The following is a 288,358-nucleotide window of genomic DNA, read 5'->3' as shown; positions in this document are numbered from 1 at the left end:
ATCTCTGCAGCGGTTAATGATACAAAGGAGCTCAGCTACCAGGCAAATGCTGGCTTCCTGGCTCACTAGCTGGAAGACCTTGGACAAGTTGTACAGCCTCCATATGCCTCCGCTTTTTATCTGTAAGATGGTTGTGACAGTAACAGCTCCCAGGCTTGTCGTAAGGAGCAGCTGAGTTAATACAGGTAAAGCGCTTAGAGTCATGCCTGGCGTGTGGCAAAAGCTTTTGCAAGTGTTTCCTGGTATTGTTATAAAAAAGACTGAAGAAATGCCCTTAGTCCCTTATTGGACAAGTTCTCAGGAGTCTTCATGTCAGCCTTGCGTTGTCTAGGAGAACTGTTTGGTCACTAAGGATGAGCTTTATGAAAGTCTGTGTGAGTTCATTTCTAAGTACTGGGGGAGGGGAACTGTAGAGAAATGGGCTTCATGACCTACATGGTGTGTCCATGAGTATTTCTTGCCAAACCCAGCGTCGACAATTAGTAAATAGTGTTCTATCGAAATGAAGCCACAAATATCCCCATTTTTTCCCTGCTGCTTTCCTGCCAAGCCACTGTCCTCATGCTCAGTCTCAATAACAGTAGCAATAATAATAATAACGTATTGCCCAATATGTGTTAAAACCCTAGGCCAAAACAACAGAACAGTGTGGAGGTACGTTTTGCGAGCATCGTGCGTGTGTTGGGTTGTGAGAGATGTTATGGACGTAACTGAGGAACAGATCCAATCTCCCAGGAAAGGGGGACAAGAAGAGAAACTTCAGAGAAATATTTGGACACGCACCAAGACCTAAGTCCAAGGGTATTCATTATCATGGGAGCATTGTCGGCGACCTAAATGCCCAGCAATCTGGGAGTAAATAAAATCACGGTACATCCATACAGTGGAATGAGATGCAGTCAGAGAAAAGAACAGGATGGATGTGATCATGCTGACATGGAACTGAGATAAATGATACATAAGAAAGCAAGGCACGCTTTAAAGGGGTGAATTGTATGGTACGTGAAATACCTCAAGAGAGGTGTTGTACATTTTTTTTAAAAAGGGCTAGGAGCACATTGTGTGTTACCATTTGTCTTTTTAAAGTGCACACAAATACAATGTGTGCCTCTGTTGGCCATCTGGATGGATGCCCATGACACTGACATTCTTGGAGAGGGGAATGACGGGTAGCAATCAGAGGGAGGGTTTCTTTTCACTGTAATCCGTGCCACGCGTGAGTTTAATTTTTTTTAAAATCACGTTCCTGGGGCACCTGGGTGGTTCAGTGTGAGACTTCGGCTCAGGTCATGATCTCGCGGTTGATGAATGTGAGCCCCACAGCGGGCTCTGTGCTCACAGCTCAGAGCCTGGAGCCTGCTTTGGATTCTGTGTCTTTCTGCTCCTTCCCTGCTCACACTGTGTCTCTCTCAGAAATAAATAAAACATTTGATAAATATCACGTTCATGTATTTCCTACTCAGTCACTGAAGACAACCTTTTATAAAACAGAGGAAGGGAAAAGGGAGAAACAAGTATTTTTTGAACGATACCGTGTGCCAGGCACTGTTCCAAGATATCAGTCCTCATTCTACACTCACGAGGCACATACTGTTATTATTCCCATTTCACAGAGGGGTTAAGGACCTTCCCCAAGCTCTCACAGGAAGGGGGTTTGACCAGGGAAGTCTGCTCTGCTGAGCATCACTAGCCCCCTTCCCCAGCTTCCTTGGATTTCTGAAAGCTTAGAATTTGAGATTTCCCAGGGGAGCCCTGCAGGAGCTTTGTCAAGATCAAACAGGCTGAAGTATTTTAAAACGTAAAAACAGCTCACAAATAATTCTAAAGCCCCGGGCAAAAAGGTGACCCATCTGCTCCAAACGGGGTTTGCTCAGGAGATGGCGCTCCTGGCCCCAAGAGGTCATCCTCACAGGCTGGGTCTCCCCAGAACCCCAGGAAGTTTGGGCGGAGGGGCTGACTCTTCAGAGGAATCTTGTCAGGCCCACAAAGAAGTTTGCTTGGAAATTGATTGCAGTGATGTGCAGCTAGCCCGGGCTTTCCCCAGGGCTATAAACGGGTGTTTAATTACAAAGCAGGTGGAAAAACTTCAGAATAAGGGGTCAGGCATTCCACTGTTTGTTTAACTTCTTTACATGAGAACCATGAGATTACACCTCAGATTGGCTGCTCGTCGCGCAATTTACATTTCCTCTGCTAGAGCTCAGTTGCCACAAGGTTGAGAAAGAAGGGACCAGTTTGCTTTTTTTTTTTTTTCTTTTGAAAAAGAGGAAATACCATGGGCCAGAGCTGGCAGTAATTCTGAGAAAGTACAGTTTATCACTCAGTGGTAATGTTTAGAAATTTCTGAAGGAAAAGTATGTACTGAGCTGGGATTATGGAGTTTTAGGGTAATTTTTAGAACAGACGTTCACGTAGGACTTACTATATGTCAAGCGCTTTATGTAGAAGTTAGGTCACGGGGAGGCTGGGCGGCTCAGTCGGTTAAGCGTCCCACTCTTGGTTTCCATTCAAGTCATGATCTTGAGGTGTGTGAGTTCGAGCCCTGCATCGGGCCCTGCACTACCAGCGCGGAGTTTGCTTGGGATCTCTCTCACCCTCTCTGCCTCAACCCCACTCGCTCGCTCTGTCTCTCTCAAATGAACTTTAAACAATTTTGTACTAAAAATATAAGTTATGTCATTTGATCCTCATACTTGTAGGGAAGTGTTAAGGAAATTGCTGCTTTCTTCAGATAAACCGCCTGGGAGTTCCCAGGTTGATTCAGGACAGGATTCCTGGCTCATTAGCTATTGTCACTGGTGTCCTAGTATCTTCAGAGGTAGGGGTTCCTCTAACCCTCAACCTTTATTACCCCGTGGCACTGCGGAGACACGGTTGGAATGTTTAAAAAGAATGATGAAGGCTTTGGGGACGACAAAAGGAAAACAGAATAACATGAACACAGAAAACGTGGCTCACAGGGTGCAGTCTATTTCCTGGAGCTCTTCAGTCCCCTCGCCCCACGGAAGATGCCAGGAAAAGTGATCCCCGTTATATTCCCTTCTGTTTCCCTCTTGGGTGTCCATCTATTCATTCGTGCATTCATTTATTCAGTAGAGAGTTATTAAAGAGCTAAAATGTGCCGGGCACCGAAAATACAGCCTTGAATAACTCAAGGAAGCTCCTGCTCTCCTCGAGCTTTCATTCTGGTGGGGGGATAAGGGTATAAATGTATACATAAAATAATTTCTCATGGTGATAGGTGGTACAGAAAATACGGTCAATAAGGAATCCGCGAAAAGGCTTTATTAGCCACTTAAAGCAATGTCCTCATAAGTATATATAATTATACCCATTTTATACATGAGGAAATCGACATGTAGGCTAAATGACTTGGCCAAAGTCGCAGCGGTAAGGCTGGATTCATGGGCTCTCTCTAGAGCCTACTTTTTCTCACTACATCCTCCTGTAGAGATTGTCTTGTCAAGGGTGCATTTGGACTCCTCCAGCTCTGTGGAACACATAGGCTAGATTAGCATATGGTATCTGGTTCATCTATTGTCTTAGTCTATAACCAAATACCACAGACTGGTATTCACAAATATTCTATGACGTTCTGCTCCACGTCACGTTCTTTTGGCACGTGAAATGCATTCATTCCATCCAAACGGCCCCAAAAGCCTTAACTTGTTCCAGTATCAACTCCAAAGCCCAAGTCCAAAGTCGCAGCTAAATATCATCTCAACCAGATTCAGCCTTAACTCCCAATTTGTCCTGAGGCAATTCCTCTCCAGCTGTGCACCTATGAAACCAAACAAGTTATGTGCTTCCAAAATACAATGGTGGGCGGATAGAGGAGAGACATCCCCGTTCCAAAGGGAGAAATAGGAAAGAAGAAAGGAATGACAGGTTCTGAACAAGTCCAAAAACCAATGAAGCAAACAGCATTGAATCCTAAGGCATGAGAGTAATCTTCTGTGGCTTGATGCTCTGCCCTCCATGCCCACTGGGGCAGAAGTCTCCCCTTCTGGACCTACCAGGGTAAAGCCTCCTCCCCCTGCATCTTTTTCAGGCAGGACTTGGCCCCCATGACTTAACCTAATGGCCCCTCCCCCAGCTCTGTGCCTGGGCATCCTTTCAAATCTGGGTGTCAGTAGCCATGCCCCCACAGCTCACGCATTCTGCAGAAAGTGCCATAGAGACACTGACAAAGTTTGCGGGTTCCTTCTGGAGGGGTGACCACAGTGCCCTAGGTCCACAGGAGCCACGCTCGGGGCAGCTCAGAAACACTAGCACCCCGCCCCCCCATACCCCCACCTGATTGTGGGAAGGAGAGCTGGTGATCTGAAGCAGCCCCAGCAGCAAGTCAGAGGTAACTCGAACAGCAGAAGCCGCTCTGGTGACCTGTGAGTTCCCTCAGGTGGTGGTTCTTCCACGACTCGGATAATAGCTCTAGGCTTCTGTTGAGGTGGCTGATTCATAGTCTCCTTATCAGCTGTGGTTAGGCCACATCCGCAGTGTTCTCTGCCCATCACCCTGCGTCATTTTTTAAAAAATTAATAGGCTGAGAATTTTCCAAATCTTTAACTTCTGCTTCCTCTTTGGTGAACGAGCCCATCTTCAAGTCATTTCTCTCTTCTCGAATTTCATTATAAGCAGTCAGGGGAACGCAGACCTTTCCTTCAACATTTTGCTTAGAAATAGCTTCAGCTGAATATCCAAGTCACCACATGCAGATTCTAACTTCCAGAAAACACTAGAACCTGAGCACAAATCAGCCAAATTCTTTGCCACTTGATAACAAGAATGGCCTTTCCTCCACCGTTCAGTAACATGTTCCTCATCAGAGACCTCACTGGGATGACCTTTAGCCTGCATATTTCTGTGACATTCTGTTCAAGATCACTCAAGTATTCTCTAGCAAGATTGAGGCTTCCTGTCTGGCTCTCTTTTTCTTTCTGACTGTCACTAGAATTGCCCTTCAAGCTCCATTCACAGCAGTGTAGGCTTTCTCTAGCACAAGCCTCCAATCTCCTCCAGCCTCTGCCCAATACCCAGTTCCAAAGCCACCTTCACATTCGAGGGGCACCCCACTTCTCAATACAAATCTCTGTCTGTGTGTTTGGGCCGCTATAACACAATACCGTAGACTAAGTGACTTAGAAACAGCAGAAATGTATTTCCCCCAGCCCTGGAGGCTGGGAAGTCCAAGATCAAGGTCATGACAGACTCATTATTGTTTGGTGAGCGCCATTCCTGGCTCATTGAGGTCGCCCTCCCATGTGTCCTCACGTCACAGGAGGGGTGAGGGAACTCTCCGGGGCCTCTTCTGTAAGGTCACTAATCACCTCCCAGAGGCCCCACTTCCCAATACCATCACACTTGAGATTTGGTTTCAACATATAAATTTGGAGGAGGCACAAATACTCAATCCGTAGCACCTCGGCACAGTGGCATAAAGTCTCTTGATGGTGGCAACACCTGCTGGAAGCGGGTGCTATCCAAACACTGAAAAGACTGGCAGCGAGACTGAAAAAGACCCACAGACACAGTAACACAGCTCAATCCAGAGCCTTACCCACAATCCAGGTTCGGTCAAAGTGGTCATGTTGGTATGTTCCCTACCGACAGCCATCCACCTCGTCCCTCCTGCCTCCTAATAACAAAATAACAGATTGTGCTTTCTTGTTCTTACCCTGAGCCCATCACTGGCACCTACAGTGACGTCCAAGGGCAGAAACCCAACCCAGCCTGACATGCCAGATGCTCTCTCCTAGGAATCTGAAATGTGAGTGGTGGTGTCCAAATTTCTATAGTGGCTGGAATTGTGGGAGGACTGGGAAGTCCTATAGGGCAGGGGGCGGGGTATCCATCATTCTTGTCCTTGCAGAGGCTGGGGTGGGGGGGAGGGGGTGGGCAGTGTTTTTTTGTTTTTTTTTTTTTTTTGAATCATACAAGCTACTCCTCTTTTTATAGTTTAATCAAGGCAGAGAGGTTTTCTGTTGCTTGCAACCAAAAGAGTGCTGAATAATATATAAAGCTATATTCTAGTGGCCCAGCAAGCAGAGAAATCAATATATAATTACAGAATGCGATAAAGTGCCAAAAAAGGGAAGAGCGGAAGCTGGGGGAGACTGACACTGGAGACCAACTTTAGCCTCGGGGGTCAGAGACAGGAGCTTTTGGGAAATTGTATTTAAGTTGGAACCTTAAGGATGGACTCAGCCATATGAAGAGTGGAGGAAAGACTATTTCAGGCAGAAGGAAAACGTGTGGAAATGCCCGAGAGCAGGGAAGAGCTTAGCACATTCCAGAGACGTAAAGGAAATTAGGGAGGCTGGAGCAAGTGGAGAGAGATGCGCTTTATTCTCTGAGTTAAGTCCAGTGCAGTTTTCTTCTTCTTGGTTAGAGTGGTGAATATCTGTAGTTTCTCCCTCTTGAAAATGGGCAAAATACATGGTAACATTTAGCTCTACCATTGTGTGTGTGTGTGTGTGTGTGTGTGTGCGCACGCGCGCGCGTGCCACAAAGAGGATTCCATTTGGAATTGACAAGTTTATTCTCTGTTTCACATGATGTTAGCACCTGCCTACAGGATCTGCTAGGCTAAGAACTTGATTCCTTCAGGATTAACTTGGATAGATCAGATCATAGAAAGTGTACCCTGGGCTTTGGTAGATCCTTTTTTGTTTGTTTTTTAAAGATTTATTTCTTTTAGGAGAGAGAGAGCAGGGGAGGGGCAGAGAAAGAGGAAGAGAGAGAGAGAATCCCAAGCAGGCTCCATGCTGTCAGCACCGAGACCAGTGTGGCGCTTGAACCCACGAAGCATGAGATCATGACCTGAGCCGAAATCAAGAGCTCGTTGCTCAACTGACTGAGCCACCCAGGAGCCCCTAGGCTTTGGTGCGTGTGCTTTCTCTCACTCTCTCTCAGAATAAATAAATAAACTAAAATTAAAAAAAAAAACAAAAACAAAAGAATCTTTCCTTACGGCTGGCTGCAGGAGCAGGTCTCCATTTTCCCTTGCTGTCACATGGGAACCACTCTCGGCTGCACGAGCCCACCCTCTCTGGCCAGGGCTCACGTCGTGGATGTTTGCTTTCTTCCAGGCCAGCAGAGTCCATCTCGATGATGTTCTCTTCTGCTACCAGTTGGAGAAGACACTCTGCAGTCACAGGGATCATGTGACTAGGTTAGAGCCGCAGGGACAATCTGTTCTAAAACCAATTGATTAGTAGCCTTAACTACAGCTGCAAAATCTCTATGCCCTTTGAAGTAACGGCCACAGGAGAAACACCAGGGACACAGATCATGGCCATCTTAGAGTGCTGCCTGGCACAGGATATCATTGCTGTTTGCCAGCTCGCAGACTCTTTGCACAATGACAGAAGGTTCTGGCCTCCTTGAGTATGCAGTTAAAAAATAATTTCCTTCTGTCTCCTCCAGCCCATCCAAGATGCCAAAAGGAAAGAAGGCTAAGGGGAAGAAGGTGGCCCTGGCCCCTGCTCTCGTGAAGCAGTAGGAGGCCGGGGCGCCTGGGTGGCTCAGTCGGTTAAGCGTCCGACTTCGGCCCAGGCCATGATCTCACAGTCTGTGAGTTCGAGCCCCGCGTCGGGCTCTGTGCTGACGGCTCAGAGCCTGGAGCCCGTTTCAGATTCTGTGTCTCCCTCTCTCTCTGCCCCTCCCCTGTTCATGCTCTGTCTCTCTCTGTCTCAAAAATAAATAAATGTTAAAAAAAAAAATTAAAAAAAAAAAAAGAAGAAGTAGGAGGCCAAGGAAGTGTCAATCCGCTGTTTGAGAAAAGACCCAAGAACTTGGCATCAGATCGGACATCCAGATCCAATAGGACATCACCTGCTTTGTCAAATGGCCCCGCTATATCCAGCTGCAGCAGCAAAGAGCCATTCTTTATAAGTGTCTAAAAGTGACTCCCGCTATTAACCAGTCCACCTGGCCTTGGATCACCAACAGCTACTCAACTGCTTATGCTGGCCCACAAATACAGACCAGGGTCGAAGCGAGAGAAGAAGCCGAGATCGTTGGTCCCAGGCTGAGGAGAAAGATGCCAGCAAAGGGGATGTCCCCACGAAGAGGCCGCCTGTCCTTCCAGCTGGGGTTAATACTGTCACCACCTTAGTGGAAAACAAAAAGGCTCAGCTGGGCGTGTTTGCACGTGCTGTGGATCCCACTGAGCCGGCTGTCTTCCTGGCTGCCCTGTCTCGGAACATGGGGTTCCCTCCTGCATCATCAAGGGGAAGGCCAGGCTGGGGCGTCTGGTCCACAGAAAGACCTGCACCACTGTCACCTTCACACAGGTTAACTTGGAAGACAAAGGGGCTCTGGCTGAGCTGGTGGAAGCCATCAGAACCAATGACAATGACAGATATGATGAGATCGGCCATCACTGGGGAGGCAGTGTCCTGGGTCCAAAGGCAAAGGCTAAAAAAACTGGCCACCAAACTGGGCTAAGTGTATGCTGTTGAATTTTCTGTACATAAAAGTACCAAAACATTCTCTTTCTAGTAGTAATAATAACAATGATAATGATGGATGAGACCCTTCCGCTTTTGAGTGTTCTTTTTGAAGTGTGAAAACAAAATTAGCTACAGGTCTCACCTGCCCTTCTTTTCCCTTTTGATACTTTCCTATCTAAAATAATGATAATAGTAATAATAATAAGGGATGGGACCCTTCTGCTTTTTTTTTTTTAATGTTTATTTTTGAGAGAGACAGTGCAAGAAAGGGAGGGGCAGAGAAAGAGAAAGACGCAGAATCTGAAGCAGGCTCCAGGCTCTGAGCTGTCAGCACAGAGCCCGACGCGGGGCTCGAACTCATAGACCGTGAGATCATGACCTGAGCCGAAGTCAGACACTTGACCGACTGAGCCACCCGGGCACCCAGATCCTTCTGCCTTTGAGTGTTCTTTTTGAAATGCAAAAAGAGTTAGCTATAGGTCTCTCTTGCCTCTTTTTTTTCCCTTTGATATTTGACTATCTAAAAGAGTTATTATTATTATTATTATTATTATTATTATTAGGTGTCAGTAGAGTCACATTTCCTACTCAGACTTTATGGAAGTTCCTTGCCTCACCTGGTGGCGACAAATGTTTCTTAGCTCCTGGCGGCATTACTCTGGTCTCTGCCTTTGTTTTCTTTGTTATCTCTTCATCTGTGTGTGGGTCTGGGTCAGAACTTCTGTCTCACTGTTGGAGGACACACATGCTTGCTTTTAGAGCCCTCCTAGATAATCCAAGGTAGATTCCTCCTCCTTAACTTAATCACATCTTTTGCTGTATAAGATAATATTCACAGGTCTGGGGATTCGCTTGTGGACAAATCTTTGTGAGACCGCTTTTCAACCAATCACACCTTCTGTCTCCATTCCCATGACCTGGGTACCAAGTATCCAATTGTCAGATGACAGGTGTTTATGACATCTTCACCCACTGCTCACACTGGGATGTTAAAGGTGATTTGTTTCAGACTTTGCCATGAACAAAATAAAACATTTAGTACCAGATGTGAGGTGTATGCTCATGGCTACAACTACCTCATCTCGCTGGCAGTTCTGAAGACCACTGAGCTCAGGTTCTATGTTCTCTGCCTCTAGAGGCTTCGTGAAACCTCCATCACCTCTATGGCAGGTTTATACCTGGACAGCAAACCAGGTGGACCATGCAAGGTCTTCACGAGGTGCCTACATCCCACAGGGAGACTGGGGGATGGGATGCTTCTGCTTTTGAGCCTTCTTTTTGAAATGCAAAACCAGAGTTAGCTATAAGGTGTCTCCTGCCCCTCCTTTTTTTTTTTTTCCTTTGATACTTTCCTATGTAAAGTATCCACTGTGGTTTATGTTTCTTCTGTTTTCAAATTTTTATTTAAATTCTATTTATATTCATAGAATATATTGTGTTTTAATTTAAAAGCTCTTTCTTAAGAATAAAAAAGCCCTAGGGCACCTGGGTGGCTCCGTTGGTTGGTTGATCAGTTGATCTTGATCTGTTGATAAGTTGAGCGTGGGACTTTGGCTGCAGTCGTGACCTCCTGGCTCATTAGTTGGAGCCCTACATCGGGCTCACTGCTGTCAGTCTGTCAGCTCAGAGCCAGCTTCAGACCCTCTGTCCCCTTCTCTCTGCCCCTCTCCCACTTGTGCTCTCCTAAAAATAAATATATTTTGAAAAAGAATAAAAAAAGCCCTAAAATTCAAATGATGCATACAGATTACTTTTCAATTCATCTTACAATATGTGAGTTGTAAGCACTCTTAAAATGTGATGATTCCTGGTTAAATTTGGGATCTGATTATCTTTACCTACAGCTAGAAAGTTTCTGTATAAAGAACTGTTGGAATAATGAGAGAAATGAACCCACGTTGATTAATCATCATGCTCTGTAAAAGCAACAGACTCTCTTTATAAAAGGGATCACTGCAAGGAATTCTGGAAAGGATGCAGGTATTGTGTGAAATAAGGACAGGGTGGTCTTTAGAAAGAATGTTCTCCGTCAGTAGCAACTGCCTGTCCGTTCACCTGACATGGGATCATTTTCAAAGCTCAAGACATATTTATTTTTATTACAGACTTGAAAATATTGTTTGAGAAACATACCAAAAGAGTGTATATAATGTATATTGTGCAGCTTAAGATTAATAATAAAATGAACGTAAAGCATTCTTTTCAAAGAAAGTAGCAGTACGTGTAGAAAGGCAGAGTATCGCCAGGGTATGAAATATTTGACATTCTATTGTGGAAATGCCAACACACAAATTACCCTTGTTCGTTTTTTATTGCCGTAGTTCTATATTTCCCCATATAATGCTGTGCAAACATTTTATCAGAAACGGTGGAGGAGAGAAAACCCATTGTTAACCACCGCCAATAAAGTAATTTGGCTGCTGATATTACAGCCTGTGCAGTTGGATGGTTATGTTGTTTTCTACATTCAACAAGGGGCAAGAATAACATATCGAGGGTGCTTATAAAGAAGCAAAGTGGAAGTTAAAGAGGCAATGTGCCATAATATTTTCACCTCCCTGGCTTCTTCCATTTGAAGCCCATTATGAAAATATTACAGCGGCACAGCCCACGGCTGATCGGCGACTCGAACGCGGTCCGCGAAGCTCCGGGATCCCGCGGCGCTGGAGTGGGCCGGTCACACAGGGAGGCCGCAGACAGGGTTTGGCCCAAGTGCAAATCAGATCCTGAAGCCTCGCTGCTTGCAACCTGACGCAGCGTGGGGAAGTAAGAGAGCGGGACTAGCTGGCCGTGAAGCCCCACTCTCTGCCCCACGGGGCTCTGGGAACGTGGCAGCATCCTCACCCCTCCTAGGGCCTCGGTTTTTTCACTTGCGGCAAGAGGGGAATAATGAGAGGAGCCTACCTTTGTTGTGAGGATAAAATGAGTTAGATTACGTAAAGCCCCTGAGAGTATCTGGGCCCCAGAGATGCCAGGTCGCTGGATGAATATTGTTGCTGGATCCTAGCTCCTTACCGCGGCCTGAGGGACATACCCGCCTGGCCTGAGTGGGCCTCCTTACTTTATTTCCTGCTCTGCTCCCCTGCTCACTGCACTCCTCCTCCTCTTCCTCAGATGCGTGTGCCAACTTTGTCCCTGTTCCCTCAATCTGCAACATACCTCCCTGGCTCCTGGGGCCTGGGTTCAGAGTGGCCCCCTCCACCCTGCTGTCAGCAGAAGCCTCCTCCCAGCCCCCAACCCCCACTCAATTGGTATCACATCAGCCTGGTTATTTCCTTCACTCCATTTATCACTATTTGAACTTGAGGTGTTTATTTGTGTACTTGTGAATGGTCCGTCCCCCTGCGTGGGTGACCAACGTGTCCCAATCTGATCAGGCCCTTCCCGATTTTAGCTCTGAAAGCCCCACACCCTGGGAAGCCCTGTGAGGGCAGGGACTCTGCCCTGCACCTCCGTCTCTGGGCCCTACACTGCGCCTGGCACGTGGCAGGCCCTCGGTACCTATTTGTGGTGTAAGCGAATGAGTCACCCAGTACCCGGGTGCAGAGGAAGCAGAGTGGCAGAGCCCCACTACAGAGCTACGGTCACCTCGCTGGAGAAAAGAGAGGCCTGGGAATCCTGCTTTCATCATTTACAACACATCCCGACAGAACCAAGTCTGCCCGCCAATGCTTTCCTCCTCAGACAGGCGCCCGCTCCCTGACATCCTCATCGATGTTTATGTTCCTGTCTCCATAGTTACCGAGACGCCTCAAAGGCCAGCAGCTGTTTTGCATCCCAAGATCAACACACACAAGTGTCTGGAGACCCTGGGTGATCAAGGCCAGGTGGAAGTTTTGGAAGCTGACACGGCTGCACATGTCACTTCCTCACGGACTGAATCCCTGGAGGCGGCTTGTCACAGAATGAGACTTAGCTTGTCGGGGCTCTGAGCTCTCCCTCAGCCTGTAAGCTGCAGATTCAGAAAGAACTTCCAGAATCATTCTAAAGAGCAAGAGAGATCAGAAGGAATAGTCCTGAAGGGAAGAAAACGGAGGCTACTGGGTATTTAGCGGGGGGATTGCAAAACTAGATTTCTCTTTCCCTATCATGATAAAGAAGTCCCAGCATTTGGCTTTCTGGCTGAGAGAAATACACACACAGGGATGCAAAGGAAGCCTGGAATTCATCCTCTAGCTAAGGAAACCGTGCGAGGATGATCCTGTTGGGATGATCTGGGGAACACATTCTTAGGCTAGGAGTATTTCTCTTGAGTAACTGTGAAAACTGTACTCCATTTCCTCCATTTATTAAGTGGGAATGGTCATTTCTACCTTGACTTCCTCAAGAAGATGTTACATTATTATGTGATAATCAGCCTGATCCTATGGGTTGAATGAAGTAAACTGCTCCCTCTCAGGGGATGTGTTAAGTGGCTGGGGTCATTCCAGTTGAGCGAATAAATCGATTTCACTTGACAGGTTGGTTTGCCGCTGCTCCAAAAGTTTTTGCAATGGGGAGAATTTACGTTATCAACAGAGACAGGTGGAGCTCACGATGAAACTACTTGAGATCTTCTAAAGAAACAGCCTAAGGAATCGTGACTGTAACTTAACATCGGTATACGCAAGATTCATCCTTGAAGCTATTGGGGTAAACTGTTTTAGAATCTAGCTTTCCAAATAAGAAAGGAAGGGATGGGCTTCGGGCTATGCCCTGGGAGTCAGAGACCCCACCACGATCTGGGGTCCAGCTGGGGACACAGACCAAGATCTGAGTGTTCCTCTGAGGGAGAGCTTCTGAGGTTCTGACTCCTGTTACAAACCCTCCCTCCACAGCTTTGTTCCTCCTGGTGCCTAGACTTTGCTGACCTCCCAGAGGTCATTACTGAAGCCCTTTATGGCCCAGCTCCAATGCTGCCTCCTCCATGAGACACCCCCCTCCCCCAGCCTTTCCTGCCAAGGAACATCTCTCCACATCCCCTGTTCCAGTCGCGGCTACTACTATGCAGGTCCTTAATGGTCTCTTCCCACATTGCAACAATTTGTAGATCTCCTTTCCTTGCAAACGGCAGACTCACTGAAGCTAGACCCTGTGCATTATTAATTATTGTATTCCTCTGGAGCCTAGCATGGTGTGATGAGCACCATAGGGGCTTGATACTTATTAACTGAATTGAGTCCAAGCCAGGGAGTCTATGAAATCTACAAGCAACATGTGAGTTTGGGGAGAGACTCTATGAAATCTACAAGCAACATGTGAGTGGGAGCCTGGGTCTGCAGAAAGCTGAGAAGCCCTACTGTCAGCGTTCAGGGGCAGCATTATCAGTGGTTACGTCAACCTTGGTCCTCAGATGAGTGAACTGTGGTTTATGTCAAGGCTGTTCTGCACTGATGACCGCATTATGCACGTTTGGTTTTCATGATGTCATTTATCAGGGGATGCAAAATTTTAGCTGGCCAGCGTCCCTTTCAGAAATCTGTCTTTGACCAAGGCCACGCGTGGGTGAGCCTGGTGCCTGTGTCCCGACCAGTGCTCTGGAGCAAGGCCTGCTGTTTCAGTGTCAGGGGAAAGGGAACCAGGAATGAAAGTAAAGAGCCATAAGGATTTGCTTAATCATGAGAAATCAAATGGAGAAAAAGTCTCACATCTCCATGGAAAAACTGACACACTTCTCCAGCCAGCTGTGAGTGGAGGAGTGATGGGGAAATTTGTAATAATTTGCAAGTTTGCCCAGAGGATGAAGTTGTTTCATTTTTCCTGCAACAGTCTGTGCTGCTGGCTGACAGCATGGAACTCCTTCCTGGATTGAGTTGGTGATTATTCACAAAGATGGCCAATTAGGCTGTGCAAAGCCCAAAACGGTGACTGGCCCCAATCTGCTGAAGAGAGATGGAGGTGGAGGGTGGACTGAGTCCCCCAGGCGGCTTTTCTGCACTCTGGCCTCTTTAGTGTTCGATTTCTTCTTTCTGATTCATCCAGCCCTGCTGGCTTCACTGGTTGCTCCCTACTTGCCTGACCTCTTCACAAACAGTCCTTGGACAGTCCCTTCCGGGGCCTGGGCTGCAGCCCTTCTCTCCCTGCCCCCCGCAGCGCCTTTCCCTCGCAGGCACCTTGGAGACAGATGGTGCAGTAACCCAGGAAACGCGTCCTGGATCCAGCAAAAGGGTTGCAGGTTTCAGGTTGGGAGGGATGCTTGCTGTCGTGTCATAGACCGCTGGAACCAGCCCTCCCCATGAACCGCCAGTTTGAGAGTGGTTGAATAGCAAGGCTGAAAGAGACTTTCCCCAACCACTGGCAAGCCCACCCTTTCCTAGTGTTTCAGGCAGCTTTTTGTCTGACTCCGTCCCTTTAGGAAAGGCTACGTGAGAGACTTAAAATCTGCCATGAACATGTTGCCTAATGGAGATGGGAGGAGGTGACTTCTTATTTTCAACTCTCTTTTTTTTTTTTTTTCAATGTTTGTTTTTGAGAGAGACCATGCGGGCCAGGGAGGGGCAGAGAGACAGGGAGACAGAGGATCCCAAGCAGGCTCCACACTGGCAAACTCATGAACCACGAGATCGTGACCTGAAACCCAAGTCAGATGCTCAACCGACTGGGGCACCCAGGCATTTTTTCTAGCTCAGGCCCATTTTTACACACAAGTGTTTTCTACGTGATGTGACTCTTGCAAATGTGCCAGAACGGGGTTGCCAGATAAACTATAGGAAGCCTAGCTAAATATGTCATTTAAATAAACAATGAACAATTTTTTTAATGTAAGTATTTCCTAAATATTGCATGGGACATACCTATACTAAAAAATTATTTGATGTCCATCTGAAATTAAAATTTATCGAGGGGGATGACACGGACGCAGAGTAAATGAATGAATAACCTTTATTTGCTAAATCTGGCGACCCTAGCCAGGCAGACCACGAGCCTTTTCCTTACTCCCAGCTGTCAGTCATCCATTTATTTATCTGGATGGCAGGCCTTTTTCGCGCATGGTATACAGTTCGTTAATGCTGCGAAAACTGCATAACCAACACCTCAAAATTCAGTGGCTTAAAATAACAATCATTTATTCATCTGGATTCTGTGGGTCGGCTGGAGGACAGCTGACCTAGGCGGGGGCGTCTCTGCCCCATGTGTCTCCCATCCTGTTCTTGAGAACTGTGGGCAGGTTTAGGCTTGTCCCCATTGTTGTGATGGCAGAGGTGCATGAGATCAAGACCCAAGTCGTAGGTACTTTCACGCCTTTGGCCACATCACGCATGTGAATGGTCCATTAGCCAAAGCAGCCATGGTCAAATGCCGTAAGAGGGCGTGGAAGTGTAAAGAGTGTGGACACAAGGAGAGGTGAGGAATTGGATCAAGCAATCTCTCACACTGAGAAAAGGCACAGTCGAAGGCCAGGTTGGCCTAGGGCCTGACCTCACTTTGCCACCTACTAACTATGAGACCTTGGAAAAGTCTCCGAACTGTTGTTTCCTTTTTAAGACAGGCCTGTGGCGCAGGTTGGGGTGATGTGATTGATCACTAAGTGGTAGCTATCGCTGTGGTCAAGAACGGCCATGGTTTCCAGTTTCCAGACGCTGACCCCTCAACTCCTGATTCTGCTCCAGAGTTTCCTTAAGGGGCTACCCTGAGGAACTGTGGCACACGGATCCACGGTGCAGTGAGCCAGGCCCTGTGCCGCGTCCTCTGCCCCTCAGCCCTGGAACCCCCTCTCCGTTAGGGCACGTACTGCAGACAGGCTCATCCCTTACCTCCAGCTCTACCCTGCTGACTTTCTCACCGTTCAATCTGCATCTGAAATCAGCGTTCTTTCCTTCTCTAGAGAGGGAACTGATTACGGGGACTGACGTCTTCTTTTCTAAGAGCTCTGGCTCTGGGTTCGACTCTAGACTTTTCCGTTTACCAGCTGTGCCTTGGAGACATTATTTAACGCCTCCATGAAACAGAGTAATAGAACCTACCTCCTGGGATGGTCATTTGGAGGACTCAGTGAGTTAATACATACACAGTCCTATTTAGAAGAGGGCCTGTCACATCGTACAGACTTAGTAAATATTGGGGTGGGGGGCAAGGGAATAGTGTCATTTTGTTGTTATAATATATCCTAGTCTTCTTTCATGGTTGTGATATCTTACTTTTTCCCTCTGAAGACTTAATTCTTTTTTTTTTTTTTTAATTCCCTTCTGTTTCCTATTGTTTTGTTTTTTTGAGTTCTTTCTTTTTGTTTTGGTCTCTTTTTCTTTTTAAAAATATTTATTTTTGAAAAAGAGAGAGGGGCGCCTGGGTGGCGCAGTCGGTTGAGCGTCCGACTTCAGCCAGGTCACGATCTCGCGGTCCGTGAGTTTGAGCCCCGCGTCAGGCTCTGGGCTGATGGCTCAGAGCCTGGAGCCTGCTTCCGATTCTGTGTCTCCCTCTCTCTCTGCCCCTCCCCCGTTCATGCTCTGTCTCTCTCTGTCCCAAAAATAAATAAACGTTGAAAAAAAAAAAAAAGAAAAGAAAAAGAGAAAGAGAAAGTGGGGGAGGGGCAGAGAGAGAGAGAGAGACACAGAATCCAAAGCAGGCTTCAGGCTCTGAGCTGTCAGCACAGGGCCCGACGCGAGGCTTGAACCCACAAACCTTGAGATCATGATCTGAGCCGAAGCTGGATGCTTGACTGACTGAGCCACCCAGGTGCCCCTTTTTGGTCTCTCTTTCAAGTGAAAAGTTTTCCTGGTGATCATCATCTCTATGTTCATATTAAAAAGTGAGACATTTAAAGAGATGAAGGAGATTTAGTGGTCGGCCTTCAAGATGACACCCTGTGATTCTCACTGCCTGGTATTTGCAATTCCTATGTAGTCCCTTCCTGTATGGAGTAGAGGAACCCGAATCACCAGGATAATACTGCAGAAATGGTGGAGTGTGACTTCCTAAGCGAGGTCATAAAAGACATTATAGCTTCCACCTGCCGTCTGGGACCACTTGCTCTGGGTAAAGCCAGCAGCCATGTTGTGAGGTTACACAAACAGCTCAGTGGAGAAGTCCATGTGGTGAAAGACTGCAGCTCCTTGCCCACAAACACTAACTTGCCAGGCATGGGAGTGCGCCATCCCTATAGGAGGTGGGTCCTCCAACACCAGTCAAGTCTTTAGGTGGCCACGGTTCCCACCAGCATCTTGACTGCACCCTCATGAGAGACCCTGAGCCAGAGCCACCCAGCTAAGCCATTCCAGAATTCTTGACTTACAGAAACGGTGAGGTAATAAGTGTTTATTTTTGCCTTAGGCCCCCAAATCATGAGGTATTTCATTATGTAGCAACAGATAACTAATACAGGAAGGGTATTTGGCTGACTGGGTTAGGGAAGGGAATCTGGGTCTAACTGCTCCTCAGTTCAACTTTCAGTCAATTCCTGGGGTTAGCCCCACCCTTTACTCAGTGCGTAGAGGTCCTCCAAATCCTGTGTTCAGCCAAGCAAATATGCCTCCTGATTTATAAGAAATAGGTTTCAATTTCTTTGTTCTGTGAAGGCAGTTATCATCTTTCCATCTGCTTTCACTTTTCTAAGGTTTTATTGATATTGCTCATCTGCTGCCAACTCCTCTTTTGTTCCCTTTTTCTTGTGGCTTTATACTGTTGTTTTTAATTTACTGTCATTTAATAGGATGTGGAGAAAGGGCAGAGTAAATGTGTTTGTTCAATCTGCCACATTTAGTCAGAAGTCAGACGTGATCTTTCATTACTTGGAAAACCTCCTTGCCTGCCTCTCATAGCTGGAGACCACAGCTATGGCCACTCCACTTTTAAAAGGTTGGTTGTATGGGCAAATCGAGCTGAGAAAGTGTTTGAAGGACGGAGGAGCAGATCCCAGGAACTTCTGCAGATCCTTGGAGCTATGATAGTGTAGATGATGGCTTGGGGAGGGGAGAGGGGAGGAGGGGGTCTCTGCCAGCCCTTTGAGGAGGAGTCATGTAAGACAACTGAAAGGAAAAGCCTGGGCAGATGCTAAGAACAAAGACCATGTAATCAGAAACGGGTTGAAGTGTGCTGTAGAGTATGTGGAATGAGGGTGTGCATGTGATAAAACTCCCATCAATTCCATCCTCAGAATACCTTCCTCAGGATGTTAAATACAAATCAGACCGCACCATCCTCTACTTCTACAGAAGATAAGGAAGAAAAATGAACTACATATGACATTTTAAGAGTACAGTATTGAAAAGGAGTGATGAGAGGAAGCACGCTTGCCTTGTTCTTTTTTAACGTTTATTTTATTTTTGAGAGAGAGAGAGCATGCGCGCGCAACTGGGGGAGGGACAGAGAGAGAGGGAGACACAGAGTCTGAAGTGGGCTCCAGGCTCCAAGCTGTCAGCACAGAGCCCGACGCAGGCTTGAAGTCAGAAGAACCGGGAGATCATGACCTGAGCTGAAGTCAGATGTTTAACAGACTGAGCCACCCAGACTGCCTTGTTCTTGATCTTAGCAGGAAAGCTTCTAATTTCTCACCATTAAGTGTGATATTTGTGATATGTTTTTTGTAGATGTTCTTTATCAAGTTAAGTTCCCTCTCTATTCCTAGTTTACTGAGAGTTTTTATCATGCATGGGTCTTGGACTTTGTCAAATGTTTTTTCTGCATCTATTGATATGATCATGTGATCTTTCTTCTTTAGCCTGTTGATGTGATGGATTACATTAATTGATTTTCTAATGTTGAACCAGCCTTGCATACGTGGAATAAATCCCACATGGTTGTGGTGTATAATTCTTTTTATACATTCTTGGATATGATTTGCTTTAATTATTTCTGCTCTAATTCTTACTATTTCTTTTCCTCTGCTTACTCTGGATTTTATTTTTTTGGCTCTTCTTTTTCCAGTTTCCTGAAATGGAAGCTTAGGTGACTGATTTTAGATCTTTTTTTCTTTTTAATGTATCCATCGAATGCTATAAATTTCCCTGTAAGCACTGCTTTTGCTGGATTTTTGAGAAATTTTGAGAAGTTGTATTTTCCTTTAACTCACAATATTTTGAAATTTCTCTTAACATTTTTTCTTTGACCTGTGTATTATTTGGAAGTTATGTTGTTTAATCTCCAAGTATTTGGGGATTTTTCTTGCTCTCTTTCTGTTATTGATTTCTATTTAATTTCTTTGTGGTCTGAAAACATACATTGTATGCTTTCCATTCTTTGAAATTTCTTGAGGTGTATTTTATAGCCCAGAATGTGGTCTATCTTGTATATTCCATGTGAGCTTAAGTAGAATTTGTATTCTGATGTTTTCGATGAAATCATCTATAGATGTCAATTATATCCAGTTAATTGATGGTGCTATTGAGTTTAGATGTTTTAAATTTTTATAAAGAGAATATATTCGTGGATGGCATGTAATGTTTCCGTAAAATAACAATGCAGCAAAACAAAAACAATGCATGCAGTTTTTTTCAAAGCAATAATACACCAGGGCGGAAGCTGTTTGTGGGAGCAACTTTGTCGTCATTGCTGAGGGCTCATCTACTCATTCTGCCAGCCCTGCCAAGTCGGATGAGGGTGTGGCAACCATGGCAACCGAGGGTCTGGACCCGCTGCACTGACCACAGTCAGTGGCACAGTCAGTGCCAAGGGATGGGCTTCGGCTGGGGAGAAGATGATGTATCTCTGAACCCCTCCCAAACGCAAGCACAAACTGCTGGTGATAAATGACTGAAGTCCAGCCAAGCCTGTTCAACTGTGATTATAATAAAAGGCATGAAGTTTATGTTCAGGCTCTAGGCTTGTTTATTTGATTAAGCAATTGGAGACTTGTCATATTTGTCTTCTGTTTTGGGCTGGGCGTGAAGCATGCCAGTTCATAGAAGCAGAGGTACCGACCAGAGAAAAGGAAGGCATCGCAGATGAAATTACAGTTCCAGCCTTTTCTTAGGCAACTGTCACTGAACATGTTACACTTCTTTGTTACACCACTCCTTCTTTCGTAATGGACATGAACTATAGGGAATCTCAAGTTCAAAAAGAAACCACAGCAACCAAAAAACGTCTAGTAAGCGAATTTGGAGACTTGAATGTAAATAACTAATGTTGCTGCAAGTGATTCTGCCAAAAGTTCTCTCCTTTGTCCCTTTCTTTATGGCAACTCTCATTCTTCAAATGGAAGAAGTCCTCTTATAAGGAAAGGCTCACTGCCCTATGAAATCACAGAGCGGGGTGCTGGAGAAGTATGTGGTGCTATTTTCCAGTTGTTAATATGTTTATCGGATTTTATCAAGGTATTCAAAATTAGTTTCTGGATATCAACCACAGAGAAACTTGATTTTATAAATATAGCAATTGTGACAGGTCAGCTTTAAAACAAACATATGGGACAGGAGGCAAGGATATAGGCACACTTAGCTAAAAAATCATGATAAAAGTTCCATTGTCTTAGTCACAGGTAGTTAGAAGTACTGCGAATTTCACAGTGTTTCTGGATAATTAATTTTTTGTGTGTTTGTGGGTTTTTTCAAAAGCTTATTAGAATATAAGATTAGGAAGTAAGAATAGTAGGAAAGCTCTCTTTACAGAAAGGGGGCATGCGAAAGTGAATGCCCCCGATAATTAATTTTTTTAAGTTAGAATAACCTAAAATACTCTAAAACCTTTTTAGCCCAATATCAACCTGACTGTGTGAGAAAGAGCAAGTGATTGTGTACATGTGTGCATATATGCACGTGTGTATATGTGTATCTTTTTGGAAATATGTTAGTTTACTATGAAGATAACGATATCATTGGTAAGGACAAAGCTATAAAGAGAAAGTTTAATTTATATAACTGTCTGTGGAACAAATGGTTGAGCATCCAACTCTTGATTTTGGCTGAGGTCATGATCCCAGGGTCATGGGATTAAGGCCAGCGTCAGGCTTTATGCCCACTGTGGAGATTCTGTCTCTCTCTCTCTTTCTCTCTCTGCCCCTCTCCCCAATTTGTGCTCTGTTTCTCTCTCTCTCTCAAAAACAAAAAAATAAAAATAAAATTATGTACCTTTTTGTAATAAACTCATGGTTCATGGGAAGCGAAAAAAGTTTCATAAATCAGTCTGCCCACCTGTTATATACAAGTTACAGTATTTGGAGGAACAATGGATTTTATTATAGTTGTATGACACTTCTCAGTGAATAAATTTCTCTAATCACTTATAAATGTTAGAGCTTTCAACTTCTAAATTCAAAAGCAATTTCTTTATAGATTCTGTAAAAAAAAAAAAGTCAGTGGTTTTAAGAGAAGAGTTCAAACTTCTATGTAATTATTCTGGAGAAGACCAACTTTTTTTTTTTTTTTTAATGGTAGGATATGAGGAATAGTTGTTTTGTGAACCTGCATATAATTTATAGCCTTTCCAAACACATGTTTGCCTGGATCTTAGAAGTAACAGATTAACTTGTTTGTTTTTTTTTTTTAATGCTTATTTGTTTATTTTTGAGAGCAAGAGTGGGAGCAGGGAAGGTTCAGAGAGAGAGGAGAGAGAGAATCCGAAGCAGGCTCCACACTGTCAGGGCAGAGCCCAATGCAGGCCTCCAACCCACAGACCATGAGGTCATGACCTAAGCCAAAGTCAGACGCTCAACCCACCGAGCCACCCAGGTGCCCCGGTAACAGGTTAGCTTTTATTGTTCTTCTCATGACCGTGTCCAAGTGCTTACACGTGGCTGCCCAAAGCCAGAGGATGCACTGGGTACATTCCTCAGAGTCCCTGCCTGTATCTAGGTCTACACAGAAGAGTTACAAGACTCCAAATTGTACTTCAACCAGTGCCATGATGCTTCTTTTGGGTAACACACTGTGTTTTCTGGTATCCTTTTATAAGTCGAAATACGCCTGTGGGAACGTGTAATCAGACTGCTGGCCTCCTAGCCTGCTTTCCTCAATGACTTCTGGGATGAGGGTGGATAAGTGAAGGTTGCTTTGTGGATAATTGTCAGTGAAAGAAGGAGAAGAGGGAACCTGTAGATTATGTATCAGTCGGGATTAGACTTAGCTGTGTGAAACAGAAAAATCAAAGAATGGCTTAAACGTGATAGAAGCCTATTTCTTCCTTCTACAAAGAAAGTGCAAAGGCAAGCGTCCAAGGATGATGGGATCTAAACTCTGTGTTACTGGGGCTCCATCCTGTTTTATAGCTTCTGTCCTCCAAGTGACCTCAGGGTCCAAGATCAGCTGCTGGGGCTGCAAGCCAGGAGAAGAGAAGTAAAGGCAAGAAGGGGCTCCGCCCTGCTGAGTCAGCTCCCTTCACACTGCCTTGCCGGGCGTCCCGCACAATTTATCTTACTGGTCAGAAGCAAGTCACATAGACACATCTAAAGGCATAGGAGGCTAGGGAATCAGTGTTTTTCTCTTGGTCACAATGTGCCCAGCTAAAAATAGGGGCAAGTAAAGAGGAAGCAAGGAGTAAAGCACAGAAGGGATCCTGGGGGTGGCAACTAGCCATTTCTGCATTTGGCAAGATGTGAAGGTCACGACTGGCCTTGGAACGACGTCTGGGCGGACGTTGTCGTAGGCTCTTAAGAGAATGCCTGTTTTGTCTACACTTGCCTGCTTCATCTAGGCTTTTCCTGGATGGGGGACAAGCCTAAGGGCTGGAGTAGCCTAGTCCTGGCAAGTGTGTGTGCCCAGAGGCTTCAGGCCTAAAATCAACACAAATGCAAAGAGATTCGCTGACTACACTCCAAGTGGCCACACTGATGCAGGAGTAACGCCGGGGATGGGGGGCAGATGGTGTGCTGCCCTTCCCCGAGTGGCTTGTCAGATGCGAAGACAGCTCAGGACACTGCTTCTGAAAGTGCTTCCCCCATGTGTAGCAGACCAACGTGCGGTCTTACTTGATGACCGCAGGAGTTCAACAATACCCAACACAGGCCATTCCTTGTTGGAAACGACCAGTCCTCTGATCACACACTTGAAAGTCACCCTGTCAACTTGCCATAAAAGTGCTCTACATGTTTATTCTGGTTCAGGGATGGGAGCTCATCCTGCCGACGCAGCCAACCCACTGAGGCAAGCTGCCTTCTGAGCCTCCTGACTTCGTGCCCTCTTTCCCCCACCTCTGGGATTCCATCAATTCCAATAACTCCCCTTCTTGTTTACTTTAGGCAGACCTGGTTTGCACGCTTGCAAACAAGGCCAGTACTGATGCTGTGGGTATTATCCCCATCGTACAGATAAGGAAACCAAGGCCCGGGTTCAGTGACTCTCCTGGGGTTATGGCAGAATGAGGATTAGAACCCAGTCTCAGGGCACCTGGGTGGCTCAGTCGGTTAAGTGGCCGACTTCAGCTCAGGTCATGATCTCACAGTCCGTGAGTTCAAGCCCCACGTCGGGCTCTGGGCTGATGGCTCAGAGCCTGGAGCCTGCTTCAGATTCTGTGTCTCCCTCTCGCTCTGCCCCTCCCCTGCTCATGCTCTGTCTCTCCCTGTCTCAAAAATAAATAAAAACATTTAAAAAATTAAAAAAAAAACCCTCAGTCTCAATCCATGCAAAGGGAGAGACAACGTCAAGCCTGATTTTGGTAACACCAGCATCACTCTTACCCTGTGACTTTGTCTCCCTCCTTGCAGCCAGGGGGCTACATGGCTGCGCTGTCATGAGGAGAAATGCACAGGTCCCTTCCACAGCCCTCTGCTTCCCTTGACAGCATCAACAGGCAGCTTGAGATTGTTGCATCTCAAACCTCTGGCATCTCCGACCTGCCAAACCCTATGTCTACCTCACTCACTTAACCGTTCCTTCAGATCAGAAATGAAAACCCATCCCAGAACGCATTACAGTCTTGCGTGCTTTTCTGTGGCTTAGTTGAGCATTGCCTTTAAACCCTGGTTCTGATCTTTGTTTCGTGTTTACAGAAGTGGGTTCCTTTTATTCCTTTACCCCCCCCCCCCGTGGGAATAATCCCTTGCGAATTTAAGCTTTTAAAGAGCAGTTCCTTGGATTACATGAAGGCAGCTCTCCTCCTCCTGCAAAGAGGGGTTCTGAGGCTGGCCCGGGGCTGCATGGGGACACACACCTTGAGGCAGCATCGCATTGGGGAAAGGCCAGCCCAGGCAACTGGAAGGAAAGGAGTTCTGGCTCCCTGCTCAGATCTGGCCTCTCCCTTCCTCCGGCTTCCCCTCCATTCCATGCCAGTCAGCACCAAGAGCAATCTCGAAAAAGAGGAGGGAGGGGCAGAGTGGGTGGAAGAAAATGACACGGAAGTGTCACCCGCAGCCAGAGAGGGGAAGGACTGTGCCATAGTCAGCACACCCAGGGCAGGGCCTCTGTTTCTCAGGATTCCCGGGACATTGAAACGTGAAGACGGCTGAGAGGAGTCACCGCCTCCGGCTCCCTCTGCTGTCGCTCAGCTGTTAGGAGGAGGACTGTCAGTGGACAGCCTCGGCTGTCAGCCCCTTCAGGGGTCACCTAGACCAGGGTCACTCCTCCAGAGGTGGTCCACATCCGGTGACCGAGGGCGGCGGATGGTCTAAGGGCCTGGTTGCGTCGGCTCAAATCAGGATAATGCTGAAAGGCGTGGGGTCACCGAGGCTGCTGTTGGGTTGCATCTCAGCTGCCACTTCTCGATGCCCTTTGCTCCCTTCCACAGTCGGTGGTCCCCGGGGTGATCCCTGATAAACATCCCGCTCACAAACTCTCTCTGAGACCACGTGGTTCCCAGGGAGCCCAGCCCAGGACGCAGAGACTGTTGACATGCAAGTTAATGTCCCCGACACATGAAAATACTTTGCACCTAGCGCTGACGTCGGCAGCATATATGCTAAAACTGGAACAGTACAGACAAGCTTCTCCTGGTCCCTGTGCAAATTCATGAAGAGCTCCATATTTTTACAAACCCAACTGCACCACAGTTTTACTTTCGCAGGACGACTGTAAAATCAATCGTTAAAATGTTGATTCGCTGCTTACGGGATCAGTGAATTCCATCAGGCCTCGGTGTGCATCTTTGTGTACATTATGTGGAGATAAAAAGTCCTATGAGGTAGTTGCTGTTATTATCCCACTTTACAGATGAGGCAAGCAAGGATCAGAGAGGACCAACAATTTGCCCGACGTGGCAGAACCAGAACTTGAACCAAGCAGGCTGGTTCCAGAATCTGTGCTCTCGGGCACCACATTCACTTTCCTCTCAGTACATTGTCTGTCTCTGGACTATTTCTTCCTATAGGGTTGGGGCATGAGGTCAAGGATCGTGTTTCAATCTCAAAACCTGTCAGGGTCAGGAGGGTAATAATAATAATAATAATAAGTGTAAGAATACAAGAGAAAAGAATAGCACAAACTTGGATATAAATGACAAATCTCAAAGTAAAATTTTTTAAACTTCAAAATATGATTCTTGGGGTACCTGGATGGCTCAGTCGGTTAAGCATCCAACTTCAGTTCAGGTCATAGTCTCGCGGTTCGTGGGTTCAAGCTCACGTCGGGCTCTGGGCTAACAGGGCGGACACTGCTTGGGATTCCCTCTCTCCCTCTCTCTCTGCCCCTCCCCTGATCACTCTCTCTGTCTCTCTCAATGATAAGTAAACTTAAAAAATATATATGATTCTCATAGAAATGTAAAATGAGCATATGCCAAATGTTTGTCTAACTGATCGTATCAGTGTCCTAAGGCTGCTGTAACAAATTACCACACACCAGATGGCTTAACCCAACAGAAGTTTGTTTTTCTCACAGTTCCAGGGGCCAGAAGCCCCATATCACGAGGTCACCAGGGCTACATGCCCTCAAAGGCTCTAAGGGAGACTCCTTCCTTGCCTCTCAGCTTCTAGTGACTTTGGCATTTCCATAGCCTCCTTGACTTGTGGCCACAAGTCTCTGCTCTCTGCCTCCGTCTTCATTCTGCTGCCTCCTCCTTCTTTTCTCTTCTGTCTCCTGTAAGGACACTTACCTTAAGGCTCACACAGGGGATCCAGGACGATCTCATCTCAAGACCCTTGATTTAATCATACCTGCAAGGACCCTTTTGCCAAATAAGATGACATACACAAAATCAGGGATTTGGGCCTCACCTGTTTTTGAGAGCCTCCGTTCAATCCACTACGTGCACTAATGAGGGAACCAGCTTCTCTGGTCAGTCAGTCAAGGCATGCCAAGATAACTTCGCTAAGTTAGAGCGAAAAAAATTGAACAGTTCATGTCTCACAGGGCAATGAAACCGTAACTGTAACCTGGTGTTATCTTTTCCCACAGAAATCTATTTGGACAAAATCTGTAAGTTAGCACATGACTTTATAAATTCACTAATTGATTATAAATGGCAAATTAAGCCAAGTATATCTCTGAGACCAGCACTCTCTTGACAGAACTTTCTACAGTGACGGAATATTCTTTATCTGGGCTGTCTAATCCAGGAGCCACTAGACACGTGTGGCTAAGGAGCACCTGAAATGTGGCCAGTGTGGCTGAGAAGCTGAATTTGGAAACTTATTTAATTATAATTAAAGCTTAAATAGCCACAGGTGGCTAGAGGCCACAGTATTGGACAGTAAGGCCCTAGAGAACTAAACCCCTGGCACGGCCTGAGAGGTCATCTTCTCCTGCAACACTGAACGGATATGCTGTGACCTTATTTCCAACTTTTCGTAGTTTCTCTTAAGACATTAACAGTCGAGCTTGGACTGGGCAGACTATGGAGAATGGTGGGGACTGGAAAACTGCTCGTTGCATGTCTGTGTAATCAGGAAAGCACATCTATTTAAAGTCCCAATCACGGGGCGCCTGGGTGCATACATCAGTCATTTGAGCGTCTGACTTTGGCTCAAGTCACGATCTCACGGTTTGTGAGTTCAAGCCCTGCATTGAGCTTTCTGCTGACAGCACAGAGCCTGCTTCGGATCCTCTGTCACACCCCCCCCCCCCCGCAAAATAAATAAACATTTAAAAAAGTAAAGTTCCAATTAATCACTGTCCTGTTGCAAGAACTATTCCTCTTTAAGGAGAGGCCAGGCATGTGGGTTTTTATGCAAAATCACAGATCAACAAATATTTATAGAGCACCTACTGCATACCAGGGACTGACCGGGAAACAGGTCAGTTTAAGTGAGTAAGACACTGCCCTTGCTCTCACAGGCTCCTCGTCTGACGGGGACACAGCACAAAGTGCTTTATAAAGTGCATCGTTGGAGGCGAGCATTGGGTATCCCAGGAGTCAGGGCACACCTGGCTCCAAGTGGGCAGTTAAGGGAGAAGAAGATGGCCACCCAGCTGAACCTTAGGTAGGAGTTGACCAGGTGAGGGGAGATGGAAGGGACATCTTGGGCAGAGGCATCAGCAGGATGAGAAGCAAGAAAACGTGGTCCTGGGCACAGTGTGGCATGTGAGGGAAACAGAGCAGTCAGAATCATTAGAGCTTAAAATCTGAGGCCAGAAGTGTCAGGAAGTAAAAGGATAGAGGAAACAAGGGTCAGATCATAGAAGGTATTACAGTCTGTGAAGTGAAGGGCATTTTGACATTGACTTATCAAGACCATGGGATGGACAGACGAGTGGATGAATACCATCATTTACCAAATAGTCTCCAGTAGTTGGCGCTGAAGACACTGGGGATATAGGTAACTAAAATAATGGGGTCTGTCTGCTCATGGGCTTTACATTCTACCTGGGTAAAGCAAATGGTAATAAGGGAATACATACATAAATAAGATAGAATTCTAGATAGAATTTTGGCCTGGAAAAGAGGAAACAGAATATGGGGGCGAATGACTGGAAGCTGGGTAAGGGGGTAATTAGGTGGTTTCTCTAAGAATCACTTGGTAACATTTTTTGTAGTCAAAGTTTTTAAAGAATCTAAATAGGAAAACAAATGGCATTTGAGAACCGAAGAGAGAAAAATCTCTTGTAATCATACTACCTTAACATCACCTCTTTTTTTGGTTAGAGTGAATTTCATTCAATCTGGACCCACATACATACGTATTTAATATGATTGATCATGATCAAATGTATACACAATTTTGCAGTCAGCTCTTTTTACTTAACTTTGTAAACAATTTCCATGATAACTATAGTCCTGACCAATATAATTTTCAACTTCTGCATTATTGTCTGTCCAGTGGGCCTCACGTGCAGTATTTGTCCTACACATTTAGGTTGTTTTATAAATTTTCATGTTTATGAGCATAAACATCTTTATGCATACATATTTTTCCTCTTCTTTTTTCAAATAACTTCCCTAGGGCAAATTTCCTAAAGTGAGAGATTCCTATGTCAGCGGAATCTTAGTCTTAGCCTTAGAGTTTATGATAAAAGTGGCCAAACTGTTGTCCAAAAGGAGTAAGAAGGGAGATAGTGATGGGGAAGTGTGCGTGCATGCACGTGACAACATGAGCCGTCACACTCTGTGAGGGTAGCAGCCTGCTTGGCTTGTGACTGGTACACAGTAAGAGCTCAATAATGGGATGAATGACTGACGACTTCCAAGCTCAGGTTTTGCAGCTCAGGGTTTGCAGCTGAATCTGTCGTTGTGCTCCGAAGGTTAGAAATGTCCTTGTCAGGAATGGATATCTCGCATCGCCCTGCTTTCTGTAGCTTTGGCTTTTCATTAACAAAACGAAAACTGGATAGATGTTTATGGAGATTGAGCTACAAAGGCAGACTGAGGACAAGTGCCAGCTTCCCCTTCCAAATTTCTAGAATAGACTTAAAAGATACATATGCCTTATGTTAGATACCCATTTGCGTGCGCACGCGCGTGTGTGTTTACATGTCCCATTCAGGCCCTCCCTGTCCCTGGACCCAGCTGTGGTGAACTATAAGATTCACAGAGAGCCCCGCACAGCCTCCATGGGAAGATAGGCACAGTCTTCCGCTGGGTTCTTGTAAACAGCTTCTGAGACAACGATTTGCGGGAAGCTGATTTACAAGGAAATATTCCCAGGAAGAATGGAGGGGAGAGTGGGGAAGTGGGACCAGGAGGGGAGAGTGGGGAAGTGGCACCAGGAGCGGAGAAGGCCATCCACGGGTGTCGTAGCAAACAAGAGGCCCTCAAGGGATAACTTTGGCTTAATGCAGGGAGCTCTGGAGACGGCACAGGTCAGAACTCAGAGTCGTCCCCATCAAGGAGCGAGGGGCCTGGAGGATTTATCTCTCCTGTACCCATCCGTACAGAAACTGTCCCCAGGGACATTAACTCCCAGGCGTTTCTGGCTCTTGGTATGCACTGGCAAAGTGTGGTCCAGCAGGCTGCAGCCTGGCCAGCAACAGAGATGCAGGTGCCGGCTGTTGGGGGTGAAAGCACACAGGAGCCCGTGTAGACAAAAATGGTCAAGAGACCCGAGAGCAGGTGGATGGAGCCCTGCCAGGTCCTGCTTCAAGCTCACAACAGTAATCACCATGAAAAACAACCCCATGAAAGCAGACATCAAATTTAACAACTAAAAGAGCAAACAGAAGGTGAAGTTAATCAAAAAAGACAGAAGAGGGCTCTAGAATAAGTTTAATCAGTATCTTCATGGACACAGAAGCAGACAGTGCATCTGCTATATTAAATGGAGGTCCTGAAAATTAACTTTTTGATCACCGACATTAAAAAAAAGTAGACGGGGGTGCCTGGGTGGCGCAGTCGGTTAAGCATCCGACTTCAGCCAGGTCACGATCTCGCGGTCCGTGAGTTCGAGCCCCGCGTCGGGCTCTGGGCTGACGGCTCAGAGCCTGGAGCCTGCTTCCGATTCTGTGTCTCCCTCTCTCTCTGCCCCTCCCCCGTTCATGCTCTGTCTCTCTCTGTCTCTCTGTCCCAAAAATAAACAAACGTTGAAAAAAAAAATTAAAAAAAAAAAAAAAGTAGACGGGGTGCTTGGGTGGCTCAGTAGGCTAAGCATCTGATTCTCGATTGCAGTTCAGGTCATGATCTCACGATTCGTGGGATCGAGTCCCGCACGGGGCTGTGCGCTAACAGCACAGAGCCTGCTTGGGATTCTCTCTCTCTCTGCCCCTCTTCCGCTTGTGTGCACACATGTGCACTCTGTCTCTCTCAAAATAAATAAACGTTAAAAAAAAAGTGGATGTATAAAATAGCAGAATGGGAACAGAAGAGGAACAAGTCAGTGGGCTGGAAGATTAAACTAAGGATTTCCCTGAAAAGAGATGAAAAGTATGAAAAACAGTTAGGAACATGGGAAAGAATTCCATAATTATCCACATCTAGCTAATAACATTTTCAGAATAAGAGGACAAAGAGGAGGGATGGGTGAAAATGCTGAAATGATAATAGAAGAAAATTGCCAAAGTTAATAAAATACATGAGTCCTCAGAACAAAAGTACCCAACAAGACCCAAGCCGGAAAAATGAAAAATGCCACAGGTATAGTGCTGACATCATCGTAAAATTTCAGAACACCAAGGATGAAGAGAAAGTCCTAAATCTTCCTGAGAGAAAAGCAGATTATACACAGGATTAAAAACAAGAAGAGTATCACACTGACCTCATACTTCACATCAGCAGTAGGTGACAGTATGGGGGGGGGGATGGGGGAGGGCAGGGAAGCTAGAGCTTTAAAATCCTGATGATGGAAAAAGGTTGTGAACATAGACGCAAGTGAAAATATCATTCACGTGGGGAACACATCTAGGTAGTTCAGATAAGCAAGAAGATGAAAATGTACCATTCACAAACCCTGTTTGAAAGGATTGCTAGAGAATGTAGTCGACAAAGCAACAGAAATTAATTTTTTTCATTTTTTAATATGAAATTTATGTCAAATTGGTTTCCAGACAACACCCAGTGCTCATCCCAACAGGTAACAGAAATTAATTTAAGAAGAGCAGCAGAGAAGCAATAATAAACTAATGAGAAAATAAACTGGTAAAAATGTACTGTTAAGAACATTTTATTGAACATTTATTGTGCAAACACTTATAACGTGGGCCACACCATGCGACTTTGCTTGTGATCAACTTCAAAGGAAGTGTCAGGCAACCAACATTTCCAAACTAATAGTCTCTGTAACATCATAATGAACTTCACTGAAAATCGGTAAATGCACGGAGACAGGGCCACCACAGCCATGACCTGAAGACTCAGTTTATATGGGGGTGTGAAACGAAGGTCTGGACGGAGCCTCTTACCTGGGTATTTGTCAACTAGACCAGCGGTCTTTGTCCATTGAAAGGGCATCCTGGATGGGGCGCCGGTGGCCCAGTCGGTTGAGCAACCGACTTCGGCTCAGGTCGTGATCTCGCGTGATCTCGCGTGATCTCGCGTGATCTCGCGTGATCTCGCGTGATCTCGCGTGATCTCGCGTGATCTCGCGTGATCTCGCGTGATCTCGCGTGATCTCGCGTGAGTTCGAGCCCCGGGTAGGGCTCTGTGCTGACAGGTCGGAGCCGGGAGCCTGCTTGGGATTCTGTGTCTCCTTCTCTCTCTGCCCCTCTGCCACTCATGCTTTGTCTCTCTCTGCCTCAAAAATAAATAAACATAAAGAAAATTAAAAAAATAAAATTTTGAAAGGGCATCCTGGATAATACACACTCCCCGCTGGTTTGTATTCTCTCTTCTCAAACCACAGGTTCTCAAAATGAATTTGTATAATTTGCCCTTCTGTTCTTTCTATTAGAGCGCTTAAATTATTCCACTGAAACCCGCCAAAAGCTTTCAAACCTGTAGCATTGACTGGGGGGTGAAATTGAGTAACAAACGAGCTCAAGTCATCCCGGGAGCTCTTGTGCAAAAAGAAAGGACGGAGCTGCCCTTAAATGGTTTTGCTTCAGACCCCCTCATTTATAACACCTCTTAGAAGCTGAGAACTATTTGCTTTTCTTTGATCGACTTGATCCTTTTGGAGTTCTCTCCCTCTTGCAGAGCAGGCTGTGACATGAGGGTGGCTGCCTTTGTTTCATGAGTCCTGTCCACTGGTCCAGACGCTGCATTTTGTTTCCATATCAGGAACTTCAGTGATCTCGCTCTCCTAGGGGATTAGAGATTGTTAATTACTTTCTGTGAAAGAGGGAGCTGGCAGCACTTCAGCTTGGCAGGTTTGCTAAAAATAGAGGCTATAGGTTATTTTTAAAAACCCTCATCGAGAGATCATGACCATGAGTCACATTTATCTCCAGAGTTTGCCGGCTGAAGGAAAACCACATGGCTCTGTAGACATTTAAAACCCTCCCTAAAACACTGCCACCTCGGCAGAGCAAACACTCACACCGACCCACCCAGGAGGAAATGGAGAGGAACTTGTCCACGTGGAATTTTAAGACCCAGTTTAGTCTAAAATAGATATTCCATGCCCCAAGGATGAACACTATTTTCTCAGCACTAACTCTTAACTAATGTGTGCCATTCTGCGGTACAGCTCTTTCCACTTCTTGTTAGCTTTTTTTCTTTTCCTTTCCAAGGAATGTTCATAATCTAATGAAGAAATATTCGCTGCAGAGGAGTTCCATGTCATGGGAGGTATCAGTCTTCTCTGAGACATCAATTTCACTTGCTTACAGAACATTAAAAAGAAATTTTAAGTGATAAATGCATTAATCTACAGCTACTTATGATTAGGCTGTTCGGGCTAAGACGGAATACATTATCTGTAAGACATCTTTCATACTCCCAAGGCACTTTAAAATAATGAAAACATATAAAATAATATCTAAGTAATTAAAGTAATGGCAAATAAAAACTTAGCGTTATATGGAATTGCCTATTGGAGTAATATATCTCTTTTTATCAGCCCTTTGTGATATTGCTATTAATTTTTAAGTAACAAAATATTGCTTTTGAACCAAAAATGGGATATTAACTAACACACACACTATTAATTGCTTTGCAAATGCAAAGTGCTGAATTCTCATTTATAAAAACGAACCTTTGAGGTTATCTAATAAAATCCATACACAGTGCCCACTTCTGAACCATGAAGGGGTAGAGGAGACTCTGCATATGGAAAGCATAGAAATTGCTTCCTGAGACCCTGTATCTCTTCTGCCACTGATCCGTGCACATCCCAAAGCCTTGTATTATCCCCCCTTTCTTCCCATCTCACACTGTCATTCTGTCTCTTAGCCTAGTGCCTTCCCTGATGACTCAGGCATTATTTTCCCAACCCCTTTCAGCTAATGGGTTTTCTGAGCCACAAGTAGGACACTTCTTAAAACAATGTCAATTCTTGGGGTGCCTGGCTGGCTCAGTCAGTGGAGCGTGCAACTCTTGATCTCGGGGTTGTAGGTTCAAGCCTCATATTGTGTATAGAGAGAACTTTAAAAAAATAACAAAATTCTTAAAAAAAAAACAAAAAACAAAAAACGATGTCAGTTCTTATACATGATATTCTGTCCCTAGACCTGCCTGTTCTCTTGGCAACCTCCTGCCATCATGATGTCTCTAGTGCCACATGTCCCGTGGAATTGGACTGATGACCCGTTCTGTATTTATTGACCACAGTGTGATTGATTCAGTCAACACATTCTGAGTTACCCCATCCCAGCGGACTCATTTCTCTGGGGACCACACTCCGTGCCCCACCGTACCTACCACTCATCCCAGGGACAGGGGCAGGAGCTTGGGCTGCATGACTCAAGGAGACACTTACCCTTGGATTCAGGTAAGTGTGGGCTCAGCATGTAACAACCCCAAGAGTGAGTGCCTCCTTCAGTTGCGCCCGAGTGCCTCACTGCTCACCAGAGCCCTGACTTATTCACAGTCCAGTTTTTCCAGCCCCCAAGGTCCAAGTAGGATTCTCTGGAAATAGCAAGCAGCAGCAGAGAGGGGAGGAAGTGGAAGATCACTTAACACTGGATACAAGTCCCCCTTTTCCTCAACTTCCCATGCTTCCCAGCTCTCTGCAAGAAACAGTGCGTCCCTGGAACCAAGAGAATGGGCTTCTCAGCTTGTAAAACAGATGATTTCTCGCCAGCACCTTCCATAAACACTTAGAGGGAAAACAAATGCTCTGTATGCATAAAATCATGACACTTCCCACCATTTTTCAAAGTTTATTTATTTATTTTGAGCGTGAGAAAGAGAGAGAGAGAGAGAGAGAGAGAGAGAGAGAGAGAGAGAATCCCAAGCAGGCTCCACACTGTCAGCACGGAGCCTGATACGGGAATGAACTGAACAGAAACCAAGAGACAGAACCTTAACCGACTGAGTCACCCAGGCACCCCAGAGTGCAGAGGCACCCCAGGTTCCCCCAGAACCTCATCTGGGGAGTGGGAGGCATCTGTTAGTATCATACAGAGCTAATGTTCTGAGACCATAATGAAGTAGATTATGCTTTGGATTTAATACAGGAGATGTGGATTCAAAGCCTGCTCAGGAGTAATGGTGAATGCTCTATTCACCCTGTCCCAGATCTGTAAATTGAGGCGGTGACCAGATGAACCTTTCTAGCTGCAAGATGCAAGTGTCTTACAGCTTATCATTTCCTGCCTTCACTGGTGACCACTGTCCCTTGCTGGGTCCCAGGGGAAGGATCTTTATACAAAATAGTGTGGGGCCCCAGATTGCCGTTCTCAGGTGCAGCCGCTGTTCTCAACGAACAGCTTTGAGGTGGTATTTCAGGAGGATTCAGAAAAGCAGTCTCAACCAGCAAATTTGCTCGCCTTAAATGTGTCAGAAACACTTAGGTAAAATGTAACAATGGGGTCACTGAGTAGGGCCATCCCCTCAGCTTTTTCACAGGCTGAGAAGAAACCCAATGCCAAACAAAAAATACCAAGATTACCAATAACTGCAACTTCCTAATCCTTTCAATAATTAAAATAAATTTTTTTCAATGTCTACTTATTTTTGAGAGACAGTGAGCGAGCAGGGGAGGGGCAGAGAGAGAGGGAGACACAGAATCCGAAGTGGGCTCCAGGCTCTGAGCTGTCAGCACACAGCCTGACCCGGGGCTCAAACTCACGAACGGTGAGAGCATGACCTGAGCTGAAGTCGGACACTGAACCGACTGAGCCACCCAGGAGCTCCTACCCTTTCAATAATTTTTGATAGGTTCCAGGGTTTCAATTCTGCATCAGAGTTTAGGGACTTCAGCTAATGCCAGCTTCAAGCTGACTTTGGATGTTAACACTGATTAATTGCCACCCTAATCTTTATTCAAATATATCAATATTTTTAAGACCAACATAAAAACGCAAATATTTGCCCCTTTACTAAAGTAACCAACTTTTAAATAATAAATAGACTTTGCTTGAATCACTAATAACTGTTCTTTATCAATTTCCCCCCACAGTTTTGAGAGATCTTGTATAGCAAACTATATTTACCAAGTAATTAATTTGTTTTCCCTTAAAAAATTAATCCAAAACACATATCACTTGGCTGTCTTCCCAGCCCAAAGCAAAGACACTTGTTATAGGAGTCATATTTATTTGTTCAGCTTTAAAATTTGTGTTGATTTTGTCTTGCCGTAGTTTATGTTTTAAGTAAATGTACTGAAATTCTGTGATTCTATTTAACAAAATGCCTAATGAATACGAGCGAATGCTTGCAGTGTCTGAGCGGCTGCTGACAGGGGCTTTATAGAATGGAGTTCAAGCACGTTTTAATTCACCCACTCACTTGCTTCTCAGGGTACAACTGTGGGACCTTTCCTCAGGAGAGCTCGTGTCCCACTGAAATTTCTTATCCTCGATGTAATAAACCTGTCACCAAGATCATAAAAAATTGGTAGGGAGCGCTTATTAAATGCAGATCCGTGGTGCTCGGTGATAACCCTACCCCCAGCACTCCTCATGCTCGGGGGCGGCGGGGTGGGGGACAGGGGTGCTCCAGGCTCTGCACAGAGCATTGCAGACCCCATCCCTGTCTTTCAACTCCCCAGAGGTGAGGGCCCCCCCTTTCCCTAAGGCAGTGGGGTACAGTTTGGACCTCTTGGGGATTCAGGGTTTCCTTTATAAAGAACAGATTCTAATGCATCTGGTTTACTTTGTCCTAGAACTCACTAAGGATACGTGCAAAGATAAGGAGGCTTAGTCCCTCTTTCCTAGGTGCCCTGCCTTGGAGAAATGAATTTCAGTACCATCAGATTGCGTTAATATTTCTGGGCTAGCCATCTTTATCCCCCTCCCAGTCTTGTTTTCTGCCCACCCCACCCTTTCCCTGGACCAATTCAAGCCTGTTGAGCAGCTGTGAGCTTATTATCCCAGGGGGTGGATGTTCCTGGGCAGAGCAGAAACAAAGAAAGCTTCACTGTTTGATCTCCAGGAGGCCAGAAGCCAGCCAAACATTTGTAGAAGCAAAATGTTAGAGAGAATTGATGTTCGAGGAAAGAGTTCCCAGGGCTAGAGAGAGGGAAGACCGGGGTGCGTCTGGGGAGAGAAGCCATATGTCCTCCCTCCTAGCAGAACCCCAGGTAGGCAGCAAAACCGGAAGGAGGTTTGTTAAGACCTGAGGGCTGGGGGTTCTGCTTCCGCTCAAGCCCCACAAAGGTGGCAGAACCCCGCAGAGGAAATGGGATTTCTGCTCCATGGGAAGACACAGGAACAGCAGAATGAGGCCTCTGGACCAGCACAGGACCCAGTGCGGCAATTTGGTGTCTTGGAGTGACCCAAGCGAGGGATGACCAAGAAATCGATGATCCCCTCTGATGCGTTGACGATGCATGAGTCGCAAGAGGAGAGATGAACACTTGGTTTAGGTTAACCTTCCGCCACCTCAGGAAGAATGGAAACTTAAAAATTAGTGACTTGTTTTAAAAATTGTGTTTCTTTTCTTTTTTTCTAATGTTTATTTATTTTAGAGAGAGAGAGAGAGAGTGCAAAGGGGAGGGGCAGAGAGAGGCAGAAAGAGAATCCCAAGCAGGCTCCCCACTATCAGCACAGAGCCCCAGGCTTGGCTTCATCTCATGGTTTCTGAGATCATGACCTGAACTGACATCAAGAGTCTGACGCTTGACCAACTGAGCCACTCAGGCACCAAACCGTGTTTTCTATCAGAGTTCTGGGCTGAGATTTCTATCCACCTCCTGTCCTGGGGAATAAGGGAAAAGTGACCTAGCCCTCCAAGCACAGGCCCCCTGTTCTGAGTTTCCTGCTCTCTTCTCCCCACCCCTCCCACCCACCCCCTCAGCAGTCTTCCCAACTTGGTGAAACTCTTGCTCTCTGAGAAGCCAAATGCTTCCTTCTCCAGAAGGCAGGAACCTACCCCGCAAGTGATCAGAGTGAACATCAACCTGAGGCTTAGGAAGAAGGCAGGATAGTCGGACACCAAGGACTAAATTCTAAAGACCATTGGTAAATTGACCGTGAAGGAGACCAACAGGGAGGGGTTCTCCAAGCCTGGAGTAAGCTGTTTGGATGTGAGTGTACAAAGGGATAACTGAAGGTGAGGACAGGTGAATGGGGGAGCCTGCCTTTTCCCATTTGCCCAGATTCCTAGTCTTTTTTTCTTTTCTTCAAGTTTCCCGTGGCAACAAATTGAAGGTAACCAAAGAAGAAAGGTTTAATTTGTCCCATCTTTGAACACATTATCCCCTCCCCACACACACACATTTCCCCTACAAAGATAATAAAAACTATGCACACACACCTACACCCTAATAAAATTTCAAAGTCAAGGAGGCCAAGCTCATCTTTTTCCAGAAATGGAAAAATTAATACTATAATTTCACTAGAATCCAGTACTCAACAGGTCTGTTTTGGCAGACCACTTTTCTTTGGAGAGGAGAGAATGCTTTATAAAGCCCAGAGGTCTTAAATTTAAGATTTGGCCTGCATCGTTCCCTATTGGTTATAGAGCCCCTCCCTACCATCCTCTCTCTGTGAAACCCACCAATTCTTGAAAGAGTAAAGTGAAGACATGAAGAAAAATGGTGTAAAATTTGATAGCTCTGGTGCAAAGCCATAAATTGTCAAACTGACCCAACTCCTTGCAATAGAAGTTGACTACGAGGACCCGATACCAATTCTTTTGGGTTTTTTATTGAATTACCATTAACGTACAATATTGTATTAGTTTCAGGTATACAACATAGTGATTCGATATTTTTTTTTAATTTTTTTTTAACGTTTTATTTATTTTTGAGACAGAGAGAGACAGAGCATGAACGGGGGAGGGGCAGAGAGAGAGGGAGACACAGAATTGGAAGCAGGCTCCAGGCTCTGAGCCATCAGCCCAGAGCCCGACGCGGGGCTCGAACTCACGGACCGCGAGATCGTGACCTGAGCTGAAGTCGGCCGCCCAACCGACTGAGCCACCCAGGCGCCCTTCGATATTTTTATATATTACTAAACAATTACTCTGAAAGGTCTAGTTACCATCTGTCACTACACAAAGTTATTACAATATGATTGAGTATATTCCCTGTGACTTATTTATTCTATAACTGAAACTTTGTACCTCTTAATCCCCTTCACTTGTTTCACTGGTGCCCCCCCCCACACCCAGCAACCACCAGTTTGTTCTCTATATCTAAAGGTCTGTTTATATTTTGTTTTGTTTTTAATGTTTTTTTTTTTACTTTGGCGGGGAGGGGGGCGATGCCAGAGAGAGAGGGAAAGAGAGAATCCCAAGCAGGCTACCAGCTGTCAGTGCAGAGCCCGATGCAGGGCTCCATCCCACAGTTCATGAGATCATGACCTGAGCTGAAATTAAGAGTCTGAAGCTTAACCAACTGAGCCATGCTGGTGCCCCAGTTCTTTCCTTTTCTTTCCTTTTCTTTCCTTTTCTTTTCTTTTCTTTTCTTTTCTTTCCTTTCCTTTCCTTTCCTTTCCTTTCCTTTCCTTTCCTTTCCTTTCCTTTCCTTTTCTTTTCTTTTCTTTTCTTTTCTTTTCCTTTCTTTTCTTTTTGGAGAGAGAGAGAGAGAGAGAGAACGCTTGCATGCAAGTGAGGGAGCAGTAGAGGGAGAGGAAGAGAATCTTAAGTAGGCTCCACACCCAGCACAGAGCCTGACTTGAAGCTCAATCCCACGACCGTGAGATCATGACCTGAGCCAAAATCAAGAGTTGGATGCTTAACTGACTGAGTCACCCAGGCACCCCTTGTTTGTTCATTTTTATTTACTTGTATATTGGTTTATTTATTTAGATTTCACATATGAGTGAAAACATACAGTATTTGTCTTTCTCTGTCTGATTTATTTCACTCAGCATAAAATCCTCAAGGTCTGTCTATGCTGTTGCAAATTGCAAGATTCCATTTACTCTGTGCGTGTACCTGAGGAATATTCCATTGTGTGTATAGCACATCTTCTTTATCTATTCATCCATCTGTCCATGGACACTTAGGTTACTTTCCATATCTTGGCTTCTGTAAATAATGCTGCAATAAACATAAGGGTGCACGTATCTTTTAGAATTAGTCTTTCCTTTTTCTTCAGATAACTACCGAGAAGTGGAATTGCTGGATTACATGGTATTTCTATTTTAATTTTTTGAGATACTTCCATACTGTTTTCCGTAGTGGCTGCACCAATGTACATTTCTCCCTACAGTGCATGAGGATTCCCTTTTCTCTACAACCTTGCCAACACTGGTTATTTCTTTAGCTTTTTTTGGCAGGGGTTGGGGCGGTGGGGGGGCAGATATTAGCCTTTCTGACAGGTGTGAGATGATATCTCATTGTGGTTTTGATTTGCATTTCCCTGATGATCAGCGAAGTTGAGTAACCCTTCATATGTCTGTTGGCCATCTATGTCTTCTTTGGGAAAATGTCTATTCAGATCCTCTGCCCGGTTTTTAATCAGGTTGTTTGTTTCTTTATTATTGAGTTTATGAGTTCTGTATGTATTTTGGATATTAACCTCTTATCAGATACTGTATATCACTTGTAAGTGTCTTCTCCCATTCTGTAAGTTGCCTTTTCCCTTTGTTGATGGTTTCCCTCATTGTGCACCAACGTCAATTCTGGTTCTCTGCCGTTTCCAACCCTGACGTCAGCCTTCTCTTGTGTTCACCAGGTCCCACTTCCCTCAGGTCATTTAAAAAAGGAAAATTTTCTTCATAAGATCCAACTCTCAATAACCCACCTAGCCAATAAAAAAATGTGTATGTGGAAACCTGAGATAATGCAAATAACTAATTCTGGCCATTAATTTTAGCCTTCTCCCTCCCTAACTAGGAGACTCAAGAGCTGCTGAAACACCAAGAAATAAATTATTGAATTGAGTTTCACTTCTCACAGCTTACCATCTGGTGAAGGTGCTAATGAGCAATGATGTGCCCCACAGGAAGGAAGAAATTAGGGGAAGTAGGAGTGGGGCCCGAGTTCTACATGAGCTATAATCAAGTCCTTGGTGACTCAAGGTTGCCTGGACTTTTAAGCAAATATGGTTTGGGTTTTACTTCTCCAGGTTTTCTTCATCATTAGAAAGGAAAATTAGACCTCTCCAGAAAATATCTCCTGGCCAGCCAGCCTTCCAGCCTGCCTGCCTTCCTTCTTTCCTTCCTTCTTTCCTTCCTTCCTTCCTTCCTTCCTTCCTTCCTTCCTTCCTTCCTTCCTTCCTTCCTCCTCTCTCTTTTCCTTCTAGTTCAGCAGCATTGTTGAGTATTTATAGAGTGCCCATCATACCGCCAGATTTACGCTGGAATGCCAAGGGTCTGAAAGTGGAAATTGCCACCATTTTCATTACATATTAGAGCTCTGGGCTCAAACTAGATTTCTGGAGGAAAAGACAGCTCAAAACTGGAATAATTTACCTTTATTGGTAACTATTATTAATACACAGGTTTTAACAACCAGAAAGCCTATATTGTCTCCACTCAAATCTTGATCTTGTCTCTTTCAATATGGTCACTGAAGAACGAGCAAAGTAGGACTGCTTTTTCAAAAAGATTTTTTTTAACTAAACTCTGTGCCCAGCATGGGACCCGAATTCATGAACCCCACATGCTCTACCACCTGAGGCAGCCAGGTGCCCACAATAAGTGTTTTCCTGAAAACAAAGGTCAGTGAGTGAGAGAGAGGACACTAAATGGAGATTTCTTCAGATGACACCAGTTGAAGGAGTCTTAAACCTAAGTTAGGAAGTGCAGAATTATATAAGGCATACGATACAAGGGGCATTTGGCAATTTTGTTCCAGAGTTAATATGCAAGATTATGAGAGATTTGCCTTGCTGTAGAAAAACCCATATACTGCGTTTCCAGCAATATTTTGATTTCCACCCTAGCATTTTATTATCAGTATCTGTAACTCTGAAAATGTGTTAGAGGTTTTTTTTTTTGTTTTTTTTTTTTTTTTGGCTTAAATGGAATAAAAGCATTGCTTCACTAGAGCATGGGTATAAGAAAAATAAATAAATAATCCTGTCCAGTTTTATAAGCTGAAGCTGTATTAGAGTGATTGATTAATACTCTGCATGTCTTTTTCTGGGCCTCTTGTAACCCTAATAACATTTAAACCATTAACTATTAAGATAATTGCCTTCTGAAAGGAAAGGAAAATGTGAGGACTGTTTGCCTGTCTTATTCAATTCAGTGCCAAATAACAGTATTAGAACTAGGTTCTAGGAACTACAGCCCTGGAAATATAGAGCCAACATTAGGTGAAACCAGGAAATGTGTTTCCTATCTCTCTCTCCTTCAAAAATAAATAAACATTAAATTTTTTTTTTTTTTAATATTTGCAAGCTGGTTAAACCTATAAAAATTAGTTGAGGAAAAAACATCAGGCAGCAGAGAAGAGAATCAGCTTCAGGAGTCCGTGAACCTGCATGAGAATCCTCACTCTGCATTTAAATGGCTGTGTGGCCTTGAACAGGCCCTCTAATTTCTCCGAGTCCAAATTATCCCATCTGGAAAATGGAATAGTATTATTTATCACATTGGGTTTGTGGTAAGAATTAAATAAGACAATGTCTTTTATATAAGACGTATGGTTCTTGCTCAGTAAGTGGTTTTCTCTGGTGAGCCCATGTAAGTTAAGGTTTAATAGTTCAATGTGTTGTCACTTTTCATATGTAATTTTTTTGCTTTCACATTTTTATAAGACTTTCTTAGGCATTAACTCAAAAGAGGGAGCCCTGTGGGAATTTCCCCTGTTGTGGCAGATCAATTGGGAAAGACAGACTTGAGACATCAGGCCTTTGGGGAGTGTGCTTATGTGTGCCCAATTACGTCACCAAGATATTATAAGATATAATCCTATATGTGTCCAGGGCTATACGGACCAAAGAACAACTGGCTTCTCTGTTTCTGTCGGTAATATCATTTGTGCTGTCATTTGGGCAAATGGTGGCCTGAGTCATGGCACTCAGAAATCTAGGGATGAGATGCCTCTGAGATCTAGGCCATGCCCTTCTTGTAACATTCTCACAAATAGGTCAGAGGGTTGTGAATACTGGTCTAGGACAGTGCTAGTTCACCCCTGTTGTCCCTGAGTGATTATTAATAGCACCTCCTCCCTTTTTCACTCTTAAAATGATCCCAGTTTGGACGGCAAATTAGATGGCTACCTTAATCAGAGTGAAGTGTATGTGGATAAGAACAATAAATTACAAAAGAGAAAATGATGAGGTACTACACTAATTCATAGACTCTGAGAAGCTTAGACGGCATTAAAGTTTATTTATTTATTTTGAGAGAGAGAGAGTCTGCATGCGTGTGAGTTGGGGAGGGGCAGAGAGAGAGAGGGAGGGAGAGAATCCCAAGTAGGCTCCACACTGTCAGCACGGAGCTTGACGTGGGGCTCGAACCCACAAACTGTGAGATCATGACCCTGGCCGAAATAGAGTCAGACGCTTACCTGAGTGAGCCACCCATGCGCCCCTAGATGACATCAGTTTAAGACACACTAACGTGTCGGGTACCGTTAACAAAGAAAAAAAGCCCACTGTGTTAGTTTTCTAGCACCACCATAACAAAGTACCACAGACTGGGAGGCTTAAACCACAGAGATTTATTGTCTCACCGAGCTGAAGCTAGAAGTTCAAAAATAAGGTGGCTGCTGGGTTGGTTCCTTCTAGAGGCCACTCTCCTTGTTTTGTTTTGGTTTTTAAGTTTATTTATTTATTTGTTTGTTTATTTACTTATTTATTTAGGGCGGTTGGGAAGAGAGTGCAAACAGGGGAGGGGCAGAGAGAGAGGGAGAGAGAGAATCCCAAGCGGGCTCCATACTGTCAGCACACAGCCAGATGTGGGGCTCAAACCCACGAACTGTGAGATCATGAGCTGAGCCACAATGAAGGGTCAGTCGCTTAACCGACTGAGCCACCCAGGTGCCCCCACTCTCCTTGGTTTGCAGGTGGCTGTTTTCTCTCTGTGTCTTCACAAGCTCTTCTCTCTGTGCTTGTGTGTGTCCTAAGCTCCTCTTCTTCTAAGGACACCAATCAGATTGAATTAGGGCCCACGATGAAAATTCTGTTTAACCTCATCACCTCCCTAAAGGCCCTCTCTCCAGGGGTGGCTCCGTTGGTTAGGTGTCTGACTTCGCCTCAGGTCATGATCTCGCGGTTTGTGGGTTCGAGCCCCGCGTCGGGCTCTGTGCTGGCAGCTCGGGGCCTGGAGCCTGCTTCGGATTCTGTGTCTCCCTCTCTCTCTGCTCCTCCCAGGCACACTTTGTCTCACTCTCAAAAATAAATAAACATTAAAAATAAATAGATACATGCGTACATACATACATACCTTATCTCCAAATACAGACACATTCTGAGGTACTGAAGTTAAGACTTCAACACAATTCAGCCCAACACACCCAGCAACTGAATTCTGGCATGCCATTAGTTGTTAGATGTATCTTGATGTCAGAGATACGAACATGTGAACAAGTGTGCGTGTCAGAACCACACGGTTCTAAAATGCGGTCAGTCGGGAAGGGGGACTAGAGCCATTCTGTGTGCTTCGGCTAGTGTGAGTGTGGAAATTTATAAACCTCGTCCTCTGAAACCATCGCTATCTCCCCTCCACCCTCCTGAGGGACCCGGGAGAGGAAGGGAGCGCGTAGCTATCCAGATTGTGATCTTGATTGCTTCCCCTCCCTGGTGCCTCACTTCCTGCCAGTTCTCCTTCTGTAACACTGTCCGTGACTGCCCCTTCCTTTCTCCCTGCCCACACCCGCATCAGCCCTTAGCTCATACCTGGACAGTTTCCACAGCTTCTGAACTGGCTCCCCGCCTCCCTCCCCTTCTTTTCCCTCCTAATCCACCCTGACACAAGCATTGGTCTGCAAGGTGACTCTCAAAACTGCAGCCTGGGTCATGCCACACCCCTGAGAGAAAGTCTCAACGGGCCCTTCGTTCCTAAAGAATAAAACCCAAATGTGCTGTAGCCGCATGCTTAGGTCAGGCCCTCCATGCCCAGTCTGGCCCCCAGCCTCCCATCCAGCTGCATCCTGTGACCCTCCACCACGGCCAGCGTTCCCACCTCCTGGCATCTGTGCGTTCCGTGCCCCTAGTCTGGCGGGCTCATGCTCTGGGCCTGTCTGAATGCCACCATGTAATTATTACACGTAGTTATTTATGTCTGACTCTCCAACTAATAGCCAGCCAAATTATCAAGACTGTAACGCACTCCATTAACCACATTGGTTGAGAAAGGATTTGTTTCTCCTTGGTTCCTCCAGAAAGAATGAAAAGTATTTCCCCCACCCCCTTCTGTCTCCCTCCCCTGAGAGAAGGTAGCTGGGCCTTTGTGTCCTGGAAGCCTGACTTCCCTCAGCCCCAGGGAGAGTTAACAGCCTTTTTGTGTGTTTTCTGTGGGAAAAAGGGAAGCGGCCTGGTGGGATGGCCTGCCCCTTTGTTTTCTGAGGTCTAGGCCACGGGTTAAAATCGGTGGCTTGGGATATCTTTTATTTGGCCTGGAAGTATTTTCACATGAATTTTAAATATGAGTTGCAATTTTCAAAAAGTAGGAGATTTCCCACGAAAACCTAAATTTCTGGGTTCTTTAAAGCAACGACAACAACCACCACCTCAGATTTAGCATCTCTGGGTCCCTATTTTTACTTGGCAAAAGTTGGCAGGATCCGAGTATTGCTGGTTCCTTTTCGACAGGTCATATACTTTCCAATTTACCACAATCTCCACCACTCCCCAAGATCTTACACGACTCACATCGTTCCTTTATGTACCTGCCTGTTTTTGTGAGCATCTGAGTTCTCGGCCCCTGCTTAGACCCAACAAGGGTATTCATCTGAAGCATTAAGGGAAAGGAGATGGTGACCATGAGCTTCAAAAGTGAGAGAGAGCACAGACATTCTGCAGGTCTTTAGAACCTATAGAACCTTTAGCCTCTGCTAACCTACCTTCCTTTTTAAAATTTGTACCACGTTTTTAATGTTAATTCCAGTATAGTTATATTAATTTCAGGTGTACAATATAGTCATTCAACAATTCTATGCATGACTGAGTGCTCATCTTGGTAAGTGTGTTCTCAATTCCCACCATTTATTTCACCCATCCCCCCACCCACCCTAACATACTCTCTTGAAGGAGCAGGATGAGGGATAGAGTTGGCTGAGTGGGTGCCTCTGAGGACTGGGCTTTAAATGTTTTCACCTTGAGGGGGCCTGGGTGGCCCGGTCGGTTAAACGCCTGACTCTTGATTCTGGCTCAGGTCATGATTTTATGGCGCGTGAAATGGAGCCCCACAAAGGGCTCTGTGCTGATAGCACAGCGTCTGCTTGGGATTTTCTCTCTCCCTCTCTCTCTGCCCCTCTCCTGCTGGCACTCTTTCTCAAAATAAATAAACTTAAAAAAAAAATTATTTTCACCTTGACAATGTCAAGACAACCTGCCAGGGCTGAGCTGGGCCTAGAGAAACCAGAGCCACCCTCACAACCACCCACAGAGATACCTGCCTTCAGTGGGCCTGCCCAAGGAGCAGCAGTATCAGGGAGCATATCAACCAAAGAGCTGAGGTGTCTCGATTTTCCTGCCTAGCATGATCCCCCACAGTTCTTGTGCAGCCTAAGTGGGGTGGGGTGGGGTGGGGTGGGGTGGAGGGCGTTGCACTACATGACAACAACCCTTCATAACCCTACACGTTTTCTATGGAGTAACTCCTCCTGTGGTTGTTCAGTGCACAACCTGAGCGAGTGTGTGTGTGTGTGTGTGTGTGTGTGTGTGTGTGTGGTGGGGGGGGGGGGGGGGTAGCCTCTCAAATTGACATTTGACTTGTCACCAGCCTTGACAGTGAGAGCCCAGAACTTTAATTTAATTTTTTATTGATTGATTATTTTTTTAAGTAATCCCTACACCCAACGTGGGGCTTGAACTCACAACCGCAAGACCGAGAGTCAAATGCTCCACTGACTGAGCCAGCCAGGCATTTCTAATTTAATTTTTTAAACAAATGTAATATGTCTTACTCCTAAGTGTGGCTTAGTGATTGAATTTCGTTACAAAAAATAACTTTCTCAGGAACAGAAAGCATGCTTTGTTCTTCTATACCCCTCCCATAGTGTTTTGCAAAATAAATATCTGTTGACTCAAACTACAGTTCTTAGCACAGAATTTCTCTTCCTGGTAAAACTTAAGTTTCCCATTTTCCTGGGTCATAGGCAAGACTGGCTTTTGTCACCCAAACTCGTTTGAGGCTAAAAGTCACTTCCATGATTTGCAGTGAAAATGTTTTTTTGTTTTGTTTTGATTTTTAATTAATTTATTTATTTTTGATAGCACACAGGAAGGGTGGGGGGGGGGGGAGGGGGGCGGAGAGGGAATCCCAAGCAGGCTCCACACTGTCATTGCAGAGCCTTATGCGGGGCTCACATTCATGAACAGTGAGATCACGAGCCGAGCCAAAATCAAGAGTCGGATGCCTAACCAACTGAGCCACCCAGGTGCCCCTGCAAGGAAGAGTTTAAGCAGCATATGAGTTTCCCTTAATATACACCAGCCGGTGTGTAATCTGTCTAGGAGAGAATTCAAACACAGCTCTCTGCCATTAGTATTCTGTCCACAGCCTTAAAGTTTTGAGCCCCTCTGGTAAGAAATTTCATTTCTAGGAATTTACGGTAAGAAAAGAATCAGGAGATATGAGCCAAGACTTGGGTAAGTGGATGTTTATTGTAATATATTAATTACAGTAGCAATAATGGGGAGCAAGCTCAATGTTCCCCCACTGGGGAGTGATGAAATGACATTCTGACATATTCATATGGTGGGGTACCAGGTAGCCTTTGAAAAGAATGTTCTCGGGTATTAAAGGGAATGAGGAAATGGTTGGTTATATATATTCCTAAGACCTCTAAATACCTCTAAGTATGTTGTTAACATTTGGAAAAGGGTGTAACTATTAATAAAAACACTTACTCTCTTCCCCAGCCCTTGACTGGGGTTCCTGTGAGATTTGTTGTAACTGCCGGGATATAAGCAGACGTGATCCTAGGGGAGGACTGAAAAGCAATTGTGTGATTTGGCTTGCTCTCTTGGGCCTCTCCCACTGCCATGAGAACATACTTAAGCTAGCCCACTGGTTCTAGAGAAGGATGACAGACGTGCACAGCCAAACCCAGCCATTCCAGCTGGGTGCAGTCTGGTTCAGCCAACCCCAGTGACCCCTCGGATCCAAGAGAATGGAGTATGGAGAATCCACTGATGGGCGTTTTGTGGCAATCGTCGACTGATACAGGAAGAAGCTACAGTCCAATGCTAGAAAGCTCTTTTCTCCGGTGATAAAGCATACACAGACTTGCGCAGATAGTCCTCTACTTTTCTCTTCAAGTGCCCATTTGATCCATACTGGGTCCGCCCAGGTTCAAGGGGAGGGGACATAAACCTCAGTGGGAAGAATATCACATTATAAAAAGAACATGTAGGATGGGAAATAATTTATGGCCTTCTTCGGAAGATAGACTCTAACCATCTAAGATTCTCAGAACGTTGCTTTATGAGCACTGTATATGTGTTAGCTATTTTCATTCAACCAATATTTACTGAACACCTACTACGTACCAGCTACCCTGCTACAACCTGGAGACGAGCAGTGAACACCTCAGAGGTGGTCCCTGTGTTCACAGGCTACCCAAAGAAAAGCTGCAGGCTGAAACCCATTATAAGACCCCCCTGGTAACTGACCAGATGAGCTGTTGAGCTGGAGATAATTTTCTAGTGAGTAGGCCAGCCCCAGAGGACCAGAAAAATTATCCTGGCTACAGATGCATTTTGCCTGACTGTGTCTGCTGTGACGGAGCCTTTCCTGGCAGCTTCTCTGAGTGTAGAATGCAGAGGCCAAAGTTCTCAAAGGGCTTAGAGTCCGATTCCATTTCATTCAAGCAGTTACTATAGCTTTAATGCAAAGCAGGTGTTAGGCTTGTTAAAAAAAAAAAAAGGAACTAAAGGCACCTGGCTCAGCTTTGTAGTAGCTTGCAGCTCAAAGTCTGATCTCGGCACAAAGCGTCCTCCAATTGCATGGGCCTCACCTGGGAGCTGTATGGCCCTCTCAGGCCCTGCCCCTGAACTTCTGAATCAGAATCTGCATTTTTAAAAACTTAACTGTGGTAAAATACGCGTGTAAAATTTATCATCTTAACCATTTTTTAAGTTTATTTATTTATTTATTTAGAGATAGAGAGGAGGGAGGAGCAGAGAGAGAGGCAGACAGAGAGAGAATGCCAAACAGGTTCTGCACTGTCAGCACAGAGCCCGACGAGGGGCTCGAACTCACGAACTGTGAGATCATGACCTGAGCCAAAGTCTGACATTTAACTGACTGAGCCGCCCAAGCGCCCCTTGACCACTTTTTTTAAAGTTTTTTTTTTAAGCAATCTCGACACCCGTCATGGGGCTTGAGCCCATGACCCCCCAAGATCGCGAGTCACGTTCTTCTGACTGAGCCACCCAGGCGTCCCTCATCTCAAGCGTTTTTAAGACCACGGTATAGTCACATTGAGTACTTTCACACTGCTATGAGCCGTCACCACCATCTGTCCAAAGAACTCTACATCTTGCAAAACTGAAACTCTGTACCCATTAAAGAGCAGCTCCCCATCCCCTCCCCCCACTCCTGTCTCTATGAATTTGAATACACCAGGTGCCTCATGTAAGTAGAATCATGCAGTATTTGTCCTTGTGCAACTGGCTTATTTCACTAAGCATAATATCCTCAAGTTCTACCCATGCTGTAGCAGAATCTGCATTTTGTCAAGATCTTCAGGTCATGTGCGTGCACGTGAAGGTTGGAGAAGTCCTCCTCTACTGGATTGCTGGCAGCTGAGACAGGGGAGGAAAGAAGGTCCAAGAGGACTGGCCTCGCTGGGATTCAGCTTTCCTTACTCCTCCTCCAGCCAGGAGGGATCATCTTCATAGTCACGTGTCTGAGGGCAACTTCGGATTCCTAAGATCAACCAATTGGGCTCCAATCGGTCAATAAATGGATGGCTAAGCCGGCCTCTGGGCATCAGAAGTTTCTGGCCTACGGGGAGTAGGCTTGTGGAAGTATAACTTGTATATCACTCACAAAATAGCAAGGGCAATTAGATGTCTGTAGCTGGACTGCACAGAGTTACCAGCCCACTTAGATTCACATTTATGTAATAACACATACACTTATATAGTGCCAGCCACTATTCCAAGTAGTGATCAAATATTAATACCGTTAGGGCGCCTGGGTGCCTCGGTTGAGCGTCCAACTCTTGATTTTGGCTCAGGTCATGATCTCGTGGTCTGTGGGGATTGAGCCCCACATCAGGCTCTGCACTGACAGCACAGAGCCTGCCTGAGATTCTGTCTCTCCCTCTCTCTCAAAATAAATAAATAAATGCTAAAAAAAAAATATATTAATACCTTTAACCCTCAGGGTGCTTGGGTGGCTCAGTCAATGAAGCGTCAACTCTTAATTTCAGCTCAGGTCATGATCTCACGGTTTGTGAGTTTGAGCCCCATGTCATGCTCTGCGCTGACAGTGAAGAGCTTGCTTGGGATTTTCTCTCCGTCTCAATTTCTCCGTCTGTCTCTGCCCCTACCCTACTTGCTCCCTAAACAAACAAACAAACAAACAAACAAACAAATGTTTAGCCCTCATAACAATTCTAGGAGTAGGAACTACTATTATTCCCATTTTACATGTGGGGAAACTAAGGCACAGACTGGTTAAGTAACTTTCCAAGGTCCTACGACTGGAAAATGGTGAAGTTGGGGTTTGAACCGTAGAAGTAAGACTCCAGGACCTTGATGACTACACTATGCCTCCTCCCTTGTAGTGGTTTGGCTGAGTCTTCTGTCAAAACTGAGCAAGAGGGGATTATACAGATTGTGGGTGTGTTGTGGGGAGGGGTCTACGTTAGCCACAGGGGTTAGTTTATATATAAGAAAAAAGCCAGCAGATGCTAGGATGTCTGAAAGTAAGTAGGAAACCCTTGCGGGTTGGTGGATTTTTTTCTCATTAGGGCAGAAGAAAATTTGTGGTTCACGTTCACACTACTAAACACTCAGACTGGCTCCCCTCCTACCACCCTAGCCACCCTTTCCGTGCCTCCTACACAGGCTCCTTCCCCTCCCACATGCTCTCCCTCACCAATCTCAATTGCCCTCTTAGCTTGCAAGCACATGACCCCCAAATCCATGTTGCCTACTGTGATCTTTCTTCCTGGTTCCAGATCGTATTTCACTGCTTTGCGGTGGCTCAGTGAGAATGTCACACTAAGATCTCCAACTCCACGTCTGGGAAGATGAGCCACATTGATTGACAGCTTGGAGATCAGTGAGGAGCCCGATGTCACAGGCAGACTGCTCTTATAGCAACATCCCCAAACAGCACCCATCATCTCGCTGCCCCAGAGCATTCCCCCAGGCTCCCAACTCACTGCTGGCCCCACATCACTCTCTCTAAGAAGCTTGAAACCTTGCTCATCTTCTCCTCCTCTTCCCCAAAACGTAAGGAGTCTCCCTCCTCAATGGGTCTCAAGTCTGTCTTCCGCTTTGCATGTTGTCACCGTCAGAGCTCAAGCCCGGACATCTGCCTCCAGTCTCCCTAGCCCCCTCTGCCCTGCTCCCAGGACCCCACCCTGCACACAGCTGACGGCAGCTTCCCAGAGCACAGCTCAGTGTGAGCCACATCTTGGTACTGCCCTTTGACTCCATCCCTGGAGGGATGGGGGAAATTTGCCGACCGCTCCGCAAAAACAACCTCCTTCTTTGCGCTTTTCAATAGCAATCTCAACCTTACAGAAAAGGTGCAAATATAGTACAAACAGCACCTTTGTTCCTGAACCATTTGAGAGTAAATTGCAGACATGATGCCCTAAAAATTTTAGTATTTACTTCCCCCCAAACAGGGACATCCTCCTACATACAGAGTACACTTTGAAAAGTTAGGAAATTAACATCGATCCCTGGCTACCATCTAATCCCCAAGCCCCACTCAAGGTTTGCCAACTATCCCCGTAACACCATTTTCGTGGCAAAAGTCCAGAATCACACATGCGTCAGTTGTGGTGTCTCTTTGGGCGACTTCCGTCCGAGCAACTTCTCATTCTTTCCTTGGTTTTTATGCCTTTGACATTTTTGAGGACTACGGTCCAGACCTGAGTGTGGAGTGTCCCTCGATTTTGTTTTGACTTGATTATCTCCTCTTGATTATATTCAGGTAGGAAGAGTGCATCTTGGTCAGGAATAGTGCAGAAGGGATGCTGGGTTCTGCCCACTGCATCTAACTGCATGGTGCACGATTTCCGTTTGCCCCAGTCCTGGTGATGTTCATGTGGGTCTCTTGACTAGAAAGGTGTCTGCCAGCTTCCTCATCAACAGTGACAGTGACTCTTTTCCCTCTCGTAAGTATTGTGCGGAAACCATTGAAACTATGTAAATATTTCATCCCTCATCAGACTTTCAATTGAGTCATTTCTTTATGAATATCAGAATGGACCAGTGGTTTTCTATCTTGTTCAATGTGTTCTATATAATCTGTTACCGTCCTTATTTTCTTACTCTCTCTCATCCTACTACAACTGCCTACATAAAGAGGTTTTTAGCCATGTTTTTGGCCACGGAGCCCTGTGTTTATCCAAACTGCATGCTTCATTCCTAACAGAGGATGGTTTTTATCTGAGTATTTGTTACCCAAATGCCTACAGTTATGACTTGCTTATGAAGCAAAGTTGTCATAACATGAAACCCACGTGCTAATGGACCATAACACTGTCTACACTCAAATAAAGTCTCTCCCTGTTTCACACTAGCAGACATCCCTACCCATCAACACCTTTGTGGTTTGCAGCAACATCCAAAATTATAATGCAAATTCAATGCAAATAAGTTCATAAGGTGAAACTGCAAATCTTACAGAGCTGCAGGGTTTCCTGAAGTCTGTGAAAATAACTTAGCAGGACTGCTCAAAGCCTTGAGTGAGGCCACTTAGCAGCCACCAAAAACAGAGAAGGGCGAGACAATGTGAATAACGAGGATTTAGAAAAGACCTTAAAAAGATTGGATGGAGGCACCTGGGTGGCTCAGTTGGTTAAGCATCTGACTGCGGCTCAGGTCATGATCTTAGGTTCGTGGGTTCGAGCCCCCTGTCAGGCTCTGTACTGACAGCTCAGAGCTTGGAGCCTGCTTCGGATTCTGTGTCTCCCTCTCTCTCTGCCCCTCCCCTACTCGCGCTCTGTCTCTCTCTCTCTCAAAAATAAATGAACATTAAGAAATTTTTTTTTAGTTGGATGAAGTCATCAAATATTTTGTAACCCTCTTTATGAAGGTGATGTGAAAGTCAAAACTGAAGTAGAGAATACCGTAAGGTTTTATCAGAAAAAAAAGTTTAGATTTTTGTTATTGTTATTCTCAGAATTAGCACATGGCTGAAGCCATAATCTAAATTTCATTAGAGGGATAAACTTATTTTCATAATTTCGGTGTCTTCTTTTTTTTCAGGATAAGATGCTAATCAAGTATTTTGCTCTTTATTTCCTGTAATGTTCCCATCCCTTCCGTAAATGGGTCCCCTTTAAATGGCCTTGTCTTGGTGCCAGTTACTTGCAGGTCACAGCCCCTCCTGCACACACAAAGGAAACTCAAAGCTGCTGTGGCAAGAGTGAGCCTCTGTCCGTTTCGATGCCTCTTACAAGTGTCACCTTGTTTCCCCATCCTATGAACATCTCCTCTTTCTCTCCCCCCCTTGTCTCCCCTGCCCCCATGTTTGTTTTTTTACTTTCTGGTCTCACTCTCTTCATTTATACCACTATTTTTTTAATTCTTTAAAAAAATTTTTTTTATGTTTATTTATTTTTGAGACAGAGAGAAACAGAGCATGAGTTGGGGTAGGGGCAGAGCGAGAGGGAGACACAGAATCCAAAGCAGGCTCCAGGCTCTGAGCTGTCAGCACAGAGCCCGACGCGGGGCTCGAACCCACCAACTGTGAGATCATGACCTGAGCCAAGGTTGGATACTCAACCAACTGAGCCACCCAGGCGCCCCTATCCCACTATTTTTTAAATTTTATGTTTATTTTTTAAAGAGAGAGAGACAGAGAGAGAGTGTGTGTGAGCAGGGGAGGAGCAGAGAGAGGGGTTACAGAGGATCTGAAACAGGCTCTGGGCTGACAGCAGAGAGCCTGATGCAGGGCTTCAACCTGTGAGGTCATGACCTGAGCAGAAGTCAGGTGCTTAACCAACTGAGCCACCCAGGTGCCCCTACCACTATTTTTTTTTTTTTAGATTTGTATATTTTGAGAGAGAGTGAAGGAGAGAGAGCAGGGGAGGGGCAAGGAGAGAGGGAGACAGAGAATCCCAAGCAGGCTCCATGCTGGCAGCACAGAGCCTGACGTGTGGCTTAATCCCATGGACCATGAGATCATGACCTGAGCCTAAATCAAGAGTCGGATGCTTAACCAACTGAGCTACCCAGGTGCCCTCACTTTCCTCATCTAGAAAAGAAGAAAATATCTCAGCCTCATCAACTTCACAAAGGGTTGTTCTTATAGTCAATGAGTTCACAGATAATAATAGCAGTCACACCATGTCTTCAACATGTTTATTCTATGTCTGACCATGTGCTAGGAGCTTAACGTCTATTATTACAATGAACTCTCCCCAAACTTGTGAAGGTAGAGGACGTTATTATCTTGCATTTTACAGGTAAGCAAACCGAGGCTCCAGGAGGTTAAGTGATTTACTGAAGCTTCCTTAGTTATTAAAGGACTGAAGATTTGGGTCCAGTAGTTCAAGCTCTTAACTGCTAGACTATCCTGCTTTGAGGACTGAATGGTGCTCCGTGAATATAGACATCATTATTATTATGTTTCCTGTGTATGCTTTGGACTCTGGAAGGCTTTGAATGATAGAGGAGATATTACCAGAAAGCATTCCTTTGGTGTGTGCCTGGTAGTTTGGGCCCCAAACTACTTCACTACTGGCACCCAGTGGCATCCATTGGCATTGCCTAACCCCACACAGACCAACGAGCCTGATCTATATGCCTTGGAAGACCAATTTGCCTCTGAGTCGCAAAATAGAAGCAGACCAACTCATCCCAAAGGACATTGCCAACCCCCTCCCCCCTACCAGCAGCTGTGGCAAAGGCTAACCTTGGTCACTCTGCCCTAGCTTTCCTCGGCCTGGGGGGAGAGGGGGGTTTGGTACCAGGCACAAGGACCTAAAAGGACGTTTGGTTTCTCTTCGATAACAGAGGTATCAAGGTATGCGTGGGGTTCTGTGCTGGGCACCAGAATTTGCTGTTGGCAAATGCAAATAGGCATGAGAAAGAATCTACGCACACCAGTCAGTTCTCAGTACCCCCAGGTAGGATTTACAATCCAGGGTCGTTTCTCCCCTACAGATACCTCCGTTTAATGGTCCTCCTTCTGCTCAAGCTGTGAGCAACCCACCCCTTGGGATAGAAGTCCCACTGCTGGGCTTTGCTTTTGGTTCTTCCAGCCGGCTTCTGCAGGGGCTCAGGTCAGTGAGTGGGTGCTAATTTGCCTAACAGGCATAGAAGGGGTTTGTGGGTCACCAGTGCTGCAGGGGAAGGAAATTACAATCTGAGCATACCCCGGAGGTGATGGCTCTGACGAGGCAGTAAAACCACCAATTTCACACAGCCGAGGAGACCTGCTGAGGGGAGGGGGAAGGAAGAACTGTATTTGTTGACAAAGGCAGTGGAAGACTGGGAGGAAAGCAAAGATCCCCCCAGACACCAGAGTGTCTTCCCAGTCTAGACTTCTGGTGGGAGGGCAGGCCACTGGTCCTCTTGTCCTACACATGAGGAAGCTGAGACCCAAAAAAGCGTCAGGACTAGAGTAAGTCTGCCCAGATGGTAAAGGACAGAGCTGGTCATCAAACCACGTCTGGACTCTTCCGCTCCCGCACACCCTCTACGAGGAAACATCACACAAACCATGTGAATAAACATTAACTTGTAAAACAGCTAATGCATATGCCCTTGTGCGGAAGCCTTAGCTTAAGCATATCAGGCAAGAAAACTTGGGACGATGGGTCTCTTTTAAGATGATTTGGGGTGGGTGTCCGGGACATCTGCCGGCTTTGCCCACCACGAGTGCCACTTATTTACAGTTGTTCAGGTGTCACAGTGCATAAGAGCATCCTGCCAAGGGGGAGAGCGGGCTAAAATCCGACTTTAGCTCTACTCGCTCAACCGTGTGTCTTGAGTGTGGGGCTACTTTTGCCCCACAGAGGCTGGAAGGTGGGTGCCATCCGCTCCCCAAGCAGTGGGCACACAAGGCTGCATCAGCCAGGAGGGGATGCCTGTGTCCAACTCACAAAGGTCCCATATGGGCGAACTACCACTTTCTGCATCCATTGCCCCTTTTTCTGAAGCTAAAACGCAATTTTCTTTTGTGGAGCCAATCCTGACCTAATCTGAGTCCTGTGTTTGGTGGAGCTGACCCCACTCGCGTCTTCAGGTGGACCAGTGACTCAAGCCATAATCAGTTTAGGGATGAGCACCTTACTCAGTGAGAATTCACTTCGAAATTATTGCTGCAACTATTAGTTATGAAGGCAACACTTTCCCTGGGGTTGTCAATCTTGGGAGAGGGAGAAGGAGAGGACAAGAGGATGACATTGTTTGAAGCTTTGGAATCTGTCGTGTGACCTGATTCACCCCCCCCCCCCCCAGCACATTTCCCACTTACAGGAACCAGTTCTCCTTTTTGCTTGGGCTGGGTTGTGTTGAGTTCTGTCCCTTGTGACCAAAAGAATCCTGACCACCACAGGGAGAAAGTCAGAGCTTCATCGTTTACATGAAAGCAACTTTACCAGACTGGTCAACAGAACTTGCTGTATCTGAGCCAGTTCTAATCGTCCGTCCCCACCCCACCCAGGGCGTGTTAGAAAGACTGGGGGGCGGGGGGCGTATATTAACACACACCTGTAATACCTACCCCTTCTCTTCTCCTGGTTCTGGGAGAGCTGAAGCACTTATCCCTCAGGTCACTAATAGTACTGTCAAGCAAAGACCTGCATTTTAAATTCCATTTAAGCTCTTTCTGCAGAGCTGGGTAACCAAATGAGACAGCCATGGAAAATATATGACTTTCATTATTATGACATGGAAAGCAGAGCTGTCTAATTGCTTTTGTCCACTGGTGTATAAAGATTGAGACCAGATGTGTTTAAAAAAAAAAAAAAAGGAAAAGAAAGAAAGAAGAAAAGGCTTATGTTGGCCGTTGCTTTGAACAAAGCAGTCTGATTTCCTCTCTCCCTCTCTAAGGGGAGGAGGACATAAAAGTGTTTTAACTGCTTGTAAGTTTTCATAGCCTCGTTGATTTTGCTTTTCACAGAAGATAAAATTGTGAAATTGGCCTTGAAAACTTTATTTTCGCTTTCCTCAATTCAAAGGGACAATCGTGGTGCTAAAGAACCGAGCTGCGGGTCGGACCCGCGAGCTCCTTTCTCTCCCGGCAGCTGCCGCAGCCCCGGCGCAGGGGGTCGGGGGAGGAGTGGGTCCTGATCCAGATGAGACCCCACCCCCGCCCTCAGCTGGCTCAGCAGGGGAATAAAGTCTCCACATGGAAATCCACGGGAAGGGATGAGATGGTGATCATCTTTAAATAGAACCACCCAGGGCCCAGCTTCTGTGTTTCATTTTCCACAAGAGCCCCTAAATCTGCTTCAACATTTTTTTTTAACCTACCCGGTTATTTTTAGCACACCCAGCCAACAGCGCCCAGCAGGCCCATGGAGGTCTTAATGACGTCCCAGAGTTGGGCGGGTGGAGTTAGAATCTCCTTCCGCAAAGGTGCATTTGAAGCATGCAAAAAAAAAAAAAAAAAAAAAAAGGAAGGAAGAAAGAGAAAAAAAAAAAAAAAAAGGGCAGGCCCAAAGAAGATAATGATACAGAAGCCAGGCTGCGTGGTCCTGAGCCTTCTGGATGGAGCCGGGGTTGCCCACTGGAAATACACTTCATTTAAAGATTATCTCGTTATTTTCAAAATTAATTTTTTTCCTTGAAAAGCAAGAGTGTATATGGTGAACTGGGAAAAGAGAAGGTTCCCAGAGCGGCCGTTTCTGGAAGGCCCGGGTGCCGTGAATCATGGTGTTGAGCCAAACCTGGGAAATGGGAATGAGCGGAAGGCAGGCTCTTCTGTAAAAACTCAAAGCGGCTCCTTCAGCCCCAGTTCCTGGTAGCCAGCTCATCACTTTCTCATCTCCTGGGGAAAAGGAGGTTGGTGGTTCACTGCTCCCCTAGCGCAGGGATTCTCCTTCCCCTTCCTGGCTCTGAAGCTGTGTAATTGCATTTCCCGTTATTTACAGGGATCCCATAACTCCCTGGGGGTCTTTCCCACTCCCTGCTGGAGCCCCCCACAGTTAATCCTCAGTTGGGGAAGATAAATAACATTAATGAATGTCCTTCATATGTTGTATAGGCAACAAGCCCTCAGTGATAATACCCGAAGAGAGAAAAAAAAATGATTGAATGAATATGAGATATTTTTGCTGGAGTGGGCAACGTTCCCCAGCACTTATTATATTCACACACCCATCTCTCCTTCCTTACATTTATTCTCGTTCCAAATCAGAGCTGCTCTCTTTTCTAATATGGTGTCCTTGGCTTTAAATTAATTCCAACCTGATTTCCAAAGGGAGTGACTAATGTGTGGCATTAATGAAAACAGCCATTACGGAGAAATCGCAGTAAAGAAGGCTGTGGACTCATTCTGGTGCTGTACTTAGAAGCCAGGTGACCTTGGGCGAGTAATTTAGCTGCTATCAGCCTTGATTTCCTCCTCCATGGCAGGCTGGCAGAGCTAAGGACTCCTTGCCTCGTTGTTACAAAGATTAATGAGAAATGCAAGTGGTGCCCAATGAATGGGACTGCTATTATGATTATATCATCACCAGAGCCTCCCTTATAACACAACCCCAGGATTCCTGCTGTACGTCTCCCCAGAAATGTGGCTGCCTTACAAAAAGGAGCAGGACACTTCGATAAATGGAGCAGAATCTCAGGTACAGCATGGCACCTGAGATTCCACCACATTCTTCTCCAAGGGCTCGCACAAGAGATGTCTGCTCAAATATCCTCCTTCTAAGAGAAGCTGTTGCTCCGCTAGATCCACTGGAGAGGACCGAAGGAGTAGACGTGGGAGGCTGTGTTCTGACTCATGTGGCCGTGCTGTGCCCCTTCCCCACCGCCTCAGGGTCTCCAGTGACTGAACCGGAGAAAGACACCTAACCTGAGATCAGCCTGCGCCCAGGCTGGCCAACAACCTTTCATTACTTGGAAATTTGATTGGGAAACCTGGAAGGACCTAGGCCGTGGTAATGGAATCGTGAGGGCGTGAAGTTGGGAGAAGGGAGACCGTGAAAAGCAGGGGCACCTTGAACAAGAACCACGGAGCTGACCTGTCCTCTGGTTCCCTTTCCTGTCCACATGTCTCCTTACCACAAAGGACTTTTCTCCCGGGACAGAAGAAATGAGAGGCACTCTATGCCTTGTGTAGTGGGCCGAACTGTGACTCCGGAAGAAGACATGTGCACATCTTGACCCCGGGAACCTGTGAATAGGACCTCGTTTGGAAAAGGGTCTTTGCAGATGTAGTTAAGGATCTTAAGATGATATCATCTTAGATTATCTGGAGGGGGGGGCTACATCCAATGACAAGCATCCTTCTAAGAGACAGAAGAGGAGAAGACACAGAGAGACATGGGGAGGAAGGCATAGGAGGAGGAGGATGGTGGCAGAGATTGCAATTATGCGGCCTTGCGTCAAGGAACGCCCAGAGCCACCAGAAGCTGGAAGAGTCAAGGAAGGTTGTTCCCCTAGAGCCTCTGCGGGGAGCACAGGCCCGCCCCCACTTCAGTTGTGGACTTCGGGCTTCTAGAGCTGTGAGTCAATTAATTCCTGTTGTTTTAAGTCACCAGGTTTGTGGCAATTTGTAACAGAAGCTACAGGAAACGAACACGTCTTGCAAACCAAAACTGCCTGACGACAGACATATCAAAATTACGGGCAAGTTTCTCTTTGAGGGATGACGCCTACTCTAAACAAGTCAGTACCACAGGCTAATAGCTGCTTAGTTCTCATCTTTAAATTTTTTTTTTTTTTTTTACTTCTGCCCCTACAATAAAATAGTAACAGAAATAGCTACCACCAAGTGAGCGCGTACTATGTGCCAGGAAATTTATTGTGCTTTATACTTGAACCCTCACAGTCTTTTCTTTAATCCTCACAGAACATCCTTTCCTTTAAGACTGCCCTAAAATCATTCCCATTTTGCAGTGAAGGAAACTCAAGTTCAGGAAAGGGAGATAGCCGGGACAGGGAGCCAGACCAAGCCCTCCAGCCCAGAAGAGCAGGAATGTTCTCTGCTTCCACGTCCCCAGTGGCAGAGGCAGAAGAGAAGGAAGGGTGGAAGGAAGCCAGGTGGGAGAGGTCTCGGCAGGCTCAGGCTGGATTAGGTATGTACACGAAGGGTCCAGGCCGCGTGGCATCATGGCAGGCCGAAAGAAACTGGCCTGAATTCCAGTCCTAAAACTAGTTCCTAGCTGAGGGCCGCTGGGCCGCTATTTACCCTCTCAGAGCCTCAGTTTCCTTTCCCCAGCCATAGAGATTAGTATGGTCCTTTCTAGCATTAGGATTAAAGTAGAAGAACATTGCGTTCAGCAGGCGGCAGAGTCTCAGGAAAGCTTTAGCTTCGCTTTAGAGAAAGTGTCAGACCCTGAGGCTGATAGTCCTTCCTGAAGCCCCCAGGCGTTTCGGAATTCCTTGAGCTAATACTCAGTCCTCCTAAAAGATGCTTACAATCTCTATCTCTCTCCAGCAGATCCAGTTCCCCCTTTGTCTGTAAAACTATGCCTTTAAAGTATTGCATTCGACAGTTATCTGACCAGGAGACTCACCTGGAGGCTTGTTAAAAATTCGCATTCCAGGGTCTCACCCTAGACTCACTGAATTAATCTTTACTGTGGGGGGCAGGGGAAAGTGGATTCTTTAATAACCAGCCACAGATGGTTGTTCAAATTAGAAAAGTTTAGGGGCACCTGGGTGGCTCAGTCGGTTAAGCATCCAACTTCAGCTCAGGTCATGATCCCACGGTTCGTGAGTTCAAGCCCCACGTCGGGCTCTGTGCTGACAGTTCAGAGCCTGGAACCTGCTTCGGATTCTGTGTCTCCCTCTCTGCCCCTCCCCCACTCACGCTCCGTCTCTCTGTCTCTCTTAAAAATAAATAAACTTTAAAAACATTTTTAAAAAATTAGAAAAGTTTAGGAGAGTGCATTAAAGCAGCTCTTCTTAAACTTTAATGGTCATGCCAGGCACGCCAAGGTGGCTCAGCGGATTAAGCATCCAACTCTTGGTTTCAGCGCGGGTCATCATCTCACTGCTGCGTCGGGCTCCGCACAGACAGCGTGGGGCCCGCTTGGGATTCTCTCTCCCTCTCTCTGCCCCTCCCCTGTGCATGCATGCACACACATCCTCTGTCTGTATCTCTGGCTCAAAATAAACACACACACACACACACACACACACTTTAATGGGCATGCCATATACCTGGGGATCTTGTTGAAATGCAAGACTCTGGTCCAGCCAGTGCTTGGGCTGGACAGTCTGCATTTCTCAAGTCTCCCAGGGGGCCCCTGAGTGGCCGGTTGGGGAGCCAGCTCTGAGCAGCAGGAGTAACCAACAAGGCTGATGTGAACTGAATTTAGAGGCCTTAGTTATGATCCTCAAGGTCTGTCTGTGCTTTACAGTCTTTGGTAGACTTTTGTCACATTTGTGTTCTTTCACCATCAGAACAATCATATGAGATGGGTCATATCCTCTTTTTACTTATGAGGGTCCCAGTAGCATGGTAGTCAGGCACATTTCTGTAAGGGTTTCCCATGGATGACCATTTACAAAAGCCAGGTTCCAAGAGCATGCTCACTCATGCATTCAAAGCCATTGTGCCCACATAGAGCTGCTAATGACGCCCCAAAGGAGGAGAGAGAGTCTGGGCACACTGTGGTTTTCTCCACCTGCCTATGGCTGGGTTTCTGGCCATGGAAGTGCTTTGGATGCACTTTTAAACTGTGTCATCCCTTAAAGAAATTTCCACACTGGCATCTCCCCTCAAGTAGCTCCTGCCTATCACCTGAACCAGTCCACAGGCAGGTCTGCCTGGTTGGATGAATCTGTCACCACTCCCCCACTTTTGTAATTTTATGTTTCCTTTCCCTTCTGCCTGGCTACACACACACACACACACACACACACTCTCACTCTCTGTCTCTCTCTCTCTCTCTTTTTAAGCTTTTTCCTTTGAAATAGTTTCAAGCTTTGAGAAGAGTTGTAAGAACAATATAAACAGTAAAATGATGCAGACACTTTGAAAAACAATTTGGCAGTTTCTTAAAAAGTTAGACGTGAATTTACCATATGACCTAGCAATTCCACTCCTAGGTACGTGCCGAGAAGAACTGAACAATTCACAAGAGCCAAAAGGGGGAAACAACCCAAACATCCATCAATGGGTACATGGATAAGCAAACTGTGGTATATACATATAATGGAATATTATTCAGACATAAAATGGAACGAAGTTCTGATACATGCTACAATGTGGATGAACTTCAAAAACACTATGCTAAGTAAAAGAAGCCGAACATAAAAGACCACATGGTAGGGGTGCCTGGGTGGCTCCCTGGTTGAGCGTCTGACTTCAGCTCAGATCCTGATCTCATGGTTCATGGATTTGAGCCCCTCATCAGGCTCTGTGCTCACAGCTCAGAGCCTGGAGCCTGCTTCAGATTCTGTGTTTCCCCTCTCTCTCTGCCCCTCCCCCACCCACGCTCTGTCTCTCTCAAAAATAAATAAATATTAAAAAAAATTTTTTTTATTTTTTTTAAGGGGTGCCTGGGAGCTCAGTCAGTTAAGTGTCTGACTTTAGCTCTGGTCATGATCTCACAATTTGTGAGTTCGAGCCCCGTGTCGGGCTGTCTTCTGTCAGCACAGAGCCCCTCTTGGATCTTCTGTCCCCATCTCTCTCTCTGCCCCTCCCCCATGCGCTCTCTCTCTCTCAAAACAAAAAAAAAAATGTTTTTAAGTCACGTGGCATATGATTCCATTTACATGAAATATTCACAATAGGTAAATCTGTAGATACAGAAAGAAAATTGGTACTTGCCAGGGACTCAGGGGAGAATGGAAATGAGATGTAATGTTTAATGGGTATGAGGTTTTCTTTTGAGATGATGAAAATGTTTTGGAGCTAGATGGAGGTAGGAGTCGCACAACATTGTGAATGTATTACATGTCACTGCATTGTACACTTTTAAATGGTTAATTTTATGTTACGTGAATTTTACCTCAATTCTTAAAAATTGCACTAAGGCTTATGGAAATCTATATCTAAGTACATCTATATACTTCTTTTTCTGAACCATTTATGCCAACCAAATATCTCAGCATGTGTCCCCTCAGAACAAAGACATCTTACATAACTCTGGTAAAATTATCAAATTGAGGAAATTTAACGTTAATGCAATACTATTATCTAAGCTACAGTCCACATTCAATTTTTGCCAATTTGCCAACAATGTCATTTACAGCAATTTTCCTCTCAACTGAAGATCTAGGATTGTGCAATGCATTTAGTTGTTAAGTCTCTTTATTCTCCTTTAATCTGGAACCGTCTTTCAGCCTTTAAATTTCTTCTCCTTTTTCTTTTCTTTTTTTTTTTTTTTTTTCTTTTTGGTCTTTCCTGACATTGCCATTTTCGAAGAGTATAGGCCTGCTGTTTTTTGGACTGTCTCTCAGTTTGGATCTGTCTGATGTTTCCTCGTGATTCAGGTTATGCATTTCTGGCAGGAATAGCCCACGAGTGATGCTGTCCTTCCAGATGCATCGTATCAATTTGTCCCATTACTGCTGATGTCCACATTAATCACCTGGTTCAGGCAGCGTCTGCCAGGTTTCTCCACTGTTAAACTACCATTTTTCTCTTTGTATTTAATAATAGCATATGGTGTTTTTAAGGTCTAGCAAAACTAATTCATAAAATCATTTTTTGGTGCCCGTTGCTATTTTTGTCACCCATTCATTCAATCTCTACTTAGCCCAGGGAGGATGGATATATATATATACACATATATATATATATATGTGTATATATATATATGTATATATATATATACACACACATATATATATATTAATATACATTAATATGTATATTATATATATAATTTATGGTATCATATATATATACATATATATAATTTATGGTATTTTTTCCCAAAGAGCTCATTGCTTTTTTGGGGTGACAGGTTTCAAAGTCCCCAAATTCTGGAATGCTGATTCTGTCCATTATATTAGCTACTTCTTTCATCAGTTTTGTAAGCTGAATGCAAGAGAGAGCGATATGAGAATCAAGGATAGAATATGATCATTTTGACTATGGAAACCAAGCAGTTGTTAAACTCTTACAAACAGTAGAGCTAATGAATCTAGACTATTCAACTGCAGAGAGCTAAAATGATATACAGGCTAATGCACAGGTTTTTGTTAGAAAATCTGTTTCAATATTTTGTGCTTTTAAAATGATAATTGTGTGGCACCTGGGTGGCTCAGTCGGTTAAGCGTCCAACTCTTGGTTTCAGCTCAGGCCATGATCTCACAGTCCATGAGTTCGAGCCCCGAGTCTAGCTCTGCACTGACAATGGCAGAGCCTGCTTCGGATTTTCTCTCTCCCTCTACCTCTGCCCCTCCCTCACGTGTGTGTGTGTGTTCTCTCTCTCTCAAACAAACTTAAAAGAGAGAGGAATAAAATAATAATTGCTTTTTCTTTAGTTGAATATTTTTAATGGACTGATTCTTTGGATTGTCGGAATAAAACTTGAATTAAAAGGAACCGAGAGAGGGTGCCTGGGTGGCTCAGTTGGTTAAGCGTCTGATTTCGGCTCATATCATGATCTCGAGGTTCATGGGTTCCAACCCCGAATTGGGCTCTGTCCTGACAGCTCAGAGCCTGGAGCCTGCTTCGAATTCTGTGTCTCCTTCTCTCTCTGCCCATCCCCCGCTCACACTCTGTCTCTCTCTCTCTCTCTCAGTCAATCAATCAATATTTTAAATACTTTTTTTTTTTAAAAAGAAACAAGTAAGTACCCACCCTGGAGGCATAGTTAAACTGTGCTATGTGACTGTGAACTTACTTGTTTCCACTCATTCGCTTTCCCTTATGTGATTAATCTTTATTGTCCCCAGTGCGAATTGTCAAAAAGAGGGGGGAAAAAAGACACACAGACAAAAATATACTTCTTGTGTAGCTTCCAAGTATTTATCACACTGTCACTTTATTAATTTTGAGTGCTAGAAAAATGATAAAATATACAGTTAAAGAATAACATGTTTATGGCTCGAATATTTGAAAGGATAATTTCCATCCATTATTTATTTGATTTTCATAATTTCAGATTGATTTCACTATTAAAATTACCTATTTTACTACCAGAAAAAAATTTTTAATTACCCAACAGAATGTAGGCTCAGTTTCTCACAGGTTCACAGCAGCTTGGAATAAGTGCACTGACCCAATCATGTTTTCAGTGCCCTTTTCTAGAAAAGACAGGCCACCATGTACCTGACAAAAACACATGAGTAGGCAGCCTGAGAAGGGTGGTCAATGGGTGTTTTAGGTCATTGCTTTGCAAATTAAAAAAGAAATAAAGCGTATTTGCTCTCAACCTGCCTTCTCTTAGGTCTGGTTACATTTCTAGATCTGCCTGCTGTGATGTAGTTTTAAAAACAGTTACTATTTTATACTATTTAAGTCATACATGTTCACTCTAAAGAAGGTAGAATATAGCACAGTAAAAGCAAAATCCGATGCAGAAATAATTATATATAAATAATTATGTGTATGAAATTTTAAGGCATGTTGAGTTCCCTTTTATATGGTGAAATTTATATATATGTAAATTATAAATATATATGTATATATATGTGTGTATATATATGTATATACGTGTGTGTATATATGTGTATATATGTGTGTGTATACATATATACATGTATATACACACATATATATACATACATATACATATATACATATACATATATATACATATATATATATATATACATAAAAAATACATACACACAGTTGATATTTAAGCCAAGGTTTTGTAACTGTGCTGTGAAGAAACTAGTGATACAGGGGCACCTGGGTGGCTCAGTCAGTTGAGTGTTCAACTTCACCTCTGGTCATGATCTCGTGGTTCATGAGTTCAAGCCCATATATGGCTAGCTGCTGTCAGCGAAGAGTCCACTTCTGATCCTCTATCCCCCACTCTCTGCCCCTCCCCTGCTTGCTCTCTCTCAAAATTAAGAAATATTTAAAAGAAAGAAAGAAAGAAAGACAGACAATAGTGATACACGGAGGAAAGTAAAGCCCACCTCTACCCTGCTTCTCCCCTTTCCCTGGCCAAACCCCTGTGTGGGTTCTCTAAGGCCAAACCAATGACACGGTCTGTTGTTGGGAAGCAAGGAAGCTTTTCCACCCTTTGATTTCCCAGTATGTGGGCTGTTCCCACTGGCCTGTTAGCAGCACCTCCCCCATCTCGAACCCTGGGCAGGCAGAAGGCTGTCAGGCAGAAGCCACCGCTTGCTGGTCACTACCTGGATTTTTGACTTGCTGCATCTCAATTCAACAAGGTGACAGTGATATCTTTAAACTTGGGGACAAATAAAAACAAGGTGCAAGGTTCTTCCCTTTAGACCTGCGTATTTGTGCTGAGGTACAAAGCCTCGGGGACTCCCAAGGAAATAAAAGAAATGATAGAACTGTAAACAGAATCCTAGGGCGAAAACTGCTAAGCTGAGTGGCCCCAATAAAAACGGCCAACATTTCACAAGTGCTGCTACAGGATGCTCGCTCTACTAGCGGCCCAACATTTTATGTCGTCCATCCTTTCAAGATAAAAGCTATGATTACACTCACTTTTCAAAATAAAACACGGTGCTCAGAGGGTGCAGCAAATGCTGCCGTTGTGCCGCCCATATCCCCTGAACATTTTGGTGCACCCCAGACTGGCTCCCAAAGGCCAGTATCTTCGTATCTTTGTGAGCCTTTGGGTGTGAAAATCTACTTTGCCCGTCGACATGACGGGCCAGAGACACCTGAGAGTCAACTGCCCCCTTGGGAGGCTCTTAACATGTGCCTGACATGTGTGGGTTATAAATCACGCAGCTCCCTCCACCTCTTGGCCAGGATGATTTTGAGCTGTGTGCACTATACCGCTTTCTGGACTTTCCCTGCAGGTTGGAGCTTCAGTTGCCCACTGTGGTAGCTGGCTTAATAATGCACCTTTAGGGGCACCTGGGTGGCTCAGTCAGCGGCGCACTGACTTCGGCTCAGGTCATGAGTGCACAGCTCGTGGGTTCGAGCCCTGCATTGGGCTCTCTGCTGTCAGTGCAGAGCCCGCTTTGGATCCTAAGTCACCCTCTCTCTCTGTACCTCCCCTGCTCGTGCTCTCTGAAACATAAATAAACATTAAAAACGTAATATTAATGCACCTTTATTGGCTGCTGCCACAGACTAAATATTGGTGCCCCTTCCCCCCAAATTTATATGTTGAAACCTCATGCCCAATGTGATGATATTTTGAGGTGGGGCCTTTGGAGGCATTAGGTCATGAGGATGAAGCCCTCATGAATGGGATCAGTGTCCGTATAAAAGAGGACATAGATACAAACATCCAGGGATAAGAGAAATCAGTCCTAGGCATGTAGTGTGCGGCACGGTTAACAACATAGTCAACAATACTGTGTTGTATATTTAAGAGTTGCTAACAGAGTAGACTTAAAAGTTCTCACCACAAGAAAAAAAAATGTGTTACTATGTGTGGTGATGGATGTTAACTAAAATGATTGTGGTAATCATTTTTGCAATATTTATCAAATCTTATCAGGGACGCCTGCATGGCTCAGTTGGCTAAGTGTCCAGCTCTTGATTTTGGCTCAGGTCCTGATCCCAGGGTCATGGGATAGAGCCCCTTGCTTGGCTCTGCACTGACCGTGGAGCCTCCTTAAGATTCTGTCTCTCCCCTCTACCCCTCTCTCCCACTCGCATTCTTCCTCTCTTAAAAAAAAAAACAAAAATCATGTTCTACAACTAAAAGTAACAGAATGTTATATACCATTTATGTCTCAGTTTAAAAAAAAAAAAGCCCCAAAGAACTTCTTCACCCCTTCTGCCATGTGAGTCCACAGTGAGAAGACAGCCAGCCATCTATGAGCCAAAAGCAGGCTCTCACCAGACACTGAATCTTCAAGCACCTTGATCTTAGACTTTTCAGCCTCCAGAAACTGAAAAATAAGTTTCTGTTGTGTATAAGCCACCGAGAAAAATGGTATCCTGTGATAGCAGCCTGAATGGACCAAGAAAGCTGCCTGCCCTCCCCTTTCTCAGGCCTGTCCCTGTACCTCTCCGAAGCCCTAACTGCCCTGACTCTTCCCCTGAGGGTAGGCTTCTGTGGGGGCAGAAAGAAAAGAAAGTTTGAGCAACTTGCCAGAGGCTACGTGGCGTAGTAACAGAGCCAAGATTGGAAATGCAAGTCTCACCAGAGCCAACTCTCGTCACTTTTAGATGAACCGCCCGCGGACGGAGCTTGGGGATGCCCACGGGGATCGTCAGCTTTGGGCCAGTGGGAATCAAAGAGGTACAGGGAGAAGGTAGCTTTCTCAGGCACTGTTACAAAGGCCCCACGGCTCAGCCCACGGATTTGCTACCATGTCCCGGCCACCCCAGCAAAGAAGGCACTCCTTATCGGCCCCAGGTCCTGCTGGTCAGACCTCACATGGGGTTAACCTCATTCTACTGTACCGGAATGCCCGGAGTCAGGCAGTCAGAGGGCGTTTGGCGACCTGAGGCGCACGCCTAGGCAGCGCACTGGCTGCTTGAGACAGGCGCAATGGCTTGTCTTTGTTCGTGAACAGCGTTCTGTTGCCTTAGGCCGGCAGAAGCCGGGGCTTTGCCCTCCGCGCGGCAGATGGGCAGAAAGTTTGGGCAGTCTGCACGCCTGGCACAAAGCCCCAAAGGACACACAAATGTCTTTGTGGTGGATGCCAGGGCTGAACCGTGCCACAGAGAGCCGTGTGATGTCCTTTTAGAAAGGACAAGGCATCTTTCCTTTCAAAGGAAAACCCATGTTTCGGAACCACTGGGGAGTAAGTAGCCAGACAACATGAAACCATTATCCTTTGTCCCTCTGGGACTGAGTGTGAGGTTGCATATTTCCCAAGGAAAGCATGTGATTCCTCTCTGCAGAGCATGATTCATTCCAGAAAAGTCCACTTTGTTCTCCCGGTGACAGACAATTAGAATCAGCATCTTGAACGTACAAACCGAGGAACATCCTCTATGCTCACACAACAAAAAGAATTCAATTTTGTAAGGCTGCAAAGTAGGAGGAATGATGGCGTTCAGGGTTTTCTGAACATTACAACCTCGGATTCTGGGAAGAACAATTTTATGTAAACATCTCTGTTTTATGTTAATATCTACCGTAGCCCTCATCCGGAACCCACGGACCATTACCTGGACCCTTGTGGCAGCCAGGAGCCTGATGCGAACAGACATTGGCTTCATCTCTTTTTCACGGGGGCTCATCTGGATTTGCGGGAAGGCCCCAGGTCTGCATGGGGCATCAGCCCTCTCAGAGCCCACGTGCTGCCTGGGAAGTCCTGACCCCGACCCTCTTCAGGATAACCTCTAGGGGAAAGGTACCCAGGCCTTCCTCCTGCAAAGAGGCCTTGTCTCCTTTACTTTGTCCTCAGGGCCCAGCACCTAGACACTTTCCTTTCCTTCCAGCACCCTAGTCTCCACTCCCTGCCTCTCAACCCTGGAACTGTCTTCTCAGCTCCCCTTTCCTTAGCGCTCTTATATTTTAATTAATTAATTAATTTAGTAAACTCTACCCCCAATGTGGGGCTCAGATTCATGACCCCAAGGTCAAGAGTCACATGCTCTACTGACTGAGCCCACCAGATGCCCCTCCTGATTGCTCATGTATTGTATTGTATTCTAATTCTATTCTATTCTATTCTAATTCTATTCTATTCTAGTCATGTATTTATTTAGTGAACTCTACCCCCAACATGGGGCTCAAACTCACCACCACAAGATTTAGAGTTGCATGCTCCACCTACTGAGTCAGCCAGGTGACCCTCCCTATTGTTCTTGTAGACAAGCCCATGCACCCTTTTCACAGATCGCTTTTACCACTAATAGCAGGGAGACTGACTAGAAGAAAGAATATCAGCAAATATGGGAAAGAAGTCTTTTTTGACAATCACAACATTGCTGAATGGCTATTGTGTGGATTAAACGAGGTCATATAGAAAAAGTATCCATGGGGCGCCTGGGTGGCTCAGTCGGTTAGGCATCCGACTTCGGCTCAGGTCATGATCTCGTGGTCCGTGGGTTCGGGCCCCGCGTCGGGCTCTGTGCTGACAGCTCAGAGCCTAGAGCCTGTTTCAGGTTCTGTGTCTCCCTCTTTCTCTGACCCTCCCCATTCATGCTCTCTCTCTGTCTCAAAAATAAATAAATGTTAAAAAAAAAATTTTTTTTTTAAATAAAAAAAAAAGAAAAAGTATCCAGCCCAAGGAAGAGAAAGAAATGGTAGACTTATAAACATGGGACATGCTAAGCTGAGCTGTCTCAGTAATAACAGCAACCCCTTAATGTTCTCACACTAAGGGTCTAACTCAGAACTGTCCAGTGGAAATGCAGTGCAAACCGTATGTGTAATAATAAAATTTCTAGCAGTCGTAATTTTAAAAAAGTAAAAGGGGCGCCTGGGTGGTTCGGTCGGTACGACTGCGGCTCAAGTCATGATCTCGCAGTTTGTGAGTTTGAGCCCCGCATCAGGCTCTGTGCTAACAGCTTGGAGCCTGGAGCCTGCTTCAGATCCTGTGTCTCCCTCTCTCTCTCTCTGCCCCTCCCCAGCTTGCTCTCTCTGTCTCTCAAAAAATAAAAATAAAATAAAAATAAATTTAAAAAAAAGTGAAAGGGAAGAGGTGAGCTTCATCTTAATAACATTTTTAAACCACATTATCATTTCAACATGTAATCAATGTAAAAAGCTAATGAGATGGTTTGCAATCTTTTTTTTTTTTTTTTTTAAAGGAACTCTGTGAGGGAAGTCTGCGTGGTTCAGTCATTTAAGCGACTCTTGATTTCAGCTCAGGTCATGATCCCAGGGGGCTGTGGGATCGAGTGCCGGCATTGGTTAGCAATGAATAGAGGTTTCATTATTAAACAGAATTCCACTTGAATCCTGGCTTTGCCACTTCCAACTTCCAGGACCTCTGGCAGCTTGCTTAAAGTCTCCCAGCCTCAATTTCCCCATAACTAGAATAAAAGATAAAATCATACCTACTATTAGAGTGGCTGGAAGGATTAGAGATCAGGTATGTGGAGGCCTACCAAGTGGCTGGCACATCAAAAAAGCTTAATAAATACTGGTTATTCTGGTACAAAGGACCAGGCAGATGTCTCTGCTCAGGAGAAGTGATCACTGCTTCCTTGGGTCTGTGAGCCGAAAATGGGCACTTCCTCCTCTTACCAGTCTTTCCCCTGCACCTTGCACCCTCATGCATCCGGTTGGCTGTCACAGACCCAGACTGCCCAGCCCACCACATTCCTCCCTCTGGAGCCAGGAATCTCTCTCCCCTCCCTGTCTTTTTCCCTGTGAGTTTTGCTTTCTACTGGGTGATCCTTAAGCTGATGGAATCTCCATATGTCTGTGCTAGCTATCTATTACTGCATAAAAATGACCGTAAAACACAGGGGCTTATCACAACATTTCTTTTGCTCACAAATCTACAACTTGGGCATAAATTAAACCGCCAGATTTGAGAGGCGTTTTGTGTGCCTACTGGGTGCCAGGCGCTACGCAGATTCTGAGGACACAGAAATGAATGTGATTGAGTCCCTGCCTCTCAGGGAGCCAAGAATCTGGTAGAGTCTTAGAGAAGTGCCTGCCTACTCTTTCTCTATCAGCCATTCTACTCAGGGAGATCATGCCTCGGGAGTTCCGTGTCAATTTGTGGAGTGTGATTTTTAATCCAGGTAGCATGAGCGTCTTCACCTTTAGGGGCTTTCAAACCCCTTCACCTTTAGGGGCTTTCCCTTTCCCTTCCTAAGGCAGGGAAGACTATAATGTAGATAAGGGTTTGGGTGGGACATCTGTTTTGGAAATGGCCAAAAGGAATTCCCACTACGTAATTTCATTTCAATTCTGAAGGTGGATTTTTTTTTTTTAACTTAGAAAAACTTCACTGCGGTTATTTTTCTCTAAAATTGTACTTAAAAAAAAAGTTTACTTATTTATTTTGAGAGAGAGCGTGAGCAGGGGAGGAGCTGAGAGAGAGGGAGGGAGAGAGAATCCCAAGCAGGCTCTGGGCTGTCATCACAGAGCCCCATGTGGGGCTCCATCTCATGAACTGTGAGATTATGACCTGAGCCGAAACCAATAGACTGAGCCACCCAGGCGCCCCTGTAATTGTACTTTTAAATATTCTGTATTCCACTTTAAGGAAAAACAGTTAAATTTGCAAAGTCCAACATCCTTTAGGGGCTTTTGGTTCATGATTGCTGACTAAACATGTGTTTATATCTCACCCCTACCTAAATCCCACTTAAGTGGCGGAAGACATGTAACAGTCATATGAACCTTGTGCAGTGTTGGGAGCTGGATGGGGTGCCACCAAGAGATGAGAGCAGAGAGGAATCTTGAGATGAGATGAATCGCAAAATCCTACAAAACTGAAGGACTCAACCCTATATAACCCAAACAAAATGTCTTCCCCAAAAGTGAAATTTCCCAAAAGAATCATGGAAAATCCCCAAGAAAAGAAGGCAGCAAGAGCCAGGGCAAGGACTGAGCAGTGGGTGATCAACTTGATCATTTATTAAAAGGCAGAAAAACTAGGCTTTGCTTGTCAGAGGCTGACTCTGGTTTTCCCCTCAGGAAAGCCTGTCGGAACCTGGTTGTAAAAAGCAAGGTTCCCTGCGGGAAACTACCTGAGAAGGTACAGGACCCACTGCTTCTTGGGTAATGCCCCAGGTAAGCTCTGTTTCCACGAGGAACAGGGAACTCCATGTCTAGGAGACATTGGAAAGAAAAGGCCACCTGGCTGCATGTGCTACCTCCTGCCCCTCTCACGATGACTGGAGCGAGAACTCACCTTGTCGGAACGTGCACTGGCTGGCAGGGATACGGGGAGCGTCCTGTCCAATCTAGGCCACCATCTACAAATATAAACAAAATGCCAAACATTGCCAGATGCTTGAGGAAAATCACAAGCATGAGAGAAAAGAATCTAAATTGATACAAGAAGCAGAAGAAAGCCTTAATTATGTATCGTGAGCCTCCTCAGAGAGTCAAAGTTCGCAGACCAATAACAGACAAGGAGAAAATATTTGAAAGTCATGTAATGAAAGGCTTATTTTCCGTGATATGCAAGGAGATTCTATAAATCAATAAATGAAAAAACAAACATCCTGATACAAAAATAGACAAAGGATAATAATGGGCCGTTCACTGAAAAATTAGAAGTGGTCTCTAAATGGAAATGCTCAGTTTCATTGTTAACTAAGGAAAGACAAATTAAATGAGATATATTTTTGTTTACCAAAGTGGCAAATTTAGAAGGTTGGTCACATACGTTTTTGGTGGAGATGTGCAAAAGCAGGAACTCACATGATGTGGGCGGCAAAGCTCTCTTTGGAAGGCAATTTGGCAATACCTATGAAAATTGTAAATGCGCCTGGCCTCTGACCTAGCAATTCTACCTTAAGTAATCCAACCTGCAGAAATATTTGCGTGTATGCACAGAGGTACACGTAGAAGAAAGTTTCTGGTCTCAGTCTTTTCAGGAGTAAAAAACAAAAGAATAGAAACCCGAATGTCCTACAAGACAGGCGCGTTTAAGCGGACACAATGGTAGACACAATGCTGTCATATTCTTTTTTGAGTGGCTAGTCTATATGTTCTGACACAGAAAGATTTCTACACTGTATGTATGTAGTAGAAAACAAAAACGTCACAACTAAATATATCTAGTGTGGCCGCATTTCTTTCATTCATTCAGCAAATGTGTTTAGCAATGTCTATGTGATGGGCCCTGGAATAGACGCTGGGGATTCCACATGGAAGGTAACCTTCTAGTGGGCATGCTAGACAATAAATACATACATACATACATAACAAGACAATTCAGATTGTGATGAGCCCCATGAAAGAACAAAGTGGGGGATGAAAGAGTGATTGGGGAAGAGGTTTCTCAGAAGAGGTGACATTTTGGGGCGCCTGGGTGGCGCAGTCGGTTAAGCGTCCGACTTCAGCCAGGTCACGATCTCGCGGTCTGTGAGTTCGAGCCCCGCGTCAGGCTCTGGGCTGATGGCTCAGAGCCTGGAGCCTGTTTCTGATTCTGTGTCTCCCTCTCTCTCTGCCCCTCCCCTGTTCATGCTCTGTCTCTCTCTGTCCCAAAAATAAATAAACGTTGAAAAAAAAATTAAAAAAAAAAAAAAAAAGAAGAGGTGACATTTTTTAAAAATGTTTATTTATTTTGAGACAGAGGATGAGAGAGATGGAGTAAACGGGAACAGAGAGAGAGAGAGAGAGAGAGAGAGAGAGAGAGTCCTGAAGGTGTACTTGAAGAAATAATAGCTGAGAGCTTCCCTGAACTGGGGAAGGAAAAAGGCATTGAAATCCAAGAGGCACAGAGAACTCCCTTCAGACGTAACTTGAATCGATCTTCTGCACGACATATCATAGTGAAACTGGCAAAATACAAGGATAAAGAGAAAATTCTGAAAGCAGCGAGGGATAAACGTGCTCTAACATATAAAGGGAGACCTATAAGACTCTTGACCAATCTCTCTTCTGAAACTTGGCAGGCCAGAAAGGAATGGCAGGAGATCTTCAATGTGATGGGGAGAGAGAGAGAGAGAGAGAGAGATAGAGAGAGAGAGAGAGGGAGAGAGAGAGGGAGAGGCCCAAGCAGGTTCTGTGCTGTCAGGGCAGAGCCTGAGGTGGGGCTCTATCTCACGAACTGTGAGATCATGACCGGAGTTGAAATCAAGAGTCAGATGCTTAACCCACTGAGTCACCCAGGCGCCCTGAAGAGTTGACATTAAGAGACACTGAAGGATGGGAGTGACCCAGCTCAGTTAGAGGACTTCCTCTTGGGCAGAGGGGAAAATAAGTGCAAAGACCTGGCAGAGGGGAAGGGCTTAGTATACTCAGGCAGGAGACAGAAGTTGCAGAGGGAAAGGAATCATGGTGTGAGAGAGAAGAGGTTGGAGAGGATGTGAGACACTGGTCCAAGAGCAGAGGGTTTGGAATCAGCCTTCGGAGCAGTGATGGTGCTGTCAGCTGAAAGCCGCAAGCAGGGGAGTGGATGGCGGGGAGGGGTGACAAGTCACTGATGAGCCGGGGTACTGAAAGACCCCTGAGGCGCGTGCTGCCAGTAGCAAGAAAGAGAACGGGAGTCAAATGGAGAGGAAGACAGTAAGTGGGGAGATTAAATCCTCAATGAATAAAGTGCAGCAAGAAGGCAGCTAGTTGATGGCTGCATGGAGCGATGCCAAGGGGTAGAGAGAGCTGTCAAGACCTTCCAAAGTCATTTAGGTCTTTGAGAGAGAAGGAAGGTAGAATGGTTTGGCAAGAGCTCTGGCAGGCAAAGTGGACCTCCAGTCCCCTTCCCGCCCTCATGGACATGTTTTGGGATGCATAGAGAATGGTCTGGAATGATATCCACCGACCTAGAAATGTGGCTGCTTTGGGTGTGGAACTTTCTCTTTTGACTCATGCGCTTCTGTTTAGTTGGTTGGTTTGTTTTTAATAATGAGTGTCTATGCACACAAAAATTCATTTGTGGGTGTTTTAGGGGCGCCTGGGTGCCTCAGTGGGTTAAGCATCCATCTCCTGACTTCGGCTCAGGTCACGATATCACAGTTCATGAGTTCGAGCCCTGCTTAGGATTCTGTCTCCCAATTGCTCTGCCCCTCTCCTCCTTGCTCTCTATCTCCCTCTCAAAATAAATAAAAGTAAACCTTAAAAAAAGCATTTGTGAGGTTTTTAAGTAGTGAAAATGAAGGGTGGGATTAATGGTGGGGGGGAGGGGGAGCCAACATAAACATTATACAATCCGCAGCACAGCTATTAACAGAATAATTTTCACAATGTGTCTCGGGGTATACAGGTTGGCATTACAGGGCTCCCCCAGATCCTATAAAATCAGCCACTAGACTTCTCTGATGGAGGAGTTATGCTCACCTTCCTATCACTGTTCTAATACCAGAAATGAGCAATAAGAAACCGTAATGGGTCCAGAGGGGCCATTATAATTGATTGGATAGTCCAAGATATTCTCAAATTTTAAAAGGAGGTGTCATTATGAATTTATCATCCTAAAACTTATCTTGACAAGAGTAAAAAGAATGATCTCTTAAAGCTGATCATCAAAAACAGGAGAGTTTGTGAAATGTTGGGTTCTTCCCAGTCAGTCTCTATTTAAAGTGCAACTTCTTTGGGGGGCACCTGGGTGGCTCAGCTGGTTAAGTGTCCGACTTCGGCTCAGGTCATGGTCTGGCGGTTTGTGAGTTCAAGCCCCGTGTCGGGCTCTGTGCTTCCGATTCTGTGTCTCCCCCTCTCTCTCCCCCTCCCCTGTTCACGCTCTGTCTCTTAACAATAAATAAACATTAAAAAAAAATTTTTTTTAAAGTGCAATTTCTTTGGGTGTGTGCTCCTCCTCAATCCCCTATCTGCCCTCCTTTCTGGTGAGATTCCTTTCTTGCTTCCCAGAACATTGTAAGAACTGTCTGAAGCCACAGTCTTTGAGGAGATGCTGTGTCATGGCAGCATTTGTGGGTTTTAAATGGGGATGGTTCTTGCCTGCAGGTGGTTTACAGTCTAGCAATGTCCCTCAGGAGGAGGCTAACTCACCTGCTTCCAGAGTTACAAGGCCACTCTCAGCTTCTCCCCAAATGTAATGAATTAGGATCTTTGGGGGTGGGGCCTGGAAATCTACAGACTTTTAACAAGATTTTCCAGGTGATTTTTTTTTTTTTTTTTAAGTAGGCTTCATGTCCAGTGTGGAACCCAACACAAGGCTTAAACTCATGACCCTGAGATCAAGACCTGAGCTGAAATCAAAAGTCAGGGGCCAACCGACTGAGCCATCCAGGCACCCCCCCCACCAAGGTGTTTCTTTTCTGCTTAGTGAAGTTTGACAAATATTGATGTAGGGGCTTGAATGAAGTAATGAAGGGTCATTCCAGAGGCATAACCATCAACACACTTGCAGGTCATGAAATACCTTCCCTCCTTCTTCTTGGTCATGTAGCCTGACACATGCCATTCATGAAATTGAGTTATGCAGTTAATAAGTATAAAGATGTAAAAGAAACTGTCAGGCCAAACTTGTTGCATCGAAGTTACACTTTTTTTTTTTTTTAAAGTAAGCTAAACTGAAACACGGCACATCTATTATGTTGAGTTTTACGTGAAATAATGGATTTTCAATTCTTTTTTGAAGTCGAGAAGAGTCATCTCTCAAATCTTTGAATGTTCTGAACTCTGACATTTAATCTTTATACCCTGTAACCTGTCTCGAAGTCCAGTTGAAACCTGAAAAAACAATGCCAGATGTTCTCCGGTATACTCACTTACGATATTCGTCCCTCCTTAAAATAAGCCAAGAAACTTGAGGCACACGCGGCAGAATCAGATCTCAGCAATTACACAGCCTTGTTTGTGGAGCAAATGAAAAAAATCATTACATGTTTTATTGCACCTCAGAATCTATTTACAACTGCCTAGTCATTCTGAGTTTAGATTTTTCTTTGAAATGAAAAGCCCTGTAATAAAAAATAATAGAGAGGGATACTGTATTGGAAAACTAGTAATGGAACTGTAAAAAAGAAAAATAAATTGTACCATTGCTGTTCTTTAAGATTCACTCAATAGTCACTAAAAAACAAAATTTAGGATCCAGCCAACGTTCTAGACACTCAACAACAAGCAGTGAATGAAACCAAACAGGCATGTTTGTTCTTGTGGAGTTTTTATTCTGGTTGGGAAGGAGACAAATAAATAAATATAGAGAGCATCTTGTGGTGAGAGATGCTGTGAAGACGATTAAGGCAGGGCTAGAGGGTACAAAGTGGGAGAGGGTTTTGGGGGTTTCTTTTTCGCAGGGGGAGGGTATAACTAATTTAGATGCAGTCAAGGGAGGCCAAGGTGATGTTTAAGCAGAAACCTGAAGAGAGGGAATAAGACAAGCAGCTAGACAGGGAGCAGGGCGGGGAGGCTGGAGGTGGGAGCATGTGGATATGTTCTGGCAGAGAGAACAGCAAGAGCAAAGGCCCTGAGGCAGAAGTGTGCTGGGTACATTTAAGGAACAGCGAGGAGGCCAGTGTGGCCAGAGTAGAGGAAGCGAGGGGAAAAGTAACACGGGATGAAATCAGAAAGGTGACTGGGAATGTCAGCTCACATAGGACCTTGTAGATTTATTTTGATTTAGATTTTGATCAGAGCTGGAAAGCCATTGGAGGGTTTGAAGCAGAGAAGTGACCTGATGTGATTTATGATTTGTAGATGCAGAATGCTAAGAGGTCACAGGTGGAAGCAGAGAGGCTAATTAGGAGGCCACAGCAGGAATCCAGGTGAGAGGTGAGGACAGTTGACTGGGAAGGTAGCTGTGAAGGTGGTGAGACGTGCTTCCTCTTGGTTGTCAACAGAAGAGCTGACTGGGAAAGATTTCTCTGTAAACACATGACCTGGAGCAAGCCCATGTTTACTGAGCCCCCTTCTGGTCAGGTGTGCCCTCTGCCCTGTCCGATTTAGCTCTTCACTAGTCCTTCCAAGAGAAGTCTCTGGGTAGAGAATCATGCTCATTCCCAACCATTCTTGCCAAGGGAAACAATGTCACCTCCAAAGACCTTTCACTGGGAAGACTCCATTGACTCTTCTACTCTCTATTCCTTGGGCTTGTAAAGGCAAAATCTCCTTGAGAAAAGAGCCTTGATGATGACATGATATTTGAGTATATGAAAGGACAGAGAACTCAGCTCAGACAGCTGATTTACCTAGAATATTATTGACTGTGGCAAACTGTAGGAAAACTCTTTCCTAAAATCCCAGCGTCAGCATATTTGCAAAGGCTGTTAAATGAAACAGGTAGTCCTCCCAGGGATGCTTGTTTTAGTGAATACATCCCCTGGGGCACCTGGGTGGCTCAGTCTGTTAAGCGTTTGACTCCTGATTCCGGCTCAGGTCATGATCCCACGGTTCGTGAGTTTGAGCCCTGCTCTGTGCTCTGTGCTGGCAAAGCGGAGCCTGCTTGAGATTCTCTCTCTTCCTCTCTCTGCCCCTTCCCCCCTCTCTGAATGAATGAATGAATGAATGAATAAATAAATGCAAAAAAAAAAAAATACACCCTCTGAAGACTGCTGTAAAGAAATAATCTCATGGTAGAACCTGAAGCATAGAGAGGACATGTTTGGGGCCAAGGTGGGAGTGAAAGGAGATATTCGATTTATATCATTAGGCAGCCGTCCACCTTCTCCGCTGATTCATTTATTCATTCATTAACTCATTAATTGATCCATTCATTCATCCATCAGATTTACTGGATACCTACTATGTGCCAGGCATAGTTCTGAGCACCAGGGTACAGAGACTTAAAAAAAAAAAAAGCAAAACAAAACCAGATAATTCCAACTGTGAAGGAGTTTGCACAGCTGGGATGTCACCTGTTATTCTGTGTCCCAGCATGGATGTGCGTCCTCTGCAGGGCCCCAAAGCCACTGAACCCTGGCGGTCTCCTTCATCCGTCTTCACCCCCCCCAACAAGGCTTTCTCTCCAACACATGGGTCTACCACTGAAATCAGCTTCAGTGCACAGGGCACAGTGCACAGTGCACAGTGTGAAGCTTCAGCTTCACAGGGCAGTTTTAATCTTAATTCTTAAGTTCCAGTGGAAGGAATCAAAACTAGATGGAAAGAACTTTCTGATCTAGAGACTGCGCCCTGGAAAGCAGCTTGTGTATTCACTGGTTTAAAGTATTTTAAATAGGCCCACCACGTAAATATGAAGAGAAAAAATTCAGCATGCAAATACATACAGATAGAATGATCCCTATTTGGTAAAAAAAAAAAAAAAAAAAAAAAGTATATTTATACATACACACACATGTGAAGAGAAAATACGGAAAGGAAACACAACTGAATGTTTCTTGGGTTACCTCAGGATAGTGGATTCACGGGAGAATTTTTGTGTTTCCTTTACCTTTTCTTCATTCCCCAAATTTCCCATACTGAGTATTATTATTCAAAAGGAACTTTTTGTAAATTAGTTTTTAATTATTGCTACCGCTTATGGAGTGTCGTTTACTCAAACTTCAAAAAGCCTCTAGAGGCCTTTGTAAAGCGGCTGGTAAAGTTCCTTGAATGCTCAGCGATGATCTTCAGCCCATCTTCATTTTTTCAACGTTTATCTATTTTTGGGACAGAGAGAGACAGAGCATGAACGGGGGAGGGGCAGGGAGAGAGGGAGACACAGAATCGGAAACAGGCTCCAGGCTCCGAGCCGTCAGCCCAGAGCCCGACGCGGGGCTCGAACTCCCGGACCGCGAGATCGTGACCTGGCTGAAGTCGGACGCTCAACCGACTGCGCCACCCAGGCGCCCCAGCCCATCTTCATTTTACTGATGAGCAACTGAGCCTCAGGAAGGTAAACATCAGGTCCCAGGAGGCTCAGGATGAGAACGCATGCTCGGGGCAGCAATATCAGTGGTAAACCCTGAGCAGGACTAGAATGCATGCACCCGTCACCCTTGCTAAGGTGCAGATTAGCACACGTGCCTGGTGCTGCTGGTCCACAGGCCACACAGGAGGAGGCAGGGTCTGGAGTCCGAGGCCTGTGTTAGGTTCCTGGCTCTATGACTGATTAGCTGGGAGGTGCCTTACCTCTCAGTGTCTCCGTTTCCGCATCTGTCAGTGAGTCACGAACGCTAGCGTCTACTTTGACAGGTGGTTATGAAAGTAAAATGAAAAGATGTTATCTGTGGAGCATTTAGCACGGTGCCTGGTCCACACGAGTGCTGAGTAAATGTTAGACATTTTTCACAAACCCAGTCCTCGTTCCCCGAGTTACACCATCCTTACTTCAATATCCGCCAGCCTTACTGGAATCTATCAATGCCTCTCTTATTCCAACTGCCCCAAGCACAGTCTCAACTCACCCACACATAGATGTAAATATTGTCTAAGGGGCCTCTGTTTGCAAGAAGGCCCAAGGAAATACTAGGTCTTTCTTTGCTACAGAAATTTACTTTGCACTTTTTTTTTAAAAGGTAAGCGATCTTTGGTTGAAATGTTTGCTTGGGGGCTGAGTATTAAAATTTATGTTCCTGAACCCACCAAAACAATTTTCTGTGAAAATCTCAGTTTTAAAAATTAGTGCAAAGAACCTTGAAGGAAGAAAAGGGGGGGGGGGTCGGTTTGTTTGTTTCACAGATACTTCAAACGGTTTCCTCTTAACACAGATGGAAGGAGAGGGTGGTGACAGGGAGCAAAGAGCAAAGGGGGAGGAGAGAGTAGGGGGAAGTAAAGAAGACCCACGAAAGAAGCCCTGTTCCATTGACGCACTTTCTGCCTCATTACGTTAATTCTCTGAGATCCCCCAGCGTCAGAGGAGCAGAGCTTCCTAGGCGAATGCTGATTGTCTCACTTGCTCAGGTAAAGATCAACAAAGAGGAAGAGACTAATTAGGGTGGATCAGAGACAAGTCACCTGAATTTTGTTTTCCTCTTCTTTGCCCCCATAAAGGATGGATGAGGAGGGAAAGGTGGGACACTGTCTCCTGATGGTTACTGGAACGTGCCCACCTGGCCACGTGCTCAAGCCCAGCTCTTTTGTAAGTGATGACTGTCTCCAGGGTGACTGAATGGCTTAATTCTATTATCTGGCTGTTGGCTGTCAGTCTAGACAGAGTCTTGGCCAAAGCGTGGCAATGGCTGCGATGGAGATAAAGAAGAGCAAGGAGATTCCCAAGGTTTCCGGGGGCTTCCAGGGGCCTTTTCTTGGATTCCCTGAGGGTGGGATGTGGCTGCTGGCCTTCCTTGCTCCATAGGTCCACCCATGGGAGCCTGGCTTCAGGAAAGTCCTTCTCTGGCTATAGTTTGTTTTGTTCTGGTGGGGGGCATCAGGGACCCCTGAATTCTTTCCACAACACCACCCTTCTCGTACAGCACATTTAGGTCCCCCCACCGACTAGATGAACACAATACATAGCAGGGGTCCATAAATGCCCCATGATGACAGCACCAGAAAGCACTGTACAGTTCACAGAGCCCCACCCCATGTGACCTTGTTTGATCCTTAGGACAACCCGTGAGGTATGACTTAAGAGCATCATTTTATAATTGAGAAAACAAGGATCAAAGATTAGGTGACTGGACCCAATCCCACACAATGTGAAGTGTTGACTAATAGTGAGGCAACCAAGTACGAAATGGGAAGTAAATAATATATATCTAACACAGAATACATAAATGTTCCCCAACTGAACGGTGAAGTTTGGTGAGATTTACCTTCTGGTCAAGCTGAGGCTATTTTGGGCAAACAGCTTACTATTTATGCACCTCTGTGTACTTTTCCATCTGTGACTGGTTTGACAGCTGTTTGTTCATTCACTCATTCATTCATTTATTCATTCGACAAATATTTATTGATTGGCTGCTGGGTGAAACCCCAGAGGATGGGAAAGAAGACGCACTGACCACCAGAGCTTTGAAGGGGAGGCAGAAAGGGGAGGGATTCCAGAGAGGCTGTGAGAGTCTTTGAGAAGAATGTCCACAGGCTGTTCAGGAGGGTGGGGAGGAGAGCCTTCCCCCCATCCTCCCCCCACCGGGGAGTGGTGAGAATCTTCTGCTGCTGCTGGTGGGGACATGTGACTCTGGGTCCCCGCTTCGAAAGCTGCGTTTTGCGATCCCGTTTCTCTTGTTGGATTGTTCGAGGTTCAGCGCAAAGCATTCTACTCGGTTACGAGTTTGCACGTTCTTAGGGTTTGAAATTCAGCTGAGGAAAATTGCAGTCATTATTTCTTGTCATCTAGGGATAGCTGGGGAGGTGGGGCTCTGGAGTCAGTCCTGAGTTTAAATTCTGGCTCGGCCACCTAACATCTGTGTAACTGCTCACAGTTACTTACCTCTTTGTAAGACTACGTTTTCTCATCTGTAAGTAGGTGATGATAAATGCAGCTACCTTAAAGAGCTGTTGCAGATATTAAATGGAATCATGCAAGTAAAGCGCTTAAGACATAGTAAGCAATCCAGGGGCGCCTGGGTGGCGCAGTCGGTTAAGCGTCCGAATTCAGCCAGGTCACGATCTCGCGGTCCGTGAGTTCGAGCCCCGCGTCAGGCTCTGGGCTGATGGCTCAGAGCCTGGAGCCTGTTTCCGATTCTGTGTCTCCCTCTCTCTCTGCCCCTCCCCCGTTCATGCTTTGTCTCTCTCTGTCCCAAAAATAAAAAAAAAAATTAAAAAAAAAAAAACGTTGAAAAAGACATAGTAAGCAATCCATACATTCCCCCCCCCCCCACAAAAGATCATCTTTAGGAACTTTGGAGTGGAAATAGGTTATGTGAGGTTTTTGAGAGATCATCTTTTTCTTTTTAAATTTTTTAAAATATTTATTTATTTCTGAGACAGAGAGAGACAGAGCATGAGTAGGGGAGGGGCAGAGAGAGAGGGAGACACAGAATTCGAAGCAGGCTCCAGGCTCTGAGCTGTCAGCACAAAGCCCGACTTGGGGCTCGAACTCACAGACCGCAAGATCATGACCTGAGCCGAAGTCGGATGCTCAACTGACTGAGGCGCCCCGAAATCATCTTTTTTTTTAGTACCATCCAGGTATGTTAAAAGACAATTATACCTTTTTGATTTTTTGATATAGTTACCTTACCACTGTTTGCTATAATTTTGGTGTCCCTCCCCCACATTGGGTTCATGTATATATTTTTAAATCTATTTCAAAGATCTTACTGGCTTTTATGTAAATATAATAAATATTTCCAGGGTGAAAATTATCGCAGCTACCAAATTAAACATTTTATATCTCTGGGGTGCCTGACTGGCTCAGTCAGAGGAGTGTGTGACTCTTGATCTCGGCGTTGTGGGTTTGAGCCCCATGTTGGGTGTAGAGTACTAAAAATAAATAAACTTAAAAAAAAATAAACACTTTGTTATATCTGATATTTGAAGCAGAATGGAAAGGCAGGGGAAAAACCTCCTAGTGACTTGAGTGGCAAAGATGTTTTGAGGAGTACACGCAGTTTATACAGCTATCTTTATTGTGTGCAGACATAAAACATGATGGGTCTCGTGTTGAGCGTTCTGGGGGTTAGAAGGCTGTTTGCCAAATGTGATTTCACACCTTGGAGAGGACAGATGCTCATCTGAAAGGTTTCACTCAGAGGACTCACTGATGGCCGTGCCTCTTAAAGGTAGCCTTAATCATAGCCTTTAAAAAACAGATCATATGGTCATTATGTTTGGGTATGTTTGGGTATATTTGGGACCAACTAACTCTCTTGATTCAAAAACGCTGAGGAAACCAAAACATTTCTTTTCTTTTCTTTCTTTTTTTCTTTTTTTCTTTCTTTTTTTTTTTTACAGAAACAGCAGAACAGATCCTTCCGGAAGCTACATGGTCTGTTAATATTGTTTTAGGACCAAGTAAGTGAAGCTATTTGGAAATCAATATTTAAACGTTCGTATGAAGTGAGCCATATGTCAAGTAAAATGGGACAAAAGGAGTAGAATCGTAAAAAAGAAAATACAGAATATCTGTTTATGGTGTTACTTCATATGTCTATTTCCCTCTAGGCAAAGTTTTTTATTATTGTTGATGTGATTCCTTTTATTCTGTTGTCAGTACCACCAGAGCAGGTAAGTAATAAATGATTCTGATTGTTGTTTTATATCCATATTGTACATCTTCCCCTGTAAATGCCTATTCATTTCGTGGATATGAAAGTGACAGAATAACATCAGTGAAAGTCTGAAAAAAGAAAAAGAAAAAAACAAAACCAGAAAACATCCTCTCAGTCTCCTAACACAACGACTGGTATTTCTGTGTTGATACTTCTGTGTAGTACTCTCGGTGATTTCCTGCCCAGGCTCTGCGGTCAGGGGGGTGGAGCTTGCGTCCCTCCTCCTCCTCCTCATAACAGTGGTTTGACCTGTGCCAAATCGCTTCACTCTCTGTGCTCAGTCTCCTCACCTGCACAATAGAAATGCTAATAATAATGCCTACCTCTTGTGGTTAGCATGAGGATTAACCGGAACAGTAAATGGAAAACTCTTGCATGGGGCTTGACGTAGTGATTGCTCAATAAATGGTAGTTATTTGTGCTGTTACCATTATTTTCTCCTGTGGTCCTTACCATAACCCTGTGAAGTTAGAGAGTCAGTATTGGTGTTATCTCTCATAAGAGAACTGAGGATCTGAGAGGGTAAATGACATTCACAGTTCTGGTCCAGTGGTGTTTTTTAAGACAAATGTGAAATGGTACATGTTTCTGCTTCTCAAGAGATTCCTTTTAAGGGACGAGTTCATTGCCTCCTGATGTGATGCAACGGGAGGTACAGTGTCACCTGTGACTTCCTTGACTATCTTGCCAAAAAGGTTTAACTGGAATGAATCACACCTTTCTATGACACCTCAAATTTACCAGGCATAGAAAGGGTAGAGGGGTTATATTAAATGATATTATGAAGAAAAACAGTCAAGCAAATGCATAATGTGGAACATTCTACAATACAAACTGGCATGTCTTTTCAATGACTCAATGAAAATGCCACAAGGAAAAAAAAGGGAAAAGAGGTGAAACAGTTGGGGGATTGTTCTAAATTAAAAAGAGACAAAGCAGGGGTGCCTGGGTGGCTCAGTCAGTTAAGCCTCTGACTTGAGCTCAGGTCATGATCTCACGGTCCATGAGTTCGAGCCCCGCATGGGACTCTCTGCTCTCAGCACAGAGCCTGGTTCAGATCCTCTGTACTCCTCCTCTTTCTCTGCCCCTCCCCTGCTTGCATGTTTTCTCTCTCTCTTTCTCAAAAATAAATAAACATTAAAAAAATGAAATGAAATCTATAAAAATAAAATAAAATAAATAAATAAAAGAGACAGAAGAAACAAAAGCAATTTAATGGTCTTTAATAGAATACTGATTTGAACCTAAAAGGAAATTGGAGCATTGAATATGTATGGAATATTTAGACAATAGCGGGGAACTATTGCTAGTTTTGTCAGGTGTGATAGTGGTATATGGTTATTTTTTGAAGAAGCATGTTGAAGGATTTAGGGGCAAATTGTCTTGCTGTCTGTCATTGTAAATGATGTAGAAAAAAAAAGATAAAGTAAATATGACAAATATTATCAATTCTTGAATGTGAGTGGTATGGTGGGTATATGGGGATCTTTGCACTACTCTTTCTCTTTTTATGAATGTTTGAAATTTTTCCTAATAAAAAGTAAACAAATAAAACAAAAGGAGACTTTTTAGAAAGCAGAAGCTGTAGGGGCACCTGAGAGGCTCAGTCAGTTGAGCTTCCACCTCTTGATTTGGGCTCAGGTCATGATCTCACGGTTTGTGGGTTCCAGCCCCATGGTGGGTTCCATGCTGACAGCATGGAGTCTGCTTGGGATTCTCTCCCTCTGTCTTTCTGCCTCTTCTCAGCCCCTCTCCCACACACACTCTCTCTCTCTTTCTCAAAATAAATAACTAAACGTAAAAAAAAAAAAAAAGCAGAAGTATTAAAGTATTAAAGTTGTTCTGGAGTGCCTGGCTGGCTCAGTGGACAGAGCATGTAACTCTTGGTTTGTGGTGGTGACTTCAAGCCCCACATCAGGGGTGGAGTTAAACAAACAAACAAACAAACAATCAAAGTTGTTTCAGAGACAGTACAGTACCACATCCAAATGTCCTCTCAGGGACAGTAACATACGGCACAGCTTTGCCTTCACATCTTACACAACTGGGAATTTCATGTATGTTTCATAAGGAAACATCCAAAAATCCTCTATTAAAAACAAAACAAAACAAAACAAAACAAAACAAAACCACCTTACACTCGTAAGGAAATCCTTGCTAGCCATTCCTATAGAGGGTCAAACCTGAATTATCTAGTTTGGGCCCTATATAACATTTAGATGTGCAATAAATAAACAACGGGATGCCTTCAATAATAGTGTGTTTATAATATAAACACACTGGAGCTGTATGCAGATTTTCTTTTTAAGAAGAGGATGGTTGGTGATTTGGGGAAAGATCAATCCATACACAGGGACAGAGCTAAGAAAAACCTGTAGAATTGGAATTCCATATTCTGGGCTCTGGGCTTTCTAAGTCACTCATTTACAAATGAGACAGTTTGAGGAGAGTAAATGTATTCACCTCCAAGTTCATAAAATCTGTATTTTATTTTCAAACCAAGTTCAAAGGAATATCACAAGTTTTCATTTCATTCTCTAGCAGTTTCCAAAAATAACATCTTAAATATATACCTCTTAGACCAACCCACTAACCCAAGGATTTATTTTAAGCTAAGACACAACTGGAACAGAATAAACTCTAAATATTGGAATGTAAAACTCCTAATCTCCCCACCTATATTGCTCAAGGACACAGTGGTGCCAAGGAGTGACCCAGAGCTGTGCATAAGTGGCAATATTCGAGGGTTTCTGACTATAAATCTTTATGTAATTATATGAAAAAATTGTTTTCATAGACAAGTTATGGCTCTCAATCCCTGAATATAATAAAAATTTAGATCTCTAAGAAAAGGACAAATATCCCCTCAAATCGTGCAGTTCTAAATCTTGCCCCTAGAATGGACCTAAAAACCTGAGCCGATGTTGCAGAAAATGACTTTTTCAAACAAGAAGTGATTGTGATAGTTTTGTTGCTTCTGGGAGTCCAGTGTGCAAATCTTCTAGGGGAAAATAATCATGTTAAGGAGCCTAAACACTTTCACCAACATTTTCCACACTTGCCCACACTGTGATTGACAGATTTCCCAGAGAGGTTCTTCGTGTTTTAAACTTCTTTGGAAATCCCAACCTGTCCACAGCCAGTTTTCTTTTAGATCTCTTCATTTAACACTTTTAAGAGGTTGGACTAACCATCCATCTAAAGAGAAAGGGAATTCCGTGTAATAGACACAAATCCTCTGAAACGACCCTTCACCTGACAGTTTTCCAAACAATTTAAGTGAAAGCGTCACATACTTGGGCCATTCTGACTCACTCATTTAGAGAGGAACATTTCTGGGCAAAACCCAGATGTTTTCTGACTTACTTGTTTGTTCATGCTCTTTTGGAGGCTCTTGCCACGGTAACGATCAATCAACAGGTGGTTACTCAGCTCCAAGAGCTTGGCATTGGGCTGGAGCTGGAATAGGGCAAGGGTCCTCCCCTCCCTTTGTTTACGGTTTCTTAACTGAAAGAAAACAATACAAAATAGTATATAACTGAGGTTTATCTGCATCTACTCTTCTAGTTTATTTATTTATTTTTTCGTCTAGTTTATTAACTCTGGAACAGCCAAAGAAAGTCTGCGGTCGCTGAATTGAGCCTTGAAAAATACATTAGATTCAACTGATGATAGCTACCATTTATTGGGCACTTGGGCCATGCCAGGCACCTGGACTAAGCATTTTACAGACATTTCTCACTTAACCTTCAAAAGATCCTATGAAGTGAGCTTTATTATTTCAGTTTTACATACGCAACAACAAAGGTTCAGCAGATTGAGGAATTTTCCAGAGGTCATGCTAGTAAGTGGCAGTGCAGGTATAGAAACAGGTCTGTTCAATCTCTTAACTGCCCTGAACCATGCTCGTCCCTTAGATGGGGAAGTAGGGAAGAATGAAGCAGTGGGAAAATGGGGCAAGGATGTTCTCCAACTTTCAGCCCAGGTTGGGAGACAACCTGTGGGAACCCAGTGCTGATGGGTGTAACCTCAGCCACAAAGCCAAAGTGGTCATGCCCCACCATTTTCCTGTTTTTCCTCTTCACCAAGATCTAAAAAGACTTCTCAAGGTGAGTAAAGTCAGGGATAAAGAAGGGGATATAGGAATCTCCACTTCTATTCTTACAATCACATTGGGCAAGTATCTGTCACCATTGCACTGTAAGATTCAGGATTGCTTTCAATTCAGTGAGTAATTTAGGAAGCAAGTGGGGTGTGTGTGTGTGTGTGTGTGTGTGTAGTAAATCTGGATCCAGTCTAATATACAATGTGGAATGGATATTAAAGATTCTGACACAGCCCAGAGCCACAGAAAGCAGTGCTGTGTAGACAGAACATGAGCATGCTTGCCTTCATAGGCGTTACCTCTGGCTTCTGTGGCCTCTGTCAGTTGCTCCACGTTTGAGGGGTAGACATGTAGATTCTATAAGTTTCCACAGTCCACTTGGATTCTTCCAAGGAAAAGGGCTTCATTCTGCTGCTAATTAGTTGCCTGATTTCCAAAAACTCATCTTGCATCTCTGGTGTTCAGTTGCCTCATCTGTCAATAGAACAGGGCACATCTCATGATCTCAGAGCTCTTCCAATTTGGAATTCTGTAACTCTGATGTCAACACTGTATTCCTTTCCACCCTTGGGGCCTGGGAGTCACTTTAGGCCTCACCCTCGGGTCACTTCCCCTGGGAACAGCCACACAGACTCCACATGCCCCAATAGACCGGTGGGTAGTGTAATCATACATATGTGAATGATGGAACATCACAGGAGGTGGGAAAAGGGAAAATAGTACTATTAGAGACAAGGATGGTTTTCTTTCCATACCTCAGTTAATTTTTTATTGTGTGTCTACTAAGTGCTAAGCATTGTACTACATAGTTCTAAGCAGACATAGTTTCTGCTATCACGGGGCTTACATTCACAGAGTTTTAAACAGTGATTAATTAAAGTAAGCTCAGAGAATTAGGAATTTGGAGCTGCTTCCTTACGCCTGTACTCTTCAATAGCTTCCTCCCGGTTTCCCTGACTCCTTTCTCTCCTTTCTGGCTTTTCTATCAAACTAATCTTCTTAAAATACCCCTTAGGCTAAAATGTCTCTAATGTCTTTCCCTGGTACCTTTTTATCCTGTAATGAAATCCAGGCTTCTTAGCTCCCCATGAAGCCCCTCTGCAAAGTCAAGGTACCCACTTTTCATTCTTCTGTCATCCAATCAACTTTTTTGAGTCCTTCAACCAAACTAGCTTTTTTGTGGGCTCCCCAATCACTTCTTGGGGTTTTCTGCTTCCCCATATATTTTTGTTCTTTTAAAGATTTAGTGGGTAGGCGTGCCTGGGTGGCTCAGTCAGTTAAGCGTCCAGCTTCAGCTCAGGTCATGAGTTCGCCGTTCATGAGTTCGAGCCCCGTGTCAGGCTCTGTGCTGACAGCTCAGAGCCTGTAGCCTGCTTCTGATTCTGCGTCTCCCTCTCTCTCTCTGCCCCTCTTCCGCTCACACTCTGTGTCTTTCTCTCAAAAATAAATAAATATTTAAAAAAAAATTTTAAAGATTTAGTGGTTAGATTTAAAATGTACTTGGGGTGCCTGGGTCGCTCAGTTGGTTAAGCATCCGACTTCAGCTCAGGTCACGATCTCACGGTCCGTGAGTTCGAGCCCCGCATCGGGCTCTGGGCTGATGGCTCAGAACCTGGAGCCTGCTTCTAATTCTGTGTCTCCCTCTCTCTCTGATCCTCCCCCGCTCATGCTCTGTCTCTTTCTGTCTCAAAAATAAATAAACGTTAAAAAAAAATTTTAAATGTACTAACGTAATGCACACTTAATTTTAAGAAATAAAACAATACAGATATGAAATGTGTTAGTAATTTCTTCATCCCCCTCCATTTCATTCCCTCTGACAGAAGCACATTATTGTTTCTCTAAATTTAAAGAAAATCATACAAGTAATAAAGAAAACATCCATACACCCTTTACCCAGATTCACTAATTTGTAACATTTTGGCACATTGATTCTGTTCCCTCCCTCCCTCTCTCTCTCCACCTCCACCCCAACACACATTATTAATTTTTTTCTGAGTTATTTAAATAGTTTACACACATCATGCCTCTTTACCCCTTAATGTCCCAGTGTGTTTCCTAAAAACAAAAATATCCTCAGTATACTTATCAGTTTCAGGAAATTTAACGTTGATACAACACTTTTATCTAAATTCCATACTCTATTTTTTTCAATGGATTCAATTCTGTCTTTCACAAATTTTTTTGCCCCATCCTGTACAGGATCTGGTCCAGGATCACATATTACATTTAGCTCTCATGCTTCTTTAGTCTCCTTTAATCTGGAATCTTGTTTTTCTTTGTCCTTCATGCCAGTGACATTTCTGAAGAATGAAGTCCAGTTTCATTATTTTATGTTTTTAATAATAAAATATTTTCTACTCTATGATTTATATATATATTTATATTTTAATAATAAAGTATTTGGAGTCTGGTGTTTTCTCTCTCTTTTTATTTTTATTATTTTTTTAAAGTTTATTTATTTTTGAGACAGAGAGAGAGCATGGGTGCAACAGAGTGGGGGGAGGGGCAGAGAGAGGGGGACAGAGGATCCACGGAGGGCTGGGACTCACGAACCCTAAGATCATGACATAAGCCAAAGTCTGACCTGGCTTAACCAACTGAACCACCCGGGGCCCCTCTCTCTAACTTTTTAAATGTCATTTCCATCCCTGTGAATGCCTCTTTATCCACCCAAGTCCTACTTGTCCTTCAAGGCTTAGTTATAATCCCTTTTCCCCTGGCCCTTGCTGGAGGCCAGAGAGTACCTCTTAGACTTCTTTACATCTGCCAAGACACCCAGCACTGTGCTTAGTACACACAGGGCAATTAATAAATATTTGTTGATTAATTGATTTGTGGCTGAGACATGAGTACTGTCCTCTGCAAAGACAGAACTTTTCATGTAGGCTTAGCAAGTCAAGATTGGTATCTTTGCTGCCTCTTGCTTCTGGGGTTTTGCAATTATTGAGGTAAGTTTTGGATTCAAAACTGGATGCTTGGCTATAGATTTGGCTACACCATGGAACTGCGGGGGGAAATGATGTTTAAAAAGTTTCTCAATAGACAATTAACAGCATGAAATAAAAGTAATTTTCCCGACTATTTCATTCCTCCCAAATTTTAGTAAACTGAAAAAGTGGTAAGTTAAAAAATGTTTTTAATGGTTATTTTTGAGAGAGAGAGAGAGCGAGAGAGAGAGAGAGAGAGAGAGAGTGCGCGCGCACGTGCGCGAGTAGGGGAGGGGCAGAGAGAGAGGGAGACACAGAATCCAAAGCAGGCTCCAGGCTCTGAGCTGTCAGCATAGAGCCCGATGAGGGACTCAAACCCAAGAACTGTGAGATCATGACCTGAGCCGAAGTTGGATGCTTAACGACTGAGCCATCCAGGTGCCCCATGAAAAAGTGGTAAGTTTTAAAAAAGGTTTCATAGATCAATGAACCAAAACTGGTTGAATTGCAATCCAGTATATTTCAATATAGTCTGTCCTTATGGTATCAATGTATAGGAGGTTGAAGAAGGCTGGTTTATTTAGAGAATAGGCTGTACAGAGATTATAAATTATAAATTGAGAGAATGCTTTCCTACTAAGCGCTATCTATTTGTCAACATCATACAAACCTTTTTGCCCTTGCCTGAGAAAGCACTAGACTCTTATCAAGTCTTGGTAAGTTTTGAAAATCACATGGTTGTTCAATGCCTCCATGTGGTAGAAAAAAATAATTTAGCTCTTTCCAGCTTCCTGTGATAGCAACCTTTAAGACCAGTAAAGTCTAACAATGCTTAGGGTCCTTCAAAGGGATCAGTGTTTTTTTAAAAAAAGGCCTGCAGAAAAATGGCCCAAATTGAAGATAAAAGCCCCAGATCTCATTAGGCTTCATGGAATTGACCCTTCTTTTCGAACCTTCCTTATCTTTCTGTATAAGAAATGGCATTTTTCAGGCAAAGGAGCGTCATAAAAGAAAACAAGTGGCCTGAAATCTGCAGTGAGTCCATCTTTTCAGAAAGTCTTTATAGAAATTCTTTTTAAATTCCAAACATAAGATTTTTTTTTCTTTTGACAGAAAAAGGAAATCCTTTCTATCCAGCCACAAGGTAAGTTGAAAACCCCTTATTAATAAGTGTTAATTTGTTTGACGATTCTTTAGATATGAAATTGGCCAAAGAGAATGGTCAGCTTTATGAAAGACTTGAAGTTCAATTTAAGCAACAAGCCAAAAATAGGAGTGCTCAAAAGTTAGACAGGGTCTCTTTCTTTTGAATCAATGATATCATTTCACCTACTAGGGATCAGTCAGCACCTTGATCTTCAAGTGCTTCTACTTAAAAGTACTTAATACTCTAAAGATGGCTTGAAGAAGAGAGTTGGATTATTCTGAGAATCAGGAATAGGCATTAGTAAAAACTGAAGCCTACTTTCTCAAAGCTCGGGGATATCACAGTGTTGCACCACTTGGGCTTCGGTAACTGGATGCATCTTTTAAATGTAAATTGAGCATTCCTATCAAAGCATCCAATGTATATGTATGCATTTGCTTGTGTTAGCATAGCCAACCACAGAGCTGGGGTGGGGGGAGGGGAGGGCAGAGGGATATTTTCCAGGTGTACCTTTTGATTTCTTTAGAATAATATAGCATGAGAATGTATTACCTGTTTAAGATGCATCCATAAATATGAAATAAACAAACAAGAAGGATTTTTCTCAGAACGGGAGATGGGAACTTTGGTGGTGGTCATTATTTGGCTTAAGTAAATGTTCTAAAAGCAGTGATTCTTTAACTTGTTCCCATTTTTTCGCTTTCCCAATTGTCTTGATTGTTAATATGGTCTTGAAAATATTATCTGACTTTTTTTAAGATTTTATTTTTAAGTAATCTCTACTCCCAACGTGGGGCTTAAACCTACAACCCTGAGATCAGGAGTCACATACTCCACCAACTGAGCCAGCCAGGAGCCCATAGAGTTCTTTTATATTTAATACATATATTGTATATTAATATATATTAATATATAATGTATACATTATATTTAATACATATGTTAATATATACTTTAATGTTTGTTTAAAATTTTTTTAATGTTTATTTATATTTGAAAGAGAGAATGAGAGACAGGGCACAAGTAGGGGAGGGGCAGAGAGAGAGAGGGAGACACAGAATCCAAAGCAGGCTCCAGGCTCTGAGCTTTCAGCACAGAGCCCAACAGGAGGCTCGAACTCCCGAACCGGTGAGGTCATGACCTGAGACGAAGTTGGATGCTTAACCAACTGAGCCACCCAGGTGCCCCAATACACATTTTTTAACTGAGGCTTCCCCCTCTACCGCCGCCCACCACCCCCCCCCGCCCCCAAATTGCCAAAAGTGACAAAATCATCTGCAGTCAGCATGAGCCATAAAGCACAATTTTGCCACCGACTTGCTGCATGACCTTGAACAAGACCTATAGGCTTTGTCTTAATTTCTTCACCTAGAACATGAGGAATTTGAACTTGATTATATCTTAGGCCCCTTCTAGTAAACAAAATTCTATTATTCCTTGACTCTTTCTTTCTCTTAGGAGGTTTTTTATATTTGTCATCAATTCTAAGTCCTAAAGACTCAATGTCCTAACAAATTCCTGAGAATTAGTATCAGGGTGGGATTATTAATAATTTACTTTGCATAACAGCTAACAAACCATCCTTATTTTAAATACACATTGTTTTTTCTAACAACTCTGCCAGTGGGTACAGCACAGGTAGTCTTTCTCTTTATAGATGATGTAACTGAGGCTCACAGAGGTCAATTTAACTCCTTAGGCCTTGTAGTTAATATGTAAAACTGGAAGGTTGCAAATGAACTTTTAGTTTTTTTATGATTCAGACAACTGTATATTTAAAATGAGCTGATGTAATGATTAGTCTTTGAGAGCAGTGAATTCTTTTCTAAACATTTTGGGGTTTTTAATTCCCCCTCAGTAGGTCATTCTCAAACCATAAAGCACTAGCCAGGGTTAGAGATAAGGACTAGTAACACAAAAGAGGGCTAGTATCCCTCTAGACTGGTGGTTGGGAAAACACTTATAGAGAAGGAGCCCTTCAATTACATGATTTATTTCCCCAGGGTCCAACCCAAGCATCAACAGTGAAACACCAACTATCGTTTTCAGGTTTTTTGGTTTTTTTCTTTAAATATTATTATATTTAGTATCCAAGTATATGATATATGCAAACAAAAAATAAAAAATTCACCCACTGTCCTAGCCATATCAATGAATCAAACATTTTATTTTCCTGTCTTCTCTGCCAGCTCTCTTCTTTAAAAAAATTTTTTTTAATGTTTATTTTTGAGAAAGACAGAGACACAGCACAAGCGGGGAAGGAGCAAGAGAGAGAGGGAGACACAGAATCGGAAACAGGCTCCAGGCTCTGAGCTGTCAGCACAGAGCCCGATGAGGGGCTCGAACTCACAAACCCTGAGATCATGACCTGAGCCAAAGCGGGACGCTCAACTGACTGAGCCACCCAGGCGCCCCTCTCTTCTTTATACATATATGATTTTTTACCGGTTGTACTCATAGTGTGTACATGGATTTTAAAGTATCAGAAACTCAAATTTTTGTAAGAGTAAGTCTCAATTTTAATAACTGTTTTTAGATTATTTCCTTCATCCCAACTCGGTTGGGATGAAAATTTCACATTTGCTTATTGTTTTCCTCTGAATTTATGTATTTTTCATCAGAAGCACAAAATATATACAACCTGGTTTTAGAAAGATTTTTTTGGTTGCCGTTTTCAAATAACACAGAACAGGGAATGTCATTTCAAAAACTATATCTATTCTACCAGGACTCCTGAAACCAAACACATGTGTGGGGATCTTTCAAAATTTCTATGTATTTGAGTGACTGAGGGATAGCTCTGTCTGAAGGTAGGAGGCTGGAGGCTGAAATGATGACTTACAAATTTTTCCCACATTTTGGACTTCTTGATTCTATGACAATTCCTGGTACATACAGGTTTCCTGGTAAGGGTTAAGAAGCATGCACATATTACTTTATGAATCATGATAAAGTTGGAGTTTTAAAGTTGAGGACTAGAAAGGCTTTAGGTGGGTGGTAAGAAGGCTTGTTTTCCAGGTTAGTGGATATGCCATAAGCTTTATCACCTTGTTGTGTTTCCCTGTGGTAACTGAAGTCACTGTTGCCATGATAAAGGACGGCAATTTGAATGAGATCTTTTAGAATGGCTCCTGGAAATCTGACATGGTGGTCTCCTTAAAGTACCAGACCTTATATATGTGGCATTGCATATACATCTTCAGTTTCCTTCAACTGAAATGACAGTGAGAAACGAATCATAATTTGAGGGCTTAATCTTTTTTTTGGAGGGGTGGCTTAACCTTAAAAAAATTAATCTTGGTAAAAATACTAAACAGGAATAGTTAAGAATTACTGAGTGCTTATTCTAAAGATACAAAGATTAGCTGAATAGCATTTGTATTGTTGAAGCAGGTACTGGAGTCCCAAAACTTTTGATTTAAAATTTCCAAAAAAATCAAACTTTCTATTTAAAGTAAGCTGACACCAAAAATTCTAAATCCAGTTTAATTCAGTAGTAAAGGGTTTATTCCCAGTGATTTCTCACATTTGTAAGCCTGTTACACGTTGGTTTTCCCTGTCATGAATCCTTTCCATCACTTTTATAAAACACCACCACTTTTTATAAAAAGTGACCAGAAGAATATAAAATTGTAAAATTGCACGTGCCTGAGCAGAAAACTCCTACTTTTGAGATTTTTTTCACAGGCGTGCCTAAACCGACCTGTGCTCTCAGCAGGTAAATTGCCAGAGGGAGAAGCCAGTGTCAGCTCAAAGGAAAACCCTGTTGTGGGATTTCTTTTTTCCCCTTAAACCGATCACTTTTTAGGGGGCGTTTCCACTGCATTCTCTAGTCCAAAGTCCTTCCCACCAAATTACTACTTTCCCCACCAATTTGTCACCCCCCCCCCCTTTCCCAAAGCCCTTATTGGAAAGAACTTCCTCTCGTGGCCACCCTATTCCATACAGTTCCCAGCGCCCCCCATCTCGGAACGGCTTCCCCTCTCCAACCCAGGATCCAGGTCCCCAAGCCACTTGAGAGAAAATTCCCACCTCTCGCCCCCTTCCTTGGCGTCCCGAGGCGGCGGCGGTGTGGGGGAGTGGGTGGGGAGGGGCAGGGTTTCCGGGGGTCCCCTGTGTCCTCCTCGCGCCCCCCCGGAGGTGTGCAGGGGGAGGGGAGCGCGGGTGGGTGGGACCGGGCCGGGTGGGGGAGGGGTAAGGGCGAGGAGGAGGAGGAGGAGAAGGAGGAGGAGGAGTGTGTGCGAGCGTGTGTGGCTGGGGGAAGCCATTGCCTGTTTAATAGTTGCTGTTGCTGCACTTCCGCTTCTCTCCCAGCGAGAGAGAGACACGAGTGGCCAGGCCCAGCCGCAGCCGCAGCAGCAGCCGCCGCGGCGGCACGGAGGAGCCAGACACAAAGAGAGGTACGGGGATCCCCCCCGCCTCCCGCCGCCCCCCGGCCGCGTCGCCGGGCCTCGGGGACACCCCTCGCCGCCTCCCCGGACCCGCTCCGCCCGGACCGCCGGGCACGGGGCTGAGGGGGGGCGGAGAGGGGCCGAGGAGCCCCAGGGGTCCGGGGCCCGCCCGCGGGGGATGGGTAGGGACCCCGGGCCGCGTGGGGTGCGGGGGCCGCCCGCGTCGGGGGTGGGGGGGGCATTGTGGCTCGAACTGTCAGCGCTGCCCTGGGAGCCCCCCACTGGCCGCTGAGGGGGCCGGGAGCGGGGGAGGGGGAGGCGGGGGAGCCCCGTTTTCCCCAGGGGCGGGGGCCCGCGGGGATTAACCCCTCCGGGGCGGAAGGGCTCATTGTTATTCCTCCGCTGTGGAGGCCGAGCCCCCCCCTCGCACCCTCGCCCCACCCCCACCAGGGGTGGCAGTCGGGCGTGTGCTCGGGACCCCCGCCCCAGCCCCTCAGCCCGAGCCGGGCGGCCGAGACACCGGCCTTCGGGGAGAGGCGTCGGGGCGCGGCGCCGGGGGGCCTCGGGCCTCGTCGTCCCTGCCCCCCCGCCGGCCTCTCCCTTCCCCCACCGGGCACCCGCTCCCTGCCTCCGTCCCCCCGTTTCGGCTTCCTCTCTTACTCTTCTCCGCCCCTCCTCTCTTCCCGATCTCGCCGAACTCCACTCCTGGCCCCCGCTGTCTCGCTTTGGCCACCCGCCCTCCGCGACCCCCGAAAAGCCGACAGAAACAGCCCCGAGGCCGGCACACCGCCGGGACCTTCCCTCCTTGCCCCGCCGAGGCTCTCCGCGCCCCCGCCCTGCCCTCCTCCGGCTGCTCGGCATCTCCCCTCCCAGCCCCGAGGGGAGCCCCGGGGGGCGCGGGAGGGGCCGCTCGCCTTGCTCCGGACCGTTTTCCCACCGCGTCCCCCACTTGGGGCCAAAAATAAACAAGCCGCGTCCGATTTGCAAAAGCCTTAATGGGCCTGTAGACTTTGAGAAACGAGTGGAGGGCGGGGGGCAGCCGGGTGCACCCCTGGCCGAAGCCCTCCTGACAGCACCCGATTTCCTTATTTATACTGACTGCATGGTTTGTGTGTTTCTGTTTTGTTTCCCTCCCCTTGCAGGGGCTGTTTGCGGGGTGGGGTGGGGGGTTCGCTATGTCGGATGACGATTCGAGGGCCAGCACCAGCTCCTCCTCATCTTCGTCCTCTAACCAGCAAACCGAGAAAGAAACAAACACCCCCAAGAAGAAGGAGAGTAAAGTCAGCATGAGCAAAAACTCCAAACTCCTCTCTACCAGCGCCAAGAGGTACCGTACTCCACCCCCATCCCCCTAGGCTTCCTATTTTCCGAACTGCCTCTTGCTGCAATTGGTCTGTCTCCCAATGAGGGGTCGCTTGAATGCTCCTCATGGTTTGTGTGTTCTTAAAAATGAAAAAAGGGTCTTGGAAGTTTTAATTATTTTACTCTATTGCTTCTTCTTTTTTTTTTTTTCTTTTAATCGTTGTCCACGTGCAGCTGTTGTGGCTTGCCTCTCCCATTTCTGGCTGAAGTTTGTAAGAATCCTTGTTACTTTTATTAGTGACCCCCAAATCTGATTTCAGATTACTTGTCCTGTTAATCACTAGCTTGTGACCCTTGTCAAGGCTGTCATCCTACTTAATTACTAATACCTGCCCGGACGATTCTATCAAAATGAATTCTATTACCATCTTGTCTCCTCACCTGTTGCACGTATGATCTTTTTTTGAGTAGAGCTTTCTTCACAAACTGCATAAGGAATAAATAATTCCTATTAATGGAGTAAAAAAGTTAATAGGTGGAGACAGATGTTTTCAGATGGAATTTAAAGAGGTTCTTCTGATTGGGAGAGTTGAGGCAATAAATAATGTAAAATGGGTATTCTAGGTTATTTGGGGGATTTTTTTTTTTCTCTTCTAAAACTTCCAATTTGCCAGATTTTAGGGAGACTCATTTTTTTCCATGCTATTTTCTCTCTTATGCTGTAAAAATCTTTGGTTCTTTTTCCAAGCTGAAGCCAACCAGTGACTCTTCTTTACTCTTTTCCTCTTATGTCTCTAGAAGAAGCTACTTTTTTTTACCTCGAGCATCCTTCAATAATATTCTCTGATCCCCATGACCCTTAAAATAATCTATAGCATATTCCTGGGAACCCGTGTGCCCTTTCATAAATCCTGCTGCTCTCAGGTGGACAGTCATTAAACTTTAAAGTGGCAAACCAGAAAGATAGTAAGGAATACAAATGGTGGGTTAAATAGGGGTATCTTTCTTAAAGGAATGTAAAATAAAATGGAATATGAGTCTTTAGATCTCTCCACTGAGTAGTGAGCCTGTGGAACTCAGAGTTTGAAAGTTTGTTCTTTCTCCCAGAAATCTGAAAAGTTGGTGAAGTGCTTTGGTGACCTAATCATGGGGGGGAGGGCGAAAGAGTGATTTTAGCTTAAATAGTGTAGAGGTCTAGGGTTAAATGGCAAAATTGCCTTAGCAAGATTGTTCTTACTTTCAGAGTGGTGGTTTGAGTGCAGGTCAGCTTCCCAGGAGTCCTAACTGGCCCTCACTGATGAGCCCGTGCTGGTTCTCCCAGAACCTGTCATCTACCCTGCCCACTTTAGATGGGGCTTTCCTTAATCTCCCCAACTTCCTACCCCTTTCCACCCCCATCTGCAGTAGCTGTGCTCCCTGATCCATGCTGGAGCAGCTTTTGACCTGACCTAAGGCAGGATATTTGCTTTAGGTCATTAGTATTTTTTGTGCACCAGGATATCCCTGGCACACATGAATATATTTGGGGGTAAAAGCACAGGTGTCAGATAAAAAATAGCCTCCTTTGTGTCAGCAAATTACTGAGGTGTATTTTTCATTAGACACAGCTTGTCCATTTATTCTAAGTAAGTTAAGTTTTTTGGAATTGCCTGGGAAAGAGATAGTAGGTATTTAAAAAAAAAAAAAAAGGTGAAAAGCTACAAAGGGTTATTTTACCTGTAAAGTTAACATCAGTTTTAGCTCCCTGGACATCTTGCTGAGGGAGTGTTAAAGCAGAGCTAAGATTAATAGTAGAGGCAAAAAATGGAGAGGAACAGTGTATTCAGGAAAAAATAAGGGGGAAATTAATGTTAGTAGGACCCTGTAGAAGCTGCTCTGTGAAATACATTGACTTGGAAGGTGAGTGTTGCCCGTGGACTTGGAAGGGGCACTATAGCAGGAGAGAGAATAAAAAAGAAGCCTGAATTGGCAGACGTAAAGTTACTTAACTACATATTTGATGGAAAGTGGTTTCGTTTCTAGTCCACAGGTAGAGGAAATGCCTCCACTGAGAGTGGTCTGGACAAGAATTATTCTGTGGAACATATATATGAGTTACTTCACAAATCTTGTGCCAGTAATTCTGGAAATGGTGCAAATGTTTGTTGCGGGGGTGAATTGGTAAAGCTGTTGGTATTATGCTTTTTAGGTATTAAAGAAGTAACTATTCAGTAAATATTTTATGGTAGAGTTGGTATTGACAAGGAGAAGTGAGGTCAGTAGGTATTTTTATACAAGTTGTGCTCAGGTGGAGGTTATTTTTGCGTATATACCTAGGTCTTAACATACAGTCATTTCAATAGACACAGATAAAGAATCAGGAAGCTGGAATTTCAAAGTTTTAGTCTAACATACAACGAGTCAAACAGTAGGGGTGTTAGGGAAGGTCTCAGAACTGAAATGCTTATTGGTAGCAAAAGAACTTAGCAGGACGCAGATAAGTAGCTGTCCCTAAAGACAGTGAGCAAACAGCTTCCTAAAACTGACCAGATTTGTAGGGGACAGGAAATGTCCTCCAATAGGAAGGTTTAAAGAACTTCCCCAATCACCACCCTTAATTTCTCTTTACTCACACTTGGAAAAAACACTACCTTCTAAAACCTATTCTCCATTGCATCTAGCCAGCTCAGAAAACCTTTGGAAAGAGAAAAGTTATTCATTGTGATTTCTGATCGCCTTTAGAATGTGTGTTTAGTTTTTTATTACTGTGCTGCGTCCGTGTGATTCTTAAGTTGTAACATAGCTCTTTAGGGTTTTATGTGATAGGAGCAGGAAAGGTTATAAAAATAGAAGGCACCATTTAGTAGATGGAAGACACTTAAAGGCCTCAAACTTTGTCGTATTAATTGATGCTCTAAGCACCTAGGTAAGCAGAAGACAAAGGCCAGGGCTTGGTGTGAACTGCCTGGTGGCGTCGGCCTAGGAGTGGGGGATGGGGCTCTTTGTGAAGTCGTGGGTTGGTGAGGAGATAGAAGGGGGGGGGGCGGGGGCGGAGGGGTCCCGGGTTCCGTGTCCGTGGTGGGATGGAGAAGGAAGGGGACAGACCTAAGGAAAATTAGAGGATGTCCGGGAAAAAGCAGGTCCGGAAAGGGGGAGCCGAGAGTGCGAGCGGTGTGCGGGACAGAGGCCGGGTGCACCTGTGCGGGCCGCCTGCTGGTGTCTGGCCTAGCTGGAGGGGTCGGCGGGGGTGTTAGCGCCCTAGGCTGCGCGCGCGGCGTCGGGGCTGGAGATCCCGGGACGCGGTGGAGGCGAGCCAGGGAGTCGCGGAGAGCCCCGGCGCGGGCTCTCCCCACCCCTGGCCCGCAACTTCACCCGCTGGGCTGGGGTGCGCCGCCCGAGTCGTCGGGCGCGCGGGGACTAGGGGCGGGAAGCCCGGGGGGGCGGCGGCCCGGGGCGGCCCAGCGGAGAGGGTGGCCTTGTGGCGCACGGCCTGCGCCGCGCCGGCACCCCCGCGACGCGGGGCAGGTCAGTCAGGGCCCGAGGGGCCTCGCGGGGAGCGGCCATGTTGGCTTCGTCACTGAGAACGCGGGGCGGCCTGGCGGGGGCGCCCTGCCAGGGCGGGCCGGAGGGCGCTCGAGGTGCCCGGGTGACCCGGGCAGAGACCGGGGAGGGCGGGTGGGGGGAGACGGGCGGGCGGGGGCGAGCCCTTCCCACCCGCGCGGCGGCTTGCGTTTGTCGGTCCAGGGGAGAAGACGTGCAGCGCAGAAGTGAATGTGTCCCGGCACATTCTAATGCAACTTAGAAAACGAGTCGGCGAGTGAGAAGCTTTACAATTATTTCCTAAATGGAAAACCCCGAGAAAAATAACTGCTTTAGTGTGCGAGGCAAGACTGGAACCGAAACATTTTAGATGATCACAAGAGACCCCGGACCGCCAGCTCACTGCGGTGGGAAAAAAGTTTTTTCTAAACTACGGACCTGAAGCTTTTGATGTGTACTTTCCTCCTCCCTCAGTAGAACCTAGTTATCATGGCAGGCAGTTAGAACACAACCCAGTTATCTGCCAGACCTGTGCATTACCGGTGGGAGGCTACCAACGCCTTCATGTTTCTTGTGTTTCTCTCTCACTTCCCTGACTCCAGGATTCAGAAGGAACTGGCAGACATCACTTTAGACCCTCCACCTAACTGCAGGTGAGCTTCCTTTCACATTTTTTTCTTTTTAAAATTCTTCTAATCTTTATCTTGGGAGTTTTCTTTTTGTTATTAAAAATTTCTGCTTTTATTTTTTGGTTAATGCTTATTTTGGTGCTACCATCAAGTAACCGCTGAAATTGATTAACCTGAGAGTAATGTTTTGATGAGTCTCTGACAGTTTCAGTGCTATGCTGAAGAGAAGTAATGGATTTATCTGGCGTGAACGCTTTTACGTATATAAAACAGAACTGTAAAATGAATTTAAAGATGTACATTTGCCTAATGGTGGATTTTGGATATGTCATTAAGGATGATGTAAAACCTTTTTAGATACTCAGGTACATTTTGTTTTAGAAAATTGCTTTGCTGTCGCAATCTGTTATTCAAGCTCTCTATTAAGCTAATATAGCATAGAGTTAAATCTCACAGTGGATCCTCAAACTTATTTCATTGTATATACAAATTTTGTGTTGGACTTTGGCAGGCCAGGAAATAATTTGCGGCTTTGATTAAAAAGGTTTTTTAAAAAATTTGATAGATTTAACTCTTTGGTAGGGGTGTTTTTTCTCAAAATTGCTTCAGACTGTATACGTATGTGTGTTTTAGTTTCAAAACAATTTGATATCAGCTTTTCAGAGCCTTGTTAGTCACTTCATGTTATTTAGAATAGCCGTTGTGACACTGTTGAGGTAAGGTGGAAGACTTGAATTTTATTAAATCAACAGTGACTTGAGGAAGGACTTATTATATCTTGTAGTAGAGTCATGTATTTAAGGAGGATTAATTCAATTCTATTATTCCCATAGTTTAAAAAATTAAGTATAACAATCTAATTCTCAGCTCTCAGGATTAGTACTGGAATAGGATGTGACATTTCAGTAGTGTTCTCAACTTAAAGGTAGAAGTAGAAGTTACCAACAAGAAAATATTCAGTGGCCACACACAGTTTAAAAGAAGTATGTGGAGATATTCAGGTTGAAAAACTAAATGGAATATTTTGCTTATTAATGCTGAACTTTCTAATGTATGGTTAATGGAAACTTTAATATTGGCATTTTGGTTGTATAGGTTCTTAATGTTGGTCAGGTGTGGGATATTTGGTAAAATTTTGTCCTGTTAGTAAAGAAAGTCGTGACTCTTAAACTGTTTGTAACTGAACTACTTATTTATTCTTAACACTTTCTCTCACGGCTTTTAAGAATCTTTTCACACTGTTGAGAAAGTGGAGAAATGGGTAAGGGTTAGGGCTGTGACATCTTTTTATTTTAGTGGAACCATTGTTCAGATTGAAGCCTAAAGTTCCCTTTGGTTGGTTGTGTTGAATCCTTGGGCATTCCCCATGGTAGATGTGTGCTGTTGTAGTTACTGCTCCTGTTTAGTATCATGTCTCTTCCAAGTGTGTGTGTTTCTTGTGAGTTCAGACGACTTTAGCTGATGAAATTACAAGGTTTTTAAAGCATGATTTCAAAACTAATAACATTTATCAAAACATAATGGATTTCTGGGGCGCCTGGGTGGCTTAGTCGGTTAAGCTGAGACCCAGGTCGTGATCTCACGGTTCGTGGGTTCGAGAGTCGTGTAGGGCTCTGTGCTGACAGCTTGGAGCCTGGAGACTGCTTTGGATTCTGTGTGTCCCTCTCTTTCTGTTCCTCCCCTGCTAGTGGCCTGTCTCTCAAAAATAAAGATTAAAATTGTTTAAAAAAAAACAAACAAACAAACAAACATAATGGCTTTGTAAGCAATTTGAGGGTTTTTGTGGGATTAATAACTTTTAAAACATAGATATACTTTAGTTTCACACCATTTTAGCTGAGTTCCTGTGTGATTTGTGCTGCTGAACATGTAGAAATCCATCCTAATTACCCCTTTAGGGTGAAACCTGTGAGTGTTGCGGGTACTCTGGTGAAGCACCAAACAGGATGACTGTTTTATGAAAAAAAATTTGCTGAATTTCATAGAAAACGCCGGCAACTTTAATTTGTGAGAGAATGTATATTATGTTGACTTTTAAGAATAAAGGTGGCTTTATTTCCTGAAAAACTTTTTTAGAGTGGCTGCTTCTGTTATATGAATTACGGTTTTTCCTTTGTCTTGGCTTACTAGAGTTAGTGACTAAATGTTACACAGTAGTCTCAATATTCAGCTACTTGAAATGAATTTGGTTTTGTTTTTGTGTTGATACCTTATGGGATTGAAGTATTTAATATTTTAATGTACATTACTTGAGGTGGAAAATGATAATTTAGTTTGGGGATACTTTTTGAAGTTAAAAATACGTGAATTAAATGACCTTGAATGCATGTGTTTATTTTTAATAAATTTTTCCAATAATTACTCTCAGCATGAGAGCTCAATAGCTTGGTTCTTCTGAAATTGTGGTTTCATCAACTATAAATTATATTTTGAGTGAGTTAAACAATTGACTTTCAATTAATGTGTGAGTGAGGGGCAGAGAAGACAGAGGGGCAGAGGATCCGAAGCAGGCTTTGTGCTGACAGCAGAGCCTGATGCGGGGCTGGAACTCACAAACTGTGAGATCGTGATCTGAGCCGAAATCAAGAATCAGATCTTAACCAGATGCTTAACTGACCGAGCCACCCAGGCGCTCCTCAATTGATGTATCTTGTATATTAATCCTTTATAGGACTCCCTTTCTTCAGTCAGTATTCAGCCTGTGGTTTTAAATTTAAACCATATTTATTAAAATATAGCAGTGGCAGAAAGTAATCTCTGCAGTAATCATCTGTGTATTGAGATCAGTGGAAGAATTGCTTCCCTTGAAGGTGCACTGCTTGCATTCCAGTAATTTTTAGCACTTTACTTGGCAAACTTCAAAGTTACTGAACTTAAACTTGTGTGAAATGCAATTGCTAAATATGTTGTAATGTGTGAGCACATAAAGTTAAATCCTCAATGTTGTATATTGTGTCGAGTAGATTTTTTTTTTTTTTTTTTTTTACAACACTGCAGATTATATTCAGTGTCCAGGTGAGAAGTATTTTAACTGAATATTTTAAAATTTCTCTATGTTGCTGTATAAATCAAATTCTTTGGTATTTCTGAACTATTTGGTTGTTTTTATATATACAGATGAAGTAATGGTCTCCGAACTCATGTATTGTGCATTTGGTTGGATTTTTTTCCCCTGCAGTTTGTCTGTTTAGGAAAAAATACTGTCTTAAGTACTGTAATGATTTCTTAAAGCATGCCCTATTTTGGACTGTAAAATTATGCCTTTTATTTTTTTGAGTTTTAAATGAAATTATGCCTTTCAGATAGCTGGTGAACTCTGGGCCACTAGAGTCAGTTTTGCACCTGCTGTTCATAGCCTAGGTCTCAAGCTTTGCTGAATTGACTAGTTACAGCTATATAATCTGTAGACATTAATGTCTGTAAACAGTATGGTTACATATAATAAATGAAATTTTGTCCAAGTCCTTTAAACTTCAGATTTTATTTTAAGAAAATACTGGTGTTTTGAGTAAACTATTCATACAGCGACCTGAAACTTAAAAATTCAGATTCTTTTAGAGCCAGTATGTTAAGATAAAATGTCTTCAAGAAGTCATTAAGCATTTCAAGCATGGTGAAGAATAAAAAAATAGGTTTTTGTTTTATATAACTTTATTGCATTTTGATGATTATTTTTGTGTTTCTTAAATATGTAAGCCCAACTAAGTAGATACTTTTTATTTTTGAGAGAACTATGTAATCAGATACAGTTGATTTTATTTTATTTTTTAATTTTTTTTAATGTTTATTTTTGAGGGAGGGAGGGAGGCAGGGAGAGGGGCAGAGAGAGAGAGAGAGACAGAACCTGAAGCAGGCTCCGGGCTCTGGGCTGTCAGTACAGGGCGGGGCCCATCGAGGGGCCTAAACTCTGGAAAGGTGAGATCATGACCTGAGCCGAAGTCTGATGCTTAACTGGCTGAGCCACTTAGGGGCCCCCAGATACAGTTGATTTTGAAGTTTTACAGCTAAACCTTACCTTTTAAAAGATAATTTTAAAGTTAAAGTGAAGAGCATGTAAAAAATATAATGCAGTTGTTGGAAGAGGTTAACATTTTTTTAACCTTTTTTCTCATTTACTAAAACAGCCGACCATCTGACTTGCCTAACTCCTAGTATTGTAAAGTTCAAATGAGATTAGAGTTTTCTGTATGTATTGTTAGAGTTGCCCATTTAGCTCCTTTTAATAGCTCATATTTTTCTCTTTACTAACATTGCCTTTTATTGCTTGCATTTTAAGTACAGTTTTAAGCCATTATACAACAACATAAGAGTGAATGTTTTTGAAAAGTTGAGATGTAGAAGTTGTGTAGTAAAACGTGAAAAATTCTCCTCATGATCTGTTCTGATGCTACCCCTTTGCACAGAGATGCTCCGTACTCCAAGCTAGCTTGCACTTTGTGTGTATCCTTCTGGATAGTTTCAGAGAATTTACTGAATATTGTGGTATTTCTCTGGTTTTACAAAATCTGGATTTGGTGGTAATAATGAGATGTCAATTTAGAAATCCCAGGCTGCTAACCTTGGAATGAAGAGATCTTTTTCTTGCAATAGTCAAGGCCTCTACATCTTGTCCAAGTTCAGCATGCTTTAAATGGTTGTTTGGGTGTAAGAAATGGTTTCAGCAGAAGTCATCCTTTACAAAATCCTGTATCTCACCTGAAAAAACTCTTTTTATGTATCTTTCATTCATTTGGTGTTACTAAATGCATTAAAGCTAAATGTGACCAGCATCTGAACAAGTTTTCATTTGGAGAGTTACCAGTTAAGTGTGCTTGCCTTTAAGTGCATAAAGGCAGTATTGAAAAATAGTGAGAACCAGGAGACTGGAGTGTCAAGACAATCAAAATAGCCTCTGAACCAGGGTCAGGTTCCTGGAAATTAAGATCATTAGCTGGGGCCTTGAGAAGGTAGGAAGGAAGGAAGTCTATCCAGAAGTGAATTGCTTACTAAGGGAGTAGGAACTTTTGTGGCTGTTGTGTTTTCCAAAAGACCCTGTGTCTGGATTGTAAAACTATACTGCTGTTGTTCCTCAGAAAGCTAACCAGAATTATCATATGACCCAGCAGTTACACTCCTAGGTATATACCTGATTGAAACAGGATTGAAAACAGGGAGTCACGCAGATTCTTGTCAGTCAGTGTTTATAGCTGTTCATAATAGCCCCAAAGGGGAAACAACCCAAGTATCCATCAATAGATGAATACATAAACAGAATGGGGCATTTACAATGGAATATTATTCAGCCATAAAAGAGAATGAAGTTCTGCTATGTGCTACAGTATGAATGAACCTTGAAAATGTTACATTAAATAAAATAAGCCAGACACAAAAGGACAAATACTGTGATTGCAGTTACATAAAATACCTAGAATAGATAACTTCATAGAGACAGAAGATGAGAGGTTTTCAGGGCTGGTGTGGGGGAAGGGGAAAATGAGGAATTATTTCTTAATTGGCATAGAATTTCTTTTTGGGGTGATGAAAATTTTGGAAATAGTGGTGATGATTGTACCACATTGTGAATATAATTAATGGCCTCGAGTCTTACCCTTAAAAATGGTTAAAATGGCATAGTTTTTTAAAGTGTTTATTTTTGAGAGGGAGAGAGAGAGAGCAAGCAGAAGAGCGGCAGAGAGGGAGATAGAGGGTCTGAAGCAGGTTCTGGGCTGATGGCAGAGAGCCCAGTGTGGACTCAAACTCACAAACTGTGAGATCATTACCTGGGCTGAAGTTGGATGCTTAACCAACTGAGCCAGCCAGGCACCCCTAAGATGGCAAATTTTACACATTTTACCACAAAAGAGTTAGGAAAACCCCTGTACCAGTGTTAAAATGTATCTTGAGTGTTAAAAATGCTTATAGCTTACAAGGCACATTTCAGTTTTTAGGGATTCTTGTGAAAGATACTAGTATTAAATACTTGTCACTTGAGTCCCTGTTACACATGAAAGCTGCCTTCAAGGAGTTCATTGTCTAGTAAAGGTGGTAAGAAATGCATGTACAGATTTTGGATAGTACTTGGAAACATGAATATTATTTGGGAAGTAGTAAATGCACAGTATGTGTTATGAAGGTTCAGAGCAGCGAGAGATTGCTTTGACCTGGGTGTGAGAAGTAGTGTCTGCAGCACTTCGAGATCTGGGAAAGCTTCATGGAGGAAATGAAAAGTGGGGTAGAAGAGTAAGAGGCATCTGTAGCAGAGGAAAGGCCAAGAGGGCGCCGTTGGGCAATAGTGAAACCTACGACTAGAGAGGAAAGAGTGGGAGAATAAGCAGTAAGAGATAAAGTTTATGTTCCTCAGTGTCAGGCTGAGGCTTTGAATATCATTATACAGTTACTGGAGAATCTTTGAAACTCTTGAGCTGGAAGTATAATCCAGTTAGAGCTGAGTGTCTGGAAAGACACAAAGCAAGGATTGAGTGGAGTTGGGTGGGAACCGAAAGACTTGGGAGAGCTGCAGTAGTCCAGGAGGGAGACCAGGTTAGCAGGGAGGCAGGCAGCAGCATCGAAGTGGAGAGGAAAGAGAGATGCAAAGCAGTAGGATCTGGAGAACTCCGTCACTGATTTTAGAGATGCAGGACTTGAAAGGAGTCAGAGCTTCTCTGGGTATTGGGGGAAATTGTGGTGCCATTAACAGAAATCAGTAAGGCTGAAGATGAACTGGTTTGAGAAAACAGAGGGATTAGATAGATCCTCCTTCCAGGGTTTAAATATTTGTCTTGTTGACCGAATACAATGCTCAGTGTATTGCTGCCACTTAGTAGGCTCAGTAAATATTTGCAATTTGATCATATATTTAAGTTTATTATTAATTGGTCTTTGAACTCTCACATCTACCTGGTCTAAGATTAGATTAGATTAGACAAATGGATTATAAACTTCTGAAAAGGCAGGAAGCATGATTTTTCTCTTTGATTCTGATCTTATGTGTTTTTTTCCCCCAACTTTCTTAGTTTACAGAATTTCAAAGCTTATAGAAAAGCTGAAAGAATAATACAGGAACACCCATCTAAGCCATCAGCTGTTAAAATTTCACCACATTTGCTTTGTCTCTCTTTTAAAAATGTCTAAATATTTATTTTGCAGAACCTTTTGGAAGTGTGCTGCAGGCATCATGACACATCCATGTGTTTAGGGTACATGCATTGAACTTGAGGTGGGCTGGCAGGGATGCTGAGGCTGGAACTGGCTTTGGGGGGAGTACACGTTAGATTTGAAAGTTTGGATGATGGTTGAAGTATGCCTGATGGCCAAGGGGAAGAGAATTGAGAATTGTGCCGTGTGGGATGTCTACAAAGGAAGGATGAGGGGAAATAACAAGGACCTGGAGAAAAAAGAAGCAATGTAGGAAGTGAGCTGCAAGCTCTAGGTGAGGTCAAGGAAATTTTTTCATTAGCCTTTAAAGTGTAGAGTTAAGAGTGTGCTCTCTAGGCTGAGAAGAAGAAGTAGAAAAAAAAATGAAAATGGCAAGGAGGGAGATACTGTAATGTTTTTAAAACATGATTGTAGAGAAGGTGATAGAATATAGAACTGAGATCATAAGTGGAAAGCATATATTTAGAAAGGTCGGAAGCCTGGAACTTTATGATAGAGTGACAGTTTCTAGAGGATTGGAAGCATTTTTTCGTCCTTGAATAACACTCCAGCTACTTGCATAGAACAGAAGGAAGCAACGTCTGTCCCCAGTGTTCTTTGGTTCTTTCTGGATAGACTTTAAGTTCCTTGAGAGCAGGAATTCTGTCTTTGTCATCCCTACCTTGTCCAAGAAAGAGTAGATAAACAGTACATATTTGTTAAATTAAAACACCGACACAAAAACCTAATTTGAGTCTGAAGGCTTAATGGAATGTCTTCATTACCCTCTTCAGAAAATAATGGAAAGAGCTGTGGAAATTGCTGTCACATTTTACAGCTGTCTGTTGCTGGCAGTCTTTCTGAGTTGGCACTCGAGCAGTTTTGGCAATTTTCACCTTCTCGGAATCACGGAGGAGCTCTGGACCACAGTGTTCTACAAAAGACAGGATCAGTGCTGTGGGCTAGATTGAGAAGACGTATAAAGAAAATACCAGTACCTTCGATTACCATGTTTTGACTTGATAAGATTAGTGTTTGCCAACAAGTGAGCGTGGGTTTAGGGGTGCTAAGTAAATTGGACTTCCTAGTGATGTTCCCCCAAATCCTAAAGCTATTCCAGATAGTTACGTTAGAGATGCTGGCACCCGCCTGAGACATCTGACACATTCCCCATCATCAGTGGAGTGAAACAGGGTTTCATAATAAGCCCATTCTTATTCAGCCTCTCTTAATGCAGCCATGCTGTAAAGTGAAACAAAAGACCTAGTAACTAGTGTCAGAATATGGCTCTAATCCTCTGGGAAACTTCCTATTCTATGGGCTGAGAAGCTCATCAAAGCTCTTTGCTTGAAAATTGTAATCCAGGAATTGCTGTATGCTCGTGGTTTTTTTTCTTGTAACATACATGCAAGTGATTATGGATTACTTTGTAGAGTCTGTGCTGCGCTGCACTGCATAGATGATAAACCTGTGGAAGGCAAGGTGGTGTCTCAGCCCAGTCAGCAAAGGCTTAGGAAGCCAACAGTTTTCGTATGCAGAACGTAATTGAAAGTTGTCACTGGGTTTTGTTACTTGGGGTAGCATACTATTCACTAATATGTCAATTAACAAAGTAGTCAGAAACAATTCTGTCTGCTTTCTTCTTTTTTTTCCTGTCTGCTTTCTAAAGAACCTGAATAGGACAGAGGGAAATGCCAGGCCACAATAAAGGGACTGTATTATGAAATTCTTAAATAGCACTCAACATTGCATTTGCTACAGGTATCACATCTGACTTATCTCTAGTACTGACTTGTGTCAGCATTAAATTTTATTTTTTATTATTTTTTTATTAAAAGTTTTTAACATGTTTTAGAGAGAGAGAGAGAGAGTGCGCGCGCAAGCAAGCAAGGGTGACGCAGAGAGAGAAGGAGACACAGAATCGGAAACAGGCTCTAGTCTCTGAGCCGTCAGCCCAGAGCCTGATGTGGAGCTCGAACTCCAGAACAATGAGATCATGACCTGAGCCGAAGTCAAGTGCTCAACTGACTGGGCCACTCAGGTGCCCTTTTTATTTTTTAAGTTTATTTATTTTTGAGAGAGAAAGCATGAGTGGGGGAGGGGCAGAGAGAGAAAATCCCAAGCAGGCTCCTTACTGTCAGCATGGAGCCCAATGCAAGGCTCGAATCCACGAGCCATAGAGATCATGACCTGAGCCGAAGCTGGACACTTAAGCAAATGAGCCACCCAGGCGCCCCTAAGTTTTAAATAGTAATAATTGATGGCGGCTCAGTAGGGTTGACCAGTATTGAAATGATGATCATTATGTGTAATACCAGGACACTGGGTATTTGTATCTATTTTAATTGATGGAAAATTGATGTGGGATAGATCTTAATAAGTTCTGTAAGAAAAGACGTAGAAGCACATTTTCAGATAGGAACAGAGCAGTTTAGAATGATTTTACTTAGAAGTTTTAGATAGGATACAGGTCAAAAGGTCAGGATTGGGGTGCCAGGGTGGCTTAGTTGGTAGAGTGTCTGACTCTGGATTTTGGCTCAGGTCGTGATCCCAGGGTTGTGGGATCGAACCCTACATTGAGTTCCTCACTGAGTGTGGAGCCTGCTTAAGTTTCTTTATCTCTCCCTCTGTCCCTCTCCCCTACTTACGCTCTCTCTCCCTCAAATAAAAAAAAGTCAAGATTATAATCAGGAAGCAGTGTTGTACAAGAGTGACAACAGCCTGAGTAAATCAGGTCATATTCATTTAAGATATTAGAGTCCTCTGTGCTATGTAGGTGACTAAAACAGACCTGGCCTCTGATTTGTGGAATTTGAGTTTCATTTTATTTTACTTACTTATTTTTATTTTTATTTATTTATTTTTCTTATATACGTAAAAAAATTTTTTTTTAATTTACATCCAAGTTAGCATATACCGCAACCATGATTTCTGGAGTAGATTCCTTAATGCCCCTTACCCATTTAGCCCATCCCCCCCCCCACAACCCCTCCAGTAACCCTCTGTTTGTTCTCCATATTTATGAGTTTCTTATGTTTTGTCCCCCTCCCTGTTTTTATTTTATTTTTGCTTCCCGTCCCTTTGGTTCATCTGTCCTGTGTCTTCATGTCCTCATATGAATGAAGTCATATGATATTTGTCTTTCTCTGACTAATTTCACTTAGCATAATGCCCTCTAGTTTCATCCACATAGTTGTAAATGGCAACATTTCATTCTTTTTGATTGCCGAGTAATATTCCATTGTGTGTGTGGAATATGTGTGTGTATGTGGAAGATGTGAAGACCACATCTTTATCCATTCATCCATCGATGGACATTTGGGCTCTTTCCATACTTTGGCTATTGTTGATAGTGCTGCTATAAACATTGGGGTGCATGTGCCCCTTCAAAACAGCACACCTGTATCCCTTGGATAAATACCTAGTAGTGCAGTTGCTGAGTCGTAGGGTAGTTCTATTTTTAGTTTTTTGAGGAACCTCCATACTGTTTTTACAGAGTGGCTGCACCAGTTTGCGTTCCCACCAGCAGCGCGAAAGAGATCCTCTTTCTCCGCATCCTCGCCAACATCTGAGGATGTTGCCTGAGTTGTTAATGTTAGCCATTCTGACAGGTGTGAGGTGGTATCTCATTGTGGCTTTGATTTGTATTTCCTGGATGATGAGTGATATTGAATATTTTTTCATGTGTCGGTTGGCCATCTGGATGTCTTCTTTGGAGAAGTGTCTATTCATGTCTTTTGCTCATTTCTTCACTGTATTTGTTTTTTGGGTATTGAGTTTGATAACTTCTTTATAGATTTCGGATACTAACCCTTTATCTGATATGTCGTTTGCAAATACCTTCTCCCATTCTGTCGGTTGCCTTTTAGTTTTGCTGATTGTTTCCTTCACTGTGCAGAAGCTTCTTATTTTGATGAGGTCCCAATAGTTCATGTTTGCTTTTGTTTCCCTTGCCTCTGGAGACGTGTTGAGTAAGAAGTTGCTGCGGCCAAGATCAAAGAGGTTTTTGCCTGCTTTCTCCTCAAGCATTTTGATGGCTTCCTGTCTTACATTTAGGTCCTTCATCCATTTTGAATTTATTTTTGTGTATGGTGTAAGAAAGTGGTCCAGGTTCATTCTTCTGCATGTCGCTGTCCAGTTTTCCCAGCACCACTTGCTGAAGAGACTGTATTCCATTAGATATTCTTTCCTGCTTTGTAGGGGATACATTTGTGGGTCCATTTCTGGGTTCTCTATTCTGTTCCATTGATCTGAGTGTTTTTGTGCCAGTACCATATTGTCTTGATGATTACAGCTTGAAGTCCGGTATTACTGTTTTTATTTAGTGGTTTTTTTTTTTGAGGGGGGGAGGGTGGAGAGAGAGAGGGAGACCCAGAATGTGAAGCAGGCTCCAGGCTCTGAGCTGTCCGCACAGAGCCTGATGTGCGGCTCAAACCCATGAACTGTGAGATCGTGACCTGAGCTGAAGTCGGAGGCTCAACTGACTGAGACACCCAGGCACCCCTACTTACTTATTTTTAAAATCACTTTCTGTAATATGTCAATACGTATGTAAATACATGAGGCTCGAAAGCAAGAAAGCACTCAGTCCCCGAGTTGGTAGTTTAGGGGAAATTCATGACAACGAGCCTTTCCAGTCTCCCAGGAAAAGAAGGGGTTGAGAGGACACAATTATCACTAGGCCTCTGGTGAACTCAGTGCTGGGGCCACACATGGCCTAGTTCTTCACCAAGTTTGGAAAGTACTAATTGTCCTGGTCCTGCTCCTACTCCTACACGTGGCCTCCAGCTTCCAGAATGGCCTCTTCCTTTAGTTCTGTGGCATTTTCACTCGGGAGAAGACCGCTTACCCTGTTGTGGTGTCAGAGTTCTGGAGGACTTGTCATCTAATAGGATGATGAAGGGAGATCTCGTTCGTACCTTGCCATTTGCTTTCCACCTGTGGTACTTAGAACCTCAAGATCGGGGCACCTGGGTGGCTCAGTTGGTTGAGTATCCATCTCTTGATTTTGGTTTAGGTCATGATCTCGCAGTTCATGAGATATAATCCTTTTTTGGGCTTCCTCCTGACCTGTGAAGCCTCCTTGGTATTCTTTCTCCCGCTCTCTGCCCCTCCCTGACTTGTGCTCGCGCATGCGCATGCATGTGTGAGTGCGCACGCTCTCTAAGTAAATAAACATCAGAAAGAAAAAAAAAACACTAATGGTCGAGGAGTCTCAGGGTCTCTCAAGGGCTCGTCTGAGCCCTGGCTGGCCATGGGGATTTCTGAGGGCTGTCCTGCTTCCTCCTTGGAGCACACCTCCTCTCCCTCTGGCTCTAGGATGGCATCTGGTTCTCAAGGGAAAACTGGGTACCCAGAGGCATGTCCAGTTCAGAAGATGAAATTGCCTCTAAGGGCAGAACAGGCTCTGGGGGAAGATTTGATTTGGGGGCTTCAGTCTCAAATACTTCACTCAGCTGTTTCACCACTGGGCTTGGGGTCTCTCTGCTGCTGGTCTTCAAGGTGTCTGCAAGGCTGAGGATAGGAGAGCAGGGATCTGATCAGAACCTTCCAACTGCTCCCCCGTTGGTAGGTTTGGCTGTGGAGAGCTCTCCGCCTGGATGGGAGTGTGTGGGATGCTGACACTAGGTAAATGGGAATCTGCCTCCAGGGCCAGAAGCTTGTGCAGTGGAGGTCGTGCTGGAGTGACTGGGGTGCTCTTTGCAGAGCCCCGCCTGGGGCAAGGAGGGGATGCTGGGCCCCTACCCCTCTTTTGGGTGCCCAGCAGCTGGAGCCTCATCTGACACAGCCCATGCTGTTTCAAACTTCCCTGAAACTTGAATTTTAGTAGGCAGTACAGACAGTAACCGGCAGAAGGATAGATAACTACAAGTTGAGTCAGCTTGTAAGAGAAATTAACAGTGCATTGGTGGAGAATAATTGGGGTAGGGAGGTTACTTGGAGAAGGTTTTAAAAACACATTTAGGCAAAGATCTGAAAAATGAGAAGGAAGGAGGAGTCCTTGTGAAAAGTACAGGAAGAATATCCCAGACTGAAACACAAACACGGAGGCCCTGAGATGGGGAGAACCATGTGATGCAGGATCATGTAGACCAAGATAGAGAGTTTGGATTTTCATTCTAAGAAGAGTGGGAAGCCATTCAAGGTTGTGAAGCAAGAAAGTGACATTATTTCAGTAGTGATTTTCCTACCCTACTTGCTGTGTGGAAGATCACTGGGGAGGAAGGCACAAGTGGAAGAAAGGAGACCAGAAAGGAGGGTATTAGTATATTCTAGGCAACTGGTGATGGCAGTTCGTATTAAGATGGTGGCAGTGAAGATGGGATTAGATCACCTGGACCTGTTGATGGATGGATTGCATGTGGGAGATGAGAGAAAGGACCAAGAATGGCTCCAAGTTTCTGTGGTCTTCGATGATGGCCTCATTTTACTGAGAGGAACAAGACTGGAATAGGATCTCTATGTGTTTGGGGATGAGGACAGCATAGAAAATGAGTCTTTGGGGCGCCTGGGTGGCTCGGTCAGTTAAATGTCTGACTCTTGATCTCCACTCAGGTCATGATCTCATAGTTTGTGGGCTCGAACCCCACGTTGGGCTCTGTTCTGACAACACAGAGCCTGCTTGGGATTCTGTCTCTCCCTCTCTGCCCCTTCCCCACTGAACTTCTCTCTGTCTCTCTCAAAATAAGTAAATAAACTTAAAAAAAAAAGTGTTCTAACATTTCTGGGGGGGGGGGAGAAAAAATGAGCCCTTCTTTGTGGGTATGTTAGGTTTCAGGTAGATACTAATGAGGCATCCAAATGAAGGTGTCAAATAGAAGTTAGATATAAGAGGGGCACCTGGATGGCTCAGTCGGTTGAGCGACTGACTTCGGTTCAGGTCATGATCCGCGGTCTGTGAGTTCGAGCCCCACATCGGGCTCTGTGCTGGCAGCTCAGAGCCTGGAACCTGCTTAGGATTCTGTGTCTCCCTCTCTCTCTGCCCCTCCCCTGCTCATGCTCTCTCTCTCTCTCCCTCTCTCTCTCTCTGTCAAAAATAAATAAACATTAAAAAAATTTAAAAAAGTTAGATATAAGTAATTGGAACTTAGAGGAATATTTTGAACTCAAGATAGACACATAAGCTTGAGCTACATGTACATTTGGGAGACGTTCAATATATAGAAGCTCTTATCTGGGGAATGCCTCAAGCTCACCTAGAGAAGAAAGGTGTAGTGGGAAGAGGGCCCGGGATGCAGACTTAAACCTGTAGCATTTAGAGGTTGTATGGCCTGAAGGAGAAGCGAGCAAAGGGGACTGAGAGCAGGAAAATCGAGAGCGTAGTGAGTGGAAAGCATTTTGAGGTAGAGTGGTCATCAGCTCTGAAATAACACTGTGAGGTCAGGAAAGATGAGCAAGTAACCTGGATTTCACAATTTCAAATTTTTGGTGACCTTTACAAGACAGATCTAATGTAAGAGATGTGACCCAAAAGAGGGGATGATTTTCAAGAAGGAAAAGATGTTTGTGTTTTTCTTTCCAGTTAGAAGATTTCATGGTGTTTATTCAGGGGAGGTACATTAGTATTATCAGATTTTTATACTTTAGGGCAGAACTTTTTTTTAACATCATGTAATTATTTTCCTTGGGAGAGTGCTTCTCATTTTTGGTGTATTCTCAAATGATTTTTGAGGTTTGGGGCGGGGAAGGTTCCTCTCCCCACCCTACTAGAAAAAAGTTAACTTCCTATTTTAGTAGATTCAAGTTCTTTGTGATCTTTATGGCTTCCATTGTAGTATGGATATCATATGTAAGTAGTGCTGGGTCCGTATATCACATGTTGATGAATACCTTTGGCAGGGCTTATTTTGAAACTACTAGGGAGTGGATTAATTGGAAAATCAGTAAATTGCTGCTGCCATCCTTAAATTTTTTTTACACGCTTTGATTTGTGTCGACCTTTTGTATACTTGTGGATGCATGAGAACGAGTGGGTACATGTGTATACTTTTAACACAGTGTAAATTGTTCATCATACTCAATTTTTTCATCCTTTTAAGATTGGCTGTTTTGTTCAAGCTTTACATTGAACTTACCTGGAATTCTTAAAGCATCATCGTATAAGCATCCTCATTCCAATCATTTACCAACCACATTTTATTTCTTATTTTGTTTTATATTATCCAGGTAGTCTTGGTCCTGTGTAACATGATAATTAAAGTTGTCCCTTTTTCTGAGAATGGTCTTCTAAGACACATACTTGTAAAGTACACATAGGAAGCCAGGGAACAGTAGGACAACTAGAGTCATTGTTAAATGTGGGTGGTAATAGTTTCATATAAGAAAATGTCATGATGGAAATGTTTATCTTAGGACTTCTCATTAGAACAGTATGTGTACAAAGTAGCTTGTGTGTAAAAATTCAGATGCCAGATTCCCATTCAAATTTGGGTGTGAGGGGTTTGGGGGAAGTGATAACGGTAGACATTCTAAGTGGTCTAGTCATTCTAAGTGGTCTAGTTGTGGTGTCCTTTTACTCATGTCATCACAAAAATTACCAGTCAAGTACTTTACTACACTTTTAGTCTTAAAAACATAGTATATCTCATTGACGTTAGCTTTGTTTAAAAGTGGGTTCTTAGCGTTATGATTGATACTTTTCACATTTTCTAACCATTAGACGTTCTCTTCTAGTGTGCTTGTACAGTAAATGAGTATTTGGAGGAGAAATTATTTGTGGTGTGTCTTATTCAGATAACTTTGACAAATTTCTAAATTAAAATCGATGACCTAGAGAAATGGTTTTTATTTGTATAACATGAAGCTTCAGGCTCAATTCCTGGTACTGGAGGTCGCTGGGCAAGATGAAGGCAGCCTGATTGTGCTGCTTGGTGAGGTCAGTGACTCGGACTGTCTTACAGAGGGATACAGAGTTCTGGGAGCATTGAGGGTAGACTTCAGAAGTTTTCGGGATTGGAAGACATTCTTAAAGTTCAGATTGTTAGTTGGGATCACACAAGCGTTAGTAGGCACTGCCAGAGGGAATCAGATGATAACGTGTGGATCCACATAGGGAGTTTGTTCCGCCAAAAACGTAAGTTTCTCCTTCCTCCTCTATGGGAATACATCTCAGCTTTTCAAGGTAACTTATTGGAATTGGCTTTATAAAATTTTATTTCTTAGTAGACTTTGCTGGAGCACATTTATCCTAAAGAAAGAGATGTTGAATTGGTATACATCAAAGACTGTAAAAGAAAACATTTGTTTTATAACAAGCACCCAGGAGGATATTCTTCTAAACATGAAAGATAACTTTCCTCTAACCTAAGTAAATATTTCAAACCAAATGTATGTTAAGTGATTATAGTAATGTGTGAGCAGAGACTAGCAGTAAAGATAGCAATATCATACATTACTTAATAGTATGTGATACTTCTTTGGCTTTGGTCCTTTTTCTGAGCGATTGTTTCTATGAGAGTCCTCAGGATGCATAGATTCATTTTTCAGCTAGACTGGTAGCCTTCCCGGAAAATGTTTCTTCTCTGTAGTTCAGTATCCTGAGATGTTTTCACATCTGAAGTGTTTATTACATAGTAAACACTGTCAAGTGATATGGACCAGTCCTAAAATAAACCATATGCTGAGGACACAATTCTTGTTAGAACTGAAATTTGAAATTGGTTTCTGTTTTCTCTGGCAATACTGCTAGATTCTATGTAGATGCAGGGGGTTTTACTACTACTTTTACTGCAGCAATTTTACATTTATGTATATTGGGAGGAAATTCTATATTGTAGTACCTGCAAGTTAAAACACTGTGACTGTTGGGGGGGGGGTGGGGGAAGCTATTAAGATCTTGGAGTCCAGGGGCGCCTGGGTGGCGCAGTCGGTTAAGCGTCCGACTTCAGCCAGGTCACGATCTCGCGGTCCGTGAGTTCGAGCCCCGCGTCAGGCTCTGGGCTGATGGCTCAGAGCCTGGAGCCTGTTTCCGATTCTGTGTCTCCCTCTCTCTCTGCCCCTCCCCTGTTCATGCTCTGTTTCTCTCTGTCCCAAAAATAAATAAACGTTAAAAAAAAAAAAAAAAAAAAAAGATCTTGGAGTCCAAATTAATGTTTGTGATGGAAATTTTATAGCTAAATGGATTGGCTGCTCCCTTCTCTGTACTCTTCTCTTGTGTCCTAATTATTACGTGGTGTGTATTGATAAACAAATTTTTATCCATTCTCCATTCTGTTGCTAGATTACTGCTATGTTCTTCTTTTTCCAGAGCCGTTCTTGAAACCTTTCTACATGGGTGTTTGTTACAGTCCAACTCTCACTGCTTTCCAAAGACTTAGACTCCCCAGCCTTTTCAGTAAGCCCCTCCAAAACCGTTGTCTTCAGTTCTGAAGCTTCTCTGATCTCTGGCAAGCCTCTATCTACTGTAGTGTGTGGTTTGAGGATGATAACATATACACATTGTCTTTGACCTGGAGATTCATAAAAAGAAATCCTATCTTGAGGCGCTTGGGTGGCTTAGTCAGTTGGATGTCTGACTTCAGCTCAGGTCGTGATCTCACAGTCAGTGAGTTTGAGACCCCCGTCGGGCTCTGTGCTGACAGCTCAGAGCCTGGAGCCTGTTTCAGATTCTGTGTCTCCCTCTCTCTCTGCCCCTCCCCCCCATGCTCTGTCTCTGTCTCTCTCAAAAATAAATAAACATTAAAAATTAAAAAACAAAAAAGATGCTATCTTGTTTAAGGGGATAAGTCAAATCTCAGGATACCTAATGACATTACTGCAGGCTTAATTTGCATTTTCCTTTCTGGATAAAATCTTTGTCAGTTCACTCTTGCATTTTTGGCTTTCTTACACCCAGGTGTGCCCCCTTCCCTTACTGCCCCTTCTAGAAAAAAAGGATTAACCACTTGGGTGAAGTTTTCTCAGAAATTTCTTCTGGACATACTCGAGTCAAAAAAAACCAGATAGTTTATAGACACTTGACTTTTTGAGGGAGAGATACAATTGGGTACATCCAGACTGTATCTATGAATTGTTACTGGCCTAACTTTGAAGGTATGATTCATTCTGTAACAGGTATTTATATGGAGTCTAGTAGGGCACTAATTATGTTCCTCGAATGAGTTTTTAAAATATATAACCTACTGAACACACATTATTTGCATCATGAGAATTGTCTGTACTTATTAATAACAACAGATTTTTGTTTGTTCCAGCTAAGTCTTCGTACTAGTTTTGCAAGTGTATCGAGGCCTGGCAGGGTTATCTGTGACTCAGCCGCGGTGGGCGGGGCAGTCTCCTACCTGCTCCATCTGTGTTCTCTGCCTGTTTAACTGTGAGCCAGGCTGAGTAGTACCCATCATTGAGCGGACTGCCAATACTTAGGTCTCTGCCTGACCTGGCCTGTTCCATCGTAGAGCCCTTTGACTTAAGATATAGCTGTAACCAGCTGCTCCTCACCGTATTCAGTTCATTCTAACATTTACTGAGCATTTCCGGTTGTTCCAGGTCCTGAAGATAGAGCAGTAAAAAAGACAATGTCCCTTTCCTAATGGCCCTTACATTCATATGGAGGGAGGGACGATTTAAAAATGTACGAAAGTGGGGCGCCTGGGTGGCGCAGTCGGTTAAGCGTCCGACTTCAGCCAGGTCACGATCTCACGGTCCGTGAGTTCGAGCCCCGCGTCAGGCTCTGGGCTGATGGCTCGGAGCCTGGAGCCTGTTTCCGATTCTGTGTCTCCCTCTCTCTCTGCCCCTCCCCCGTTCATGCTCTGTCTCTCTCTGTCCCAAAAAAAAAAACGTAAAAAAAAAAAAAAATAAAAATGTACGAAAGTAATTTCAGTACTAAGGACTTAAAACAGGGTAATGACATAGTGAGCGACTAAGCTGATTGGGTCACTGTTTTAGGGAGATGGCCATGAATGATGACCAGGACGTAGGCATGAGAAAAACATTTTAGGCAGAAAGACAGAAAATAGGTGCTGCATGGGGGAAGGCCAGCGTGGCTGGATGTTGTGCATAAGGATGAAAGTGGTAGGAGATGAGGTAGGCAAGAGTCAGATGATATTAATTTCAGTAGAAAGCCATTGGAGAGTTTTAAGTAAAGGAATGATATACCACCACACTTAGCCTGTACTTGAATATTTCACATAAAACTTCCAACTTGTAAAAAGCTTTTGGAGATATTCTTTGTAAATATCTTTTTTTTTTTTTAACGTTTATTTATTTTTGAGACAGAGAGAGACAGAGCATGAACGGGGGAGGGTCAGAGAGAGGGAGACACAGAATCTGAAACAGGCTCCGAGCTCTGAGCTGTCAGCACAGAGCCCGACGCGGGGCTTGAACTCAAGGACCGCGAGATCATCCCCTGAGCTGAAGTCGGCTGCTTAACCGACTGAGCCACCCGGGCGCCCCTGTAAATGTCTTTTTTTAATGGACAGATTTACTGACATTTTCTAACGTAGAGTTTCTTTTACGTCTGGATATAATTGATATGTCTTCATACCCATTATGTCTAGATATCTGTATCTATTATATCTAGAAATTGTATAAAATTTAGAGACCTGCTACCCCAAATTTGTGTCTAAACCAGTGAAGGGAAGTAGAACAGTACTTAGCGCGTAATGGATGGGTGAAAGTATGAATGCTCTGTAATGCACACATAGCGTTCAGAGCCAAGAAAAGCAGCTTGTCAGTCGTTTTTGTAATCTCCACCTGGCTTCCTCATTGTCCATTTGACATGCAGATAGCCTCTGTAGGCCAGTGTGGAAGCATCAAGAGTTAGGCCTTGTATCTCTTTAAAAGCAGGAACAGCAAATGAGAGCTTGAGGAAGCAATGAAGAACCCTCAGTAGTCTGGGAGGCAGCTTGCCAGATTTCTTCTAGTCCCCACATGGTTATCTGTGATACTGAAAAGCTTTATCTGTGCATTGGGAAGTCCCAAATCTTTGTGATATGACCATATAGAGAGAAGGCTTTCCAGTTTCTTTGATTTGGTAAATGCTTTTATGGAATAATAATTTTGTCATAATTTTTAGTTACAGTAGCCGAGATATTTGGAGTAAAGGGGACATGTAGGCCAGACACAGGTTAAGGCTATAAAACAGATTGATAGTGATATAAACATTTTTAGATGTGTATTTGAAATTTCAGTTAGAAAAAACCAAAACAAAAAACAAATTCTGTTACTGCAACTCTTTTGATTAGTTTTTATGCTATAAAATGACTTATAAAATGAAATGTAATTCCAGGGTATCTTAATAAACAATTACAGGGGGTTTGGGGTTACAGTGATAAGAAATTCAATCATTTCATGATGAAGGTAATTTTTCTTGCTGAAAGACCCGTTTTTTTGTGATTATTTTTTCCCCTGAGCTAATAATAAACAGCTAAGAGAGAGGCCCCTAGGAAAATTGTTTTTCACTTATCCATTATAGAAAAAAATTACACATGTCATTCTCAGAATTCTTGAGGGGACGAAATTTCAGTGCAAACATGATGTAGGAGTTTACTTAAAGGGAAACAGCACCAATAATACAAAATAATCAAAATGCAAAAAAAATTTAATTTGAATTAGACTTTGAAATGAATTTTGGTAATTATATTGTAAAATGATATGAATATGTTCAGTACTCTGGGTATTCACTTTATACAAAATACTGAATAATGGAAAGCCTGATTTGTGATATTTTGGACAACTCTTTAGACTTACAGTACAAATCTTAGCTTCTTTTTGCTTCATATTCTGTGTTGTAGAGATTCTAAAAATAGAATAAAACTTTAATAAAAATGATAGCAGCTAACCTTATGTGAATATGATTGTTCTCGTTTTATAGATAAGGAAAAGAGAAGCTTAAAATGGTTAATTAAGTAGCTTGCCTAAGGGCACTCTGCTCTTGAGTGGTGAAGCTGGTACTTAGATCCTGGCCTTCAAAGCCTTTATGCCTAACCATGATACTCTACTGCCTCTTATAGTACCTCTGTGAATTGTAGGCCTTACATGAGTTGTTTATTGCTTGTTAAATTTTATTCAGCAGAAATGTATGTAAATTTTAAAAAGTAAGGGGCACCTAGGTGGCTCAGTCGGTTGAACAGGCAACTTTTGATTTTGGCTCAGGTCCGTAATCCCAGGATTGTGGGATTGAGCCCTGTCAGGCTCCTCACTGAGCATGGAGCCTGTTTAAGATATTCATTCATTCTTTCTCCCCTTCTCCCATCCTCTCCCCCTCTCTCCCTCCCTCTCTCTCTCCCTCTCTCCCTCCCTCCCTCCCTCCCTCCCTCCCTCCCTCTCTCTCTTCCTCTCCCTTTCCCTCCCTCTGCCCCTCTCCCCAGCTCGAGAGCACGCTCTCTACAAAAAACAAAACAAAACAAACAAAAAAACTCTTTAAAAAGGTAGGCTTATTTCACAATGTAGCTACTGAGTTGCTGATGCTGTTTCATCAGGCTGGCCATTTACTTCTACATGTTCTCCGGCGTAGGTTTGATCATCATGGTATTCCTCCTTAAAAAATTTCAGGCCTCGGGGCGCCTGGGTGGCGCAGTCGGTTAAGCGTCCGACTTCAGCCAGGTCACGATCTCGCCGTCCGTGAGTTCGTCCGTGAGTTCGAGCCCCGCGTCGGGCTCTGGGCTGATGGCTCAGAGCCTGGAGCCTGTTTCCGATTCTGTGTCTCCCTCTCTCTCTGCCCCTCCCCCATTCATGCTCTGTCTCTCTCTGTCCCAAAAATAAATAAACGTTGAAAAAAAAAATTAAAAAAAAAAAAAATTTCAGGCCTCCAGTTGCCTTTAGAATGAAGTGTCTGAAATTTCCTTTTATGAGATATAAACTTCTTAACAACCTGATTCTAGTCTACTGTATTCCTATCTTATTGTTTAACCTCCCATTATATACTATATTCCATCTACTCCTTGGAATATTCCGTCTCCCAGTTTCTATCCTTATTATTCTTCAAGACTCAGATGAAACTGATTCTCTCCAAACTGTCTCTCATCTGTGTCTCATGACATGTACTTCTTTATAACATTTACCTATTCATTTATAGTCATTTGTGTCTGTCACTGCAACAGATTAAGTTCTTTAAAACGTGATTGTTCTATTTCTTGCACCCAACATCAGGAGATAACCTAAAAAATTTGAAGGATTACTGAAACAAATTACAGTATTTGATTAGTACAGTAGTTGTGTAAATGTTATCAGGGCAGTTCTTTAGATGTTAACGTCAGTCACTGAGAAGGTATAGTCAAGTTGAAGTGACTAAACCATAGAGTCAGTTTTAATTTCTTGTTGGTAAAAAAAAACCAAAACCATTTCTGTTCTTTTATGTTAAATATAATATTTATCCTTAAGATTTTAAATATAGGTTTAATTTTTAAGAAAATACAGTATGTATACCTAGTGATTTAAAATTTAGATCAGCTTTACAAAATGAGAAAATGGGATCTTTATTTAGATATTTGCTTATGTTAGTTGAAACATTTGCTAGTAAAGGCAATGGAATTGCTGTGTTATAGATAGACATAAGTTACTTTTGCAATAAAATATTAGAGTAATAGCTACCATCAGGAAAAAAGACTTGAAAATTTTTGACCGAAATTATAAGTTGAACATTTATGTATCTGCGTGCATAGTACTGAATTAGAATGTGTGGAGATAGAAAAGTGTCATAGATGCTCTCAACATAGAATGACAAAGAGTGAACAAGACACTGTACATTAAAGCTTATTAGTGGCTAAGATACAAATTTATGATTTTTATTATTTTCTTTCATCTAAACTTTTTGTCATGTGATTGCTATGACTTCCAGTCCTGTCCCTGTCCCAGCACTCATGTGAAGAGAGAAAAGCCCACTTATAACTGGGGTTTACTAGTGGTTGGAGGGAGGGGAAGAGAGGTTAGTGAATTTGCCTGGGGGTGGGTTGGGGTGGGAGAATAAAAACCCTCCAGCAATTATGGCAAGCCCAAGAAAGGGGTTGGGAGTAGCAGCCCCTGCCTCTTTTCCTTGAGGTGAAATGTGGGAAAGAAGTAAAACGGGGGAGGGTTTATACAGATTGAGGGAGCAAAAGGGAAAGGTTAGAGGCCTTTGGAAGATCTGAACTGAGCTAATGAGAGAAGGCAAAGGAAAAAGAACTGAAGAGAGGAAAAGGGTCTAGAGAGAGCTTACATATTTCTTGAGGTTAGAAATGGGGTTGTGTGTGTGTTTCTCCCCCCAGGCTTAATTTGGTACCTTGTACAGATAAGAAGTATCTGAAAGAGAAACAGAAAAGGAAAGGAGATACCTCTCCTCCAGAGAGTTTGAGACCCTTAGCGTGGATTGGTTGGCTCTGCTGGTCCTGGGTTCCTAAGACAGCAGCCCCCCAGAGTTTGCCATTGTTTCAAAATGTCTGTAGAGAGGCCCTGGCGTTTGTTAGAATATTAACATGCTACATCTTCTCCTTCTTTCTCATTTCCTTTTTATTACTTAGCTTGCTACACACCTGGAATTTTGGCTCCAGAGTAATTTAAAAGATAATTTTGCCAAGAAAATATCTTTGGAAAAAAATCATGCCTGTAAATTCTTTTAAAACTACTCCCTGGGCCTTTGGAGGACCCTCTATTTCTTCTTTTTAAATTTTTTTTTAATTATTATTTTTTTAATGTTTATTTTTGAGAGAGAGGGAGACACCAAGTCTGAAGCAGGCTTCAGGCTCTGAGCTATCAGCACAGAGCCTGATGAGGGGCTCAAACTTGCGAACCAGGAGATCATGACCTGAGCCAAAGTCAGATGCTCAACTGACTGAGCCACCCAGGTACCCTTCTTTTTTTTTTTAGTGTTTATTTATTTTGAGAGAGAGGGAGTGCGTTGGCATGTGAGGAGGGGCGGGGGGAGAGAGAGAGAGAATGAGAATGAGAATGAATCCCAAGCAGGCTCCATCCATGCTGTCAGATCAGGGCCTGACTTGGGGCTTGGTCTCACAAACCGTGAGATTGTGATCTGAGCCAAAATCAAGAGTTGGACACTCAACTGACTGAGCCACGCAGGCACCCCTCTTTTTTTTTTTTTAATTGAGGTATAATTGGTATATTCTATTAGTCAGGTGTACAACATAGTGATTCAGCGTTCATGTAGTTGACCCTTGAAAAACACAGGTCTGAACTGTTGTGGGTCCACTCAAATGTGTGTGTGTGTGTGTGTGTTTACTGTACTGGTAAATGTATTTTCTTGTTCTTATGATACTCTTTTATGTTTACTTTTGAGAGAGAGAGCATGAGTGGGGGACAGGCAGAGAGAGGGAGACAGAGACCGAAGCAGGCTCGAGGCTCTGAGCCGTCAGCACAGTCTAACACAAGGCTTGAACCCATGAACAGTGAGATGATGACCTGAGCCGAAGTCAGACACTTAACTGACTGAGTCACCCAGGCGCCCCTTCCTTATGAGATTCTTAATAACATGTTCTTTTCTCTAGATTACTTTATTTGTGAGACTACAGTATATAATACATGGAAATGTACAAAATAGGTGTTAAGCAACTGTTGAGGTTATCAGCAAGGCTTCCAGTTAACAGTAGGCTATTAGTAGTTAAGTTTTGGGAAAGTGAAAATTTATATGTGGATTTTCAGTTGTGTGTGGGAGTGGGGAGGTAGATATCCCTCACCCTTACGTTTAAGGGTCAACTCTGTTAAATGATCACCACCGTAGGTAGTTACCATCTTCCCACCATGACAATTCATTACAGAATTTTTTTTCCAGGTACCTCTTTGAGGGCTACGTTCAAAACTTGCTCACCTACTATTTGTTAGTTTATCTGTTTGGTAGCCATAAAAATACCTACATTGACTACCCTACTGGGAAGTCAGCAGAACCAAAAAAACTCTTTGCTCCAAGGAGACGTCATCTCTACTTTACTCACAGTTTCTATTACACCTAGTACCGCTGGGCTCGACAGACAGCACCTCAAGCATATGTTGACAGTGCTTTTATGCTGTTCTGCAATCTACAAAGATATGAGATATAACGAAATCACCTTACATCTGATCCTTTAATTGCTCTTGGATCTTTCTTTACCGTTTCCTATTCTCAGTTGTCCTAAATTCATCTCAGTTGCTATTTCATGGAAAGATGTTAAGTTAGTGTGTTTAAGAATTGCCTGAGAACTTTCAAAAAGCATAAATTACAATGAAACATCCACCTGTAAGGGAATTAATAAATTACTGAATCTTCATACACTGATTTTAGTTGTGTGTGTGTGTGTGTGTGTTAGTATACTTTGCATATACTTTGAATGATACAATGACTATATTTTAAGAAATGTTTATTTTTACAATATCTATTTGTGTGTGTGTGTGTGTGTGTGTGTGTGTGTGTGTGTGTGTGTGTGTTTATATATTATTGTCTCTTGGTGTCACTGTCTTTAACCCCTTTAAGAACAGAACCCATAGAGATGGACACATATCCCAGTCCTCTGTGCAGTGGATGTTGTTACATGACTAAGTTTGAGTTAAAAAGATGTGAAGAGAAATGATGCATGTAACTTCCAGGTCATGTCCTTCAAAAGGAAGCTCTGTATACTGAAATTTCCTTTCCCACTGCTGAGAATTTGTGACAGTGTGAACAGAGATAGAGGCCATATGATGAGAATTGAGGACCACCTTGGCAGAGCATCTCTGGATGTCCTCCCTGTTCTGAGCCACGTGCCTTCCTGGAGATAAACATAGATCTTTATCAAGCAGCTGAATTTATAGGGTTTTTGTTTTAGAACATCTTAGCCCATTACCTCAGAATACAACATGATATCTATAATTTCTTATGGAACAGAAAATCATTAAATTAGCACCTACAAGAAATGCCATTCCTTGAATAATAAAAACAGCAATCAATATTCCTCTCTACCCCATGCCTGGTCCCAAGGTAGGTGATGGAGATGCTGTTGAAGTGAGAAAAATTGCTCTCTTGAAGCTCCAGACATTTTTTTTTAATAAAGATATAATTGGGGCGCCTGGGTGGCGCAGTCGGTTAAGCGTCCGACTTCAGCCAGGTCACGAACTCGCGGTCCGTGAGTTCGAGCCCCGCGTCAGGCTCTGGGCTGATGGCTCAGAGCCTGGAGCCTGTTTCCGATTCTGTGTCTCCCTCTCTCTCTGCCCCTCCCCCGTTCATGCTCTGTCTCTGTCTGTCCCAAAAATAAATAAACGTTGAAAAAAAAAATTCTTTAAAAAAAAATAAAAATAAAAAATAATGAGATATAATTGATGTAACATTAGTTTCAGATGTATAGCATAATGATTCAATATTTGTATTACATTGTGGAATGATCACATAAATCTAGTAGCATCCATCACCACTTGGTTATAAATATTTTTGTGTGTGATTGGAACTTCTAAGATCTGCTTTTTTAGCAACTTTTGTTTACATAACATGGTATTGTTAACTGAGTCACCGTGCTATTACATTACCAGGGCTGACTTATTTTATAACTGGAGTTTGTACCTTTTAACTTCCCACCCCCTGCCTCTGGCAACCACTAGTGAGTTCAATTGTGTTTTTCTTAATTCCACATGTAAGTAAGATCAAATGGTACTTGTCTTTCTCTGACTTAGTTCTCTCAGTATATAATGCCCTTAAGGTCCACTAATTGTTGTTGCCCATGGCAAGATTTCATTCTTTATTATAATTGAATAATATTTCTTTTTTTTTTTTTTTTAACATTTATTTAATTTGAGAAAGAGCTTGCCAGACAGGGACAGAGACAGAATTCAAAGCAGGCTCTGTGCTGTTAGCACAGAGCTCAGCACGGGGCTTGATCCCATGAACGGTGAGACCTGAGCTGAAATCAAAAGTGGGACGCTTAACCGACTGAGCCATCTAGGCCCCCCGGATAATACTTCATTGTACACACACACATACACACACACACACACACACACACACACACACACACACACACACCCGTTTTCTTTATCCGTTCGTCCTGTGATGGACACCGTGTTTCTGTGTCTTGGCTGTTACAAATAGCACTACAGTGAACACGTGGTACAGATATCTTTTTTGAGGTAGTGTTTCCGTTTTCTTTGCATAAATCTTCCATGTGTTGGCTATTGTAAACAATGCTACGGTGAACATACGTCTTTTCAGAGTGGTGTTTTCATTTTCTTTGGATAAATACGCAGAAGTGGAATTCCTGGATCATATGATACTTTAATTTTAATATTTTAAGAAACCTCCATACTGTTTTCCACGGTGGCTGCACCAGTTTGCATTCCCACCCACAGTGTACAAGGTAGAAGCCTCTATTTCTTAAATGCTTGATCTTAAGTGCTGGATCTCTGGGCCACGCTTGGTCCTCATTCAGTAATAAGCCTTTCAGGATGATGTTCAAATCTATTCTAAATCCTTTATATGAAGTCTCCTAATATCTCCTTGATAGGACCATTGATAGGTATAGAGAGTCTTGGTCATTATCATATAAATAGGTTTAGGATTGGGTGCCTGGGTGGTTCAGTGGGTTAAGTGTCCAACTTTGGCTCAGGTCATGATCTCGTGGTTTGTGAGTTCAAGCGCCACGTTGGGCTCTGTGCTGACAGCTCAGAGCCTGGATCCCGCTTCGGATTCTCTGTCTCCCTCTCTGTCTGTTCCTCCCCCACTCGCACTCTGTCTCACTGTCTCTCTCCAAAAAGTAAGAAAAAGAATTTTTTTAATAAGTTTAGGATTCGCAAATGTCGGCCTTCTTTGTCCAATCCCCATTATACATAAAAATCAAAATCATAAATAATGGAGAATTGTAATGTTTATAACAGCAGTTTTTCTTGACAAGCTGAAATCTGTTGAATCTAAAAACATGCAAAAATCTTTCGGTTTAGAAAAGCAGAACAGAGTAAGGAGCACTGTGAGTGAATTTTGGAGTGGGGCAGCTTTGGGTTTTGGACATACGGAAGCTCTTCCTGAGAGACCAGCGCAGTGCTTGGAGCAGTGGGTTAGCTGCTGCTTTTTCTCGTGCCCTTACTTGTGACCTCTTCTCCATTCACTGAGATGCCTGCGAGCAGATCTTCTCCATTCACTCGCTGCCTGCCTGCGAGCGATGGTTGCTCTCTCTCCCTGTGTCCTGCAGTAGGGAATGGGTGGAGCCAGATGACTGCTCACAGTTGGAGCACCTAAGTCCCAGCGTTAGATCCCCCGCGGAGGTGTTGGTCATGGAACCACAAAAGCAGTAATAGCGAACTCCCAACCTCTGGGCTGTTCCTGTGGGTCAGGCTTTGTTATAAGGGCTTTAAGTGTAGAAACTGATGTAAAATTTAAACCATTCCTATTAGTGGGTAGTACTCTCACCATTTTACAGTGATGAAATCCGGTCATAGGTGAGATATATAGCTAGTAAATGGAAGAATTCAGAGAGGATCCCAGCCAGTCTTGCTCTTCTAGGGCCTGTGGCTCTCAACCCCCTGCTTTGGGGAGAGTTAGGGAGTTTATAGTCTGATAGCACTTTTGTTATTAAGTAAGACGATGTTGCAAGTAACAGAACTGTAATTCTAACTCATTTAAATAAGAAGAGGAGATCGTTATAAGGGTATCCAAGGATGTGACTGATCACTCAGAACTGAAATGTTCTGGGTACCAGAAACAGCAGAAGCCAGGGATTTCTCTCTCCTGTTTCTATCTGCAAGTATGTATTATTTTTCTCACAATGCAGACTGCTGCTAGCTGTGCCCCACAGCCTGACTGGAGCAAAAGGCAGTTACCGGAGAGGGACAACCAACTTTTTTTTTTTTTTGCCGGTTCTAAAATTTCTGGGTATGGGGCCAGTTAAGTTAGTACACCTTGATAGATTTCTAGACCAACCCCAGCTAGTTTGGTAACTAAAGTAAAAGGGTCCAAATGATACTAGTGTTGATAGTTACTTTAACAAAATAGATATTGGTTTCTGATAGAAGAAACCTATTCACTTAGCTTTTAATTACTGGCTGTTTGATTTTCTTCAGTACTTTAAGCTGTGTGAGAGTATACACCATGCCAGCCACCTAGCACAGTGCTTGGAAAATGGCAGCTGCTCAAATGTTTACCGAATAAATAAAGGAATAAATGAATAATTTTCCTCAAGAAGGAATACTTAGAAAAGTAGAATTCAGTTTTCTGGTCATTGTCCAAGAAATAGCATAGATACAAATAGTCTGTTGGAATAAAACCTACATTTTTTAGCAAGGAGAAGGGACTGTATTTTTCCTGTGGTGTGGAAACCTATAAGGGAAAATATAAAATATTAAAGTTAATTTTAACCATATAGTACGACATCTCCTTTTGTTGTTTTGCTTTCTTTCCTCCCCTTTTTCCTCAATGTCTTATGTTTGTCTTTCAGAACTTCCTTTATGTATAACTCCTTTATCAGCAGAGTATAAAATGTAGGTGTTTTTTTTTTTAAGTTTTTTTTTTTTTTAAAGTTTATTTATTTTGAGAGAGAGCGAGAGAGAAGAGAGCAAGCGGGGTAGGGGCTTTGAACTCATGAACCATGAGATCATGACCTGAGCCAAAGTTGGATGGACACTCAGCTGACTGAGCCACCCAGGTGCCCCTATTTTGTATTTTTAAAATATAAGTTCTGTGCTTCTTGTTCCTAACCTAGAAAAATGAGTGGTATATGGTGTGTGCCTTCCTTGAATGTGAACCATTCAATAGTCATATATAAGAAAGTGAGAATTTAATAGACTATCCCACTGGGGAAGATTTGTTTCCTAGACACCTTTGGAAGCAGCTACATTAATGAATTTAATTTGGTTTATTATTTTAGATAATAAATTGTTTTCCCCCATTTTTAGAATATTAATATAGAGTTAGGTTGGAAGATACAAATAAACAGTGATTCAGAAAGCCACATGAGGTCTGAAAGCCATCCTGAAGCAGTACTTAACAAAGGATTAAATTTAATGCATTAGAGAGTATGTTGGAAAGCAATGACAACATTAGCAAAGCAGGAGGGAGAGTAATTTATTGTATTTTCAGCAGATTTTGTTGTTTGTATAAAGAAAATTATAGGCATGACAAGAAGAAAGAAGTTGTTTAAGATGCCAGAAGTTTTATATCCAAAAACTTAACTTTTGATAGATGACTTAACAAATTAACTCTTGGTCCACATGGACATTTTTTGAAATGTCCTAGGGTAAGGCCTTTACAACTTCTTCATGAGCCCCACAACCTTCATTATTACGTAGTTGTGCAGTTATCTTTGCTATAATAAAAGCTCGATTTTGAGTATCACAAATGTGAATTCAGATCTTAACTCTCATTCTGACTCCTACTGCTACTGTGGCTGCTGCGACCTTGGGCAGATCCCTTCACCACTCCCTGTATTTCCTCATCTGATTAGGGATAATAACCCTCATCAGATTCTTCCAGCAGTCCAGTATTTGTCACCATTTAGGGCAATTTTTCTGAAACACATTAAATTATTGTTTCTCACCCCCAATTCTTCCTGTCTGTGTCCAGATCCTCTGCAGCAGGTCCCATCTTCCCATAGCTCTTCTTTTTTATTTTATTTTATTTTATTTTATTTTATTTTATTTTATTTTATTTTAATTTTATTTTTTAATTTTTTAATTTTTATTTTTTTTAATATGAAATTTATTGTCAAATTGGTTTCCACACAACACCCAGTGCTCATTCCAACAGGTGCCCTCCTCAATGCCCATCACCTACCCTCCCCATAGCTCTTTTTTGTTTACCACAGTGTCCTGTTCCCTTTGAGATTAGAAATTGGATCTTTGTTTTCCTACAGGTTTACTCTGTAAATGTTTTTTAGATTAAAATATATAATGGGAGCTTCCACTTAGGGGAAGATTTCTTTAAATATGATAAACTCAGTTTGGGAGCAGGTAATAATGTTTAGATACAGTTATTGGTTTTACATTTCTTTATAAAGTCATCTTTGATTGCTGCCCAGTCTCTTAAAGTCTTTTAAAAAGTAATGTACGGTCCCTTTTCTCTTCTCTTAAGTTAATGGAATTTCTTTTTAAAATTAAAAGGACTTTATATTGAATTTTAAGACTTGGGGTATTCCCTGTAATGTATACAAATCAGAGTGAGGAATCACTGCACCAACTGATCATATTTAAAATTCAGAAAAAGAACAGAAGACTGGACTAGTTGTACAGTGTTTTAGCCTTTTTAAGGTTTTGCATATTGAGTTATTTAGTTGAAATAATCACTTACAGCAGTCTTGCAATACGTGTTTTATGTTTAGCGCAGTGGTTCTAGACCTTGATTGCTGTTTCAATTATATGTAGTTTAAAAAAAAAAATAACAGATGCCAGAGCCCACCCCATTGAATCATCTGCAGGGGAATCTCCGGCATCTGCATTAAAATAAAATGCAGAGGCCAGGGAAGTAATGCGTGTTTTGCATATTGTATACTTCTGGTCAATTGCCGTTTTTTATGACATCATCATAAATTATTAAAGAAGACAAAACAGTCATTCAATTTTAGAAACTTTAATTTTCCAGATTTTTAGAAGGAAAATCTCAGGGTCAAAATAAGTATAGTTTTGAAGAACTTTGGTGAATTGCGACTGCATTAAATTTCAGTGTGTTCTGTGCATAATCTTCAGAAATCCTCAAAATAAAAGGTTCATTTCAACATGTAATGGCTTTATACTTAAAGGCATTAGGAAGAAAGGGAGGGAAGGGCTCAGCATCTGTTTCTTCTGAGTTTTAAGCTATTTCTAATACCTCTTTTCAGCTGCTGCTTTTATGATTTAGTTGTGTAGGAAATACCAGATAGATATCTCAGAAAAAACTTTTGAGCTTTTACTACAGATGCTGAGGTTACTTTTTACGTTACATGGGCCTTCTGGAATAAGAGCTGTTTAGGATATAGGTGAAATACGTGGAAACAGTCAAGAACTAAAGCATTTCAAAGTCTTGTGAATTCACAAGTGTTTCAAGCACAATTTTTATACCTAAAGTAAATAGGAATATCTAAAATGAATATTCAGGTAATAAAATTAGCAATTCATTCATGGAATTTAGGCAACAGCTGATTTAGAGTACTACATAAAAAATAGGTTCTCGTTTCACTTATTGCTTACAAGTTTTCAACTATAATGCATTCACTCGTTTAACATCAGATATCTTTCACATGTCAGGAACTGCACTGGGGGATATGTGTAAACAAGACAGACTAGGGGTGCCTGGATGGCTCAGTCGGTTAAGCATCCGACTTCGGCTCAGGTCATGATCTCACGGTTCATGGGTCCAGCCCCCACGTCGAGCCTGGAGCCTGTTGTGGATTCTGTCTCCCTCTCTGCCTCACCCCCACGTGCGTGCACGTGTTCTCCCTCCCTCCCCCTCTCTCTCTCAAAAATGAATAAATGTTAAAAACAAAACAAACTCCAAAAACAAGACAGACTATGTCCAGTCCTTATTGGAGCTCTTAGTCTGGGAGAGCAAGAGATTTTAAACAAATAAAGGGACTCTACATGTTACTCTGAAAACTACAAAGTGTTTCTGTTCTGGTCAAAGGCAGTTCTCTGGTTCTTTCTCCAAAAGAGCAGTATTGGCCTTTCTTGGAAATTTTAGAGCTGAAAGGGAACTTAGATTTACTTCACTTCTTCATTTTATAGATGAGAACACTCAGATCTAGGGAGGTGATGTGACTTTCATAAAATGGCACAGCTGAAGACTGGTATGGTTGGGGATAGAACACCAGTCTTCTGATTACTGCCCATGCAAGAGTAAGTGACATGTGACAAACAAGATCATGCACAGAATCTATTCATTGATCTGCTCTATGTTGTCTTTGCGCTAGATTGCTGAGATTACTCAAAATGAAGAAGATAAAGTTTTATAATTAAGTAGTTCACATTCTAGAGTAAAAGGCAGTTTTGGAAAGAAAAACATCTGTGAGGGAGTTACTTGTTTGTTACTTGTTTAGTGTATGGATTAAGATGACAGGTCCTGGGGACGCCTAGGGTGACTCAGTCGGTTGAGCATCTGACTTCAGGTCATGATCTCCTGGTTAGTGAGTTTGAGCCCCACCTTGGGCTCGTTGCTGTCAGTGCAGAGCCTGCTTCACATCCTCTGTCGGTCCCCTTCCCCATCTCATGCTCTTTCTTTCTCAACAATAAATAAACATTAAAAAAAGTGATAACACGTCCTGGAATCAGATGGAGTTAAGAGTCACAGCTCTCTCCTTAATAGATAAGTAAATTTGAGAGGACCACAAATCTTTACCTCAGTTTTCTTATCTGTAAACGGGATTAAGAATGCTTACCTTGGGGAGCCTGAGTGGCTCAGTTGGTTAAGCCCCCAGCTCTTGATTTCAGCTCAGGTCATGATCTCACAGTTTGTGGGTTTGAACCCCATGTTCGAACTCTTACAGTGCAGAGTTTGCTTGGGATTCTCTCCCTCCCCATCCACCCCTCTATTTATGTGCATGCTCTCTCTGTCTCAAGTACATAAGCTTAAAAAAAAAAGTGTCATTATAAAATATGTGTGTGTGTGTGTGTATACATATATATAAATAAAATAACTTGGAGGAACAATGCCCTCATCGTTGTAAGTACTCCATACCTAATAACTGTTATTACTGTAAAAAGCATTCTTCAAAAAAAATTACACTATTATTTTCTCTTTCTGTTTTACATATGAGGAGGTTGAAGCATGAAGAAGTAAATTAATTTGTCCATGATCACACAGCTAGAAAGTTTGGGAGCCAGGATTTAAAAGCAGGTGCTCTGTTTAGATTTAGGGGGCTGAGCCAGAGAGTGTATTTCAAACCTACTACCAGTTCTAGGAAAGCTCTCAAAATTCTAAGCATCCCAAGATATTGGTGTCAGACAGATAGTAAAATGTTAATTATAAAATATTTGTTGGTATATTGCTTTCTTCTCAAGAAAGGAGGGACTAAATTTTGGAATGTTGCCCACTACCTCCAAGGCCAACTTACTCTGTATTTTTGTTTTTAGCATTGGCTGATCCTACCTTGAAATTTAAAGCTTAAATATGATTTGAGTGAAAATTGTTTGATAAGCACCATTTTTATCAACCTTAATCTTTTGAAGAACTTTGAGCATAGAGGGAATTAAGCAATATGTGATGTATACTGTCTTTTTTTTCTTTCTTTTTTAAAATTTTTTTTAACATTTATTTATCATTGAGAGACAGAGAGACACAGAGCATGAGCAGGGGAGGGGCGGGGAGACGGGGAGACGGGGAGACACAGAATCTGAAGCAGGCTCCAGGCTCCGAGCTGTCAGCGCAGAGCCTGATGTGGGGCTCGAACTCACAAACCATGAGATCATGACCTGAGCCAAAGTCAGTCGCCTAACCAACTGAGCCACCCAGGTGCCCCTTTTTTTTCTTTTTTTATGAAAGAGTGAGAGAGAGTGTGAGCAAGCAGGGGAGGGGCAGAGGGAAAGAGAGAGAGGATCTTATGCAAGCTCCAACGTGGGACTTGATCCCAGGACCAGACTGTGAGATCAGTGCCTGAGCTGACATCAGGAGTTGGATGCTTAACCAGCTGAGCCACCCAGGCACTCCACTATATACTTTAAAGAGAAGATAGACTCTGGTAATTTGGAGAATTGAAAATCTTTATGATTTTGTTGGAAATTTCCCCTTCTGGGGCACCTGGGTGGCTCAGTCAGTTAAGCGTCTGACTTCAGCTCAGGTCATGATCTCCCAGTTCATGAGTTCAAGCCCTGAGTCGGGCTGTCTACTGACAGCTCAGAGCCTGGAGCCTGCTTTGGATTCTCCCTCTCTCTCTCTCTCTCTCTCTCTCTCTCTCGGCCCCTCCCCTGCTCATTCATTCTCTCCCCTTCCCTCTCCCTCTCCTAAAAATAAATAAAACATTTAAAAAAAATTTTTTAAGTTGCCCTTTCCTTGTTATTTATTCTATAAGTTGATAGCTTTTGTTTTGTTTTTATTTTTTTTTTAAGTTTATTTATTTTGAGAGAGAGAGAGAGAGAGAGAGACAGCACGAGCAGGGAAGGGGCAGAGAGAGAGAGGGAGAATCCCAAGCAGGCTCACAGGGCTCAAGCTCACGAACTGTGAGATCATGACCTGAGCTGAAACCAGGAGTTGGACGATTAACCGAATGAGCCACCCAGGTGCCCCTCAAGTTGATAGTTTTAAGTTCCTGTAGGAGAAGCTTTTCATACTGATTAGTGATTTGTTAAGTGATAGCTGGTACGTGCCTTTTTAAATATTTAATATGGGTTTTGTTGTTGTTTTTTTAAGCAGCGTGTAGTTGGGACTTGTTCTTTTCCAATCTGGCAGTCTGTCTTTAAACTGGAATGTTTCAGTCATTTACATTTAATGTTACTGTTGATGTGATTAGATTTAAATTTTCTGTCTCTACTATTTGTTTCTGTCTGTTCCATCTGTTCTTTATACCCTGTTTCCTTTTTTCACACTTTTTTTGGGGTTCAGGTTTGTTTGTATAGTCCTTTTTGTTTTATTGGATTAGTAACTATAACTTTTGTTTTTTTAGTAGTTGGTATAGAGTTTATAGAATACGTCTTTGGCCTATCGTACCTTCAAGTGATATTATGCCCCTTCCTTATAGTACAGGATCCTTCAACATTTCTTTCTCTCAGCCAAGGTGCTTTTGTTGTCATAAATTTTATTTCTGTGTTTTAAACACTACAGTATTTTGTTACTGGTTTTGTTTTAAACACTTAATCTTTTTTTTTTTTTTAAGTTTTATTTATTTAAGAGAGCGAGTGAGCACAAGTGGGGCAGGGGCAGAGGGAGAGAGAGAGAACCCCAAGCTGGCCCCTCGCAGAGCCCAGTGCAGGGCTCAACCTTGCCAACCAGCAGATCACGACCTGAACCTAAATCAAGACTCTGATGCTTAACTGACTGAGCCATCCACCCCTTAAACATTTGTCTTTTAAAGAGATTTAAGAAATAAATAAAAATTTATGTTTCTTTAAATTTAATACTACTTCTGGTGTTCTTTATTCTTTTATGTAATTCCATATATATATATATATATATATACACACCTCAGTTTGTTCCACTTGAGAGACTGCCTTGGATATTTCTTATAATCAGGTTTGGTGATGAATTCTTTCAGTTTTGTATGCCTGAAAATTTTTTTTTATTTTACTTTTGGTTTTGAAACATTTTTGCTGGGTATAAAATTCTAGGATGACAATTTTTTTCTTTCAGTACTTAAAGATGTTGCTTAACTGTCCTCTGGCTTAGATTGTTTGCTGGGAGAAGACTGTGTGTGTGTGTGTGTGTGTGTGTGTGTGTGTGAGAGAGAGGGGGGGGGAGGGAGGAAGACAGAGGGTGCAAGTGAGTGAAGGGCAGAGAGGGAGGGAGAAGGAGGTCTCGTGTTTTACTTGTGCTCACCTGTTGTGGGACTTGAACTCACAAACTGTGTGTGTGAGAAAGAGAGAGAAGCGGGGCTCATGTTTTACTCATGTTCACCTGATGTGGGATTTGAACTCTAAAACTGTGAGATCATGACCTGAACCAAAGTTGCACACTTAACCATCTGAGCCACCCAGGCGCCTCCTTCATGTATTTTTTCTGTCCTTCTCCCTTTGTATGTTTAGGCTGTTTGAAGTTGTTCCACAGCTCACTGATGCTCAGTTCCAACTTTTTTTTTTTGTTTTATTTTGAGTAATTTCTGTTCTGATTTTCATGTTTATTCATCTTTTTTTTTGCAGTGTGTAACATACTGTTAATCCCATCCAGTGTATTTTTCACCTCAGATGTTGTATTTTTCATCTAAAGGTTTGATTTGGGTGTTTTTATAATATCTGTGACTATACCTAACACACTCAGGCGTTTGTTTATCATTTTGAACTTAACTAATAGTTACAACAGCAGTTTACTTTATTGTTTCTGGATCTTTTTATGTTGATCGGTTTTTCTCCTCACGTTTTTAAATTCCTTTCTATATCTGGGAATTTTTTATTGAATACCATACCTTGTGAATCTTGGCGTGACTAATGTTTGAATTTTTATTTTATGGGGTTTTTTTTTTAGAGGAATTTAGCTGATTTTTTAAAAAAAAGTATTCTGAAAGAGCGAGCAGTGGAGGGGCAGAGAGAGAGAGAGGGAGAGAGAAAATCCCAAGCAGGCTCTGTGCTGTCAGCATGGAGCCTGACACAAGGCCCGAACCCATGAACTGTGAAACCCGTGACCTGAGCCAAAACCAAGAGTTGGAAGCTTAAGCAGCTGAGCTGCCCAGGTGCCCCTGTATTTTTACATATATTCTTGAGCTTTGCAGTTAAGTTCAGATGGGTTTAAGTTACTTGGAAATAGTCTGATTCTTTTGAGACCTGCTTTTAAGCTTTGTTAAGAGTGATCAGAACAGTAATGAAAGCTAACTTTTCACGTCTCCTGAGGCAGTACCAATCTGAGTATTTTACCCGATGCCCTGGGAATAGTGAGATTTTTCTTCTCTAACAAGTAAGAACACAAACTATTCTTAACCCTGAGGTAGCCCTGGAACTTGTTCTCTCTCTTCCTGCTGGGTATTCTTTCCCTGGCATTGGATAGTGTTGTGTCTTCTCATGCATGTACTGATCAGTACTTAGCCAGATACTTTGGGGGGGGACCCTTTAAGATCTCTGGAGTCCTCTTGTTGTGCTGCCATTTTAATGTTATTTATTTATTTATTTATTTATTTATTTATTTATTTATTTTTAAAATTTATTTTTTTAAGCAGACTTCATGCCCAGCGCAGAGCCCACCAGTGGGCTTGATCTCACGGCCCTGAGCTCAAGACCTGAGCATGAGATCTAGAGTGGGAGCAGCTGCACAACTGACTGTGCCACCCAGGCACCCTTATGCAACTCTTGCTTTTCCAGTACTTGTGAGCTCTAGGCACTGTGGTTGCCCTTCCCTGTACTGCAGGGGCAATTGTAGGTCTCCCTGTGTTTTGGTTTTCTTTCTCAATAATCACTGGCCCGAGTTGAGCTTCTTCATGGCCACTGTCTACAGACTATTGTTTTATGTATTTTGGGATTTTAAACTTTTTTTTTAATGTTTATGTATCCTTGACAGAGAGAGAGAGAGACAGAGCATGAGGGGGGGAGGGGCAGAGAGAGAGGGAGACATAGAATCCGAAGCAGGTTCCAGGCTCTGAGCTGCCAGCACAGAGCCCGACGTGGGGCTCGAACTCACAGGCCTCGAGATCATGACCTGAGCCGAAGTCGGACGCTCAACCGACTGAGCCACCCAGGCGCCCCTACGTTTTGAGTTTTTATGGTTTCTTTTTATTTTGTTGTTTTAAGGTAGTAAGGTAAATTTGTTCCCCGTTATTCCATCTTGGCCAGAAGCTGAAATAACTAAAAAGACCCATGACATTTTTTTGTAAATAAAAATCAGTCATTAGCAAACAGTATTTTTGTGTTATTCTAGCTTTTATACATTTATAATGATAATATTTACTTTTAGAAATGTTGGCAAACTGAAAAGATTGAAAGGATATAAGGAGTTACTGGATTCTTGCTATAATGAGTGTGGGCAGGAATTAAACTCAAATGTTTATGTTTCACATTTTATGTGCTATAAATGAGTAAGATTTTATTTAAAATTCGTGTTGACATTTGGTGACTGATAACTATTTGTGGCCATATCAACTGCACTTTGTAGTTAGAATTTTTAATCGTTTTAGTCTTGATTTTTTTTTTTTAATCCCTCTACTCATACTGGTTTAGGATTAGGTGTGTGTTGAGTACATATTCTAATATGATAGAGGTCAAGCCACATTAAAAGAATATATTGTGTTTGTTGATTATAGTAGGGTTTAAATTTTTTTTTCAACGTTTATCTATTTTTGGGACAGAGAGAGACAGAGCATGAACGGGGGAGGGGCAGAGAGAGAGGGAGACACAGAATCGGAAACAGGCTCCAGGCTCTGAGCCGTCAGCACAGAGCCCGACGCGGGGCTCGAACTCACGGACCGCGAGATCGTGACCTGGCCGAAGTCGGACGCCCAACCGACTGCGCCACCCAGGCGCCCCTATAGTAGGGTTTAAATGGCTACATTGCTACAGATTACGTTTCTACTTCAAATTTCTGTTGGATTTGGAAATCTATTTTAAATCTAATAATTTTTTCATTTCTAAAAATTGCCTTTTCTAAACCAATGCCATTCAGTTCTGGGATTCTGGAGCCACCATTTGTAGTCACCATTAACCAAAAAAGCCATATGACTGAGACTTTTGAACACAGTGTTGCCCTGTACCATTCTGACACAAATTTGAAATCTTACGGGTTGGTGAGTGAAAATACCACGTGCAGCTGCAAGTCCCAGTTTTCTGTCATTGTCCTGGATCTTTTTGGTTTGTGAAAATGTGTTTGGGTGATAGTGGTTTGGAGTTCTGGTAGGAGAGGAGTGAGGTGGGTGGTGAGGGGGTGCTGTTGGAAAGTAAAAAACAATGTAACTTTTAGTTTGACTTAGTTAAATGGGTGGTAAATCTCACATTTCATAGGCTTTATGTTAGGATCAGGTAAGAAGGTACATTTGAACTGTTTCATGGCCCACTGAGGTTTTTTTGGTCTTGCGGTGCTTTTTTAGAATAGATCTTTTCATTTCAATTGTCTTATATCTCCTTTAAATATTCCCAAATTCTTTTATAATAATTTGAGACGGGCAAATGATGTTTTAGGCCACCTTTTGTTACATAAACTGAATTCAGAGCTTGAGGAAATAAATGTGAGTCTATTCTTATATATAGTTCTGTATCAAAATCTAATAGCAGATTTGTGATATGAAATCTCATTACCATGAGTTACAATTGTATTTTTAGATTTTTAAAATTCTGACCTTTTAGGTTATACATAAGATGTTACACTTTTTGAGAGAATGGAAATTCCTCATTTTAGAGCACTAAATGGGATAGACATTTTATAACTTCGACTCTTCTGGAATAGATACTCACATGCTCATATTTCCTTATTTGATATCTAACTTTGACCTCTGAGGAGAGCAGTGCCTTATTTTATTTAAGTGAGAACCATATAAAAGTATAGTTATGGTATAAGTTTACTATCTACTATTATTGTATTGTTTATATACTGTTCATATAAAAGTACATATATATAGGGGCACCTGGGTGGCTCAGTCGGTTAAACATCTAACTTTGGCTCAGGTCATGATCTCACGGTTCATGAGTTCGAGCCCTGTGTTGGGGCTGTGCTGACAGCTCAGAGCCTGGAGACTGCTTCGAATTCTGTGACTCCCTCTCTGTCCCTCCCCTGCTCACGTACTCTCTCTCTCTCTCTCTCAAAAATAAACATTAAAAAAATTTTTTAAATAGCATATATAATACCATTTACTAGCGTAATATACCACAGTATATACACTATATGTTCTATATAAATGAATATTTAGAAATATATCTTATAGTAGTATAGTATGATCTAAAGCTGTTTTTCTGGCAAGAACATAGTTTGAAGACAACTTCCTTCAGATTTCTAAGATTAAAAATTTTTTTTTAACGTTTTATTTATTTTTGAGACAGGGAGAGACAGAGCATGAACAGGCAGGGGAGGGTCAGAGAGAGGGCGACACAGAATCTGAAACAGGCTCCAGGCTCTGAGCTGTCAGCACAGAGCCCGACGTGGGGCTTGAACTCACGGACCACGAGATCATGACCTGAGCCGAAGTCGGCCGCTTAACCGACTGAGCCACCCAGGCGCCCCCAGATTTCTAAGATTAAAATTGACTTTGGGAAGCCATCTATCGCGTCGGACTAGGTTTTGTTTGGGGGTAAAGAGAGGGACAGGGGAGGTTACCATAATACCTTGATTTGGTCTGTGTAATTACGAGGTTGATACCAGTCTTGTTAACTACAGGATATGCAATTCTGCTAAATATTTATTTATGGACATTCTGAACTGTGCACAGCATTGTGCCGTTAATAAAAAATGAGAGGGCCACTGAATTGCACAACTCTCTGGAGCACCATTCACATAATGACCCTATAAATTTTCTCAGTTTTTTTTTTTTTTTAAGTTTATTTATTTTGAGAGAAAGAAAGTGAGCCAGGGAGGGACAGAGAGAGGGGGAGAGAGAATCCCAAGCAGGCTCTACACTCTCAGCACGGAGCCCGATGCGGATCCCGAACTCACGAACGTGACCTGAGCTGAAGTTGGACACTTAACCGACTGAGCCACCAGGCACCCCAATGCATAGTCTCCTTTCAATAAATGAGAGCTATAATGATTTACTGCCTATCTTCTCCGCTCTTCCCTTCCACAGTCATTTTTACCTCTGCTTCCTGTTAGGTTATTTGGTCTTAAATCAGCATCTTTCCACTTTCCCTAGAGCATTCATGTCATTAGCACCTCGTACATCTTCCATGCCACAGTCACCTTTAGTAAATATGTGGCATTTACAACGGTGGACAATCTGGATGACTCTCATATCTATCTCCAACCATCCTCCACTGCTCTCTGGAGTCAGTGTTGTCAACCAAACACTGGAACTTAACAACAAAACATGTCTAAAGCCTAGTTCCCTCACCCAAATGCTTTTCTTGTGCTTATCTCTTTAATGGTTATCGTAATGCCATCTTTAGCATGGTTTCTGGTTGTACCAATTCAAGATGTCTTCTTGATATTTCTTTCACTGTTTATAATTTTTTTATGCTTAGGGCTCTTTTAATGTTAGATGTAAAACTGGAGTATATAAAAATAATCAGTGGTAGAGCTGTGTGTGTGTGTGTGTGTGTGTGTGTGTGTGTGTGTGTGTGGCTGAAGGGAGGGGGGGTCTCTCCAAGGCTACAGTGGCTAGCTTGGTGTTTGTTAGTGGTACCTCTACCAAAAAATAAAAATTGAGACTTTGTGTAAACCAGCTTCCTTTTTCTCCTTTTTCCTACTTATTCCATTTTATCCTCATTTTCCATTCCAATTAACCCCCAAAGCACTCATTCTAATGTGTTTCTATACGTTATTTATATGTATTCTTTCCAGTGTATTTAGTGTATTTGTATTTTTAACTTCTAGAAGTGATGTTATCTCATTTTGTTTCCCACTTTTTTACTCAACACTGTGTTTTAAGCTCTCCCTGTTGCTCTGCAAAAGTCTAATTCATTGCTGTGAACTGCTACACAATATTCCATGAGGTATACATCCATTCTGTCTGCAGAAGTCTGGGCTGCTTCCAGCTCTCCATCACCACTGGCAAAGCAACAGGGAGTATTCTAGCATATATTCTTTTATGGACCTCTAAGAATTTAGCCAGATTTTAGGGAGTCATAGAGTGCACCTAAGTTTAATTTTATTTAAGTTGTGTCACATACTTCTCCAGAATGGTTGTATTCTTCTCTGTGCCTACTAGTTGCAGGGCATGAGAGTTCTTGTATCCCTCTATCTCCTTAGCACGGTCTCATGTTCAACTTTTTATCATTCTGTAGGTATAAAGTGGTATCTTATAATTTGATTTGTATTTCTTGGATTATACCGCTTGTTATGGTAGTCTCATACTTGTTAGATTCTTATGTATCCTATTCTGTATATTGCCTAATCAGATCATTTGCCTACTGTTTCTACCAAAGTTCTATTTGGATATGTTACATATTTGTTTTAGATTTTGCATATATCTTCTCCCTCTCTGACCACTATCTGCTAAGCTTATAGTGTATAGGTAGATGGTATTAATTCTTTGTTATAAATTTAATTCACTTCCAATCTAAATTCCAGTTGGGTTTTATTTTTTGAGGCAATCTATAAACCATTTCCAAATCTAGGTCTGGAGAATGTGTTCGGGAACAGCTAGGTCAGTCTTAAAAAAAGAAGAGTAAGTTAAGAGGGAGTGATTGTTGCATTACCAGATGAGAAGTTGTGCCCCAGTAGTACACTTTTTATTGCCCTGGCCTTGTAGTGAGATAGACAAATGAGGTAGATTTCAAGTGCTCAGAGATACACACATGTTAATTTGGATTTTAATATATTACCATGGTGCCAGTAAAACAGTGGGGGAAAGGATACATTGTTTAATAGATGGTGTAGGGAAACTGACTCACTAATGTGGAGGTATTCCTACCCTATGTGGAGGATTCCTGCTCTAATGACCATATATGAAGAAAGTTCTAGATAGATTAAAGGTCTCCATGTGAAAGGTAAACTACAAAGTTAAAAAAGAAAACGGTGTCTTTTTGGTAGGGGAGGTTTGATGGTAAAAAAGAAAATGTGACCCATAGGCTAGGAAGGACTTTTTAAGCATATCTTCAAAAACACAAATCTTAAGGTAAAATGAAATTAATTTATCACATGAAATTAAAGTGTTCTGCGGTGCCTGGGTGGCTCAGTTGGTTAAGTGTCTTACTTAGGCTCAGGTCATGATCTCGCGGTCTGTGAGTTTGAGCCCCGCGTCGGGCTCTGTGCTGACCGCTCAGAGCCTGGAGCCTGCTTCAGATTCTGTGTCTCCCTCTCTCTCTGCCCCTCCCCCACTTACCCTCTGTCTCTCTCTCTCTCTCTCTCAAAAATAAACATTAAAACAAAAAAAAAGAAAATACTATTTTCTTTCAACTTTACCAGTTACTGAAGAAATGTAAAATTTGCCATCCTTGGCTTGTTGCCTGAACAAAACAAGCAGTGGGCCTGATTTGCCCCATGTGAGTCATAGTTTACCAGCCCTGCTCCAGAATGTCCCTTAGTTAAGTGAAGTTTGAAAATCAGTGCTCCAGATTATCTGATATAATTGTTCTCTGTGTAATTTTGGGAAATTTCTTGATTTATAATAAAAAACTTCCAGTACTTACAAGAGAAAGTAGTTCTCGATGATCAAGAAGAATGATTAAATAAATGTCTTACGGTCTAATGTAACATTTGACTTTTTAATTGCTTAAATATGTTCAAGAATGGATAATGAAAAGGGAAGCTGGAGTATTTAAGTTATATTTACTATATCCTGAAAAATACCACTTAAGATGGAATTGTTAGAGTTGAAAGATAGAAGTGGCCTTTTTTTTTCTATTTAAGGTAACAGTAGTGCAGTGTCTGCTTGTTGCTGCTGCTGTTGTTTTGTTTTTTTCTTTTACATTGATTTATCGGGATGAACAAATAACTACCAATTTGAAATACTCTGAGGGCAGGGGCCAGGTGTGCTGTGTGAGGTCAAAATGTTAGTCATGTTTTATACCCTTCTTGGTACTTCCAAAGGAGGAATTTGCTATAAAAGATTGTCATACTTTTTTTCCCTAAGTTGATGGAATGGTTCTCCTGATTGATGTTCCAAGAAGCGTAAAGTTCTTTTCCCTTTGGTCCATTAGTAGAGGGACCATATAATTATCATTGGTAATTATGCCAGGACCGTAGGCATAAAGCAGGATTTTGGGCAGACCAGGATGTGTAGTCACTTCGTTCACCAAGCACATACAATACTAATTAACATAAAGGTTGGTGAGTCTTTTAATTTCCTACATGAAAAGAAGACATCCAGTAAATTAGTGTCATGTTTCAGTAGAACATGATGTCAAAATAAGCACTTTGAAAGAAAGTAAGGGTGGTGATAAATATTAGTAGGATGATTACAACTGAAATGAAGTTTGTTTTTACCTTAATATTTTATTTTTTTTATTTTTTTTTAATTTTTTTTTTAATGTTTATTTATTTTTGAGACAGAGAGAGACAGCATGAATGGGGGAGGGGCAGAGAGAGAGGGAGACACAGAATCGGAAGCAGGCTCCAGGCTCTGAGCCATCAGCCCAGAGCCCGACGCGGGGCTCGAACTCACGAACCGTGAGATCATGACCTGAGCTGAAGTCGGACGCTCAACCGACTGAGCCACCGAGGCGCCCCTACCTTAATATTTTAAAAATGTATTTCATACATCTGTATGTGTTTGGGTATGTGTACATGTAATTTTTTAAAGTTTTATTTTGGGGGCACCCAGGTGGCTCAGTCAGTTGAGCATCCTCTTGATTTTGTCTCAGGTCACAAGCCCTATGTCGGGCTCCTTGCTGAGTGAGTGTGGAACCTGCTTAAGATTCTCCCCTCTTCCCCTCTCCCCTGCTCACACGCTCTCTCTCTCTCTCTTTCTCTCTAAAATAAAAACTAAAGGGGCTCCTGGGTGGCTCAGTCAGTTAAGCATCTGACTTGGGCTTGGGTCATGGTGTTCTTATTGGTGAGTTTGAGCCCCGCGTCAGGCTCAGTGCTGACAGCTCAGAGCCTGGACCTTACTTCGGATTCTATGTCTCCTTCTCTCTCTTCCCATTTCCTGCTTGTGCGCCCTCTCTCTCTCTCTCTCGCTCTCGCTCTCAAAAATAAAAATAAACGCTAAAAAAAAAAAAAATTAAAAAAATAAATTTTTAGAACTAGTGATGGCACATGATAGACAATTCAAACAGTAGAAAAGGGTAAAGAGAAAAATAAGTTTTCCTGTTTCCAGCCTGAAAGGCAATTGCTGTTGTCAATTTGCTGTGCAAGTTACTTTAGGTATATTTAATCTGTAGAAACACAGACACACACCCCATCCTCCCCTACCTCCATTTTTCTATCAACACAGTTTGTAATATGTTAGAGACACTGTTCCACACCTTGCTTTTTTAACTTAAGGTATCTTGAACTTTTCCTTCTGTTTTTTTACAACAGGCCTTTATAGTAGTATCATGATTTATACGTGAAGAAACTCAAGCTCAGACTTTAAAATTTGTTTTAAGGGGCACCTGGGTGGCTCAGTCAGTTAAAGTATCTGACTTCAGCTCAGCCATGATCTCACGGTTTGTGAGTTCAAGCCCTGCATCAGGATCTGTGTTGACAGCTCAGAGTCTGGAGCCTGTTTCGGATTCTGTGTCTCTCTCTCTCTGTGCCCCTCCCCAGCTCGTGTTCTCTCTCTCTCAATAATAAATAAACTTAAAAAATTATTTAAAAAAAACTTGTTTTAAGATAATGTATATTAAGTATTTAGCCAAGCAGATACTTAATAAAATGTTAGGTCTCATCATGTTCTCTTGCCCAAGTATATCTTTATCCTTACAGAGCTCAGAGGAGGGTAATCACAACACATCTTCAAGAAAAATAACAGGACAGTTAATTAAATGCCCAAATATGTGATAAGATCACTAACTGCCCTGGCAGGTCACACATGAGAGAAATAAAAGTGCAGTCAGAGAAAATTTTATAGACCTTTAGGAAGATTGGGGAAGGATTTAAATGGAAGGCCAAAAGGGGATGACATTTTGAGGAACTGCAAAACTGTTTTCCATAGTGGATACACTATTTTGTGTTTCCATCCATCTTGTTATTATCTGTGTTTGATTATAGCCAGCTAGTGGGTGCAAAGTGGTGTCTCATTATAGCTTTGATTTGCGTTTTTCTAATAGCTATGATGTTGAGCATCTTTTTATGTGCTTATTAGCTATTGTATATCTTCTTGGGAGGAATGTCTGTATCCTTTGCCCATTTGAAATTTTGCTTTGTGTTTTTATGACTGAGATTGAAAAATTCTTTATATTCCATATAAAAGTCCCTTTCAGGAACATGACTTGCAAATATTTTCTACCATTCTGTGTGTTGTCATTTAAAAAAAAATTTTTTTTAATGTTTGTTTTTGAAAGAGAGAGAGAGACAGAATGTGAGTGGGGGAAGGGCAGAGAGAGAGGGAGACACAGAATCTGAAGCAGGCTCCAGGCTCTGTGCTGTCCGTACGGAGCCCGACACAGGACTTGAACTCACGAACCGTGAGGTCATGACCTGAGCCAAAGTCAGTCATGTAACTGACTGAGCCACCCAGGCGCCCCTGTCTCTTCATTTTTTTTGATGGTATTGTTTGCAGCCCAAAAGTTTGTGATTTTGATGAAGTCCCAATTTATCTATTTTTTCTTCTGTTGCATGTGCTTTTTTGGAGTTGTAGCTGAGATACCATTATCTGAACCCAAATCACAAATATTTGCTCCTGTTTTCTTCTAAGAGTTTTATACTTTTAGTTCTTACATTTAAGTCAGTGATCTACTTTGAGTTAGTTTTTGTGCGTGGTATGAGGAATGGATCCAGCTTCCCTTCATTCTTTAGCATGTGGCTTCCTGGGCCAGCACCATTTGGTTTCCCCACTCAGTTGCCTTGGCAGTCTTGTTGACAGTCAGTTTACCCTAAGTGTGGGGGTTTATCAAAAGCAAAAATGAACTACTGGGACCTCATCAAAATAAAAAGCTTCTGCACAGTGAAGGAAACAGCAAAACTAAAAGGCAACCGACAGAATGGGAGAAGATATTTGCAATGGACATATCAGATAAAGGGTTAGTGTCCAAAATCTATAAAGAACTTATCAAACTCAACACCCAAAAAACAAATAATCTAGTGAAGAAATGGGCAAAAGACATGAATAGACACTTCTCCAAAGACATCCAGATGGCCAACCGACACATGAAAAAATGCTTAACATCACGCATCATCAGGGAAATACAAATCAAACCCACAATGAGATACCACCTTACATCTGTCAGAATGGCTAACATTAACAACTCAGGCAACATCCTCAGATGTTGGCGAGGATGCAGAGAAAGAGGATCTCTTTTGCATTGTTGGTGAGAATGCAAGCTGGTGCAGCCACTCTGGAAAACAGTATGGAGGTTCCTCAAAAAATTAAAAATACAAGGCCGCCTGGGTGGCTCAGTCAGTTAGGCGTCCGACTTTGGCTCAGGTCATGATCTCACAGTCCATGAGTTCGAACCCCGCGTCAGGCTCTGTGCTGACAGCTCAGAGCCTGGAGCCTGTTTCAGATTCTGTGTCTCCCTCTCTCTCTGACCCTCCCCCGTTCATGTTCTGTCTCTGTCTCAGAAACGAATAAACGTTTAAAAAAAAAATTAAAAAATTAAAAATAGAACTACCCTACAACCCAGTAATTGCACTACTAGGTATGTATCCAAGGGATACAGGTGCGCTGTTTTGAAGGGACATATACACCCCAATGTTTATAGCAGCACTATCAATAGCCAAAGTATGCAAAGAGCCCAAATTTCCATCAATGGGTGAATGGATAAAGAAGATGTGATATATATATACAATGGAGTTTTACTTGGCAATCAAAAAGAATGAAATCTTGCCATTTGCAACTATGTGGATGGAACCAGAGGGTATTATGCTAAGTGAAATTAGAGAAAGACAAATATCATATGACTTCACTCATATGAGGACTTTAAGTTACAAAACAGATGAACATAAGGGAAGGGAAACAAAAATAATATAAAAACAGGGAGGGGGACAAAACATAAGAGACTCTTAAATATGGAGAACAAACAGGCTGTGGGAGGGGGGCATGGGCTAAATGGGTAAGGGGCACTAAGGAATCTACTCCTGAAATCACTGTTGCACTGTATGCTAGCTAATTTGGATGTAAATTAAAAAAAAATAAAAATAAAAAAAAGTAAGTAAATGAGTGTGGGGGTTTATTTCTCTCAGTTCTCTCCCTTTGAACTGTATGTATAGCCTTAGGCTAGTACCACACTGCCTTAGTGTCTGTAGCTTTGTAGTAAGTTTTGAAACTGAGACATATGAGTCTTCAAACTTAACTCTTTTTTGAGATCGTTTTGGCAATTCTGGGTCCCTCCATTTTCATATAAACTTTAGCATCTGCTCATCAATTTCTGTAAAAAAAAAAAACCCAGCTGGAATTTTTATAGGGATTGCATTGAGTCTGTGGAACAATTTGGGAGATACTTCTATCTTCATACTGAATTTTGATCTGAAAACCTGAGATGTCATTTCAGTTCTATTTAGATCTTGTTTAATTTCTTTCACTGCTGTTTTGTAGTTTCTAGTGTACACATTTTGCACTTCTTTTGTTCTTTCTTTGTGATGGAATTATAAATGGAATTAAAATTTTTTTTATTTTGCCATTATTCATTGGTAAAATGGTAAATGTGGTAAAATCAGCCTTTTTCTTTTCTAATGTTTATTCATTTTTGAAAGAGAGAAAGAATGCGAGTTGGTGAGGGGCAGAGAGGGAGACCAGTAATGCCAAGAAGCCTACATGCTGTTAGCACAGAGCCTGACTCAAGGCTTGAACTCATGAATTCATGAGATCATGACCTGAGCCAAAACCAAGAGTCAGAGGCTTAATTAACCAACTGAGCCATCCAGGTGCCTCTATAGTCAGCTTTTATATATTTTGATTTTGTACCCTAAAACCTTTCTCAGCTCCTTTATTAGTCTAATAGTTTTTTAGTGGATCACTTAGGATTTTCTCTCTACAAGATCATGTTATCTGTAAATAGAGATGGCTTTACTTCTTTTCCGATCTGAATGCTTTTTACTTCGTTTTCTTGTCTAATTGTATTGGCTAGAACTTCCAGTACAGTTTTGAAGAGAAGTAGCAACAGTGGACATGTTCGTCTTGATCTTAGGGGGAGAGCACTCAGTGTCTCACCCATAACATACGATGTCAGATGTGGGTTTCTCAATACTGTCTTTTTAAGAGCTAATCTAATTTTTTTAATATTTATTCTTTTTTTGAGAGAGAGAGACTGAATGCAAGCAGGGGAGGGGCAGAGAGAGACGGAGACGCAAGATCTAGAGTGGGCTTCAGGCTCCAAGCTGTCCGCACAGAGCCCGACACGGGGCTTGAACTCACAAACTGTGAGATCATGACCTGAGCCGAAGTCGGCCACTTAACCTACCGAGCCACCCAGGTGCCCCTAAACTTTTCCATTTTTATGAAGTTCAGTTTGTTGGCTTTTTTCTTGTATAGTTCATACTTTTCTTGTCCTAGGAATTCTTTTCCTACCCCATGATTATAAAGATTTTCCCCTGTGCTTTCTTCTTGAAGTTTTACAATGTTAACTATTAAATTTCAGTCTGTTACACATTTGTGTTCATGATTCTGCTTTTAAGATTAAATGGGTAGAGTAGAGTTGGCAGGGGAAAGGAAGCATTTGTCAGTGTAACTACTTGTTTCTTGATAAGGAGTAAGTTATTGAGAAAAACTGCATGTAAACCTGTAGTAGTCCTGCTTTGTATAAGTTTTGCATTTGATAGTCTGTCAGTGCTCCTCAGAAATCCCTGGTGGTAGTTTTTGAGGAACACTACCCCATGGCCAACATAGTTATTTGTTCACCTAACATCCCATTAGGGTACCAACACCCCTCATTTTATAATGACCCTTTCATTCCATCAAGAGTCTCCCCTGGGGTGCCTGGGTGGCTCAGTCAGTTGAGCGTCCACCTCTTGATTTCAGCTCAGGTCATGATCCCAGCATTGTGAGTTCGAGCCCCATGTCAGGCTCTGCACCGAGCATGGAGCTTGCTTGAGATTCTCTCTCTTTTCGCCTCCGTCTTTCCCCCACCCCCACTCAATGTGCCTCTCTCTAAAAAAAAAAAAAAAAAAAAAAAAAGAAGTCTCTCCTGACTCCAAGAGTGGTACATGACTCAAGCCCAGCCCACCAGAGCTTCTAACAACAGTGATCATTTTCAAGCAGTGTATTTAACCTAATGGCAGTAGTATTGAGGAGGGCTCTTCAAAAAGGGAAGGAAAAGCTACCCTTTTCCTGAGGTAGCTGTGCGTTGTGTATGAGTCTTAAATTCCTCATGTCTGTCTTTTCTAAGCCATCATGTATGGATAGCCAACCCATAGTTGAGATGGTGAGCTCTTAATGACACTATTTATTCCTTTCAGCCCTCCCTTGGTGTTTTTTAAATTATGTGGGCCAATAAATCCTTCTTTGGGCTCAGGCTTATTTATGGTAGGTATCTGCGCTTCTAACTGAAAAGATCCTAACTAGTAAGTTATTAACCTTCTCAATTAAAGGTCTACATAGGAATTTCAAGTAAGTTAGGATCTATTTCATTAATAGCTAGTAAAAGAATAATAACTTTTATGTGTGTTCTGTGGAAGGAAGCAGCACCTTGTGGCTTTTACAAAAGCTAGGAAATTCTGTTAAATACCTAGGATCATGATACTGCTTTTAAATGAGATTTACTAAGAAGTAAATTTTTAAATGCCTCCTTTTAATGAATATGTGGATTAATTACTCCTCTAACTTCTTGGTGTTATTTTATGGGAGGGTTAAATGCATGATAGAGGCTTCACATTTATGAAAGCAAATTGTTCTCTGAACAGGTTAGGATTTTCAAGTATAATTTTTATTACTTTAGAGTAATTATTTGTGAGACTATAGCTGTGAAATTAAATTGAGGAATATTTTTTCAACTCACAGATTCACAGAGCAGGTATGTATCTAATACAGAAATATAGAATTCACTGTGTAGTGGTGAAATTAAAGCATTCTTAAAACAGTCTGGGCTTAAAAAGGTAGATCTCTAAAATGTCTCTTAGTAAGGGTTACAAATTTGCAGTCTTCTGTAGGAAGCACTTCTACCATTCTTACAAGTTTATGTTTTTAAATTTTAAATTTTATTAAATCAGTACATACCTTAGTAATTGATATGATTTTAATGTTTTTATTTGATGTCCGTATAATACCTTCGTTAGCTTTCTGGAATTTTGCCATATTAATTTGATCTTTAAAATGAAAAGATTGGGGCGCCTGGGTGGCGCAGTCGGTTAAGCGTCCGACTTCAGCCAGGTCACGATCTCGCGGTCCGGGAGTTCGAGCCCCGCTTCGGGCTCTGGGCTGATGGCTCAGAGCCTGGAGCCTGTTTCCGATTCTGTGTCTCCCTCTCTCTCTGCCCCTCGCCCGTTCATGCTCTGTCTCTCTCTGTCCCAAAAATAAACGTTGAAAAAAAAAATTTAAAAATAAAATGAAAAGATTAACTTGATTATTAGAAAGCCAAAATGTAGCTTTAGATTTCTGTGATAGCTGTTATTAATACTCAAGCCATCATTACTTCTCTGGAACATTTAGCACTTATTGCTTTAAAAATAATTGCGTGGGTTAAATAGTGCTGTAGGGCTCAAAGCCACTTTACTTGCTTTGCTTTTTCACAGTTCAGTGAGGTGGTGTGAGGATATTACTGGCTACACTTTCCACATGAGGAAACTGAGGGCTGAACTGGAATTTATTTGTACGCTGTTCTTATTTTTAGGTTCCTTGTGTGTTTAGTTTTATCATACTATTAAGTGTACTTTGAAAGGTTTTGAAAGCATTATGACCCTTTCTTAAAACAGATTTCAGGGAAATGAAGCATTTAAAACGTCACAGCCTTATTCCTCCATCTGGAATATGGTTTGAAAGTCACTGCTTTGTAGCAGACATTATTTTTCTAGTGCATTGTCAAGGTCTAATAACTGTTTAGATGGTAAGCTAAGATTACCTACTAAACTTGTATCAGATTCTGACTTTGCCTTCTCCCTTTCTCCTTCCGTTGTCCCTTAAGGCCACTCTGGACCTCACACATATCCAAACCCTCCCATGAAATGCAGCTCTCTCTTTTTATTAATTAATTTTTTTTTTTTTTTTTTAAAGCAAGGGAGAGAAAACGTGAGAAGGGGAAGCGCAGTGAGAGAGGGAAAGAATCCCAAACAGGCTTTGTGCTGTCAGCGCAGAGCTCGATGCAGGACTCGATCCCACAAACTGTGAGATCGTGGCCTGAGCAGAAGGGGCAGGGATTTGTCCCTGTGCTCTGACAGATTAATAGGGAGAGGCTTTAAAAAGGGGAGAGGGAAGTTGAGAGGTACAAGGGGAATTAAGCTGAAAATCAGAGAATCAAGGTCATGATTGGCAGGTTTTAGGAAGTGTTCTTGATAAAAAGGCTGATGAAGGAAGTCAGAAGTGCCATTTGATTTTGAGATTGGAAGGTCATTGGTACCTTTAAGAGAACAGTTGATTGGAATATTGAGGTAAAGCAGGATTGAATCTCAGGTGCAAGGGTTTGTATGTAGATAGAAGCAGAAAGTTACGTCTAAAAGGCAGGAGAAAGCTGGACTGGCAGCTTGAAGGGGTAGAGGTATTTGGAGTGTATTTAGGAGGAGACTCTGTTTAGTTGTGTTTCTCTTTGCATGGCAGAGTTTGAACTTTTTATAACCAAATGTTTGATTCATTGATAAAGTGGGAGAGGACTTTGGTGGACCACATTTGTCTTGGAAAGATGTACATCTAAAATGAAGGGGGGAAAGAAGGAAAAAGGAATTGAAGATAGAAATTTTCATGTGGGAGAATTGAAGTTTGAGGGAGGAAGGGATGCCAAGGTAAATAAAATGACACATTCTGTGTTTTAAGACGTTCTTTCCAAAACGTGTACCTTGTTGGTTGCCCATCAGACTGGAGATGTGTACCAGCCAAGACAAAGTTACACCGGATTTATTTAGGAAATAGTTTGGCACAAAGAGGTTTCACTGCACCTGCCACTTGGGAGGAACTTGTCTCTCATCAGTGCGGTGTCTGGTGAGAGAGTCGGGACCCGCTTGTGGTTTGGAAGCAACTTGTGACCCTTCTCTGCACATGGAAGCTGCCGCCAGTGTGTGTTCCTCTCAGGGACGGGTCTGCGTGCTAGAGGGGCCAGTGGGATGTGGGAGGGTGGCAGCAGCCTTGCCTGGGTTCTCTGGAGAGAGGCTGGGAGCCTGAGGACACTTGAGAGGTGCTGGGCTAGCTGAGCCCCAGACTTGGGACCAGTCCTTTTCTCTGTGGAAATGCTGGGGCAGATACCACCCAGGGCTACAGGCAAAAGCTGTTAGTACAGTAATAAATTTGGAATCTCAACCCACAGGGGGCTGATACAGGGTTGCTAATTTTATTTTGTCTTGCAAGGACGTTGAAAACAAAATCACCATCTACTGTCATCAGCAGTTCACAAAAGGAAGGATAATTTTATCACAAAATAGGAAGACCTTGATCATCAAAACAGACAGGACTTTTTATTAAGTAAATTAAAGTTTATGAAAAGCAAATACTGTACCCTTTTCCCCTGATTCTTTACATTTTGGTGGAAGCTTGGTTTTGGACTTGTAAGAATCACTGACCTACTTCACTGAGGCTGTTCATTTTGGGAAATGTGTTCTAAATACTTGTCCTCTTTTCTCCCACTTCACCTCACAAGTGAAAGAAAGGGAGCTCTTGTGGTTGAAAGCTGGCATGTTTGCACGCGTGTGCAAGAGGGAAGGGAAGAAAGAGGATTTTCCATATGTTCATTTTGGCCCATTTTGAAGCCACCCTCACTGGAGTTCACACCTGTTCCACTTCCCTTTTATCCTTCTAACAATCCGCCTTGTATTCTAATCATGTGTTGTTGACCCTCATCTTAGAGGGGAGTTTTAGGAGGATAGTTAGTAACTTGTACCGTGTTTGTGAATCTTAAGCGTAATGTTGAACAGAAGTGTAAGTGGATTTTTTTAATTGGCTTATTGTAGTATCATAAAACACGTGTAGATTTATTTTATATGCTACTTTCACTCTTCCGTGTCCATCAGCCACAACCGCCAGAGCCACTGGAATTTTCCTTTACTTTCCTTCGAGGAGGTGATTCTTCTCCAGAACCATGTCCTGTGTGTACATTTTGTACAAAGCAGATGTGTAAGTGTCCCTGGAAGTGAAGGATGGCTCTGACTAACATTATTCTTGCTGACGGACGAAGGCTTTTTGCTCTACCAGACTGGAACTCAGGCGCATTCCTGTGTCAGCCTGCCCGCTCTAGCAGCTGTCTGCTCCTTGGCTTCCGGGTGCTTTCACCTTGGCCGCGCGGATGAACGTTCTGTCCTCTGATCAGGTTTCTGGGGGGTTGGTGCTGCAGCTGCTCCTCCTCCGTGCTGGTGACTGTGCCTCACCGACGGTGTTGTTTTGCTAAACAAATCTTCACCGCTCTGATTTTGTTTTATCACTTTGGCCCTGTCTTAGTTAGTACGCCTCCTCGTGGCTCTGTGTGGTGCACAGTGTAAGCGCACGTTAACAAAACACTAAAATGGCTAAATATTGACAATGCTTTTAGTTAACTAAATTCTGGTAGAGGTGTAATTAGTGGTTAAAAATCCACTGGATTTTAGTAGCTCGCCTGAGTTTATATTGGAATTCATTTTACCTCATGCTTATGTGTCGTTGAATGTGCTTGTTTGTGAGTCTTTATAAACTGTGAGCCCTGGTTCTTTTTTTTCCTCTCCTCTCCTCTCTTCTCTTCTCTTCTCTTCTCTTCTCTTCTCTTCTCTTCTCTTCTCTTCTCTTCTCTCTTCTCCTCCCCGCTCTTATCTCTCTCGTTTCTCTCTTCTCATCTGGGCCTCTCTCTTGGTTCTTTTTTTTTTTTTTTTTTTTTCTTTTCTTTTCTTTTCTTTTCTTTTTTTTCTTTTTCTTTTCTTTCTTTCTTTCTTCTCTTTCTCTCTTCCCCCTCTCTCCCCTGTCCCCCTTTTTCTTTTTTTTTCTTTTCTTTTCCTCTTTTCTTTCTCTTCTTTTCTTCTCAGTTGCTCTTCTCTTCTTCTGCACCCCCCTCCCCCCCTCCCCCGCTCCATCCCCCCCTCCCCCTCGTACTCCCCCCTCTCCCCCCTCTCTCCCCCCTCTCCCCCCTCTCCCCCCTCTCCCCTCTCCTCTTCTCTTTTCCTTTTCAGCCCTGGTTCTTAAAAGAAGCACAATCCCAGGGGCACCTGGGTGGCTCAGGAGGTTAAGCATCTGACTTCGGCTTACTTCATGATTCCACAGTTCATGGGTTTGAGCCCCGCTTCAGATTTTGTGTCTCCCTCTCTCTTTGCCCCTCCCCCACTCATGTGCACGCACACTCTCTCAAAAATAAACAACAAAAAAAAAAAAGAAAAAAAGAAAGAAAGAAAGAAAGAAAGAAAGAAAGAAAGAAAGAAAGAAAGAAAGAAAGAAACAGCACCACTCAACCAAGCTGACAGATAAACCGATTGGGAGATATGTTTCTTTCCAAAATACTTCCATCTTTATTTGCTATAAGGCCTAAATCCATTTAAATAAAGCCATAAACCTATTTAAATGGTGTTTTTCAAAAGAATATTAAGCCTAATATTTTTAACCTCTTAAAGAAACCTAGACAGTACCTAAAATAGCATGTACATTATATTTTTTAACTACTGCATATAACAACAAATACCAGTTAAGCATATAACTAATGATAAATATTTTCTGGACTAAAATTGGGGTAGTCAGTTTGATAGTTTTTTGTCATGTTAATACTATGTTAAACGTGCAAGATTATGTACATAAGCTCACATTTTGTTTATTTAGCAAATGAAAACTAAGTGCTACATGTATGGTGCTGTTTGGCATATCTGGTTGACGATACTGCTGGGAGATTAGCCAGGCCACGGAGAGACCCCTCTGGTCTCTTCCTGCGCAACGAGAATTGGATGTAGGCATCTTATTTGTGTATGTATTGATGTCAGAAGATCTTTATTGATAACCCTGGAGGATTGTTACCGTGAAGTACTTATGATTTCCTCCTGGATAATTTTGTTTTTACTGTCCCTGCTCTAATAATCCAGGTTGTTGGATTTCTATAGTACCCTAATTAGGCTCTCTGCCTCAGGCATTGAAGATTGCGTTTGTAGTTTCCTATTTCTGAATAGGTTGATGTTTTTGGTGTTTAGAGTTGTCTACTTTTTTTTACATTTATTTTTGAGAGGCATAGAGTGTGAGCAGGGGAAGGGCAGAGGGAGAGGGAGAGGGAGACACAGTATCCGAAGCAGGCTCCATCCTCTGAGCTGTCAGCACAGAGCTGCCCGACATAGGGCTCAAACCCACGTACTGTGAGATCATGATCTGAGCTGGTCAGATGCTTAACTGACTGAGCCACTCAGGCGCCCCTAAAGTTGTCTACTTCTTAAAACAGTGACTGTTTCTTCGCTTCACTCCTGTAGGTGCAAAGCTGCTAAAATCTAAATGGTTTGGTAGGCATTTAAGGCCCTTTGTGATTTATTCCCATTTAGTCTTTCCAGTTCCATTTTCAGCTACATTCCTGCAGAAGACACCCATGTCTGTAACAGAAAAATTGTGTGTTTTCTCTATTTTTTTAACCTTTTTTCTACTTTTTTGGGGAGATTTCAACTTTACCCTTCATTGTATTTTTGAAAAATTTTTTGTTCATGGTGTAATTGAAGTATTGTTGATAAAATGTTAATTGCAGATGTAGATTAGTGATTCCAGTTCTATACATTATGTAGTGTTTACTGTAAATGTAGTTACCATACGAAGTTATTAAAATATTATTGAATATATTCCCTTTGCTGCACTTATCTCTGTTACTTGTCTTATAACTGGAAGTTTGTACCTTTTAATCCCCTTTGCCTATTTTGCCTATCCTCTACTCCCCTCCCTGTGGCAACTACCAGTTTTTTTTTTCTTTTCTTCTGTATCTATGAGTCTGTTTTCTGTTGGTTCACTCATTTGCTTTGTTTTTAAAGATTTCACATATAAGTAAAATCATACAATAATTGTCTTTCTCAGTCTGACTTATTTCACTTGGTGTAATACCCCCTAGGTCCATCTGTGTTGCCACAGATGGCAAGATTGCATTCTTTTTTATGGCTGAGTAATATTCCGGTGTGTGTGTGTGTATGTGTGTGTGTGTGTACGTACACACACACTCTTTTATATATATACCACTTCTTTATCCGTTCATCTGTCAGTGGACACTTAGGTTCTTTCTGTTTCTTGGCTGTTGTAAATAATGCTTCAGTAAACATTGGGGTACATGTATCTTTTCAAATTAGTGCTTTCTTTTTCTCTGGTAGATACCCAGAAGGGGAATTACTGGATCATTGAGTATTTCTAATTTTTGAGGAACCTCCATACTGTTTTCCACAGCGGTCACACCAGTGTACATTCTCACTTACAGTGCAGAAGAGTTTCCTTTTCTACATCCTTGCCAACACTTGTTATTTCTTGTCTTTTTGATGATAGACATTTGACTGGGGTGAGGTTGTATCTCATTGTGCTTTTGATTTGCATTTCCCTGATGATGAGTGATACTGAGCATCTTTTCATGTCTCTGTTAGCCCATCTCTCCGTCTTTGGAGAAATATCTATTCAGGTCCTCTGCTCATTTTCAAATCAGATTATTAATTTTTTTGGTATTGATTTGTATGCATTCGTAAGTAATTTGGCTATTAACCCCTTTGGATAATCATTTGCAAATGTCTTCTCATTCTGTAGTTTGCCTTTTCATTTTGATAGTTTCCTTCGCTGTGTAGAAGCTTTGTATTTTGGTGTAGTTATATATATATATATATATATATATATATATATATATATACACACACACATATATGTATATATATACACACATATATTTTTATTATTTATTTTTATTAATTTTTGCATTTGTTTCCTTTGCCTGGGGAGACATATCCAGAAAAATGTTGCTAAGGCTGACGTCCAAGAGATTACTGCCTATGTTTTCTTTGAGGAGTTTTATGGTTTGTTTCTGATCCTTACAGTTAGGTCTTTAATCCATTTTGAGTTTATTTTTGTGTATGGTGTAAGAAAGTGGTCCAGTTTCATTCTTTTGCATGTAGCTGTCCAGTTTTCCCAACACCATTTATTGACAAGACTTTCTTTCCCCATTGTATATGCTTGCCTCCTTTGTTGTAGATTAATTCACCCGTGGGTTTATTTCGGGGTTCTCTATTCTGTTCCATTGATCTATGTGTATATTTTTGTCCCGGTACCATATTGTTTTTGTTACTACAGCTTTGGAATATAGTTTGAAATCCGGGACTATGATACCTCCAGCTTTGTTCTTCTTTCTCAAGATTGCTTTGGCTATCCACAATCTTTTGTGTTCCCTTACAAATTTTAGGATTATTTGTTCTAGCTCTGTGAAAAATACTCTTGATATGTTGATAGGGATTGCATTGAATCTGTATATTGCTTTGGGTAGTATGGGCATTTTAGCAGTATTCTTCCAGTCCAGGAGCATTGTGTGTTTTTCTGTTTGTGTCATCTTCAGTTTCTTTCATCATTGTCTTATAGTTTTCAGAGTATAGGTCTTTTCACCTCATCGGTTAAATTTATTCCTGATATTTCATTATTTTTGGTATAATTGTAAAAGAGATTTTTTTCCTAAGTTCTTTTTCTGCTACTTCATTATTAGTGTATAGACGTGCAGTAGATTTTTATGTATTTACTAATTTTGTATCCTGCAGCTTTACTAAATTCATTTATTCTGTGACGGTTTTTTGGTGGAGTCCGTAGGGTATTGTATATATAGTATTATGCCATCTGTGGGTAGTCCGTTTTACTTCTTTCTTAACAATTGGATTCTTTTTATTTCTTTTTCTTCTCTAATTTCTGTGGCGAGGACTTTAGTACTATGTTGAATAAAATGGTGAGAGTGGATATCGAGACCCTCATCTTTTTCCTGATCTTAGAGAAAAAGCTTTCAGTTGTTCACCATTCAGTATGGTGTTAGCTGTAGGTTTGTCACACGTGGCCTTTATTATGTTGAAATATGTTTGCTTTCATTTTTAGTTGCTAAAAGTTCCTCTCCCCCCCCATTCTATTGAGATATAATTATAACATTGTATTCGTTTAAGGTGTAGAACATAATGATTTATGTATATATTGCATAATGACTTTACCACAATAAATTTAGTTAACATCTATCACCAGACATTGAATTTTTGTGTGTGTCAAGAGAACTTTTAAGATCTACTCTGGTAGCAGCTTTCAAATATGTGATACAGTGTTAACTGTTGCCACCATGCTGTGTATTACGTCCCTGGAACTTATTTATCTTGCACCTGGAAGTTTGTACCTTTTGGCCACCTTCACCCACCCCCCTTCATCCCACTTCACCCCCACCTCCTCTTCTTTTCTGAATACTGTTTTGTTTTGGCCATATTCTTGTTTCATTAGTGCAGTATCTTCTGTCTCTCTGGATATTAGTAATTCAGTTTATTTTAAAATCTTCTTTGTAATTTGTTTTCTCTAATTGACTGTCTTGTAGTTTGTTTTGATCTTTGCTGTTTTAGAGAAGAACCATGTTTCTTGGTTATCTGTTACATAGGGGGCCTTTAATATAAGTTTATTGAGATCTTTCCTCTGAGCTGTTAACATTCCCCAAAGGAGACTGACTGCCTAGAGGGTGAAGGCCAGGCTTTGTTCTGGGCGCTGAGGAAGAAAACTGGGGATCTTATTGTTGGGCATGCGTAAGCTCATTGTCAGTACAGCACCTCTGCCCTCATCCATATTAATGTCCCCTGGTTCAGAGACCCCAGTTTTAAACCTCTCCAGAAAATAAACCCCAGTCTGGCAGGATTTCTATTGCTGTATAACAACCCGCCACAACTTCAGCAGTTCAAAACAATACCCACATTTAGAATGTACAGTTCACATGGGCTAGGAGTTGGGGTACAGCTTAGACCTCTGTTCAGCGTCTTTTCAGGGCCAAAGTGAAGGAACCAGCTAGCCTGTGTGCTCATCTGTCGCTCAGGGTTCTCTTCTGAGCTAATGTAGTTGTGACAGAGTTGCTTTCCCTGCAGCTGTAGGACTGAAGTCAGTTGCTCTTAGGGGCCCTGGCAGTTCTCTGGCCCTCTCCACAGGCAATGTGTATCATAGCTGCTTGCTCCCTTCTCTCTCACTCTGTGGTCAGCTACGACTGAGTCTTCTAGAACATGACATTTTACAGAAAACGTAACCTGATTCAGGGAGTGGGGTCCTATCAACTTTGCCTTTTTCTGTTGGTGAGAAGCAAGTTACAGCTTCCGCCCACGCTCACGTGGGGATGATTTAGGGGGGAGATCATCATGCTGCCCATCCAAAAATTCTGCCTGTCACACAGGGTCTTGGAATTGGACTTTTCACCAGTCCTTATTTTAGAACCTTCCCCTTCCTGATTCTCAGCTTCCACAGCACCATAAATTCCTGTCTTTGGGAGGGTTCTATGGTGTATCTGGCTTGATTTTGGCTTTCTTCACAACCAGTTTATGACTCGGTGTCTTCAGTGTGTTGGATGTTGTGTCCTTTAACCATTTGCTCATTTGCCTCCTAGCTTCTGAACTCGTGTTGATATTGTCTCCTTTCCTTTTCTTCTCATCTTTGTGGGTTTATGCCTTAAAGAAAATATCTTCAATGTCATGTCAGAGTTTGCAGAAGGAGTAAAAAAAAAAAAAAAAGTTGGCATATGTATTCAATCTGTCATGTTTATGTATGTGTTTGGAGATAGTTGTCTTTCCCCTCTGGTCCAGTACTTAAATCAGGGTTGGGTTTTGTTGTTGTTGTTGTTGTTCTAAGAAGGGGGAAAAATCAGAGATTAAAGTTTCCCCACTTACTTCATTATTCGTATCCTCTTTTTTAACCTTATTTTCCAAGCATGTCTGTGGGCTGTTAGCCACATTTTGTACCCCTCAGCCAGACTCCTCACCTGAGGCTTGGAACAACTGCCCCCTCCTCTCTTCGTCAGAACTTTTCTTGCCTTTTGGCTTTTCCCATAAACCTTACCCTGAATAGGTGTATACCTTAGCTGTTCTTGGCGAGCGTTTTTCATGTTTTACAAGCCAGAATGATAGCTGGTCAGTGGCCACTGGAGAAGGTCATGTGTGTCTGCTTACCAGTGCTAGGAGTAGACTTGTTAGACTTGGGCAGCTGGGAGATGTCACATGGGGGTGCTCCACCTTGGGCCTCTTTAGCAGCTGCTGCAGCACCTAGCTTTGTTAAAACCGCTGTCTCCACTCCTCAGCTAGAAGGGTGTGTGTAGACAGCAGGACGGAGATTTGGTGAGGAGATTTAGCAGGGAACAAGGAGCCAGAGCAGACCCTCCCCTCCAAGCGTAGCCTGCATTTGACACACAGGGCATAGCCTCCCTCATTCACACTCTCAGCCCTTTGCAAATATAAACAGCCTTCTCTTTTCTCTCCTGGCCAGCTGGGGCCAAGAAAGAAGGCAGTGACTCTCCAAGTGCAGTAAATAGCTCTCCTCACCTCCTGACCCTGTGATTTTCTGGTGGTTCTGAGCTGTAGATCCTGCGATGGAGAGGGAGGGAACCAAGAGGTTGCAGAGGCCTCGGCTTCACAGAGCATTGAGCAGTGGGTGATATTGTATCCTCACGCAGGGGTTGACCTCCATTTCAGTGCAGGTCATTCCAGTGATGGCTGGACCTCCCAGTGCCACTGTGGACTAGAACGGAATGGAGTGGAGTGGACCACCGTGACTTATTAGCTGGGGAAGTTGGTGTCCTGTTTTATACCTCCTTTTTTAGCCTGTTTTTTTTCTCTTAGCAAACACTTGGTATTCGGTGGATATGTCTGCCGAGTAGGCTATCAGATCCCTCTGCCTTGTTTTGAAAAATATTTGTATGCTGTTGTTGGAGTAAACGAGCCCCTTTTTTAAAAAGTTTGTTCTTTTTTTAATCGTGTTTCTTGTTCTTTTTGCAGTTTAAGAGCATAACATTTGGGCTCTTACTCAGTTGAACTGATGCTTGTTTCCCAAAACCCATCTTTGGTTTTCATTAAGCTTGGGGTTCTCATCATTTTTGCAGTTATCACATTATAATTAAATCCCCTCTCTTCCACACTAAGTCGTACTCTGTGTGGTATGTATTTTCAGTTAATTCATTTCTACAAAAAAAACTGCATCAATTTTTAAGAAGTTTTAATAACACCTCTTAGCAGGTCACAAGATTTTCTTGTTCCTGTTTAATCCCAGCTTCCATCCAAATGTAAAAGAGAAATGGAATAATGAGGTGGGAAAGGCGGAATAGTAAATGTGATTAAGCAAAATTGGTGGGGAGTCCAAAGGCAGATAATATTATTGGAAGCTCTATGGATGTATTGGAAAAAAATCTCACTATAGGAAAGCCTGGATTGTATTGGCTAGAAGTGTGATTTCCTAGCTTTAGGACTTTGTACAAACATATCACAACCTCCTGAATGTTTCCTCATCTTTAAAATTGAAATATTGTTACCTCTCCTGATATAAAGGATTTGGGTAAAGATTAAAAAATTCATTTGTTTAAAAAAAATAGTTTTTTTTTTTTTTCGGGGCGCCTGGGTGGTTCAGTCGGTTAAGCATCCGACTTCAGCTCAGGTCACGATCTCGTGGTCCGTGAGTTCGAGCCCCGCGTCGGGCTCTGGGCTGATGGCTCAGAGCCTGGAGCCTGCTTCCGGTTCTGTGCCTCCCTCTCTCTCTGCCCCTCCCCCGTTCATGCTCTGTCTCTCTCTGTCTCAAAAATAAATAAACGTTAAAAAAATAATTTAAAAAAAATAGTTTTTTTGATGTTTATCTATCTTTGAGACAGAGGGAGACAGCACGAGTGGGGGAGGGGCAGAGAGAGAGAGGGAGACACAGAATCCGAAGCCGGCTCCAGGCTCTGAGCTGTCAGCACAGAGCCTGATGTGGGGCTTGAACCCACGAACCGTGAGATCATGACCTGAGCCGGACGCTCAACTAACTGAGCCACCCAGGCACCCCTAAAAAATTCATTTATGAAACAACTATTAAAAATGATTTATTTCTCTGGGGTGCCTCAGTGGCTCAGTCAGTCGGTTAAGCATCCAACTTCAGTTCAGGGGCATGATCTCGCCGTTCACAAGTTTGAGCCCCGTGCAGGACTCTGCTGACAGCTCAGAGCCTGGAGCTTGCTTCGGATTCTCTGTCCTCCTCTCCTCTGCCCTTCCCCCACTCACACTCTGTCTCTCTCTGTCTCTCAAAAATGAATAAATGTTATAAAAAAAAAAAAAGATTGATTTCTCTGCAAATTTCTCTGCTTTATCTACTTTTTTAAAAAGTTTATTTTGAGGGGCGCCTGGGTGGCTCAGTCGGTTGGGCGGCTGACTTTGGCTCAGGTCATGATCTCGCGGTCCGTGAGTTCGAGCCCCGCGTCGGGCTCTGTGCTGACCGCTCAGAGCCTGGAGCCTGTTTCAGATTCTGTGTCTCCCTCTCTCTGACCTTCCCCCGTTCATGCTCTGTCTCTCTCTGTCTCAAAAATAAATAAACATTAAAAAAAAAAAAGTTTATTTTGAGACAGAGAGGAGGTGAGTGTGCGCACAAGTGGAGGAAGAGTAGAGAGAGAGGAAATCCTAAGCAGACTCCATGCTGTCATCATGGGGCTGGAACTCACGAACCATGAGATCATGACCTGAGCTGAAATCAAGAGTTGGATGCTTAAACTGACGTGAGTCACCCAGGCACCTCTGCTTTATCTACTTTTAAGGCACAATTTACCTACAGTTAAATTCACCCACTTCAAATCTTTTCATGTTTTAACTATTAGATAAATTGACTATTAGATATCTAGACTATTTAGATAAATTGAACAGATCATCTTAGCGAACAGTTGGTATTCTGTCTGCTGAGTAGGCTTTCAGATCTCTCTGCCTTGTTTGTATGCTGTCGTTGGAGTAAACTTGAGCCCCCTTGATTTACACTGTTGGAGGATTTGCAGTCTCTTCCTGGATTCAGTCTGTCTCTCAGCACCATATCTGGGAGCATGGTAGAAAAGAAGGTTAGGAAAGAGAATCTGAACTGAAGAGAGATGGGAGGAAGTGGCAGGACAGGGCGATAGTCAGTAGAAGCTTTTATATGGTAGTAGGGCCCAAACTGTCCTTTAATGTGGCCACAGGACACCTTAAACCCCATATAGTTACTAGTGGCTTTCACAGGGCTGTAAGTTGGGGACGGGAGCAGTATTGCATTGTATACTATTGTATGGTTGTACCACAGTTTAACCTATCTCCTATTGATAATTTAGCTCATTGCAGAGATTTTTGCATTATATGTAAGGTTCTTATAAATATCCTTATAGCCTTGTGCAAGTGTCTACTTATTTCTTTGGAGTAAGTTTTGAGAAGCAGAATTTCTGTGTCAAAGGGTATTTATATTTATGTTTTATATTTGAATACATTATACCTAATCACAATCTAAGATTACTAATTTACTCTCCCACCACCAGTGGAAGAGAATGCCTATTTCATCACACAGTTAGACACCAAAGATTTTCAGTCTTTTACATTTTTGCCAGTCTGATAGGTAAATGTGCCTCTGTGTTTAATTTGCATTTCTTTGAGTCTGAGTAAGATTGAGAATTTGCTAACTGGCCATACAAGTTTCTTTTGAGGAATGCCCAGGTCCTTTATCTATTTTTGTTAGTCTGTTTAAAGTTTTTTCATAGTCAAGATATTAACCTTTAATCATGTACTGCAGTTGTCTTTTCTCTACCCTTTTGTAATCTCTTTGTCTTCCTCTTACAGATTTTCAGTTTTTATGTAATCATATCTGTTCATCTTTTCCTTTGTGTGTGTTTCACTTCAGTGGTGTCTCAGCTTTGCTTTCCCCAGAAGGAGACCCTTAAGTTGAGAATTCTAATACAAGTAGGTTTTTAGTGGTATAAGGAACAGAAGTAGTGATGGGAAATAAAACAAGGTAGGAAAGACGGTCAGTAAAGGATGCCTTTTATTAAGCCAGGTTCCCACAGTGAAAGTTGCCTAAGGTGAACTCTGGGGAACTGGATAAAGCCCTTGCCTCAGAATTGTCCCACCCCACCATCAGCTGTTGGTTGAAGGCTCTTCTTGGGGAGTGTTCCCATTCTTTATTGCTGCCTTACAGAACGCCCTAAACTAAGTGGTGTAAAATAGCAACCACCATTTATCATAACCTCTGGTATATTTGAGGGCTGACTAGGGCTGGGCTCTCATGCATTTACACAGGCTGGGCCCGGAATTACCTGAAAGCTTCTTTACTCACATTTCTGGTACCTTGGGTGGAGAAGACTTAAATGACTAAGGGCTAGAACACCTGGGGCTTCTCATTCATCTCTCACTTTTCATTTAGTCTTTCCACATGGTCTCTCATATAGGTAGTCTTCAGGGTAGTCCGACTTCTTACATGGTATTTAGGGTTTCCAAGGTGTGGGGACTTGGGGGGACAGGGTGATGAATAGCTTCTAGTTCCTGTTTAAAACTTTGTTTTGCTTTTTAATATCTGATGGGAATAAGAGTAGAACACTTTTTAAAATCGTTGGCTAGTTATGCTAATATTGTTTTAAAATAACCTGCCCAGCCATTCTCAAACCTTTTTTGTTTCAGGACCCCATCGTGTACTCTTAAAAATGATGGGCGCCTAAGAGCTTTTGTTGATACTGTTAATTATTATGGATTTTTACTGTATTCAAAATGAAAGCTGAAACATTAAAAAGATTTATAATTTGGGGCACCTGGGTGGCTCAGTTGGTCGAGCGTCCAACTCGATTTTGACTCTGGTCATGATTCAGGGTCGTGGGATTGAGCCCCACATCGGGCTATGCACTGAGCGTGGATCCTGCTTGGGATTCTCTCTCCCCACCCCGCCCCTCTCCCCCGCTAGCAGGCTCTCTCTAAAATATATATATATTTCATTTTAAAATAACAAAAACAAGGGCGCCTGGGTGGTTCAGTCGATTAAGCGTCCAACTCTTGATTTTGGCTCAGGTCATAATCTCACACTTAGTGGGTTCCAGCATCAGGCTCTGCACAAACAGCACCAAGCCTGCTTGGGATATTTATTCATTCATTCCTTCCCTCCCTCCCTCCCTCCCTCCCTGCCCCTTGCACACAGCACTCACTGGCTCTCTCAAAATAAAGAAACTTAAAAAAAAATAAGCATGTTAACATTTTTTAATGAAAATAGCTTGTTTTCCAAAACTAAAACACTTAGAAGAGTGGCACTATTTCACATATTTGCAAATTGCTCTAATGTCTGACTTAAGACAGCTGGATTTTCTTATCTGCTTCTGCATTATCTGCTCTCATATCTCATATAGTCTCAAGAAAACTTCGCAGTACAAATGTGAGAGAAAGAGTTAAAAAGGCAAGTACTGTTTAGAATTATGAAAATAGTTTTGACCTATGGGCTTGCTGAAAGGGTCTTAGAATTGCTGATGTCACCTTTCCTGGATGTGAATACCAGCTGTAGCACAAAACGTCTTTATCCTCCAAATCCATGTGAGTTCTGTACTGAGGGAAGTTGTAGGGAGCTGAACCTAGGATGAGAGACCCTTGCTTGGGGTGTCTACTCAAATCCCTGGAAGGACGATGCAGCTTGAGGACGAAGAATCTGTAAAATTGCTAGAATTGAGAGATTGGCAGGGAGGTTCCAAGCTGATTGGGCAGTGCAAGAAGGTGTTCTGAGATGCCCTCATAAACAGGTTAACCATATAACATCCAAATTGGAATATTTTTAGGAGCAAAATGGGGCAGTAAAAAAACCTTAATTTTTTGTATTAAATAAAAGCTTTATCAAATAACAAAATTGGGAATTCGTACCACATATTAAATGACCCCAAAAATCACCGCAGCAAGGTAGTGCAAGCAGCTTTCTCTGCTCTATGGCAAGATGTTGAACCTCTGTTTCTTGTGCATTTACATTTGTCACTTCTCACCTTTCTGCCTAACCACACACACCACCCTCTGCTTGCCTCACCTGCAGTCTGAGATTGGTAGCAGTTGCAGTATGGAGGCTGTGCAGGTGAGTGTCAGTGACTAGGAAACCTTCGATGGACATTTCATGGTCAAAGACACGTTCTAGAATCATCTTAGAATTGAGTTAAAACCTGATAAATTCATTTTTGAGAATTTTGGTATCCCTTAAATAGCTTTCCTTGGGACACTGTTGCTTTTGAGAACCAGCACTAAATGTGTGCAGTGTTTATTTAAGTGTTACCACCTGTACCATATTCCCTCCAAAAGTCTACACAAGAGATTCTGTTTTCCCCCATTACTCACTTACCACAGTACAACCAACGATCATTCCAATAGAAGAGTTGGTTGTGCTCTGTAGGCCCTGTGAACTGATTAGTGTAAGAACCAGACACTAATAATTGATTTCTATTTACTCATTTAGATACCAGTTTTATATTCACTAATATAAGCATTGTGCTAAAAAATCAGGACTCTGCCGCTTGACTCTAAGGCAGATAACCTGCTCTGGATTATTTTAGTGGCAGTAGAGGAGTAATCACCATAGCCTTACACTTGACTCTATTCCGACCCTCTTTTTCTAACTTCTCTGGGGAAAGAGCAAATTAGAATTGTTCTTAGGGGATGCCTGGGTGGCTCAGTCAGTTAAGCATCCAACTCTTGATCTCAGCTCAGGTCTTAATTCCAGGGTCATGAGTTCAAGCCTCATATTGGGCTCCATGCTGGGTGTGAAGCCTACTTTAAAAAAAAAAAAAAAAGGAATTGTTCTTAAGCTTGTGTAGCTTCTATATAACCTAATATAGGAAAAATAATTTTTGAGACAAAAGAGATACCGATCTCTTAGTTAATTCTCTCTAATCATTTCTATGGGCCTTTCTCTACCCTTCCCTGCCCCTGTTTCTTTTAGGCCCTTGACATTTGACTAGTTTGCATTTCACTTGCTTGGTACCTTACCCCCCACTTGTATATCTTGTAATAGTCCAGAAGTTAAAGTGGGATTCTTAGCTTAGTTACCAAACACTCTCATTACTCAGCCATCCCTCCTTACTAGTAAGGACCCATTGATGTCCAGTTTTCTAGGCCTGCTGTTTCACTATCCCTATTGTTGTCTCTTGAAAGTAGTTTTCATTTTAAAATTGTGTCCTTACTCTGTGCACATCTAATTTTTTTTTTTTTAAAGATTGGATTGTAGATTTCCAGAAGGCTGGATTATTTTCTAAAGCAACAACATATAAGGTAAAACTACAATTGAATGGCTAGCTGTGTAAGAGCTTTTGTGGTGTTTTGTTATTTTACCTAATTGGAAACACTGTTGTGTAATTCTAAACAGTGGTACATATTTTGGCCAGCTAATTAAATAATGTTAATTACTGGGGCGCCTGAGTGGCTCAGTCGGTTAAGCATCTGACGTTGGCTCAGGTCATGATCTCACGGTTTGTGAGTTCGAGCCCCACGTCAGGCTCTGGGCTGACTGCTCAGAGCCTAGAGCCCACTTCAGATTCTGTGTGTCTCCTTCTGTCTCCTTCTCCACTGATTGCACTCTGTCTCTCGCATTGTCTCAAAAATAAACATTAAAAACAAATTAAAAAAAAAATAGTCCCATATAGTATGTGTAGAAAATTACTGTTCTCTAGAGACTTAAAATCTGATCTAAGAGAGATGATATATCCACATGGCTGTAGCAGTTTGTGTAAAATACCTACAACTATGTTCTTTCTGGTTTGGAACACATTTCAAAAATGCACTCTAGGTCTTCCATAGGCCGAAAATCAGCCTTGTGTTTCTTGAAAAGTTGCATCAAATCCCTTTGAAGGTATATCCCCTTTCTTCTGGAGGAAGACAGCACACACCATCTCCTTAATGTTGTTATAATACGATTTGGAGGGACTTTGTGGGAATGCCACTGTTTGTGAACACGGATCATGTTGTTTTAGGTCTAGAGTGTCTGAGCCAGTTTTCCTCCCATTTGTAGGGAAATGTAACCCCCTAATTTGGGCCCACTCTGTTCCAAAGTAACTGTTTAGATACACTGGATACCACTGATGTGAATTCTTATCTAGGCACCAGCTGTTTTGGGGAGTCCTTTAGGTCGGCCCTTGAACTGTAAGTCCTTTCCACAGAATGGTGACCTACCTGAATGGTACCTCCCTAGCAGTACCACCTTGTAGGAGGAGGCCTCTCTTTGTTATTAGAGTGGCTGACTCACTTTTCAGTAGCCATGTCACTTCACCAAGCCATGTAACTAATCTGTTAGTCACCTTACTGAGGTTTTCTGATTTTTCAAGTTGCTCCTGCTACTCACTTCTAGGTGACAGATGGCTACCGTTTTCTGAAGGGATGGGAGGACAAGAAGCTTTTTACTTTTTATAAAATGTCCTCTCTATGTGCTATGTAGATGTCATGGCGAAGACAGCTTTCGTTCCCTGGAGAGCGTGTCTGTTGAGTGATGATTCCTTATACATAAGACTGCTCTAATGACATCCTACCTGAAGGAGGATTCCTTCAGGTAGATTGCAGCATTCATAGTATTTTCTCATACTCTCTTTGAATTTATTAGCAGAATTAAGAATGGATTTTGAATAGTATGTTGTAGGGAATATAGATTTGATTGTGGGTCTCTTCCTATAAGCATTTCCTAAGTTCTCTGGTTACTGTTTTTATAGTCTTAACACAACTAAGCTTTACCAGGGTTGATACTTGTATCTTACTGCAAAGAATTATAGGCAGTGAAGGAGAGAGCTAGATAATGTAAATGGTAATTTAAATCTAGAAGTTTAAAAGGTAGAGTTGGTATTCATTTGCCACTTAATGTCTTCTATAGCTAGCTTTGCAAATTCTGATGTATTAGGTGTGGGGGGGGGGGGAGTCTAAGTCTATCTACTTTTCTAACAAACTTCCAGAGGATGCTGATGTTATTTTTATTCTGTCCAGGGACCATACTTTGAGTAACAAGAGTATAGAACAGTTAGGGCATATGCAAATGTAACTTTTAGTAACAATAACCCTGTATATTGAATGTTTTTTCTGTACCAGGCACAGAGCAGTAAAAGAAAGATAAGAGGATTGGCACTAGATAGAGTCTGACAACAGGGATTAAAACTGTGAAGCTCTCTTACCTTTACTAGCTCAACCAACCTTGAGCCAATTTCTCTAAGGCAGAATTCTCATCCTTGGAATTAATGACATTTTGGGGTTGAGGGAATTCTTTGGTGTAGAAGGCTGTCTGGTACTTTGGGTAATGTTTACTTAGCAGCACTCCTGGCCTCGACCCCCTAGGTACCAGTAGCACACTCCCTCCGAGTTGTGACATCTAAAAAGATCTCCAGACATTGCCAGATGTCTCCCTGGGGACAAAATCATCCTCTATTGAGAACTGCTCTAAGGCTACAATTATAATGTGTGAATTGCGGGGATTTTAGGCTATTAATACACCTTCTATAAGCAACCGGTTTGCTTTATTGTGAAGCTTCTACAAAGACAAGACATGGACTAGCCAATCAACTGTATTTGCCAGTGCTTTATTTTTAGGAAGCATTAGTCATTGTACCGTGGGAAACTATCAGAGATTACTTGGGATTTTTAGGTGGGTAGAATGAGCTTCTAACTGAATTCATCATGAGTTCCTACTTTTTTTGAAATATGCTGGCACGTTTGCTAACTTGTCCCATTTTTACTTACTTCATGCTGTTGCTATTCAAGTGTTTGTAGTGTACTTCTTATCTTTTCATCTTCCCAACCTCTTACTCTCAACATTTTCCCCTAGGATATGAGAGCAGATAACCAAGGTTTTTAGAATTAAGCCTAAAATAAGACCTGAATTATGGCTTCTGTGTTTGTAAACAAGGGTCATCTCTCCCAATAATAATGTGAAAAACTGATCAGCACTGTGAAAAGCACTGATTATAATTTCACCTTGCTTCCAGGATGTTCTTTAAAAATTGAAATGCATCTTCAGTTGCTGTTGAAATGGAAGAGCAGTAGTCTATATAGTAAGTTAGTATTGAGGATGGGAATGGGGGAGGACTTAAAAAACATGATTTTAAAACAAAACAAGGGGAGCTTGGGTGGCTCAGTTAGTTAAGCGTCTGACTCTTGATTTCAGGTCAGGTCATAATTTCATGGTCTTGAGATTGAGCCCCGCCATTAGGCTTTGCCTTCGGTGTGGAGTCTGCTTGGGATTCTGTCCTTGCCCCTTCCCCACTCTCTCTCTCAAAATAAATACACATCAAAGAAAAAAAAAATGAAGCTTAAACATTAGCTTATGTGATTGCCTTAAGTCAGTCCAGAGAGCACATCAAATTATACATAAGACTGCTCTAATGACATTTTTTTCTAATTGGGTTTATTTTTTAAGGTTAAATGGCTTGTATTGATTGATTCCATTTTATGCTGTTCAAATTCTGTTAAATTACCAATTTAGTCTTTATAAGGCACAAGAACTATGATCTGTAGCTGCCTTGTCCCATGGTCACTAGAGGGAACATGGGTTTCAAGGATCAAGGGAAAGGCCGGTGGAGATGAGAGTCCTTGTCATTGAGTTACTTACTCAAGGGGTATGGTGCCCATCAGTCAGCAGGCACCTGTACTGTCACAAGAGTGTTATGATTCATGACAATCCCTGCCACTAACGTGAATGTGTCTGACGTCAGAAACCATTACAGAAATAAGAAAATACTATGTCAAGAGTAGAAACGACTATTTTTCTTTTTTTAAAGTAAGCTCTATGCCCAATATGGAGCTTGAACTCACAACCCTGAGATCAAGGGTCGTGAGCTCTACCGACTGAGCCAGCCAGGCACCCCGATTATATTCCTCAAAATGTTTGCAACAGCTCTATTTATTTTGACTAGAAGGAAAAAAAGCCTGAATCAAGGGCAGAATTTTTTTTTCTTTTTGCCTCATATAAAAGTGTTTTTGTTACAAATGAACATTAATTTTCTAACAATCTGAAAGGCATGGTCTCCTTTCACCTTCTCAGTCTCAGCCTCATGCCAAGATTCTAATCACAGTTATGTTGCAACATGTTCAGACAGGGACCTGCATTTTTTGTTTCCATCTCACCTTAATTTCAACTCCATCTCCCATACTTTCTAATTACTTAAATTGATTAATAATTTAAATCACGTGCCATTCTCAAGGGCAGTTCAACCAGTGTTAGAAACTGAAGTCCTATTTCTTATTGTGGAACTAAATAGTATCTTACAAGGGTGGGGACACAGGTTGATAAAAGAATATACTGACCTGAGGGTAAAGCTAGTTAGTCATTTTATAGAGAAAAGGGTGGGGTGCTGGAACAGACCTTTCCCTGTACACGTGTCTCACGCATTCTCTTGCTCCCAGTTCTCCTTCACAGTGGCCCTCTGAGAGTTGTAAACCACTCTCTCTACTGTATGTAGGTCTCTCTACCCACCTTCCAGACCAGCAGGCCTAACTTTTCAAGTGAGAACCTGGAGGGGAAAAAAAAGGCAAAGGACTTGCAGGCCCCTGTAATTTTTGTTTCATTCTATGGTTAATAAAATGCTTATGACAAAAAGTTACATGAATGCCTCCAGTAACAGCTTTAAAGTAAGTATCTGAGGTGTTTATCAGGCAGCAATGCTTCGTCCTTCCAGTGGATGCTCAGATCCTTCACTAGACCCACCAAGTCCCCTGGTTGAGGACCTAGAGGTTAGGGATCCATACTTGTTTAGTCTTCTCCAGGGTTCCTGTTGCATGCTTTACCATTTTATGGTATAAGTAAATATGGGGAAAGGGATAAATTAACATCTCAACTGTAATATTTAGAGAACCTGATTGTAGAATTTTATATATTGAAATGCAAATTGAGTAACTTGTCATTGGATACATTGTCATTCTTGTGCTCCTCCCACTCAACATGGTTTATAATGTAAAAAGTACTGCAATCCATCGGACTCCTTTTAGGGTAAGATTATGGAAATAGAGCAAGGAACAAGAACCCCCGTCAGTGGGTCAGAAATGAAACTTTGCGCTTAAAATGGTCATCAGAAATTACTAGCTATGAACAAAAACAAGTAATATTTCACTAATTTAATTCTGTGTGCTGAAAAGTGTTTCTTTTTAAAGTATCATTTACATTTTTTATGATGTATTGAGGAGAGGGTTGAGAATTGAGGAATTTCTTGTTTATCCACAGCCTAAGTAGGCTTAGAATGGTTTAAACATTCTTTATCATTCCATTTACTTGACCTAAGGCTGATGGGTTTGTTGCAGTCCAGAATCAGACTGTCTGAAAGACACTTCTGTTTGGTGGAGGGAATCCACACATTAAAACAAAAAGGAAGAGAAGAGGTCATCTTTTTTCCTTAAATATCCTCTAAAATTTGGATGGTGCCATACTATCTGCTTACCTTTTGATGTATTATTTCACAGTGCTGGTCCCAAAGGCGATAACATCTATGAATGGAGATCAACCATTCTAGGGCCTCCAGGATCCGTGTATGAGGGGGGTGTATTCTTCCTTGATATCACTTTTACACCTGAATACCCCTTCAAGCCTCCAAAGGTAAGAATTTCCTGATTTATATTCACATTTACATATTCCCATGAGAAACTATTGAAGTGTTTAAAATTGAGTTTTAATCACAAAAGAGATTTCTGTTGTATCTTAATGAATCTCTAAGTACATTAGGATGGACACAAAACACTGCAGGGGTGGGGGGCAGCTTCGCCACTTGGCAGAGACCATTTCTAGAAGTATGTGCTTTGTTTTGATGGTGCTTAAAATCCTGCTGTTTATAGTGACATAGCAACTCAGAATTAATCCCGTTTTCCACTCAACAGAAAAGAAGTTACTGTCAAAGTATCCATGTTTCTCGTCCTTTTTTGGTCTCGTCACATTCTTAATCTCCAGGCTTCAGTTTTCTCATCTAGGATCCTATCTCCCGTGACACTCTATAATCTATGATTCTCATTTACTAAATGATAATTTTTACTTTGGAATTAGGAAACCAAAAAAAAAGCAATCCAGGCTCCCATGGCTTGTGTTGATTTGTCTACTGCTGTGATCCTTGCCCAATTCTGGCTCCCCACCTGTTGAGACTCCATTATAGTGAATTCTGTGACCTAGGTAGACAGGCTATCTGCAGGATATAATGTAAAAGTCAGAAAAAGCAGAAGTAAATCTCATCTTCAGTTTTCTTAACAGCCTTTACAGCTAAGAATTTTATGTTCCCACTATGTTGTCCCTCAGTTTGAATTTATTATACAAAGCTTACTTTGAGGCCATGTAGTACTACCAGCTAACACAAGAGGTCAGCAAACAGCTATTTCAAACTTGAAAAGTTAGGAAAATATTTAAAACAGTGAAACTGCTAAAGATGAATTTGAAAAATACTGAAATTACCTTTTTGTTGATTAACTTTTGACCTGTGATTGTATCAATGAACACTCTAATCTCAGATTTATTAGTCTTTTAATGTATCTTCTCAGCTTTAAACTCTTTATTCATCTTTTTAAAAACTAAATGTCTGTTTCTTTAAAAAATTTTTAATTAGGGCCACTCAACTGAAAAAGTAATTTAGTAAAAATTTTCATTCTTTGCTGTTTAAATTTTAACACGGTTTTATTTTTTAGGTCACATTTCGGACAAGAATCTATCACTGTAATATTAACAGCCAAGGAGTTATTTGCTTGGACATATTAAAAGATAATTGGAGTCCAGCACTAACCATTTCTAAAGTTCTTCTTTCTATCTGCTCCCTTCTTACAGACTGTAATCCTGGTAAGGTTAATAATTATTTTTTTATTGTTTTTCTTCCTCACCTGAAAAATACTTGTTTTTGATAAAGTTTAAAGAGCTTTCAAGGGACAAAAACTGATCTTTTTTCAAAAAATGTTTAATGTTTATTTTTGAGAGAGACAGCATGAGCAGGGGAGGGGCAGAGAGAGAGGGAGACACTGAATCCAAAGTAGGCTGTCAGCATATAACCCCATGCGGGGCTCGAACTCACAAACTGTGAGAGCCCAAGCCAAAATCAAAAGCTTAACCTGCTGAGCCACTCAGGCGCCCCTGATTTGTTTTTTCAAAGAAAGTTTTAATCAAGAGAAGTTCAGTCTAGGGGCCCCTGGGTGGTTCAGTTGGTTAGGCCACCGACTTCAGCTCAGGTCATGATCTCACAGTTTGTGAGTTCGAGCCCCGCGTCAGGTTCTGTGCTTACAGCTCAGAGCCTGGAGCCTGCTTTGGATTCTGTGTCTCTCCCTCTCTCTGTCCCCTCCCCTGCTCACACTCTGTGCGTCTCCTGTCTCTCAATAATAAATAAACGTTAAAAAAATTAAAAAAAAAAGTTCAGTCTAATAGTGGAAAAAGGCAACCCTTCTATGCTGTAGGAATGAGGCATTTTAAAATTAAGATTTATATAAGTTTGCCCTTGATTTTCACATTTTTCATACAGTTCTCTTAAACTACATACTTTTAAATGTTGAGTCACCTGCCTCACCTCTCCTGTGCCTTTTGGTTCACTGAGTTCACTTGCTCCATAGCTGGTGTTCAATTTTGAAAGTGACACTTTGCTTAAATAATTCTTATCAGACTGATTTGGGTGGGTGGGGGGGAGGGGCTTAATTTCCTTTTATTATTAAAGATTCTATTTAGGTTTCAGAGCAACATTACACTTACTTGTTGAGGTCCAGGTTGTGACCTGGCACCCTGGTTTTTTCTGGGTAACTAGTGTTACACTGCAACAGCCCAGAGGACCACAGTATTGCCCTGAAGGAACAGTCATGTGAACACAGCTGGATGTTCGTCTTAACCTTGAACTTTCCAGTTTTTATTGACCTTCCCCTAACACATAAGAGCAAAAGCACTTCCAATTAGGTGGTGGTTGTTGGGAGAAAAATACAATGAACTAAGAAGGTAAAGCCACACCGGTACTAAAAGCCTGAGCATTCTGTTTTGTTAAGAAGTCCCCTCCCCCCCTCCACCCCCGCAATAACGGCTTTTAGAAGAAGTACCCAGGATGATGGAATGGCATTTCAAAACTGTGTATTTGTTTCCAAGCTGTCACTAATTTATTTGCTAAATTTTAAAACTTTCTTTCCCTTTCTCCAAAGTAATCTACATTCTTTTCTTCCAGCTGACCCTTTGGTGGGAAGTATTGCCACTCAGTATATGACCAACAGAGCAGAACATGACAGAATGGCCAGACAGTGGACCAAGAGATACGCTACATAAATTGGGTCTTCACAATTCTTACATTATTTGTCTGTCACAGAGAGAGCTGCTTATGATTTTGAAGGGGTGGGGGAGGGTGGGAGTTGGTAAAGAGTAGGGTATTTCTATAACAGATATTATTCAGTCTTATTTCCTAAGATTTTGTTGTAACTTAAGGTATCTTGCTACAGTAGACAGAATTGGTAATAGCAACTTCTAAAACTGTCATTAGTTCTGCAATATTAGCTGAAATGTAGTACAGAGAATAGACATTTGGGTTCAGTTGCTTGTAGTCTGTAAATTTAAAATAGCTTAATTTTGTACAGGTTATACACATGGCCATTTATGTAAAGTCCTTCCAAGACTACACATTTTTTGTTCAAAAAAATTGGAATTTGTTTTTCCTTCTTGGGAGGGAACATCGATATTTAACAGTTTTTAGAGACTGTCATCTCATATATATAAAATGGATATGTGGCTATAAGACACCGTATAGGAAATGAGTAGTTATGTATTTTATTTTATATACCAATCTACTTTATTGTGACAAGATGAGAGGTTTGAATCACGACTTGTGAAAACCTGTAGTAAAATACCTTAAGCTGTTAACTGTAAGGTGTGGAATAGGAGTTGCTCAGTGGATTGGTTATATGTTGTGGACTGCTTAAGTCTGCATTTGTTACTGTGCTAATAAACAATATTAAAACCACCACCTAACACTGCTGTATTCATTTACTTTATCTTGTCTGTCTGTGGTTTGCAGACTTTGTAAGTTTGTTTATCTCGAAGAGGGGTAGGGGTGGGAGAGAGAATCCCAAGCAGGCTTCATGTTGTCAGAGCAGCACCCAAAGTGGTGCTTGATCTCAAGGACTGTGAGATCACGATTTGAGCCAAGATCAAGAGTCGGACACTTAACCAACTGAGCTACTCAGGCACCCCACGCAGATTCAAGAGCTTTGCTACTAAACAACCTACAAGGAACACAGACTGCATCATTACCAAGGACCTAGGTTAGGATTGGTATGCTGTCAGCCTTGCGAGATAGATTTTTGCGTGGGCGGGGGGAAGGGGGGTGGTGTTTTAGAAAAGGTTAATTGAACCCCCCCCCCCCCCCCCCCCCCCGTCTTTTGAAGATGGATCCTCATGGCTAACTTAATGCAGCTCCCTTAGAGGGCAGTTTGGTACCGAAGTGTACATACATCCAGCAGTTGTTTCTCTGCATCTACTGCAGAGAAATGCTATTTTTAAGTCATTGTAAAAGTATCCATCTATGTAAAAATACATAGGAAAAAAGCGAGAAAATCAGCCTTACTGGGAAAGAAAACAGGCAATGACTAAACCATTATCTGAATAATTTTTTGGCAAAAAAAAACAAACAAACACATTTGTGATAAGGAATTTTAACTAAGTAGCAACACTAGCTGATTTACAAGTTTTGTATCTTTTATATGCAGTTCTTGGCTTGAACTCACAGAAATGAACCAACTGACTTTAAATTCACTGAGCCCAGCCTTAGAAGTATTCCACTTAAGAAGTTACAGTTCATGGGTATCTGGCTGGCTGTCAGTAGAGCATGAGACTTGATCTTGGGGTCTTCGGCTTGTGAGTTCAAGCCCCACAGTGGGGATAGTTTTTTTTTTTGTTTTTTTTTTTTTAAGTTACAGTTTACTAGATGTGTTAATGCTGAACAGCTTATTTCATATTTTACATTTTTTTTGTTTTTGTTTTTTAAGTTTACTTAGAAGAACAAGGGAGCATGGGAGGGGCAGAAAGAGAAGGAAAGGGAATTCCAAGCAGGCTCTGCGCTGCCAGGGTGGAGGGCTTGAACTCAAAAACCATGACATCATGACCTGAGCCAAAATCAAGAGTTGGACCCTCAACCCACTGAACCACTCAGGTGCGCCCCTCATATTTTACATTGAAATCAAATAGCTGCTTTCCCAGTCAAAACAATAGCTTGCTTCCTACTTTTAAAATTAGTTACAATATTGCCAACTTGCAAAATACAGTTAGTCCCAATGCTCGGATATTGCCAGAATTTTCAAAGAATAACACAGCACACATTCAGCTATCTAACCAGAAGACTACCTGCAGTCCAATATTTTTATGATACATTCTATTCCACATGACTAAGTATCCAGGGCATGACTGCAGAAGGGACAGCATTACTTGTGGAAAATGGAAGCTTGAGTGTCCTTAAGTGCTTATTAGCAGTTTTCTAAAGAAAGAGCAAACACTTTAAACATACTTACACCACCCCCTACCTCAAGTCATGCTAAACATATAATTTGAACAAAGCTAAATCACAGGTAGGTTTTGTTCCATTTAGCAAGGTCTCCACAAGATAAGATTTAGTTTAACACCCAAGTTTACTGTTTGATCTAAAAATGTCATTTTATATTTCTAGACATTAGAAGATTAATGACCTTAAAAACAAAGTTCTGTTTGAGCTAAGAAGTGTGCATAAAGTTACACAGAAAAATGGCTTCTGAAACAAGTTAGGGGTAGCGGAGCTACTCCTATCTGCATACTACCCAAACTTTATTTTTCTACTGTTTTGACAAGTGCAACAAAAATATAAATACAAAGGTGCTAATTTCAGGGACAAGTTTCAAGCAATGACAATGCAAATATTTCCTATCAGACAATAAACTTAGTCCAAATGATTTAATTATAACCTAAAGTGCATTAAATTAATTCCTTAAAGGTTGCCTAAGAGCCAAAGGTAGATAAATGGCCTATTTTAAATATGTTCACAAACACTTAAAGGCAATCACTATCCAACAATTGTAGCATTATTGATTTTTAGTTCTCAGAGCTAGAGTTCCCTTTGTTTTTCCTCCCAGGCAAAGGAAAGCTTGATTTGCTCTGGGGCTGGGAAAGTTTGCTGGCTAACAGAGTGAATGGTTCAATCAGAGTTTTCCGATCCGTAACCGTTACCTCCCACAGTCGCACTTTCTCACTTCTTGCCCATTGCTGTGCCACCTCAGCATCTACTTGTCTCTGCTCAGAAAGGTCGATTTTGTTTCCTAAGACAACAATCGCTACCTGAAAGGAAAATATTAAGATTACACTTTGCCAACATGTGTTGCCAGACAAAAGAGAGAAATCAAGAAAACTCCCACTGAACAGAATGCTTCTTCAAAACATCCTCAGATGTGACTTGAATCATCAGGTTAGTCAGGTATTAACCTCACTCTGCCTTAATACATTTTGGTTAAAAATGCAGATGCTCTACAGCCTGCCAACTACGAAACATTTTAAAGGAACAGTGGGTGAAAGTTACTCAAGTCAGGTATGAATGGAAGCTAGACTTGGGGCTATTACTATCTAAAATCCAGGGGCACCTCGGTGGATCATTCCGTTGAGTGTCTGACTTCAGCTCAGGTCATGATCTCACAGTTGGTGAGTTCAAGCCCCTCATCGGGCTCTCTGCTGTCCATGTAGAGCCCACTTCGGATCCTCTGACCTCTCTCTCTGCCCCTCACCCACGTTGTCTCTCTCCCTCTCTCAAAAGTAAACATTAAAAATAAATTTTAAAAATACAGGTAATAATTTGAAATGTGTCTGCATTTCAGTGGTTATACCTGCTGTTTAGGAAATCAGCATTACATGTTTTAAAAACTATGGACTCTTGGAGCTGTGAGAGTTCACCCCTAGAACCTAAATTCCATGAGAACAGGAACTGTTATTCTGTTCATATTCCTGATCTTAGACAAGTGCCTGATGCAAGCACTAAATAATCTGTTGAATATATGGACCAATGGGAGCATTTTACACTAAATGTAAGGCAATCAATCATGCACTTAAGCTTTTTTTTTAATTTTTTTTTTCAACGTTTATTTATTTTTGGGACAGAGAGAGACAGAGCATGAACGGGGGAGGGGCAGAGAGAGAGGGAGACACAGAATCGGAAACAGGCTCCAGGCTCTGAGCCATCAGCCCAGAGCCCGACGCGGGGCTCGAACTCCCGGACCGCGAGATCGTGACCTGGCTGAAGTCGGACGCTTAACCGACTGCGCCACCCAGGCGCCCCATAAGCTTTAAATGCTTAATGCACACCATGCAATTTCAGACCACCAGTACACAGCAGTCGCAAAGCAGTCAAAGCACAGTGGGGAGGGGAAGGGAGATGATACCCAATTTTCAGACCCTTGACTGTAAAGACAATAAAGATAATGAAAGGTAGAAGAGGAGCAGTAAGAATTGTTAGAGAAGGTACCTCTAAGGAACAGCTTTGAACTAGGACATTTAAGCCACTGCTGTGTTTCTGCCTCAAAGCTGAGTGGGCTCCCTGCGCTCCAGTTAGACTATGCCTTCCTGGTAGGATGGAACAGCAGGACCTAGAGCTTTGGGGTTTTGGCAAGTTTCCTACTCTTTCATTTCTCAACAGGGTCTGTCCCTTCAGGCCCTTCTGTCATTCTTCATCCCCCAGATTTTCATCTTCACATGTATCTCCTAGTCTGACCTCCCATCTCCCTCTCCTGTCCAGTTGTAGAAACTGTTGCATGTTGCCCCGGATTTTAACGAAGTCTCCTTCCTCCACTCCCATCTCTGCTTTCAGTGTTCCCGTCACCCTGCCTACTTGAAACAGTACTCTCACCACCATGGGGGGCACAGGGGATGTAAAGGGTATCCTCCTTATCCCTCACTGCTGTCTCCAATAAAGTCCTTCCCGAAGAACCCCGAAAGTGAAGGCTGGTGTTACTAGTCTGTACTATCGACTGCCTGTTTCCCACCCCCACCTTGTTGCTACTCATTACAGAACTGGCCCACTGTCACTCCCACACTTTTATCGTAATTCCTAGTGACTCACTAGCCACATGGATGACCCTTCCAGTAACCTTCTCTCTCCATTCCTTGACTTCTCCAAATAGCCTAACCATCCTCCTGACTTTGGCCATCCACTCCTCTACACATCCTAGCTCTTGCCATTATAATCACTCCCCTTCGTGGTCTTTAATTCCAGGAATCCCAATCCCACTCTACCTTTCTAGTTCGTGCCTTACACCCTAACTGCAACAATCCTAAACACCAGAAGGATCTACAGTCCACTGGCTCTCCTACCTTTATCACTGTTCTTCAACCCTTCTCCTGTCCTCAGTTCCCGGCCCAGCTTACATCATCATCCCATCGTATTCTCTTGGTCACCAACCCCCATCCTAAATGTAACTTTTTTAAAGTTTTTTTTTTTAATGTTTTATTTATTTTTGAGAGAAACAGAGAGAGAAGGGGAGGGGCAGAGAAAAAGGGAGACAGAGCATGAGCAGGGGAGGGGCAGAGAGAGGGGGACACACAGAATCCAAAACAGGCTCCAGGCTCTGAACTGTCAGCACAGAGCCCAATGCGAGGCTCAAACTCACAAGCCATGAGATCATGACCTGAGCCGAAGTCGGATGCTCAACCGACTGAGCCACCCAGACGCCCCTAAAGGTAACTCTTAACTGAACTGTGCCTATACCACATGGAGAGAAAAAGCAGCTCTGCTGACTGGTCCCAATTCAAAACCACTGACTTCAAGTGAGCTGGTGTTCTCTAGTAAATATATTAATATTCCATCCATATATTCTGCAACTAGACAACAGCTCCTACCTTGGCTCTCTTCTCCAACCTCCAACATCTCTGCCTTCCCACACCTTACTCTCAGCTGATGTCTATAGTATTTCAGTAAGAAGATAGAAGCAATTAAAGGAACTTTCACTTGCATCCACCAACACATCTAATAACCTACCATCTAGACTCCATCCTCTTTACCCTGGACAAGATGTCACTACAGCAAATAACCCCCTCTCCTATATCATCCATTTTCTCCTCTCTATTGAGGCATTCCATTGGCATATGAACACTAGCTCTCATCTGGGGATGGGGGAAAAAGCCCTCTTTTACACATCCTTCTCCAGCTCCTCTGTTCCCCTTTATAGGACAAGATATTTACCCTTGACTAAAAATTCTCAAAGAGCTATCTTTGCTGTGTCCAGTTCTTATATCCAATCAAACTTCATCTGTTTTGCTGTAACTGCTAAGACGTCCCAACTTAACTAAAGCATGGCCACTTCTGTGTCTTCAGCTTTTCTGACCTGTCTGCACCATGACATAGTTTGATCACTCCCTACTTTTTGTTTATTTTGTTTACTACTTATTTTGAGAGAGGGAGAGCGTGAACTGGGGAGGGGCAGAGAGACGGAGACAGAATCACAAGCAGAGTCCCAAGCAGGCTCTGCGCTGTCAGTGCAGAGCCTGAAGCAGGGCCTGAACTCCTGACGATGAGTTCATGACCTGAGCCGAGATCAAGAGTTGAACACTTAACTGACTGAGACACCCAGGCAACCCTCCGTACTTTTTAAAGTGCTGACGTTCCCTTGCCTTCTGAGACATCGTATCTCTTGGTTTTTCTATCTCACTGGCCACTTCTTAGACTCCTTTGTTGGTTTCTTCTCAACTCTCCAACTGGTAACTGTTTTAAGTGCTCCAGAACAATTACATTTCGCAAAACTTGCATCTCACCTTGTCCCCTATGTCGTCTACTGTCAACACAGCAGCCAAAGTGAATATTTTAAAACAAGTCAAAAGATGGGGCGCCTGGGTGGCGCAGTCGGTTAAGCGTCCGACTTCAGCCAGGTCACGATCTCGCGGTCTGTGGGTTTGAGCCCCGCGTCGGGCTCTGGGCTGATGGCTCAGAGCCTGGAGCCTGTTTCCGATTCTGTGTCTCCCTCTCTCTCTCTGCCCCTCCCCCGTTCATGCTCTGTCTCTCTCTGTCCCAAAAATAAATAAACGTTGAAAAAAAAAAATTAAAAAAAAAAATAAAACAAGTCAAAAGATGCTTAGCCTTCCTTATTCATATTAAGGAAAATGAAATAAAGTAACATCTTTACCCAGAAGTTTTTTTTTTTTAAGTTTATTTATTTTGAGAGAGAGAAAGAGCAAATATCCCAAGCAGGATCTGCACTATCAGTGGCACAGGGCTCAAACTCATGAACTGTGAGATCATGACTTGAGCTGAAATCAAGAGTTAGATGCTTGACTGACTGAGCCAACCAGTGCCTCTCACCCAGAAGATTTATAGGATCCACAAGCACACACTGCTGTCAAGACTGCAAAACCGGCATTTTCATACCATTGATATGGAAAGTCATTTAGCAATGTATCTTTTGATTCAAGAGCTCCATTTCAGCTGATCTTACAACTATACCCTAAAGCGTACAAACTAATAAACGTGAGACATTGTTCACTGTACCATAGTTCATAATAGCAAATGATTATAAAATAGCCCCAAGTGTCCACCAATTTCGAACTGGTTAAATAAGTATGATCTATCACACAATGAGTATCCATCAGTTTAAAAAAAAAAAAAAAAAAAAAAAAAAGGAATCTTGAGTACTGAGATGGAAAGGACTCCAAGATACATTACATGAAAAATGCAAGGTGCAGAACATTATGCTATCTTTGGTGTAAGAAGGTCGGGGAGAGGATTATATGTATATTCCTATTTACTTGTATTTATATAAAGAAACGTTGAGGGGCACCTGGGTGGCTCAGTGGGTTAAGCATCTGACTTCAGCTCAGGTCTGCTCTCATGGTCTGTGAGTTTAAGCCCTGCATGAGGCTCTGTGCTGACAACTCAGAGCCTGGAGCCTGCTTCAGATTTGTGTCTCCCTCTCTCTCTCTCTGTCCCTCCCCCGCTCACACTCTGTTTCTCTCTCTCTCAAAAATAAACAATGAAACATTAAAAAAAAGAAAGAAAAAAAGAAATGCTAGAAGGAAGCCCCAAAACAAGTGGTAAAATACTTAAAAAGCATACTTGAGCGATGCCTGGCTGGCTCAGTGGAGCATGCGACTCTTGATCTCGGGGTCATGAGTTCAAGCCACACATTGGGCATAGAGTTTACAATGAATGAATGAATGAATGAATGAATGAATGAAGAGCATGCTTGAGATAAAGGAACTTGATGATTGAGGACAGAAGTGGGAAACTAGAGCTCACAATGGCCCTTTTTATAGATCATTTTTATTTCTGAACCATGAGCAAACGTGACCTATTCAATTTTTTAAATCAAACATGAAAATAAATAAATGCACCCTAAGCGAGATAGGTCTTTCCTTTGCTCAAAACCAGTGGCTTGTGACGCAAAGTGTTGCCCTCATCTCCTCCCATACTCCTCCTAGCCCACTCTGGCCTCACAGCTGTTCCTGAACATGAGATGCAAACTTCTCCAGACCCTAGCACCAGCTAGTGCCTCCACCTGGAGCACTCCTCCTCCAGATGGGCTTGGCTTCCTCTCTCACTTCCTTCAAATCTCTGCTAAAAGTCACCTTATCAGGGAGGCCTTCCCAGATCACCTTACAGAAAATAGTACCCTTGCATCCCGCTCACTGTCTTTCTCCCACTCCCAAATCAGAAGTTTTACGGGAACAGGAACTCTGTTTTACTGCCTATTGTATTCCCTGCGCCTTACCTAAAACAATGCCAGGCACACAGTAGTTGTTCAATAAGCATTCACTGAACGAATGTCTTTTGTTTTAAGTTTGAGACAGAGGTAGTGCCAGTGGGGGAGGGGCAGAGAGAGAGGAAGACAGAGAATCCCAGGCAGGCTCACACTGTCAGCCAGCGCAGAGGCCAAGCCAGAGCCCAAAAGGCAGGGGGCTCAAACTCACAAGACCCTGAGATCATGACCTGAGCTGAAACCAAGAGTCAGATCTTTAACCGACTGTACCACGCAGGTGCCCCTGTATGTGTTTCTTAAAGCTCCCTAACAACCATCTGAGAAAGGTACTATTATTATCCCTATTTTATGGTTAAGGAAACTGAAGCAGTAAGTTGAGAAGCAGAGCCAAGATTCAAGTATCAAATAGGAGTGCACATTGAGCCACTCTTTCAACTTTCGGAGGGCAGGGAGGAGAATATGAAGGATACCGCAGGAAAAAAGTAACAATTTATCTGTTTAGACGGGAAACAGGTGTGAGGACAGCATTCATTAGATGCCTCTATGTCTTTTGAAAACTGAACCTAGTGATTATGATCTATTCACAAAGCAAGTAAGTATTCAAAACAATAAAATATTAACCCAGATGTCCTTCAACAAGTGAATGGTTAAACAAACTTTGGTACATAAACACCCTGGAACATCACTCAGCAAGAAGAAGGAATGAACTACTTACTGATACATGCAATAACTTGGACGACCCTCCACGAGAACTATGCTGAGTGAAAAAGGCTGATACCAAAAAGTTACATACATATCATTCCATCTACGTTAACACTCTTAAAATGACAAGGTTATAGAAATGGAAAACAGATTAGTCAGGGATTAAGAGGGGGTGGGGATGGGAAGAAAGTGGGTGTGACAAAAAAGGATAACGGGAGGGATCCTTGCAGTGATGCAAACGTTCTGTATCTTGACTGCATAAACGGTAACTAGTTTTTGGGAATGCAAGCTGGTGCAGCCACTCTGGGAAAACAGTATGGAGGTTCCTCAAAAAACTAAAAGTAGAACTACCCTACGACCCAGCAATTGCACTACGAGGTATTTATCCAAGGGATCCAGGTGTGCTGTTTCGAAGGGACACATGCACCCCCATGTTTATAGCAGTACTATCAGCAATAGCCAAAGTATGGAAAGAGCCCATATGTCCGTCGACAGATGAATGGATAAAGGTGTGGTATATACATATACAATGGAGTATTACTCAGCAATCAAAAAGAATGAAATCTTGCCATTCGCAACTACGTGGATGGAACTGGAGGGTATTATGCTAAGTGCAAATAGTCAGAGAAAGACAAAAATCGTATGACTTCACTCATATGAGGACTTTAAGAGACAAAACAGATGAACATAAGGGAAGGGAAACAAACATAATATAAGAACAGGAAGGGGAACAAAACAGAAGAGACTCATAAATAGGAGAACAAACAGGGTTACTGGAGGGGGTGTGGGAGGAGGGATAGGCTAAATGGGTAAGGGGCACTAAGGAATCTACTCCTGAAATCACTGTTGCACTATATGCTAGCTAATTTGGATGTAAATTTTAAAACATAAATAAATGAAATTAAAATTAAATAAATAAATGCTAACTAGTTTTATACAACATTAGCATTAGGGGAACTGTGTCAGGGATCTCTATAATTTTGGGGTTTTTTTGTTTTCAATTTTTTTAAATGTGTATTTATTTTTGAGAGAGAGAGCACAAACGGGGGAGAGGCAGAGAGAGAGAGGGAGACACAGAATCTGAAGGAGGCTCTAGGCTCTGAGTTGTCAGCACAGAGCTTGACATGGGGCTCGAACTCACGGACCACAATCATGACCTGAGCTGAAGTTGGATGCTCAGCTGACTAAGCCACCCAGATGCCCTGGATCTCTATTATTTCTTAAAATTTCTAGGTTAAGAACATCTAGCCAGTGCTGCTAACATTATATGGTTCCTTAGATGATAAGGAGTCAGCTAAGTGAAGATATGGAGAAAAATCTACCTGCAGATAAGAGTTCCAGGGAGGGGAACCAGCAACTGATTAACAAGGACTTAACAGAGAAACAAAATCATCATGTTGAAAATAACAAAAAGTAGACCAGTGTCCCCGGAGTGCAGTAACAGGAACAAAACGATTAAAGATGAAAAGGATACACGTAAGCCAGACCTTGGTAAGGATCTTATTCTAAACGGTAAATGAGTAGAATCCAATCTTTTTTTTTCCATTTCTTTCTTCTTCCTCTTTTTTTTGTTTTGTTTTGTTTTAGTGTTTTTTTCTTTTTGTAAGGCAGAAAACAAGAATCCTATTTAGCCAATGAGACAAAGAGAGCCCTAGGAAACAGTGATTCCAAACAATATGAAGTGAACTATGTAGTACTTGAGATATAGTGTCACTAAAATTCAGCCTGCACACAGTAACATGCAAAAGCAGAAAGTCAAATGCAGGTCCTGAATGAACTCATTTAATCCTGTATTTTCTGGGCTAAGAAAAAATATTATGACGATTACAGATACTATGAATACAATTTTATGCTATTAGAATATTTTAACTGCCCAAATGTCCAAGCTACAATTTAAATAGTACTGCAATTAATTCATAGTTAACATTTTTAACAAAACTACTTACCTCTTTTTTGTCTTTAAACTTATCAATTTCTTTCTTCAGAAGCTCCACTCTTTGAAAGGATTCAAGGTTATTCACACTGTACACAAGAACAAAGCCATCAGCAAAAGAAAAATAATGCTTTGGTAGCTCCACACCTTCCTGTAAGCCTCTGGTATCATAAAGATGTAACTGTTCCTTTACTCCCCGATCCGTTTCCACTGAAGCCATATATACATCTTCCATCGTTTCACAATCTTCCATTCCTAGGATTAAAAACAAATTACTCTTTTATTGAACCACTATACTGTATACCTGAAATTAACAAAACATGAAGTCCAATATACCTCAATAAAGAAAAAATTATTCTTTTTGGATAACTCAGTACCAATTGTTGGGTATTTTCTTATACTTTTATTAGTTGGCTTTCTAGAAGTTTCCCTATTTACTATATGTAAGAATCATATTTCCATTTACTAACTTCTTTAAAAGTAAAAGGTAGTTGTTATACTGAATGGACAAAGAGGTATTAAAAAATATTTCTTCTGTATAGAAATATAAGTAGAAATAAAAATTTGGCAATGACATTATTCTATATTTTAATTTTTTTAATTTAAATTTAAATTTATTTTTTTAATTATTTTTTTAAAATTTACATCCAAATTAGTTAGCATATAGTGTGACAATGATTGCAGGATCAGATTCCTTAGTGTCTCTTACCCATTTAGCCCATCCCCCCTCCCACACCCCCTCCAGTAACCATTTGTTCTCCTATTTATGAGTCTCTTCTGTTTTGTCCCCCTCCCTGTTTTTATATTATTTTTGTTTCCCTTCCCTTATGTCCATCTGTTTTGTCTCTTAAAGTCCTCCTATCAGTGAAGTCATATGCCTTTTGTCTTTCTCTAATTTCACTTAGCATAATACCCTCCAGTTCCATCCATGTAGTTGCAAATGGCAACATTTCATTCTTTTTGATTGCCAAGTAATACTCCATGTATATATATACCACACCTTCTTTATCCATTCATCCATCGATGGACATATGGGCTCTTTCCATACTTTGGCTATTGCTGATAGTGCTGCTATAAACATGGGGGTGCATGTGTCCCTTCGGAACAGCACACCTGTATCCCTTGGATAAATACCTCGTAGTGCAATTGCTGGGTCGTAGGGTAGTTCTATTTTTAGTTTTTTGAGGAACCTCCATACTGTTTTCCAGAGTGGCTGCACCAGCTAGCATTCCCATATATTTATTTTTAACTTTTATTTATTTTAGAGAAAGAGAATGTGGGGGGGGGTGGGGAGAGAGGGAGGGAGAGAGGGAGAGAGAGAGAGAGGGAGGGAGGGAGGGAGGGAAGGAGGGAGGGAGGGAGAGAGAGAGAGAGAGAACGAACCCCAGGCAGGCTCCACACTCAGTATGGAGCCTGATATGGAGCTCAATTCCACAACCCTGGGATCATGACCTGAGCCAAAATCAAGAGTTGGATGCTCAACAGACTGAACCACCCAGGTGCCCCACAATTAATGTACTTTTTTCTTTTTAATGTTTATTTATTTTTGAGAGAGAGACAGAGCACGAACAGGGGAGGGGCAGAGAAAGAAGAGACATAGAATCTGAAGCAGGCTCCAGGCTCCAAGCTGTCAGCACAGAGCCTGACGCAGGGATCAAACCCATAAACCTCGAGATTATGACCTGAGCCAAAGTTGGATGCTTAACCAACTGAGCCACCCAGGTGCCCCCACAATTACATATTTTTAAAAAGTAACTGTTACCAAAGAACTTAGTACCAAAATTGGAGAATTTAAATGATGATTTTATTTATTTAAAAAAATTTTTTTTCAATGTTTCTTTTTGAGAGCGAGAGAGACAAAGCATGAGCAGGGATAGAGAGAGGGAGACACAGAATCCGAAGCAGGCTCCAGGCTCTGAGCCATCAGCACGAACTCACGAACTGCAAGATCATGACCTAAGCCAAAGTCAGTTGCTTAACCGAGCCACCCAGGTGCCCCTAAATGCTGATTTTAAAAGTAGCTTGAACAACTAAGTAGCTCCATTTTCTTCCCCATCAGAGCCAAAGACTGGACCTGGGGTAACTGTGCTGCCTTTTTTCTGTAAAACTTCCAGTATTTCCAGGGTCTGTTTAAGGGACTCAAAAATTGACATGTCTAGTCTAGGCCTGAGCACCAGGCTTTAGTTCCCAAATACGGAGTGGGCATTTATATGTGAATGTTATGCAAGTACTTCAAACTAACAAAACTTCTCTTTCCTCCCCATACCTGTTCCTCCTCCTTGCTTTCTTCCCTTGATCCCCATCCACCTGGGCAGTCTTCAGAGTTCTCACTGACCAAGGAAAGTGGGTGAAAGTTATTAAAAAAAAATTAGCCACTCTCTGCCTAAACACCTGCTTAATCCGTTGCCTCCTTCATTCCCATTGGTTTATCTTCACCTGAACTACTAAGCTCAATAAACACCTGGTAAAAGACCTTGTATCCTTCCTAGACTTCACTGAAATGTCTAATCTGTGGACCTTTTCCTGATTATCCCCTTCCCAACTTTCTGCTTCTGCTGGGCCTTGTGATTTTATACTTAAATCTTTCCTTATCTGTCTCCTCAAAAGCTCAGAGAGTGTAAACTCTTTGAAAGCCAGGACTGGGGCTAATCTGTCTTTATAGCTCTGAGGACGAACAAAATTGACTTATAGAAAGCCCTTAGTAAATGCTTGCTGAATGAATGAATGAACTCATTTCATAACTGATGTCCTACTTTCTGTTCTCTTCTGGCCTGAGTGATCCATTCATTCATTCATTTTTTAAATGTTTTATTTTTTGAGAGAGAGAGAGAGGGAGAGAGCAAGAGCGCACATGCATAAGTGGGGGAAGGGCAGAGAGAGGGGGACAGAGGATCTGAAGCGGACTCTGCACTGACAGGCTGACAGCAACGAGCCCAATGCAGGCTCGAACTCATGAACCATGAGATCATGACCTGAGCTGAAGTCGGATGCTCAACGTACTGGGCCATCCAGGTGCCCTAATCATTTATTTATTTTTAAGTAGGCTTCACACCCAACATGAACCTTGAACTCCCAACCCTGAAATCAAGAGTCCAATGTTCTACTGAATGAGCCAGTACCCCTGGCCTGAGCGATCCTTTTAAAATGCAATTTCCTTCACTCCATTTGTGCAAGTTTTGTCTCTTCCAGTAGCCTAGGACATCCTTGAGAGAAACGAACCATTCTGTGTACACAGCGAGTATTCAAGAATCATTTGTTGATAAGGGAATTAAGGGAAGATTAATACTTTGTATGTTAATGAATAGTAGAAAGGCTTATAGGGTAGGTATGGTAGGGTCCAAGGAACTATCTTCATATTTAAATATGAACTATAGGGGCGCCTGGGTGGCTCGGTCGGTTAAGCGGCCGACTTCAGCCAGGTCACGATCTCGTGGTCCGTGAGTTCGAGCCCCGCATCGGGCTCTGGGCTGATGGCTCAGAGCCTGGAGCCTGTTTCCGATTCTGTGTCTCCCCCTCTCTCTGCCCCTCCCCCATTCATGCTCTGTCTCTCTCTGTCTCAAAAATAAATATGAACTATATCCATAAATAAAATCATGTAGATAACATCCTATACCAATAAAACATACATACATTATAGACATATCCTGGAAATATTGCTGGTTCCATTCCAGACCAATAAATAAAGTTGGTATCACAGTGGTGCCTGGGTGGCTCAGTTGGTTAAGCTCAGTCTTGGTTTCAGCTTAGGTCAATGATGTCACAGTTTCAGGAGTTCTGCCCTGCATCGGGCTCTGTGATGACACCATGGAGCCTGCTTGGGATTCTCAGTCTCTCTCTCTGCCCCTCCCCAACTCTCTCTCAAAATAAATAAATCAACTTAAAATAAAAATTTGAAGGGAAGGGCACCTGGGTGGCTCAGTCAGTTACACGTCCGACTTCAGCTCAGGTCATGATCTCGCGGTTCGTGGGTTTGAGCCCCACATCAGGCTCTGTGCTGACAGCTCAGAGCCTGGAGACTATTTCAGATTATGTGTCTCCCTCTCTCTGCCCCTCCCCTGCTAGCGCTTTCTGTCTCAAAAATAAATAAACATTAAAAAAATTTGAAGGGAAAAAAACAAAGTGAGTATCACAACAAAGTCAGTCTCATTAATTTTTTGGATTCCCCAGGGCATATAAAAGTTCTGTTACATTATTGTGTGAACCAGACTAATGCCATCTTGGACAAATCTACCACGACCATTCTGTGATCTGAAGCCTTCTAGAGCAGTCTCCCTACCTCATTCTTTCTTCTTGCTGAGCCACACGCTTCACACCTAAGTACACCCTTGGGTCATAACAACCTGGATCTGCTCTGGAGACATAATTCTCAAAACATTTCTTCCCAGGTGGTCTCCCAGCCTGTACTCCTCAGCCTTTAGGACTATAAAAGCAGGTCTTATGGAAGGTGGAGATGCAGAAATCTATTTGTCTTAGAGCCACCCAAGAGGGACTACTCTTCAGAAGTCCCTTTAATAAACCATTTTTTGTCAAGCTGGACTTGTTGGCCTTTTTCTTCGGTCTTATGGCTCCTCTAGCCTTTGGAGATCATTTTGCATATACTTCCCTTTCATAGAACAATTGGCAAGCCAGCCAGGAGCAGCTCAGAGACTGAAAAATGGGCAAGGAATGAAGTTTTTGTTGGGGGAAACCCTGGGGTGGGCAACCACATCGACGTGGGAAGGCATAATTGGTTTGCTTGATGCCTGTGGACTGTTGCAGGAGTACAGTGACACCCTGAAAACGCCAAATGGATTAGAGCTATTAGAAAGTCACATGACCCACTGAGGTAAGGAAGGCCACCAAGCAGTGGCTGTGGGTGGGTTGGCCACTCCTCTGGGTCCTTCGGGGTGGCCAACAATGCCTAGCTAGTGGCAGAAAGGAAATAAGGCAGTTGGAAAAAGAATTAAAATTGGAAAAAGAAAGGAGACTATCCACATCCCTTTTGGCTTCTAACTTGGTAGATAATATCTAAACCCAGGATACACAAATCAAGACTTCACTGTTATCACTTTGTGTGTCTTATGGGGCATAAAATGCAGTGACCTAAGATTATAGCCGTCATTTGAAGCCAGACTGGGATGCTACACCACGGAACTCATGGGAAACATTTTTGTATGCCAGTAACGTAGGATGTGTTTTCAGTAGAAGGTATGAGAAATGGAGACGCTTTTTTGTTGGGGAATAAAAAAGTAATTTTATCGTAAAAAGCATCTAATGGTCTCAAGAGAAAAAAATGACAAAATCAGAATGTAGAAAGTTGTAGAAGGTTTGTGGAAAAGAATATTTGACAAGGAATTGTGTGGTCAAGCTAAGACTAAAATGAATTTAATTATCAAAAGCTGGTGCAAGATTAGAATTTGGTTTTCTCGCTGTTAAAAGGACATACAAATATTGTGGCACCTGGGCGGCTTAGTCGGTTAAGTGTCCAACTCTTGATCTCTGCTCAGGTCTTGATCTCAGGGTCTTGATCTCAGATTTGTGAGTTCAAGTCCCAAATTGGGCTTCATGCTCAGCCCATGAAGCTGAATGAACAAATAAACAGACATACAAATCTTAAGTGTCTTCTCCAAATATAAGTGGAAAAAGCTTAAGCCATCTAGACAGGTTACCTTACCTTATTCTATCTACCAAAAAATAAATTTAGCTCCTACATTTATGAGTGAGTTTTGTACCTATTTCATGACAGTCATTTTAAAACAGAAGCTATAAAGTCTCTGTGTGTGTTCACATGTATCTGTATGTATGTGTTATGTGCTATTTTCCACCTCTGGATAGTATTGCTAAAATTTGTTTTAAAAAAAAGTTTTAAGTTAGTTGGCTTAATTACAACAGGCATATCCTCAGAGTTTTCAACATCAAACAATTTAAATAATCAAATTTACTAGTTAAGTTCATGTTTATCTACTATAGTTTGTCAGCAAAAATGACTTAGAATGATGGTTGATTTTGTCTGATGTCTCATGAAATTTTCACAGGTAATCTAGACATAATTGGTAAGAACAGACAGACTGAGTAGATAAAAAAAATTTTAGGTAGGGGTGCCTGGGTGGTTCAGTTGGTCAAGTATCCAACTTTTGATCTCAGCTCTCATGATCTCACAGTTCATGGGTTTGAGCCCTGTGTTGGGCTCTGCACTGACAACAGGGAGCCTGCTTGGGATTTTGTCTCTCACTCTCTCTGACCCTCCCCCGCTTGCTCGCTCTCTCAAAATAAATGAATAAACTTAAGAAAAAAAAAGTTTTAGGTAAACTTTTTAATTAGTTTCCCAAATCCACTTGGTACCTTGAAACCTTAAAGTTTTGCTAAGTGATGAATTAAGTTAATTTCATCAAATATCTAGATCATTTGCTAATAAAATAATGAAACATTACTAAACACAGGTTTACCTACTTCTGGCTTATTCCAGAGGAACTAAAAGATGTGTTAATGCTATATTGAAAAGCTTAAAAGGCACAAGCTTCTAGAAATTATAAAATCATAAATTTAAATTTATATCATAAATTTAAAGAATGCTGGTATAACAGCTCACAATTGCTTACTTCTTAAGTTTTTATTAGAAATTAAGGTTTCTGAGGGTTAAAAATTCTAAATAATATATGTAATTAAAGTTATCAGAAATAAGAAGGTAGGGGCACCTGGGTGGCTCAGTTGGCTAAGCATCTGACTTCAGCTCAGGTCATGATCTCACAATTTGAGAGTTCGAGTTCCCCATCAGGCTCTGCTGACAGCTTGGAGCCTGCTTCAGATTCTGTGTCTCCCTCTCTCTCTCTCTGCCCCTCCCCTGCTCACACTGTCTCTCCCTCCCTCCCTCTCTCTCTCTCTCTAAAACAAATAAACATTAAAAAAATAAATGAAAAAAAATAAGGTTAATCTAAAACAAAGGCACCATTAGGGTAACCCAAAAGCAAACGTGGCATGACCTACAGGCAGTGGGCATAAACTGAGAAAAGACTCCCAACCAAATGACGTTCTAGTGGCTTTATGGAAGAAATTTACTCCTGCTGAGCAATTTAGGCCACTGCCCTCCATGCCACCTCTGGAAGAAAAAAAAAAAAAAAACCTAAGCCATAGATGACTTTTTTAAATTTATTTATTTACTTATTTTGAGAAAGAGAGCATACCCATGCACTCACTCCCAGGAGAGGGGCACAAAGAGAGAATCCCAAGCAAGCTCCACACTGTCAGTGTGGAGCCTGATGCAAGGCTCAAACTCACAACAGTGAGATCATGACCTGGGCCAAAATCAAGAGTCGGATGGTCAAATTACTGAGCCACCCAGGTGTCCGGCCACAGGTGACTTCTTACAGGGGCTGGGAACACCCCTGCCTGAGAGACCAGGGTTGGGACCAAGATTGCTTCCATGTGAGAGCCTAGGGGGCAACCAGAGGCCCCAAGTATAGTTCACAACTTCGTGGACACCAAAAAATAAGCAAAAAGCCATGGCCTCAGTGGATATCAGAGCAGAATGCACCCTAATTTGTGGCAATCCAGAATGTCACTCAGGAACCTAGGCAGTCACTGATAATTATAGAGGGAAAAGTGTAAGGGTGATGGGCACAAGAGTGCGCTTGAGAATAAAAGCACAACTGCTCCGTATGAGGTTTTCAATTTTGCAATCAATACTGGAGACCAGATTCGGCATAGATATTCTCCTGGGAAAAAACACTACAAAACTCCGTAGGAGAATTTCACTTTCAAATTAGGGTAATTGAAACTGTCTTAAAGGGAAATTCAAATTGGGATCCTGTGTTACCCCCTCCCCAAGTTGTCAATGTAAAGCAATACTGGTTGTTAGGAGGATTTGAGGATATATCTACCACTAAATAATCAAGCCAGCACGAAATCCCTATTATAGGGCTGTATGGCTTGTGAAGAAACCAGATGGCACCTAGAGAATGACCACTGATTATAAAGAACTAAATACATGCTACTATCCCTAATATTACCCAAATCGCTGAATGGTATATGGTGTAGGCTCTTACCATATGGCTTTGGATTCAGCCAACACTTTTTTTGGTTGTTTATTTTTAAATGTTATACTTGAGAGAGACAGACAGACAGACAGACAGACAGCACAAGTGGGGGAGGGGCAGACAGAGAGAGGGAGACACAGAATCGTAAGCAGGCTCTAGGCTCTGAGCTGTCAGTACAGAGCCCGACAAGGGGCTTGAACCCATGAACTGTGAGATCATGACCTAAGCCAAAGTCAGATGCTTAATCAGACTGAGCCACTCAGGCACCCCTATTTATTTTTTAGACAGAGAGAGAGAGAGAGAGATCACACAAGTGGGGGAGAGGCAGAGAGGAGAGACAGAATCCTAAGCAGGCTCCACACATCAGCGCAGAGCCCGATGTAGGGGTCCAACTCACAAACCACGAGATCATGACCTGAGCCGAGATCAAGAGTCAGATACTTAACCAAATGCAGCAGTCAGGTGCCCTAGCCAACACTTTTAGTATTCCTTCACATCCCGAGTCACATGGGACGGTTGACGATGGGCATTCCAGGTATTGCCACAAGGATATTTGCACAGCCCCACTATCTGTCATGGTAGGACTGCTCATATTTTGTCTTTATATCGACCACTATTCACAGTTAAAAGGTTTCATTGTATCAATGATGTCACTCTAACTTCTGAAAACTTCTGTTACAGTCTTACTGAATAATCTCTATACTCATGTGAACAAGCAAGGATGTGCCATCAATCCACAGAAGAAGTATAAGGCCCTGAACCAGCAGTAAAGTTCTGGCAGGTTACTTGGTCAGGTTAAGGCTTCTTATACTGGGCTCTGTGACTGACAAGATTCAATAATTTCCCATCTCTAAGACATTAAGCAACTGCAAGTGTTCCCAGTGGGGTACTGGAGGGCCTCTAGCCCAATTTAGCAAAATGCCTGCACTCTCTATACCATCTGGCCCACTGGCATCGGGTAGAACATCAAGCTGGCTTTGACCAAGCTCTTAGTTGTTCAAGCAGAGGCCACAAGAAATTACTTTACTAGTATTTCCATGACCCTAAATGTGACCACTAAATGGGATGAGTTGGGCATTTTGGCAGCATGGGAAGTTAACCGTTGAACTTTGGGTCACAACTCTGCAAGGGAATAAAGATACAGTATCTTCCTATTGAACAACAAGTATGGGGGGGGGGTCTATAAGGCCCTTCAGCAAGTGGAGCCCTTAACTGCCACTCTTCCAGTAACTGTCCAACTGGGTTGCCTATAAAGGGAGGCTAGATGGTACATTCACAAGAATGAAACTGCCATAACACAAGCCCCTACATTGCAAAAATGGCATGCTTACCTACAACAACAGAGTGTCCACCCCACTGGTCCCCTAGGAGCTGAATTACATGGTATCTTGGAGCCAGTAGAATATGAAACCTTTAATGATCCCCCAAGAGCCTCCTACAGAGAGACCGCCAGACAAGTAAAGGAAAGCACAAAACTTATTCCTGAAGCTGTTTGGTGTATGGGTGGCTCCCCTACAAGGAATCCCAGTCACTGAGCTACGGTAGCAATCCAACCCGACTGATACTATCCTGTTTGAGACTGGAGATAATAAAGGCAGCCAAAGGGCTGAACTGAGAGCTGCCTGGATGGTATGTATGCATGAATCTTGACCCCTTACCCTCTGCATGGATAGCCGGGCTGTCTATAAAGGCCCAATGAGCTCGGGATGAATGGAAAATTTTATAGAAACCATTATAGGGGAGGTTATGGAAGGATATGTGGAATATAGGACCCTGCTGCCTCCCAAACTATTTTCCATGTCTCAGCACATAGGCCTGTCTCACCCACTAGGAATACTGAGGCAGACACCTCAGCAAAAACCAGGGGCCTTACCTCCATACAAAGTTCAGAATTGGCCCTATGTATTTATAAACACACTGGGCATTGCAGTGCTAAGGTGGGTTGGAACCTAGCAAAGGGAGCTGGCATGCCCCTTTGCTATATTGACATACTAGCAGCTATCAGTAACTGACTGATATGCTCCCATGAGACCTAGGACAGTTCCACACACAGGACACATACATCACGTGATCCAAGTGGTTTTAGACTGCCAAATTGGTTATATTAGCCGTCTACCCATGAATCAAGGGAAAAACAACACTCTAATTTGTGTGGATACAGCCACTGGACTCAGGTAAGCCCTTCCCTATAAAAGGGCCAATCAAAATGCCACCATCAGGGGCGCCTGGGTGGCTCAGTCGGTTGAGTGTCTGAACTCAGCTCAGGTCATGATCTCACTGTAAGTTGGAGCCCCCACATTAGGCTCACCGCTGTCAGCAGAGAGCCCACTTTGGATCCCTCCCTCTCTCTGCCCCTCCCACGCTCACACTCTCTCTCAAAAATAAAAAATAAACATTTTTTTTAATGCCACCATCAATGCCCTAGAACTCAGTGTCATGTACAGATATCCTCGAAAGATAGATTGTGATAGGGGAACAATTTCACTGGACATGATATGTAGGACTGGGCTCATGAAAATATACATTGAAAAGATGCTCAACATCGCTCCTCATCAGGGAAATTCAAATCAAAACCACACTGAGATACCACCTCACGCCAGTCAGAGTGGCTAAAATGAACAAATCAGGAGACTATAGATGCTGGAGAGGATGTGGAGAAACAAGAACCCTCTTGCACTGTTGGTGGGAATGCAAATTGGTGCAGCCGCTCTGGAAAACAGTGTGGAGGTTCCTCAAAAATTAAAAATACACCTACCCTTTGACCCAGCAATAGCACTACTACGAATTTACCCAAGGGATACAGGAATACTGATGCACAGGGGCACATGTACCCCAATGTTTACAGCAACACTTTCAACAATAGCCAACTTATGGAAAGAGCCTAAATGTCCATCAACTGATGAATGGATAAGAAGTTGTGGTTTATATACACAATGGAATACTACTTGGCAATGAGAAAGAATGAAATACGGCCTCTTGTAGCAACGTGGATGGAACTGCAGAGTGTTATGCTAAGTGAAATAAGTCATACAGAGAAAGACAGATACCTTATGTTTTCACTCTTATGTGGATCATGAGAAACTTAACAGAAGACCATGGGAGAGGGGAAGGGGGGGATAAAGAGAGGGAGGGAGGCAAACCATAAGAGACTCTTAAAATCTGATACTGAGAGTTGATGGGGGGTGGGAGGGAGGGGAGGGTGGGTGATGGGCATTGAGGAGGGCACCTGTTGGAATGAGGACTGGGTGTTGTATGTAAACCAACTTGACAATAAATTTCATATTTAAAAATAAATAAATAAATTAGGTTAAAAAAATATATATATATATATACATTGGTGGTTTCATTTACCCTACAATCCACATACCACCAGGCTAACTGAAAGAAGAATGGCTTTTTTTTTAAGTAGGCTCCATGCCTGGCACAGAGCCTAACGCAAGGCTTAAACTCACAACCCTTAGATCAAGACCTGGCCGAAGTCGAGAGTCAGACGGTCAGATGCTTAAGTGACTGAGCCACCCAGGCACCCCTCGAATGGCCTTCTTAAAGCTCAACTCAGAACTCTCTTACAGATACCACAGTTGCATGGATGGACAAGCCTTTCCAGAAGCCACACACTTGTTAAATTTGACAGAGACTAGCTGTAGCACCACCCCATACTCATGGTTAGGTACCAAAACCAGCATGCCTAGGGCTAGTGCCATCCAGAAAATGAGGCCTGAGAGGCTGGTTGCTGAGTTCACAGCAGCCCAGAGACAACTGAGGCTCCAGACTGCTCAGCCCATCCTCCTGGGCAAAGGGACACTTGAACGGGGTTAGAATGACAACTTTCCCCAGAATGGATAGGCTATTTCTTATTAGAGTGTGAGAAATGTCTCAGACAGCTGAAGCGGTCCCTGCTGATCCTACTGGAGCTGGGGCCAAAACAGTCAATATAACAAATTCCAGACAGGCACTCTAGTTAGCTACCTAACATGGTTGTTTGCAGCACCTTGAATTTTACATGTACAGATAGACTCTTTGGCTCTTGGGCAACATGTCTGATAGGTCCCTCCCGTTCATGCACCTCAGGCCACCTCTGTGCTCCTGACAAAGGGCAAAGGTACTAGAATCTTCTCAATAAAGGGAGAGGATCTCCCCAGACAAGTACCTACTAAACATTTATTCTTTTATCCTTAGCCTGCTGCTTCTCTTGTTCTGGTGAAGGAAACCCTTTTCTACAATGGACATGGACATACATGGACAGTTTACAATGGGATTCATGCTATATATGTGGTTTGCTCCCCTTTCATAGGTCTCTTCTGTTGCTGTTTGCTGCTGTGGTTTAGGTCTTCAACTTGAACACAGTCTGGTAAAGAAACCTACTGCCAAGAGCCCCTCTCTGATGGCTCAGGGAATACTGCAAAAGAGGTGGGCATGGGAGATTATAAGAGCCAGACTGGAGAGGCGCAAGGTGTGAACCAAATTAACACCATCTTGGACAAATCTGCCATGATGACTGCTCTGTGATCTGAAGCCTTCTTAAGCACAGTCCTCCCCACCTCCCACGCACACTTTTTCTGTTTAACCATATCCTTGGGGCTAACGTCCTTGATCTACTCTGGAGATACTACTATGATTCTCAAACATTTCTTCCCAGGTGGTCTCCCAGCCTGTACTCCTCAGCCGCTAGGGCTGTAAAAGCAGGTCTTATGGGAGGTGGGGTTGCAGAGACCTACTTGTAGCTACCCAAGACACATTTCTGTCTACTAGTCCCTTTAGTAAACAATTTCTTGTCAAGCTGAACTTGTTGGCCTTTTTCTTCAGTCTTCTGTCTCCTTTGGCCTTTGGAGATCATTGTGCATATACAGTTCTCTCCCTTTCAGAGAACTGTACAATGGTCAGTTAAGCGTGCAATAGCATTATGTCTAAAAAAAATTTACACTTTAAAAAATACTTTCTTGCTAAAAAATGCTAACCATCACCATTACAGCTCAGGGAGCTGTAATCTTTTTGCTGGTGGAGTGTTTTGCCTCAATGTTTATGGCTGCTGACTGATCAGTGTGCTAAAGGCTGGGGTGGCTGTGACAATTTCTTGAAATAAGACAACAATGAAGTATACCACATCAAATGACTCTTCCTTTCACAGAGAGTTTTTCTGTAGCATGCGATGCTGTTTGATAGCATTTTACCCACAGCAGAACTTCTTACAAAAATTGGAGTCAATCTGGGGCACCTGGCTGGCCCAGTTGGTAGAGCATGCAACTCTTGATCGCAGGATTGTAGGTTCGAGCCCCATGTTGGGTATAGAGATTACATAAAAATAAAATCTTAAAAAAAAAAAAAAAAAAAGAGACAGACACACACACACACACACACACACACACACACACACAAATTGGAGTCATTCCCCTCAAACCTTGTTTTTAAGCTGTGTTTTGTTTTTAAATTTTTTTTTTTTTTTTAAATTTTAACACTTATTTTTGAAGGGGAGAGAGACAGACAGACAGACAGACAGATAGTACATGAGTGGGGGAGGGACAGAGAGAGAGGGAGATACAGAATCCAAAGCAGGCTCCAAGCTGTCCGCATGGAGCCTGACACAGGACTCGAACTACGAGCTGTGAGATCATGACCTGAGCCGAAGTGGGACACACAACCGACTGAGCTACCCAGGCGCCCCTGTTTTTGTTTGTTTAGTAATCTCTACACCCAATGTGGGGCTAAACCCACAATGCTCAGATCAAAAGTCACACACTCTTCCAAATGAGCCAGCCAGGTGCCCCCCTGCTGCTGCTTGTATCAGCTCAGTTTATGTGATACTCTTAAATCCTTTGTTGTTATTTCAACAATCTTCACAGCACATTCACAGAAGTAGATTCTATCTCAAGAAACCACTTTCTTTGCTCATTCAGAAGAAGCAAATTCTCACCAGCAAAGTTTTACCATGAGATTGCAACAATTCAGCCCCATCTTCAGGTTCCACTTCTAATTCTAGTTCTCTTGCTCTATCACATCCAGAGTTACTTCTCCCACTGAAGTCTTAAACCCCTCAAAGGCATTCTTGAGGATTGGAATCAACTTCTTCCAAACTCCTGTTAAAGTTGGTATTTTGACCTCTTCCCATGAATCATAAATGTTCTTAATGGCATTTAGAATGGTAAATCCTTTCCAGAAAGTTTCAACCTATACTCTGCCCAGATCCATCAGAGGAATCATGACCTATGGTAGCTATAACCTTACAAAATAAATATATTTCTTAAATAGTAAGACTTAAAAGTCAAAATGACTCCTTGATCCATGGGCTACAGGATGAATGTTGTATTAGCAGGTATAAAAGCATTAATCTTGTTGTACATTTCCATCAGATCTCTTGGGTGACTAGTCAATGAATAGTCAATGAATAATATTTTAAAAGGAGTCTTTATTTTCTGAGCAGTAGGTCTCAACAGTGAACTTAAAATACTCAGTAAACCATGTTGTAAACAGATATGCTCTCATCTAGGCTTTGTTTTTCCATTTAGAGATTACAAGCAGAGTAGATTTAGCCTAATTCTTAAGGGCCCTAGGATTTTCAGAATGGTCAATGAACACTGGCTTCAACATAAAGGCCCCAGCCACATTAGTCCCTAATGAGAGTCAACCTGTCCTTTGAAACTTTGAAGTCAGGCACTGACTTCTCTCTAGCTATGAAACTCCTAGACGGCATCTTCTCCCAACGTAGGGCTGTTTCATCTACACTGAAAATCTATTGTTTATTTTTTTTTAAATTTTTTTCATGTTTATTTATTTTTGACAGAGAGAGAGAGACAGAGCATGAGTGGGGGAGGGGCAGAGAGAGAGGGAGACACAGAATCCGAAGCAGGCTCCAGGATCTGGGCTGTCAGCAGAGCCCTACACGGGGCTCAGACTCACAAACCGTGAGATCATGACCTGAGCCGAAGTCAGACGCTCAACCGACTGAGCCACCTAGGTGCCCCTGAAAATCTATTGTTTAGTGTAGCCACCTTCATTAGTTACCTTAGCAAGATCTTCTGGATAATTTGCTACAGCTTCTACAACCACACTTGATACTTCACTTTGTACTTTTATGTTATAAAGATGGCTTCTTTAACTTCTTGAACCAACAACCTCTGCTAGCTTCAAACTTTTCTTCTGCAGCCCCCTCACCTTTTCTGTCTTCACAGAATTGAAGAGTTAGGGCTTTGCTCTGTATTAGGCTTTGGCTTAAGGGAATGCTGTACGGCTACTTTGATCTTCTATCCAGACCACTAAAACTTTCCCCATATCAGCACTAAGGCAATCAGTGTGTTCACTGAAGCAGCAGGTTTTTTTTTTTTTTTCACGTTTACTTTTGAGAGAGACAGAGTATGAACACGAGAAGGGGAGGTGAAAAGGGGGAGTCAGAATCTGAAGCAGCCTCCAGGTTCTGAGCTGTCAGCACAGAGCCTGATGCGGGGATAGAACTCACAAGCTGTGAGATCATGACCTGAGCTGAAGTTGGACACTCAACCAACTGAGCCACCCAGGCACCCCAGCACTTTTTTTTAAAGTTTACTTATTTTGAGAAGAAAGAGAGTGCAGAGGAGGGGCAGAGAGAGAGACAGAGAGAGAGAGAGAGAGAGACAGAGAGAGAGACAGAAAGAGAGAGAGAGAGAGAGAGAGAGAGAGAGAGAGAGAGAAAGAAGAAGAGTAGGAGGAGGAGGAGGAGGAGAGAAAATCCCAAGCAGGCTCCACCCTGTCAGTGCAAAGCCCAACACAGAGCTCAGTCCCAAGAACCTTTGAGATTATTACCTGAACCGGGATCAAGACTTGGGATGCTTAACCAACTGAGGCATCAAGGCGCCCCTGGAGCAGCACTTTTAATTTTTTTCAAGAACTTTCCTTTGCATTCATAATTTGACTAAGTAGTGCAAGAGGTCTAGCTTTCAGCCTATCTCGGCTACCGCATGCCTTCCTCACTCAGCTTCATCATTTCTAGCTTTTAATTTAAAGTGACAGATGTGCAACTCTTCCTTTCATATGAACACTTGGAGACCACTGTAGGGTTATTAAGTGGCCTAATTTCAATGGTGTTGTGTCTCAGAGAATAGGGAAGTCTGAGGAGAGGGCGAGAGATGGGGTAACAGCCTATTTGGTGGAACAGTCAGACCAGACCACACACAACATTTATCTATTTAGTTCACTGTCTTATATGGGCACAGTTCATGATGCACCAAAACAATTATAATAGTAACATCAAACACCACTGATTGTACATCAAGATAACAAAAATAATAATAATGGAAAAGTTTGAACTATTGTGAGAATTACCAAAATGTGACACACAGACACAAAGCGAGCAAATGCTGTTGGAAAAAATGGCACCGATGGACTTGCTCAGGGTCACTACAAACCTTAAATTTGTAAACAACACAGTATCAGCAGAACATGCCATCATAAAATGAGGTATGCTTGTATAGGTTTTTGAAAACTCTTGCTATAGTTTTCCTAAACAACCTAAATACTGTTGAATGATTTGTTAAAGGTTCCTTACATAAAATATCTGTAAGTATTAAATAAAAAATCCATCAAGTATTAGATTGAAAGGAACATCAAATAATGATAAACGGATTGGAACAGGAGAAACCAAATACTTTTATCGCTATCATTATTTTTTTCTTAGTTTATTTATTTATTTTGGGAGAGAGAGAAAGCTCAAGGGGAAAGGGGCAAAGAGAGAGAGAGAGGGAGACACAGAATCCTAAGCAGGTTCCACACCACCAGTGCAGAGCCTGATGCGGGGCTGGAACTCACAAACTGAGAGCATGACCTGAGCCGAAGTCAGACGCTTACCTAAGCCACCCAGGCATCCCACTATAATTCTTTATATTAAGGAATGTGTTTAAAGTTTAATAAGGAAAAATTATTCTTAGCTTAGAGTATATGTACAATCCTGTGATAAATTAAGCTACCTTAGGGAAATTAAAGGTTATTCTATTAAGACACAAACTTATTGGGCTTTGATTATAAAAAAATTGGGGCGCCTGGGTGGCGCAGTCGGTTAAGCGTCCGACTTCAGCCAGGTCACGATCTCGCGTTCCGTGAGTTCGAGCCCCGCGTCAGGCTCTGGGCTGATGGCTCAGAGCCTGGAGCCTGTTTCCGATTCTGTGTCTCCCTCTCTCTCTGCCCCTCGCCCGTTCATGCTCTGTCTCTCTCTGTCTCAAAAATAAATAAACGTTGAAAAAAAAAATTAAAAAAAAAAAAATTTAACGGCAAACTTACCCAGACTTTTATCATGGTGGATGTTTTATCCACCAAAAGTCAGGCTGGTCCTCCTCCCCCACCCTCCACCTTCAAATTTAAGCCTTTTAATATTTTGTACGTTATAAATCAACTGAAGCCATAGCTCTTCCATCCACTCGATCTCCTCTCCCACTGTATGCTACTGAGCAACTACCCCTCCCCCCACACCAGCAGAAGACTAAGGGAGCAATCTCTGGAGAAGGTGAAACAGAGTATGCCTGGACCGTAGGATAGAGGGTATTAGTTCCACAGTGAAAACGGGGCAGTTGAGTAACATGCTCCCTTTACTCCCAAAATATTGGCAGCCAGGTCTTTATTCTTTAGGTACAAGAATATGGCCAGTAAAAAAGGAAAATACCTAAATATACTAATATCCAGGGTTCCCCGAGCAAATGCGCCACCCAGATCACCTTATAGTGAAGCTCCAAGTCATAAACCCTATCCACACACTTAGAGCTTTCATTTAGCTTTTTAGTTCTCCATTCTTAATTAAGAGCAGATAACCAAGAATTACCAGACACTCCAGGAAAAAAAGACCAAAAATCAGAAAAGAGCGCCCTAGGGGTGCCTGGGTGGCTCAGGCAGTTGGGTGTCTGACTGTGGCTTAGGTCATGATCTCGGTTTGTGGGTTCAAGCCCTGTGTTGGGCTCTGTGCTGACAGCTGGGAACCTAGAGCCTGCTTCAGATTCTGTGTTTCCCTCTCTCTCTGCCACTCCCCAACTTTTGGGTGTTTTCTTTCTCTTTCTCAAAAGTAAACAGAAAGAAAGAAAGAAAGAAAGAAAAAAAAAAAAAAAGAAAGAAAGAAAAGAAAAGAAAGAAAGGAAAGAAAGGAAAGAAAGGAAAGAAAGAAAAGAAAGAAAAGAAAGAAAAGAAAGAAAGAAAGAGCAGAACACCTTAGAGGGAAAAGACTATGCAAAGAAAACAAAAACACTACCCAGTATTTACTAAAAGGGATAAGACAGGGCATCCATGAAATAAGAACAGGATTCTAAGAAGTGCAAATTCAACAGAAGGGCTGCAATATAAAGATGAGGAATATTCAAAAAGTGAAACAAAATATTGAGAGATGGAAGACAGAAGAGAAACTTAAAAGTTAGAGAACTAGTCCGGAAGGTCCAGCATCCAAAAGAGAGTTCCAGAAAAGAGAACAAATACATAGAGGAGGGAAAGCCTCCAAAAATAATTCAGAACTTAAGAACATTCATTTCCATGTTGCAAGTACCCACTGAGTGCCCAGTACCATTGGTGAAAGGTAATTTGATACACCACTGTGAATTTCACAACACAAAAAAAGGGCCACAAAAGCTTCCACATCCAAAGTGTCAAGAATCACAATGGCTCCCAGCTTCTCAAAAGCAACACTGGAAGCAAGAAGAGAATCTGGTAAAATTGAAAACACACATCCTCTATGAACCAGCAATTTCACTCCTACATATATAAGCCAGGAACTGTCTATATAATAGCTGGGATAAGTGTACCAGACTGTTTATAATAGCATTATTTCTAATAGCCCCAAACTAGAATTAATCAAAATGTTCACCAAAATAGAAGAGATAAATTTAGGGATACTCATATAATAAAATACCGTAATTTATGAAGTTTAAACTACAGCTACCTACAACAGTACGGATGTATCTTACAAATATAACGCTGAGCAAAAGAAGACAAAAACTGAAGAATTGTATACAGTATGATTCCACTGACAAAGTAAACAACTGGCAAAAATAAACTATATCATTTAGTGATACATATATAGATGGAAAAACTATAAAGAAAATAAGGGAATGATTAACCAAAAGTCAAGGGAAGGGCTGAGTTGTGACTGGAGAGAGAAACATTGGCAGCTACTGAAGTGCCTCAATATTCTACTTTTTGACCTGCATGGAGATTACAAAGATTTGTTTTATAATTATTAAGCCATACATATGTTTTATGAATTGTTCTATGTGTATGATGAATTTTATAGTAAAAGAAGAAAGATGATAATGGAGCAATGCTTGCAAAATTCTGAATGGAAATTATTCTCAGTTTGGAATTCTATATCCATCAAAATTATAATTTTGAGAGTAAAAGGCATCTTCAAACATATGAAGACTAAAAAAATGTATCATGTATGTTTCCTCAGGTAACTATTTGAAGAGGCTTTCCATCAACGTTAGCGCATAATCATCAAGAGGAAGATATCAGATCGAGAAAACAGACCCTAACACAGAGGTACAGGAAATCACACGGACAACAGTAAATATCATTATTCAGAAGCCCCAGGATTACTACCATGTACCAGGCATAGAGGGCATTTTAAGGGCTGTCATGACCTGATGCTCCGTTCCTTTGTACAACCTCTAAAACCCATAAAAAGTCCTGAAAGATATGCTTCACCAAAACGGCATAAACCCAAAGAAGATGACAAGATACCTAAGAAACAGGAACTCAAACCCAGGAAGAAAGAAAGGTAAAGAAAAGCTCCACAGTGATAGCTGTGTAATAGGCCTGGATAAGAGGATCACTAGCTCCTGGAAGGATATGGCCAAGGGGAGAAAAAGAGAATATCTGGTATAGCTGACTTTGTAAAAACTGAGAAATATGTATACATGTAGAAGAATTAGCAAAAAGTATAAACAAAACTAAAGAAATAACAAAGCAAATATTAGCCTCCAGAATAACAAAAACAAAGAAACAACCATAGTACAGAACATTGCTCAGCTAAGAATATTTACATGTGCCAGCAGCTCTTGAACTATGGTCTAAGATCACTTGATGTCTCCTTTCAGGGAATCCATGTGGGCAAAACTATTTTCATAATGATCTAAGACATTTTTCTTTTCCACTGTGTTGACATTTGCACTGATGATGCAAAAGCAATGGTAGATAAAACTGCTGGCACCTTAATACAAATCAAGGAAAAGCACCAACTGGATTAGTTGTATTTTTCACCACATTTGCACTTTGGGAAAAAAAAGCCAATTTCACTTACGAATGCCCTTCATGAAGCATTAAAAATTACTGACTTTATTAAATCTCAATCCTTGAGTATACATACTTACATTTTTTAATATTCCATGGGATTAATGGGAGTGTGCATAAAGTATTTCTGCATAATGAATTGTGGTAATTGTCTGGAGGAAAAGCTCTTGGGTTTGAGCGGCAAACTGAAGTAGCCACCTTTTTTTTTTTTTTTAAAGACGAAATGACAGGGGCACCAGGGTGTCTCAGTTAGTTAAGCAACTGACTCTTGATTTTGGCTAAGGTCATGATCCCAGGGTCCTGGGACTGAGCCCTTCATCAGGCTCTGTGCGTGGAGCCTGCTTAAGATTCTTGCGCTCTCTCTCTCTCTCTGCCCTTCTCCCCTGCTCGTGTGCTCTCTCTCTTAAATAAAAAAAGAAGAAGAACAAGAAGAATAAGAGGAAAGAAGAAGAAAGAAGAAGAAGAAGGAATGACAGGAAAACTATGTTATTTGGGGGTATTTAATAGACATTTTCTCAAAAATGAATTAAGGAAGGGGCACCTGGGTGACTCAGGTTGAGTGACTGACTCTTGATTTCAGCTCGCGTTCAAGCCCCAAGTCAGGCTCTGCACTGACAGGATGGAGCCTTCTTGGGATTCTCTCTCTCTCTCTCTCTACCCCTGCCCCCAAAAATAAACATTTTTTTTAATAATTAAAAAAATGAATTAAGGGAGCCTATGGTTTTCAAGGAAAATAACTGACACTATTTGTTGTCAATGATGAAATGTGAGCTTTCAAGAAAGTGAAAATAAGAACTGTATCTATCCCCATGAACTCAGTAGCTTCCCAGTGCTGATAAGACTGGTGATGATATTAATAAATGTTACCTGGAAGATCCGCTTATCTCAGTCAGCCAGCATTTTTCAAATGGCCCATTTACGATGTTAAAAAACCACTGTTGGGTAAAAATCCCATTCGTTGGGGTGCCTGGGTGGCTCAGTCAGTTAACTGTCTGACTTCAGCTCAGGTCATGATCTCACAGTCTGTGAGCCCCCACGGCAGGCCCTGTGCTGCTGGAGCCTGCTTCCGATTCTGTGTCTCCCTCTCTCTCTGCCCCTCCCCCACTCACGCTCTCTGTCTCAAAAATAATAAAAACATTAAAAAAAATTTTTTTTAATTCCATTCATAGTCCAAGATAGATCAATGAGATTTTAATGTAAGAGTGGGGATAGTTCACTGATGTGGTTTCAGATTCCATATCGCAATAACCTTTGAGTAACCACCACATGTTGAGTTTTAGTGAAATACCAAAAAAGAATATCCACGATAATCTGGAAAGGCTATTAACATACTACCTCTTCCAATGATTTATCTGTATGAGGCCAGGTTTTCTTCATATATTTCAACTAAAAAAAACATACCACAACTGATTAAATACAAAAGCTAGTAGACATAATCCAGCTGCCTTCTAGTAAGCTGGACATTAGATTTTCAAAAAATGTTAATCAGGGGCGCCTGGGTGGCTCAGTCGGTTAAGCGTCCGACTTCGGCTCAGGTCGTGATCTCACGGTCCGTGAGTTCGAGCCCCGCGTCAGACTCTGTGCTGACAGCTCGGAACCTGGAGCCTGCTTCTGATTCTGTGTCTCCCTCTCTCTCTGACCCTCCCCCCATTCATGCTCTGTCTCTCTCTGTGTCAAAAATAAACGTTAAAAAAATTTTTTTAAAAAATGTAAATCAATGCTCATCCTCACACCAAATTTTTGAAATATAATTTTTCATAAAAATGTTATCTTAGCATGTAATAAATGTATTATCTAAGAAATTTTAAAATTTCTCAGTTTTATTTCTTTTCTTTTTTTTTAATTTTTTTTTTTCAACGTTTATTTATTTTTGGGACAGAGAGAGACGGAGCATGAACGGGGGAGGGGCAGAGAGAGAGGGAGACACAGAATCGGAAACAGGCTCCAGGCTCTGAGCCATCAGCCCAGAGCCTGACGCGGGGCTCGAACTCACGGACCGCGAGATCGTGACCTGGCTGAAGTCGGACGCTTAACCGACTGCGCCACCCAGGCGCCCCTCTCAGTTTTATTTCTAACACAGTAAAAATATTGAACAATAAAACCTAAACAAAACCTGTTTGGGTTTTTTTTTTTTTTTTAAATGTTTGTTTATTCTTGAGACAGAGACAGGGTGTGAACAGGGGAGGGGCAGAGAGAGAGGGAGACACAGAATCTGAAACAGACTCCAGGCTCGGAGCTGTCAGCACAGAGCCTGACGCGGGGCTGGAAATCACAAACTGTAAGATCATGACCTGAGCCGAAGTCGGACGCTCAACTGAGTCACCCAGACGCCCCCCGTTTGGGGTTTTAAGAGGGTCAAGGGATTTTCTCCACCAGACATAATTTATTTTGGCACAGGCATAAATTAGAATCAGGAGGTAATAGTGCAGCATTTGTGGCAGGAGAGATTCTGAAACCAAAGGGTTTCAGAACTGCTGGCACCAGCATCATAACAAAACCAAAATTGTTAAATATTATTTTGGGAAGGTAGAAGAGAAGCAGAGCTCATCAAAATGGTTAATAAAAGTACGATAGAAATGTGCTCTGGGGCACCTGGGGGGCTCAGTTGGTTGAGTGTCCAACTCTCAATTTCAACTCAGGTCATGATCCCAGGGTTGTGGAATTGAGCCCCACATCAGGCTCTGAGTATGGAGCCTGCTTAAGATTCTCTTTCTTTCTCTCTCTCTCTCCACCCCCCTCCCCTGTTTGCATGTGCTTGCTGTCTAAATTAAAAAAAAGTTTTTTTAATTAAAATAAAAAATGAAATAAAAAAAGCCAGGGATACTGTCCTTTTCACCTCTGTACCCTCACAAAGCCTCATCACAGCCGTATTTAGTAATCATTTAACTCAATGAATGCATAAATGAATGATATAACCCAATTCACAAAATTAGGTCATATTAGAGCAAACAGCTATTTCTCCCATTTTTACAACTCATACAACAGTACTGGGAAGTCATGTTTGAAACCTGAATGAGAGATCATTCAGTCTGTTCTCAAGTCAGTGATTCTATGACTCTGAGACAACTATTCATTACGTAAATACACAGGAAACCACATATATAAAAGGTTACACACACACACATTTGTTTTCTTACCTGTTGTAACTTACAGCAAATACTCTTGAATTTCAATAACTAAGATTTTTTTTCTCTCCCCTATTTACCCCCATTCCCCTGGCTTTCAATCTCTGTTGACTTCTACTACCCTTTACGTCCTTCTGGATTACACCTCACTTTCGTGTACCATCATGCACCTTTAGGTTAGCATGACCAACAAAAGACACCGAGCATTTCCAAGAACCTACAGAGAAACCAGACAAAAAAAGTCTTACCAATAGTATGATTCCCATAAAGGAGCTGCTCCAAAATTGCTGTTTTCCCCACAGATAACAAGCCACAAACCACAACCTTGCAGCCCTTTCCCATCTTCTCTCAGGATGTCACTGTGAAGAGAAGAGAAGATCTGTGAAACTGTACACTGTTCAAATCCTTTTTCTTTCTATGTTTAAATAAGTCATACACACAGAGGGGGGAATTTCAAAAATAAAAAAATATATATATATACAGTAAAGCATATGCTTCCAAACCCCACTCCTAGTCTGCCATTTGCTCCTTTAGAACAATCAGTTACCAGTTTCTTCAATATTTTTGCAGAGCTAATCTAGATAAACACAAGAATACATATAGATATAAATACATGTTTATTTTTTTTAAAAACCCACATTTTATACAAAGAATACGTCAACATTGATTATGTCTACAGGAATCTGAGTCAAATCCTAGATGAAACCAGTTCTTGAAAGACACTTCCTGCTCAAGATTTACCTGGAAAAATCAACATTTAAGCAAAACTTTAAGGAGACAGGAAGACAAAAATTTGGATAGAGAATGATCCTAATTTTTTAGAGAAACATTAATGCTATTAAGTTCATCAATTTTTATGAAGAGAGTGAGAAACTGGATTTTGGTAGCCACTTGGTCATACTACTTTTTGAGTCACACTTCTTAATGCTAGAAAAATTGCTCAGGCACTTTAAACCAGAAAGAAAGTGAAAACTCCTTTCTCCTAGCTTCTTAACATATCCAAGGAACGGCAAGACCAGGTAATATTTTCTTCATTCTCCTCAAAGCTTTGATTTCCCAGAAGTCAAGGCATCAGAAGCCAGGGCAGAAAGGGAAAAAAAAAAAAGTTCATTGAATACAACAGAGTAACTTGAGAAAGGAATTAAAATTTCCACACTGCCTTCTGCCATCTCCACCACCTTATTTCCCCCAATTCTCTTCTTAAGAAGTACAGAACATGCAGTAACTCAGACTAAAAGGGATGCCATGACTCCTTCAAGGCAGAAACAACTACGCCAAGAAAGTACAGGTGAGCATTCAAAGGGTTGCCAGGTACCTTTCTGCATGTGCATGTGTGTTGTGCATCACTATCGTGTGTGTGTGTGTGTGTGTGTGTGTGTGTTATTGTTGTTGTTGTTGTTGTGTTTTACCAACACAATATTAAGCAACAAATATTAAGCAACAAATGAACTTCCTATAACTCTTCTCTATTTTCTCAAGTCTATAATACTTTATGACCCAAATCAGCCACGACACTAATCTGCTGACAGGAACAATTTTAATGCTACGATTATTGTAGCACTGTAATAACACAGCACTCATTTCCAGAGCAGTCCATTACATTTTACTGGTAGAGAAATAATCATCACTTACGTAATGCAACCGTTATTTCCTAGGTGGCATGCTTGGGATCCTTCCAAATCTTCCCAAGAATATTTATCACTTGTTTCCACAAGAACTATGTCTCTTAAGGGACTTTTTTTTTTTTAATGTTTATTTATGGGGGGGGGGGGATGAGAGGGGGAGGGACAAAGAGAGAAGGACACAGAGAATCCCAAGCAGGCTCCGTGCTGTCAGTGCAGAGTCTGACGTGGGGCTTGAATTTAACAGCCCACGATCAAGAACTGCGTGCTCTACCAAGGTAGTCAGCCAGACGCCCCTCTTTTTTATAAATATATTTTCAACAAAACTGCAATAGAAAAATTCTCAGCCTTTATTTGTAATTGGAGAGCTTTGTGTAATATAGATAATCTACGGTAGGTATCTGCTATGTCAGCAACTATGGCCTATTGTAAAACATTTTTTACACATACCTCTAAATTTATGATTAATCTAATGTCATCTCATTTATCATAGGATTCTACACTTTCTGTATATTGTGGTCTCCTCTAAGTTATGATGCCACTGAATCTTTAACGTTTTTTAAAAAAGGTTTTTAGTGATAATAGTGAAAATTTAAAGGGAGTTGCCACTTGACCACATGTCACCAAAAGGATAAAAAATAAATCTGACAGAGGATAAGAAAAATGATGGCACTATCTCTACAACAATTCTGTTGTCAGAAAAGGTTGCTGTTGGAATCTAAATTCTAATTTTTCTATTATTATTTCTCTTCCTCTAAAAATGTCTCAGTCCCAGCAGAATTTCTAAATACCAATACTTACCTTCTCTCCTCTTCCTGTTCAATATGAAAATGTCCCTTTACCACACATTATATCAACCTTCAAACAAATACAAGTTGTTTAAAAGGGCAGGTACATACTGTAGTTAAGTGAACCAGGCAGTTAAAAGGAAAAAAAAATTATTAATAGCAACAGACCTCCCCACCCATCCCCCCCACAACACACACACTCCGTAAAATGGAGGCTAATCCAAGTTCTGGGGACTGTATCAAACTGGGAAAATGCTGAAACCAACAGAATCCTGAGAAATTCAGAAATTAAATATATCAGTCTTTGGAAATGGTTTTAATATATCTGCTTTAATTTTTTTTAATGTTTATTTTTGAGAGAGAAAAAGAGCATTAGTGGGGGAGGGGCAGAAAGAGAGAGGGAGGCACAGAATCTGAAGCAGGCTCCAGACTCTGAGCTGTCAGCACAGAGCCCCACGAGGTGCTCAAACTCAAGAACCAGGAGATCATGACCTGAGCCAAATTCAGACACTTAAGTGACCGAGCCACCCAGGTGCCCCAATATATCTGCTTTAAAAGTGGCATACTACAATTGTACTTTGATCACTCATTGATATTAGGATTAATGGATGAAGTGTGTTAAAAACACCCATCAGTTTGAATTTCTGTGTGTGTGTGTGTGTGTGTGTGTGTGTGTGTGTGTGTGTGTGTAAATAAACTGGGGAAGTTGTTTAGGTATATCAGAGAATCTCCATCAAGGGCAAACAGTACAAATAACTGAATAGAGGTTACTCAAACACTAGGTATGGATTTTAAGATATTTTACAAGGAAGGAAACAAGATAAAACAGAGTAAACCATGTTAAATATATCATACCATGAGAAACAAAACAAAGATGAAAGAATAGATGTCATTAATCAAAGCATAGCTGAAACATTCTAAGTTCTTCAAGTGACCTGCTACCATCAAGTATGAACTTATAAAACAAAATAACATTAGTATTTAATGTAAGGCTTTGAACAAATAACATTAAACATTCACACAAAAACGATTTTCTATATATGATCATGATGGTGGGGACTTACATTACATGTATGGAAGTGGTTCTCACACTTTTATATACTCAGATTTACAAATGAAAAACTACTAGCAGCTTAGTTCTTTAAGTATTATAATGTATCACAATTCCCAAACATAATAAATATGCACCATTTCCTTCCAACACAAAAAGGAGGTCATCTGCAGTACCCTGAATGGGCAGTAAATCACATGAATAGATCCTGGGGGTGGCCAAGCCTCCTTTATAAATATAGCTTTCAAGTGTTTGAAAGGCTCCAGAGTAGATGGATGACCATTAAGGTTCCTTTCAACACTCTGAAGCTATGACAGCAGAAATTGCTTACCCAGAAACTGCATCTGAGATTATTAATACTGAGATTAGTACAAAAGCACTAGTTAGAACTACTTGGTACAGTCCACACCCTAAGTAACTGCTGGACAATAAAATTCAGTCTGTGACCTATTCATCTTCATCTGATACAAACGACTGGAGAGAACATGCTTAACAGGGAAAATTCAATGCAGTCTTAACTACATATTGCTTTGCTTTCCAGGCTAATCAATAATGTTGCTAGAGAATAAAAACATGACCTGATCCATTCCTGTGTAAAACACTGAGCTTGGTCAATATTCCCTTTAAAGAGCTGTCAGAAACCACCGCCCCAAACTGTCAGTACTTGCATTTTTCTAGGGAAATCATTCTACTTTTATAAGTAAAACACAAGTTTTTTCATGCTACCAAAATAATATTAATACTGAAACAAGATCATAGATGTTATAGATCATATTATGAAGCTTCATGTAGGGAAAGCATCTACACTGTGTATTTATTTATTTATCTATGCAAACATCATGTACTGTGTGCAACACTTTTACTTACCCACATATGAAAGCATTTCACATAAACATACATTAAAGTTTTGTAAACAATATTGCAAATAAAATATAATAAGCAGATTCCAGCCTTCCATTCTTTTATTCATTCAGTAAATATTTACTGAAGTTTTACCAAAATGCCAGGCGTGAGGGACAAACTAGGGGGCAAAACCAGAAATGATACCTGCCCTCAGGAATCTCAAAATCAATTGGAAAATACCAGTCCAAATCTTGCAAAACTGCTAGGAAACAAATTAAGAAACAAAACTGCAAAAGCTAATTTTGGAAATTAGCGATTACTCACATTGCCAGAACTTCTTTCCAAATGATTCAACCAACTTTGTAGTCTAACATGGTGCTCAAATTCATGACCAGGAGATCAAGGGTCACATGCTCTACAGACTGAGTCCTTTTTTATTTTTTAATTAAAATTTTTTTATAATCAGTCATTCTTTTTTTTTAGTTTATTTATTTTGAGAGAGAGAGAGAGAGAGAGAGAGAGAGGGAAAGTACATGTCATTAAGGGGCAGAGAGATGGGGGGGAAGAGAGAGAAAAAGAGAATCCCAAGCCGTCTCCTCCCTCTCAGCAGAGAGCCTAAAGCTGGGCTCAAACCCAGCAACCGTGAGATCACGACCTGAGCCAAAGTCAGATGCTTAACTAATGAGCCACCCAGGCCCTTATAATCAGTCATTCTTGACTCATTTTTCTCACACCCCACATCTGCTCCATCAGTAAATCCTCTACCTTTGAAACACATCCTGCGCTGGACTACTTACCACCTCCACCACTCATCAGTGGTCAGAGGCACTATCTTCCCTTACCTGGTCTCTCAATGATGCCTAGGTCATAATCCCCAACACCTGCGAGTATTTTATTTTACACAGTAGAAGGTACTTTGTGGCTGTGATTAAATTAAGAACCTCAAAATGGGAGATTATTCTGGGGCGCCTGGGTGGCGCAGTCGGTTAAGCGTCCGACTTCAGCCAGGTCACGATCTCGCAGTCCCTGAGTTCGAGCCCCGCGTCAGGCTCTGGGCTGATGGCTCGGAGCCTGGAGCCTGTTTCCGATTCTGTGTCTCCCTCTCTCTCTGCCCCTCCCCCGTTCATGCTCTGTCTCTCTCTGTCCCAAAAATAAAATAAACGTTGAAAAAAAAAAATTTAAAAAAAGAAAAAAAAATTAAAAAAAATAAATGAACTTTAAAAAAAATACATAAAAGGAACGCAGCAATCTGATTTTAGCCTACGGAGATATCTGACCTGTGTAAGAGAACAAATTTGTGTTGTCGTAGCCAGTATATTTTCTGTAATCAGCACAAGGAAACTAATACAACCTCCTAGTCTCTCTGCTTCAACTTTTTCCCCTCTTGTGGCCTCACAAGAAGTCACCCGTTTGCTTGAAATCTTCCAATACTTTTTGGGTGCCTGGCTGGCTCAGTCAAAAGAACATGTGACTCTTCATCTTCAGCTCCTGAGTTCCAGCCCCATGTTGGGTGTAGAGATGAATAAACTCAAAATCTTCCAATAGTTTTTGAATTCAGACAGTGTGAAAACCCAAAGTCCTCCTAAGAACCTTCACCTCATATCATAGGCTAGTTTCCCTTGTGGCAGATTGCTGTTTTTGTATGAATCCAGGCATACTCTAGCCTCCAGCACTTTTCCTTTTGATTAAAATCAGTCCTTACATCTCTAAGGCTTACATCCTTCAGGTCTTTTTTCCCAAATGTTATTTCTCAGGAAGACTTATCCTGAATATTCCTTCCAAAAATTTTGACGCCCACACTCACTATCCCTTCCCTCCCTTAAATGTTTCTTTAGTACTTATCACCAAATATAATACATATCTGATTTACGTTTATTGCCCATTTCCAAGAAAGCTAGAATTTTCACGTTGACTACTGCTGCATCCCCAGAAGCTGGGACACTACCTGGCACGTATTAACCATTTCATCAATATTTGCTGACTGAATCAATGATCCATGTGAGGATTCTTGGAATGGTAAAGCTACGATTAATAAACAAACAAACAAAAAGGTAATAAGGGGGGGAAATAACCCAAACAGGTATTAAATGGTAAACTACGTGACTGCATCAAAAATGAAAATATTCTGGAGACGCAAAAAACTGGTAAACAATTTTTCAACAAAGAACGCAGCAAAATGCATTTTCTCGGCATTTCTTCCCGAAACGCTCGCACCTGCCAAGCAGGTCATACTATTTTGGGCAAAAATAAATATTTTGCCTTTCTATAAAAACTATGATTCTGACGTAGCAAATCTGGGAGAAAGTCGGTACAGAGGAAAGGCACGGTCATGGAAAGGCGCCCAGCCGCCCGTGCTCCCCTCCCTAGCCCCCCAGTTCCCCACCCTCCCACCGTCTTTAGGGCAAAATCCCTCCGAACCGGGGCCTGCGGAGGCTGAAGCCCGAAGGCGAGGCGCGCGCCCCCACCCGCGAAGCCCTGACACCCCGAACGTCTTATTTGGTGGCTGGGGCAGCGTCGTGGGGGTCTGCCACAGAGCCTCGGGCAGCGTCGCGAGGGTCTGTCACACAGCCTCGGGGCTCAGACTAGAGGGAAAAGGGGCACGGACAGCGCCGCACTGGGGAATTCGCCCCGGATCTCAAGTGGAAAGCCTACGGTGCGTGAGGCGGTCCCTCGGACCTCAAGGCACAGACCTGTACACCTCCGCAGACTCCAAAATCAGCGGCGCTCGAACAGCGCGGCTCCACCACTGGCTTCGGCCACCAGAGCCCCGCCCCCAACTTGCCTCCTCCCGGCTGCAGCACTGTCACGGACGCTCGCCGGCAGAGGCCCAGCCACCCACTCTCGCCCTTTGAGCTGCCCCTGCCTCTCAAACTCACCCCCTGAGGAACAGGGGGCGGGACAATAGCGGAGGCTGCGCCCAATCCCGACCGAACTCCGCCCACTAGGCTCGCTGCTGGAACTACATGTCCCATAAGGCCACAGCTTTTCACCGGAAAGAGGCTCGCCGATGTAGGGGAGGAGCCCAAAAAGGACTGTGGGAGAAAGGCTCTTTCCTTTCCGTCTGGCGGCAGCCATCAGGTAGGCTGTGTTGGTGGTATTCGCTGTTTCATCCGCCGCTGATCTCCCTTCGACTCGGCCATCCAGACTCGGGGACCCTGCGTCCTCGGAGCTCCTCCTGTCTTCTGTGTGGCGCGAGTTCGATCAGGATGCGGGGCTGCGCGGGCGTGGAGAGGCGGCCCCCGGAATGGGCTGGGGCGATGATGTGATGGCGGCGCGAATTCGAGCGGGGCCTGGAGCGTGAAGGGAAAGGAAGCATGGGGCTGAGGGATGGGAGGCCGGGCCTAGAGGGTCTTAAAGCGAGGCCTGCGGGTTGGGTGGAGTAAGGGCTTCTTCCTCAAGAGTTAACCTTGGAGGCAGCGGCTGTAGCACTTCTTCCCTGTCGTGTCTGCGAGCTCTCTTTGCAGGCCAAGCCCTCGGGGACGCCGCCTGCCGCAGCCCTCAGCCCCCATCAATGCCCAAGTCTAATGCCATTCATGTGTCCAACAAAAACGTACCGATTGCTTCTCTGCGCTGCTCCGGGCTGGGGTCGCAGAGGTGACAGCGCTGCTTTCCTTGGGCGCGGAAGTGGGGGTTGGGCTGGCTAGCCTTTGCATTTCTTGCATAGCCATTTTCAGCCTCCGTGGTTCCCTTCTGGCCGGTGGGGAACTAAGATGGACGCAATCTTGCCATATTTTAAATGCATGATGTTTTTTAGTTCAAAGGTAAGCCAAGATGGGCGCTTACAAGTACATCCAGGAACTATGGAGGAAGAAGCAGTCCGACGTAATGCGCTTTCTTCTCAGGGTGCGCTGCTGGCAGTATCGCCAGCTTTCTGCGCTCCACAGGGCCCCCCGCCCAACCAGGCCCGATAAAGCGCGCAGACTGGGTTACAAGGCCAAGCAAGGTGAGCGGACTCCGCGTGGATGCTTAAATAAAGTTTGTTCTTGGGGAAATTCTAGAAACCGGTAATTAGAGGTATATGCCCCAGTGCCTTCCATCACTTAAGGCTTTGTTGGTAACTGCCTTCGGCTTAGCAAAAAGCCCGGAGGTTGCTGACGGGTAAACCCTGGACAGAGTCGTCTAAAGTAGCGAGAGTGTCTTAGATTACAAATCTGTAGGAGTCTGGACTGAAGCAAAACAACAGCATAAAGTGGGAATGAGAAGTTAATCTCCCTGTGTGATCAACGTAGAGTACTTTGAAACACCCTGGAATGTGTTCATTTTTAGAATAAGTCTTACATGGGTATTTGTTTTACTTTCATCGGATACATATGCGGCTTATGATCTGAAATGTATTTGATGTTGCAGCATTTAGTGGCAAGTCATGGAGTCTTCCATTCTTACGTCTTTTACAAGGCCACTGTAAATTTGTTTGTACAGGTTATGTCATATATCGGATTCGTGTGCGACGTGGTGGCCGCAAACGCCCAGTTCCTAAGGGTGCTACCTATGGCAAGCCTGTCCATCACGGTGTCAACCAGCTGAAGTTTGCCCGAAGCCTCCAGTCTGTTGCAGAGGTAAGTGATCTTTTAGTAGCAGTTGTATCGATCACCTGGAGATGGTGGAGGACTCTGATTGATAACTTGAGCCCCGTTGTGTTTAAAACGTGGTTTGTGATTTTTACTTCAGTCTTGGTAAAGTGTTGCTGTCCCAAGAGTCTTTGTTACTAACCTGTCTTTGTGTATAACGGAAAGTGTTTTATGATTAGTGTGAACCTTGGAACCTGAGCTTTTGAAGGGCGGTAAACTTTTGTCTTAAAGAGCACATTTCCCAGATGCGTATAAGCTGTGCATTTATTGATATGGCTAATTTTCTATGTTCCGGTCATAAGTTGTCTTTCTCGGTTAGTAAATGAAGCTGTACTCTGTCCCAGAGGTTGACCAAACAAGGGCCTCGTTGCCCTCTGTAAGCTAAAAATGTTTTATTTTTGTTTTTGTTTTGTTTGTTTTTTTTGTTTTTTTTTTAATTTTTTTTTCAACGTTTACTTATTTTTGGGACAGAGAGAGACGGAGCATGAACGGGGGAGGGGCAGAGAGAGAGGGAGACACAGAATCAGAAACAGGCTCCAGGCTCCGAGCCATCAGCCCAGAGCCCGACGCGGGGCTCGAACTCACGGACCGCGAGATCGTGACCTGGCTGAAGTCGGACGCTTAACCGACTGCGCCACCCAGGCGCCCCTGTTTTATTTTTGTTTTTAAAAGAAAAGGCAAAAACGACTTACACTCAAGAGACCATTGTGGCCTGCGAAGCCTAAAATAATAGGCTAAATATTACCTTTCACATGAAAGGTTTGCTGATCCCTCAGTTGTGTTAGGAAAAGATAAGGTTCCTCAATTTTGTTGGCCATACATCGGAGAGGGGGATAATAGACAACGGTTTCAAATCAATCCTAAGAATGTTTACATGGGTTATTTTAGTAAGTCTTCCTTATACTTTGGGTCCTAGCCTCTGGGGAGATGCTTAGTAAAATACTTGAGTGCTTAAGTGAACGGCCTATGTCTTTGTCTAGTGTGTAAATTAAAGAGACTTCCTCATTTCCTACTATGGGAAATGGAAGGCTGACCTTGGGTCTTTTTTTCCTATTCTAGGAGCGAGCTGGACGCCACTGTGGGGCTCTGAGAGTCTTGAATTCTTACTGGGTTGGCGAAGATTCCACATACAAATTCTTTGAGGTTATCCTTATCGATCCATTCCATAAAGCTATCAGAAGAAATCCTGACACCCAGTGGATCACCAAACCAGTCCACAAGCACAGGGAGATGCGAGGGCTGACATCTGCAGGCCGCAAGAGCCGTGGCCTCGGAAAGGGTCACAAGTTCCACCACACTATTGGTGGTTCTCGCCGTGCGGCTTGGAGAAGACGCAATACTCTCCAGCTCCACCGTTACCGTTAATACAAGTAATGTTTGTAAAATTCTTACCTAATAAACAATTTAGGACAGTCATGTCTGCTTAAAAGTGTTCTTTAATTTGTCTGTTAAAATTAGTTGTCTGCAGATTGTTCCATGAATGCATTGTCAAATTATGAAAGTTAAAGTGCAATAATGTTTGAAGACTATAAGTGATGGTGTATCTTGTTTCTAATAAGATAAACACTTGTGTCTTTTGCTTTATCTTATTAGGGAGTTTATATGTCAGTGTTTAAATGCTGTTTGGTATAATAGGTGTAAAATAAATTCTGTAAAAGTGGAATGCAGAAGCTAGCCATGTAGATTTGTTGGTGCATGTAATGAAACCTACAGCTTCATTGGGGTGATGTTATGCTCTGCTGGTTTACTCTCAAATGTTTGTTCTTAGGGGGTTGGTAAGAACAAGCTTTTTAAATTGGATTTTGCTTGGAAACGTGAAGAATATCCTAATCTTTTATCATGATGATATGCAGAAAAATGTTAACTGGGAACCACATTTTTAGGTTGAGTCCAATATCCGATTCATGTAACTGCTGCTTCTGAAAGAATAGTTAAAAATGCCACCATTTTTAGGTGAATTGAATAAACCTGTTGCAAGAGGATTTTCTTAGAAATGAAAATAAATCCTGCTTAACCAAAGCAAAATTGCCTTGGTCTACACAGTACCATTGAGTGAGTATCACATAAAAGGTGGAGGCTCCTGGTTCTATTCCATGACTCCATGGGTTCTGTAGAATACCGAATTTCCTACAAAGCAGTCAGTAATGGTATTTACACTGATTTACGTTAAAACTGATGGAAATTGAACATTGGGTAAATGAGAAGACTTTACCTTGAGATTTGTAAGCTAGTAACCCATCTAATGCTAGGATTGGGAAACTGGTGGCCATCATAACCTCTTAAGTGTTAGGGTAAAAAAGTTGGCTTAGATCAGAGTTTTAAATGCTTTATCATTTGAATGGTGTTAATGGGTGTTCGTGACCATTTTGAACCCATTAGCAAAGTATGTTCTCTTGGGTTAACCCATCTTACCCACTCCCACAGGCTACTGAGAAAAGTCCTGTAGTTGGTGTCAGTACAAGTTTATAGTTTACAATCATCCTTAATGTGTTTTCCACAGTCCCTTCTCATCTTTGCTCTAACCCCTCAAAATCCTTGTCATTCCATAAACTCGCCAAGCCATCATTTATGCCCAGCTTGATGTTAAGCATACCACCACATTCTTGTCTTCCAGTAGATGAAGTTAGTTTCCCAGGGTGAGCTTGAGTGTGTAGCAAATAAAGAGGAATTGACCCAGTTCTAAGTTTGCTGATGTAATCTAGTATGATTTCAAAATCTAATTGCTGGTTGTCTTCGAACCAGTTTTTATTTTTTTTCAAGGGTTTAAGGCTGAGGTGATTTCCAGAAAAACGGCTTAAAACCCCTTTAGATCTGAATTTTTTTCACTCAGAAAGATCCTAAACCATACCTAACTTTATGTGTAGAGGTGGTTTGACTAAAGGAATAAATGTTTACTAAACTAACAAATGGACCTGTTATCTTTTGTCACCTAATAATACACTAAAAAGGAAGCCAAGTACCGTAACCTACCAAAAATTGTAATGGCAGAGTCAATTTGAGAGGAAATAAAATGTATAGTATTTAGTCTTGAGAATTTTTTTTCTCTTGGTTCTTTGGTCCTTGCATGAATTAGAAAAACATTTTTAAAAATGTTTTTTAAACTCGATGCTAATTTGGGAAGGAGAGGGAGGGTTCAAGCTAAAAATTGGTGTGACAATCTCTAAAAAGGGCTGGCTTCTATTTTGCTATGCTACAGTTTTCTTTCCATACTGTACCTAGAGGGATCTTGTTAAGTGTCATTCCAGTGCTGGAAGCTGAAGTCCTTATAGAAAGTTTCCATGATCTTCCTACTCTTCGCACTGTTGGACTGCTGTGCAACTGCTGTCTTCCTTTGGTATTGCAGCTTCCGTGTTCTTTAGAGAAGCCAAGCACTCTCCTAAAGCCTTTATGATGAGAAAACTCCCAGGTACTAAATGTCCCCTTAGAGGCTTTCCCTGACCAACAAGCTGTTCCTGTTGGCTTTAATACTCCTAGATCAGTGTGATTAAAACATACCCAAATCAATTACAATTTCCTTTAGAAATAGAGCAATTGGTTTCTCAACCCTGCAAGTGCAGGCACTAATAACTCCCTTTTGCTAATGGACACACTGAGACTGAAAGCTGAAGCAACTTGTCAAGGTCACACAGTGGCAGTCTGAATTCATACCCTCCCAATAAACTTAAAATTTTGAATAGGTAATATATTGACATGACTAAAAATTCAAAACGTACAATAGGGTCTGCAGTAAAATTTTCCCCCCTCAGTTCCCCTTCTGGAGGCAATGCAATCGGTTTTGTTGGTTGGTTGGTTTTATCAGGAGATTCTTTCGTATGTGTGCAAGCAATACATACTTTTTTTTATCCAAATATTAAAATGTTCTACATATTGGGGATTTTTTTCATTTAGTTGTGTATCACAGAGCCTATTCTATATCACTTCATGAAGAGCTTCCTTATACTTTTTTATGAGTGCATGGTATTCCATTGTATGGATACATCATAATTTGATGCAGCCCCTTCTAATGAACATTCAAGATTTCCAATCCACCCCTTTTACAAAAAATGTTTGCATATATCTTAGTTCATCTATAGGATAAATTCCTATAAGTGGAATTGGCAGAGATTCTGCTCTGATAGGCAAAATAGTATTGTTATCTAGCTTCATTTTTGAACTTCTGAGTGTGGCAAAGGCAACACCGTAGCCTTTTTTATTTTCCCCTGGACACACACCTAGATTGTGTTTTCCTGATCCTTTATACATTTAGGTAGGAGCCTAACGACTTATTCTTGCCAGCATAATGGGAACACAAGTGACATATTACTTCCTCCAAGGCAGTCAAGGGTTGCTATGCCAGAGGAGACCAGTGATCCAAATAGCTACAAGATGGAAGAAAGCTATTCAACCCTTATCAGACCGGGCAAGTGAGAAAACTTTGTTTTAAGCTGTTAGTTGTGTTCTTTTTATTTTTTTTTTAAGTTTTTTATTTATTACTTATTTTTCAGAAAGGGTGCGAGCAGGGGAGGGGCTGAGAGAAAGGGAGAATCTCAAGCAGGCTCCATGCTGTCAGCGTAGAGCCCAACATCAGGTTCAAACTCACTAAATTAAGAGCATGACATGAGCCAAAATCAAGAATCAGATGCGCTCAACTGACTGAGCCACCCAGGCACCCCTTAGTTGTATTCATTTGTATGGCAGCCTAGCTTGACCTTAACTAATTTAGTAAGTAAAGTCAAACTAGTATTTGTATGTCTAAGAGTCTCATGTTTGCTTTACAGTGACCTTTCATTATAATCCTTTGTCCATTTTTCTATTAGAATCCATACACTCTAAGTACCATGCTGTATTAAATGGAGGGTGGCTACTACCTCATTTTTACTAACCATAACTTCTCTGCTCTTAAGATTCTTATACCTGGACCACTTTCTTACACTGTACACAAAAGCAAACTCAAAATGGATTAAAGACCTATATGTGAGACCTGAAACCATGAAAATTGTAGAAGAGAGCACAGGTAGTGATTTCTCTGACATTGGCCATAGCAAAATTTATCTACTCAGGCAAGGGAGACAAAGGCAAAAATAAACTGGTACTACAGCAAAAGAAAAACAAAAAACAAAAACTGCGCAGCAAAAGAAATAATCAGCAAAACTAAAAGACAACCTGTGGAATGGAAGAAGTTATTTCCAAATGATATATTGAATAAAGAGTTAGTATCTAAAATATATAAAGAACTTATACAACTCAACATCAAAAAACAAAATAATCCGGGGCGCCTGGGTGGCGCAGTCGGTTAAGCGTCCGACTTCAGCCAGGTCACGATCTCGCGGTCCGTGAGTTCGAGCCCCGCGTCGGGCTCTGGGCTGATGGCTCAGAGCCTGGAGCCTGTTTCCGATTCTGTGTCTCCCTCTCTCTCTGCCCCTCCCCCGTTCATGCTCTGTCTCTCTCTGTCCCAAAAATAAATAAACGTTGAAAAAAAAAATTTAAAAAAAAAAATAAATAAAAAAAATAAAAAAAAATAATCCAATTAAAAATGGGCAGAAGACATGAACAAACATTTCTCCAAAGGACACAGACATATGGCCAAAAGACACATGGAAAGATGCTCAGCATCACTCATTATCAAGTAAATGCAAATCGAAACCACAATGAGATACCTCCTCATATCTATCAGAATGGCTAAAATAAAAAACAAAGCAAGAAGGGTTGAGGAGGATGTGGAAAAAAGGGAACCCTCATGCACTGCCGGTGGGAATGCAAACTGATGCAGCAAACTGGTGGAAAATAGTATAGAGGTCCTCAAACACTTAAAATAAAAAATGCAATTACCATATGATCCAGAAATTCCACTCCTGAGTATTTACCTAAAGAAAAACGAAAATGCTAATTTTCGTATATGCACTGCTATGTTTATTGCAGCATTATTTACAATAGCCAAGTTAGGGAAGCAACCTAAGTGTCCATTGATGGATAAAGAAGGGGTGGTGTATAAATAAACACAATAGAATATTATTAGGCCATAAAAAAGAATGAAATCTTTCCATTTGCAACCACACGGATAGAGCTAGAGGGTATAATGCTAAGTGAAATAAGTCAGAGAAAGACAAATACCGTGTGATTTTACTCATATGTAGAATTTAAGACATAAAACAAATGAAATAAAAAAGAGAGAGAGAGAGGCAAACCAAGAAACAGACTCTTAACTATAGAGAACAAATTTGTGGTTACCAGAGGGAATGGGTGAAATAGATGAAGGGAATTAAGAGTACACTTCTCATGATGAGTACTGAGTAATGTATAAAATTGTTGAATCACGATGTTGTACATCTGAAACTAACATAGCACTGCATGTTAACTATACTGGAATTAACATAAAAAAACAAAAACAAAAGCCACTGACTTATTTATTTTTTTCTTAAAAAACTTTTTTTAATGTTTATTTATTTTTGAGAGAGAGAGACAGAGTGCAAGCAGGAGAGGGACAGAGAGAGAGAGGGAGACACAGAATCCGAAGTAGGCTCTAGGCTCCGAAGTGTCAGCACAGAGCCAGATGCAAGGCTTGAACTCAAGAGCCTTGAGATCATGACCTGAGCTGAAGTAGGATGCTTAACCGACTGAGCCCCTCAGGCACCCCGCCACTGACTTTTTTAATAAAATAAAAGTTTAATCTCAAGGGCTTGTAGATTTGGAACAATTTCTTCTTTTTTTTGTTTTTAATATGTATTTGTTTTTGAGAGAGAGAGAGCATGTGAGGGGGCGGGGGGGGGGGCAGCGAGAGAGGGGGACAGAGGATCTGAAGCAGGCCCTGTGCTGGCAGCAGCAAGCCTGACATGGGGCTTGAACTCATAAACCTTGAGATCATGACCTAAGCTGAAGTCAGACACTTAACCAACCGAGCAACCTAGGTGCCCCAAATTTGGAACAATTTCCAAGTGGGATTGGGTTAGCTAGACTATTCAAAATTCCCTTGACCTTCTCGTAGTGGTCACCACTGCCACCACCATGACCTCCCTTTAATACTCTGTAGTGTAGCTGGGACCAGGGGAAACTATTTAAAGAGGATTTTAGAAGAATTGAGAAGGTAACAGGAAGGAAAAAACTAGGCACACATCCAGCTAGATAATCTAGTTTTGGGAGTGCCTGGTTGGCTCAGTTGGAAGAGCATGCGACTCTTGATCTCAAGGTTGTGAGTCTGAGCCTCACAGTGGATGTAGAGATTACTAAAAATAAGTAAATAAATAAACAAAAAAATTACGTAATGTTTAAAAACAATAGGTAATCTAGTTTTTACTGTTTGGGACTCACTCTGATGCCTCAGGCAAGCTTCTTAGTCTCTCTTGTGCTTGTATCTCCTATTATAAACATGAGAGAGGATGCTGTGCGTTAGTGGAGTAATAGTTAAAGACAAGGTTGCTGGAGTACGATTGCTGGAGTTCAAACTCCTGTACTCCCATCTCCTGGCAGAAATCATTTGGAGCAAGACAGTGGCTTCAAGTTCATATGTAAAATGGGTAAAACAATAAATCCAGACTTCTGTCAGTATTTTTCCTATTCTACCTGGGAAAGGAGTACTCTGAGAGTCTTGATGTCTAGTTCAGACTTTTTAGAGAGAAATATTTCTGTAGTGGAACACAGGGATCTACCAGCTCATGATGGTTTGAGTGACATTTCTCTTAAGAGCCAATTTCCTGCTCTCTAATTCTCCATTTCCCCAAGCAACCGCTTAATCAATAATTTGGTGTTCCAACTGGGCCAGGAAGAGCTCTTTCTCTGCAGACCCTAGGTCCGGATTGTCAGTTTATATATCACTCCTATAAATGGTCTTAATTGAATACTATTAGTGTTCATTATCCCTTAAGTCCCTAATAATTCCTTAGTGAACTAATAACATTAAGTTTCTGAATATATAAACTATATTTAATTCCAATGTATGTCATATTTGATTTGTATATAAAAATAAATCCTGTTGCTTCCTGACATGTTGCAGGAAAAAAAATTTTTTTTTTTTTAATTTTAGAGAAAGAGAGCGAGCGGGGGAGAGAAGCAGAGGGAGAGAGAGAGAGAGAGAGAGAGAGAATCCCAAGCGTGGAGCCCAATGTAGGGCTCAATCCCATGATCCCAGGATCATGACCTGATCAGAAATCAAGAGTGAGATACTCAACCTAATGAACCATACAGGTGCCCCTAGAAAAAAAAATTTTTTTAATTAAAAAAAAATTAGTGTTTATTTATTTTTGAGAGAGAGAGAGAGAGAGAGAGACAGAGAGCGAGCGTGAGCACTAGTGGGGGAGGGGCAGAGATAGAGGGAGACACAGAATCCAAAGCAGACTCCAGGCTCTGAACTGTCAGCACAGAGCCCGACGTGGGGCTCAAACTCACTAACCATGAGATCATTACCTTAGTCAAAGTCAGATGTTTAAACACCTGAGCCATCCAGGTGCTCCTAGAAAAAAATTTTATACTATTTTTTTTTTCCTAGAGATGTTGTAATTTGAGATAATGATACGTATAGAAACCGACTCCAAATCAGGGATTCCTGTGCTGGTGGTTTATCGAAGAAGTCCTTTTAGGGGAATACTGGCGAGTATTCAGAGTTTGTTCCAACTCCCGGCAAAGAAACGGGGCTTTCACATTCCTTGTATTAGTTGGGCTTCAGGTCACCTGAGGAGAGTGTGAACTCCCAGGCACTGGAATGTAAACTAGCAGGCAAGTGGCACCTGTAGTTCAAGGACACAGGTGCAGGCCCTTAGACACAAAAGCACTCAGCCGAGGAGGGCGGGCGACATAGAAGAAGTAAAAACATCTGAAGTGTTCTGGCTGAGCACTGACAACGTCTGTCTCACAAAATTACAGCGATTTCATGATCTTCTCTCTAGTTTTTTTTTTTTCTCCTGAATGCATTTTCATTATCAATAATTTCTTCAGCCAACATTTCAAGTATAATAAAATCAAGGAACAATTTTGCATGAGTTACTTAGCCCTCAATGTTTTGGAACTGTTCTTAAAACGTAACCAGTTTTAGATAAATACTTAAATGTGGTGTTCCAAAATACATTTGTGCTTTTAGAGGAGGCATAATTATTTAATTATATGTAGTATCTTCTATATACAATGATTTTCTTTATATATATGTGTGTGTGTATATATATATATATATAAACGTTTATTCATTTTTTGAGAGATGGAGAGAGACACAGAGTGAGCGGGGGAGGGGCAGAGAAAGGGAGACACAGAATCCAAAGCAGGCTCCAGGCTCTGAGCTGTCAGCACAGAGCCTGAAGCGGGGCTCAAACTCACAAACCTGTGAGAACATGACCTGAGCTGAAATTGGCCGCTTAACTGACTGAGCCACCCTGGCGCCCCTGATATTCTTCTTTTTTTAAAGTTTTATTTATTTAAGTAATCTCTACACCCAGTGTGGGGCTCAAACTCATGACCCTGAGATCAAACATTTCATGCTCTTCCAACTGAGCCTGCCAGCTGCCCCCAATGATTTTCTAATAACTAAATATTGTAATTTCTAGGCCAAGGATGTTTCAAAATTTTCACATATCTTAAAAAATAAATGAGAGCGTTCTTAACAAGCTTACCCTAAATCACTTTTAATTTTAATTAGTAAACATGTGTTTGACTTATTGGCTATTCAGGTGTTCAGAGTATTGCAAGGAATAGCAACTTTAACGTTTTCACATCATTTAAAGGCATGTTTAAAATGTACATTAAAATTAACTCTAAAAATCACCTTCTAGACTATCTATACAAATTATTTCTATTTTTTAAGTGTTTTTTAAAATTTTTTTTAATGTTTATTTATTTTTGAGACAGAGAGAGACACAGCATGAGCAGGGAAGGGGCAGAGAGAGAGGGAGACACAGAATGTGAAGCAGGCTCCAGGCTCTGAGCTGTCAGCACAGAGCCCGACGCGGGGCTCGAACTTACAAACTGTGAGATCGTGACCTGAGCTGAAGTCGGATGCTTAACCGACTGAGCCACCCAGGCGCTCCTCTATTTTTTTTAAGTTTATTTATTTTGAGAGAGTGCAAATGAAGAAGGGGCAGAGAGAATCTCAAGCAGCCTCTGCAACCTGGTGTGGGGTTTGAACTCACAAACTGTGAGATCATGACCTGAGCTGAAGTCAGTTGCTTAATAGACTGAGCTATCCAGGTGCCCCAAATTATTTCTATTTTTAAGCATGCTTAGAATGTGTGGGTCTCTCTCTCTCTTTTTTTTTTTAATGTTTATTTATTTACTTTGAGAGAGAGACAGAGAGCACGAGCAGGGGAGGGGCAGAGAGAAAGGGAGAGAGAATCCGAGGCAGGGAAGGCAGAACTCGACGTGGGGCTCGAGCCCACAGACTGTGAGATCATGACCAAACTGAAATCAAGAGTCAGACGCTTAATCAGCTGGGCCACCCAGGCCCCCCCACCGTGGGACTCTTTTTCTTTAAAGTAATCACAGGGTGATTTGGTGGCTCAATCAGTTAAGCCTCTGACTCCTGATTTTGGCTCATGTCATGATCTCACGGTTTGTGAGTCTGAGCCCCCCATTGGGCTCTGCACTGACAGTGTGGAGACTGCTTGGGATTTTCTCTCTCCCTCACTCTCTGTCTCTCCCCAGCTCTCAGTCTCTCTCTCTCTCTCTCTCTGTCAAAATAAATAAATAAACTTAAAAAAAATAATCTCTTCACCCAACGTGGGGCTCAAACTCACAACCCCAAGATCAAGGGTCATATGCTCTACTTACTGAGCCAGCCAGGTGCCCTGTACTTTCAAACTTCTTTAAACATAATGCTAACAAGCAAAAAGTCTTTTTTTTTTTTTTGTAATTACAGAAAATTGGAAAACACAAAACATTAAAAAAAAAATTTTTTTTAATGTTTATTTTTGAGAGAGACAGAGACAGAATGAGAGTGGGTTAGGGTCAGAGAGAGAGGGAGACACAGAATCTGAAACAGGCTCCAGGCTCCGAGCTGTCAGCACAGAGCCTGATGCGGGGTTCGAACTCACGAGCTATGAGATCATGACCTGACCGGAAGTCAGACGCTCAACCCACTGAGCCACCCAGGCACCCCGAAAACATTTTTTTTTTGTAATTACAGAAAATTTGAAAACACAAAACATTTAAAAAATTACATGAATTCCACCACTTAGAACCATGTTATCATTTTGGTTTCTTATTTTTGAGTTTTGTTTTGTTTCATTAAAAAAGTCATAGAGGGGGGCGCCTGGGTGGCTCAGTCGGTTAAGCGTCCGACTTCAACTCAGGTCACGATCTCGCGGTCCATGGGTTCGAGCCTCGCATTGGGCTCTGTGCTGACAGCTCGGAGCCCGGAGCCTGTTTCAGATTCTGTGTCTCCCTCTCTCTCTGACCCTCCCCTGTTCATGCTCTGTCTCTCTCTGTCTCAAAAATAAATAAACATTGGGGCGCCTGGGCGGCTCAGTAGGTTAAGCGGCCGACTTCGGCTCAGGTCACGATCTCGAGGTCTGTGAGTTTGAGCCCTGCGTCAGGCTCTGTGCTGACAGCTCGGAGCTTGGAGCCTGTTTCGGATTCTGTGTCTCCCTCTCTCTCTGCCCCTCCCCTGCTCATGCTCTGTCTCTCTCTGTCTCAAAAATAAATAAATGTTAAAAAAAAAAAAAAGTCATAGAGGGGCACCTGACTGGCTCAGTCCACTGAGTATCTGACGTCAGCTCAGGGCATGATCTCACGGTTCATGAGTTTGAGCGCCGCCTCGGGCTCGCTGTTGTCAGTTTGAAGCCCACTTTGGATCCTCTGTCCCCTTTGCTCCTCCACTGCTCATGCTCTCTCAGAAATAAATAAAAATTTTTTTAAAAAGTGCCTGCATTCAGATTCATGAATTTAGGATGTAGTTATAAACATGCCACTGCTCTTTGAGTTATAGAGTCATTAAAAAAAATTAAAACGTCATAGATATTCCACCTTTAATAATGGTGGGATCTATAATTGGTGGACAAGGCAATCTGGATAAACTCTCCCTCCGAGGACAGCTAGAAAAGTATTTTATATATAATTATATATACATATACATGTAAAGTGAGTAAGTATATAAAGTATATATATACACATATACATACAAGAATATAAAGTATATGCATTATATATATATATATATATATACACACACACACACACATATATTCACACATATATACACAGATGTATATATGGGTATTGGAGCTAACAAGCAGCGAAAACTTATAGAACCTAGATCTAGGAGAACATGGGGAGTCTGGGGAAGGTGTGGGATTCAAGGGTGCTTCTGGAAGGGGTAACTGAGATGCAGAGAAGCTGAGCAGCACTCCGACAGCCTTGGTGGGCTACAGGGATAAAAATGTAGGGATCTAGGTCCACCAAGCAGTATAGGAGGAGGGTTCTGATAAACCTTCTACACTTGGGGTTGGGATTCCCTAAAATCTATTCTCCACAAAGCAGCAAGTGGAACATTTCTGAAACCTGTCAGATCATGCTACTCTTTTGTTCAAAACTCCCCAATGACTTTCAATCTCAGAGTAAAAGATATAAAAAAAAAAAAAGACAAAAGTCCTACATGACTCCCACACTAGGGCTTTCCACCCTATTTTGAGGTTGAAAGGACTCAATACCCTCTTTTTTAAAATTTAAATTCCAGTTAGTTAACACACAGTGTAATATTAGTTTCAGATGCACAATTTAGTGATTCTACCCTTCCATACAACACCCAGTGCTCCTCACAAGTGCTTCCTTGATCCCCATCACCTGTATAACCCATCCCCCCACCCTTCCTTCCCTCTGGTAAACATCACATTATTCTCTATAGTTAAGAGTCTATTTCCTCGTTTGCCTCTTTCTGTCTTCCTTCCTTCCTTTATTTCTTTACCTTTGCTCATTTGTTTCTTTTTTCTTTTTCAATGTTTATTTTTGAGAGAGAGAGAGATAGAGCAGGAGGGTGGCAGAGAGAGAGGGAGACACAGAAAATGAAGCCCGTTCCAGGCTCCAGGCTCTGAGCCGTCAGCACAGAGCCCAACGTGAGGCTCAAACTCATGAACTGTGAGATCATGACCTAAGTGGAAGTCGAATGCTTAACCTACTGAGCCACTGAGGCACCCCTGCTCGTTTGTTTCTTGAATTCCACATATGAATGAAATCATATGGTATTTGTCTTTCTCTGACTATTTATTTCACTTACAAAATACTCTCTAGCTCCATCCATGTCCTTGCACACGGCAAGATTGCATTCTTTTTTATGTCTGAGTAATATATTCATATTATTCATTTTCTTTGTTCATCAGTCGATGGACAGTTGGGCTGTTTCCATAATTTGGCTACTGTAAATAATGCTGCTATAAACATTGGGGTACATGTATCCCTTTGATTTAGGATTGTATTCTTTGGGTAAATATCTAGTAGTGCAATTGTTGGATCGTAGGGTAATTCTATTTTTAACTTTTTGAGGAACCTCTATACTGTTTTCCATAGTGGCTGCACCAGTTTGCATTCCCACCAGCAGTGCAAGAGGGTTCCCTTTTTCCACATCTTCGCCAACACCTGTTGTTTCTTGTGTGGTTGATTTTAGCCATTCTGACAGGTGTGAGGTAATATCTCCTTGTACCTTTGATTTGCATTTCCCTGATGCATCTTTTCATGTATCTATTGGCCATCTGTATGTCTTCTGAATAGAAATGTCTATTCATGTCTTCTGCCCATTTTTTAATTGGATTATTTGTTTTTTGGGTCAACACGCTGTTTTTATAATAGGAATTTATTTATTGTTTTTGAGGTTTATTTATTTATTTGGAGAGAGACAGAGAGAGAGCGCAAATGGGGGAGGAAGAGAGGGAAGGGGGTGACAGAGGATCTGAAGCAGGTTCTGTGCTGACAGCAGACAGCCTGACGTGGGGCTCGAACTCACAAACCGTGAGATCATGATCTGAGCTGAAGGCAAATGCTTAACTGACTGAGCCCCTCAAGCACCCCTATAATGAGAATTTATAATGTCCTCTTTACTACCATAATATGAAGTATATATATAAAAAATCTATAAATACAGTTTCAGAAAAATCAATATAGTGCCCAAACTATAATTAATATAAATGAAAAATAAAAGTAATCTATAGTAAAACAGCATGTATTTCAATATGTATATTTCTGCATATAACTAGATCAGAGGATATAATGAGGTCGTAAGATGGTGTTTATACCTGTATGTAGAACGACTGTGAATACAGCATGATACAGGTCTATGCTGTCAGCATCTCAAATACCATAAACAGTGTTGCCGTCAATGATCTGATATCCAAACGGTTCAAAAAATCTTGGTAAAGTTTCAAACGACATAAGCGACAACCTTCCCTTCATTCACGAGGTAGTTACACTCCTAGAAAATATGGTATATACATTAAAGCTGTGCAAAAAGTAGTTGGTGTTTTTATGTGAAATGAAATTCTAGGCTCATGAAATAAATTTTTCTTCCTCCTCTGTTATGGTGGGAAGATGTTTGAAAGCTGTGTTAAACCCAGGACAGTTCCTCCTTGAGTGGGACTGTCCCACACATTTGTAGAATTCCTGGCAGTCCTAGTCCCCACCCCTGAAGTGCAGGCAGCATCCCTGCCATTATTGTGACAATCAAAAACACCCCACCAATTTTCAAAATGCCCCCTGAGACAGAAAAGCCCACTCACTGCCTTTGAGTATCACTCTTACCCAGGACCTGGGGCGTAATTACCTCCCTGATATCATTTCTCATTGGTTTTCCTTGTTGCTGCCTCTGCATTTACATTGGCCTCCTTGCTGTCCTCAAATACACTTATGCGTGCTCCAGCTTTACAATTACTCCCTGCACCTTGCAGTGGCTGTTCTCTCTACCTGGAATGCTCTTCTTCCAAAGACATGACTCATTCCCTCACCTCCTTCAGGTCTTTGCTCAAACTTCACCTTCTCAGGGGGAACTTCCTGGACCCTCTATTTAAAATGTAAAATTCCCTCATTCTTGCCCTTGGCATTCTCTCTTCTCCCGTTCTCCATTTATTTTATCCCCATAGAAGCACCATCTGACATTCTCCATGTTTTACTTATTTATTTATTGTTTATCTTGGTCACCTTCCACCTCCAGAAATCTTTTTTTTTTCTCATTTTTATTTGAGAGAGAGAGAGAGATTGAGAGTGAGCAGAGGAGAGGAAAGGAGAGAGAGAATCTTAAGCAGGTTCCATGCTCAGCACTGAGCCTGACCTGGGGGTCGGTCCCATGACCCTGGGATCATGACCTGAGCCAAAATCAAGAGTCAGATGCTCAACTGAGCCACCCAGGTGCCCCACCCCCAGAAACCTTAAGTCAGTCAGGTTTCTGTCTGTTTTGTGTACTGCAATTTTCAATAAATAGCAATGAAAGGGAGGGAAAAGTAAGGGGAAAAGGAAAACAAAGGTAAAGGAAGGAGAGGGAGGGAGTGAGGGAGGGAAATAGGGAACCAGAGTGGGATTCCAAAAGTTGCAAAGGGGTATGAGACTCAGATCTGTCTTCTTGCCCTCTACTAACCAGTGAGTTAAGAAATGCATTGGCTGTTGCTCTCTTGCCCCAAAGACTGTCTCAATTTTCCTTCTTCTGAGCTGGGCAGACACAGAGTTTTCTATCTGGTCTTTATCTGGTGCTATGATACTAGTTATTACTCAGTGCAGCCTACCCGTGTTTTTTAAAGTTTTTGTAAATTGAGAGGTTAATTTTGAGGTGAGAGTTGGTAAGAACCTCTATAAGCCATATTACTCTGAAGCCAATAGACTATACAGATGGTTGGAAACGAACATGGCTTGGAGCCTGTGATCTCTTTATAATGTGGTACATTTATGAAACCCAAAAACTCACAACTAAATGGAAACATCAAAAGTGATTATGGATACAGAAAACTTTTCGAGGGATTTTTTAGTCACAGGAAGTAGGCTTTAATAACAGCTATTGTGAGCATGCCTATAAAATAGGGCTAAATAAACAGATGTTCAATAAACAAAGATAACACACCGTGAAATTCTAGTCATTTGTATAAATGGCTATACCAACTGATATCTGGAGGTCTCTGTCTTCACCAGTGATTTCATGAGCTGACGTATACACCTTTAACAAAACAATCCCACATAAGGATTATATATTATTACCTACCACAAAATAACTTCCATCGTTTAGAAAAAAACTGGGAAGATTGCAGGCGCCTCTCCTTGGAAACAGAAGGAACTGGTAGTATGTTCCACTTTTGTCGTTCTGAAACAGGTTTTGTTTCATTTTTTTCCCCTATGGTACAAGTCAGTAATACGAACATTAATGGGATCATTCCATATGTATTTGTAGTAGGCAGAATAATGGCCCCTCCAAAGATGGCCATGTCCTTATACCTGAATTCTGTGGATGTGGTAAGTTATAAACCAAAGGGGAAATAAGGTTGCAGGTGGATTTAAGCAGCCGACCTCGAAATGGGGAGATTATCTGGTGGGCCCAGTGTAATCACCAGGGTTCTTTAAATATGAGAGGGAGGCAGGAGAACATGAGTATCCGAGAGATGGCCACATGAGGAGGATTTACGTTGACATTACTGGCTTTGAAAATGGAAGGGGAGGACAATCCAAAGAAAGTGGGCAGCCTCCTAATGCTTTCAGCAAAGGCAAGAAAGCTGATTCTCCCCAAGAGCCTCCAGAGAGGAACACAGCCCTGTTAACACCTTACTTTTAGTCTAGTGAGACCTGTAGAACTATTAGATAATAAGTGTGTCTTGTGTTAAAGCACTACATTTGTGGTAATTTGTTACAGCAGCCATAAGAAACTAATACAGTATTCTGCTGTCTGCATTTGTCATTTAACCTCACACACAGAAGTTACTCTCTTCTACCCCACAACTCCAGAGTTCTAGTTCTTCTTCCTATTTTCAGTTTTAAATCACTCTATGCTAGTGGTTCTCAATGGGGGCAATTTTGCAGCCCCGCCCCCGGGGACATTTGGTAATGTCTGGAGACAGTTTTGGTTGTCACAACGGGGGGCTGGGAGGTTTGGTACAGGCATCCAGTGGCTAGAAGCCAGGGATGCTGCTAAACATGTCCTGTAACGCACAGGACAGCCCTCCCAACAGATGATTATCCAGCCCCAAATGTCAATTGCACCACTCTTGGGAAAGCCCTGCTCTACACACATATCAACTTATACAATATATGGGGTTGGGGGACAATTGCCTATATTCAATCAGTTCTTATATCCCCCCTTCCCACTTTTCCTCCCTTCTCCTTTACTCTTTCCCCGGGCACCCCAGCCCTCGCTTTTCTTGGTCTTGCTTTCTTTCCACCATGAATTCTCAAAAGGATGCCCCCTGAGATGTGAAAATTGTTTTTTAAGGGGCAAAAATACAGATATTACAATAGTTTTTGGCCCTTAAAAACTCAACCCCACCTGAACGAATCTAATGAACAAATGTTTTTGCAAGCTCATAAAATAATTTTTAAGTTTGCATCCTTGTGAATTTTTAAAAATGTACTTTATAATGATGTACAAAATTATGGTTCAACTGCTACCACCTGCTTTAGGATGTTTTGCTCTGTTTGCTTCATTTTTCCTAGAACAGATCATTAATTTGAAGAAGGAAAATCTAGTTGTGTGCCACAGTCATGAATCTATAACCACAAGTAATAGAAATTCTAAAATAGAATATGTTCGGGGCTCCTGGGTGGCTCAGTCGGTTAAGCGCCCGACTTAAGCTCAGGTCATGATCTCACAGGTTCATGAGTTCAAGCCTCGCATGGGGCTTGGGGCTGATAGCACAGAGCCTGCTTGGGATTTTCTCTCTCTCTCTGTCTCTCAAAAAAAAAAAAAAAAAAAAAAAAAGGAATGTTTAGTTTCACACTAATGTAATGCTTTTTAGGTTTTGTTAAGCAATACTTCCAAGTGGTTAATAAGGTGTATACTAGAAGCCTAACATTTGTATGAGAGTGCCATTTTTTGCCTTTTGAAATTTACACATTTATATTATGAATATTAACAATGTTTATGAGAGATTTCTAAATCTAGCTCATCCAAGAATGGCAAAGTAAAGACCCGACTTTGATATTAATCCCCAAGAAATGGGGAGCGTTTGTGTATGTGTTTCTCATTGGCTCCTTCCTTCCATCATTTACGTGCAGAAATTTTTTTTCCACAGAGAAAAACTAAACATCTTCTCACCTTTCCTCACCCCCAAACAAAGCACTCCAATAAACCCAAACCAAACACCAAATGGAATTGTATCCTTATGTTTTGTCCTGGGTGCAAAGTAAGAAGGAAACATCCATTCTAGGCAGCTGTGGGTCATGCTGTCATAATGACATGTCTTTTAGGATATTGGCTCTTTGAGTGATTAAACGATTATTCCGATATTTGAATGATGTCATTCTGTTGCAGTTCCTCTGGCTATTTTGCTTTCATACTGCAAATGTGTTAAAAATTTAAGTCCCAGCTTGAACTTTTATTTATGCTGAGATCAGCCCTGTGGATTGCCTCATTATACAGTGCCTCCAGGGTGGCGCTTCTGGGCGGGCAGCCAGCACTCTCGGGTCAGCAGGAACTATTTCAGCTCAATTTATAAAGCAAAAGAAAGGGATCTTGTTGACCTATAAGGATCAACTCCATGAGAATTAATGCTAACCACAATGGTGATTATTCACAGCTTGCCCATCTTCCTGAGAAAATAAAACATTATTCAGAGATTTTTTTTCTCTCCTTTAAATGAAAGCATCCATTCTTTCTCTCTAGTTTGGAAAAAAAAAAAATCCAGAGAAAAGCGGAAGACTTATTATCTAATAGGTTTTTTAGAATCTATAAAAGATTGCTTAAGGGCCCCATGTAATGAATGATTTCTAATTCCTGAAAGGAGGACAAGGTAAAACAGTGGTGATTACTCAGCAGTCTCCTTTCCAATCGCTTTCACCCACTCTTTCTCTTTGTACTTTGAAGGTGATCTTAAAGATGTCTCTGTTGTTCAGGTTATTTTCACATGTTATGCAAACACAGATGAACTGTGTGAATTCAGCATCCAAGAGTGGAATTCAGCCTCTCCGCTTTTACCAAACTTTTCCATCCACCAGTCTGTAAACTCAAACTACCTGGGAGCTTTGTTTTTCCTTTACGCATTTTACCTGAGTGACTTTTGTGGTGTCTATATTTGTTCTCAATTGCTTCAAGTTACCACAGATATAGTGTCCTTTCACAACCTTTATTAACTTACAGGTCTGGAGGTCAGAAGTCCAAACTGGGTCCCTCTGGGTTAAAATCCGGGCACCAGTAGGGCTGGATTCTTCTAGAGTTTGCCCACATTCCCTGTCCTGTGGCCACCCTTCCATCTTCAAAGCCAGCAAAGGCCTTCATGGTTTTTCTCAGCCGGCATCACGCTGACGCTGACTTTCTGCCCTGCTTTTTTACATTTAGAGGACCATTGTGATTACATTGAGCCCACCTGGCTAATCTCTTTATTTTAAGGTCAGCTAAATAACAACCTTAACCATCTGCACCTCAATTCTCCCTTGTCACGTAATGTAAGATGACCTCAGGTTCTGGGAAATCACGTCATAGAATGCGGACATCTTTGGGGGGCATTATTTTGCTTATCATAGTGTCTTTGTCAGGCGGTAATGAAATAACTCAGGTTTCAACCATATTGATCTCTTCCTTCCTCAGGAGAAGATCCTTTCTTCCTTTCTTCCTTCCTTTCCTTCCTTCCTTCCTTCCTTCCTTCCTCCCTCCCTCCCTCCCTCCCTTCTTCCTTCCTTCTTTCTTTCCTTCCTTCCTTCCTTCCTTCCTTCCTTCCTTCCTTCCTTCCTTCCTTCCTTCCTTCCTTCCTTCCTTCCTTCCTTCTTGCTTTTCTTTCTTTCTTTCTTTCTTTCTTTCTTTCTTTCTTTCTTTCTTTCTTTCTTTCTTTCTTTCTTTCTTTCTGTCACCTCTGCACAGACTTCATCTTTTAGGATCTCTTGTGCCTTCATTTCATCTCCATTCTTCCACTTGGCCCCCTTCTCAACTGCCTGCTCTCTACCATCTGAATTTCTACTCATCTTCCAGACAAAACCTACCTCTGTAGTGATGGCATTTCTGAACCTTCCAAGACACATGTATTCTAGCTCTTCCTACACATCATTCATTCATTTCACAAATATTTATTGAGGAACAGCCATGTGTCAGGCAAATGGAAGACACCAGTGAACGTAATGGATAGGGTCTCTGCCTCCATGTATTCCATATTTTAGCAGAGGGGACAGCAGACAAATAAATGAATAAAATTATTTCAGAGAGTGACATGAAATTGTGGGGCAAGGATAGAAAGGCATTAATGGGGATCAGGGAAATCTCCAGAAGGAAATAGAGATAAAATGTGGATAAAATGTGGCTCCATGTGATGATCTGAGGGGAAAGCATCCCAGGGAAGAAGGAACAGCAAATGTAAAGGCTCTGAGCTGGGAGGCTGGAGGAAAAGGAAGGAGGCCGGTGAAGCAGGAGTGGAAGTTTAGGCAGGGAGAGAATGGAGGGAGATTAGGTTGGAGACAGAGGCAGGGACCGGGTCAGGTGGGATCCTCTAAGCCATGGGGAAGGCCTTGGGTTTTATTCTATATGAAATGAACAGGTATTAGAGAGCTTTAAGCAGAGAGGTGACATAATTTTAGATTTTAAAAAAGATCACTTAGAATGGATTGTTGAGGGGCCAGATTGGAGGCTTGATGTCAGGATGGAGAAAAACAAGGTGGACCAGGGAAGTGGTTAGAGGTGATGCAGCATTGTAGTTATCTGCTTAGTGGCCAAGTCTTAAATATCTACTATGGCAAAAGATTAAATATATCCAATTTAGCCAATGCATTAAGTATATCCAGTTTAAGGAGCATATTATGAAGACTATAATAGTCCTTCTCCTTCATTAGATGCCCTGGAGTTTTTAGGGGTAGAGACTAGCATTTTTTCATCCCCAGGACTTACTACAGTGCTTGATATATGGTAAGTATTTAAACATTTTTTTTTAAAAATTTTCAATATTTATTTATTCTTGAGAGAGAGAAAGACAGAATGTGAGTGAAGGAAGAGGCAGAGAGAGAGGGAGACACAGAATTCAAAGTAGGCTCCAGGCTCTGAGCTGTCAGCACAGAGCCTGATGCAGGGCTCCAACTCAGGAACAGTGAGATCATGACCTGAGCCGAAGTCGGAGGTCCAACTGGTTGAGCCACCCAGGCACTCCTAAAGTAGGTATTTAAAAGTGATGATGATAAATATTATCTTGTCATTTCTAGTTATTTGATTTTTATGAAGCAGGACATTTTCACTGGGCATTTACTTTTTTGCTTGATCAGCAGCTTGGAGACTAGGTTCAAAATGAGAATAACGATTAGGACATTTGTTCAAGATTGGAGTGGCCCAGTCATGAGCTTTGTACCAATACTGAAATATCTGAGGAGAATTTATGACATTCTTTCATGAGTTAGATTTTTTAAAAAAGTCAGAAACCACCAGGTTTAAAAAAATCAAATTCATAATGAATACTCTAGTAAAACTAAAACTGACAATGGCTAACACTAAACATGGTAAGATTTGTTGTTGACTCAAAAATAATAGGATTAAATCCTGGCAAATTGAAAATCTGCAAAATTTGATAAGACAGATGGACTTGGAAGAAATAAGTTCTTGAAATAAAGCCTAATGGTTGAAGCTCTGAGTGGCAAAAGAAAAAAATAAAAAAGAAAAAGAGAAAAGGAAAGAAAGAAAGAAAGAGAGAGAGAAAGAAAGAAAATTGATAAACAAATCAGCTCTTTTCTATAAAAATTTGAGGGAAAAGTTTGATATTTGTGAAAATAATTCCAACAAACCAAAATAAATATGGGAACTACTTGAAATAGTTTAACTTTACTGTGTAAAAAAATCAATCATTTATTGATCTGTTCAACAATAAGTTATTCAAGTCAAGTTGGCCTAATGGTTTTCCTAGTTAACATTTTTTTTTTTGCTGAAAATTTATCACTGTTGGGATAATTATGGCTAAAAGGTTTGTGTTCATAAACTTGTCAGAGTCAACTATCTACAGATTTGAAATCACTGGCATTAAAAAATTCACTGAGTAAAAACAATAAGGCCAAGTTGGCAGCATCAAAATGGTAAAGTCCAAAAACATTTTAACATAAATATTAATTTTAATTCATATTTTCAGGTATTTTCATTACAATATTAATACAAAAATATTAAAATCTTTTTGGCAATCCACAAAGTAAAAGAAAAAATATCATCTATAATATCATCATTGAGACAAAACCATTGTAAAACCTTTTCATGTATTCTTCCAATCTTTTTTTTTCTAATGCATAGAATTAAAAAAATAATTGTAATATTACTTCATATGCAATTTTCCATACCGATTTTTTTACTTAACATTAGATTATCAACATTTTCATATAATTGCTTCTTCCTCATAAATATTCTTCTTGTTTTAAAAAAAATTTTTTTTGGTAATGTTTATTTATTTTTGAAGGAGACAGAGGGTGAGCAGGGGAGGGGCAGAGAGAGAAGGAGACACAGAATCGGAAGTAGGCTCCAGGCTCTGAGCTGTCAGCACAGAACCTGCTGTGGGGCTCGAACCCACAGACCACGAGATTGTGACCTGAGCTAATGTCGGATGCTTAACCCACTGAGCCACCCAGGTGCCCAGAATGATTTTTTGCTTTTAAAGTAATTTTTATTCTCATCAAACTGATAAATTCACACAATTTAAGAAGTCAAATAGTACTATAAGGTTTATGATGAGTAATAATGGTTCCCAGCTGCGTCTTTCCCCATCCTTTATGAGATCCTTAAAATGCTATTTCTTTTATTCATAAGTTTTGGGCATTATCTATTGACTTTCCATTATGGAAAATGAGAATTAATTAATTAAGTAATTTTTTAAAGTTTTTAAAATTTATTTTGAGAGAAAGAGCACACAGGCACCTGTGTGGGAGCAGCAGGTTGTCAGCACAGAGCCTGCTTGGAATTCTTTCTTTTCCTCTTTCTACTCCTCACCACCCCTCCCCCATGCTCTCTCTCTCTCTCTCAAAATAAATAAACTTTTTTTTTTTTAAAGAAAAAAACCCTAATCACTTCTAATGTCCATCTTTTCGTTCTGCTTAATGGTGATTTCTTTGACTTCTAATGCTTTTTTTTAAGGTTTATTTATTTATTTATTTTGAGAGGGAAAGAGCTCAATAGGGGAAGGGGCAGAGAGAGAGAGAGAGGGAGAGAGAGAGAGAATTGCAAGCAGGCTCTATGCTATCAGTGCAGAGCCCAACATGGGGCTCTATCCCATGAACTACAAGATCATGACCTGAACCAAAACCAAGAGTCAGAGGCTCAACTGCCTAAGCCCCACAGGTGCCCCAACTTCTAGCTTTTCTAATACTTTTAAAATTTTGTATACGGCCTTTAATTTTCAAAAACTCTTCCATGTTCTCTGTTCCTTTTTTGTAGCATCCTGCTTTCATGGGTGCTATGTCTTCTCTTATCTTTCCAATAATAAAGAGTGTTTTTCTTGCTTCTTGTATTGTTTCTTAGTTACTATTTTCTTTCCATTGTGGTAGAATCTTCCCTCAAAAGTCTAGTGATCCATTGCTATCTGTTTATATTAGAGTGAAGCATTAAAAAAGCTGAATAGAGGGGCACCTGGGTTGTTCAGTCAGTTGAGCGTTAGACTCTTGATTTCAGCTCAGGTCATGATCCCAGGATCATGAGATCAAGCCCCGTGTCTGGCTCTGTGTTGAGTGTGGAGCCTGCTTGAGATTCTCTGTCTGTATCCCTCTCCCCAGCTTGTTCTCTCTCTCTCTAATAAAAAAAAAAGCTGATTAGATACTGTGTGTGTGTGTGTGTGTGTGTGTGTGTGTGTGTGTGTGTGTGTGTTGGGGAGCTCTGGGGAGCCCCTTGACTTCAAAGTTTCACTGTTGCTGGGTGGGACCTGCTGTTTCACTTATGCCAATTTTCAATCAGTCCCACTGTTTTCAGTCTCACTGCTCATCTTGGACTCAAAGAAAATATCTTTTCCTAGGTATTTACTCTGCCTAGGTAGTGTTTATCTAACTGTCTGTTAGGTCCCTGTGACTTCAGGGGAGCCTGGATGATATTGAATTTTTGATGTTATTGATCTGCTGGTTCCCACTTGTTATTAGTCATTCGTTGCCGAATAACAAACTATCCTAAAACCTAATGACTTGAAACAACGTTTGTTACTTCACAGTTCCGTCTGTGGGTCAGACATCTGCATGCAGCTTAGATGGGTTCGCTTCTTCAGTGTCTCTCAAGCAAGGTGTTGGGTGTGGCTGAAGTTGTCTCAAGGCTCAGCCGGGGAAAGATCCACTTCCAAGTTCATGCATGTGCTTATTGGCAGGATCCTGTTCCTTGCAGGCTGCTGCAGTTCTCCAGGGCAGCTAAACCACCCCGCAGCTTGCTTGATCAAAGTAAGCAGGTAAGAAGAGCCAGAGAGTGTGAGCAAGATATGTGGCAGTCTTTTATAACATAATCTCAAAAGTGACATCCCATCACTTTCGCCATATTCTATTTTGAGAGGTAATTCATAGGCCCAGTTCACCCTCAAGGAGAGGGGATTCTACAAGGGAGTGAATACCAGGAGACAAGCGGGGACATCTTGACAAGGCCGTCTACCACATTCCTCCAGAGAACACTCCTGTTGCAAAGCCTCTGTCTCCCTCATACAGTAGAGCTGGGCTTCTCAACCTTCCTTGTGCAGATAGGTCACCTGGAGCTCTTGTCCCATGCAGATTTTGATTCACTAGGGTGGGGCTTGTGATTCTGGCTCCCAGGTAACCCTAATGCTACTGGTCCAGGACCACACTTTTGAATAGTGAGGCAGTAAAACACCAATGTGCCTCTTGGCTTCATCTTTAAAAAAATTACATGTGGCTTCTCTTCTAAGACTGAGAGAAGACCCATACATAAAAGATCATCATTAGTTCAAAAGTCTAATATGTCAGTCACAAATTCTAAAGTCTCTGGACCTCCCAACACATTGCCTTAAAACAATGGAATCCAGACATAATGAAAAATCAGTATGCAGTCTGTTGGTTATGCTATAAGCGGTAAGGTATTCCTTCTCCAGTTTTCTTTAAAAAAAAAATTTTTTTTTTAACATTTATTCATCTTTGAGAGACGGAGAGAGACAGAGCATGAGTAGGGGAGGAGCAGAGAGAGAGAGGGAGACACAGAATCTGAAGCAGGCCCCAGGCTGTCAGCTGAGCCCGACGTGGGGCTCAAACTCATGGACCGTGAGATCATGACCTAAGCCAAAGTTGGAAGCCCAACCAACTGAGCCACCCAGGCGCCCCTCCAATTTTCTCTCCCAGAACTGCATCAAGAGGAGGAGGAATGAATTTTTATATGAATTTAGAAGCTAAGAGATGGTCCTGGATGTTCTCTAAGGTTTAAATGGCAATCTTACTGTTATCATTATTAAAACATTTTGTTTTTTCTGCACAGCCAGAAAGAAGGGTCTACGCTTTAGGAATATATTTATTTTCTAGAATATAGATAAGTAAATTTATAGGTAATTAGTAAGGACTTGCTAGCAATAAGCATACCAATTAATGAGAAGAGCAGCTTACTCCTAGAGTCTGTGGGCAGAAATTCACCCAGGCCTGTAGGAAGAACTGAAATCCAAAGCCCAGGCAATGTGGGCTTTGTGTTTAGAATCCTACCCTGCCGTATTACATCCTGTCGTATTATATACATATTACAGGATACAAATCCTGCTCGCTTGGAAGCATGGTGCAGAAAATCTGGAAAGAGGCAGGCGCTAGCCTCGTACACTTAGTCACAGGGTCCTATAGCCCTGAAATACAGGACTAACCAACTCTCTGGCGGTGGCCGATACTGGCTTTGTAGGCAGTGTTTTCAAACTTGAGAGCATCAAAATCACTGGCATCACCTGCGGTGTTTCTGATTCATTAGGTCTGAGATGGAGCTCGAGAAATTGCATTCTAACAAGTTCCTAGGTGCTGCTGCTGCTGATCTAGTGACCACACTGAGAATCACTGGTCTGGGTTAAAGGGAGACACCTGAGTCTCTAAGGTCCCTTTGAGTGTTGGTGACAACTTGGGATAGAGAACCCAGAGGAGATTGTTCAGTTAATGGGGCTCACACTAGGACAGATTCCATTGCTGGGAGGGATTCTCAATTAGATGAGTTTTCAAAAGTAGGAAGATTCGATGGGAAGATTAGTGAGAAAGTCAGCAATATGTATTATTCCTTTAGTGAGATAACATGCCCTGTTGTTAGGGCTAGCTTTTTTTTTTTTTTCAGTTTACTTGTTTTTGAGAGAGAAAACACACGAGTGGGGGAGGGGCAGGGAGGGAGGGAGAGAAAATCCCAAGCAGACCCCACACTGTCAGCGCAGAGCCCCATGAGGGGCTCGAACTCACGCAACTAACTACGAGATCACGATCTGAGCTGTAGTCAGACACTTAACGGACCCAGCCACCCAGGCACCCCTGGGCTAGCTTTTTGTATTTGACGTTTTTGTCTTCTTATTTCCCCCCGGAGGAAGAAGTATTGTAGATTTTTTTTTCAAGCTGTGATGAAGAGTACTGAAGACAATCAAGCATTTCTTACAGCATTTTAATTTATTGAAGAGCCAAGCAACTTGTTCTTCTTTATTTCCATTCTTACTCCCCGCCCCCTCCATTTCTGTTTAGTGTGTTAAGTAAGTGGAGAATGAAATTCAACCAGGGCTTCCAACTTGCATTAGATATTTTCCCACTCTGTTCAATGAGGCATCTTGGCTAGATGGTTTCTGTTGTGGATTGTCCTGGATTTTTGTGTCATGTTGTATGGATTGTACTCATTACGTGTAGACATAACCCTTTTCCCTACTAGATTCTCCGCTGAGGGAGCGGTCCCATTCCAGTGCCATAAGATATTATTGAGGTTGGAAAATAAAGGGCTAAGAACAGACAAGAGACTGGGTCTGTATTTGAAATGTCATTCTATCGACCTTCAGCTGCACAGAGAATCAACTAATACAATGGAGTGGAACCATTCTGTGGAGTGCGGGCCCTTCTGTACCCACTTGTTAGCTGACTCGTTCCTTCCTCTAGAGCATCCTTTCTCCTTACACCAACACTTAGAAGATGCTACCAGGCAGAGGGGATGAAAATGTTTACCTTGAGAAGTACATCTTAAATCTTTGATACTATCACACGGTATTCAGAGTAAGGTGGATTGTGTATGTGTGTTATTCTTGAAAACTGTTCTGTGTCCAAACAATCGTAGCTGAAACAATATAGTCCTTCTTACATGCTATTCAAAATATGATCTTGATACTCCTCTTATGAAGAGATGAGGTCTATGTGCCCTATATTCCAATCTGGGGATGCTTGTTTAACTCCCTGGCTGCAAACCAATAATGCAGCGAAATTGATGCTGCCTGCCTTCGGAAGCTTGGTCAAAGAAAAAGTGATGCAACTTTAGCCTTAGTCCCTGGAACGCTTGCACTGGAGTCCTGGCCTACTCTAATAAGCAGTCTGACTGCCCTGAGGTCAACATGGTGTGTGGCACCCCAGAGGAGCCTATCTCCAGAGACGACATGGAAAAGCTCTGCAACTACTGAAGAGAGAGAAAGGCTGGGCTGGCCCCTCGCTGCTCCAGCCCCTGCTGTTCTCGCTCTGCCCACTGTCTAATTGCCAGTGTTGAGAGACTCTGAGCCAGAAATGCCCAGCCAGGGGCTCCCCAAATTCCCGACCCATAGAAACCACCAGAGATAACAAAATGGTTGCTGCTATTTTCTTTTTTCTAAGTTTATTTATTTATTTTGAGAGAGAGTGCATGTGTGTGAACAGGGGAGGGGCAGAAAGAGAGAGAGGGAGAGAGAGACAGAGAGAGAGAGAGAGAGAGAGAGAGAGAGAGAGAGAGAGAGAGAGAGAGAATCTCAAGCAGGCTCCTGTGCTGTCAGTGAAGAGTCCAATGCAGGGCTTGAACTAATTGTGAGTTTATGACCTGAGCTGAAGTCAAGATTTGGATGCTTAACCCACTGAGCCACCCACGTGCCCCTATTTCATTTGATTTTTAAGTAATCTCTTCACCCAACGTGGGGCTCGAACTCACAACCCCAAGATCAAGAGTTGGATGCTCCACCAGCTGAGCCAGCCAGGTGCCCCATGATTGCTGCTCTTTTCAATCACAAAGTTTTGGGGTAACTCATTACACTGCAGTAGTAACTGGAATATTCCCTATAATAGGTCAGGAAGAGTAAAATCAGTTGTACCAATGATGTCTCTTTAGTTATAAGAGAAACTGGCTCTGGCCAACTGAAAACACAATTGATGTGATAAATGTCCAAACTGAGAAGTTAGAAAAATCACATTAAAAGTGAATGGAAGAAGGGAGATCAAGATAAAGAGTAGAAATTTGTGAAGTTGGAAACAAAAATAATGCATCAATAAAGCCAAAAATTCAATCTTTGAGGAAGCTAATAGATACAACTCTAGTAGGACTAATTAAAGAAAAGTGCAAGTAAAATTAAGAATGAGAGGGGCGCCTGGGTGGCGCAGTCGGTTAAGCGTCCGACTTCAGCCAGGTCACGATCTCGCGGTCCGTGGGTTCGAGCCCCGCGTCGGGCTCTGGGCTGATGGCTCGGAGCCTGGAGCCTGTTTCTGATTCTGTGTCTCCCTCTCTCTCTGCCCGTCCCCCGTTCATGCTCTGTCTCTCTCTGTCCCAAATAAATAAATAAAACGTTGAAAAAAAAAAAAAAAGAATGAGAAACTATAGAATTGACGGAGATTAAAGAGATAATAAGTGAATATGAACACTTCTGCTTCAAAACATTTAAAAACTTATGCAAGATGGACAGACTCCTAGAATGGTAATTAATCACAGTGACTCAGAAAGAGGAAGAAAGGCTCTAAATCTGTAAAGATCCAATATGGTTACTGTTAGTTACATGTGACTTTTGACACTTGAAACATGGCTAGGGCAACTGAGGGGTTAAATTTAAATTTTATGTCATTAAAAATTTGTATCTAATTTTCACTAATTTAAATTTTAAAACGGGAACAGTGTAAAAATATTTTTCTGTTAAACAAAGCTGACTCTTTTGGTAGGACTATATTTCACTTTAACCATTGTATCTTGTAAGATATTGTTATTGTATCCTAGTGCGTACTGGATGTGTGCATTGTCTCTATATTGCACATAAACACATCCCTGATCTTGACATTTTTTCTATGCACAGATAGAATATTTCTTTGAATATTTTATGAAGACAAAATGAGAAGATACGATTCACCTAGTGATACATATGCAAGGCATAATTGGTATTTAAATCGAATGTTTATTATTTAGTCATAATGTAATTAAGTTACTTTTCTAGTTAAAAAATAAGTATAGACAAATTTTTGAATTTAGAGTAAATGCACACTTTGATACAGAATTGAGGGACGATACAGAAGCTTTGACCGGAACGGTAAAGAAAAAAGGAGCCTGGAAGAAAGTACATCACAAATATCACGATCCCTAGCAATCGCAATTTGCTGTGGCAGAGGAAACCGCCAAAGTTGTTGACATGTGATGATGCCACTGCTCTGTGACATATATGCTGTGTATGCTCGTGTTTTAAGCATTTGTTTTGATTTCTAATAGGTGAATATGGATAAATGTACCCCTACAAAAAAGCCCTTTGTGGTCTTCAGTCATTGTAAGAGTGTAAATCAAAATGTTTGAGAACTCCTGAACCAAGGCATAGAGGAGGTGAAGTGGAATGTTATTATGGTTTGGGAACTTGCAGTATTCTTTAGAACATTTTATTTATTTATTTATTTATTTATTTATTTATTTATATAAAGTTTATTTATTTTCGAGAGAGGGTGAGCATGAGAGAGAGAGAGAGAGAGAGAGAGAGAGAGAGCGAGCACATGCGGGAGGGGCAGAGTGAGAGAGACAGAGAATCCCAAATAGGTTCCGCTATGTCAGCACAGAGCCCCAGACGGGGGGGGGGGGGGGGGCCCAAACTCGCAAGCTGCTGTGAGATCATGACCTGAGCCTAAAACAAGAGTCGGGTGCTTAACTGACTGAGACATCCAGGTGCCCCATCATTAGGACATTTTAGAATTAGGAACGACCTTAAACATTTTTAACCGGCTTTAATTTAGGGCGCCTGGGTGGCTCAATCCAGTCACTTGATTGTCCAACTCTTGATTTCGGTTTAGGTCATGATCTCAAGGTTGTGGGATAGAGCCCTGAGTCAGGTTGCTTGCATGCGTGCGCACTCTCTCGCTCTAAAACTAATTAGTTTATTAACTGGCCTTAACTTAAAAAAATTCCATCTGTTTTTTCCTCATAACTCTCCTTCATCAAGGTCCTCATACTGTAGTACTTCACTTGGTCTGTTTTACTGGATCTTGGGACTAGAGGATTCTAATATTTAGGCTCTTCTCTTCCCTCTCCACGTCCAGATTGACCTATCCTGTGTTTAGTTTCCTAGGACCCTGGTGATAGGGGACTATAAGGATTAATGAGGAAGCTTTCACAGGAAATAACTTGCATTTTTAAAAAAGAGTCTATATTTTAAAAATTTTAATGTTTTTATTTATTTTTGAAACAGAGACAGAGCATGAGCAGGGGAGGGGCAGAGAGAGAGGGAGACACAGAATCCAAAGCAGGCTCCCAGGTTCTGAGCTGTCAGCACAGAGCCCGACGCAGGGCTCGAACTCACAGGCCGTGAGATCATGACCTGAGCCGAATTGGATGCTCAGACTGAGCCACCCAGGCGCCCCAAAGATTTTATTTTTTTAAGTAATCTCTCTCCCCAACATGGGAATCTACAACCCCGAGATCAAGAGTTGCATGCTCCATTGACTGAGCCAGCCAGGTGCCCCCCCAATTTGCATTTTTAATACAATTTTGAAGACACAGTTACTTCATTCAGCAGAATTATTATTTGGGTCAGAGGAATGAGGAAGGTGAAGTAGGTAGAAATCTAGGAATAGTCTGAGAATCCCTACAGACTGAGTCACAGACTCCACAGGGTTAATAAGTAAGTTTCCTTGGAATGACAGTAGCTAAAGGCAATTTCCACTGCAGCTACAGCACCCTGGGGACTGTCCAACCCGGATGCTGTTCAGCATCCTCCTCTGGCACTGACGAACCTAATGTTTCCCGTGGCCAGTGGTGTGGCTGGTGACCGACCAGGGTTATAGCTTTATAACCTCTGATAGTTACCCACAGGGCCTCACAGGAAAGAGGTAGCCTTTTGAAAACCTGAGGCTCATACACAAAGATTTTATCTCATAGACATTATGGGAGACAGGGTCTTATTTCCTTTGCAATAGCTTATTTTCAATTCCATTCTTCTCCTTTTCAAATTTAAATGGTAGTATTCTCTCTCTCTTTTAAAATAGGCTTTATTTTTTAGAGCAGTTTTACATTCACAGCAAAAGTAAACAGAAAGTACAGAGAGTTTTCATATATATTCTGTCTTCGTGAACACACACAGCCCCCACTAGTAATATCCCACACCACAGGGGTACATTTGTTACCACTGATGAACATATATTGACACCTCATAATCATCCAAAGTCCATAGCTTATATCAGTGTTTACTCTTGGTTATACATTTAACATGTATCCACCACTGTAGTATCATACAGAACAGTTTCACTGCCCTAAAAATCCCTCTGTGCTCTGCCTTTTCATCCCTCTGCCTCCCCAACCCCTGGCAATGAATGATATTTTCACTCTCTCCATTGCTTTGCCTTCTCCAGAATGTCATATAGTTGGAACCATACAGTATGTAGCCTTTTCAGAGAGATATCCTCTTTTATGATTTCTTTTCTTCCTTCTAGATTGCTCATATTGGCCACAGAAACAGATGGTGGTTGATAAATAAAACGAAAAAGCAAGCTACAAAGTGTAGCCTGGGGAACTCTTGCATCAGCATCACATACAGTGATAAAACCCTGAGGTAGGGAAGAAAATAGACCTTTGTGGTTAGAAAACAGCATTTAGAAGCTGGCAGGCGAGCCTTCCAAAGAGAAGCAGGGCCTACAGTTTGTGCAGGGCTTTGCAAGTCAGGCTAAGGCAATGGAGTTTCTTCAAAGTGCAATAGGAAGCTTTTAGGAGGGTTTTGAGCAGAAAATTATCTCATTTCCTTTTTTTTAAATTAAAAAATTCTTTTTAATGTTTATTTCCGAGAGAGATGGGGTGTGGGGGGGGGGGAGGGGCAGAGAGAGAGGGAGACACCGAATCCGCAGCTGCCTCTAGGCTTTGAGCTGTCAGCACAGAGCCCAACACCAGGCTCGAACCCATGAACCATGAGATCATGATATGAGCCAAAGTCGAATGCTTAACTGACTGAGCCACCCAGGCACCCAGATCTCATTTTCATTTAAAAAATAACACTTTGAGAGGCAGAAGTGACTGTAGGTGGATACAAGGAACAGTCCCGCTCCCTGGTAGGGAATTATTACAGTGGCCCAGGCAAGAGATGATGGTGGTTCTGTCTAGAGTAATGCTATTAGTAATGCTGCTGGTGAGAAGCATAGAAATTGAAGACATATTATGAAGGTAGAATAGCTCAGATTTGTTAAAGGATTGAACAGGGTATAGAAGGCAGAGTTGGGGGGTGGGGAGAGTATGGAAGAAATGCAACTTGCTGGTTTCAGGAACTGGAAGATTTACCAAAATAGTAAAGACCGAGATGGGGGAAGAAACAAGCATGTGTGAGTATGCAGTGGATGAGGGGGAAGAAGAAGGAGTGCTGCACACGTAAAAATGTTTTACACATTACATTTCCCCCAACATTTTATACTGAGCATTTTTTTTTTTTTATTTGAGAGAGAGAGAGAAAGGGGCAGAGGGAGAGAGAGCAAGAGAGAATCTCAAGCAGGCTCCATGCAGGTTTCAAAACCCCCCATGCCGGCATCATGACCTGAACCCAAACCGGGAGTTGGACGCTCAACCCACTGAGCCATCCAGGCGCCCTTTACTGAACATTTTCAAACAGCAAATTGGAAAACAATTTTACAGGGATTACCCATATATAACATCTACAATTAACATCTTAATATACTTCTATACATTTGTCTATGCCTCCATCCGTCAGCCCATCTTACTGTTGTAATACATTTCAATTGCAGACATCAATGCGCCTCCCTCTGCATACTTCAGCACACATGTCATCTATTTCCAGTTTCTTCTTTTGGCATAAAATTTACATAAGGTGAAATGCACAAATCATAAGTGTGCATTCATTGAGTTCTGACACATGCATACACCTGTCCACACCTTAAATTTAAGATGCTTAAGGAACATCAAGCTGGCATAATCAAATGGGCTGCTGAAAGTAGAAATCTGGAGCTCAGAGAGGTCTCGGTTTGAAGTGTAAATCTGGCAATCCTCAGAACACAGGTCCATTTAAGCCATGCGATTGGAAGAAATAACCCAGGGGGTGCAGAGTGAAGAAAAATGGGATCTACCCCCAAAGACTCCAGCGTTTAACGGGCTGTCGGGTGAGAGAGCAGGACCTGTAGGGAGGTGAGGCCCCGGGTCCGGAAAGGCCGGTCTGTTCCGCGCCTCGGGGCGGTCCTTGGTAGCAATCGGAGGTGACCCGAGGTGTCATGTGGGGGGTTAGGAGGGGGACGTGACGGGGGGTGCTCCCAATCCGTGGCGGGAAGGTCAGCCTGGAGGAGAGGGAAGAGGGGAAAGAAGAGAAAGGATCCGGGGGGGGGGGAATGGGGAAGGGGGGTAGGGGGACGAAGGAAAGAAGCGAGAAACGAGGGAAGGCGAGAGCAGGCGGCAGCGAGGGGGCGGAGTCGCCGCTGCGGCCGGCAGAGGGGCGGGCGGAGGGAGGGGGTGTGTGCGCGGGTCACATGGTCGCAGCTGCCCTCCCCGTCAGCCGCCCTCGCCGCCGCGGTGCGCTGGCTGCAGGAAGCCGCCGCGCCGCCGCTTTTGTTGTCAGGGACTCCGCGAGGAGCGCCGCTCGCCGGCCGCCGCCGCCCTTTCTCACTGCAGCCCGCTCTCCGGCCGCGGGGCCCGGGTTCCGGGCGTCCCGACCGCCCTGCCCATGAGGGGGCTCCGCGACCACCGCTGCCTCCAGCCCGGGGCGGCGCGGCGCTGAGGCGGAGGCGGCGCTGCCACCTCTGCGGGAAGCGGGCAGCTTCTGTCCCCTCCCGGAGGGCACCATGGAGGTGAATGCGGGTAAGAGCAGGACTGCGGAGGTTGGGGGCACGGCGGAAGGGGCGATCGGAGCCCGCTGGGGCACTTCGCGGGGCGGCGGCAGGGGGTGGCCCCAGGGCTGGTAGGGTGGGCTGCTGCGCGGTGCGTACTGGCTCGCGCCCGGTTCCCGCGTCGCCCCCGGGGCCGCTCCACGGCCGCCCTCCTAGCTCCCTGCAACGCCGCAGCGCGGCCCGGCGGCGCCGGCCCGGCCCCCCCCTCACATGGCCCGGCCGCGCGAGCCACGTGCGCGCTGTGTTTACGTTCGGCGGCGCGCGGGCGCCGGTTGGCTGGGCGGGCGCGTGACGCGGCATTACATAATGGGCGCTGAGGCGGCGGCGGCGGGCGGGGACACGTGAGGCCGCTCGGCTCGGTGACCCACATTCCCCGGGGCCGCAGGGACACGTGGGGGCGGGTGCGCGCGCGCGCCGGCGGGGAGTGCCGCAGCCTTCCGGGAGGCCCCGCCCCCTTGGAACCCTCCGGGCTGTGACGTGGCCGCGATTCCCTCCTCCCCCGCGGGGTTGCACACTGCGGAGGAGGCCGCGCGTGCGCGTGCGGTGAACCTCGCGCCCGGGCGGTCCCGAGGCGGGCGCGGACGCCGCAGTGCCCCCGCTGCCGCTTTCGCGTCGGGGAGGTGACCCCGACGCGCGGAGCCGGGGCCGGGCAGACGCACCCGCAGCAGACTTTGCGGATGCTGAGGAAGAAGTGCGGGGTCAGGGCGCACCGTTGGCCGAGAAAGGTTCCTCGGGGAAGGCTTCGTGCTTCCCAACGCGAGACTCCTTAAAAGAGCTCTGAGGTGCTTCGATGTCGAGCAACGCCGTGCACTTGGAACGGCACTCGCCCTTGTGGTGCTGCTTCTCTATTTCCAAGAAAAATGGTTTGCTCTAGGACGTGACCTATCTTACACACCCTAAGTCATAAAAATGTCTCGAAGATCCCCTAGGGCTGGGAGCCTATAGATCACACCCATAGCTAATCATTCAGATCACGTAGGGTCAGGATGACTCAGGTGATCCTAAGTGAGTCCCAGACTTTATGAAAGGCTGGTCATTGTTTATTTCAGTTAATTTTTTTAAACGCATTGGTTGCCGACCTTTCTTGAACCTGAGAAACAGAATTTGGCTTTATCAGTATTTTGGTTACATTTCCTGTTACAGTGCCAGAGAACAATACCGTATTCCCTTCTGGCCTTCTGTCTGCCCTCAATGATGACCCTCACGCCTGAAGCCGGTGAGGTTACAGAAGAAGCCAGTTTATATTTTTTAAGTTCTGTGCGCTAAAACCCATGCCTCGAAGACCAACGTGTTTTGAGTTTTCCACCAACAGTAAAAATAAAGTGTTTTCTGTGTTTTAATTACCTCTGAGTCTGCTTACCTTTTGAGGATATTTTTTAAAAGTTGGGTAACTCTCATGGAATTCAGCTTTTGCTTGATAAGAATTTAGAAATTACCAGATTGAATTTATTTTAAGCCAGCCTTTAGCCTGAATGAATTTTTCCAGCTCTGCAGCCTCATAAGGTGGGCTAGCCCAGGTGACTAGAAAGTTTTTGTCTGGTTTGAACCTTCCTGGAACAGTATCACTGCTTTTAATCTTGCCTTTCAGAGCTACAAATAATAAAACTTCCTTTGGGTGACTGTTGAACATACCAACCACCCCAGTCAACATGCCACCCCACTCGTTCCGTTTTCAGTTCTCATTACTTGGTCCTTGCTCTGTGTTGTTTTGATCATCATCCTTGTTGCCCTTTGGGCTGTAGCACCCAGTAGTGAATAGCCTCCTGCGGAAACGGTTGGAACGTTACCAAGTTCCGAGTTTTGGATTCTGCTGCAAATGAATTCTCTGGCAGGCTGAGCTTTTGTGGCTTATTCGCTTTGCTGACTCACAGTAACCTTGCAGTAAACTAGAACCTTTTCACGCGAACTGTTTTGAAGCTAGGTTTCCTTCGTTGTGCAGATAATTGACCTGAAGTTGAGGAATTTGCAGTGACCTTATTTTCTCTTGTTCCTTTTGGCTTCATGTTCAACCTTTCTCAAGGTATTATCCAGTATACTAACAATTTCTGCCATATATCTGTTAGAGGGAGAATTGATAAGCTTTCCCTTTAACTTCCTTCAGGTTGTAAATGTTGACCAGGGCTGAGCCAAATCGAGTGCTGTGTGGCACACCTCTGACCCATCCCTTTTTGACATGATCGTATCAGTACAATACACATTCAACTAGTGACCATTTCATCTAACTGTCCTATAATTCATAACATACTGTGTCTCTGTCTTATCCATGACTAATGTAGATGTGAAATAGTGAAGTGGCAGAAATTGACTCCATGCGTTTTTGTCACAGATCCTGAGTGAGTATACCAGGTTCTTTAAATAACTCACTGCACAAACTTCATAACCTTGGCTGTAACTCACATTTTAAGAATTAGGAAAACATTCCCACATGGTTCATTCTTGTTTTTACAAATCTGTATTTCTCCTAAGTTAGAAAGAAAATGTCAGAGAGAGGTAAGGGGAAAGAAGTCACTTGGAGAGAGAAAAATCAAGATCATGGGAAGACTCGGAAGTAGGAGGTTGCTTGACTAGTCAACGGGGTTAAGGGATTCTGAAGGTAGTGTAGAAATAACCTACAGGGAAACCACTGGGTCCATATACCACATTCAGAATTAAAGGAAAGAAGAAAGGATAGGGAGGGTTAGTTTTCTTTGAACACTTCTGATTGAACTCTTCAGTATGATGGTAAAATAATAATCACCAGTAAATGTCAAGTACATACTATGTGCCAGGTCCTTTACAGATGTTACTACTTTGACACCTCATGTTAATTTTATGAAGGTACTGTTGTCACCATTTGAAGATGAAGGGCTAAGTCGATTGTAGTTAATTAACCTATCCAGGCAAGTGATGGAGCCAGATTTTGAATCCAGAAAGTCCACTTGGGGAGCACAAGCTACTTTATGCCTTATTAGCTTTACGTCCACATAGCATTTGATGGTATATGCACAACTTGGTGGTCCTGTCCTCTTGGGGGTGAAGGAGATGGATCCACTTGGTTTGTAATGGTAGAGGGTCATCGCTGACGGAAAAGGATGGGTGGCAGTAGAGCCTCCTAATTTCATCATTCCTGTCTTTTAATCTTTTTGCTGGTCAATCTTTTTTTTCGCCAGACACTAGATTACACTAGTGCCCCCCACCCTAGCAAGTTGCATGGAGACAAAAATACAGTTTTGCAAAATAAGACCCGATTTTTCAGTCACCCCATTGTTTGTTTTCTTAAATCTCTTTACATGGTACGTCATTTAATAATTTGCATGTGTTTCAAGACCCTACTTATTGTCCCCTAGCTTTGTTTGCCCCTCTTGATCTTTGCCTTCTGTAGTACTCTTGTGTGATCCTCAGTGGTTCACAGTAATTTATATGAAACAGTGCTCTCACATTGCACTGGAATGAATGGTTAACACAGCTCTTTCTTCAGTTGGTCTACAGGGCTTTTTAGGGAAGGGACCATGCTGTTCTCTGGAGCCCTGACACTCAGGACACAATGGGAAGTTTAGTGCTTCAATTAGATCTATTTTACCATCCTGTGAGTAGAAATTGTTAGTAACCTACTTTTAAAATGAGAAAACCAAAACTTCTTGATGGTTTCATTCTAAGTCACAAGGCACAGTCATGAGTTGAACTCAAGCATACTTTCCAGGATGGTGGGCAGTGGGAGTGGGAGGGTTTTGGTGATGGGCAAGCCTAGAATTGGGGTAAGAAAACCCCAATATATGGCCAACAGTAAGTGCTTCCCAGCAGTATAAAATTAGATATTGACTTCTAGCTTGTCTGAAGTTGACCACTGGGTAAGCCCTTGCCTGGGAACCTGGCTCAGCTCCAGGGATTTTTTTTTTTTTTTTTTCCCAGCTAAAAATAGAGAAGACTGTCTCAGCTAATTTTAGCTTGAGGCATCTAAGAAGTACATTCTGCCTGTTTCTGGAAGTGTTGGGACTTGCTGGTTCGGGGATTTTACCTTTCTTGCATTATCATCAAAAACCTTATGTGTAAAAACCACTTTAATAATCACCTTGTATGAACACTACACTTCATTTTAATCTTGTAGTAAAGCTGGCAGATATGCCCATTTATATAGAAGGTAACTCAGATTTAGAGAGAACGAAAGTGACTTGCTTGCCCAGGTCTTCACAGTAAGAAATGATAGTCTGTATTCTGGCCTGGGTCTCTACTCCTGGGTCTGCCACTTAGCAGCTGTATTTATATTAAACCTCTCTAAGTTCCTCATGTGAAAAATGGGATGATGGAAGTTAATTCTTGTGAGGTTGAAATGTGACATGAAATTGTGTCATTTTATTCTTGGCATTTGGTAGGTACTTTGTGACTTGTAGTTTTCACTTCCCTTCATTAGGCTGAGGAAGTATTAGATTAGTATTACTCTCTTGGAAATTAAAATGTAACCCATTTGGGTTATTAACCATCTGGACAGTAGGTTGGTGTCTGGTAGCAAGAGTAGATGCTAAGACCGCTAAATCAGTGTCGAAGGTCTTGCTAGGAGAATGTAGCTGCTTCTAGATGGGTCATCTTTGATACCATGGTGCCTGGCACAAATGCTTGTCATAAATGATTGTTAAACTCCCTAAAGATAGGAATTGGATATTAACTGGACTGATACTAGCTCAGTAATTTTTCTTAGGTTTGATTTTGGAGGTTTTGAAAGGAAGGTGCATTTTGTGTAGTTCATAACAATACCTTCCCAGTCAGTGCTTTAATTCCTTCCATTGCCCAGCCATTAGGGATAGCTCTGATTTCTGCAAATTTATTTCTAAGGTGAGGTAGTCAGAAGACCTTGTGAACATACATGGCTCTCTCAAATGCTAGTCCCAAGAAAGTCTTATTTAAGGAAAACTATTAGTTTCTCATCTTGCATCATCTTTAGATGTAAGGAAGTGAATTTACCACCTAAAGTGGTAGTACTTTAAATGAGACAAATAGCTGTGAGACCTTCCTCTGGGAATTTATTGAAGACTAATATTTTCCTTTGGATTCAATTCTGGGTGTACACACGTGAAAAAAGTAGCAGTTTGCTAACACTTGGAATTTCGGATATGAACTTCTAAAGTTTTATGAAAACATGGTTTTACCCAGTAGTACGACATTTGCTAGCTTTCCAAGTTAAAATTGTTTCTCTCTGGATTCACAATGTATTAAGGGTATTTAGGCAGTTATGTCAATGAAAACATCAACTTTAAAAACTATAAACTAATTTGTGCTTTAATTCAGTGATTGTACCTATTCCTAAACTTCAACATTGAAACAGATTACCTAGGGAACTTGTTAAAAATTAAAAATGCTCATTCCTGAGGGGGTCTTCTCTAGTTTCTGCAGGGCCTTGGAAACATGTATTTTGAAAAAGCACCAGGTTTTTCTGATGATACATATTTTACATATGAGTTTATGAGAATAAACTCAGAGTTAGGAAGCTTTCCTCCTCTATATTTGGTTTCTTAGGAGCTTTCAAAATTAGCAGTAGATGAAATTTCTCTTACTAAGATTACCCTTGGTTGTATTTTCTTCCATTGAGCACAGGTAAAGACATTGGCTTGTGACAGTCCCAGTTTTACTGTGTAACAGCTTTATTGTGTATCAGTATCACCAAGAGGTTGATTAAAGTTTCTGATTGAGTACATCTGGAGTGGGACATGAGAACTTGGATTTCTAACAGATTTGTAGGTGATGCTGAAGCCCTTCATCCAGGGATCACACTTTGAGAATGACTGGTTTATAGGTGGGGAACACATTGCAGCTCTAATAGTAATCATAAAGCTCTGGTTTCGCTCTGGAAAGATAAGCACATGCCAAGAGAACATCTGGGAGGTGGGTTAGTCTAGAAAGAACAGTCACTCCTCCAACTTCAAGACTCATGGCAGGCATGTGCTTAGTGAATGGAAAAGTGGATGGAATTCTCCACATTATTTATATTTTTGTCTTTAAAATTCAAGTACATTTAGTTGCATTTGTGTATAGTAAACTCTTCTGATTTTCCTGGCATAGTAGGTGCCATTTTAACTTCTCTTTTGGGTTGTGACCAAAATCCCTAAGAGTAATGGTTTTGCTTTACTTCTCAGGAGCTTCCCATTCTGGGTATGTTTAATTGGTACTTAACTACACGTCTGGTACCTTATTTCAATACTACAGACTAAAAGTGACTCAATATTCCTCTGCCCATTTTTAAATTTTCTGTAGATGGAAATGTCTTTGTCTTTGGAATTGGTTTGGCCTCAGCATATTGTGTGTGTGTGTGTGTGTGTGTGTGTGTGTGTGTGTGTGTGTGTGTGTTGACTTACAAAGTGTGGCTGTTATCTAAAAATAAAAAGATCGGGGAATCACATCTCAGAGAAGGTTTTTATTTCAGAGTGAGTACTTAAATTGCAGTTGTTACTTAGGTAATGTGTAGAACTCTCCACTTATTACTCTGTATAGTTAGATTGTTGTCAGAAATGCCTTGTTTTGCTTATGACTTCCTAGTAATGCTTTATGCTGTTTGGGATCTGTCCATGTTATTAAATGTGGGCTTCAGAAAGGCAGAGAAGTAGGTCTTAAAAATATCTATGGCAGGCTTATTACCTGTAAAGCATGTATAGAGAATTAAGAGACACTGTGTACCTGCACCTAGGTGCTTATGGTCTAGGTGAGAAAGAGATGGAAACAGGTAAACAGTAGGTTTGTTTAAGAGTTCAAGACAGTGATAGAAGAGATAATTTTACCTTTATATCACAATGAAAAAGCCCACAAATGTTTGTTGATGATAGAGGAAAGAGGAAAAGAAACCACAGATCTTGGCAGAAGAGATAAGAGTTAGTTGTTTGGCCTGCGACTTGGAAAAATAATATATTTGGCTATGAGATTACTTTTGCAGCACTTTGCATCTTTTTTTTTTAAATTTTTTTTTTCAACGTTTATTTTTATTTTTGGGACAGAGAGAGACAGAGCATGAACGGGGGAGGGGCAGAGAGAGAGGGAGACACAGAATCGGAAACAGGCTCCAGGCTCCGAGCCATCAGCCCAGAGCCCGACGCGGGGCTCGAACTCACGGACCGCGAGATAGTGACCCGGCCGAAGTCGGACGCTTAACCGACTGCGCCACCCAGGCGCCCCAGCACTTTGCATCTTTGAAGGAAGATGTTTGAAATTATACCCTAAAAAGAATTTTAAATCTTATTTCTTAACGTGGGAGGTTTACAGTCTCTAAGCGGGCAAGGCCAGTTTTCACAGGGGTTGTGGAGGTTATATTGGTGAAGTTGTGAATGGTATTTTGAGAGTAGCTCTGTGGAGAGAGAATTAGCATCAGCCTTAATGTTATTCTCTTATAGCATGCATTCTTTCAGCCTCTTTAACATTTATTGTAAGTAGCGAGTCAGAAGAACAAGTGGCGAGTCTGGATTCCTTAAGAGCTGTTTACAGGTAAGTGTGTCTGCAAATCTAGTGGCAGAAACAGGTGGAGAAGGGAGAGCGTGGAACTGGTGATCAGTGGATAGTGGTAGAAGTCTTCAGCATCAAAACAAAGATTCTGGTAGCAAAAGGATGAAAAGTTTCCCATTTTGACATAAATTATCTGGAGTTCCAAGTATTACATCTGTTTTTGGTTAACCTATGTTTTAGCCAAGTGCTGGGGGAGGCAAATGCTGAAGTCATTGTTTCTAGGGTTGTGTCACATAAAGGTATAATGAAGGAGGCAAAGAGGGGACCAGAAATAGATTTCTTCATGGATGAAACAGATTGTTCACTCTAACCTGTGTAGTCACTCAGGAAGGTTTTTCATTCCTTTAAAAAAAAAAACTGGAAAATGAAAAGCTTTAGGTTCAGATCTTTCTGTGTTCAGAATAACTAAGCCAGTGAGAGCCTTTTCATTTTTTGAATCCGTGGAAGTGATATGTTCTTTGAACTTTGTGGAAGCAGGAAGAATTAATAGTAGGTAATAAGGAAATAAGTTATTCTCCTTTTTGGGTCAACTGAGATTTAGTCAGCAACCTGTTTCTAAGGTTAGTGATTTTACTGTTCAGATTTCAAAAAGGAGAAAACATATTGTGTATCTAATTAATCTGAATTCTCCCATCTTTTTCTAGGAGGTGTGATTGCCTATATCAGTTCTTCCAGCTCAGCCTCTAGCCCTGCCTCTTGTCACAGTGAGGGTTCTGAGAACAGTTTCCAGTCCTCCTCCTCTTCTGTCCCATCTTCTCCGAATAGCTCTAATTCTGATAACAACGGAAATCCCAAAAATGGTGATCTCTCCAGTATTGAAGGCATCCTGAAGAATGATCGAATAGATTGTTCTATGAAAACAACCAAGTCGAGTGCACCGGGGATGACAAAGAGTCACAGTGGAGTGACAAGTAAGTGACTTTAGTTTTCAAGGGTTGGTGCCATTAATTGCAGGTGGGGCTTATTTGATCAGTTTTTCATTTGAGTGTAATTTCACCCTCTTTTGGGTAATCATAGTTTAGTAGTTAGAGAAGAAATCAGTGATGATTTTAAACGTTACAGCCTAGGGCTGTCCTAATTCGTTCTTGACACAGAACAAGGTACGTGGCTATGCACTCTGCCTGTGTTTCCTCGAGGGTAGCTCCTTTTACCACATTTTCGCAGTTGCCTTTCTTCTGGACTCTTGGTACTGAATCCGGTTTCTAGAACAGAGTACTTACTTGTTGTAGGAAGGGGTTTGCTTTCATGAAGTTGGAGCTAGGAACATTTGGAATTAGAAAACAAAGCAGCATTGGGATAACCAAATGAGTGGTGGAATTTGGACCCCTGAGTGAGTGTGGAGGTAAGACTGGCTGATACAGGGGAGGAATGGTGCCTGTAAGGTGAATCGAACTTAGTATTGTACAGCAGCCTGTGGAGACATCTGTTTGCACCTTCTGCTAATTGACTTTTTTGTATGACTTTTTAATTCTTACTGAGGAGAATTGTTTTTAGTTCTGGTTGCATATATGGTGTAAAAGTAACTCTACCCTTAACAAAATTTCAGTGTATGCTTAAAATCATCAGGAAAGGAAAAAACCAGCTCTCAGATATTTCTGACAGTCCCATAAATTGTGTTTTATTTAAATTTTATTTATTTATTTTGAGACAGAGCAAGTGGGGGAGAGGCAGAGAGGGGAGGAGAGAGAATCCTAAGCAGGCTCCACACTATCAGAGGCAGAAGCTGACACGGGGCTCCATCTCATGAACTGTGAGATCATGACCTGAGCTGAAACCAAGAGCGGGATGCTTAACCGACTGAGCTAGGTGCCCCCCATAAACTGTGATTTAAAAGAACACTAAGATTTCTTTTGGTAATTTAGTGTAAAGATATTTTTGCATTATAAAAGTAGATTTTGTATCTTTTTAAAGTACTTACAAATTGAATAAAATAAACTGGAATCAGTTGGAAAGAAAGCAAACGGTTGAAGTTTTTCTTCCAGCTTTATACTTTTATATCTGTTTGTGTCTTAGAATTTAGTGGCATGGTTCTACTGTGTAAAGTCTGTGGGGATGTGGCATCAGGATTCCACTATGGAGTTCATGCTTGTGAAGGCTGTAAGGTAAGCTACTGATTCTGGGAATAAAGAAATTGGAGTTAGGTTTGTCAGTTTCCACAGTTGCTAACCTGGGATGATGAGAAGTCAGCAGCTACTCTTACAGTTTTAAGCATTTTAGGTAGTATATGAACATAACTTGTTTTGAAAAATATATTCAGCAGTAAAAGTATTTCTTTTTTCTTTAGGATTTTGATCAAAATAAATTTGCTCTTTCACTTAGTTAGGGTATGAAACTGAGTACACAAATTGTGTATTCTGTAATGCATCAGGCACTGTTCCAGGTGGTGGGGAAATAGGGAGCAAAACAGACAAGGCACTGCTTGTTGGAACTGAGTTTAAACCAAGCTTTGAATAGGTCTCCTCAAATATGATGACATTCTGATAGGTCAGATATTAGCAGTTGGGAATAACTCCTACAATACTTGTAAAAATGTGGTATCTTGAGAAGTAATGCCAAATGACTAAAAGAATCTTGAATATAAATTGATTACTTGGGAAACCTCATTTTTAAGTTCAAGTGAGTATTTCTTGGTTAGAGTGTCAGCTAATTCCAAGTGAGATAGTTTATACCTCCTACTTATATCCAGGGAATCTTTCCCTCTTTTTTGAAAATCTGGCCCAGTTCTTTCTCCTGAGTATCAAAAATTAATATGACCAAGACATTTGCTCTTGCCAGAAGCAAGAATCCAATTTGGCAAGATATGATGGGTGAGCAAGATAATGAATATACGTGATGGAAGAAGATATATTTTCTAGGGTGGCTCTGAATGAATTGAGTTTGGTAGCCCTTAATGGCTGGGTCATTTCACAAGACTAGTCAGTATTTTATATAGAAGTAGCATTTTTCCACTGTTTTAAACATTCTGTAAATACTGTTTTACTGTTTTTAAAATTTTTATAACAATGTGAAGTAATTGTAGAGCAGTCATTGTTCTCACTTTACGGCTAGAGAAACAAAAAGTACAAGCAAATGAGTCTGTGTATCTTTGATAAATACACATAATTGTTCCACACCCTTTTAGAGATTTGTCTAGTTCAGATATTCTGGTATCCAAGTATAATATTGAAGTAATAAAGTGTAAAAATGTTGTATTTCAAAATTACTAACAGATTCATGAAATGTGTGGTTAATTATGATACTCAAGGAAACTGCAATTTAAAATCTTGGTAATTGTGTTCTTGACTTTTCTGTTCTTCCTGGGAACGTGAAGCTGGAGATCTTGGAAGACCTATCACAGAGCATGTGCTTAAACTGTTTGTGTAGTAAAGATAGTTATTTGTAGCCATAGAGCTGGGAATGGTCTTTCCTTGGATCATTAGTTGCTCTGTGGGTGGTGTGGTGTCACACTTACCTATTGCTAACAAGTTGCCAGAAATATCCGGCACTTGTAAGTAGACTTTGCTGGTGTCATCAGGTAATGATCCAGGAAAGACCCAGCTCTACTAATGTAATCCTTGGTTCTAGTGAGGGAATTACACCTGTGGAACACATTTCTCTGTCAACTCTTTAAAAATCAGTCATTCATGTTTTAAGAGTTTTGGGATTTGTATGTAATTGAAGTTTGGGCTGGAAAATGTGGTTTGTGGCAGGGGCTGGTAACAGCATGAAGTGTAGTAAAGAGGTGCTTGGCAAGCTCCAAGGTTCTCCAAAGGGAAGGAGCAGAAGAGTTTTATTGGGCTAGTAGGCATAGGTGCTTACTAATACCAGTAAGAATCCAGTTAAATTCTGTGTGTCAGTGTTCTATACCCCTGTGTTCTAAGCGCAAATTATTTCCCAGGTAGCTAGTGAAATGCTTGTTAGTTGTGAGGGGGTGTGCTTACAAGGAGCCCATCTGGATGTTTTTAAATGAATGAATACATCTCCTTTGTTCTTAGGGTTTCTTTCGGAGAAGCATTCAGCAAAACATCCAGTACAAGAAGTGCCTGAAGAATGAAAACTGTTCTATAATGAGAATGAATAGAAACAGATGTCAGCAGTGTCGCTTCAAGAAGTGTCTGTCTGTTGGAATGTCGAGAGATGGTATGTTCCCACTTTAATGAGTGCTCTTCTTAAAACATATGGAGCTAGGCTTTTTACTCCTCAGCATAAACCAGACCTGTAGGCCAGTAACCAGTGCCCTTCTTGTGCTTAGAGTGAAGCAGATTTTAGAAAAACACATTTTGATACCTTGTAAGATGCCAAATTCATTAAAGTCAAATTTTAGCATTATCACCCTGGAAACAGCTTTTGGCTCTCTTTTTGGGGCTTCTTATAAAAGACTTCTTTGTATACAGTTTGAATACTTTTTTCCTAAAAAAGAATTCGTTTTTCTTGGTATAGGAATCCTTGGCTCTTTCTCCTTGATTTTTTAGCATTTCTGAGGAACCCATTTCTCCTATGTGAATTATCTCTATGACTTTCTCAGCCCTAAGATGATAATGTGCTTTTAGGGACAGGTCTGAATATATTGAAAGGAGATGCAAAATTGAAAGAAACAGTAGGGTCTGGAGTGGAGGTGGTTGCTAAATTCTGGCATGATCCATTCCCATAAAAAATAAAAGTTAATTTTCAGGATTATTAGTATTTTCTGTGGATGACATCACTGGGAAATTTGACTCTTATGCTTAGGGAAATCACGTTTGGATAGTCTCATTCAGTTCTAAGTAACATAACAGAAGAGTATGAGGTTTTCCGAGGGACTAGTTTAGTAGGATTAACTAAGAACTGCAAAGAATGAACCTGATATTTATCTAGGGAAGGGTCACTTAAGCAATCCCTTAGGTTACTCTAATACATTACACAAATACTGTTTGTAATAAAGAGCTTCGTGAGTAATGGATTTCAGCAATTGATGTTTTGGATTTAATTTGGATTTAATATAAAAATTTTTTTTATATTACTGGAAATATTAATGCAAAGTTGGTGGATATTGTGATTTCCTCAAAAGAATAAAAATGGCAATCATTTGTGAAGGAGGGAGTAGAGGTAGAGCGTTGAACATGATAAAACTGTCCACTATAGCAATAATGTCAGAGGCTACAATTAGATTAGGAAGGCTTTCTTGCCGGGTGGATATATTGGATTTTTATTATCTCTGTATAAATATTAGACTAGAAAGCTTTTATGTTCTACTCCTCAGGGATAGGAATGTTGGAGACACGACACATTTTAAGACTCACCTCTAAAATAATGGAGGATGCATTATTTAATTTTTATTTATTTTATTGATTTCAATTAAAGTCCAAGTTTTCAATAACTGCCTTTCTCTTGATTGTGTTTTTTTAATTAAAAAAAATTTTTTTTAAAGATTTTCTTTTTTAAGAAGCTGGAAAAGGAGAACAAACCATTTAATAGTTGGGTCTTGAGAATAGGGTTACAGAATGAATTGACAAAGGTCAGGTGTTCAAGGAATGCTTGTACCTACTAGGTTTCATTAACATTAATGTCTGTGGGTAGCTGAATCCCATGTGCCTTCTTAAAAACAGAGCCTTCAGCCTTATTAATAGGTACTGTATAGTAATGCTGACTGCTTCAATGTGATTTTCATTAGTTAATTTCAGATTTCTTAGATTGCTTATAAAATACCCAGGACCTAATAGATCTTCTCTTAGCTTTGTTTTGGGAGAAAAATGGACAAAATTTCCCCTCTATTTCTTATGGTGTATCAAAAACATAACCAGCAAGTTTAGAATAATTTGGGCCACAGACATACAGATACTCTTTACTTGTATCACTAGAGGCCATAGCTATTAGAGATAGTTTTGTGCTATTCTTTTGTATAAACAGGTCTTATTTAGAATATAGACCTTAAACATTTTTTTCTTCAATAGCTGTTCGGTTTGGTCGTATTCCTAAGCGTGAAAAACAGAGGATGCTAATTGAAATGCAAAGTGCGATGAAGACCATGATGAACAGCCAGTTCAGTGGTCATTTGCAGAATGATACATTAGAACATCATGAACAGACAGCCTTACCAGCCCAGGAACAGCTGCGACCCAAGCCCCAGCTGGAACAAGAAAACATCAAAAGCTCTTCTCCCTCTTCTGATTTTGCAAAGGATGAAGTGATTGGCATGGTGACCAGAGCGCACAAGGATACCTTTATGTATAATCAAGAGCAGCGAGAAAACTCAGCAGACACCATGCAGCCTCAGAGAGAACGGATTCCCAAGAGCATGGAGCAATATAATTTAAATCATGACCATTGTGGCAGTGGGCTTAGCAGTCATTTTCCATGTAGTGAGAGCCAACAGCACCTCAATGGACAGTACAAAGGGAGGAACATAATGCATTACCCAAATGGGCATGCCATTTGTATTGCAAATGGACATTGTATGAACTTCTCCAATGCTTATACTCAACGAGTATGTGATAGAGTTTCGATAGATGGATTTTCTCAGAATGAGAACAAGAATAGTTACCTGTGCAACACTGGAGGGAGAATGCATCTGGTATAGTGAAATCTGTTTGTTTGTTTGTTTGTTTTTTTGCCCTATTTGCATCAAGGAAAGCTTTGAAGGTTTTCTTTTATTTTGGGGGGAATATATCAACTTGAGGGGCAGGGGTAGTGTCAGAGAACCTGAGAGTTATACAATCAATTTTGTGTAGTATTTTAGTTCAAATAGTTCTAATAAACATCATTTGTTGAATGACCTAATTTCACACAGAACTAGGTACAGGCATGTGATTTGATTGATACGAAGATTGGGATTAGGATTTTATGTAAAATGTGGGTCATGTAGAATTGGCCCCCTTTTTTTTTTAAATTTTTAATGTTTATTTATTTTTGAGAGAGAGAGAGAGAGAGAGTGAGTGAGTAGGGGTGGGGCAGAGAGAGAGGGAGACACAGAATCCAAAGCAGGCTTCAGGCTCCCAGCTGTCAGCACAGAGCCTAACTCCAGGCTCGAACTCCCGGATCTCAAGATCATGACCTGAGCCAAAGTCAGAAGCTCAACCGACTGAGCCACCCAGGTGCCCTTAGAATTGTTCCTTTAATTCTTAGAAATACCTTTCAAAATTTAAGTATTCTGATTAATCACTACCCTACTAGCTTTGGGATTTTCTCAAAGGGCAGATCAATTTAGCTTGCTAAAGTTAGTAATCCTTTGATTTCATTTTTTTTTTTTATTATTCAAAAAGATTTTTTTCTTCGAAGTTTATTCATTTTTGAGAGGGAGAGAGAGACAGAGCATGAGCAGGGGAGGGGTGGAGAGAGAGAGAAGGAGACAAAGAATTCAAAGCAGGCTCCAGGCTCTGAGCTGCACGGAGCCCGATGTGGGGCTCAAACTCACAAACTGCGAGATCATGACCTGAGCTGAAGTCGGACACTTAACCAACTGAGCCATCTAGGTGCTCCAGTAATCCTTTGATTTTTAGGGAAGAAGTTTTCTTTAACCATTATAGTGCAAAAAGTTTTGAGTATAGGACATGGATAGGTGTTTTACTGTTTGAAAATTTAGGAATATTTTAATTTAATACACTGGTTTCTATGGATTTTCTCAGACTTTATCTTAGGAAATGAGTTAGTGTTATTTAGGAGATGATTTAATGTTATTTATAAAATTCAAGTTTTTTTTTATTTTAATAAAATACAACAGTTTACATGAAAGTACAGTATTTATATTCAGCCAAAATTTCATCAAAAACAGAAGTACCACACCATTTCCAGTTTAAACCATTAGGTCCTTTGATATAGGCTTGGTATTTTCTATCCAGGTAATTAAAGTCTTCTTTTTTCATTTTCAAAATAGCTGACTCTACCCCAATTCTTTTGTTAGAATTTTCTTGTCACTTGCAAGTATTTGATTCCATGGATCTTAAAAGTGACCTTATATTTTATTAGACTTACGGGCTGCCTTAGGAGGGAAACGTGTAAGCATTTAGGTTCTAATTTTGTGGTGTTCTCCATGGTTATAGAATCATCCCATTCCTGGATTGCCTATGGATTTAGCAAAAATTTAAAGGCTGATGTTACTAATAGAGTATGCAGTGAATTTCATAATCTTTTTATTTTATTTATTTTTTTCCTATTTTTTAAATTTTACCTCATTTTATTTTTTTAAATTTACATCCAAATTAGTTACCATATAGTGCAACAATGATTTCAGTAGATTCCTTAGTGCCCTTTACCTGTTTAGCCCATCCCCCCTCCCACAACCCCTCCCGTAACCCTCAGTTTGTTCTCTATGAGTCTCTTCTGTTTTGTCCCCCTCCCTGTTTTTATATTATTTTTGTTTCCCTTCCCTTATGTTCATCTGTTTTGTCTCTTCAAGTCCTCATATGAGTGAAGTCATATGATTTTTGTCTTTCTCGGACTAACTTCACTTAGCATAATACCCTCCAGTTCCATCCACGTAGTTGCAAATGGCAAGATTTTATTCTTTTTGATTGCAGAGTAATACTCCGTTATATATATATACCACATCTTCTTTATCCATTCATCCATCAGTGGACATTTGGGCTCTTTGCATACTTTGGCTATTGTTGATAGTGCTGCTATAAACATGGGGGTGGATGTGTCCCTTCGAAACAGCACACCTGTATCCCTTGGATAAATGCCTAGTAGTGCAATTGCTGGGTCGTAGGGTAGTTCTATTTTTAGTTTTTTGAGGAATCTCCATACTGTTTTCCAGAATGGCTGCACTAGCTTGCATTCCCATCATCATCTTTTTAGTGTCCTTCTCTTTGGCTTCCCAGTTTTTCCTCACCAATCCTTATGTAGAAGGCGCCCTTTGTATCTCTCATCATTGTTTTCTAGTTGAACAAGTGGGGGCCAGTAGTCATACCAGTGTTTATGAAATAAATGGTCAACGACCTTTTTAAAAAAGTGAGGCATCTCACTATTTTCCCTTCTTTGAAATTGTAACATTGTAATTGTGTGATTTAGAAAAAAGTGAGTTTGAAATATTAAGTAAATGTTGGGCTTGGGTTCTAGGCCTGTGACTTCTAGCTGTATTCGGATAAATCATTAAACCGCTTAGAGTCTCATTTCCTCATCTAAGAAATGGTAATTATATTATCTGCTATCACTAATGAATAGGATTGACAATCAAGTATGTGTGAATTTGTTTGAAAATCATAAAACCAGCATAAGGTGGCAGCAGTGTTACAAAATAAAGTTTTAAACCTGTGCAACAGGTTTTTTGAAATAGCTTAGGCTGCCTCTTTTATGATAAGTTAATTGGTACTTAAACCAGGTTGCCATGAGGCTTTCTCACATAAGGCAAGTAGCAAGAAGAGAAAATGTTAATATTTCACATAAGGCAAGTAGCAAGAAGAGAAAATGTTAATATTCGTAGATAGCACCTGTGTCTGAGAGTTCTTTTCATATTGGGGTTTCCAAAGATTGAGATGCTACTTTTGAAGTTTCTTTACCACCTCTCACAATTGAAGAAGTTTTCTGTTTTGTGCATACTAGGTTTGTCCAATGAGTAAGTCTCCATATGTGGATCCTCATAAATCTGGGCATGAAATCTGGGAGGAATTTTCAATGAGCTTCACCCCAGCAGTGAAAGAAGTTGTGGAGTTCGCAAAGCGTATTCCTGGATTCAGAGATCTCTCTCAGCATGACCAGGTCAACCTTTTAAAGGCTGGGACTTTTGAGGTAGGTTTATTTATCTGGAATATCGATGCAGGGTGTAGGTGGTATTTTATTCTCACGGACATTTTCATTCTTCTCTAAATAAGTATTTATAGTTTAGAGGCTGAAGGTGCCAACAAAAGAATAACAATCTCAGGATCTTGGGAAGAGATGAGATAAATACAGAGTTTCTTAGGACTTGAGATAAAACTGCTCTGTATTCCCGGAATACAGACTTCATCCAGTATTACTTTCAAGCGTGGACTGCAGGCAGGTTCTGCAGAGTGTTACTAGATACCTACTCCGAGCCTAGCCCGGTGTTTCAGCACAGAATACAAGGAGTAAATAGGATGTGGTTTTTCTCTTTTAGGAGATTGTAGAATGTTTGGGGGATAGGTGAAACACGTCTTACGTGCTATTTCATACCCTCTCCGCCTCATCCAGAATCTGTGGCTACTTTTTCTACTCCAGTTTCTCTTGCTGTGATGTATTCTGCCCAGGCGCGGGGCAGCCACTGTTGCCAACTGGAGTAGGACAGGGTGCCTTTCTTTGTGCTGAGTTAGATGCCTCTGACCTGTCTTCCTCAGGGCTTTCCCGGTGCTGCTGAGGTGTGAAGAGCCTCAGGACTTCCTCAGAGCTTCCCTAAGCATTATTCCAAAATGTAGAGTGGTGGGTGGGAAGGTGGTGTCTAGTGGGCTGAATCTAATTAGTGGGTAAGAGACCCAGGGGATATATTTTGTCTCTTCCCTGCTGGTCCCATAAGACTGAGCTATCAGTTGTTAACGATACTGAGTGGTGGCCAGCTCAGTAATACATCCTCTGATATTTTCTTTTTTTCCTTCCTAGTCTTACTTCCTTTTTCCTCAGTTCTCTTTTCACATGGGGTAGTGCACACCCCACATAAACTTTTGCCTTAGGTCCTATTTTCTGGGGCACCTGGACTGGAATGGAGGAGCCATACTCATTAATAAAATAGCTCTGGTATAGTTTAAAAGTGAAACCATTAGGTTAGGATTTTTGGAAAACATTAGAGTTAAGATTTAAACTCTGAATCTTAGAGGGATGTCAGTGATGAAGTTCAGTTTACTCATTTTTGAGGTTAGGTGACTGTGGCTCAGAGAGGTGAAGAGATTTTTCTTGGATTACCAATAAATTCCTAACACAGGACCAGAACACAGATCCCAGACTCCAAGACTAGTGTTCTTTCCACCTTGTGATTTGTTTTGGGATTGCTGTATTCTAGAGTTAGAGCTGTCTTGGGGTGCTTGGGTGGCTTCGTGGCTTAAACACCTGACTCTTGGTTTTGGCTCAGGTCGTGATCTCACGGTTCGTGGGTTTGAGCCCCACCACGTTGGTCTCCGTGCTGATGGTGCAAAGTCTGCTTAGGATTCTCTCTCTCCCCCTTTCCCTCTGCCCCTCCCCTGCTTGTTTGCTCTCTCTTTCAAAGTAAATAAATAAAAACTTAAAAAAATAGAATTAGAGCCATCTTCATAAAAGGTTCATTCTCTTTTGGATTGTCTTGAGTAAAACAGGTCTTTGGGGGGATTTGCAAAGGGGAGGTATTTGTTCAGTATTCCTCTGGTTTTGAGAGAAGTATGTGGCATAGATGCCACCATTTACTATAGGGGAGGGGAGGGAGTGCTGTAGGTAAGCAGTTGTTGACTGATTTGTTTTGGGTTTGAATTACGACTTGGTGTCTGGAACACTTCTGTTATAGTTTTGTGTATTGTCTCTTTGGGTTATGGTTTCTTGAAATAGTCTAATTAGAGTGTATCTGCTACATTTGCCTTGGCTGCATTTGGTGTTTTGATGTCCCCAAGTGTTGCATTAAAATATTGTTCTTTTTACTTATGATTTAGGTACCATGTGATATACTTGGTAGTTTAAAAAGTTTAATGCCTTTGGCCAAGGCTCACTTTCAGATTTCTTGGCATTATTGCCTACTTTAATTTTGTATTTGCATTTCACAATTTTTATTAATAGAGTTTCAGAGTATCACAGGACTGAAGTGTTTTGCCACTAGTGGCTGGAATTTTTTTGATGTGCTTCTTCAGATATTTATTGCTTTGGTAGAGAATTTGCCTTAAGGAAATGGTTTTGGGTAAAAATAAGCTAGGTTTTTCTTTTACAACCTTCTTTTATATGTAGGCTGTTTTTTTAATTAAAAAAAAATTATTTTTTAACGTTTGTTTATTTCTGAGAGAGAGAGACAGAGTGCGAGCTGGGGAGGGGCAGAGAGAGAGGGAGACACAGAATCCAAAGCAGGCTCCAGGCTCTGAGCTGTCAGCACAGGGCCCGATGTGGGCTTCGAACCCACGAACTGTGAGATCATGACCTGAGCCGAAGATGGATGCTTAACCAACTGAGCCACCCAGGCACCCCACATGTAGGATGTTTCTTAACTGACTTGAATACTGAATTACTTCTTAGTATTCCTTCAAATACACTTAAGTCTTTTTCTTTTTCCAGGTTTTAATGGTACGGTTTGCATCATTATTTGATGCAAAGGAGCGTACTGTCACCTTTTTAAGTGGAAAGAAATATAGTGTCGATGATTTACACTCAATGGGAGCAGGGGATCTGCTAAACTCTATGTTTGAATTTAGTGAGAAGCTAAATGCCCTCCAACTTAGTGATGAAGAGATGAGTTTGTTTACAGCTGTTGTCCTGGTATCTGCAGGTAAGCAAGCTGGTTCAAAATTGTGCCACACCTAGAATACAGTGACCTAGTGGGGAGAAGGTGGAACTACGTTCCAGCAAGCTATATAGAAGGCAGGAGGGACTTAAGACGTTACACTGTGTGAATCTGTTATTTTTGCATAATTAATTTTTTAATCATGACATTAGAAGTCAAAAGTGCTATATAGTAATAAAATGATGTTTAGATCGAAGCCTCACATTTACCACAAGTCTTAGTCTTTAGCTTTTTGTAACTGTTTTGCAAGTCTAAACTGTTATTTTTGTGGATTTAATTTTTAGATTAGTAGGTTTTTCTGATATGAATCTATGTTTTAATCAAAATATGTGTTACTTGAAAATGTTAAAAGTAGCAAGATATATTAGTGTGGTTTGTAACAAAAACTGATGAATTATGAGTATGCTTTTACCCTGCTTTGCCACTGAATTTTCTCTGTGATTGCATAAATAATTCTATTCTTTTGGGTCTTGGTTTCCTCATCCTGTGAAAGCAAGGGATTGTACCATGTGAACCAGCCTGGAGTCTGGCACAGAATAGGTGCTTAGTTACTATTTGAATGAGTGATCAAGATTTTTGAGTTCCTAACATTTAATGTTTGTTTGTATGAGTCATTGATGATTTCCAATTTCCCTGCAACCCTGCATTTATATTATAGTTATTTCTGACCGAAGTATTTCAATTTAGATAATAGCTATTAAGATAATAGCAAATGGGAAATTGATACACAATGACTTTCCTGGAGATGTGTAAGTACCAGCCATTTTTTTGGTATCCACTGACTATTTTAAAACATTTGTTGAGAATTTTAAAGTATTTTGATAGGAGTTAACTGTAAGTTTCCCATTTGCTTCCTACTGTGTAAAAGCCATTCTGTCAGGCACTATGAGGGTTATGATCCCTGTTTATGAAGCTAAACTGTATATCAGTAACTCCTAAGGAGAGTAAGTTCTTTGTATATCTTAAAGGGCCTATACATCAGTGGTATAAATAAAGATTTATGCCATTTGGAAGCATAACGTGGCTACCTTTTCTGATCAGCTGTACCTGGGTAGCTAAAAATGCATTTATGATATGGGATAGTATGAAAGTACCATGTTAATTAGGGATACCTATTTTCTTAGTAACCTTGTAATTAATGTCTCTTGCACTTTACCTACCATTTCACAGTCTCTTGAGAAGTAATTATTAATGGTTTGAGTTGACATCAGATTAATAAACCTATTATTGTGAAACTAAAGTAATCCATGCTTGTTTCTTTATCTGATAAATATGCCTTATGTGCTAGGGGAGACAGAACAAGCATTAAGATACAATCTTGCTTTCTAAGCATTTATGTTCCATTTGGAAAGATAAGACTGACACAAAAAGCTTATGGTACTAAGCTGTGTGGTTCTGACTGAGGTAAGTAGGAGTTACAGGAAGGAAGATGAAATTACCTGAGCAAACTTTGTGGGGAAGATGGAAGTGGAGCTGAAGTTTGAAAGATGGGTTATTAGGTTTTCCCAGCAAAAAAGTGATGGAGCAGTTTGGGAGGGCACAAGATAGGGCAGGGGCAGGTGGCTGAAGCCTGATATGTTATGTACATCAAGGAGGAAAGGGACCGAAGGCTTGTGAGTTAAAGGAACACCAGGTTATGGAATGACCACCATGAGAAGAAATATGGGACGGTGGAAAGTGAGTGTAGGGGAGTGATCAGGCATGAACAAAGTGATGGTTTAACATTAGGTCTACATTTTTATCTTGGGTAGATTAGCTAAGTGAGTCATTAGAGCTGGAGCATCAGGTTGAGAGGCTGTTGAAATCACTTCAGGTATGAGGCACTGGAGTGAACTCTCCTGAAATAGGTGTGGTAGTGGAGGTGGAGAAGGAGGGACTGTGTCCCAGAGATGGTTCAAAGGAAGAAATGATGTGAGGGGAATGAGGGGAGCTCTATGCCAGGAATTGTGCTACTTCATTTATATTTTCTACCAAGAACATGATTCTTTTTAATTAAGTTTTTTTTTTTTTTTAATTTTTAAAATTTATTTATTTGGGAGAGACAGCACACAGGGGAAAGGCAGAGAGAAAGGAGAGAGGGAATCCCAAGCACGCTCGATGCTGTTAGCTCAGTTCTTTGCAAAAGTAGACAATATTAAGATGAAAATAAAGATAATATCATTACCAAAAAAGATCACTATCAACATTGGGGGGGGGGGTCTCTATTCAATTGTCCATCCATTTACCATTTCCTGCTTATTGATTTATGGTACATAAAAAAATGTTTGACATACTAAGTCAAAAAGACTGATTATAGAAGAATATAATGCATTCTTATTTTTGTTATGTCTATATATATGAAGAAGGTACACAAACAACACGTATACATACGTAATTTCATATATTTTTTAAAAGTATGTTGCTTTCACTTAAACATATGATAGTGTTCATGGAAGACTTATATCTTTACCACCTAAAAAAGGACTATTGTTATTTTTAAAGCAGTATTTAGACCAGAAAATAAAAAGTCTTCCTTCTCCCAGCCTGCTCTCCAGAGAACTCTCCAGAGATTTCTAACCGTCTTTCTTTTTAATTTTTCTGATAGCTGCCCACCCAACTCTAAATACTGTGTAGAGTTGGATTTTTTATTGAGTGGATACAACTGATTAAAGTATCTTCTTACTTTTTATAAGTTTTATTCTTATAGTTTGATTTGAAATTTTAATATGCTCACATTCTTTGATCTTTCCGTTTTACATAAATCTCTCAGATAGTTTAGATAGAATCTTTTCCTTAGACAGGGACACAGTATCCTTTTACTCTATATCCTGGCCTCTCTTGCTATACCATTTCTTTTACATTGTCAAGAATGAAAATATTTACATTCTGTTCTATAGGTGTGATTAGTTTTTGTCCTTTATCAGATAATTCTAAATATTGAAAAGCAGAAATTCTACATTTACAGTATTATGATTATGTAAATAGTGCTCACAGTACTCACACAGTGGGGTTGAAACTGTAGACAAGGCAATGTAAATCTTGCCCTAAACCTGTGCCACCCAAGGGGAGAATGTTCCAAGTATCAGATAACAAATGGATTATATATATTCATTATTAAATTGCTTAGAATTAAGCAACATTATAGTTTGCATTATATTTAAAATCACTTTTTGTTTTTCTTGGAACCTACACTTGCCATCTGGGTTTTGTTTTGGTTGTCAGAAGAAATGCTAGTTAGTTTCTAGATCTCATTATATAATTTTATCCTCACAACAGACCTCTGATGTGAGCCAGGACACAGAGAGGTTAAATGATTTGCCCAAGGTTGTGCATTTTTAAAAATTGGCTGAGCATGCACTTGAACTCCTATTAGTCTCTGAAGCTTCAAAGCCTTTCTGTTGTATTACTTGTTAACAGAATAGCTCTAGCTGCTAAGGGAGAGAGAAATCTCAAACATGATACTTGCCTGTGAGGTTGGAAAACTCTTACCACGGAGAAAAAGGGAATTATAATTGAAAGGTAAAATTTTCTTGAGATTGTGTGAAATGGCAGCAGTCACTTGCAGTTGAAGATGAGGGATGGGCATATAACTGTGAGACCCAAGTTCATCTAGAAATAGGTTTCAGTTGTCTGTGGAAGGAATTTAACTTCCATCTTGTAGGAAGTGAATATGAAGAGAAATTAGGTGAGGAGCACAGGCTTCGGAGAGGGATGAAGAACCAGCTAAGAAAGTAGAGGACAGATGTAGCATGAATTAAACTATACAAGTAGTGTAGCATTTAGTAAATCATTTAGAAGAGAAATTTCCATTTCAGTCTGTACATTCTATTACAATTTCTAGAGCATTATTGTTTATGATGCAGCTAGATTTGTAGATAGGTTATTTGGCCTTGAAATCATGAAACCGTGGTTTTAGATATTGAGATTTTAGAAAAATTTAATACACTTTACATTTTTAGTTATAGGAATCCCTTCCCTGAAGCTCTGAGTTGTGTAGAAGTGCGTAGGTCATCCCAACACAAAATACTCACTGAAGGACTTCTAATGCAAATATCTTCATTACCTGTGTGTTTCTTTCTTTGCCTATTTAGATTATTTTGTTTGTGGGGCTCACTGTCATTCTTAACCGGTTGTTGGTATTGTAAATTACTAATGATAATGATGCAAACCAGGTATTCTGCTTATAATAAGGGCTCTCTAAAGGAAGGAATTTTGGTTTATGTTCACTGCTAATTACCTAGCACCTATTACAGTAGCCACACACATTCAGTAAGTGTTTGGTGAGGGAATTAATAAATTGCAAGGATGCTGAAGAAAACAATTACTTGAATATTAAAGGCAAGGGAGATTCTTGGAAGCATTACTGAAGGCTTTAAGTAGTTTTGCAAAGATGGCCCGTATGATTTTATGACCAAAGTCAAATGTTCACAGGTCTCTTTCCATAAGAATTGGCACACAGTTGAGTAATAATCCAAATTTTCTTAAATGTAAGATAAACCTATTTTCATCATTTTTTCTGCATTTAGAGTTAATCAAACATTTTTCCCCCTTACTATGAAATTTTAGTCTTTGTTCCAAGTGTTTGCATTGCAGGTGGCTTTTTTAACTCCCAGTTACAATGCAAAGCTTCAATATCCTTATAAAAAAATGAATAAAAGGGTGTGAATGGCCAGAGAATTTTGCTTCCTTGGCAGTGTCTTATTAATTACAACTTCCTGTACTGGGGCCATTGAATATTTCTTGTGCATTACTGCCTCCTATTGTAAAGGGAAGAAATAGCCCTTGATGATGAAAAAAAAGCCTATGGGCAAACAACATAGGTTTGGCTAATTTTAAGATACTTTCCTTTATTGTTGGTTTATACTAAATCATTAATTAACACTTTCTATGATGAGCTTAATAAATACAGTATACTAAGGGGTGCCTGGGTGGTTAAGTGTCCGACTTCAGCTCAGGTCATGATCTCACAGTCTGTGAGTTTGAGCCCCGTGTTGGGCTCTGTGCTGACAGCTCAGAGCCTGGAGCCTGGTTCAGATACTGTGTCTCCCTCTCTCTCTGCCCCTCCCCACCTCACGCTCTGTCTCTGTCTCTGAAAAATGAATAAACCTTAAAAAAAAAAATACAGTATGCTAAATGAAAGTGAATGCTTAGGTTGTAATTAGGTAATAAAGTTGCATAGTATATTAGTTATCTATTACCACTAACAAATTACCTTAAAACTTAGTGGCTTTTTATCTCACAGTTTCTGAGGGTTAGGAATATGGTGTGGCTTTGATGGGTGCCTCTGGCTCAAGGTTTCTTAGGAGATTGTAGTCAAACTTGGAGCAGGGCTGTGGTCAACTATGAAGGCTCAACTAGGTAAGGATCTGCTGCTTCTAGGCTTATTCATGTGGTTGTTGGCAGGATACATTTCCTTGCAAGATGTTGGACTGAGTACCTCAGTTCTTTGCTGGCTGTTGGCTAGAGACCACCGTCAGTTCCTTAGCACCTGGGCCACTTCCATAGGCAGTTCACAACGTGGCATCTGGCTTTTCTCAGAGTAAGTGAGCAAAAGTATGCTAAAGATGGAAGTCAAGTGTTTTTTTTGTTTTTTTGTTTTTGTAATCGAATATTTTATTCGTTAGTAGTGAATCAGTAAATCTAGCCCACTCAAGGGGAAAGGGATACGCAAGGGCACGGATACCAGGATGAGGAAATCATTGGTGGCTGTTTTAGAGGTTGCTTGGCACACATAGCAACATACAAATGTGGATATATTCCAAATGAAGTAAAATTATATTTGTAAACTACATTATTCATTTTATTTTCTCATTGAGAAGCAGTTGAAATTATCAGATGGCATCTAATTGTAAAAATCAGAACCTTTAGTTTTGTGAACAAAATACTAAGCACTAAAGAGTTTTGATTTATCAAGTATACTGTGTGATATACATCTTTATAATATAATCAACAGATACAAAAATTTGCCATTGCGATTTATAAAATTTTGGCAAATATTTTTTGCTTTTGTTCCAATGTATAAAACCTTGTTTTAAATTCATTAATGAGATTGATGAGCAAGAATTATATTTCTAGTTAATGTTTTCTCTTAATTGATAATGTTAATAACATGTCCTCTCATTCATGTCTCTCTATTCCTTACTATTAGATCGATCTGGAATAGAAAATGTCAACTCTGTTGAGGCTTTGCAGGAAACTCTCATCCGTGCACTAAGGACCTTAATAATGAAAAACCATCCAAACGAGGCCTCTATTTTTACAAAACTTCTTCTAAAGTTGCCAGATCTTCGATCTTTAAACAACATGCACTCTGAGGAGCTCTTGGCCTTTAAAGTTCACCCCTAAGGCCTTTGTTAATTTAAACATGAACTGACTCATGCTAACTGTACATTTTGTGCTAATATGCTTATTTATATGTGTATACCATATGTGGAGATAGAAAAGACCTTTAAGACAATACAAGATTGTAGGCTGTCTCTGTAATCATGCGGTAGCTGTTTGGATTGAGGTTTCTCCAGCCATGGTTAGACATTGACCGCATTTCCCCTATAGACCAATCAGCTGTGTCGCACTTAAACTGGAGAAGTTACACTGAATTATAGTCACACTGAATGTTAGACTTTTCATCTGCCAAAACCAAAAACCATTTTGATCTCCCTGTGGTATAAATATAACGCACAATCACAAGTATATGAGGACTTAAAAATTAACCTTTTGTGGTAGAAATTTTGTTCTATGATGAAAACTTGATTTCACCACGAGCCATTGGATCTGGTAATTGGAGACACTGCAAGTTGGGTGATCTCCACGTGTGTATTTTGCTCTACTACCACTGTTAAAGTGTATGATCCTGGGCAGGTTTGTTGGTTGTGGAAAACGAAAATTGATAGTGCTCTCAGTGTCCCACCTCACAGATACTAAAAAATGTCTATAAAGCATATTTACCTCTTGGGAGATAGGCACTATGTAAATAAGGTAACATTTTTGTTATTATAATTTTCATAATAATACTCTTTTCTTATTTCTAAGCATTTCTGAGAAATCATTTCACAGTCCACGCCAACCTATTATTCAGGGTTCCTGCATATGTGTGGGTATCCTCTTGGCGCACACATATTCAAAGTTTATGGGTACATCAGATACATAGTATGTGTACATAATATCTCTGTGAACATAGTTAAACACATTTCTTCACAATATTTTAAACTGTGAAGAACTTTATCATTCAATAAACTTAAAACAAGAGGCGTCAAAGACTCAAGTTAGGTGCGTTTTACCTGTTGATGACATAACCATTGCTTTAAATGTTTAGACAGTAGAATATTGAATTTATGCTCTATTTTTATTTAAGCAGCATTTAATGTAAAAGTACAATAGGCAAGGGAGTCCAAATTTCAAAAAATATGTGTTTTAGAGTTCATCTTTGGTAAGATCTTTAGTTCAGGGTACTAGTTGTTTAAAAGTTCATTCAGATTCTTACCTTGTACTAAAAAAGGTTACAATGCCCCTTAAACACATGCTGCAGCTTGATGAAAAATATTTTGATCCTTTTTGGAGAACCAATCAATGTTTAAGAAAACTGTTTAATATGTTGGCTGTGCGTGTGTGTGTATGCATGTGTGCGCAAGTGTGTTCTGAGTCCACTATTTTTTTTTTTTTCCTAAGTAACACTACAGGGATTTTGTCAGATTAGATTTAATCTAGAATTTGAAAAAAAAAATCATTTAGTGTGTGTGACCTACAGGCTTAGAAATGGTACAGAGACATTTCATCCACATTTCTAATATTGGGCTTTATTAAATAGAGAAAATCAGCCTCTGTTGATGGCAGTGGGAGAAATAGCCAAAGTTGAGGATTTTATGTGTCTTTCTGTTTCCCTGGAAAATTACAATTAATTGGAATTTTTTGGAAAAGATTGCCTTCTGTATAATTTTGGGATTATATAAAACTTCAAGAATGGAAAGAGCCTGCTTTACTATACTCAGCCTGTTACTTTAATGACATGTGAGCAGAATGCCTTATTTTGTAATCTTGTTTAACTTGTTGCTACTGGGACTTGAATTTCTGTGGCACTTGTTAAGTAAGTTAAAAAAAGAAGTTAAATCCTCTCATTATTAAAGAGGAAAGGTGATGGTGATGTCTGTAATACAATATAAACCATAATTGTGATTTACCTTACATTGGTAAGACTTTTATGGGATATACAGTATAGTTTTTGTGAATTATTTACACGATAGCATTATCTTTTTATAATTTTTTTCCTATGATAAATGCATAGTTTTCTTCTATGGGGGATAGAAACGGCTTTTTGAAGTAATCCTGAAAACCTCAAAGATCATGTTTATTCTTAATTTTTGCCTTTTGCATAATCCTCTTTATATAACATGTTATCTTCAAAACAATTACTGTCTTTAGGAATGTGTAACGAGAAGTATGTTAGTATTGCTTATAAAACTTTAGTTAGGTTCAATATATACATGTATACATCTATATATAGGTATGTAGGTTTGCATTTTGTCTTGTAAAATTTTATTTGAACAAATTCTTCCTGTAGGTAATGGGAAACAAAATTAATAGTTCATATGCCACTTGTAGCATCTCTATATTTGAAAATAGCCCAGTATTAAAACTTCTAAAATTAAACCAGCAGCCTATTATAAGCACATTCTTTGATTGAGTCATTGGTTATAAACTTACTAAATGTGGAGAAGACAACCAGTTTGGGAAACTTCTGAGTCGGTGGGACACTGGTGATTAATTGATAATGTACTGTATGAATTAAGTGATGCTTTAACTCTGATTTTACATTTTAAACTTCAAATGTGGGCATTATGTCAGCAAACTTAAGGGCATTATGTCAGCAAGCTAAAACGTTTTTGTTTTTTTTTTTTTCTCTGTGCTTTTAATGTATCCCTACATGATCTGAGAGAGGATTCAAGCTTTTCAGAGAGAAATAGCTGAGGGAAAGGGGAAACATCTTCTTGAGTTGAAGCTTCTCCTTAATGGCGATGGTTTAATTACAGATAAAACTAGAAGGCAATTTCAGTGGATTAAGTGTATAGCTTTTGTATCTACATTTCAAGAAATTACCATTGTAACTTGATAAGAAATGATTTATTTTATGTAAACATCATTGCAAAGCAAGGTGTAGAAGCTCAGCTAGATTTATTACTGTGCACGAGAGTAAATACCTATCTCAATTATTCTTTTTCTTTTTCCAATATAAAGTTTGCTGAATGTACAAGAAGAGTTTATCACTTAGGATATAGAATTTTTTTTAGGGGTTGGGGGGATGGGATCTGTCAGGAAATCACCTATAAACAAAGATTGTCTTGATTTGATTCAAAATGTAAAACTTGAAGCTATTCTTGAACTAACGTGGAAAAATGGCTATTGTTTTAAAAATGATAGAAATATATTGTCAAGATATGAATTACGTTTATTTTCTACAAACTGTTATTGATGAGGACATGGGTAATATCTTCATGTTTCTGAAAAGTAATCTGTACATGGGGGGAGGGGATAATAAATATTATTTCTAACCAACTGTGGTTTTGGTATCTTTCTGTCTTGATGTTTTTCTAAGACTCTAATTTAACTTTACTACTTTCCCCTGAGCACAGCAGGATGTCTTACCTAAATCTCTGACTCAGCATAGGGGAACATATATATGCAGGGCTCTTTTTAAAAGATTTTAGGGGTGCCTAGGTGGCTCAGTCAGTTAAGAGTCTGACTCTTGATTTTGGCTCAGGTCAGGATGTCACGGTTCATGGGTTCAAGCCCTGCATTGGGCTCTGTGCTGACAGTAGAGAGCCTGCTTGGGATTCTCTCTCTCCCTCTCTCTCTGCTCCTCCCCCCCACAAAAAATAAACATTAAAAAAAAAAAAATAAAAGATTTTAGTTTGTTTAGAGAGTCCAGCAAGGATTGTTGCTGTTTTCTATAATGCCAGATGAATAGTAGTTTGCTGTATCTGGTAAGGTAATCTTTCTTAGACGGAGACGGTAGAGAGGAAAGGGGTGCTTGATCTAGCCAAGACTCAGCCTTGGCCGTGAATGGGATAGAGTGCCTCAGCAAGACCACTACCCCTTTCCTAGGGTGCGTAGCCATGCTGGCAAAGTTGAGGCAGTTACTGAAATCACTCCCTGCAGTTGTTTTCCAGACCAGCAATATCCACTACTTTTCTGTGGATGTTAATTGATATTAGGTGGGAGAAATGGGCTCATTGATTAAATAAACTTGGAAATGCTGGGTTAACAAGGTTACTGAGATGTCTTTGTGTCAGTCCTGTTCTCTAATGAGCAAGTGTGTATCTTGAGTTTTTTGAGGAAGTGTTGGTGTGGGATGCAGTTTTTCCCAAACTTCCTCTGCCAAGTAGGCTCTCCCTGACCTTTTTTTATGTGTTGAACACTTGGGACTCCTTGGAAGGTGTGATTTCAGGAGAAAAAACCTTATTAACCCACTTTGGGTGTTGATAAGGATATTGATCACATTCTGTGGATTATTGTACAGATTTGTAATTTGCCTTCTTTTTTGCACAGTACAAGAAACAGCTCTAAATAAATGTGTGGCTGGGGGCGCCTGGGTGGCTCAGTCGGTTAAGTGTCTGACTTCAGCTCAGGTCACAATCTCACGGTCCTTGAGTTCGAGCCCCGCGTCGGGCTCTGGGCTGATGGCTCAGAGCCTGGAGCCTGCTTCCGATTCTGTGTCTCCCTCTCTCTCTGCCCCTCCCCCGTTCATGCTCTGTCTCTCTCTGTCTCAAAAATAAATTAAAAAAATAATAAATGTGTGGCTGATGGAAAACAATAGATTAAATTCCTTTTGAATGTTGGAAGTGTTGCATGTGAGTAAATGAGTAAAGACAGCCAATTCATGGATCTGGTTTTAGTTTTCACATTCACTTGGCCCCGTTAAAATTTGTCACATTTGCTTTTCTTAATTCTTGGTCTGTCTAAATAAAGGTTTAGCAACAACTATGGCCTCTGTTCCAGTAGCCACATCAGAGTTGCTCTTCACAATGTCAAAGTTGGTGGAGGAATCATAAGGGCAGTCTCAGAGGAACTCACCTCTCCAGAATGTTTTCTACGGGGGCACGGTCCTAAGAACGGAAAGATGGTCTCAAAATTAGCATTTCCCCTACATTTTAATATAAATTACTAAAGAGGATGAGATCAGTGGTTTAAATAAGACTCAAATACCGGGGACAAAAATGGTGTTTTTAAATGTTTTTTTTCTGTTTTCCTACTGGTGTCCAGAGAATTGAATATGATTTTCTAAAAAGTCTCTAAGGTAAGTTCTGTGTTTTTCTTTTCTACAGTTTCATTTTTCTCTCAATGCTCCTTATCCTTAGTCCTCCTGCCCCAGTACTTTGTTGCTTTGCTTGTAAATTTTCATTTATTTCCCCCGCCCCCAATAGCCATTTCATTTCCTGTTCAGGTTCTGCAGTTAAATGCAACTCAGGTAGTTTCCAGAGTGGAAAGCACCTACCCTTTCATGCTCCCTTGATCATCTTTTTGTTCTCTACAGTTAGGCTGCTCTCTTTCTAAGCTGTTTTATCCAACAAGACTTTTGAGGAATAAACTGATGGTGTAGTCATTCATTACTTAAACACATTTACTGAACATGTATGTCTCAGGAATTTTTAAAAAATCCAAATGCAAAATGAGTTTCTTGAAAATCCAGGGCACTAATCCAGACAGTGTTGTGGAAATTGTGCACACATGGAGCAAATGGCCACCAATCATAGCATCTTAAGTAGTAATTGCCAGCAAATGCTGTTCCAGCCATGGTGTGCTGGGGTCAGCTTATAAGGTCCCTTGAGGTCTCACTGTTACACTTCCAGGAATTTACAGAGCTGGTTGTTAGAAACGGCCATTATATAAGCTTGCAATTGAATTTTATTGGAGAAGATAATACTCAGAACTCTTCACTTCCTAATTATTTTACGTTTTACTGTTAT

General features: G+C 42.0%; 4 protein-coding genes and 1 long non-coding RNA gene across 10 annotated transcripts in view; 4 read left to right on the top strand and 1 right to left on the bottom strand.

Moving 5' to 3' along the window:
* The window catches only part of LOC115524150, a 12,293-nt gene extending 3,920 nt beyond the window's left edge, over nucleotides 1-8,373 (top strand). The window contains exon 3 of the long non-coding RNA XR_003971957.1: nucleotides 8,243-8,373. This is a non-coding gene — a long non-coding RNA (uncharacterized LOC115524150). The remainder of the gene's footprint in view (nucleotides 1-8,242) is intronic.
* Nucleotides 8,374-97,101: 88,728 nt separating this feature from the next.
* Nucleotides 97,102-179,822, top strand: UBE2E1 (ubiquitin conjugating enzyme E2 E1). 2 transcript variants are annotated; one of them, XM_030329082.1, is made up of 6 exons: nucleotides 97,105-97,264; nucleotides 98,398-98,582; nucleotides 102,679-102,729; nucleotides 176,327-176,459; nucleotides 177,530-177,677; nucleotides 179,029-179,822. In XM_030329082.1, the coding sequence occupies exons 2-6, from the start codon at nucleotides 98,431-98,433 to the stop codon at nucleotides 179,124-179,126; spliced, it is 582 nt and encodes a 193-aa protein (XP_030184942.1). In that variant the 5' UTR covers nucleotides 97,105-97,264; nucleotides 98,398-98,430; the 3' UTR covers nucleotides 179,127-179,822. The 2 variants fall into 2 exon arrangements, with proteins under 2 accessions (XP_030184944.1, XP_030184942.1); XM_030329084.1 differs by lacking the exon at nucleotides 102,679-102,729 and having other exon boundaries at nucleotides 97,102-97,264.
* Nucleotides 179,823-181,369: 1,547 nt separating this feature from the next.
* Nucleotides 181,370-220,721, bottom strand: NKIRAS1 (NFKB inhibitor interacting Ras like 1). Of its 4 annotated transcripts, none has more exons than XM_030329303.2 (4): nucleotides 220,541-220,721; nucleotides 213,795-213,905; nucleotides 190,195-190,436; nucleotides 181,370-182,153 (listed from the first exon to the last, which is right to left on the bottom strand). In XM_030329303.2, the coding sequence occupies exons 2-4, from the start codon at nucleotides 213,886-213,888 to the stop codon at nucleotides 181,911-181,913; spliced, it is 579 nt and encodes a 192-aa protein (XP_030185163.1). In that variant the 5' UTR covers nucleotides 213,889-213,905; nucleotides 220,541-220,721; the 3' UTR covers nucleotides 181,370-181,910. The 4 variants fall into 4 exon arrangements, with proteins under 4 accessions (XP_030185163.1, XP_030185165.1, XP_030185166.1 ...); XM_030329305.1 differs by lacking the exon at nucleotides 220,541-220,721 and adding an exon at nucleotides 218,175-218,240; XM_030329306.1 differs by lacking the exon at nucleotides 220,541-220,721 and adding an exon at nucleotides 192,448-192,511 and having other exon boundaries at nucleotides 213,795-213,842.
* Nucleotides 220,722-220,856: 135 nt separating this feature from the next.
* On the top strand, nucleotides 220,857-225,378 carry RPL15 (ribosomal protein L15). 2 transcript variants are annotated; one of them, XM_030329302.1, is made up of 4 exons: nucleotides 220,857-220,928; nucleotides 221,605-221,793; nucleotides 222,270-222,406; nucleotides 223,478-225,378. In XM_030329302.1, exons 2-4 carry the CDS (start codon nucleotides 221,622-221,624, stop codon nucleotides 223,781-223,783), a joined length of 615 nt encoding a protein of 204 aa, XP_030185162.1. In that variant the 5' UTR covers nucleotides 220,857-220,928; nucleotides 221,605-221,621; the 3' UTR covers nucleotides 223,784-225,378. The 2 variants fall into 2 exon arrangements, with proteins under 2 accessions (XP_030185162.1, XP_032450552.1); XM_032594661.1 differs by having other exon boundaries at nucleotides 220,920-221,444.
* A 30,975-nt stretch (nucleotides 225,379-256,353) lies between these two features.
* NR1D2 (nuclear receptor subfamily 1 group D member 2) lies at nucleotides 256,354-285,948 on the top strand. Its single transcript, XM_030329334.1, has 8 exons — nucleotides 256,354-256,583; nucleotides 264,715-264,981; nucleotides 266,084-266,172; nucleotides 268,045-268,189; nucleotides 269,980-270,599; nucleotides 273,566-273,751; nucleotides 276,197-276,407; nucleotides 282,550-285,948. Exons 1-8 carry the CDS (start codon nucleotides 256,568-256,570, stop codon nucleotides 282,744-282,746), a joined length of 1,731 nt encoding a protein of 576 aa, XP_030185194.1. The 5' UTR covers nucleotides 256,354-256,567; the 3' UTR covers nucleotides 282,747-285,948.
* Nucleotides 285,949-288,358: the final 2,410 nt, after the last annotated feature.

The sequence above is a fragment of the Lynx canadensis genome, chromosome C2 (assembly GCF_007474595.2).
Source record: "Lynx canadensis isolate LIC74 chromosome C2, mLynCan4.pri.v2, whole genome shotgun sequence".
NCBI classification, from domain to species: domain Eukaryota; kingdom Metazoa; phylum Chordata; class Mammalia; order Carnivora; family Felidae; genus Lynx; species Lynx canadensis.
Note: the sequence above shows the minus strand (reverse complement) of the source record. Positions and strands in the feature narration are given on the sequence as shown.

Coding starts and splice junctions, on each gene's coding strand:
- UBE2E1 (XM_030329082.1), top strand. CDS start 98,431: ATGTCGGATGACGATTCGAGGGCCAGCACCAGCTCCTCCTCATCTTCG. Junction 176,460..177,529: donor ACCCCTTCAAGCCTCCAAAG/GTAAGAATTTCC, acceptor TTTATTTTTTAG/GTCACATTTCGGACAAGAAT. Junction 177,678..179,028: donor TCTTACAGACTGTAATCCTG/GTAAGGTTAATA, acceptor CTTTTCTTCCAG/CTGACCCTTTGGTGGGAAGT.
- NR1D2 (XM_030329334.1), top strand. Junction 264,982..266,083: donor GAGTCACAGTGGAGTGACAA/GTAAGTGACTTT, acceptor TTTGTGTCTTAG/AATTTAGTGGCATGGTTCTA. Junction 273,752..276,196: donor TAAAGGCTGGGACTTTTGAG/GTAGGTTTATTT, acceptor TTCTTTTTCCAG/GTTTTAATGGTACGGTTTGC.
- RPL15 (XM_030329302.1), top strand. CDS start 221,622: ATGGGCGCTTACAAGTACATCCAGGAACTATGGAGGAAGAAGCAGTCC. Junction 221,794..222,269: donor GGGTTACAAGGCCAAGCAAG/GTGAGCGGACTC, acceptor TTGTTTGTACAG/GTTATGTCATATATCGGATT. Junction 222,407..223,477: donor GCCTCCAGTCTGTTGCAGAG/GTAAGTGATCTT, acceptor TTCCTATTCTAG/GAGCGAGCTGGACGCCACTG.
- NKIRAS1 (XM_030329303.2), bottom strand. CDS start 213,888: ATGGGAAAGGGCTGCAAGGTTGTGGTTTGTGGCTTGTTATCTGTGGGG. Junction 190,437..213,794: donor TTATGGGAATCATACTATTG/GTAAGACTTTTT, acceptor TTTTAATCCTAG/GAATGGAAGATTGTGAAACG. Junction 182,154..190,194: donor AGTTTAAAGACAAAAAAGAG/GTAAGTAGTTTT, acceptor TTTTCCTTTCAG/GTAGCGATTGTTGTCTTAGG.